This window comes from Xenopus laevis, chromosome 1L (assembly GCF_017654675.1).
Source record: "Xenopus laevis strain J_2021 chromosome 1L, Xenopus_laevis_v10.1, whole genome shotgun sequence".
Lineage (NCBI taxonomy): Eukaryota > Metazoa > Chordata > Amphibia > Anura > Pipidae > Xenopus > Xenopus laevis.
The window spans coordinates 178,099,200-178,387,557 of record NC_054371.1 but is presented as its reverse complement, the minus strand read 5'-3'; the positions used below and the strand labels follow the sequence as shown (position 1 = coordinate 178,387,557).

Below are 288,358 nucleotides of genomic sequence, written 5' to 3'. Positions count from 1 at the left end.
AGTTCCTTAAGCAGCTGACCTTCATCCTGACCTGCTAATGTACCATATAAGCATGTGATATTTTTTCCTTAATTATTAAGTGAATGTGACCGATGCCAAATGAAGCAGAGCTGTAGACACATTTACTTATACCTCTTCTTTATTCGAAACACCACTGATATGACTGGAACTCAATGAAGGGACATCATTTCCTGCTCTTTATTTCTTACTTTCAATAAAGTTATCTTACTGAGAGTGAGAACTTTTTTGTTGTATGCATATTGCTATTAGTTGTATCAGTTGTGTATATTTAGGGACTCATTTATCAAAATTCGAGTTTGTGTTTTTTTCACAATTCAAGAAAAAATTGGTGAACCTCAAATAGTCATTATCTATTTAAAAGAAGAAGAAAAACAAAAATTCACCAAGATAGAAAACTCGGAAGGTAAAAGGTGGCAAGGTTCAATAGAAGTCAATTGGAATTGTCTCACACAACTTTGTGGGGCCAGTTTATTAAACCTCGAATTGTTCTGGTTGAGTTTATAAAGGGGAAAACTAAAAATTTTGGAGAAATTTTTTTTGAATTTTCAGATTTATTACACCCCAAAGCAGCTAAAGCAGCTGAATCTGAAAATACTCAATCTCAAACCTGTCGAGGTCATGTAGAAGTCAATGACCGATGCCGCTGAAGTTGTTTCTAGACATCATGATCTGCTCTGGTTTTTGTCTGATAATGTGATAAAGTTGAGTTTTTGAGGAGACAATTCGGTAAAGTTGAGTTTTTGAAGCGTCAATTCAAAAAAGTGGTATGAATTGAAAAGTTGCTTAGAATTAGTCATTCTCTAACATACCAAAATTAAATTAAAGGTGAACCAGGCCAGCCCTTTCAGATCAGCTGTAAATCCTGAATAACTTTAAACTTCTAACCACAATTTCTCAAGACCTAGAAAGGTGGATTTCTACTTTTACACTGTGAAATCTCTTAGGGGTATAAAAACAACAACATAGAATGTGGAAACTATACCCTTTGTTTTCTCCCTTGTCTACCCCTAATCCTGCTACTAGTCATCTCAGCCTTATAAATCGCAGAAATTTGTTAGTGTAACAAGATCAAGTAGGCTCCATCTGTATCATGTCTTTTGAGTGAATGGATTCTCATTGTCTTATACACATGCATCTTCTTCATGTATAAGACATGAAGATCTTCTACATAAAGACCTGTGAGAAGTGTAGTGTGAAAAAAACTCCCATTGATGTCAATGTATTTGTAGAATTATTTACGGTTTCTAAAATTTGCGTTGAAGCAAAATGGGTCAGAATCTCCCATCACTACTGAAGCACAACAATCAATAACATAATAGCTGAGAATAACCTTCCCTGATTGTTTTGTACTGACACACAAATGGAGTATATGTAGTGATGGGCGAATTTGCTGAAAAATTTGCGAATTTACAGAGAGATTCTGGAAACGGCAGAGAAATTTGCGAAACACATTGAAGTCAATTGGCGTCAAAAAATTTTTGATGCACGTCAATTTTGATGCCCGCTACAATTTTTATACGCATGCCTATTTTGTACAAATGCCTTAAAGTCAATGGACGTCCGAATAATTTTGACGCACAAATTTTTTATGCGCACAACTATTCTGATGCGCTCCCAATTTTTTGCGTCTGTATAGCCTTGAAAACATAAAACACCAACTAAAAGATATTACAGGTTCCCCATGATGTTTTACTATTAATATTTCAGACCTGCACCCTGTGTGTCTTCTTCCTGCTGTGACCTCCCTTCTTCAGGATGCGCGAGGTGCAGTGGAGGGGGCAAAGGGGGGCCCTGAGACAGCAGCCCTGGTGTTTCTCAGCCCCCCGTCCAACCCTGTCTAGAATCCAGGTACTTGTTTGACCTTATACCTTAGGCACACCCAATCTCAAATGTGTTCCCTCTTTACTCACCATACCGCTCCATGGGGGATAGCTATTGAATTATTGGCAGGTAAACTCAAACACACAAAATATAATCTTTTTAATATGTGACCTACAATCTCCCATTCTTCCTCCTCATCAATCATTTGTCCTGTGACTTGTGATCGCCTTTCTGATGTACACTTGGTGATGCTTTGTTTCTTTTGTAAAATATGTATAAAACAGTTTATTAAGAAACAATATGTATTTTAAGAAATCTGCAGGTTTTTGAAGATATGCTTAACTTTCCTCCTTCTAAACATTCTCCGTGGGTCTAACGATTGTCAGGTAACACTTATTGATCCCCTCCTATTAAATCAACACACTCAGATTTGTGATTTCTGCTGTCAGTACATCGATTTCAACCAGTCTTGAATTAACATGGTGATCAGCAACCTAAATCACAGCCACAGTTTCTGCATCTGTTTTACTGACTGCTACACCATTATCCTTCTAACACATGAACCATTCACTCTCCCTGTGCTTATACATGTCTCAGTATGTACAGAATTTACCTGTGCCACTTTGAACACTAAAATTATAAAGCATTCTTTTTACAGAAACCAACATCTAAGAACTAGAGTCTTTGCTTTTATGTTACATAATACATAATTCAAGTCTGACTCTCTATGATCTGCCTTTAATACACATGGGTAAAGAAAAAAATGTTGTTAGAAGATGTTTTGCTGGATTTCCTGAAGCACTTACTAATCAGCCTCTTCCGAGACTGTCAAAAAATATTAACAAGGTAAAAAAATTAGAACATTGTATGTGCATATTCAGGTTCCTCTCTCATAAAGAACTGTTTAGGTATAACAGCCTTTTTATATAAAATTAGAAATGTTATCTTTAAAATGCCCACAGCACCAGTGAATAATTTGGTGCAAGGTTCCATCTCTCTTAGAATAACAGACTTTAAATACATATTGTATGCATGTTGCAGCTAACTGGGTCAAATAGGTGGTTTGTGGAAGATAAACCCTCAACCTTACAATTTATTTCCTTGGAGGGACCCATTCTGGACTTAAATCACATGACTTTTCATATAGTTTCAAATAGTATGGCCTGCATAGACTTTCTCTTCAGTAGTGAGAAATGATCAAGGGGTAGAACAAGGAGCTGAGAGAATCTACCCATTTTGCCTTGCCTAAAAATTCACAAAGCTGCTGAAAAATATGCAAAACACATTGCTATGGGTGACTTTTTTGTTGTGGTGACTTTTTTTGTAGCTAATTATAGTATAGTCTATGGGCAACTTTTTTCTTACTTTAAGTGCATTAAAGTCAATGGGTGTTTTTTTCTCACTCCAAATGCATTGTGAGTACAATTTTTTTTCACAGCAAATTTTTGTTAAAGCTTCGAGAAAAAATCTGCCACTAATCCAAGTATGGGGGAAAATTCACTTATCACTAATACACACTAAGTCGCTTAAAAGCTCCAAAAAAATTTCAAATGGTTCATCTGACCTCTGCCATTGACTCCTATATGAACTTGACAGGTTTTAGATGTTGTACTAGCTATTCAAGCTATTTCCAGGGTCGGGGTATAATAAATCTACAAAAAAAAATTTTCTTCATCCGAAAATGTGAATTTTGACCAAAAAAAAAATCAACTTGAAAACTTGAATTTTCATGGAAAACACAACTTGATCCTTAATAAACTTAATAAACCTTACATATTTCGGCCAAAGTGTGGTACTAACACTGAATTTATTAATAATTTTTAAAGCCACTGGTAATCTTTCTCATTCTTTTTGTGTACAAATAATTTTATTTTTTCTAGCAGTTGGTCAATGCCACAGTGTGGGTTAGTCCGACCACTTGTCAGACCTTTAATACACAGTATTATTGGGAGACATTAACAGGTTCTATAATACTTCTATAATACCATATTTCTAAATAGCATTTTTAGCATAAATAATGAAATGTGTTCTTATTTAGACCATACGATTTAAATCTTTTTTGCTTTTAATGTATGTAAAATCATACAAATATCATTCAGATAGACATATGCTGCAATTCTATTGGGTTTATTTAATGTTTACATTTTTTTAAAGGTATGGAGATCCAAAATATTGATCCGTTATCTGGAAAACCTCAGGTCCCAATTATTTGGGTAACATATTCTATACCTGTGTCATAGCACCTTGCAAATGCCTCTAGAGAAAACAATCCTGCACCATTGCTTGTTCTTGATATCCTTTCTTCCTTCTGTTCCTTTTCCTGTTGACCTATATTTTTTTTATGATGCTTCACCCATAATTATAAAGCAGAAAAATATTATACATTAGAGTACTAAATATTACAGATATCTGCACATACTGAGTTCTGTTACAGTGCCACCACTGTAAAGCATACAAAGTAGGTGTTTGATTCTTATGGACAGTTTGGTGCTCTGCTAAAAATTGTACCAGATTGCTCGATTATTAAATTCATACCAATCCATGGCTTATGTACTGTGTAGAAGATATCGGCACACAAGGCATTACCGTTGCAGGAAGCGCCCTGCTTGTTTATTGTGCGGAAATGCAATGTTTCGGGGACACACCCCTTTGTCAAGCATGTGGAAACCGTAGTGCAGGGCATCCAGCATACTGATATCACACTGCTCTTCATATATAAAGTTTGGAGGGGACTGCTCTTTAAATGGCATGATATGTAACTGCCTTACTAAAAAAGCATGCTGTGCAATATATAGTAAGTTCTAGCTCCTACAGTCTTCAAAATAATCACTCTCTAGCTGAATACAGAATGGTATAGAAGCAATCGAATTTATGCATTGCTACCCCTTTATAGCTATTACATTCCCAAATGAAAAATATTGAAAAATATATTGGGGAAAAAGCAGAGTATTTCTAAATGAGATGCACTGCTCACCTAACGCATAAAATCAGTGTTACAGGCCACTTATTTTATATGGCTGTGCATAAATGCCCTATAACCCAAAGGGGTTAATGCTGTTTCATCAAAGCGCTAACTACGTTACATTAGGATGTCATAAATAAATGAGAAACTGCCATTTTTTCTGTCTCATTTATGTTCACTGCTTGCACCTCTTTTGCAAGATGTACAAGATCTAACCTTCCGTGACACTTAAGTTAGCATATAAAAATATATTCCTCTTTGAAAAATACAGAGTCAGCATGAGAGAGAGTGCAGAATCAGCACAATCCCTTCCAGTCCAGCACCATCAAATAAAGTTGTCAGTCCAACTTGGCATGAATAGTTTTTAATGAAACCACTCAACAACATTGCCTTTTATTCTGTTACAAACTTTTAGATTTAGAATCAAATAGTCCATTGGGAGAGACAGAGTGGTCTACCTAGTAAAAAAAATTTGCTTTTTTGGTCGATTTGAAATGAACCAGAGTTTAGTTCGAAACCGAAAACTAAAACTTTCCAGTATCTGTGATATTTGGCATTTTCATAATAATATTTCATTATCATCTGTAAATGGAAATGCCTCTTGGATATAATTATCTTTTCAAATGACACAAACTTTTCTTCACTGTTAACTTTCAGAAGCATGAGCATAGGGGTCCATTTATTTAGTTCGAGTGAAGGAATAGAGTAAAAAAAGTTTGAATTTCAATGGTCGAATATGGCTACTTCTACCATCGAATGGGCTACTTCGACCTTCGACTACGACCTTCGAATCGAACGATTCAAACTAAAAATCGTTTGACTACTCGACCATTCGATAGTCGAAGTACTGTCTCTTTAAAAAATTCTTCGACCCCCTAGTTCGCCACCTAAAACCTACCGAGGCCAATGTTAGCCTATGGGGAAGGTCCCCATAGGCTTCCTAACAATCTTCTGATTGAAGGAATATCCTTCGATCAATGGATTAAAATCCTTCGAATCGTTCGATTCCAAGGATTTAATCGTTCGATCGAACGATTATTCCTTCAATCGTTCGATCGTAGGAATAGCGGTAAATCCTTCGACTTCAATATCCGAAGTCGAAGGGTTTTACTTCGACCCTAGGTAAATGTGCCCCTTAGTGTAGCATCTCCCCGATTGGAAATAGTACAAATGTTGATCTAACAATATTTTTGCACTTAGCTGAAATTAAAACAAATTTTGAGTTACAGTTGCACAACACCCTGCCTTCACATAGTTGCAGGGCTCAACTAGGCCAGGGATATCCAACTATTTGGTCCAGAAGTTCATTATGCCCCCTGGCATGCTTAAGATCTCCATACACCTCTTTGTATGACATCCTATAATATTCTGACTTCCAATCAGCAAATTCCTGTCTGACCACATAGAAAATCTCGGACAGCACAACAGACCTTAAAAGCATTCATGCATCTCTTGTAATGTCTGATAGGGCTGCAGATGTTTTTATCTTGGCCTCGCTACAGCATTTATTTGCACACAAATTCACATCTGACAGTTATAGTCAGGTATTAAAAGAAGCAGCATTTAATTTGCAATTTTCCTTCATGAATCATAAGTATGAATAACAGATGAGTTGTTTCGCACTGTATTTTATACATTTCAATGTCACACAACCTGAAAAGCCCACGGCACTGCCAGCTCCATCTGCTAACTCCGCTAGAGGAAGGGAAGACTGAGTGCAGAAGTCTTGACATAACACCTGCGTTTAATATGAAATGAATGTATTAGTCTCATCATCATCGTTGACACCATGTAAATGAATAATGAAAGGACATTTAAAATGGAAATAGCTGCAGCTTGCTTTTTGCATTCAGTACACTGGAGCTGCTGTACAAATTATTTCTTGACATTTTTTGAAACTATTATAGTTATGATAACTGTTAGAAATTATAATATAGCCAAGAAAGTGCAGACTGGGTCTAATGAGAATATCGCGTTTGACGGTAGAAATTCCTTGCAAGTCTTGTAAAATACTACGGCTCATTTATGTCCGCAAGTGCTGTGAGCAAAGTTCTATTTCGAGAGCTTGCCAGTGTTTTTTTCCCAAAACATTGACGTCATAATAGTTACAAGTGGGACACAATTGCGCTGCACCTTGAGGAATTGCCTTCAATTAGCCAACATTTTTTCATAAATGGCCAGAAGCCAACTTTGCATAATTTCTTATGTTCAGTGTGCAAGTGACATCTGCCCTGGATTCTTTAGGTGCAAGTGTGCAGCATTTATTAGTGCTCCTTGCAAAGAGAAATTTGATGCTATTGGGTGGTCAGGAGCTGACAGGAGCTCTAGGGTTCCATTGCATCCATATGTGCAGCAGAATGAAGACCAGGAAGGATTAAAGGGGAACTAAAGTCTAAAATAGAATAATGCTAGAAATGCTGTATTTTGCATACTATACATAAACATGAACTTACTGCACCAGAAGCCTAATAAAACAAATGATTTATGCTTTCAAAGTTGGACACAGGGGGTCATCATCTTGTAACTATGTTAAACCTCTCTTTGCAAGACCAAGACCATGCACATGCTCAGTGTGGTCTGGGCTTCTGTTGGAAGGCTAAGCTTAGGGATCGTCGTAAATTAATAAAACAGCACAAGTCAAATAATATCTGCCATAGAAGCCGAAACATAAAGACTGATTAATAAACAGAATATGCAGACTGCACTGGGTCTGCGCATATAAATCTCTACATAGTCGCCGGCTGTTCTACAGGTAAACAAACAGAGCTGCAGGAGTTATGGGAAGCAAGGTTGGGGGGAATTTCACTGCCTACAGTCAGGTTTCTTATAAAAATGGTAGACATTTTTTAATTAAAGTATATTGGAGATTTATTTTTCATTAAAGAAAGTAAAAATGTAATTTTTGCATTTACATTCCCTTTAATTGGTTCTGGGCACAACAATACAAGGACTGCGTTTGTACCTTAAATGAAAGTGGTTTTACATTCAACTGAAATAGTATATTTTAGGGGGCTGATTCACTAACTTCGAGTGAAGGATTCAAAGTATTTCTTGGGCTACTTCGACCATCGAATGGGCTACTACGACCTTCGACTACGACTACGACTTAGAATCGAAGGATTTGAACTAAAAATCGTTCGACCATTCAATAGTCGAAGTACTGTCTCTTTAAGAAAAAACTTCGACCCCCTAGTTCGCCATCTAAAAGCTACCGAACTCAATGTTAGCCTATGGGGAAGGTCCCCATAGGCTTTCCTAAGTTTTTTTGATCGAAGGATATTCCTTCGATCGTTGGATTAAAATCCTTCGAATCGTTTGATTCGAAGGATTTTATCGTTCGATCGAAGGAATAATCCTTCGATCGCACTATTTGCGCTAAAATCCTTCGACTTCGATATTCGAAGTCGAAGGATTTTAATTCCCAGTCGAATATCGAGGGTTAATTAACCCTCGATATTGACCCATTGTGAATCGGCCCCTAGGTGTTAGATACTAGAAAAGATATGATTCCAGTACTGAACATGGATGTGAACAAAGAGGTGCTAAACATACAAGGAGCAGGGAGAATTCCACAATATTTTAAGCTGTACACTGACATTATTTCCAGGCCCTAGTCACTAGACATATTTAAAGTCTGTTCAATGTGAGACAACACCAGCCTGACCTCCTAAGCCTCTGAATCAGCAAGGAAGTTTTGGTTTGAACTGAAAATCATTTGTTATAAGCAAAAAAGGGAGTCAACCCTCTGGAAATTGGATCCTGTAAGATTGTATAAGAGTTAATATCCCTTTAATTGGGCTAGTGATCCTGGATGGTTATTCAAGATATTTCAAAAGAAACTATAAAGCTGCAAAACAAGTTGCTGCCAAATTCTATTCTATTCTATTCTAGACACCTTTGCAATACACAGTAATTTCTTTTTTTTCTAGTTTCAAGATATTGTTATTTGATCAACTTGGCCAGAGAGAAAAGACATCTTGTGATGTTGCTTTATTTAGGAAATGAAGTTAGGGAGCAGAGAAGAGCCATCTGATGTTTTATGGTCAGTTTAAACAGAACAACAACACAAGAAGTTCCTTTCCCAGTGAAATTCATTTACTGCTAACTGAAGGCAGTCAGCAGCGGCACTGTTCCTTACAAATCATTATAATAAGAGTTTTAAAAGCTAGAAACAAAATGTAAATTGCAGAAATGCTTAGACATATGGTTCTGAAACACAAATATTTGGATGACCTGTGCCAAATTAAATCCTGCATTTTATATCTGATTTTAACTGTCAGCTATGAATTTGTGAGCAAATAAAGCTCTGCTATAGCTGAGAAAATCTGTGTCCAATCAATTATTATGAGAGAAACAGCAGCACTTGTACTGTTCATTGCATTAAATACAGTGAAACCTCAATTTTACATACCCTGATTTTAAAGGGATTCTGTCATGGGAAAAAATTTTTTTTTTCAAAATGCATTTACCGTATATACTCGAGTATAAGCCGAGTTTTTCAGCCCTCAAAATATGCTGAAAAACTCTACCTCGGCTTATACTAGGGTCAAGCGCCGGCGTCTAAGAATAGTCGCCTGCGCCTAAGAATAGTCGCCGGCGTCCAAGAATATTCGCCGGCGTCCAAGAAAAGTCTCCAAGAATATTCGCCGGCATCCAAGAATAGTCGCCGGCATCCAAAAATGAGACGCCGGCACCTCCAATGGGAGCAGAAACCCTCAATTTTTTGATTGAAACTTACCAGAAGCTGCTGCATTTCTCACCCTAGGCTTATACTCGAGTCAATAAGCTTTCCCAGTTTTTGGAGGTAAAATTAGATACCTTCGGCTTATACTTGGGACGGCTTATACTTGAGTATATACGGTAACAGTGTTGCTCTAGCAGACTTCTGCACTGAAAAAGAGCAAACAGATTTTTTTTATATTTAATTTTGAAATCTGACATGGGGAAAGACATCTCAGTTTCCCAGGTGCCCTCAGTCATATGATGTCCTCTGATAAACTTCAGTCACTCTTTACTGTAGCACTGCACGTTGAAGTGTTATTACCCCCCCTTCCCCACCAGCAGTCAATCTACAGAACAAGGGGAATATAACAAGATAACAGCTCCCTGACACAAGATAACATCTCCCTGGTAGATATAAGAACAACACTCAATAGTAAAAATTCAAGTCCCACTGTGACTCATTGAGGTGGAGAAACAATAGCCTGTCTGAAAGCAGTTCCATCATAAAGAGATGGCTGACTACACCCCAATATTACAACTAAAAACAAATACACTTGTTGGTTTAGGAATAAAGTTGTATAGGGTAGAGTGAATTACTTGCAGTGTAAACAATGTAATTTAGAAATAAAAACAACACCATAAAAAATAATACATTTCCCTGATTTTACATTTTCCCACATGTTACATCATTTATTTCTGGTTCCCTGAAAAATATACATTTTTCAGATCAGACCCATCTTGTGCTTACCTTCTTGTGCTGATTTTCTCCAAATAATATAATACTTTTGAACCATTGTCTACCCCCACTCACAGTTGTTGATGTGCCTTGTAGCTTTCATGGAACTGCTACAATCTCTACCATTGTGCAGTTCTACTTGTAGTTACAGTGCCTCCAGTGTAATTGCCCCTACAACTGAAAGGGGGTTTATCTATCTAAAGTAATGTTTTATTTTTGATGTCTTGCATGCAACCTGTTGCAAGTTTACCAAACACTCCTGAATATTGGTCACAGGCACATTGTTGTGATAGGCAGCAGACCTTTGTTTTGCCTTTTTTAACTCAAGAAGTATGATGAGCATGAATGATTCAAGAAATGTGCTTTGCTTTCTTAAAGATTGCTCTGTGCAGAACAATCATTATTTCTTTCAATGCCCTGGCTGACAAATATGAAACAGTGTTAGATGGACCTTCTTGCAAAAGAAGGCTCAAGCTTCACAGGTTGACAGGGGTCATTTTGTTTACTGCTGTTTTCTACTGGGGACTAAATGCCCTGTGTGCAAATAGACTTGAAGTTATAGCATGCCTATCTACACCATACCTACTCATTAGCAGAGATAAAAACCTTCTCTGACTGCCTTGAAAATCCCAATTGGTGCACAAAAACAAAGTTCCACAATTAAGACACCCTGTGTACCGAGTGAGTTTATGGTTGATTTTGTGTAAAGAATATCACACAATTTATTTCTCACTCCAGTTTATAATAACAATCCTTGATAGCTGTAACTACTTCTAGAGAAATATTGGCCTTTAAATCAAATCCCAGTTTCATATAAACTAAAATATTAGGTCCAATATGATAAATGATTTTGTTTCTGAAACACTTGCTGTGTTTTTTTTCCTAGATAAATGAAAGGTCAGAGAAGGGACTCATCAGAGGCAAAATTTGTCACAATTACACCAGTCTAATTTAGATGTGACAAACTACAATTATGTGTGGTGTTATAAAGCGGAGATATCACAAGTAACCAATTGATTTTCTGCTTCAAAATGTCTTTCCTTTGAAGAGGATCTATGCAGCCCCTAATCCATCACAAGTGGTTTGGTCATGTTTGTTGCCCTGGTGATTCATTGTGTCAACAAGGTAGTGTGCTAATTCAATGTGCTATTCAGCACTTGATTCATGATGGTCAAGTCAAAGGCAGTGGAATGAAGATATATTAGGCATTTTGTATTAGCACTGTTCCACGATGAAACCTATTAAATACAATGTAATCTAATGCTGTTGTCTTGATGTATTTGCAAAGATATTTTTATATGTTTAAAGCTTTCATACCATTATCAATTCCTTTAAAAAACAGATATGGAGGTGCATATAAAACTCTTATTAAAGCACAAAAAAATCCCCGGCATAGCATGAGCAACAGTTAAAAATACATCTCCTGGTACATGAGTCCTGTGTAGGCTAACTGTGTATGTCAAGTCTAATATCCACCAGCATCCTTTCAGAATGTTGGATTATTGACCCTCTTAAATCATGTGACATCACGGGCCCAAATTGGCACATGTAAAAAGGATGCCAGAAGCCAGGGCATTACAATGCTTAGGTGCTTCAGCTTGAATAGTGAGGAGGGTTCATATAGGTGAATATTTACATGAGACTCCAGTGCATCATCAGCCATGCACATTAATCCTGCCAATATCAAATGATGTTAAAGAAGGACATTATGTAGGAAAATAAAGAATGTTATATAATTCTTTGCCAACCAATTTATAGGAGGAGTTATTGTACCAGCTTCATGTAGTTATACCCTTAGGCAACTCACCAGGCTGACTTTCCAATTTAGTAATTTCCCTTGAGTTTGACACCAGTGGCACATTGTACCTTATTATCAAGAAGATGGTGACTTATAAAGAAGAGAAAGCTGTTAGAATTTGTTTTGAAAATACAGATATTGAAAATGACCATTTTATGTGCAGTCTAGGATTTTATATGACATATTATAGTGTGAAGAAAATAGAACTTTACTTGAGAGGAATCAACGCCACTGATATCTAGTTAAATCTGGAACCATGATACCAGACACGCAGATTTAAAGTAAAAAAAAAAAACAGAACAGTTCCCTGTTTTCATGTACAGCAGGGCCGGAACTAGGGGTAGGCAGAGTAGGTACGTGCCTAGGGCGCAAAGCAGGGGGGTGCCAGGCACGTACTTGCTGTCTGTCGCCTACCCCATGTCCGTCTATTAGCGTCATTTCACGCATGTGCACGGGATCGTCATCTTGTGCATGCGCGTGCCCAGGACCGGCAAGGTTGCCTGGGGCACAGCACCTGATTTTTCAGCACCTGTTTTTTCAACACCTAGGGGGTTATTTATCAAAGGTCGAGTTTTTTTTACCTTGAATGAACTTGACTTAATGCAAAAATAGAATTCTATCTTATTTAAGAAAAGCATTGAATGGCAAAAACCTGATTATGCAAGTTCGAGTCCAGAAAACCCGTGTTTTCTGCAAAAAAAAACTTGAACCGCTCGAAACATTTGAGTTTTTTGGCAAAACCCTCAGGTTTTAAAAGCAGGCTGTTAACATCTTCAAATGGTTCAAGGGACCTCTGCCACTGATTCCTACATGACCTTTTTTTTTAAACTTAACCCAAAAAACCCAATGGAAAAACATTCATTTTAATAAATTTGCCCCCTGATGTGTTTTTAAACTTGCTTGAAGCATATTAATTTTCAAGGAGTTTTTATCTGGATTTCCTAATTTGGAAATCTGGACCAGCAGTTTTCACCCAGACAGCCCTTCCAAAATTCAGGCTGTCCGGGTGAAAACCAGACAGATGGCAATCCTAAACTTTAGATCAAATATTGTAGAAGCTCTTAAGAAATAGTTGATCGATTTACAGATGTTTTGTTTTTAAACCTAAACCTCTTTGCAATTTCTTCCTGTTGCAGGTGATGAAACGTTTTCAACAATACTCAGAAAGTCTAATTACATTAGACTTATCTCCACTAGATAATGGTTTGGATTTTTTTTACTTACATGGACAATCTTGCATTTGTAAAGGTTTGGTTTGGATTTTTTTTTTTTACTTATATGGACAATCTTGCACATATCATCAGACATAATTTTTGACATTGACACATCCTACATGTTTGTTTACATAATGCATATTGGTCTTATATATACACATTCTCCTGCACCCCTTCACTATAGAGCATTCTTTTCACAAAAATCTTTACTGTTGGAAATGTATTGTCACTGCTTATGGGGTAATCCATGCCCGAGTAATTATTTGCATTTCCTGTTTGGTAAACAGCAGAAGCCCTATCTAGCTTTACAGCAGGGAGTTCTAGATATACACTCAAATCAGACCCAATGTCCCACTAGAAAGAAGGATCAATAACCCTTTTTGTATCTGAAGGTTCATTAACATGTACGACAACACTCCTTAGAATGATTTAGGATTACCTTTGGCAGTTGTGTATAACAATGAGTGAAATAAAGGAGCTACACTAAGGCAAAGTATTGGTCAGGTATATGACACAAAATAACAGCACACTTTGCTTTTTTCACATTCCAGTATACAGGGTGCATTCTTGCTGGAGATCATCCAAACCTGAAAACCTTTCACTGACTTAATGATAGAGTCTAAGAAATGTAGGACTTTTAAGCACATTGACGCCACCTAGTGGGCACTAAGGAATGCACCTTAGGGGATCCCACAAGGAAATAAAATACAAAAATAAAGAAAAATGCAATAAAGAAAAATCCTCTGGGTGTCTACTACCGTAGGAAAAACCTGTGGGTAGGTGGGGATCTGCCTGACTATTGAAAAACAGGCTGACAGACTAACTAACACAGTCTTTATAAGTCAGCACACTGAAGTTCACAGACAGATCTGCAGCATTTACACTGTCTACAGAGGCATTTGTCATTTAGACATACTGCAGCTTGGCAGGTAAGAGGATAGGGTATTTCTTTTTAACAGCAACCTCCTTGCATTCCTGGACAGCCTCTCACACTGGGATGGGGGTAAGGGGTCTTTTATAGCCTCTGGTGCCCTTGTTTCTGGTTTAGGTCCAAAGCAAGGCATCCTCTTCTCCTAGGCATCCCCTGGGGCTCCCAGTATCACTCAGGTAGTTGTCCCACTTCCCAGCAAATCACATTGCTCTACCATCAATCACCAAGCTCAGTGATGTGGGCAGAAGTAAGGCACAGAAGTCAGGTTGCCTGAAAGAGATACAAGAAGACAGAGGGAAATGGGGCTAAGGATTCACTGGCCTTTTGGGTGAATATGTACAATTGCACAAAATTAAGAATATTGACTTGTGTTTTAGTATCCATTGGAAAGATCAAAAGACTTAGATGAAATATAGTATCCCTGAACAGTCCACCCTTCCCCCTCCTGGAAAGTAAACACTTTACAGCTGAGGTCCCTGCCCTAGAAGAGCCAAAATTTTGATTTAAAAAATTAAATTTTTGCTCATAAAGTTACCAGGAGTGTTTTTTTTGTCATCCTTGGTAACCTATGGGATGCTGCTGCCATTCTCACCTTGCCTCATGGTAGCACCTCCCCTGGCTGTCCATTGTTATACATTTCATCTAAATGTATCTCTTTTAAAATATGGATGTGAAAATCAGAACTCTCTAGCTGTTAGTAACTTCATCTCCCAGCTTCTCCAACAGTACTCTGTTAGCTTTCATACATATTAGCAGGAGGCTGTGAGACTGGTAGGGAATATTTCCGACTTGGGCAACTGGTAATCTTGGGCAAGTGGTATAATTTCTATATATATATATATATATATATATATATATATATATATATATTATATATATATATATATATATATATATATATATTGGAAATGAGTTATGATTGCATCACCCGGGATTACACACAATTAGAGAGAACTATGCAAGCATTGTGGTAGTAAATGCATCATTTGTTTATTGGAGACATTCTCTCGTTTAGTAATTTAAATGTAATGCTTTTGGTGCAGAGAGGAAGAGATAGGGAAGATGGTGCATGAAAGAATACTGTACCACTTTCCTTGATCATACAAATTACATCTCTATGCTTCTGCCAGATGTACATCCTGCTGCTGACAGTAATGTGAGTTCCGTAATGTTGTAGTCTACAGATATCTTAAACCATTATATGATTACACAAAACATTGTTTGGACTAAATAAAATGTCTAAAAACAGCAAAGGAGGCGGCCACATTATAATACAATCTGTGCTAATGTGGAGTTGTAAAATGGCAGATACTCTTCATTACATTATGGTCAGTATTTGTACAACAGTTTATTTACAGCATATTCTACGGCAGTGCTGTCTAAATTCTGTGGTACCGAGAGACGGAATTTTTTTCTGACCTACGGGGTGCAGGGCTGATAATGGAAACCAGTGTTGACCACTCCTCATTTTTAAACCACACCCATGTTACCACAAGAACTTTTAAGACCATGCCCACATTAATGGTGGTAGCACACCAAAAAGCAAAAAGATTGGTGCTCAATGCAGGGATATCACTCATCACTCATACAGTACAGGTATAGGATCTGGTATGCAAAACGCTGCCGCATTATGAAAAGGCCATCTCTCATAGAGTCCATTATAATGAAATAATTCAGATTTTTAAAAATGATTCCTTTTTTCTCTGTAATAATAAAATGGTACCTTGTACTAGATAATAAGCAAGATATAATTAATACTTATTTGAGTCAAAACAATCCTACTGGGTTTATATAATGTTTAAGTGATTTTTAAGCAGACTCATAGTAAGGAGATTATTGAAAGACCCCTTATCCGGAAAATCCCAGGTCCTGAGCATACCTGTACGTGAAACAAGTTTATTATGCCATATTAAGACATGCCCTTAAATCCATATGCCTCATCCTCCCCTGTGGACAACATAGCAACTTCCAGCTCATGATTAAACACCCCTCACAAGTATTTCCAAATGCTAACAAACTCACACCAGGTTCACCTCCCACAGAGTATAACACAGGGAGCATAGGGCAGACAGAGTATAATACACAGGGTAGAGTCCTGCACGGGTCCATTTTTTGAAACCCGTACCCGACCCATACCCGCAACCTGCAGTCCACAACCCGGACCGGCAACCTGCATTCTTACCCGCTTGGACCCGCTACCCAACCCGCTAGTACCTTATCCGCAAACCCGACCCGCGACCCGCTGACCATCAAGAATCAGGAAGTGCTGTCATTGTAAACCGGAAATGACATCATCGGAAGTAGGCTTTATTAGAAAAAAGGAGTAAAAATCGCTATTGAGAAGACCCGTGGCCGACCCGCAAACCCGCAGACCTACCAACCCACATCTATACCCGCAGCCCGAACTTCTACCCGCAACCCGCAGGCTACCGCGGGTTTTTGCGGGTAACCCACAGGTACCCACGGGTACTCAACCCGCTGCAGGACTCTAACACAGGGAGTACTAGGCAGGCAGAATATAGCAGAAGACAGGGAAATCTATCAGGACCACTCTAAGATGAACAGTCTAGGCCAGTTTATGTCAGTTCTGATGCCTTTTAAAGCTTACACAAAGGTAAGCAATCACAGCAGGCAGACTTTCACGTGGAGGGCCACACAAGGGGTGGATGCATTCAGCCTACGGGCAGCCAGTTGGACATCACTGTTAGACAGCCTATCATTCTGACCCACGTAGCTCTGTTTTATTACCGCTTCCCCCCCTCCGCTTCCCAATTACAGCTAGCTCAGTTGTCCTGGTAAATGTGCAATAAACTACACTGTTCCCCCAGTAGACTGGCAGCTTTAAAACACAGGCCTAAGTTGGCTTTATAAAAAATGTATATAAAATGTTATAACTGAATTGATATTGTTTACTGCACATTTGTCAGGAAAAATCACCTGAAATTAAGCCAGGATGGTGTGATACACGGCTATATGACAACACTTTATATCAATTCAGTTAATTGTATACCTCGCTTTACCCAATCATGTTGCCTAAATACTGTGCTATTGGATTTATTGTTTGTTGCTTCTATAAAGCAGAGTCTTGCAGTAACATTCAGCTACATAGACCCATTTGCTCCTGGTTCAGTAATACACTGCTAGACAAAATAAGTTCTTTAGGAATTCTGGGCAGTTTAGTCTAGGAGCAACCACTGATGAAATGAATATTTTCTGAGTTCTGCTAGCATTTTATTGATATGAATTTCCCTTTCTAGAGCTTTAACTTCTCCCCCATAGACTCCAACCTGTGGGATAGCCCAAAAGAACTGTATTAGAAAGTAAACAGCTTACAGATGAAGCCACTTGGATTTGTGAGATAAATGCGTCATGACTCATGGTTAATTGAAGAAACTGCGTTATCTAAAGTCATCTTAACTCATTTAATGCATTTAACCTTTCCATTAGCATACCAAAGCACCATTGTGAACAATGGTGAATGCCTTAATTAGATGGGATGTTGTGACGCAGTTTTCTGTGTTAAATGAGATAAATGGGATATCTGTGTTTAGTTATTCTGTGTCAAACAGACAAACCAAAGTGGCTGCATCTGTATATCCAATAGCACTATAGTGTGATTCTGGCTGCTACAGTTATTGAGTGGTATTTAGGCCTTTCTGTAATGAAAGACAAAAAACACGCTTCCACTTGGTCCTCCCCTTGCCTCAGATTGGTATCCCATTACTGGTTGAAATGTTGATCAATCAAGAGTCCAAAAACAATGCTTTAGGAGTCAATGAACCACTCATTCTAGAACTACACAAATGCTGAAAGTATTTAATATATAGTAAACAGAAATGCAAATGTTATTCTAACCCCTACTTAAATATAGGAATTTAATTTTGGGTATATTTTGTATTTATATATTTAAGTTGGTTGTTCACCTTAAAATTAACTTTTAGTATGATGTAGAACAGTGCTGTCCAACTTCTGTGGTACAGAGGGCCAGAGTTTTTCGGGCCTTCATGGTGGAGGGCCGATAATAGAAGCCAGTGTTGACCACTCCCTGTTTTTAAACCACACCCACTTTAAACCACATCCAAGTTACCATAAGGCCATATCCACATTAATGGTGGTAGCACACCAAAATACCAAATGATTGGAGCTGACTGCAGGGATATCACTCATATGTGAAAAAAGTTGTCATATTAAAGGAACAGTTCAGTACAAAAATAAAAACTGGGTAAATGAGTTTGTTTCAACTCAGAGATCTGAAAAGCAGAAAGTAGTGTATTAGTGTAACTGTATTATAATTTTTTTTATTTTGCACAACCTATCCATTTACCCAGTTTTTATTTTTACACTGAACTGTTCCTTTAATATGACTTAACTTTTTTCACATATGAGTGATAAATGAAATGCCTGCAGTGAGCACCAATCATTTGGTCTTTTGGTTCTTATTTTTACATTGAACTGTTCCTTTAAGACCTAGCCATAAATCATTATGCCTCCTCCCCTGTGGATAACACAGTAACCCCCAGCACATGATTAACACCTTAGGGACGCCTAACAATAATTTTCAAATGCCAACAAACGCCCAGAACAAATACCAGGCTTATGTTCCACAGACAGAGCAGGGCACACACACAGGGAGCATAGGGCAGGCATAGTATGGCACACACAGGCAGAGTAGGACAGGCAAAGATTATGGCACACACAGGGAGCATAGGGAAGCCAGAACAGAGCAGGAGACAGTTTCCACTGATTAGGACCAGTCTAATATGTACTACATACAGTGACAAAGGGCTGGTGCCCCATTAGCATTTTGAATAAAGTTTGAACAGGTGAACAATGTGGGCAGTTTCCAGGGGCGCGCCGCCAATGAGGCGAGCTGAGACGCTCGCCTCAGGCGGCAACGCCGGAGCGGTTTCCAGGGGCGGCAAAAAGCCGCTCCTGCACCTTTAAGAGCCGAATTTCCGGTTTTTAAACCGGAAATTCGGCTTTACGAATGCGAGAGAGCGCAATTGCGCTCTCCGCATTAGTGTTCCTGCCTCCCCTCCCGACAGGTAAGTCGGCGAGGGGGGGCGGCATTGCAGGAGCCGCCTCAGGCGGCACTAAGGTACGAATCGGCGCTGGCAGTTTCAGTCTGGGTCTCAGGTGTGAACAATAGAGGTGTCACAAGTGTAAGCAATGCAAGGGAGATTACATGTGTGAACAATACAGGGGATTACAGTGTGAATTTGATTAAACAATGCAGGGGCCAGTTAATCTCTGTAGTGATACCTTTTAAAGATTTCACATGGTAAATAGTCACAGCAGGCAGACTTTCATGTGGGGGCCACACAAGGGGGCCCGAGGGCCACCAGTTGGACAGCCCTGATGTAGAGCTTGATATTCTGAGACAATTTGCAATTGGTCTTGAGTTTTTATTTTCTGGGTTATTTAGCTTTTTGCTCAGCAGTCCTCCAGTATCTGGTTGCTATGGTCCAAATTACAGTAGCAACCAGGCAGTGGTTTGAAAGAGAGCCTGAATATTAAAAAGGTCAGGGGCAGAATAGAAACCTAAATAATATAAAGTAACAATAAAACTGTAGCCTCATGGAGCGATAGCTTCTGGCAGCTGGTGTCATTGACCCCCATTTGACAGTTCACATATAATAATAGAACATATTAATAAAAACTATAAGACATAAAAAAAATGAAGACCAACTGAAAAAGTCAGTCATTCTATTACATACTAAAAGTTAACTTAAAGGTGAACCACCCCTATAGGGTTGGGGGTACTATCAAATTCATTATTAACATTGCTTAACACTTACAGAATCCACATGCTTCATTAATTATTATTTCATAGCATCCATTTTTATAACATCTTTTTAATTACCAACACTTAAAAAATCAAAAAAGTTTGCTGTGTTATGTATAAACTAATACAGCCATGCATTATATACATTTCCTAAACATATGTAAAAAAAGGTTGACGTTGTTTTAAATTGCAGGTAAAGTTGCTGTACCGTGTTAGCCAGTAAAAATGTTACAGGGCAACCCTTTTGAAATAAAAACAATAACAAAAGTTGTATAATGTTGATACCTTTATTGGCTAGCTACTGTAATATAATCATAGCAAGATTTCAGAACATTTTAGTTCCTTTTTCAAGCTGATTACAATAAAACTGTGGTGTTCTCTGGTATATATACAACATTCAGCTCATAGGTCAAATGACCAACAAAAAGGAATATCAATCTACGTGTAAGGTGTCAAAGTCATTTACGAGGGGATCTGCAAGAGACACGTAGATAAGGTACAAGATAATGTTGGTCAAAGAGGCTGAGTATAAATTAGGGCTGAATTATTGGAGTGTAGAATTAAATGAATTCCATATGATCTCTTAGTCCATATCCAGACATGTTGGTATTTCTGACCTGGTGCAGTCAGTCCTTTCATAGTTCACATAATTAGCCGTAAATCCAAGGCCCAGGTTTAGTCCAATCTTTAGTGATGGGCGAATTTGCGCCGTTTCGCTTCGCCGAAAAATTTGCGAATTTTGCGAAACGGCGTCTCGTTTTTGACGCCGGCACCCGTTTTCGACGCTGGCGCCCGTTTTTTCGGCGCCGGCGCCCGTTTTTGACGCCGGCGCCCATTTTTGACGCAGGCGTCCGTTTTTTCGGAAAAAAACATTTTGACGCCGGCAAATTTTTGCCGCGAATTTTCGCGGGCGTTTCGCGAATTTATTCGCTGGCGGCGAATCGCACAAATTCGCCCATCACTACCAATCTTCAGAGAATTGAAAGTTTCCATTCATTTGTATTCCCACACTTTTCTTTCAATATCTGTTTTAAAATTGCCCTTAAGAACCAAAATTCTTAAATCCTTTATAGAGTGATAAGGGCCATTGCAATGATTTCCTATTGGTGTGTCCAGTTCTATTTATTGGTTATAGTGAATCGGTGGTGTGTATTTCTCTTTCTCAGACTTTGCCCAGTCTCTCCTATATACAGTCCCCTGTTATGCATTTAGTGCATTGTATTAAGTACACCACATCACCTTTAAACCACTTTTGTTATATTTTTTTATTTCAAAAGGGTTGCCCTGTAACATTGTTTTAAATAAATACATACTGATAACTACAGGGAAAGTGATTGCAGCCCAAATGTAAATTAATTGCTGACTAACCATTCAGTACATCTATTTTATATGAATCTGTTAATCCAGTACACACATGTTAACATTCCCCTCTTTAATTGGTTAGGTAAAACCTTACTGGTATACAAGTATACAACAGTACTCTTTTGTAATTTCGCTGATTTTACTGACCTCTAACCTCTATTGCCAGACTTGCCTTCGCCACCTCAGACCAGGCATATGCAATGGAGTAGATAGGACTTACTTGAAAATTTTGTTGAAAATTCCCAAAAAACGCTAGCGTCTTTTCCTTTTTACAGAGTGATAGGCTAAAAAAATATCATATGCAAATTAGCCAACGCTAGCGTAACTTTGAACTGCTGCTCGTGTTTTTGATAGCGCAACTTTGTAAGTGTTCGGTACCCTGTGCGCAACTTTGGATCTTCGTGAATTAGCCTGGCCTAGGAAATTTACATCTGGCGAAATGTTGCAATGTGCGCAAAGCCATCGCTGGTGAATTTTCGCAGGTAAGTAAATTTGCCCCTTAGAGTTGTCAACTTCATAAAGTTTTCCATGTTTGTGATGTCACTGGAAATTATGTCATGTGCACGCATGAAGCTGCCAAAATGGTACTGCGCATGTGCACTTCGCTCCACTGTCATCACTGAAATATTGTGCACATGTGTACACCAGATTTTTGGCTGCAAATCGTAATTGTTAGAGATCGTCAGAAATCGAGGAAATGCACCAGAGTGATGGGAGGGGAGTTGACTGCTCTGCAAATTACATCTCTGCAGATTTCAGGATATTAGGACGCCAGAGATTCTTAACCATGAGCACAGGCTAATTTAACACATAGAGATGTCACATAGAACAATGTGGTAAGAAAAGTAGATTGGATGCAGTAATAGTCATTAACAGAGCAGAGTACCCTGGGACCACTATGGAGATGGATTTGTTTTGGTTTAAAGTTCTAGTTAGTGGTCCCAGGTCCCTCCAGTGGAAACCTCAGGGAGGAGTGCCATTCCAAACTGTGATCCCTTGGTCCCTTCACTTTCACACAGAGCATCAGCTGGGAGAGATCCAGGCCATGGTAGACATAACATTCAAACTGTGTTCCTTACGGTAAGATAAGCTGTCAGAATCGGATTAAAGCTGTAGCAGCATCTAAAGGTGGTGGCAGACAAGGCTACTGGGAGAGACTCATTTCCCCTAAATGCCTTCCTGTTGACTAGAATGTAAATCGCTTCAGCTTTCCGAAGTCGCCCAAAGTTTTCTCGTGAGGCAACTTCGGGCGATGTAGAAAAACTAAGCGTTCCGAGTGCCATCATGTCATCTGCCAATATCCTAACAGCACTGGTACCAGTGACCTTTAGTAGGTGGAGTAAGGGAGGGTGTCGTTCAGCAGAACAGGGAGGCAGGAACATCAACATTTGTTATTTGTTTGAAGATGTCCAGTATGGTTTCAAAGCAGGACAACTCCAGAAAATATGCATCAGGGTGCCTGCACTTGTTTTGCACCTCCAGCACAAAGGCGAGACAGAGCTATGCATTTTGGCTATTTTGTTAGGGTATCTGTACCATTATGTGTATAGTTTGTATTTGAATTTTTTCATTTTCGCTCATGGGGATGAAGTGTAAACTTATTGGATGATTTTGTTCCATTGGTCAGGGTTTATGGTGGTATTGAGATCAGTCTCCCATTTTGGGAGGGGTATGGTATTAGTTGTAGGGATGTAGCGAACTGCCGTTTATGTGTTCGCGAACGCCGTTCGCGAACACCGGCAAAAAATGCGAACAGTTCGCGAACTGTTCGCGAACTTCGAACATCCGAAAATCGTTCGATTCGAACGATCGAAGGATTTTAATCGTTCGATCGAAGGATTTTCGTTCGAATCGAACGATCGAAGCCATTCGATCGAATGATTTCATTCAATCCAATGGCTTCGATCGTTCGATTCGAACGAAAATCCTTCGATTTTAGCGATCGAAGGAATCGAATGGTCGAATGGTCGAACGATTTTTGACGCGAACGCCTATTGGCGAACATCGCGCGACGTTCGCGAACATTCGGCGGACGCGAACAGTCGAAGTTCGCACGAACTAGTTCGCCGGCGAACAGTTCACTACATCCCTAATTAGTTGTGAAATACATTTATAAAAAAGAAAGATTGCTTTAGAAAGGGCTTTATCTTAGGACTATATCTGTGTTTGTGGGGGAAATAGTGAAAAAAGGAAATGTTTAATTTGCCTGTAAGTCTGAAATAGCGCAGTCAGTGATTATTTCCTCTGTTCATTTTAGTTGGTTAGTGGTCGTAGAAAAAAATAGCTCCTGAATGTAGCTGCCTGCCTTTATAGCAGGGGTCCCCAACCTCTTAAACCACTGAGCCACATTCAAATGTAAGTAAAATGTATGAGTTGGTTTAGCAACACTAGCATGAATGCCAAATGAGGACTGGGATTGGCTATTTGGTAGCCCATATGTGGCTGGCAGCTTACTGGAGGCTCTATTTGGCAGTACATCTAGTTTTTATGCAATTTAAACTTGCCCCCAAACCTGGAATTCAAAAATAAGCATTTGATTTAAAGCCACGGGGAGCAACATCCAAGGGGTTGGGGAGCAACATGTTCCTTGTGAACCACAGGTTGAGGATCACTGCTTTATGGTTATCTAAGTCCAGCCCGGGAGTAAATGCAGGGTTGCCAAAAACGAGAGTGTGGAGGGCATTAGGGATGTTGCGGACTGTTCGCCTGCGAACTAATTCGCGCGAACATCGACTGTTCGCGTCCGCCGAATGTTCGCGAACGTCGCGCGACGTTCGCCAATTTGGGTTCGCCTTAGCTGGCGCTTATTTTTGACCTCTCACCCCAGACCAGCAGATACATGGCAGCCAATCAGGAAGCTCTCCCTCCTGGACCACCCTACACCCCTGGACCACTCTCCTTCCATATATAAACTGAAGCCCTGCAGCGTTTTTTCATTCTGCCTGTGTGTGCTTGGAAGAGCTAGTGTAGGGAGAGAGCTGGTTAGTGATTTGAGGAACAGTTGATAGTAACTTTGCTGGCTAGTAATCTACTTGATACTGCTCTGTATTGTAGGGACAGAACTCTGCAGGGATTTGAGGGACATTTTAGGTTAGGTAGCTTTGCTGGCTAGTAATCTACCTTCTACTGCAGTGCTCTGTATGTAGCTGTCCTGCTGCTGATCTCTCATCTGCTGACTGCTGCCTGTAACCCAATAGTCCTTGTAAGGACTGCTTTTATTTTCTTTTTTGTTTTTTTACTTTGCTACTATAAGAGCCCAGTGCTATTAGTCTAGCTGTGTTGGAGAGTGGGACTGGTGTGCTGCTCCTCCTAGTAGTTCACCACTACCAGCACCAACCAGAGTCAAAATTGTTACAAAGTATCTTATTTGCACCTGTTAGCTGTTCTGAGCTCTTTGCCAAAAGCTAATTAAGTTAGCTGTTCAGTTCAGAGAAAAGAGGGACTTTCCAGTACAAAAGAGGGACAGGGGGTTGAGTGGTCAAAAGAGGGGGACAGTTGGGAGGTATGCAAGTGCCACCTAGCTGTGTGAGCTTTTTCACATTCTGTCTAAATAACAATAATAATTCTGTGTCCGTAAACATCACCTGAGTGATACAGCAGCAATAATATATTCCGTATCCACTACTGTATACGTTGCCCTTGCAGGCATTGTTTGCCCAGTCTTTAACCAAGTGCCACCTCGCTGTGTGAGCTTTTTCACATTCCGTGTCCAGAAACATCACCTGAGTGACGTAGTGTGATGTCTGCCCTTTACAGCACAAAACGCAGCGCTGTGTCAACAATGTATTTTTCAGATACATTTTTGCCCTTGATCCCCCTCTGGCATGCCACTGTCCAGGTCGTTGCACCCTTTAAACAACTTTAAAATCATTTTTCTGGCCAGAAATGTCTTTTCTAGCTTTTAAAATTCGCCTTCCAATTGAAGTCTATGGGGTTCGCGACGTTCGCGAACCGTTCGCATTTTTGACGCAAGTTCGCGAATATGTTCGCGAACATTTTTTCCGCCGTTCGCTACATCCCTAGAGGGCATGAGCATTTATCCATTTGCTAGTTTTAACAAGTGAGTCCCAAATGTTTAGCGTGAATTTCAGTTTACTATTAGTGATGGGCGAATTTATTCGGCAGGTGCAAATTCGCGGCGAATTTGCGCGATTCGCCGCCAGCGAATAAATTCACAGAATGGCCAAGAAAGTTCGCGGCAAAAATTCGCCGTCGTCAAATTTTATTTTTTTTTTTCAAAAAACGGATGCCGGCGTCAAAAACGGGCGCCGGCGTCAAAAAAACGGGCGCCGGTGTCAAAAACGGGCACCGGCGCCATTTCGCGAATTTTCTGCTGTTTCACGATTTTCGCATGAAATTCGCAAATTTTTCGGCGAAGCGAAACGACGCAAATTCGCCCATCACTATTTACTATCAATATATCTCTAAATATCCTATTTGTGGCTGGTAGTCAGAGGCTAGCCCAGATGGAGTCACTAATGATACTTAGTTCAATCGTAATCCATAATTTTGACTGCCTATGGAAAGAACAATTAAGCCATCTGGTCAATATGGCATCTTTATGATAGTTCTCCCAGTTTGGGAGACTAAGGCCTCCATTAATAAGATGAAAGTATTTTACAGGCTATTCTAGTTTTTTCATGTGCCCATTTATATTTACATGTACTAGCTAAAGCATTTAGTGACCTGAATATTGTTTTGGGGGGTGGATACGGAATGGTTTGGGACAGATATAGGAAACATGGCAGGATATTCATTTTGAGCACATATACCATTTACCTATCCATGATAGGTTTGACTTTGTCGAATCCTGAAGGAGTGATAGCCTTTAATAGAGCTTTATCGTTATACTCTATTGTTCACTTAAAATCAGAGAAAATCTTAATCCCTAAATAGGTAAAATATGATTGTGAGGGTTTAATAGGAAATTTTTGTAGGATGTCTGTGTAGGGGACTGGTAAATTAGTTCCCCAGTATTATATACTAGGCAGTCCTCTAGTGTTCCATACACCTAACTGGGTCCTAAAATACAGTTAGGAGGGGGAACTGTTTCCTATTCCTGCTTTAAGCTATGCCCCTTTTTGTTTCTTGGAGTGACCAGTAGATGGCAATGTGGCAAAGTATAAAAACCCTTTGAAGCCATGCTTTCAGTGTCCATCTTGTGCTAGCTCTAGCCTGAACAGGCAGGCAGAGTTCAAGTGGAACCTAGACAGGTCAAGTCTAGCTAGGATAGGCTACTCACCTTCATAGATCACTCTAGGAGTGACAGATAGACAGGATATTTAGCTCAGCAGCTTGAGGCTCCTCAAAGGATTGTAAGAGGGATTAAGATCCCGGGTACTAATTGCCCAGAAGTAGCGACTAAGTTTACAGACCTAGGAAGGTTTCTCCTTCAGGGAAAAGGCTAAAAGCTGTGTGTACCTCCTCAAGGCTGCATAAATTGTTCTCGTTCATGAGAGAATTTATATTGACCAAAGGTGCTGTGAGTATTGCCTATCCAATGTTGATGTATGATCCTGCATGCTATTCTTTTATGTACACTCCGCTGAGGATTGTATGTGCTCAATAAATCTGTTCAATGGTTAAGTTATAAGAACCACTGGTGCCCAATTATTTGCACCCTGAATACAGTTACAGTTGTACTGCACTCTGCCTCCACACCACTGCGAGGGCTTATTCCCTAGGATTTTAAGGTCTCACCCAGAGCACAATATTAGGAGTAAAGCTTATAGTCAGAGAAAGGAGCACTCAATTTACTATAGCGCTACTACAGCGCTAAATCTGTAAATTTTGTGGTTAACTTTAGAATTACGTTGTTTATTGGAAATCTGCTGACCCAACAATTCGTTTGGAAGAGAAGTTCTAGGGTTTTTCAGAAAAAATAATAATAAGTCATCCGCATATGCACTGTTTTTTGGAGTGTTGGATTATGCTAAACAGTCTGGTAAAGTTGTCTAGCAACAGTTTTGGGAGAAAGAAAAGCACTTTGCTTTTTAATAATGTGTCATATTGTGAACTTTGCAAAGATAAGATGATCAAACAAATCTGTTTCTTGGACTTTACTGTTCCTTCTTTGTTTGCTTTACATACAAATAACAGCTGGCACTGTTGATGGCTTTGGAAGAAAGCAATAGACTTGCAGCTTTATTTTCTCAACAGAAGAATTTTATGGTTCGGAAAAGTGACAACAAGCAGTTACTTGGCTTGGTGGTATGTCATTGCAGACAGATGAAAGTACACTTATATCACAGTAGGTGTATTTAGTATAGTCTCGAACTGTATATTCCTCAATAGCCCTATACATTTTTAAATAACAGAACTACAAAATGTAACTGACTGTAAGAACATAACTGATCTACAATAACAACAGTTGCTATAACTGCATTCTGTAACATTTCTATTGTGGAATAGCACTTTTTAGGGGGAAAACTATATTGTCCCCTGGTAGTGTGAGTCCTTGAAGAACTGTAAAGGCATGTTTCTTAGGTGGCTTTAGTAGCTTTCTAAGTTCTCTATACTATACTGCATCCATATATCCATTTGCACTGCTGAGAAATTACATTAGAGAAACTAAATTATATTTACAGAAAGACCTTTACTGAAAGACTGGAACTGTGTGATATTATTATTCCTTATAAAAATTGTCCCACATAACTGCACCAGCAATTACCCAACATTGCATGTGCTCATTTGTTGATAATCCTGGTTTACTTTTTTCCAATATCTTTTTTCTATGCTTCAGTTTCAAACTACCTCAATGTACATAACAGGTATGAGATCTGTTATCTGGAAACCCATTATCCAGAAAGATCCGAATTACAGGAAGGCCATCTTCCCTAGACACCATTTTATCCAAATAAACCAAATGCTTAAAAAGTATTTCCTTTTTCCCTGTGATAATAAAACAGTAGCTTGTACTTGATGCTTATAATTATTTAATGAATGAATGAATTAATTAATCCTTATTAGATATATATATATATATATATATAAAACCAGCCTATTGGGTTTATTTTAATGCTTGTACTGTGACAATGACCCACATGTACCTTTGCAACTCCCTGCAACTTCAATTTGTTGTTTAAGGGGAGGGGTTACAACTTGGTTCCCACCTCCCAATTTGGGACTCAATTCCCAGTAATCCCGAAGAGATACATTGTGGTGAAAAACACTGTAGTAAAACCTTATAGTAAAAAACATTATAGTAGCAAAACATTATAATAATCATTCAGCAATGAAAGCAACAGAGACAGGCTAAGGAAATTAATAATAACTACTGTTCTGTTTTGTAAGGTTCTATTACCATAATAAAGCCATTAAGCAAACTTTTTCGGGGGATGAATCGAAAAAATTGAGTGATTTGGGTTTTTTGCTCAAAGTTTTTCCGAGATCCGATTCATTCGAGTAATTTAAAATAAATTTTTTTTAATAAATTCAAATTGAGCATGGGAGTTTGGTCGTGTTTTTTTTTAACTAAATCAGATAAATTCAGATTTTTTTGGAAATAACCCCCAAATTCTGTTGAACAGATTTAGATTTGCCTGGTTAAAAAAGAATTTGCCATTTACAGCATGAGGCAGATTTTATGGATTATTTGCTTGGACGTCAGTGCAGTTTGGTCACACACATGATGATAGAACCACGTGGATTTAATAGATTATAACCCCTGGCCTAATTATGGGCCTTTACAGTTCTTGGGGGGGGGGCTACTGATAAGGAGTGGTAAGGTTGTTAGGATGGCTTGGTTTTCATTTTCATCAGTCACACCAGAGTTCAGGCAAAATCAAGAATATTCAAGGGTTGTTGATTTTCAAAACAACGTTACTGCATAATTATGCTTGTGTATGGATAATATGCAAGGGTTTTATACTATATTTATGTAAACCCTGTGAGAATTTCGGGAGTTGTCCTTGATAATGACATAACTAGAGTGTTCCATTCACCCCTTTCAATGTCATTGGAGCGACACCACTGCTAGTTCTTTATTACGGAACTCTAACACAATAAGAGGGTATGGGGGGCTGTAAACTTTATAATTAATAGAGCCAAATAATCTAGAGAAAACAGAGAAAAAGGAAAATGCATTCATTACAATATTTTCATTAGAAAAACTACAAAACAATTTAAAAAGTGAAAATATAGCAAGCCTCTAATGTCAAAATCTGCTTAGCAAAAACAGGTGACCATTCCCCTAAGGCAAGCAATGCATATGCACACTATCATGCAGAAGTGGAATACTTTTGTTTCTCTAAATTCCATCCAGGGAGTCCACCATATGTTTTAATGCAAGTTCCATCTGTCACATTAGCAGCACAGAAGAAACCGTTCTGATTATGTGTTCTCAGACTGGTAAATTCCTCTACCCGCTGCAATTTCCATGCAGGCAAAGTCTATAACAGTGAATTTTCTGTGTGCATGTTTAATTGCTAGTGCTCTGCTGAAGCACACCATTAAATTAAGGGCAATTACATTTCCCACTTCAGTGGTTAATGCTGGTGCTGACTTTGTGTGTTATCATTCGTACATACGAGAAACATGAACAACAGCACATTAATGATGGCTATGCCTTGTGTTCAGCTCATTCCAATGACAGTGTTTATCAGTCAGTATAATGGCAAAATATTCAATGAGTGGCCATAATGCAAAATCTGCTAATGCTGCGGAAGTATAACAGACATCCCAGGACGAGCTGATGGTGAGCTTTTGGGCCAAAAATACTCCATTATGTTTAAGGTTTCGTCTACCCAATGATCGATATATTGACAAACTTCATCTTTCTCTCAGCTGTAGTAGATATAAAGGTTTCTGGTTAATAAAGTATTAAAATCTAGGAAGTGAAAATAAAATAACTTATGCAATGACAATTCAATGTTTTAATACTATCTGTTTCTACAGGAATTATTAATGATGTAACTGCAACTGAATATTAGAAATGAAGCACTGACAAGTCACAATAAAATACAGTATATATTCTTAAAAAGTAGAATATAAATTAACAGGGCCAGTAAATATTGCTGTTTTGAGTACTCTGCTTTACACGTTAAAGAAATTATTGAGGAGTTTGAATGGTTTATGTATTTTAGCAAACACCTTCTGTAAAATAAGAGCAGGAAAAGTATATTTAATAGCAGTTATGCAGCTGCACATTTATTGCATTTTTAAACAGCCAAAGCCATAGTATAGAAAGTGTTGGAAGCTAAAGTGAGACATTTTTCTGATTAATTATTAATCTCCAACAAAAGCGTTAACAATTGCAAAAATTACTAGAACCTGAAATCTCAATATATTTGCATGCATTGAAGTAAACTGCAACTGACCTCCGTCATCCCTAAACTAATTGTGCAAATATTAGATATATCACACTTGTCAGCCTTTGTTTAGCAAGGAAAAAACTATGGGTTCCCTATCAAACTTTTGTAAATCCACAATTTACTTTCCTTTTCAACTACTTGTCTAATACTGTATGTACAGAAGAAGCTACATAGTTAGTTAAATCTGGTTGAAAAAAGACAAAGTCCATCAAGTTCAACCCCTCCAAATGAAAACCCAGCATCCATACATACACCCCTCCCTACTTTTAATTAAATTCTATATACCCATATCTATACTAACTATAGAGCTTAGTATCGCAATAGCCTTTGATATTATGTCTGTCCACAAATCATCCAAGCCATTCTTAAAGGTATTAACTGAATCAGCCATCACAACATCACCCGGCAGTGCATTCCACAACCTCACTGTCCTCACTGTGAAGAACCACCTACATTGCTTCAAATTCAATTTCTTTTCTTCTAGTGTAAAGGGGTGGCCTCTGGTACGGTGATCCACTTTATGGGTAAAAAGGTCCCCTGCTATATGTCTATAATGTCCTCTAATGTACTTGTAAAGTGTAATTATGTCCCCTCGCAAGCGCCTTTTTCCAGAGAAAACAACCCCAACCTTGACAGTCTACCCTCACCTCATAATTGAAGTCTTCCATCCCTCTAACCAATTTAGTTGCACTTAGTCTCTGCACTCTCTCCAGCTCATTTATATCCCTCTTAAGGACTGGAGTTCAAAACTGCACTGTATACTCCAGATGAGGCCTTACCATTATGTTTTCATCCCTTGTTAATGCCCATTTTTATGCAAGACTTTATTTGCTTTACCTTCCAACCTGGAACCTAAGAAACTGGAAGTGACATCATCGTAAACCAGAAGTGCTGCCACTCCGTTGCCGAATCATCAGTCCTGCACTGGGTACCCAGGTAGGTTACCCGTATGGTCAGGGAATCAGGGATTTTCTACCTAGAACCCTACTGCTTTGTGGGTATTCTGCGGGTACCTGCGGGTACCAGACCCATTCCAGGACTCTACATCATGGCTGGAGCCATCTTTTCTTTATCAGGTCCTGTTATCTTATACTGTTGCTGACTACTATATCATTAGTAATCCTGTATGCCAAGTAATGTGAAACCATTGTTTGACAATAAAGAGCAAATATGACTCTTCAAGGCCATAGGAGGCAGAGAATATACCACCCGGTTAGAAATTGACCTGATGAGCTTGAACAAGCCTCTAAATCGAAAACAACACAGAAGGAAATTAAACCGAGTTAGATACTGTAAATCACTGTGATCACTGTAAAAAGCAGCCTCATAGTTGGCTAGCTGAAGCCACCCAACTTGTTTTCAAGTCAGCCCTTAACAGATTTCCCAAAGAGAAATTTTAAACTAACTAACAGCATGTACAATAAAGGAGTATAGGGCTGATTTGTCAACATTCAAATTAAATTTTTTACAGCAATTCAAGTTTTTTCAAGCTAAAACTCACAAGTTCATATTGTAGTTTCAAAAACTTGAATTCAAGCGCAAAAAAAACCTGTAAAAACCCAAATTTAAAAACTTGGCATCTAAGAGCTGCCAAGTTCATGTAGATAAAATCCCAAAAGTCAAAACAATAGTATAGCTGTCAGGGCCAGGCTGCACATATAGCTGTAGGCTTTGCCCTATTAATTAACTACAACTGAATGTTTATGGTATTCCCTTTAAAGGGCCAATTTACCATCCATCTTTTTTTCCATTTGTATCTGTCTGTATCTGTATCTCTTCTATTTAGCTTAGTTTTATAGTTTTGTTAGTCCTTTTACCAACAATTTATAAAAGTGATACTGACAACTTTCAGGCTCAGACATTTTTCTATACTGAGTCCCATAATATATTTAGGTGTTTCATTCCCTAAGGTGGAGGTGTGATTTCAGCAGACTAAGTACAATGTAGTAGAGGTACTACAATAGTGTCATATAACTATAAAGCTAATAATGTATTCTTGAATGATTATGTAGCGCTATTTTGGGCTCTAGTAGACCAGAATCCAGTTATACAGTAGAACAAGGGTTTCACTTGACTCTAACACTTAAGGCACAGCCTTTGCTAGGTGGAAGTTATAAATGAAAGGTACAGTAGCACTACAACTCACATGGGCTACTGTGCTTTACAATAAAGGACACCAGGAGGTTCTTGCAGCAACAAAACAGCACAAAATCTGTTTGTCCAATGCAAATGATCTACAGGGTTATACTCACAGATAGAAGATGCAAAGTATTGCAGATGTTAAATATACCAGGACAGTTCAGCAAAGGCAGTACACAGTGACGCCATGTGGATGCAATTAGGGAAGTTTAAGGTACACCTGTAGGTTGGAATTCCCTGCCATAGTCGGGATCCCATACAGAGGAATGATCAGGGAGAAATATTCTAAGCCTGATTCCTTATCCAGCTACGATCACTTCACTTTAGGCAGACTCAGTCTAGGGGAGAGCTACTTCCTACTACAAAATCTGGTTGGAGCACAGGCTCTCTATCTCACTCTCCTAGAGAGTACTATTGAAGAGCTGTCATTGGCTGGCTTCATTCACGGGGGTCCCTCCCCCCCGACTTATCACTAAAGGTACAGGTCCCCCTAGGTCAGAACAGCTTTACTGGCCCTTGTTGATCTAAGGCTCCCTAAAGCACATGCAGCTGATCAGCAACTGAGGGCCAACGAAAAAGGACCAACCCTAACCAGACACTATGAAAGTGTGGCAGGAAGAGATCATAGGCCTGTAGGCCAATAGCACAAACATGTAAATTTAGATACACGGGCATCCACCCAACAACTAGGAAACTAGGAAGTGTAGGAATTTAAAGTCATAGGGGCAGATTTACTACAGGGGGAAGTGGCTGTCGCTAGCGGACAATTTACTAACAGGCGTAGAGCACTAGAGTACATCTCTGTCTAATTTTCGCTCAGGCGAACAATCGTTACTCTGCAAATTCACTAAAGTGCGAATTTTAAAGATTGTCGCCAGAGTTTCCTTCTCCACCTTAGACCTGGTGAACTAATAAGATGAAGCTACATCCTCCTCAATCTTATGTCACTGACATCTTATCCTGTATGCCGAAGTGTCATAAAAATGATAAATTTGGGAGACTCCTGAAATTTTCAGGACTCTGGACAGCTCTGGGGAGGGGTAAACCAAACAAATTGTATATACTGAGCCGGTTAAACAAACAGAGCAAGATTCTATTTAGCCATGCTTTTTTGGTTCCTAGTAAGTAATGAAAAATGGCATTTTTCCAGCACAAATTTTACATAAACTGTTTTTCTGAAAATTCAATGCTGTAAATAACTGTAAGTGAAAGGCTTTGAAATGAACTTTAAAATAAGAATCTTGCTCACTCTCCAAGCTCCTCCAATAATTTATTTCCCTTACACGTAAGCATATCATTTGACAGGCAGCAGCACTGTCCTCATTTTGCTGGAAGATTTTTTTTCCCTCTGCGGCGCAGTAGGTATAATGTTGAAAGGCTCTGCTGTGGTTTATTTATAGGATTTTTTCCCCCGCCTTATGTAACCTGCAGTCTTACTGAAGGTTAAAACTTTTCAACAAAGGAATAATAAAAATCGCTGTGTTTGATGTACTTTAAAGTCTGTGGTATGTCTAATAACAAAGCCAGTTTTTCTAGAGCAGAGGAACCTGCAGCATGTCGCTCTGTTCTGTTCTGCAGAATCTTAATGGCAAATGGTTTTCATACAAAATACTTGGGATTGTCTCATCTTGAAAATGGCACAGCAAGAGGGAAAACTGTTAAAGGGGAAACTCGCCTTTAATTTAACATATCATATTTTATAGATGTGTCTATTTATAATAGGGTCATCTATAAACTACTAAACTTTAATTAAAGGTAAACTTCCCCTTAACCGGGTTTTACTCTTACTGTTCCATATTTGCAACTTTCATTAATTGTTTTGTATTACGGATATGGGATCTCTTATCTGGAATGCTTGGGACTTAGGATTTTCCAGATAAGGGATCTTTCTGTTATTTGGTTCACCAAATGCATTGAAGTCAATGGGCATCAAAATTATTTTGATGCAAGCGACAATTTTTATATGGGCGACTATTTTGTCCAAATGCATCAAAGCCAATGGGCGTCCAAATAATTTTGACGTGCGCCAATTTTATGTGCGCAACAATTCTGACAGACGCACTACATTTTTTTTTTGTTGTGGCGGATTTTTCGCTGGCAATTTTTTTCCCCGCAGTTTCGCAAATTTAGTCAAAGGCGGCGAAACGAATCCATGCCTGTCGAATTTATTTGCTCATTACTAATCATCCTACCTTAAGTCTGCTAACCTTTATTAAAACATGAAATAAACCCAATAGAATTGTTTTACCACCAATATGGATTCATGCAGCTTAGTTACCATCAAGTACAGGGTACTGTTTTATTACAGAGAAAAGGGATTCTAAAAAATTCTATAGAATTTCTATTGTGAAATAATGTCCTAGCAACTAAACAGCTTTGATAACTAATTGCAAATTGTTTTACAGCATTGCTCTCCATGTAGTACAGGTATGGGACTTGTTATCCAGAACCCGGGTTTTTCAGGTAAGGGATCTTTCCGAAATTTGGATCTCCATACCTAAAAAATAAGTTAAACATTAATTAAAAAACCCAATAGGATTGTTTTACCTTTAATAAGGATTAATTATATCTTAGTTTAGATCAAGTACACGGTACTGTTTTATTATTGCATGGAAAAAATTATTTAAAAAAAATGTAAACATTTCATATTAAAATGGAGTCTATGGGAGATGGCATTCCCGTAATTTGGAGCTTTCTGGATAACGGGCTTCCAGATAATGGATCCCATACCCGTACTAAGAGTTAATTTTAAGATAACTAACTAACCCTTTCAAACATAAGAAAATTCCATCATAAACTTTATGCATCTAGTTACTCTTACTTATTATCATAGAGCACAAAGACCAATCTTATTCATCTTTTTGGAAACCAGTGACAAACAACCCAGCAACATTCCATGAATGTGTATTAGAAGCACATAACCTGTACAATATCACAGAGGAATATCACATGAGAAAGAGGTTGATTGTCTGGTGGGCAGAAAACTATTCTTTCTAATGGCAAATTGCTGCCAGTTTCCCGATGCATTTTGATGGCTGAAATTTAGCTTGAGAGGAGATCAGGTGTATGTACCCAGGGCTCACTGGCTACTCAACTCAAGGATAAGCACAAAGATAGGTATAGAAAATGTATCGGAGCTCACCCTTCTTGATAGCGCAGCGTCTCTCCCCTCGGTAGCAGCTCTCGCGGGATCCTCCTCACCTCGTTCAGGAGGTAACTATAGTGCACAGATTTACCCCGCTATACGGCGCTGATCGAAGGAATCACAAGAGATGTTTGAGCTCAATTTTCTTGCTGCTTTATTTGGCACATCTAGTGAACTTGTGGCAGTGGGTTGGTGAGGAAACCTACGCGTTTCGTGCCTTCTCTCCTGGCACTTCGTCAGGGTCTTTAATTAAAGGAGTTTCTCCCAAAATGCGTCAGGTCTTGTTGGTCCTCGACCTGTTGCAATAAAGACTCTCTTATTTTATCTGGAGTGCCTCTTGATCCATGCTTTATCTATGCCATGAGTGGGGAGATTTCAGAGTTGGGACGCTGGTGGCTTAGCACTCGGGATTTTTGTGGAGCTGCATGGAGTAATACACCGCGAGGGGGGAGTTTAGAGCGGTTGTATTCATTGACTGAATCTTCCCGAAGTTGTGTGCTGGTGGCTGGCTTGCAGGCACGTAGCAGGGTTGGCCCCCGCGGGAGTGAATAAGAAGGCAGGTGTCTTTTCAACTTTAATGTTAGCACTCTTCGACTTTAAGGACTGTCTGGTAGCTCAGCATTTAAGAAGGCTATGAAGCAGATATAGATACATATTGTTTCAGTTAGTCTAGGAGTGATATAACGGGCACTGCCTTGATCAACTGCATGTCAACTTATGCATGTTTGTACAAAGGATTTAACCAAATATGTCCTTTTTTAAAATGTAGCTGTATCCCTGCCTGTACCGATTGCAGCATCTGGTATGTATTTATTGTTGTTATGTATTTATTAAAGATCAATATGTTAAATAAAGAAGGCTTAACACAACAGTTGTGCCTGATATCAAAACTGCATCTTCTATTCAGTATTTGAAATTAGAGGCAGACTTGAGGGGATTCTAGGTGGGGAGGAATGGCAACTGGTAGGGTGTATTTTATGTAGATTGAATTATGGAAAATAAAATGAGAATATAACATTTAGAAATACATATAATAATGGTGGTTACAGGGCCGGATTTGGCTCACGGCCGTGCGGTCCTAGCACCCGTTCGCATCGCAACCGCACGGTCCTAGCGCATGCCTGCCGTCCCTAATAATTTGCTACACTAGGCCCAGGCCTTTGTGGCCTCGGTGGTTATGTGTGCTGAACCCACAAACAGGCACTTGTTTTATAGCTGCTATTCTATTAGCCTTGGGGCTACTCCATGCACTTTATTTGCAAAATTGGTGCTACTGTTATTCTTATTTGCCCTGTGTGATTACTTTAACTCTTCTGTTGTGCTAATCAAAACTACAAAGTAGAGAAGAGGAAATAATAACAAAGCCAGGGTATGTATATTTTTGGCTACACTTTAGACATTGTGTGTATCTAAATCTGCAGCCAGAGAATGATTGCAGCCGCTCTGTTTCTCTCCATTCTGTAACTGTCTGTGTTAAGTAGAAAACACAAATGGATGAAACAGAAACCATTTAATTTTGAAAACCAACAAATTTCAACCGTTAAGTGTGAAAACAAACTGAATCTTTTGTTTGCTAATTAGAATCAGGTGCTTAAATAATTAGGTAACAAGTAAGCCACATTACAGAGTTAATATGCACAATCAAGGTTGGGAATCTTGGCAGATTATTATCCTTTATTTATACAGCACCAACATATTCTTCAGTGATTGAAATAGATTGTCACATCTGTCCCTGCCCAGTGGAGGTTGCAATCTAAGGTCTGTAACATATACACACATTAGTCCATTTAGTCAATGTTAATGTCATATCTCAAGGAACCAAATATTCCTAATTTATCTGAACTGTAAGGCTACTGTTAGGGTTAATTTGGTCAAATTAACACCTGGACAGTGACCCATAGCAACCAATCATTGATTAGCTTGAAAAATGTGTGGGCGAGGGTTACTGATGACTATGGAATATTTATTATTTATGTGGTGTGCAAGTTACAGCTATGTTTGAGGGAATCCAGAATTGAAGCAGGTATTTATGGTACTTGCCATGGTCTGGATCTGGGTTGGACTGGGGAGTGTGAGCAAATTCGATGAAAAGGCGATTGTGAGCCTGAAACATTGCTGCTGTTTGTCTGTCCTGAAATAAGCCCTTTTGGAATAAAGGCCTTTTAAGAATATATCTCCCGTGTGGTGCTGTCTGTTCATCGAATTTGTTTACAGAACGGGTGGAAGACTTGCACCTGCATCCAATATACCCTAAGGGTGAGTGCTGACTTCTAATCTACATTTCTGGGGAGTGTGAGGCCCACCAGGCTGCTACACCAGGGGGCCCCTGCAGCATTGGACTGAGTTTCCGAGGCCGATTGGGGCTGCTGCCCCCAGGGGCTCCCACACCCCTTAGGGGCCCTGCTGCCCGCTCACTCCCCATGCCAGCTTCTTACCTCTCGCCCCCCCACCAGCCTCTTACCCTCACTTAGACTTCAACGATCAGGGGAGGGAAGGCAGCGAGTTTAAGAGGCAGTACCTACAGGTAGGGATCGAGTGTGAGCCAGCCCATGAAGGTTTTGCCCTGGTGCCCCGCCAGCTCAGTCTGATCCTGTCCCTCACACCCCCTCTGTGGCTGCTAGGGTTGCCACCTGGCCGGTATTATCCCCGACCTGACCGGTAAAAATGATGGCTGATCCCAATGTTATTAATAGGGAAGAAAGATAAATATAATGGAAGGCCGGTATTTTTTTCCAGAAAAGGTGGCAACCCTAGTGGCTGCCCACTCATTCACCCACTACCAGCCCCTCCCCCTATACACCTAATACTTACTTTTGGCGCGATTGGTTGAGGGCAGCCGGGAGCGACGGTAGAGGGCAGTGGGAAGAGACTGCGGAGGACAGGCGGGAATCAGGTCTGGGTCGGCAGGGTGCATGAGGACCAGGGTTCACCGAGTTTTTTCCCGGTGTCTGGATTCCAGAATATGTTCTGACTTCAGAGCATAAAGATGGATATTGTTTCTTTTATAATATTTATATATGTTTTTTAATTTTGGATGTATGATACATTTTATTTGGTTTCTTGTCAAACCTCTAGACCTCAAATGTAGAGAAAAGTAGACAGTATGGAAGGAACAATTATATATCTTACTGTGCCTGTCTGCAGGTGACTCACTTGAGGATTTAACCCTAATTAACTTTCCCAACCTGTGGCTATTAGGTATATCAGCAGTGAAGAGTCTGCCAACCGAGATATTTTAATACATCATTATTTGTGCACTATGAAGGCAACTGGAGATGTGTGTATTCTGTAATTGTTAGATTAGGGCATCCAGCAGTTTTTAACAATAAAGCTCCTTTTAGCACTAGTGAAGGCATTGGCGCTGCAGTCTATTAAACTGAGCAAGAAAAAGAAAAAGATAACTTGACATTTCAGAATGGATTTCTAGTAGCAGGTACTGTCACTGTTGACACAAACAGGTTTTAGTTATGTAGCTTCAAGGTGTTTACAAAAGCTTTATTATAAAAAAAAAGCTTTATTATAGATATATATATTTAACTGTGATTCGGTGGAAGATCAAAGAGAGCACTGCAGTATACGTAAGGCAAAATGAAAAGAGAAAAATAAAAAGATTATTGGCAATTAAATGAAAAGGCCTAATGTGTGCCTTGATCTTAAATTACAAATGCAGGAACAGTCACAGCTAAACGCATGGTCTTTAACACAGAAACAGAATATAGTGGGGGGAAAATAATGGACTGTCTTATTAAATCTAATTAGATTGTGACCCATATTTAATTTTGTTTGTTGTATTTTAATGCCCACAGGCCAGTGTTGTACCTTGAACTGTAAAAACTAGGCCAGACTTTTGGTGCTAATTTTTAACTTTTTTTATATTTTGTTTATATATATATATCTATTCCTGGTTGGGTGCACTCAAAACTAGCCAACAAACGCCTGGGTGCAGGTTTAAAAGAAAATGACATCAAATTAATAACAAAACCCTCTCACGCTTCCTGTGAGAGGGTTTTGCCTAACTCATTGCTGATTGCGGTGAGCATGTGAGAGGGTTTGAGTGGAGTGGTACACGCTCCCCGAGTTAGGCAAAACCCTCTCACAGGAAGCGTCTGGCTCACCATGGCAACAGGGGGCGGAGACAATGCTAGGCACTACCGGTAACCGGCGAGCTTGGTATCTTGGGGATCTGTAAGACCTTCAGGTGGCAAGGGAAAACCAGCACTCTACACCGTGATGCGCTGCTTATTCAATAACACATGATGGAAAATGAAGGATAATGATCATTATTTTGTGAAGGATGTTGACACCCACTAATGATGTCACACTTACCTGTTTGGAGCCACTTTTCACCTTTAAAAACACACCACTGTTATGGAGTTTGCACTTTCTGAAGACGGCCCGAGTAGAAGAGCCGAAACGTTGAACTAAATATTTAGTTTTTTCACGTATAAAGTCCTTCGAATGCGGTTTGTTATTAATTTGCAAAATTTGCAAAGTGGTCAAGTTGCAGGCAAAAAATCCTAGATTCAGCTGGTACTCTGCATGGATACCTGGCTAAACTGCAGGTGTGTTCTCTCCCTCCCACTCCTGATGGTAGTACTATTTTCCTCTTACCTGGCTGATCCACCTCCGATGTGATGTCACGGCCAGTCCATGGTGATGGCACTTCCGGTTTCAGAGGACTGGAAGGTAAGTTACCCCATTATGAGTGTGCGTAGCAGGTCAGAGTTAGGGAATGATCTGCCTGGCCGGACCTGTGCAGGACTTTACTTGCTGCCTCCCATTAAGCACTACCTGAGTGAAAAAAACATATTTTTGCAAAACATGGATCCTTTTCGCCTTCTCTTTGGACTTCAAGAAGTCATCCAAGACCATCACCATTAGGAACAATCTACACAGCCTCATGTGATACTTCTGTTTCTCAAGTTTAAATTTGTTCTTTTCTATGTGAAAAAATACCTGTTTTCTAACCATTTCGTAAAGCGTAATTACAAGGTATGTCCCCTTACAAGTGCCTTTTCTTCATACAGTTTTATTAAGAAATTCTCAATTATGCCAGTGGCAAATATTTTCATGAATTCACTCAAGACTTTCACCATGCGTTTTGTTTCACCAGGGAAAAAACTGGATCACTAGGTTTGATGATATATTTCTGATTATATATTTCATACTATTTACACGCTAAGATATATCTGTACAAAAACGTAAAAACAGTCATGCTTGGAACTATATTTTATTTTTATTTCCGGACATTTCAATTAGAAAGAAAGGTTAGAAAAACATAAACATCTGACAAACAATTTTTGTGTCCCTTAAAAAATAAATAAATCACAAAATATCTGCACAGCTAGAAATGTCTGTTTTAGCGTTAAATTGTACAGAACAAAATGAAAGATACAACTTAATAACAACAATAATTAAACTGCTTCCAGTCCAGTGCTATGATTTTTCTCTTTCATATTTTATTAAATATTTTGTCACATTTTAGAAAAATATACAATTTTCTCCTTTTCTCGTTTAAAACTTCTTTGCCTTTGTTAATAAAATGTTTGGGGTGCGTGTACTTATTTGATCGAGAAAAGCCAACATGAAATCACTATATAAAATAGGCTGTTTACAATTTATGGCTTTAGCTTGTGTGTGTAGCAAATCTGCAGCTTTCTGTTGATTGCTCTGGCTATAGCCAACGACTGATCAAGTGGAAATGAATCAATATCATAATTCAAAGGTTGGAAACTGCTTTGAAGATTCTTCTTGCCCCCAGAAATTTATGCTGAAAAAAAAAGCGTAAAAATCCATTGCACACTTCTCAAAACATTTTAATAAAGCTTTGGTTTTTCATGATACACCTAAGCTTTCAAAGCCTAGGGCTACTAATACATTGTTCTGTACTCTGTGTAGTTTGTCCAGGTATGTAGATATTGGAATCATCTTTGTGTGAATGACTGTGCCACTGAAATCGTACCGTATATGCCTCTATCCCACAAAGAATTTAGGTTTAAATGAATGTATTATTAGAGATAAAACAGGGCCTAACAGACAATCTCCCTGCACAATGAAAAATTGCATGCGACAAGATTTATGAAACAATGTACGTTCAACTATGCAAGGGGTCGTTGCCAAATCACAAGATATTAGTCAATATTGTGTCCTCATACAATTATAAATGATTTTCTGGAGACAATTGCACAATCACTTTTTGGTCATATTAAACTAGAAGTGAGACATTCTGGCAGCATGCTAATATTTCCAGATTTAAGATTGGGGGTTGAAAATGCCGGAGCACTAAGGGATACTTAATTGCACACCTTTAGGTTTTCTTCATAGGCTTTTTGGAGCACTGCTAAAACCAAGCAACACTGCATATAATTGTGAAGTGAAGAGCTCTTACTCAAAGGGCCTTATTTATCAAAATCAAATCAATCAATCCACGATTGAAGCTTATTTACTATTTAAAAAGCTTGATGTAATCAGACTGGGACACACTCTCTAAAATCAAGGGAAAACTCGAATCGTAGGAGTTTTTCCTGAAATGCTCGATTTTTTCTGGCTTTTTCCCAAAAAGCTCGCTTTTTTCAGAATTTTGCAGAAAAGTCCGAAATAGTCGGATTTTCGGGCTAATTTCAGCACAAACCACAGAAACTTTCAAATAGGATGGGGACCTCTCCCGTTGAATTATATACAACCTTGGTAGGTCTGAGATGCTGGATTTTCATATATGGACTTTTTCCATCCTGGGGGTATAATAGATCTCGAAAAAACTTGAGTTTTTTTTTCCACTAAAAATTCAAATTTTATAGAAAAAAACTCAAATATTTTGAGGTTTTGGCATTCGGACTTTAATAAATAACCCCCAAAGTGTTGCATCATATGGTTCAAGAAGCAAGGGAATTTACACTTGCACTCTACTATTCATGTTCTATTATAATTTCCAAACCGATTTTCTGATTATAAACTCCTTTGTGACCAGATAATTGTTTCAATACCAAGTCTGACAGCTGCAAAATCAAAATGAATTGCCATTGGCCTTACAATTATCCTGTCTAAGGAAACCAATCATATTAAAGAATAAAGAATTCCAAAATAAGGGTTAATTGATATCATTTTGCCACTGCAATCTCTGGAGTTTTACATTAGATAATATCCATATCATTTTAGATCAAAGGGTCAGCTAGATATGTTATAGACAGATTTTGTGATTTCCAATATGTTGTTGAGTTAAACACAATAAAAACTGTTTTAAGTGAAAAAGGTGTAGTCATTGATAATAAAGGGTATTATTTTTATATCAAAATTGTTTCCATCAGAAAGCTGTAAATGTTAATTACTAGGATTTTGTTTATCAAACTTGTATAAATATTTTATGTCAAAGGGATAATTTCCTCCTGCATTACAGTATATTCTCAAAGCTTAGAATATTTTTTAATGTTATATTCCATTGGTACATCTGCTAATAAATATGAATCCCCTGCTCTTTAAACTATTTCTGTATGTTTCTATTGTAGCTTAGTAGCCATGCAATAGAACTGTAATTGAAAACCAAGCAAATTCTATTCTTTCTGCAATCCTATTATGTCCTTGAGGCTTAGTAGCAAAGGCATTACACATTACCTGACTCAATGGCTTTGCTATACATGAGAAATATCCCATTTTGTACATGAGAAATATCCCATTTAGTAAATGTGAATTGCATTTGTGTCTTTATCTACCATGAAAAAATGGAAAACCCACCCAGCAGATTACCATTACCACTATTATTAAAATGACTATACCATGACTTTTGTGCTTTGTTCTCGTAATAGTGAGGTGCAGGTATTAATATTTCTATGTAGCTTTTCCTGATCTCTGTTATTGCTTTTATATCAGTATCTGTGCCAGAGTGAACACGGCAGCTTTCCATTTCAGAATTGGCATATGAACAAAGATCAGTGTTCATATGGGAATCATGGGAATATATTGCACAGTATATTGCACAGCCATCTCAGGTGATTTTGTCTGGTTGTGTGCTTTCAGAAAGAGTCAGTGCTTCACAATAGAACTACTTTCAGATAAGCAATTGTTTCTTCTACTCAATGTAACTGGAGGAGTCGCAATGGGACTTGGACTTTTACTATTGAGTGTTATTCTCATATCTACCACTAGGTGGGGAATTGGAGCATTTTTAGCAATGCAGGTGTCAGGTTGCTGTTACCTGGTTACCTTCCAATTGTTTTGCTGAAGGAAAACTGGGAAACTGACAATATCTTGAGCCCCATGTCAGATTTCAAAATTATATATATATATGAGGTCAAGGACTGCCCACACACACTTAGGGGGTTATTTACTAAAATCCGAATTTATCTAATATTCCTAATAAAAAACTCGACCAAGCTCGCATGCCCAATTTTGCCTTATTTATTAATAAATGAACTTGATTTAATCAGATCGTTTAAATCGAGTGAAAACTCAAATTGTACAATTTTTTCGGTCTTTTCTTCCAAAATCCCTGTTTTTCCAAGTTTTATCCTAAAAACCCTGAAAAAGTCGCATTTTTGTACTAAACCCACCGAAGACCGTGATAACTTCAATTTGGGATGGGTGCTTCTCCCATTGACTTATCGAGGACCTCAACAAGGATCTTCGAATTCAGGCTTTTTGCAATATCAGGGTTTTTTTCCTGAGCTTTGCCCCAAAAAGCCAGACAAGAAAAATTCAAGGTTTAAAAATAACCTCCATTATGTATATATAAAATACTCTTAGTAAGTTTATTTTTGTATGTAAATCAGTGGGAGTCATTGATGTAAATCAGTGGGTGACATTGGGGTTTGGTTGTGCTGTGGTATGTCTGAAAAATTATTCTGTGTACAGCAGATACAAAGCTCATCTTTTACATTAAAGTAGCAAGTAACTGTTCTATCATCACTGATGTTGTACCTTGCAAACAAAAATGGAACTGTGTACCAATTCTTGCCTGAAGAAGATATACACCCAGTTTCTGTTCTGGGTAAAGAATCTTATTTAAAAGGTACTGCGTCATGTATGGACCCCTCTAATCGTCAACTTCATATGTTCCCCCAAATACTGTACACGAACTTGACTATTTGAGTGTATGCTTTTGTCTTAGATACATGGTACATTCACTAGTCTAGACCATGTCTAAAAGCAATGCTTGTTGGCAATGTTAAATTGTCTTTAGATATTATCTGCAATATATGCCAAGCTCTTTCATTTATACAAAAGGTTCTATCCTATGCAGTGCTGCCCTTGTATAGTTCTAACATTCCAAACATTTTACTTGTGTCTACATTCCATACATGTTACCCAGTGGATTTTGAAACTATAATAGTTGAAATGTCCCTACCTCAGACAGACATTATCCCAAATTAAGCACAGAGAATGACTTAGTTAAAGTGACAAAGCTATGTTGCTCTTTTGTATAACATTTCCCCTTGAGTCCTTTCACAGATTTTAGCAGCTGTTTGCTTTCTATGCGCTTGATTATAATGAGTCCCTTCTTGTCTGTGATTACTATGAAACCACAAGCGAGAAACTCACCTAGAGTTAGTAAAGCCCTCTCAGGGAGAAGCTTGGCAGAGCCGGCATTAATTGTCTGTAGAGAATTTGGCTTTAAGTTATTTACATCTTTACTATAGAAGGTTATGAGATTCTGGGGATTTTGATAATGACGTTTGTGGTTACTTTGGGATATGATTTATCCCAGTGCAAAGGACTTTTTATATATAGTAATTTGTGAAAGAATAATGTTCAGACAAAGCATTGTAAGTGTGGGGGGGTAACAAAGAGTAATTTTCTTATAATACAATTATGGGAGCTGTTATTCAGAATGCTTGGGATCTGGGGGTTTCCGGATAAGGGATCTTTCCATAATTTGGATCTCCATACCATGAGTCTACTAATACTGCACATTTAAACATCAACTAACCCCAATAGGACTGTTTTGCCTCTAATAAGGATTAATTATATCTTAGCTGGGATTTTAACAGAGATAAAGGAATTATCTGAAATATTTGATTAAAACTGAGTCTGTGGAAGATGGCCTTCCGTAATTTGGATCTTTCTGGATAACAGGTTTCCATTGTCGGAACCCTTACCTACAATTTTTTGCGCTCATACTGTGTTAATGGCTAAGCAGTGCGTCGCATGTTTCAGCTTGTATGGGGCAAACTATTTTGCAGTGCCTGCCGTTTTTCTCCTTTAGTTGGATACCTCCACCACAAGCTGTAGGTCTGGCGCATAAGCACCCAGACCCCAAATATTACTGGTGAGATAATAATAAAAAAGTCTTTGGTTTTTACATCGGGATTTTTTTTTTAAGTTTGCAAACTATTTTATAGTTTATAGTTATTGCTGAGTGCTGATGTACAGTGATGCTGCATAGGTGCATTCAGCACCACTATAAGGAAGTACTTTCTGCCTCTAGTTCTGAAACTTTTAGTGCATTTCAGTCTGATATATGGTAATGTGTTAGATGTGTTAGATGTTGTGACAACACTGGAATTCTGAGAAAAACACTGGCGATAGCACTCAAAATTGCAATTTATCAACCTCACTTGTAGACATAAATGAGGAATATTATGTTCATCATAGTTGAAGAGATTGTCCACAATGTAGTCAACCCTACTCTAGGTTACAAAAAGATAAGCTCATGAAACTTTCTCAGTATTAAGTGTAGCTTTACAGCACATTTAGTAAATCTGCCCTTACCAGTAATAGGGAAATGGTGACATTATGGTGGTTATTTACTAAGCTCCGAATACCTGAAATTCCCCTAAATCCGAAATATTAGTGATTTTTTGTGTTATAATAGGCTTTTAAAAAAATCAACACGGCATCTCAAACCTGTTCAGGTTGCATAAAAGTCAATGGGAACAGTCCCATTGATTTCTGGTTGTGTCAGGGGTTTCGGGCAATTTCACAATGTTTTCGTAGCTTTCGGGTGAAAACCCTGAAAAATTCTGCGTTTTTGGGAAAAATTCACAAAAAAGATTGTGAAAATCTGAGCTTTTCCCGCAAAGGTGATTTTCGAGAAAATGTTATAATAAATAAGCGTTAAAAACCCGTGCGGCCTATGTGTGCATACTCCTTATAGTTTCTTTAAAGCCAGAAATGTAGAAGCATACATGCAAAAAAAGAATTAACTCATAGGAAAAAGGAAGGCAAATATCATTAAAAAATAAAGTTCCTAGACATACACTAGGCATCAATATTGTACAGTACTGGCCCAGGCATACGTTTCCTATATTGGGCTAGGGAGTGCTGCAGACATTAGTCATTAGAGGAAGACTATCATAAATACCTTGCAGAAAGCTCCATGTAAGCAATGATCAATTTCCTGAACTGTAGCACAGTTTTATGCATAAAGTTGTTTTTGGAGAACACTATACCTTGGAGGGAGGCACAGCTAGATTAATGGTTATATTGGTAGGCTTTTAATGGGTATGATTTTAACAGAACATGTTTGCAGAGAATTGTCTATTTTTCTTTTCATCTAAAATATCAAAAGTAGCTGAAAATCAAATTGCTCTATCCCTAATAGATTTATAGATTTAAGGATATTCTCTCCGTCGATAAGAAACATAGAGCCATCATTTATGCACTTGACTACATTGTGCAAAAAATGTGAACAATCCATCACATTTTTTCCAGCTTGCACCCTGGCTTTCAGCCTAAAGGAGTTGCGCCCACCATACTGCCGGCATCCTGTCTTCTTGAGAACTTTGGGGCACACTGTTTAGGGGCAGATTTATCAAAATATGAGACACTTAGAATGCCATGCTACAAAGTACAGCCAAGCCCCCGGAAGGCATCATCAAATCATAGCAACTTCCATTGCACGCAACACCAGTGGGGCCAATTTCATTAAAAACAATCTTTTATTGGTAACGTTTAAAACATGGAAATCTTATGAACATATCCCAGTAGCACACGCTTGGCATGTTTCCTGACTACCAATCACTTTTTCAAAAGCTATCATACAGAAGAGCTTTAACTGTTTTTGCCTGCCTATTTAGTTGAACATGTTTTAGCCTTTTGTGTTTTGCTTTGTAACATGTTTTGTCCAAGCCACTGAAACACAAAATACTCACTCACGTTCTATTAATTTCTATGGGATTTTTTTAATAGAAACATGGGTAAATTAATTTTTAAAAATTAAGCTCTAAACTCACATTTGGATAAATCTGCCCCTTACTGTTCTTGCACTTCTTCTTTGGGGTCTTTGTAAATGATTGCTTTTGACTCAACATGTTCATGAGAAAAACTCATTCCATGACTCATATCATGAAAACTTAATAAAAGTATAAGGGAAAAATATGAAAATCAAATATGGGATTGAATCTGGCCCAATATTTTTACTTACACCCCTTCTCAATTAATAACTTGTCTTAGTATTCAGGCTGACTAACAGAACTGCCAAAATGTCTGGATGTGATATTGCATTTTGTGTTTTAGTGCTTTGGACAAAACATAGTAAAAAACAAAAAAAAAAAAGGTTAATTGATCATTTATTTGCCATTTTTATCTAAGGTTAATAGCACACTTTTTCTTTTTAATCTCCGCCAACAATGTCCGATATTGTACACAGTTCCTGGAAATGACTTTAGTGGCATCTACCTGTCACTATGCACATGGGGTAAATTTTGGACCAAAAACAAGCATCTTAGGATCATAATATACCCCATGTGCACACTGCAACCAAGTTCACAGATGCCATTGAAGTTACTGCCAAGAGCTATGGGCAGTATTGGCGTTTTCTCCACACATATGCCCAATTGGATTAGCTTGCAAGGAGTTTTGATCAATTATTTCTAAATGCAAATATTAAATTTGGATTTTCCCCAGGATCAGTACACAGAGCATTTAAGTATTTAATACTATAAACAAGCTGCCAGTGGTCTCACAAGTAAATGCTGTTTAGGATGTTTGACATGACAATGTCAGATGTATGATATTATGTACACAAATGACTTGTTCTCAAGCATTTCAATTTCTTAAGTAAAGATTGTGATGGTTTTATAGATATTCTGGCAAATACATGACATCTCCGACACAATTTTGTTGGAAACATCACAAGCTAAAGGTATACAAGATGTATAAAATGCAGGGTGAATTTTTTAGAAATCAAAATACTGTAATGCAATTATGAGAACAAAACTATATTTTTATTTTTCTCCCACCCATCTGCTTGCCATTTCAGACATTGCTTCCAAGTGTTGTGTCTCTTTAAGGCAAATATTCCCTTAATGTTAGACTCTAAGGGGCCCATTTATTAAACCTCATTTTGTTCTGGACAAGGTTTTTAGGGGGAAAATTTGAATTTTTCGTGAAAAAATAAAAACTCGAATTTTTAGAGCTTTATCATACCCCAAAGCTGCTAATAATCCAAATTTGAAAAACTGTCGTGGTCAAGTAGAAGTCAATGGCAGATGTCCCCGAAGTTGTTTCTTGACATCGTGATCTGCGCTGGATAATCCGAAAAAATTTTCGGGCAATAATCCGAAAAATCCAGTCGCTCTGATTTTTTTTGTTGCTCTGGTGTTTTCAAGAAAAATGATTGATAAATGAGTTAAAATCATAAAAGGGAGTTAGGTCAACTTTGTTTTAAGAAAAACATTAGATGAATTCAAGTTTTAGTAAATCAGACCCTAATTTCATGAGTTAAGGGGTTGTTATTCAGAGTGTTAGATTGAAAGGGAAGGTTGAATCCCTAAGGGGTTTATTTATCAAAGGTCGAGTTTATGAAGTTTTTTTCTACCTCATTTAATCTCACAACTCGAATGTTTGCTTATTTATGGAAAAACTTAATTGTAAAAAACGTGAATGAATGCAAATATTCGAATATTCAAATTGATTATCTGTGGAAAAAAACCTCAAATAGCTCTAATTGATCGAGTTTTCGAGAGCAAACCACCGAAAAAAACCTGAAAATCATGAACATAAAGCACAATGAAATAAAACATAGCAACTAACAATACTCTATACAAAGCAGCTTTGAATACAATTTACACAAATCAAAAGTGATAGGCCACATGATTACATACATAACAATTCATGCCTTAGAGCTACAATAGGAAACCTTGACTATTGAAACTTTTGCATAATGATAATGCCCTCAATCTACATGTATGCTTAGATCCTACAGGATCCAACTGGCAGCATCATAGCCAGCTGACAGATGCCCAATGATGCTACAAGTTTAATATCCCCACAACATTCACATCGCTGTCCTAGGCTTAAACTCAAAAACATGAAGCTCCAATAGTCACATTTGGTATACTTGGAGCACATTATCATCTCAATATATGATAAATAAAAAATAAATTAATGTCAAATTAAAATAATACACAAACTCGTATAGAATAACAATGATCTGTTAATGCCACAATTGCCAGGCCAAATAATGAATGTTGCTAACTGAAATCATAGCTAAATAATGTAAGTAGAATGCCATACAGAACAACAAATGATACTGCACAAAGTCGGTAAATCATGAAATAACAGAAATGTTACACTGAGCTGTTACTCTCTATATGTTGAGCTATTATGTTCTATATACAAACACATCCTTCCCTGTTTCCTGCTGATGCCCTGAATGCAAGCCATCTTCCTTCCCACTCAATTTCTATAAGATTCAGGACAGATTCAACTATAAATAATGAAATCCAATGTATCAATGAGATGTTTAACCTGTGCTATTAAACTGTAGCCTTATAATGAACAGTAACATTTTCACTTTGGTTTTATTTTTTAGTTCAATGGTTTGGCGTTCAATAGGTTTTTGTGATTGGATGTGCTTTTCTTCTGCAGGCATTGTTGGAAAAATTAAGGAATTTGGTGCATGATGACTTTAGACCTCTGGCTGAGATGATGGAAAACACAGATGTATGTGTAATGGTACACAGGACCAAGTGCAGCCTCACCATTAACCTACATTGAAATTGCAATTGTGCCAATATAGTCAGTGGTTTGAATAATATGGGGGCCAGGGGTGTGACTGCACCCAGGCCAACCCCCCATAGACCCCATCCCTGCATCATGTAACAAACACTGGAACAAAGAATTTTCAGGATGATTTTCCTGTCCATCTGGGGTGATTTTAGGGGCACTGGAGCCAAGTTTTGAACTACTTAAAAATAAATTATTCAAATTACCCCATGAGCCATAACACTAAAGACTAAACATATCCCAAATTTCTATGTAAATAAAAAAGAAGAATAATGTTCCCAAACAGAATGACCTTGATTGGGAGATTGAGGAGAGTACCTTGCTCTGCTATGGCGCATCAGGATATAAGGTATTGCTCACACTCCTTCTTTCAATAATAAAATGCACACTAATTTTATTTCAAATTGCCACTCACAGTATGTGTTTTCCCTTTAAACCCATTCAAAGATCTTCATAGCCGTATTTTTTACATTTTCATTCTGCCTCTGAAGTGTCTTCCTAGGCTCACACATGCTCATTCAGCTCAGTGTGGTTTAATCATTTTTAGTGGAAATTTCAGGATTAAATAACATTTGGTATGGCAGCTGGTTTCCAAAGTGACATAAAGATGATAGGCGGCAAATGTTAGCCCCAAAATCCATTCCCCCAACCACTATCCGTTTCTGAATAATATTCTATTCAGCAATATTGCTCACATTCATTTGTTGGATTGTCTGTTGCTCGGTTGCAGAACATTTTCTTTTTTTAGTCTGTGGTGCAGGATCTAATATAGTGTGGCCATTGGGCTCTTACAGTTCTTACACTCTAGTACTTACAGTTCTGACTCCCATTATTTTCATAACAAAGCTGGCAGGAAGGTGCCGGAATTTGTTGTTCTACAAAGCTTGGTTTGGCCCTCTTTGCCTTTTCCTCCTGTAATGCACCCTACAGTATATACAGTTCCATTTGTATAGGTATGGGATCTGTTATCCAGAATGCTTGGGACCTGGGGTTTTCCAGATAAGGGATCTTTCCATAATTTGGATCTCCATACCAAATATCTCTCCTAAAAAATCATTTTAACATGAATTAAACCCAAAAGGATTGCTTTGCCTCTAATAAGGATTAATGATACATTTGTTTGATCAAGTACAAGGTACTGTTTTATTATTACAGAGAATTTTTTTTAAAAAAATTGGAATTTTTTTATTAAAATGGATTCAGTGGAAGATGGCCTTCCCATAATTCAGAGCTTTCTGGATAACGGGGTTCTGGAAAATGGATCCTATATCTGTAATTTCCAAAAAAAAATTGCCTAATTGCAGTTAAGTGCACGTTTTCTTCTTATATACGCTCTAGGAAAAAATGAAAATAAAAAAACAGAAATTAGACCTTTAAAACAAGTTTTAACATGTTTTAACATATTCCTAACAGAATATTAAACACAAAAACTAGGGGCAGCACATACTGTATTGCTGGTTACAGCATTGTTTTACAATATCAGACATGAAAAATATCATCCCAGGACCGTGAAACAATGGATTTTCCACGGAGAAACACACAGGCCTAGAAGTTGCATTGCTGGACAACCCCCCTGTAGAAATGAGCAGCATCATTATTTCTTAAGCCCAGTAAGTTTGGGGGACTGTACCACCAAAAACAAATGAAATTCAGAATCTGGGATGATGTGGGCATTGCTCCACTTCCACCCAGTCACCACAACCCTTCATTATAAATATCAGGTCACACGTTAACTGTCGGTTAGGGGAATTTAAATGAGACTTACACTATTTATCTTTGAAAAATCAAAGCCATACATATATAGGGAACACATGTGAACAGAATGTATAGATTGCATTTACAGAAATTTAGAAATTTGATTTTTTTTCTAATGTGGCAACAATTTCCAGCATTGATGCTAGCATTGTAATTGTGGAAATATTTATTCACTCCATGAATATAAATGAAAGTGACGTGACCCAGGGTTTTCACATGATGGTGCCCTGAGTCAGGCAGAAAGGTAGCAGAAAGTATAATATCGCTAGAAACCATAGAACTCATATCTAGCATCTTGCACAGTCAGAATAATCCCAGCAAATGTCCCAATCTGCTCACATTTTTCCCCAAATAATGTACAAAAAGCCAACCACAGCTGTTCAAAACTGTATTGTAAGGTATTAGCAGCCGCTACAATTTATGTGATAGTTCTGTCCAAAAAACTTCTCTTCACTTCACTTCTCCTAAGTAAATGAGCCTCAATTTCTAGGTATGTTAGAAGATATTACATTGTTTGGATAAGTGTGGCCCTCCAGGTGTTGTTGCATTGCACTTTCCAACATTTATCCATAGCCAAAGTTTACTGGTACTGTAGTTCAACCCCGGCTTCCTACATTATTTTTTTTTTTTTAAAGTTTATTGTTTCTTTGCATACCAAAATGAATGTAACTAAGAGAAACAAAGCTGTTTTTAATTTGAACTTTTTATGCATTAAGTAAAAAATATTTTTTGGGAAATTATACCTCAAATATATTTTTCCTAACAGCCATGTTTTAATGGCAAACTGCTTTTTTAAATATCATGCAGGTTCCCTGCACCGAGAGAAATATTGTAGAACTTCTAACACCACCCTGTATCTGGTGGTGTAAACTGCTGTAACCATTAACTGGTGATCAATGTTTCATGCACATAACCCATTAGCCGTTAATAGCAGCAGAAAAACCACCCACTGGGTGGAAGTAGCGGTCAACTGAGACATCAGATCCCAGGATAAATATGCAAACTGACCAGTAACATCATCTTGGATAATAGTCTTCTGGAACACCAGTAATGTTTTTGAGTTTCAAAGCTGCATGTACTGTCCTAATGTAATTGCTGATCATCTTCCTCATGTCCTCTGTGTAGGGATCATACTCCAATTTCCTCAGACCAGAGCGCTTGAAGTTCCCATCTTTTTGGCCTTCAACACACAGTAGTCGATCTGCTAGGATGGGTAAACCCAGAACGTTAATCATTCTCTTCAGCTGAATAAATAAGTCTTTTTTGAGGTCTTCAAAATGTACAACTAACACATTCTTTCCATATTTCAGCCAGTCCAGTGTGTGGGTCGCCCACCATGGTGCATAGTTATTTACAAATTCAGGCCATTCTGAAAGCAACAAAAAAACAATGATGTTGTAGGCATACACTGAAAACATAACATGTCCATAAAAATTGGCTAAGCATTCTCAACACGGGCTAAGTGCCTTTTAAACGTCCCACAACGGAGACAGTTTTTCAGTTTCTCCTTGCTTAAATGGTCAGTATAAAGTAGTTTACCTTGGCAGGCTCTCTCTGCACCCAAAACAAAGGGGGGGGGGGTAGCCCTTTCTCTTTCTTTTTGGCTAGTCAAATTTATTATTTTCAAAGCTACACTCACATACTGTAGATGAAACTGACCCCAGACCTCTTTTGCTAGCTCACTACCTTGGCTCACTGGAGGCAGTTAAAACATTCCTAACAGGAAACTATCTGACTACGCTAGAAGCCCCTCCACTGTCACTATTCACTATAGAGCATGGAAATTAACCTATAAAATGCTGGGGTAAGCCACACCAATCCCATCCCCTTTTCTCCCATTATGGAGAGACTCTACTCTTCTGCACTTTTACGTGCTCCAAGATTTTAACTACTGGTTTAGTAAAGGTTTGAAATATTTGGGTATTGTGTAAAGACTAAGCTTGGTAGACAACTGCAGTTTTTTTGTTACCTCCAACTACATTGCACATTTCAAGCTCAATTCTCATCTTTGGCATTTCCATAAGTGACATTCTCAGTGGAGATAGAGACCCGCAGAGTACAAAATTGGTTCCAAGATTATGCCAGGCCTTCTCACTACCATCTTGTCGCCCTTTGCAAAGGCCTTGCATAAGTGGCAACAATTATGACTGTGGGAGGCAGTCGCTTGTGAGCTAACATTTAAATAAACTACAAGACTCCGTTTTCCCTTTTCGTGGGTGGAGGTCGGCCACAGCTTTTATGAAAACCATCTGCAGTTCTGGGGCCTTAGGGTGTGCGCGCCGTACGTCTCCTCTTTTTATAGGCGCATGCACGCTGGTGTGTTGACGCCAGCTCGCAATGGCATGAAATTCAAATGGATTTAACTGGACATTTTGTATTTTTTAGTTGCCCGATATAGGTTCATTCCTAGTGAGTTCCTGGTGCCTATCTGAGTTTATACCTGTCTGACTGATACCTGTTGTGACCCCTGCCTGTTTTGTGACGATTCTGACTTCCAAAATCCTGACCCTGCCTGGTAACCGACTCTTCTATCCGTAACCCTCCTGATTGATCTCTTGGTTTGACCCTTGCCTATTTTACTCCGCTTGTACGCTGCCTGCCCTGACCCAGCCTGATTTGACTCCGCTTTCTGCCTACGCCTTGTACTGCAACCTTCTGCCCAAAAGACTTTGTTTTTCCGTAGTGCCCCTTTGCCTGTCCAGAACCCTTCGCTTGGCACTTCTCTTATTAAGACCTGGAGGCATCCGATTAGCTGAGGGCTCCTCCCGAGGTGAAAGGTGGCTGTTAAAGGCAGAAGCAAGAGCCGAGAACAGGGTGCTTAGCATTGGTTCTGGATTTAGGGTGCAGACCATGACAACCATATTTGCCAAAAACCGATAACCCTGTCCTTGCCATTTTATACCAAGCCCAGGTTACCAGAGATGCCAACCACCGCAGCCACGGTGGGCATGTAAAAAACCTTCTGGTCATACCCAAATGGCAAAGACCAAAAACAATTACCTGCCAACAGCAGACAATAATAATATTAGTTATATAACACATTCTTAACAATATGGAAACCAATCCATTGCAACTTTATTTACAAATAAATGCAAAGATTTAAGTGTAACAGTGCAACGGGTGGGGGGTGGGTGGGATAATCCTCCTCCATTAGGGGAGACCAGACACACTGCCAGCCTGCACAGTGCTCCAGGTGCCCATGACATCACAAGAGGAGGAGGGTAAGCAGATTCCCCTTTTTATAACGGCCCTCCCTTAGTGCCATCAACCAATCCTTCCACAAAATATAGCAAGTCCCAGGGTTCCCTCTTCTCCTAATACCTCCCCAGAGTCCCAGGCACCCTTTGTTACCCACTTTGGTGCCTTGCATACCTACCGACACTGACCTACCGACACTGAAACAATGGCTAATATTAGTCAATACAGCTCTTCCTTTTATCCGATTGACATATAAAGCATAGGGCTGCTCTGTGAAAAAATTTAGACTCCCTGGCTTCACGTCAGCTTGGATGACATGGGCGTTGATTTGTAATACAAATCTGGGCTTTTATCCTAAATCAAACTTACGGGATCTTATGGCTAGCCACATGATTTTAAAGTAGTATTTTTAAAAAATACAAGATTTTTCACAGTGCGATAAAAAAAGATTAGGGGGTGTAAAGAAGACTAAGGGCATATTTATGAAAGAGTGAAGTTAGAGATCGCCACAGTCCACTAGGGTGAAATCCCGCCACTCTCTATTCATTTCTATGGGATTTTTAAGAGAGTATTTATCAATGGGAGAAAGGGAAAGATCATCCTTTGATAAATATACCTTTCAAAATCTCATAGAAAAAAAAATCTCATAGAAATGAATGCAGAGAGGCGGAATTTCACCCTAGTGGACTGTGGCAATCTGTAACTTCACTCTTTGATAAATTTTGTATAAAACTTACAATGTAAAGCACAGGTTTCAGTTCCCAATTTGGGAAAGGGAAAGACTGAAGGGCATACACAGTTGAATGAGATTTAAGGATGGCTTATTGGGTGAGCTGGATACGCATAAAACTATGGCAAGATTGTTTTCATAACAATGCTTTCACATATCTGTACCTGGTTTGAGACTGAAATGAAATAAATGGATATATTTTCTGCAGAGACAGAATACCAATAAGTCCAGCTGCCAAAAACCAACAATCAGAGCAAAAGTCATTTATATTTGTAAACCAGTTATTGCTGTAGTAACTAAAAGTGGGAGTAACATGGGATGATGTAAACGTGTAAATGTTGCTCACTACATACTTTCTTAATACCCCACACAAGCCAATCTTTTTTAGCACACTGCTCAATCTATCACAAAGCAACCAATTGTTTTTATTAAGGACATATATGTTCTAGATTAGAAGGTAAGCTAACATCTTTGTAGAAAAAGAAGAATTATCATATTATTAGGGCCAATCTCTGTGGTTTACACAAATTGGAGAGCAGCAAATACATATTAAATGCAACACAAAAAATTTTTTTTTAATGATGGTGCCCTTTTAGAGTCTTAAATATTAGGCTTTTCTTAGGGTTGAGTTGCAAAACACTGGCATAGAGCAACTGTACTTGAAATTTAGAGGTCTATTCCTTATAAGAAAATAGCAATTCTATTTTTTATTGTCAGTTACAAAACAGCCTGAAATTATAAACATCTTAGTACACTTGGAATGAATATATTTCAGTGTTCAGACACTCATAAATAGGATACATTCTAAGACAACAGTGATTAAATGAATTTCAGCAGTGCAGTAAATTCTATTTAATTAAAAAAATAGAGATTTTTTTGTGTTGGTGTTTGAAAAGCCTTAGAGGACACCGGGAGCAGACAGTGTGAGTCAGCGTCTGTAATTTTTGAAATGCCTGATTAATGTTTCTGTTCTGTGCACTGAATAAGTCAATTGAGAGATGTAGCCATTTGGGAATCTGGTGCATGTTCATTCAAAAAGGGTGAAAACAACAAGTGGCAATGTTTCCATAGGGCCCGTAGCCAAGATGGAATGGATTTGTTCTATGAGCTGCAATAGTTTTTTTCAGCATTCATTTAAATAGAGAATTTATCTTCTGTGTCAAAGAAAAAAAAGAATTTCTATACAGAGTGGAATTGTTTCTATCCCTTAAGCTATATTATACTCCCTTTTCTGCATAAGGCATGTCTTTATCCTTCCTCCAGCTAAAAAAAAAGGAAAGTACTTATGACAATAGGTTCTATTGTGGGTCTCCACATACATGTTGTGATACACTGATTGGTTAGCAGTGGGTTAAATGATTCTGCTGTGTTAGTTCAAGTGAAGCAGTTAGACAACCACATAAACTTCTGGCACATTTATTATAACATGACAGGTAAGACTGGCCTGTTCCATACTTGCTCTCAGCTTACAGGAACAAGAATATGAATCATAAGGCAATGGCAAATTAGCAGGAATGCCCTTAACCAAAATGTCCACATTAGCAGGTTACTCAGGCCCGGATTTGTGGCAAGGCCACATAGGACCGGGCCTAGGGCGGCAAAAAATAGGGGCGGCATGCCGCCCAGCCGCATTGTGGGGACTTGTGCGTCCCCATTCAATGACACCAGCTGCGCCGGCACTTTTTCGCCGGCGCGCTGGGAAGTGCAGGCGGGCGCTAGGACCGCGCGGCTGCCTGGTCGGACCGGAAACAAATCCGGTGCTGAGGTTACTACACAAGTGATCACGGAGTTTCATATTTGCAAAGTAAAAATTACTTCTTGCTCATTCCCAACACAGAAACTCACATGTTGCTGCTCCAGGTACATTATAGTCAACTCTGCAGCCTTTGACTCAAGAACTAAAGGGGTAGGAAGTTGTTGGTGGTGCATAGACATTGATTAAATAAGTATATTCATACAAATAGAGAGTGAATGACGTAAGTAAGGTAGGACTATGTCCCATGTTTTTGGTGGTGTGGCACAGTGTTTTGGAAAACACTAGAGGTAAGATACAGTAAATATCTCCCAAAATGCTCTATGAGTGAATTCCCACAGTGGCCAAATTGTATATCTTCTCCATGAATATTTTAAATTCATATTAACATTCCATTAATTTTCATTGCTACTGTATTTGCTGTCTTTCCCCTCACTCATCTATCCTTAATTATTGCAACGCTGTCCTGTTTACAATCAATTGTGCAATTTTATGCATTATGGATATATATATATATATATATATATATATATATATATATATATACTCAGCATTGTGAACAAAACAGGAAGTTGAGGTGTTTCAGCCTAGAAACATACACTTGCAGTTCCAAATCACTGTGTAACAATCCATTCATTAGTTAGAAAATATTATTGTGAGTATACCTAGTGGTCTAGTGGTGCGTCAGGTATGCCGGTGATGGCCAACGCCTACTCTTCTTTCGCGTGCAAATGTGCAATAGACGCGCACTTGCACCACTGCCAGGTTTTGATGCGAGCGCTGCATCAGATGTCATTATGCTCGGCATGAAATTCAAATATTTAAAGGGCCAAATTGTTCTTAGCCCAGTGTGGGTCTATTTCCATAGTTCCTGGGTGTGCTTATGTTGTCTGATCTTGTCCTTGACCCATGCCTGTCCCTGAATTTGCTGTTCTGCTGCCTGCACTGACCCTTGCCTGTTACTTAACATTTCTCAGCTCCTGATTTTGTACCACACTACTGTTTGGTGTTGACTATGGCCTGTGACCTCAACTACGCTTTTGCTTCATGATTTGGTATTTGATTCAGGTATTGACCCAGCTTGTTCCACGACTACGCTACCTGCTCCACGTACATGTTTGGTTTCCTTGCCTGTTCAGAACTCTCTCCTTGGTCCTCTCATGTTAAGACCTGGCAACATCCGAATAGTGGAGGGCTCCAGCCTCCACCCGAAGCAAAAGGCGGCTGTTATAGGCAGAAGAGTGAGCCATGACCAGGACCTTGGTGTTAGTTCTGGGTTAGGGATACCATACGTTACAATTATGTTTGCAGATGGAAACTGTAATCTATCTCCTTAAGCCTGGTTTGTTTATAATTCTAAAAATGATGATCAACATGAGGTTAAACTGAATAGACTTGTGTCATCTACAATGCAAGTTATTTATATACATATGTAATTACTAAAAAAAGCATGCATATTCAAATTGATGATATCTTAGTAGAGTGCCCCACACACATAACTACGGGTAGGGGCCCTGTTACCCAGAATCCTGTGGACCTGAGGGTTTCTGGATAATGGATATGTCCTTAATTTGGGTCTTCATACCTTAAGTCTACTATAAAATCATGTAAACATTAAATAACCCCAATAGGCTGATTTTGCTTCCAATAAGGATTAATTATATATTAGTTTGAATCAAGTACAAGGTATTGTTTTACTATTACAGAGAAAAAAATATGAGAGATGAGATAGCCTTTCCATAAATCGGAGGTTTCTGGATAACATGTTTCTGGATAAGGCATCCCATACCTGTACATGATGACCCTCTCGGCTCGGGCCTATGGAGCAGTTTTAGAGCACAAAGCTATTTAAAAGGTAAGAAGAAAATGGGTATACCTATCTATTTTAAAAGTGCAATAATGCAGTCTTCTACCTGATCCATTCAGCTGAGGTATTCATCAGCCTGAATATTGGGTGTTCTCTCCTTTCTAGCACTCATGTACATAATAGCTTTTCTTTCTTTGGTATCTTGTTAAAAGAATCCATTTTCCTCAAGGACACATATTGCAGGTGTTTCAGCATCATCAACCAGTAAACCATTTTCACTGGCAAAACAGCAAATTGCTGCCATATTTCTTTAAAATGTGGCCTTGAATTGCAAATATAATTACTCCATAAATATTCCTTACATTTTATGTAAATTGAATTCAAACATAACACATTTCTGTGCCTGTATTTATACATCAGCAGTTGGATTCTGGCCAGGAAGCAAGCTTTAAAATACACACACACACTCTCTATAATATTCTCATCGCTTAAGGTCATTTAAAGTAACAAAAGTCTGTTTTCATTTGGTTCTTAAATACAGGCATTGCTGGGGTTGTGTATGGCTACTAGCATATGTATTACACTGTATTAATTAAGTGTATTACGTATATACATATATATATATATATATATATATATATATATATATATATATATATATATATATATATAGACAAACCCATTATCAATATATTTAAGAGAGAGACATTTTGTGCATACTGCTACTAAAAAATGCCTTACCCTTTAAACAACACAGGGATTGTTTGTCCATATATTGCAATATATTTAAACAATCCCTGTTTTGTTTAAAGGGTAAGGCATTTTTTAGTAGCAGTATGCACAAAATGTCTCTCTCTTAAATATATTGATAATGGGTAAAATGAGTGGTGAGCACAACTTTCCCTTATTTGTATATCTATATATATATCTATATATCTATATATATATATATATCTATATATATCTATATATATATATATATATATATATATATATCTATATATATCTATATATATATATATCTATATATATATATATCTATATATCAATGAGAGGTGTATTTTCAAGATTCAAGCTATTTTGTTTTTGTTTTTGGAATAATTAAAAAAAAATATGTTAGAAGCCGGGCACTGCCTTAGTACCTGTTCTCCCCTATATAATGAGACATGCTTCTGTTTCCCGATATGAATACTACACATTTATAAAAGAAAGAATAAAGAATTTACCAGGCCACTGCTTCACATTCAAAAAGCATCACTTGTATTAGGTGGCAAAACACTTGGGGCAGATTTATCAAGGGTCGAATTGAAAATTCTAATTTTTCAATTCTAATTTTGAGTTTATTTAAGTGTAATTCGACTAGGGAATAGTCCACATTTGATTCAAGTTTAAAAAAAAATCGAAATTTGAGTTTGAAATTTATCATGTACTGTCCCTTTAAGAATTCAAATTTGACTATTTACCATCTAAAACCTGTCTAATTGGTGTTTTAGCCTATAGGGGACCTCCTACAATCAATTTGGAGTTGTTTTTTTTTTTGGTGAAAAAACATGAATCGAATTTGATTCAAATTTGATTTGAGTTTGCAGGTCGATCCTATTCACCCGAATTTAAAAAATTAAAAACATTTTAATACATGTCGATTGGTTGGTTTTGGTTTTTTTTTTTAGAATTTCAAGTTTATAGCAGTTTTTATAAACTCCCATAAACTCTAAATTCAACCCTTGATAAATATGCCCCTTAATATTAATTACTGCGGTTTTTGGGCCCACGCCATGTTCCTCATACACATACACCAAGTTAGCCTTTATTAATACCTTCTCATATTAAAATATGCCAAAATGCAATTTTGCTCTTGTTTTTAAAACCATAGAATGCCATATCATACCATATCATATTATGTAAGCCCCTTGTGGACTCAAGAGTGCCAGTGTCTCCTAAAGTTTAAATAAAGTTATATACCAGATATTGACTCTATCTTGAATCTCCAATTTCACAGTCCATAAAAATTTGCAGTTCAGTTTGAGGGGCTCCAGGCCTCTGTGCTGCTCAGTATATATTTCTTTCTTTCTCATGATGTCCAGTGTGCAGGGCTGCCAGTAAGTTGGACATGAAAGAAATGGAACACAAAGTGAGCAGAGGAGCCACAGATGTGGTGGAGGTATTGTGCCATGATGACTTGCATATAGGGATGTAGCGAACGTCGGAAAAAAAGTTCGCGAACATATTCGCGAACTTGCGCAAAAATGCGAGCGGTTCGCGAACGGTTCGCGAACCCCATAGACTTCAATGGGAAGGCGAACTTTAACATCTAGAAAAGACATTTCTGGCCAGAAAAATGATTTTAAAGTTGTTTAAAGGGTGCAACGACCTGGACAGTGGCATGCCAGAGGGGGATCAAGGGCAAAAATGTATCTGAAAAATCTGCCTGTGTGTGCTTGGAAGAGATAGTGTAGGGGGAGAGCTGTTAGTGATTTCAGGGACAGATGATAGTAAGTTTGCTGGCTAGTAATCTGCTTGATACTGCTCTGTATTGGAGGGACAGAAGTCTGCAGGGATTTGAGGGACATTTTAGCTTAGGTAGCTTTGCTGGCTAGTAATCTACTGTTCTCTTTAAACAACTGCCATACGTTGACCTTGTAGGCATTGTTTGCCCAGTTTTTTTGGACGCAGCCACTGAAGCACAGTTGCCAGAAAAAATATGCCATATAAATGCTGAAAATAGTCATTTTCGCCATACGTTGACCTTGTAGACATTGTTTGCCCAGTTTTTTTGGACGCAGCCACTGAAGCACAGTTGCCAGAAAAAATATGCCATATAAATGCTGAAAATAGTAATTTTTCGCCATACGTTGACCTTGTAGACATTGTTTGCCCAGTTTTTTTGGTTGCAGCCACTGAAGCACAGTTGCCAGAAAAAATATGTCACGTAAATGCTGAAAATAGTCATTTTTTTGCCATATACGTTGAGTCAACGTATGGCAAAAAATGACTATTTTCAGCATTTATATGGCATATTTTTTCTGGCCTCTGTGCTTCAGTGGCTGTGGCCAAAAAAACTGGGCAAACAATGCCTACAAGGTCAACGTCGTTGACCTTGTAGGCATTGTTTGCCCAGTTTTTTTGGCCACAGCCACTGAAGCACAGAGGCCAGAAAAAATATGCCATATAAATGCTGAAAATAGTCATTTTTTTGGTCGCAGCCACTGAAGCACAGTTGCCAGAAAATTATGCCATATAAATGCTGAAAATATAAATTTTTTTTGGTTGCAGCCACTGAAGCACAGAGGCCAGAAAAATTATGCCATATAAATGCAGAAAATATGCATTTTTTTGGTCGCAGCCACTGAAGCACAGTTGACAGAAAAATTATGCCATATAAATGCTGAAAATATAAATTTTTTTGGTTGCAGCCACTGAAGCACAGAGGCCAGAAAAATTATGCCATATAAATGCAGAAAATATGCATTTTTTTGGTTGCAGCCACTGAAGCACAGAGGCCAGAAAAAATTAAACCAGTAGGGTTTGCACCCTAGTTTGTAACGGTGGCGGAGGGAGGAGGAGGACGCTAAAGGACAGCTGTGTGTGGAGTCATGAGGCTTGAAGAGAAGGACAGCTGCATAGAAGTCAGAACAAGTCTTCCGGCGTGCAGTAACCCTCCGAGATCCACCCCTCATTCATTTTAATAAAGGTCAGGTAATCGACACTTTTGTGACCTAGGCGAGTTCTCTTCTCAGTTACAATCCCTCCTGCTGCACTGAAGGTCCTTTCTGAGAGCACACTTGAGGCTGGGCAAGACAAGAGGTTCATGGCAAATTGTGACAGCTCTGGCCACAGATCAAGCCTGCGCACCCAGTAGTCCAGGGGTTCATCGCTCCTCAGAGTGTCGATATCTGCAGTTAATGCCAGGTAGTCCGCTACCTGCCGGTCGAGGCGTTCTTTGAGGGTGGATCCAGAAGGGTTGTGGCGCTGCCTTGGACAGAAAAACATTTGCATGTCTGACGTTACAGACTGGCCAAAGGGCTTTGTCCTTGCAGGTGTGCTCGTGGCAGGATTACTGGCACCTCTGCCCCTGGAATGTTGATGAGTTCCTGAAGTGACATCACCCTTAAAAGCATTGTACAACATGTTTTGCAGGCTGGTTTGTAAATGCCGCATCTTTTCGGACTTGTGGTATGTTGGTAACATTTCTGACACTTTATGCTTGTACCGAGGGTCTAGTAGCGTTGCGACCCAGTACAGGTCCTTCTCCTTAAGCCTCTTGATACGGGGGTCCTTCAACAGGCATGACAGCATGAAAGACCCCATTCTCACAAGGTTGGATGCAGAGCTATCCATCTCCGCTTCCTCATTATCAAGGACTGCATCATCCACGGTCTCCTCCCCCCAGCCACGTACAAGACCAGGGGTCCCCAAAAGGTCACCACTAGCCCCCTGGGAAGCCTGCTCCTGTTGGTCCTCCTCCTCCTCCTCCACAAAGCCACCTTCCTCCTCTGACTCCACTTCTGGCACCTCTCCCTGCGTTGCAGCAGGTGCCTGGGTTCGTTCTGGTGATTCCGACCAGAAATCGTGCGCTTCCAGCTCCTCGTCACGCTGGTCTACAGCCTCATCTGTCACTCGTCGCACGGCACGCTCCAGGAAGAAAGCGAAGGGTATTAGGTCGCTGATGGTGCCTTCGGTGCGACTGACCATATTTGTCACCTCTTCAAAAGGTCGCATGAGCCTGCAGGCATCGCGCATAAGCACCCAGTAACGGGGGAAAAAAATCCCCAGCTGTGCAGATCCAGTCCTACCACCCAGTTCAAAAAGGTACTCGTTGACGGCCCTTTGTTGTTGCAGCAGACGTTCCAACATAAGGAGCGTTGAATTCCAGCGAGTCTGGCTGTCAGAAATCAAACGCCTGACTGGCATGTTGTAGCGCTGCTGAATGTCAGCAAGGCGTGCCATGGCTGTGTAGGAACGTCTGAAATGGGCCGACACCTTTCTGGACTGGGTGAGAACGTCCTGGAATCCTGGGTACTTGGAGACAAAACGTTGGACTATTAAATTTAACACATGTGCCATGCAGGGCACATGTGTTAAATTGCCTAGTCTCAACGCTGCCAACAGATTGCTTCCATTGTCACACACCACTTTTCCGATCTGCAGTTGGTGTGGGGTCAGCCACCGATCGGCCTGTGACTGCAGAGATGACAGGAGTACAGATCCGGTATGGTTTTTGCTTTCCAGGCACGTCATCCCCAAGACAGCGTGACAACGGCGTACCTGGCACGTCGAATAGCCTAGGGGGAGCTGGGGGTGCACAGGTGTGGAGGAGGAGAAGGAGGACCCAGCAGCAGAGTAAGAAGAAGAAGAAGACGAGGTAGAGAGCGATGGAGGAGTAGAGGTGGTGGCAGAACCGCGTGCAATCCGTGGCGGTGACACCAACTCCACTGTTGTTGTTGAGCTACCCATTCCCTGCTTCCCAGCCATTACCAAGTTCACCCAGTGGGCAGTGTAGGTGACATACCTGCCCTGACCATGCTTGGAGGACCATGCGTCAGTAGTCATATGGACCTTTGGCCCAACACTAAGTGACAGAGATGCGGTAACTTGGCTCTGCACATGTTGGTACAGGTGTGGTATTCCCTTTTTAGAAAAAAAATTGCGGCTGGGTACCTTCCACTGCGGTGTCCCAATTGCTACAAATTTGCGGAAGGCCTCAGAGTCCACCAGCTGGTATGGTAAAAGCTGGCGGGCTAAGAGTGCAGACAAGCCAGCTGTCAGACGCCGGGCAAGGGGGTGACAGTCAGACATTGGCTTCTTACGCTCAAACATGGCCTTCACAGAAACTTGGCTGGTGGCAGATGACTGGGAATGGGAACAGGTGGTCAAGGTGGAAGGCGGAGTGGAGGGTGGTTCAGACGGGTCAAGGAGAGCAGAGGTAGAGCAGTAAGATGCTGGACCAGAAGGAGTGTGGCTTTTAGTTTGCCTGTTGCCTTTGAGGTGTTGCTCCCAAAGTGCTTTGTGCTTGCCGCTCATGTGCCTTCGCATAGAAGTTGTACCTATGTGGCTGTTGGGCTTACCAAGGCTCAGTTTCTGACTGCACTCATTGCAAATTACAATGCTTTTGTCAGAGGCACACACATTAAAAAATCCCACACTGCTGACTTTTTGGAAGTGTGCGATCTGGCGGTAACAGTAGAAGTTGGCGGAGTTGGCGGTATTGGCGGCAATGGCGGGTGCGTTGGCCGGCTGAACACAGGTGCCGATACATGTTGTTGCCCTACTGATCCCTGCGGGCTGTCCTCCCTGCTTCTTCTAAGTCTTATTCTCCTACTGCCTCTCTGACTCTCCGTCTCTCCATCTGAACTACCCTCCTCTTGCTCTCTTCTACTAGGCACCCACAAAACATCAATCTCCTCATCATCATTCTCCTCAGATGCATCAATTTCTTCTGACACATCACAGAAGGAAGCAGCAGCGGGGACCTCCTCCTCATCACTCATTATGTCCATCTCTATCGTGTTCTCTGCCAGAATTAAATCTGGTGTAAGGTCCTCATCTCCTTCATCTTCTTCTGGCAATAATGGTTGCGCATTACTCAGTTCAAGAAACTCATTGGAAAATAACTCCTCTGACCCCAGTGAAGAAGGGGCACCGGTGGTGGAGGAAGTGTTACGTGGGGTGGCCATAGCAGTGGAGGATGAGGAGGATGTTGTGGTAAAGTTAGAAACGGTAGAGGATGGGGTGTGCTGTGTAAGCCAGTCAACTACCTCTTCAGCATTTTGGGAGTTCAGGGTCATTGGCTTTTTAAAACTGGGCAATTTGCTAGGGCCACAGGATTGCATAGCAGCACGGCCCCTAGCACGGCCTCTGCGTGGCGGCCTGCCTTTGCCTGGCATTATTTTTAAAAAAACAACAACAACAACAAAACTCAGTTGGTTTTTCTGGAAACGATAATACACACAGCTAGATGGCGGGTTGAAGAAAACACTGTGCAAATAATGCCTACAAAGTCAACGTATACACTACTACAGCGGTGGATACGGATTACGTAAAATATATGAATGCTGCTTGAAAAAAAGTAACTCAAGTGGTTTTTCTAGAGACGATAATATTATCAATATTTAGACAAAATGTGAACAAGGTCACACAGCTCGATGGCGGGTTGAAGAAAACAGTGTGCAAATAATGCCTACAAGGTCAACGTATACACTACTACAGCGGTGGATACGGATTACGTAAAATATATGAATGCTGCTTGAAAAAAAGTAACTCAAGTGGTTTTTCTAGAGACGATAATATTATCAATATTTAGACAAAATGTGAACAAGGTCACACAGCTCGATGGCGGGTTGAAGAAAACAGTGTGCAAATAATGCCTACAAGGTCAACGTATACACTACTACAGCGGTGGATACGGATTACGTAAAATATATGAATGCTGCTTGAAAAAAAGTAACTCAAGTGGTTTTTCTAGAGACGATAATATTATCAATATTTAGACAAAATGTGAACAAGCTCACACAGCTCGATGGCGGGTTGAAGAAAACAGTGTGCAAATAATGCCTACAAGGCCAACGTATACACTACTACAGCGGTGGATACGGATTACGTAAAATATATGAATGCTGCTTGAAAAAAGTGACTCCGGTGTTTTTTCTGGAGACGGTAATATTATGGATATTTAGACAGAATGGGAACAAGGTCACACAGCTCGATGGCGGGTTGAAGAAAACAGTGTGCAAATAATGCCTACAAGGCCAACGTATACACTACTACAGCGGTGGATACGGATTACGTAAAATATATGAATGCTGCTTGAAAAAAGTGACTCCGGTGTTTTTTCTGGAGACGGTAATATTATGGATATTTAGACAGAATGGGAACAAGGTCACACAGCTCGATGGCGGGTTGAAGAAAACAGTGTGCAAATAATGCCTACAAGGCCAACGTATACACTACTACAGCGGTGGATACGGATTACGTAAAATATATTATGGCTGCTTGAAAAAAGTGACTCCGGTGTTTTTTCTGGAGACGGTAATATTATGGATATTTAGACAGAATGGGAACAAGGTCACACAGCTCGATGGCGGGTTGAAGAAAACAGTGTGCAAATAATGCCTACAAGGCCAACGTATACACTACTACAGCGGTGGATACGGATTACGTAAAATATATTATGGCTGCTTGAAAAAAGTGACTCCGGTGTTTTTTTCTGGAGACGGTAATATTATGGATATTTAGACAGAATGGGAACAAGGTCACACAGCTCGATGGCGGGTTGAAGAAAACAGTGTGCAAATAATGCCTACAAGGCCAACGTATACACTACTACAGCGGTGGATACGGATTACGTAAAATATGTGAATGCTGCTTGAAAAAAGTGACTCCGGTGTTTTTTCTGGAGACGGTAATATTATGGATATTTAGACAGAATGGGAACAAGGTCACACAGCTCGATGGCGGGTTGAAGAAAACAGTGTGCAAATAATGCCTACAGGGCAAATAATGCCTAAAAGGTCAACTTATACACTACTACAGCGGTAGTAAAATAAAAAAAAGTAAAATAAAAAAAAATGAATATTAAAAAAAAAAATTTTTACTAGCCAGCAAAGCTACCTAAGCTAAAATGTCCCTCAAACCCCTGCAGACTTCTGTCCCTCCAATAACAGAGCAGTATCAAAACGATTACTAGCCAGCAAACTTTCAACTGTCCCTGAAATCACTAACAGGCAGCAGCTCTCTCCCTACACTATCTCTTCAGCACACACAGGCAGAGTGAAAAAACGCTGCAGGGCTTCGGTTTTTATAGGGAAGGGGAGTGGTCCAGGGGAGAGCTTCCTGATTGGCTGCCATGTACCTGCTGGTCTGGGGTGAGAGGGCAAAAAAAAGCGCCAACAATGGCGAACCCAAAATGGCGAACGTCGCGCGACGTTCGCGAACTTCCGGCGAGCGCGAACACCCGATGTTCGCGCGAACAAGTTCGCCGGCGAACAGTTCGCGACATCTCTACTTGCATATACAGTGGTGGTGTCTCTGGTAAAACACAGCTTAGAAACGGTATTCCCTGACGAAGGCTCCTGTGTGGAGCCGAAACGTTGGACCACAAATAAACTCTCCACTTTATTTGCCATATTGACATGCTGTGAATTATTGCCTAGGAGTGCTGTCAATCCTTGCAGCTTTTCTATATATATATATATATATATATATATATATATAAATATATATTATTTTTCAAAAAAAGAAAATTGCCGCACAACCCTTGAATATGGTGCAAAAATTGTCAGAAAAAGGGTTTTGCCAGATTAGCCAATATTATAGACCAAAAATATATGAACTGACACAGCACTCCAATTTATAAATGCATAAATAGTGTATTTTAGAAAATCATACCACAGCCCCAAGGGCGACGTTTCGGGGAACACAGACCCCTTTCTCAAGCCAGGGGCACAAGTGAAATAGCAAACATTAATCCACATGAGTTTATATAGGGTAATACAGAAATTGCATCTGAGTAAGTGACATCACAATTGGTTATTCTCTCCCATTAACCCTTTAGTTTAGTCCAAGGCTGTCCATAGAAATAAATCTCTACTCCCCATTCAATGGTAATCCACTGCACTCCCAATTCAGCTAAAAGAGACAAAACAAAATGGATAACAGTGAAACGTATTAATATTTCATTACAGAAACACATAAAAATCATAGTCTTTGTTTAGACCATTAGGGGCTAGTGTTTTTAGTTGGTGTATCCACCAAACCTCCTGCTTTCTAAGTGTCAAATCTACTTCACGTCTGGGGGTGGGGACACATTCCAAGACCATAAATCTTAGATCTGTGTCCAGGTGACCCTTCTCTACAAAATGTCTCGAAACTGGTAGCTTCACATTGCCCTTCCTAATCGTAGATCTATGTTGAGATATATACGTGTTTTGATCTGTAATGTGGTCTCCCCAACATAAAGTAGCCCACAGGGGCAAATCAACACATAGACAACAAATTTAGATAAACAAGTATAATACCCTCTTAATAGGTACATCCCCTGTGTTCTTGCACCAATTTATGACTGCGTTAATGTGGAAGTCTCTTTTGTATCAGAATGGACCAATTGACTACCCAGTGTTCTCCCTTTTCTATATGATATTGGGGTGGTTGACCAAATTCCCCAATATCAGGATAGGATTATTTGAGTATCCCCCAATGTTTGCGAAGAATAGTGGCTATTAAGCCACTTTTATCACTATACTGGGTAACAAAGGGTATACACTGTTCTCTCTTCCTACATTTAGCTCTGGTTTTTCTTGCCCTGGATTTAAAACCCATCTCGGATATCCAGGTACTAAAAATTTATTATACATATCATTCATTTGTTGCTCATGTCTCTCAGATTGGCTCACTAACGTCTCTACTCTAGGGAATTGGCTAATGGGAATGGAATCCCTAGTATGTGCAGGATGATAACTGGTATAATGTAATAGTTAATTCCTATCCGTAGGTTTCGAAAAAAGCTCAGTATCAAATCCTTCTCTTTTTCTGATTATCATAACATCTAGAAACTGGATAGAAGTGCTATCCATAAGTACAGTATATGAAATATTTGGATGTCCCTCATTAATCTCACTGTGGAGCCGCAAAAGGGAATCCATGTCACCCCTCCAAATCACAAACAAATCATCGATGTAGCACCACCAAACAACACAGTGTTTGGTGATCGATACTCGACGATAGATGTATTGTTCCTCTTGTATCCGCATGAAGGCGTTTGCGTATAAAGGGGCGACATTCAAACCCATTGCAGTTCCCCTCAGCTGTTGGTAGTTCTTGTCCTTGAATCTGAAATAGTTTTCGCATAAAATGATCCCTAATAACTTCAAGAAAAAATGAATCTCATTCTCACCATATGTTTTACTTTCCCTTAAAAGTGTAGCGCAGGCCTCAATGCCATCCAATGCTGTGTGGTATAGACGTATAAAGTGAGGACACATCAAAGGTAGCTAACATCAATTCCTCAGAGCTACCTACCTGTACTGAATGCAGTTTTTCAAGGAAATGATTGCTATCTTTTATATAAGATTTTCCTTGCTGCACCAATGGTGCAAGGATCCTGTCCAACATGGAGGCCATAGGGCAGAACAATGAATCAATGCCTGCCACAATTGGCCGTCCAGGTGGTTGGACAGGATCCTTGTGTATCTTGGGCAGCGTATACAGTACAGGGGTTACTGGTATTTACATTATAGCAGTTATCATCCATCACATACTAGGGATTCCATTCCCATTAGCCAATTCTCTAGGGTAGAGAGGTTAGTGAGCCAACCTGAGAGACGTGAGCAACAAATGAATGATATGTATAATACATTTTTAGTATGTGGATATCCTAAACGTAAGGAGAGAGCCTTTGTTACCCAGCATAGTGATAAAAGTGGCTTAATAGCCACTATTCTTAGCAAACATTGGGGATACTCAAACCGTCCTATCCTGATATTGGGGAATTTGGTCGACAACCCCTAATATCATATAGGAAAGGGAGAACACTGGGTAGTCAATTGGTCCATTCTGATACAAAAGAGACTTCCCCATTAACGCAGTCGTACATTGGTGCAAGAACACAGGGGATGTTCCCTTGTTTGTCTTGTACTCAATGTTGCTGTGTACAGAAGGGTACGTCGTTTGAACATCCTACTACTGGGCGCAAGTACCTATTAAGAGGGTATTATACTTGTTTATCTAAATTTGCTGTCTATGTGTTGAATTGCCCCTGTGGGCTACTTTATGTCGGGGAGACCACATTACAGATCAAAACACGTATATATCTCAACATAGATCTACGATTAGGAAGGGCAATGTGAAGCTACCAGTTTTGAGACATTTTGTAGAGAAGGGTCATCTGGACACAGATCTAAGATTTATGGTCTTGGAATGTGTCCCCACCCCATGACGAGGAGGAGATAGAGAATTGACACTTAGAAAGCGGGAGGTTTGGTGGATACACCAACTAAAAACACTAGCCCCTAATGGTCTAAACAAAGACTATGATTTGTATGTATGTGTATCTGTAATGAAATATTAATAAGTTTCACTGTTATCCATTTTGTTTTGTCTCTTTTAGCTGAATTGGGAGTGCAGTGGATTACCATTGAATGGGGAGTAGAGATTTATTTCTATGGACAGCCTTGGATAACTAAAGGGTTAATGAGAGAGAATTACCAATTGCGATGACACTTACTCAGATGCAATTTCCTGTATTACCCTATATAAACTCATGTGGATTAATGTTTGCTACTTCACTTCTGCCCCTGCCTTGAGAAAGGGGTCTGTGTACCCCGAAACGTCACCCTTGGGGCTGTGGTATGATTTTCTATAATACACTATTTATGCATTTATAAATTGGAGTGCTGTTTCAGTTCATATATTTTTGGTCTATATATATATATATATATATATATATATATATATATATATATATATATATATATATATATATATATATATATATATATATATATATATATATATAAACCAAAATGCTGTACAAAAAACGCACAACCAGGTCTTTGCAAAGGTGTCCAAAAAACCAAAAATTTATTTCGACGTTTCGGCTTCTCCACTGAAGCCTTTCTCAAGAGGTGTCTTGAGAAAGGCTTCAGTGGAGAAGCCGAAACGTCGAAATAAATTTTTGGTTTTTTGGACACCTTTGCAAAGACCTGGTTGTGCGTTTTTTGTACAGCATTTTGGTTTACATAATTTTTTGAATTCTGCACCCAGGCAGTTGTTGTTATATAACGAGTGCTCCAGTTTTGTGTATATATATATATATATATATATATATATATATATATATATATATATATATATATATATATATATATATATTAAAATATAGTGGTGGATACTACACTAGCTTTTATACAGTACTTTGTCTCATGTATTTTATTGCCCTTTATATAATTGCTGCAATACACAGTTTCCATCTGTGCCACTTCAACAACTATACATCATATTAAATCATAGGCAAATTGAGACAGAGAATTCGATTTCTGTCATTTCACTGTCGCTATTTGTGCCAGCAAAAAATCTTTAAAGATTAATTTCTCAACCCCTATATTTAATTGAAGTCCATTGCATGAACCTACAGTGCTTATAAGTAGAGAACCTGTATGGTATTTGTGCAAGTGACGCTCTGTAAAAATGAAATATAATTCCCTTTGCTAGGAGGCAGTAGCATAATGAGGTTGGAATTTCAAAATGCTTTTGATGAGGGTTTTAGACAAATTATATATTTCAGATCAGACAAGTTCATAACTCAACAGCTTCTCATACCAGTCCCTGATGTTTCTCCAAATTAGCAAATGTAATAGAACCATACATTTTGATGGATTCATTTTCTCAAATGACTGTGTCCGGGTCATGCTCTTGTATATTGTAATACTGACTCTTCACCAAAATGTTCAGGAGTTAATTTGAGCAACTTTTTGTAGCTAATTGTTCTTGACAATAAAATCAAGCAATAAGAATGATGATTTGTTTTAGATAATTAACAATGTGCTGGGGAAGCATGTGCCCTAATTACAAGATAAAAAAAAAAGCCTTTGGAATTTTGTGCTTAGGCTTCTTAAAGGACCAGTGCCTGATTAATAGTCTAAATCCATTTAATTCCCCAAAGAATCATTAAACACTGTATCTGTTTCATTTAACAGATACAGGACAATTCACCTTGTGTAATCATACCACATAAAACTTTGCTTTGGAACCACTCCAGGCAAATCATAAAGTTAATGCCATGGAACAAAACAGTGATTTTAAATAGCCTTCAGGAGCGATTAGTGAGGATCGCAAACGCAGTTTAGAAGGATTACTATTCAGCAATGCAAGGATGAACAGCCTGTATTCACACATGCAACACATGCTTCTACTCAATACAAATACATGCCTAGTAAATGTGGAAGAATAGCAATAGAGTAGGCTTAAGGGCTCTTACTGACGAGCGTTTTAACCTGCGCTCCCCTGCGTTCCGTTTTTCTGTGTTCAGCCGCAGGGGAGCGCAGGAATAGACGCATTACATTTTTTCCAATGGGGCTGTACTCACACAGACGCGTGTAGGCGATGAACGCAGGTTGAGACGCAACATGCTGCATTTTTCCTGCGTTCAGTGCCTACACGGACCTGTGTGAGTACAACCCCATTGGAAAAAATGTAATGCGTCTATTCCTGCGCTCCCCTGCGGCTGAACGCAAAAAAACGGAACGCAGGGGAGCGCAGGTAAAAACGCTCGTCAGTAAGAGCCCTTACACATGGCGTATTATTTCATTTGAAATGTTTATTTTATATTTATCTAAGTTGAAGAAGTAATGTATAATACATTTATTATTAACTCAATCAAGGCACTTCTAAATAAATAAATGCATAGGCTGCACTAAATGCAATTGGATTCATTTTATATGAAATACAATCAATTCAGCCATTCTAACTGTATTTTGGAAGAGTGTACCCAAATGGTCACATAATCTGGTGTGGGTATCTCCAGTGATGCACCTCTAGGTATACCTAAAGTAAACCTAGGCAGGCATGAGAGATACTAATCACTAAAGGAATACTGAAAAACACTTTAGAAAAAAAAGTCTATTAGAAATAAGTCTGGACTTTTTGAGTTTTCTTGAAAACGTTTTACCACTCATCCAAGTGACTTCTTCAGTTCAACGGAGTGGTATTTTCAAGAAAACGCAGACAGTTCAGTTGCTTTATGTATGTATGTATGTATGTATGTATGTATGTATGTATGTATATTTTTATTTGTAAAGCGCTACTTGAGGGCAAAGCACTGTACAACAAAACAATAAATTAGTAGTAACAAACAAGGGGTCATTGGAATAAAAAGTAACAATAAGTGCATTATTAGAAATACAATTCACATAAATATAAAAAATATAATTACAATACAGATTAAGTGCTCAGTGTCAATGAAACAAAAGGCTAGAGGATCCTACCCTGTAGGGCTTACAGTCTAAATTTAGACTTATATCTACTAGGTACTGTATATCATGAACTGGACGAATGAAAATCTCTATAGACATAAAACACAAACTTTTGAAAAATCAAAGCATGGAAAAAAATAGTGAATAAACATGTGGGCCTAAATAACGATTTTCATACATGGGGAAAAACAGACAATTTTTCTTCAGATTCCCTTTGTGGTAGTTTAATTGAAATCAGTCCCTTAGTAACTGTAGTTTTTAAAAACAATTTTTTCAGATCTAAAATCCTCTGCTTTATTTTCCCTCCCTTCTGTTTTCTTTTTTTTATTTTCTTCCCTAGTGCAGTAATCATGAAAAAAGATTAATAGACCACACCTGAATGCCAATCGCAATGAAAGCAGTCTTTCTTCACAGCAGTTTCATAGCTATTGACAGAGCTATAACTCTACAATAGTAGGTCCTATATATCTCAACCTTCTGGGGCCATAAAGTACATTTTCCAATTTTGCTGCAGTCACTTGTGTGCTCATGGTATGCTATATACTCTGTTTATTTAGTATTGCCAGGAACATTCGAATCATCACACACAACTGTCCTGGATTTTCAAGGCTAGTCTCTGGTTTTCACTTTTCTGATAATGTAAGTGAAATTAATGTATAGTGTTTATGTAAGGCAGGTCTTATCTAGTACTCTAATTTTAATATGGTCTGTCCCACTCTGCACGCACATTTCTAAATATTCACACCCAGATTTGTGGGAAGGCCACACAAGCCCGGCATAGGGTGGTAAAGATTTGGGGGTGGCATGCTGCTCGCTGGCTGCATGTGAACTGGTTTGAATCTCCCGCCCACCAAATTCCCAGTGGAGGCAGCAGCAGGGAAAAGGTGAGCAGTAGGGGTGCAAGTTAGGGGGCGGGGGCAGTGTGAATAAGTGGTAATTTGCAAATGGTGGGGGTAAGAGTGACCTAGGGGCACTTTAGGTTGAAATCCATCCCTGTAACTGAGTGCTCAGTGTTGATGATAATGCAGCCATTGATGCACATGGAGAAGAGAGTTCAGGTCCAGCCAACATTAGAGACAGCTATTAGGAATTTAAAGTATTGATGAGGATCAATGTTTGGCGAGCATTGCTCTGTTCTATTTTTTGCGTCTGAGACTAGGTAAATTGCATTCTCGGGCACAAAAACTATGCAAACTATGTGGGAACATTTTAAATTCTGATGGGGCACTAGGTGTTTTGCCCAAAATGTTAAGAAGGAGGTAACCGGTAACTGAAGAGATGTCATCAGTTTTTAATAGTTGCAGAACTGGACCAGAACATTAACAACTCATAACAAGCAATCCTTAAGTGGGTTACTGACTATCTCAGCTTACTCTTCCCAGGTGGAACGCTGAAAACCCCTTACTGGGACATCTATATCTATGCCCTTGGGTTCACTGTGATCCCAATGTGGCCATCAAGACATTCAGAAATCAAGAATAGCTGGTTGGTGAACAAAGCCATTTAAATAGATTACCATTAATGCCATGAAGTAAGAATGGTCTTTGGTACAAGTTTGGACACCAAAGGATGAGCCCAAACTGAGTGGAGAATGATAGGTTGTCGTGTCCTCAGCACATAAACTAAATTAATAGAATATCTTGTGGGTGATAAACTGTCTGTGTACGTCCAGTAAGCAGTTTAATTGGGGTGTGCTAGAAGTAGCAATATAATATGCATCAGATAGCAATTGTTAATATTTTTTGGTCAAATATTTAAAGTAACAGATTAGTCCATCCTATAGTTACTATAACTAGACAACACAAAAGTTGTAAAATAAAGGTTAATAGCAGCATATACTCTTTGTACAGACAATACATAGATAATGTATTAATAATAATGTATGATGTATAGATTGTTTTCTTAATTTATACATAGATAATGCCATGAAAATCACCTAAGTGGGAATTAATATTTTAAGTACATATGATCTGTATAATGCAATATAGAATGGCTTTTTATAATCATACACAGACAGCTAATTGTTACTGTATTTCTGGAGTTCAGTCACCCATTGTGCCTTCTGAATAGAAGGTCTGATGTCAGTGGGAAAAATGTTCAGATTTTGCTTCATTGAGCTAAATGGAAATTAGGTTTGGATCACTGCCAAAGCTTAACCGAAACATACGTATGCATCCCCAGTGGGTGACATGTGCATGTGCGTTTCAGTATCTACTTAGGAAGTTTGTGTCTAGGATATGATTATGACAATCAGGTTGCTTCAAATAACTTGGTATACACACATCGCATTTAAATTTTGCATGAACTAGGAAACAAAATGAATTAGTTATGTACACAAGCATGTCATTTCTTTATTAACCTTGTCTGTTCAGACAGCTGTGGCTCGGTTGCTACTGCCACTTGCAACTGTTTAATGCAAACGAGGAGAGAGTCTCTTCAACCTGAGATATGATATCATACTATCTCTTGTAGTCTATCTTGAAGGCGTACCATTTATTACCAGTAAATTGCCTGTTGTCCACTCAAAACTTTGAATAAGAAGGTATAAGAGTGTAAAGAGTACATGGCATAATCCCTGATCTTGTTAAAATTACAGAAGAAATGTCGGCAACTATAGATATAAAGAAAGGGGTTGAGAGAAATTGTTTCGCATATGCCCTTAATACATAGCAGGATACAATTCTGCAACAGGGATCTAACAACAAATGAATGTGAACCTAAATAAATTACATTGATGTCATTCCCAGGCCCCTAAGTCATAGGGAGGATTACCTGATCAGATGGATGCACCGCATGGCTGCTTTGAACCAAGTACACTTAATTGTGCAGTATTTGGCAGCCCCAAGCCCGGTTAATCTGCTATCTGTACTGTCATGCTGTTTTATTACAAAACAATAGGATAACACTGGATAATTTTGACTAGTCACACTTTTCTTGGCTTGCAGCCAGTAAGGTTTTTTTTCCATTCGGAAAGCAAGCAAGTTTCTTGTTTTAAATTCCACCTCTCAGAAATAAACTATTTCAATACATGTTTAAGAATAATATGCAGTATATTTATTGGTAGGCATTAACATTTAATTTATCTCATGACTTTGTGCCTCATGGGAAAGTCAAAATTACCTTTTCCTTTCCAGTGAGCCTGTGACGCAAACCCAATATGTCCCCCGTATTTCCGGTTAAACTCAGCCATCAAAGCTTTGTATGGATTTCTGATTAACAAAACTGCAGAGTCAAAGGCTTCGATCTCCTTCCTCCCACTTTCATGGGTCTTAATGCAAACTGTGCGTCCATTCCGCCAGTGGTCTCTTTCTCCTTTAAATCCTAGAAATTCAGTGGAAAAGTCAACTTTTATTTAGAAAAAAATATTCATCTGACACACCAATGAAGAACTTGAAGGAAACAGTTTTTGTTCATATAAAAAGGAAAGACAATGGACATGGACATCATGAAGAATGTAGGACTGTTGTGTATTCTTTCCTATTTCACCTGACTTAATGTACATCGGTCATGTACAGTATATAGAACTTTTCTTCCATAGGACACAAAGCATTTTTTAGCAAGCAAGACAGCCATTATAGGTGCAGTAAGTATTTGGGGACACAAGGAGATTATGTACCTTGTCCAGGGTTACAATGAATTGAACAAGGTTCTCTAGCATGATATGCTGCTCACTTAACATCTTGGCCAATGCATGTCCATCAAGTTCCATCTTTTTGTCTAAATGAAGCCTGTCTAGCCCTTTCTTGGAGGTATATAATATTTCTGCCAGTACAACCACTTCCGGGAATGAATTCCACAATCTTCACTGCCCTCACTGTAAAGGATGTTTTTCACATCTTAAGATGGAACCTTCTTTCTAATAATCACAATGGATGTCCTTGTATCTGCTGGAATGATCTACTTGTGAATAAAGCATTGAGAGTTAATTGTAAAGTTCCCCTTATATATTTTATAAAATACACAAGAGCAATGAATATCCTGTAAATTATATCCTTATAAATGATGTTTAGTGATGTCATCAGTCATTAACGGAGCTTAGTGATGTCAGCTCTGTCACATGACCTACTGAAACTTGTGTATTATAATAAATAAAGTACCCCCTGTTGCAAAATATGAGGATATTAGGAGTCTTCTTGGAGTTCCATGACCTGTATAAAAACACTCAGTCTTTGGCATCGTGCTTTTATATGGTCATAGAACTCCTAGGTAACTTATAATATCCTTATATTTTACAAAAGGGGGTTCTTTATTCACTATACATATAGTGCTATCATATTCCCCCTTAAGTTCCTCTTCTCCAGTGTAAACAACACTGGCTTAATACACTGGTCTGTAGCATATCCCTATAATTGACTGTCCCTTTACAATCTGTAAAAGGTCAACCCATAAAGCTTCAGGCCTCTTATATTCCACCATAACGTATTCCTTTATGCTGGGGGGGGGGGAGTTTAATCTTTCTTAACATGCAGACACATTCCTCTTCTTTTTCTTATTTTTTTTTATAATTTTTTTATTTATTGCCCAGTCATGTGACTCATTCAGCCACGTTTCAGCAATGTCAATATAATTTCTCACCCCATGCCATTAACTCCATCGCTCCCATTATACTAGCCAAACTTTTTAAATGAATAAACATACATTTAGTACTGGTACTAGCTTGTACATTGTGTTTATACAGTATGATCCCTGCTCCTCCCTGTCATTATTGATACCCTCATTTAAATCTCCACTCCCAGTTTCACCTATTATGCTTGAGATCTTCATCTAACCTACCTGATACAGAATTTCTCACTGCTCCCTCTAGATAATGCATATTTTAAAAGTATCTTCCAACCTTCTAGCTATCCTCTCTCTTAAGACACTGCACTATCGTCATTGAGGTGTAGTCCATCCTTGCCTGTAGCAGATGGAAAACGTAAGTTCTCTAAAAGACTGAAAGCACTCCTTTCTACACCAATCTCTTAGATATGAATTAACCTCCCTAAATTCACACTTTCAAGTGTAACATGGGGTACAGGCAGGGCTGCCATGAGAAATCATGCGGCCCCGCACAGCAAAATTTTCTGGGCCCTCCCCGCCACCCTTCTCTTACCCATCAGTATGAATGCCACACAAGACACAAGCATTAAAACATTATGTGCCCCCCTACAAGTTAAAAAAGAGAACTTTGGTGCCCAGGGCCCCCTACAAGTTTTGATGGTCAGGGCCTCCTACAAATTAAATACAAAAATTGATGGCCAAGGACAAGTCGCAGTTTTGACTATTTTTCCCTGTAACCCAAATACACATCAGAGGCTAGGATGATGCGGCACTTATACACATTATCAATCTCCCTATAAAATATATTTTGCTCAAATCAAGCTTTTTTTCATCTAAATTGAAATCATTGATCTCTAAACAAAATATATATGGCTAAGCCAAGCAGAATAATGCCTCCTCACTTCTTTCATATTTTACACTTTATGCTTGGGTGGCTAAAGATTCTGTTACAACCCTGTCACTTGTATTTTGCATTTGATTGCAGCTTAGCAAGGGCAGACAGTTTAAAAGCAGACATAACGAAAATAATTGCAAAATACTGTACTGAAGGAATCTTAATATGCAATAGCTTTCCCTCCTTAAATTAAACAATCCACAACACTTTGCCTTGAGAATGGCTAGAACTTCCCCAACCTATTCTACCAAAGACCTAGAAGTCTTAGCAGCACCTCTGGCATTACACTAAACTATTTGAAAGCAGAGATATTTATTTTCTGCTCATTTGTAGAATGAAGAATATTTTTTTGTTTTTTTTCTGTGACTTGCATAATATATTGTGATTCATATCCATTTAAGTCTTAAATAAAATCATCTGCGTTGAAAGATTAACGTTCTTTATAAATTATCCTCTGTTCTTAAATTGAGATGGAAAGAGACGCAGAATGTCCAAATAAACAATCTTTAAGTAAATTATGCTAGCTAGGCAGAGCATAAAATGAAAGTGGTTGTATTACATCAATTATGAATGTGTAATTTCTTTCTGTGAATTATGCCAAGCAATAAAGGAGCATGGTGGCTCATCTAATAGTTGCCTGGATACATTGCTGCCCAGTGAAAATGAACAAAATTCCCAGAATAAACATGAAATACCGGTTGACATTTGTAAACTATACAAAACTCTCAAATCATAAGCTTATTGTGCAGCATGAAGATTGCTAACGTGTATGAATAGATGTAATCAGGACTGAAGATTCACAGGACAATTGTGCAGGTATATATTCTTCAATGTGAAGAGCCTTTGGGCGTTTGAAATGATTGATTTCTAAAACTATGAAATGTTCATGTGCCAGAGTAAAAAAATGAAAATGTTGTATAGAGTAAAACGTAGAATGGAATACAATAGACTGATAATTTAATGCAGCCAAGAATTCTCTCCAAAGTTCAAAGCAGCTACATATATGATATGCACAGATTCCTCCATCAATCCCTGTCTTTTTCAGTTATCCTTCATTGTGCATTAAAACAAAATCTGGACAACCCTTCAGAGGCACACAGAACCATAAGCAATAACCTGGCATACATTAAATAATGCAATATAATCAGAAACCATTAACACGGAAAATAATGACTTTATCTCTAGAAAGCTGAATATTCTATGTCAATGCTAGAATTCTATGTTATCAAGAAAAATAAATAGAAGTGGTTATATTTTTCTGCCGCAGCCCACCTTTGTTATATAGTGATCCGTCGAAGTAATAGCTGCCAGTGTAGAAACCAGTAGCAAGTTCAATTAAATGTCTCGCCCACGTGTTTCCTGCTCCGGGAAAGCTTGCCAAGGCTATAAGCTGTTTAGAGCGTGCTGGGAGAAATCTTCTGTCCATGCATCTGTTATCTGAATTACACAATAAAACGATAGAAACAAGTTATTTGATCATTAAAATGCATTATTATTGGAATAAACCATCAGAGGTGAGAAATAACCGGATACCTTGGTATTTAATTCCGCTAGAAAAATACAGACTCACTAACACAGAGAGAAAATGTATCACCCCATTTTTGTGTTTGCCTATGAGGCCAGTCAAACACAACAGAACACCTGGCTGGGCGGTTTTGCTCAACAGAAAAGTAATCAGGGAAGAGAAACTCATCTAGCGTATAGGCTCATGTGTGCATGCATAATAGAGTCTCTCGTTTGCTCTGGTGTTTCGCTAAATGCAAAATACAAATTTATTTACATAATTCAATTCAAACTGTTTGTAGATTTTAGAGTGAGGATCATTTATCAAGGGTAAGGATTCACAAGACATTACTTATTGTGTTTTGTTGCAAACAGTATAGTAACTTGCCTGCAGTCTTCAGCGTCATAAGATGGACAACGTTATATTGTTTTCTTTGCATGTGGCAGTGCCTTGTTTTTTATTTTAAAAATTTTATTTTATAAATTAAATAATATTAATAATAAAACTTATTTTATTTATAAAATAAATTTGGGCCCATATTGGGTGCATATACACATGGAAAACACAACTGGAAAATGCCATGCAACAATGCATTCTATGTTGTGCTGGACACAGGAAAGACCTCCGGAATACTTCCTGAATACCTCCAAAAATACCAACTATAACTCTGCAGGCACTGGGTAGATGACCCCAGAATAAAATGTGAATGATATCACCAATTAAATTTATTTTAAAAAAAAACAGACACAGATAATATTTAGAAGAATGTCCAGATTCAAAAGAATTCAAAGTACCAGTGTACAAACTGATTTATATCAAAGCCAAAAGAAGCAAATTCATTTATACATATAGTTTTCAGGAGCTTCTATGAACCATATACAAATATAGTACAAGTACAAGATTTGTGCTACCTGCTGCATGGGACCTGTTATCCAGAATGCTTGGGACCTAGGGTTTTTCAGATCTTACTGTAATTTGGACCTCCATATTTATCAAAATTTATATTTATATTTAAATTAAAAAAGTCCAACCCAACTATTAAAAAAAAACCTCACTAATTAATCAGTTCATGGAAAAACCAAAAAAAATTTGTATCAAGTTTTTTCCCCAATTGTATGATTTTTTTGTGGTTTTTCGCCACAAAGGCTTTTTGCCTGAAAAGTACAAAATAGTCAGCTTTTTGGGCTAATTTCAGAGCAGACCACAGAACTTCCAAATAGGATAGGAACCTCTCCCATTGACTTACAGTATATACAACCTTGGCAGATCTGAGATGCCGGATTTTTGGATTTGGACATTTTGCTGCCTCTGGGTTTAATAAATCCTGAAAAGTTCTCGTTTTTTTTTTTTGGCATTCAGACTTTGATAAATAACTCCCTAAGTCAGCTAAAAAGTTATTCAAACATTTAAATAATCAGGATTGTTTTGCCACCAATATGGATTGGTACTGTTTTATTATTGCATAGAAAAAGGAAAACATTTTTACAAATTTGAATTATTTGATTAAAATGTAGTCTATGGGAGGTGGCCTTCCATTAATTTGGAGCCTTCTGGATAACAGGTTTCCGGATAACAGATCCCATACCTGTACAAGGAATCCTACCCATGGTTCACTGTTATGTAGGGATGCACTGAATCCACTATTTTAGGATTCCCCCAAAATCAGAACCAAATTGGAACCCTAATTTGCATATGTAAAGTAGGGAATCAATGGGGAAAAAGAACTGCATGCTTAAAAAATTTTGGGCTTCCTTGTATGTGTGACGAAAGGTCATGTGATTTTTTTTTTTTAATTTGGATTCAGGTTTGGCCAGGCACTTGGATTTGGTCAAATCCTGATAAAAAAGGCAGAATCTTGGAAGAATTCCCTAGTGTTTAGTAAACCTGTGCAGTCTTAGTAACTTGGGAACAGGGAGCAGATAGAACAGCCTAGGGTACCATCTCTGTACCCTAATGAGAAGTTTGTTTTGCATATTTTTAAAAAAAAATACATGGCTTTGCTTGCTCCCAATATATCTTAACTCCATGGGGTATATTTATCAAAGAGTGAAGTTAGAAATCACTGCAGTTCACTAGAGTGAAATTCCACCATTCTACATTCATTTCTATGGGATTTTTAAAAGAGTATTTATCAATGGTTGAAAATGAAACTTCACCCTTTGATAAATACGCCTTTCAAAATCCCATAGAAATGAGAGTGGCGGAATTTCACTCTAGCAGATAGTGGCGATCTCTAACTTCACTCTTTGATAAATATACCCCAATTATGGATCTGCATATAAGTGTTATATGCCCCCACCAGTTTAGAGTGATGGCACATAGTGATGGGCGAATTTGTGCCGTTTCACTTCGCCAAAAAATGTGCGAATTTCGCACTAATTTTGCGAAACAGCCCGTTTTTTACGCCGGCGCCCTTTTTTTTTTACGCCGGCGGGCGTTTTTGACGCCGGCGCCTGTTTTTTCTGACGCCGGCGAATTTTTGCGGGCGTTTTGCAAATTTATTCGCTGGCGGCGAATCGCGCAAATTAGCTGAGAATTCGCGCCTGGCAAATAAATTCGCCCATCACTAATGGCACACCATAATATTCCTCCTCCAAGTAACAATCATAGTAATTGCACAGATTGACACTGTCCAGCCACCAAACACAACTAAATCTGAAGAGGGCAATTCATGAGAATTGTCACTTCTGATATGTATGTCACATTTTGTGTCTCATTATTACAATATCAGAAGGTCAGCAAATTCCCTCCACATTTAGTCATAACATTAATTATTTCCAAATGTAAGGAAATTATTAATCAGGTTTAATAATTAGTACATAACATGCTGTGCTAATGCTACACACATTACAAAGGGCAGATACAGAGTAGTAAATAACACCACACTATTATTAACACATATTCTGATTCATATATTTATGTATATAACCTTGCTGATTTGTTGATTTGCTTGGACCCTACAGATGGATTATGTTTGTTATGCAATTACAGCGCTACATCCCTGCATGTTGTGTGCTGAAGATATTACAGTACAGCATCCATAGGATTTATGCATTATCGGTTTACTCATTTTTTTCGTTAAAAAAAAATACTGTCCTTTTTAAGTCAGGGGCCTTTGTTGTGAATGGCTTTACTGCTGCTTACAGAGCTACTCAGTCTAATTGTCCAAACAAACAATAAAATAGAGAATCAGTTGCCTAAAGTACAACAATGTCTCAATGGGAATCTTTGGTTTGATGGGAACCTGTATATCCTGAGTTTAGCTAAGAACCTCTTCCAATGTGATAAAATAATATTTTACATTACAACTACTGTATGTACGGGTATGGGTTCCCTTTTCCAGAAACCCATTATCCAGAATGTTACAAATTACAGGGGGGTAATCTCTCAAAAAGTAAATTTTAAGCAAAAAATTCCAATTTTAAAAAGTACTTCCTTTTTCTCAGTAATAATTAAACAGTACCTTGCACTTGGTGGTAACTAAGCTGCTTGAATCCATATTGGTGGCAAAATTACGTTGTGAAAATACACCTGGCGAACTGTGGTTAGGTGAAGAGAAATTTCACACTTTAGTAAATGTGCCCCAGTGTATTGTAGCAAGCCACTCTTGGTCAAATTTCCCTGGGCTTGGATCACATGAAATCTGCTAGCAGCAGCCTCCTCTCTTTTCCGCATTCAGAAGCTTTGCCGCTGAAAGACTTTGGATTCCGGCTCAAAATGCAGAGACTTGCAGTTCTTGCAGGTCAAATTCCACCAATTCTGTTCCAAAGCCGATTCAACACTTCTGAATGCGGGAAAGAAAGGAGGCTACTACCCGTGGTAGGGCTGAAATCAGCCACTGTATTTCAGCTAGCGGATTTTGGGCCCCCTTGTGGCCCAAGCCTTAGATAGACACAACAGTGAGTAGAGAATGGATGCAACTCTATACAAACCCATAGCAACTTTATAGATTAGAAAAGGCAAGAGTCATGGTTTTTTTTTTTTTTTTTGGCTCAGTCATGTTATTCAATAACATATATAGCACAATATCGTAATTATAAATATAGTTAAGGGACCTGTTATTCAGAATGCTTTGGATCTGGATGTTCCCATAATTTGAATCTCCATACCTTTAAGTTTTCCATGAGCTTCTGGTACTGGTCTGCAGAACATTTTCCATATTAACCTATGCCTTTAAAGTGTAAGCAATCAACATTAGCCAGTAATAAACCTGCAATTTTCTCTTAAAATATCTGTTTATTTAAAGAAACTACATTTCCTCAAATTATGCTTCGTAACAAACCATTCCCATATCGCTACATCACTAAGCGTTTCTTGAATTTATAATATGTCTGATTAAGTACCTTACAGGGGAACTACCACAAAAATCTAAATTTAATATGCACTTCATCTTAGGAAAATGAGAAATGTTCTATATTAGATCAATTCAAATTCTGTCCCGTTTCTGAAATAATCACGGTCATCTTCACTTATCCTCCTCTCAGCAAGCTGTCCTCATGCAAGAGTCACATTTTCACAGACAGTTAGGTCAAACACATTGGTGCCTGCTCCCTTTGTCCAGACAATGTTGCTTCAAAATAACCGACTCCAACACTAAGCTGCATGTAGAAAGATTCCTGAAAGGGTGGAGAGTAACTACCGTATATACTCGAGTATAAGCCGTCCCGAGTATAAGCCGAGGTACCTAATTTTACCTCCAAAAACTGGGAAAGCTTATTGACTCGAGTATAAGCCTAGGGTGAGAAATGCAGCAGCTTCTGGTAAGTTTCAATCAAAAAATTGAGTGTTTCTGCTCCCATTAGAGGTGCCGGCATCTCGATTTTGGATGCCGGCGACCATTCTTGGACGCTGGCGAATATTCTTGGAGACTATTCTTGGCAAAAACGGTTGCCGGCATCTAAGAATAGTCGCCGGCGTCCAAGAATAGTCACCGGCGACTATTCTTAGACGCCGGCGACTATTCTTAGATGCCAGCGACCGTTTTTGCGATTGACCCGAGTATAAGCCGAGGTAGAGTTTTTCAGCATATTTTGGGGGCTGAAAAACTCGGCTTATACTCGAGTATATACGGTAACTTATTTCAGAAATGGTACATCATTGTTATGGGTCATTTTTAGAAATAATCTTAGTTCCATGTGATGAAGCTGATATTAAAATTTCATTTACTTTATAGTTTCCCTTTAAATAAAAAAAATAATAAGTCTTATAACCTTACCTTGGACTTGTGTCTGATAAACTATAAAGTAATCCGATGTGCCACAGCTTTCGAATTCTTCTCCAATACATTTCTGAGAGCACAGCTGCTCGTCCTCCCGCTCATGAAGTGTGAAATAAGTGGTGGGAAAGGCACAGTGACAGACTGTTCCTCCAAGAACTGCCAATGGATATTCCTGTGGGAAGTTAGTTAGAACACTGATTTAGTGAACTGCACTGTTATATGAGACAAAAGCTGTCAGAGCTGATAATCCCCTACCAAATAGAGCTTTCACCTGTTACCTGGAATGTATCTGTACAAAGGTGCTATCCAGCAACAAGAGAACAACTGTAGTCACTGTGATTTTTTAATCAAATGGAGCAAAGACACTCAGAATTTATATTTTTTATTTCAAATAAAAACAATAAATCAGAAAAATTATCTCTCGTCCATTGTACCCTAACATGCTACATTTGACAGTTACTTTTAATTTGTACAATGCTGCAGCATATTCGTTATGGATCTATGTAAAGTTATTGACAAACAACTGACATCCAGATGAATTAATGCAACAGGTGTATGTGTGTACATTGATGTATACATATATAGAATGCGAATAACAGAAGTTTGTGCAAGGCTTGGAAGGAGATCCTATTTCTGTTATTTGTAGCCACAAAAGTAGCGAAAGTAAAGAAGCCCAAAAGAGCAGGCAGTACAATTGTGCAGCAGAGAATGGGGACATTGTTGTAAGATGGTAGGCTATTGGTCAAAGGAAGGAGCTGAAAAAAAATTGGGACTATTAAGGGAACATTGGCAAAAATGGTTTTGCAGCCTACCCTACATGTTGGTGAATGAGGGTTTGTGTTTGTTAGTTTGTTTTTGTAGTTTTAGCTGGCAGAGGATGGGGCTTTTCTTGGGGGGGTTAGCCGGTAGCAGTAGGCAATGAGTACTGGGGATTCGTGGAAGGCATGGTAAGCCAACAAAGAGGTGCCCAGGGAAAGTTGGGGAGAAAACCATTTCCAAATGATTCTCAGACTGTACCCATATTGGTACCAATCACTGCATTCCAAACAGTTTTGGTTGTTTTAACATTATAAAAATACAGTACAAATACAGGTATAGGATTCCTTATCTGGAAACCCGATATCCAGAAAGCTCCTAATTATGGAATGGCTGTCTCCCATAGACTCCATGTTATCCAAATAATCCAAATTTTTAAAAATGATTTCCTTTTTCTCTGTAATAATAAAACAGTAGCTTGTACTTGATCCCAACTAAGATATAACTAATCCTTATTGAAAGCAAAACCAGCCTATTGAGTTTATTTCATGTTTAAATGCATTTCTAGTAGACTTAAGGCATGAAGATCCAAATTACGGAAAGATCCATTATCCGGAAAACCCCAGGTCCCGAGCATTCTGAATAACAGGTACCATGCCTGTACTGATATGTGTTGCCTATATTTATTTGGGCAATTTATGGTAAACTGGTTTTAAGTTAATAAATTATGCTGCAGCCTTTTCTTCTCAAAAGAAAGAACCTGTGTCCAGTTATTGCCAGGGTGAGCAGGTGAGGGTTATTTTGTTTATTGCTAAAGTGGTGGAAGAGATTGAGAGGTGGTCAATTTATGGGATGGTGGCCAATCCTGCAGAAAACAGGATAGTTGGGAGGTATGAGATACTACAGTACTTTCAAAAGCTATTAAGTCTACAGGTAATGTGCCACCTGTGTGTATGATGATGGCATAATGGGACAGTCTAATGGTAATAAAAGGGTGAATCATGGAGTCTGATCAGGGCTGGAACAAAAGAGTATTACAGATTAACCAGCAAGTACATTATCAGAAAATCTAAAATACCAGCCCTAGCTGGTAAAATACAGCCAAGTGGTAACCCTACTTGGAACTTTTTAAAGGCATAGCTATAAAACCCCAGAAGGCCATGAGTCATAATAATAATACAAGGCGCAGTGTGGAGTCTACATTTCGAATTCATTTGAGAAGAGTGGGTTGTCAGTTCGACGGATGGATGTTTCTATTCCAGCAGCAAAGACACCAAACAAAACTCTAGGAGTAATAGAAACAGTATCCTTTAACTCATGCAAATGAGGATGTAACTGGCTGCTCTTTACCAATCAAGCGATCCATTTTAGAAAGGTACCAGGCCTCTTAACATTAATTGCCAGCAGGGCACTGATAAAAGAAATATGGTAAGTAACCCTGCATGACCTTGCTGATAACCACCCCTGCCTGGAATATGTTCAGACTCTGGAATCTTTCACTTAATTCTGCTGCAGTGCACACAGATTGCTCTTACAGTAATTATACTTTGAGGTAAGTATGCACACCATACAATATTGCTGTTCTGTAATTCTCAGCTAGAAAAAATAATATACTATATATATATATATATATATATATATATATATATATATATATATATATATATATATATATATATATATATATATGTGTGTATATATATATATATAATATATTTATGAATAATTATGCATTCGAATGCAACGATAATGGCAAAAAAAAGGATTAAACAAAGAACATGATTTATCTCAATGACACCCGAATTTGAATGAGAATGAGGAATCCTGAGCAAACAAATCATGCCGTTTATGAAGTTTACAATAAAAGACTACAGCAAAACAAACATTTACTCGATACTGGGAATAGAAAATACATTTTGGGGTGATTTATTTGCACATAATAAAAAAAACTTATAAATAATAACAGCAGTCAAATAAAATGCACAATAGTAATAAAATCCGGAATGTTTATATTAAAATCATAAACGTTTACTTTAATGGAAAAAAAACACGGAGAGATCTCTGAATCAAAAAAAAAATGCCATAGGATTGTGAGAAAACACTGAACTGCTGACTTAGAACGAAACAAAATCCCATTGCACAGATCTGCTACCCACTTTATGATCCAGAATCCTAAATAGTGCCCCTTTTCCAATCTAACTGTGTGTAACATAAAGTTGTTTGGTTAGGTTGGTGGCCACTATGTAGTAGGGTGACATGTTAAATATATAATCCAAATGTATGTTTAATGGTTAATATAGATATTTTAGTTGAACCACTAGAGGGTAGCTGTTGTTAGGGAAAGTCCCCAGTGGGTGGAGAGTAGAAGATAATAAAACAGATGATAAAAGGGTAAAACATTTGCAGGTAGAAATATTGATATAATAATATATGCATCATGGGAAGAAGTGAGGGCAGCCACCTCAATCCCACATAGAAGATCTTGTATTTAGACAGTTAGAAGTCAAGTAGTAATAGTTCACTCTAGTGGGTGTAAGTTAGTCAGGTGATTAGCATGGGCAGCTGTGGCCCCTACAAGGATGTAGTGGGCACAGTGTGTCCAGCCGGAACCCTGCCAGTCAGGGTGTGAGAGGCGAGGCTCAGCCAGACGGATCCGGCCAGGACCCAGGAGGGGTGTCTGAGTAAAGGAGTGGGTGCCCCCCTGACCAGGGCCGCCATCAGGGGGGGACAGGGGGGACAAGCGTACCGGGCCCGGGCATGAAGGGGGGCCCGGCAGCGCTGCATTTTTTGAAGAACCGGGCCCCCCTTACGAGCGCCCGAGCCGTACGTCCTCCCTCTAAGTTGCCGAATGCGGAAGTGCCGAAAAAAACATTTTTTTTAATTTTTTGGGGCCCCAATTTTTTTCAACTTGTAAGGGGGCCCCTGCCACTTTTTTTTTTCAAAAAAAATTTTTTAAAAAATTTTTTTTTGGGGCCCCAATTTGTTTTTAACTTATAAGGGGGCCCCTGCCACCAATGTTTTTTTTAAAAAAACATTTTTTTTTACATTTTTTTTTTGGGGCCCCAATCTTTTATAAGGGGGCCCTGACCATCAATAGCTTTTTATAACTTGTGTGGGGGGGTTACTTTTTTAGCGATGATGTCTGTGTGGTCTTTTAACTGCGATGTGGAGTGGGCGGCATATGGGGTGGAGCTTGGTCGTTAGTGTGGGCGGGGCCCAGGGGGCCCCAAAAATTTTGTTGTACGGGGCCCCGTGATTTCTAATGGCGGCCCTGCCCCTGACAGTGTGTTAATCAAACAGAGCGAGAGCAACAGAAGTCTTGGGGGATTGAATGAGTGCCTGTCAATAACGAGAACATAGTTACTGCAGCCTTCCTCCTACTGTGTCTCACTAAAGGTCTCTCCACAAGCTGGTCACTGGTTACTTGCCAGGTAACAGAAAGGGGTTGAAAGTCGTGACCCTTGGGAGCCCCTGTTACAACTATGTATGAAAAAAAGTTGTATGCAGACTGCTCTTCAGTGTAAGGATACTAATGTTATGGTCCTATACCAGCAGTATACTTCAAAAATAATAGTATCCAGCAAAAACACATGACAACTGGCTAAAACATTTGTACAAACTGAAAAACTAGGACACGTGTGCATTTTATATTTAGATACTACAGTGATTAGAGAAGTATTAGCTACATAAAACACCAAATATAGGAATCTCACACCCTCAAATGCTTAGGTTGCGATGCTCAAGAACAGTTCAATCTCATTCTTTGTAATTCAAATGTAACACTGGAAAAAGACAACGCTTGGGCCCCTAGTCAAAAATGGAGAAAGTTCATCAAAACTCAGTTTATTTTAAAAGGGTTGCACACCTTTGAGTTAACTTTAAGTATGATGTAGAGAGTGATATTTTGAGTCAATGGGCAACTGGTTTTTATTTTTTATTATATGTGATTTCTGAGTTTTTTAGCTTTTCATTCTGCAGCTCTCCATATTGATATTTAAGCAATCTGGTTGCTAGGGTCCAAATAATCTTAGCAACCATTCACTGGTTTGAATAAAAGACTGGAATATGAACAGGAGAGGCCTGAATAAAAGACGAGTAATAAAAAGTGCTTTTTGATTTGAAAATACATTTGTAACTTTACAGAGAATTTGTTTTTAGATGGAGTCAGCGACCCTCATTTCAAAGCTGGAACGAATCAGAAGAAAAAAGCAAATCATTAAAAAATACTATAACAAATAAATAATGAAGACCAACTGAAAAGTGTCTTAGTATCTTGTATAAGATATTAAAAGTTAACTGAAAGGTGAACCACCCTTTTAAGTCTCACATGTGGGTCAAAATCCCCCCTGTCTTTTAACCTCAGCCTAGAATGTGATGCAGAGAAGAAAACAAAGTGCAGCAGCAGTGGCCAAGGTTGCAGGAATAGAGATCTAGGAGCCCAGATCTGCAAGCACAAAGTACATCTGTGTAGTTCATGTAGGCTGTGTGTGATAATTGACGTAAGTATTGCGTGGGCCCGACAGGCACAACTGCTTAGACACGCTCATTAGCTCAGTCCTTGATAAACGAGTCCCACTTTGGCCTTGCTCATTTACTTTATCATATTAAGCAAATATTTCAAATCCAATTGCTTTTTAATAGGGATATTTTCTGCGATAAACAAAAATATATGCTAGAAAATGAGCCAATTGGACGTTGAATCATTTGCATTAGTAATGTATAGAAATTGCTGCATTACCAGACATTTCTGCTGTATTTCACATTCATCCAGCGTCTATATGAAAATCAAATAAGGCTACCAAGCAATCAAGCCAAAACATGACAGTTTTACAATGCCATACAAAAATACAAAACGAGTTACAGTGTCTATGGCGCATCAGCACCGACTGCAACACCAGTAGAGGGAACTCAGTACCATGTCAGTAAATCGAAAGCAGTTTACATGATGGGGTTATTAATCAAAATCAGAATTTTTCTGATATTTTATTTTAAAAAAAGTCCTACCAAACTAAAATCCATGATTTGAGTTTTTCCGTACATTTTTTTCAGGCTTCTTCCCGAAAAGTCCAATTTTTTGCCCGATAAGCCCTAGTCAGATTTTTGGACTTATCCCAGCACAGGCCACAGAAACTTCCAAATAGTACAGGGACCTATCCCATTGACTTATATACAACCTCGGCAGGTCTGAGATGGATTTTCAGATTCATCCTTGGAGTATAAGAAATCTTGAAAAATTCAAAGGTTTTTTTTCCCCACTAAAAATTCAGATTTTATAGTAAAAAAAAAGTGAATTTTCAGTGTTTTTAGCATTCAGACTTTAATATATAACCTCTAAGTCATGCGGTGGCTCAAGTGCAGCAGCAGCACTAGGCCGTAGAATCGAATCCAAAAACCCAGAAGCGTACTACAGACTGCTGCCGTTGACAAAGAAGGCTTAAAGATTTACAGAACAACAAAGAGCCCAGGGTTGGGAATCATAATAATCATTCCATGTTATCGGAGCTTGATGAATAGGCGACTCAAAAACCTTCTTTATTTTTTCTTTAAGCTAAAAAAAAGAACGAGTTTCTGAAAGCCCGGCGAATGCTTTCTCAGCAATCGGATTTGGTTCCAAGATTACAGAGTTATGAGAGGGGATTTTGAAATCTGACAGACAATTTAACACCCTGCGCCGAGGCTGTGCGAGGTTAACCAAGAGGTTTAATGTTCAGATTTTTATTTACACCTCATCTAACCATGATGTCAAGGAAAAGAACACCGGTGTGACCGCTGCCTCTGCGCAACTATAAACTGAAGGCTTGTTACGGTCGGCTACAAAATGTATTAAGCCCTTTTTATTTATTTGGGTTATCCTTCAAGTCTCCATTCAATATGGCTAAAGTAAATTGGCCCTTTATAGTTTGCTAAGCTTATTTTAAATCTCATGCTCTGACACCAAGGTTGAAAGCACTGCTTTCTAGCACATCAGCTGCGAGAATCTAGTTTTAATCAATGCCCTATCTTTAGGTACTCACAAAATATTTTTTTATGACTGAATGGCATTTTGTGTGTCTATCTAAGATTATGAGGGAAATGATACTCGATGCATATAATAAGTCATACAGGAGATGTATAATTAACATGCCACAATTATTCCATTTTCAATTCAAATCTAGTACAGTCTTTCTCCAAAAGCTTTTAAAACCACTTTGAATCATGTATGCAAAAATGTGGATTGATTGACAAAGACCCCTGAATATGCAGATGAATTATAATTAATTCTAATGCGGGAAAAAAAGGTTTCTACATCCTTCCTATCTGGTGGTTATGCCAATACTGTTTTTTGAGATTATTCACATATTTGCAAACTATAGGGGTAATTTACAGACACAAGCCCAGTGGGCAAAGTATAATTGTAAAAGTAAATCAAAATGTTTCCCCCCAATAATATTAGTATAATTGCAGCTGCGTCCACCACAATTACACCAGGCACTTTTACAATATCATTTACATCTAATTCACTCTGCACAAGTCTGCTGTGTGCTTATTGGTGTGACCTACTGTGGGAACCCTGAAGCTACTGCCAGGTCCTGGGTGGTGGTTCTCTAGCATCAGGAGATGCAATTGTGCACCTGAAGAGGCAGGATGGAAGCAATGGCAACTATGTGGAAGTGTTCGGATGCAAGTACTTTAATGAAGTGCGTCAAGATGAGCCCAATTTAGAGCACCTGCTCTTGCAGACATGATTGTAAATGAGCCCTGATATACTGTGTATATATATATATATATATATATAAGTTTGGGAGTTTTACTTTGAAAGCAGCTAGTAAGTTGCAGGTAAAACTTTGTAAAATGTATAATTAAGCAATTGAATTCTTAATGAATCAGATGAAAATTAAGCGTAGGACTGGCCAGATATGGGATGACTTTGACGTAGTTGGCCAGCTTAAATATATTGCAATATATGGACAAACAATCCCTGTGTTGTTTAAAGGGTAAGGCATTTTTTAGTAGCAGTATGCACAAAATGTCACTGTCTTAAATATATTGATAATGGGTTGAGTGCAGAGGACCTCTTGTAGTTGACTATATATATATATATATATATATATATATATATATATATATATATATATATATATATATATATATATATATATATTTATTGAGAGTCAACACCATTTCTAATATACATACCATAAAAACACTGTTAATTGTTTTGCACTGGAAAAGGACATCCTTTCTAAATGGTGGTTGTGCAAACTGCAGTGATAGACCAGGGCCCACCAGTTTTGTCACCTTTGGTGCACTCACAACCCCCTGGCCCCCAGATCCAGATGCAACCCCCTCCCCACCTGAGACGCAACCCCCGCTCCTCCAACCCCCACCCCAAGTGTACCTTGATTTTTTCTTTTTGCCGACTTGATCAGGGCCAGTGGGGGCGTGGGGCCCACTCAAACCCTGCCATCTGCAATACTGTGTATTGGGGTTATTCACATAATTGCTAAAACTATGATCTAACAATGTATATATTCAAAGAAATGTATATATTTTTTTTGTTTTAAATCCCCCTATAATAAAATCTGTCTCTGGGTGGCTGTCAATTCTTACTGTAGCCTTCAGGCTCATGCAAAGCTTGACCTGTTTGTTTAGCACTACAAGGCCTAAAATATAGTTGTGCCATCAACTATAAATTCCTATCAGTCTTTAAGTGGTATATCCATCTATATCAGCAACTGAGTCCTGGCTCTCAAGGTTTTTTCCACAAGGTTACACTTTTCAGGTTTCACTTGCAACACCACGCATCATTAGATGATTTGATCTGAGGCTATACATCTTGGCCTGTCTTGAACACGCTAGGGCTGGATATCAAGTCTATGTAGAATGACCATTTTCTTTTGGGAGGCTAATGATGCACTACTTTCCCAGAGGATGAAATATTATATGGCCCCCAGTGCATTTTTCAAGCATTAAGCCCACAAGTCTTCAAGTTGAATGATGCTGTTATAACTGGCAGGGATTAGATGTGATCTCAATGGTAGTATGACATTTTTTTTAGTGTAAGGTTTAGTTGGTGTTTATCTGATAGCGGCCCTGATCCCAGGTTATATTGTGATTTTCTATGTTTACCTCAGATAGGGATGTTAGAGTATATCTTGTATATATTCTAGTCTATAATAAAACAGACAATGTTAGCTGCTAATCCTTTGTGGACTAGGAACCACCAGGCTGCTGCTAACATTTGTGAAAGGTTTCTATTCTTACATGGAAGTTCTTTTACTGGGAGAAATAATAAAACTAGTTGAATATTTTAATTAAAAATGAGTGAAGCAACACTTAACATTTCCTCAGGGCAGGAGCATGCAGTCGAACACAGAACAACTTTATTCACAGTGACCAGTATAGCTTCTCCAATTATAATTGTTATATAAATCCAGGTCGCTGGACCATCGTGTTGCCTACCTTCCTGCTTCTTCTCTTATGGGGCTCTGTACTTCACAAACTGCAGGATCAGGGGGAAGCATATAATAGAGTGCCTAGGGCCTATCTATCCCTGATTTCCCTCATCACTATGTCTCGATCTGACAAGGTGCTGGCCCCTTCCTTATACCGCTTTGGAACCTCAGCTGCTCAGTTATCTGGCCTACCACTATATTTCACTACCCACAATGAGCTCCATGGGTCTGACCTAGCTAACCTAATTCTTGACTATTTTGGTATCTCACTGAAGAAGTACATCTCTAGATCCTTGGTGTCATTCATATAGGACCATAGGAGGGTGTTTCATACAAAATAAATGTGTTTAAATTGCAAATGCATTATATACAGTATATTGGAAACATTTTCATTTCATAAGTCTTTCAATTGTCGGATTCAAATTGTTTAGCAACAGTCTGGCTCATTTACTGAATTCTGAAAGAAACCTGCCATATTCTAGACTTCAGAAGGAAACATGAATTATTTCTGCTGAAATTTAATCTGCTGTTAAAAAATCGGAAATTGTTTTCTTTTACTGTTTTGTAACAGTCTATCAGCAAATTATAAATGTGCATGTTTTTCAGACATTTCGAGAAACCACAAACGAGTGGAAATAGCAAGGAATTTTACGTTACAGTTCATTTGAATAAAGACTCCAACTTCATCTTGTTTTCTTATATTTCTGGAAACCATATTTCCTTTTTGTAAAAGATTATATATCAAGTGATGCAATGCTTCATTTATAGACAGGCAAATAAATGTGATGTGCCAAATCACATCAATGCAGTATAACCAAGTGTGCTTCCCAAGACAGTCAAAGAATGAGCTATGCTGCTTTGAGAGTAGGTGGCCAGATGTCCACACCTTTGTCCAGAATGTAAATATGCTTAATATAGCAAAGCTAAAATCTGTCACTGAGAATTGCTATGTACTGTATAAATTCAACTGCTGGTTCTGTGCTACTGCTACTCTGAAAAATAGTATTTTATGTTCGTTGTATGTTTTTCATAGGTGCATTAGGCCATATTGCAAACAAGAAATGCTTTGATTCTCGTCACAAAATATAGCATCCCATTAAATACATTAGTAAGGGCTGTTTGTGTTCATTGATAGGGCCAGAATATGGGAAAAACATTTATTGTACTAATAGTGGAAATTGTAACATAGTTTCTTTAAATGAGCAAAAATGACCAAAACTTCCATATAATTCATAGAATCCAAAACAATATTTAGAAAACAATATAATTTATGCTTATTTATCATATTTTATTTTCGAGAAATCACTGCTTTCTCTATTATTGAGAATAACAGCATGGTGGCTCAGTAGGTAGCATTGTAGCACTGATGTCCTGGATTCCATTAAGGCCAGGGCACAACCTATAAGGAGCTTATATGTTCACCCCATATATTCATATTCATATTTCCTCTGGGAACTCCTGTTTTCTCCAATACTCCCAAGAACATACAGGAATTAGTTCCTATATGTGCACTGAAGCAACCTCTAGTAGGAACCTCAAATTACCTGCTTATTGGCAAAACTGGCAATTGTATTAATGCATTAGATGTGTCTACTCATACAACCTCGTTTGGCAGAGGTTTGTTAATTTAATTATTTCAGTAACCATTTCTATTTTAGAGAAACTTGCTGTAAAAGTGCCCACTTACTCTCTGTGTTGGCATTATATAACCCACCAAGCCTCAATGCCATCCCTAAAGATCAATATTTTTGCTATTGCATCGTCAGATGTCTCACATAACGCAGAAGCCAGGGATTTACCTAGACGTTAAAGGGTACCGTAAATGGAAGCTAGTTGCAGTGTAGACGTCAAAATAAAACAATTTTAAGTAAATACTTTAAGAGAAAAAATGGTGAGGAAATATTGCCTTATAATATACTATGTGACATGCTTTGTCTTGTGTCCACATACAGCAGCAACAACTTTAAAAACTGAACTTAAAAGTTATAAACAAACAGAACTATCCTGGATAGCCAGAATAAATACTGGACTTCTAAAATGCTACATTTTAAAATTCTTATTTTAAAAGATTTAGAACTGCAATCTTCTCAAAATCTCAACAAAAGCTCAAATTAAATTTTAACAAGTTTGCATCTTTATTTTTTTTATTGTTTCTCAATAAATGCATCATTTGGAATTATACATTTTAAACACCATAGTTCAAAACAGTCCTCAATTCTGACAATCCCTACGGAATAGAAACATCCTGCAGGGAGCCTATTACCTTGCATAATTGTGTATTGTCAGCAAAGACTGAGTTGCTGCTTTCAATGGCAACTTCAAGATAATTAATGAATACATTAAAAAGATGTGGCCCAAGGACAGAATCCTGATGTACTTCACTTACAACACTAGTACAACTATAAAATGAACCATTAATCAAAACTTGGCATTTTTTCCAGGCTCATTATCTTTAATCCACACTGTAACCCAATGAAATTGTTTCAAAAGTATTAACTTTCTATGTAACGGGTTTAAGATTCGATGCACCCCTTCTAGAAAGCTATTACCTCAGTTTGGCATTTTTGCATACTGGATTAAGCGTGGATTTAATTTTTTCAAATTCAATATCTATCTGTAAATAGTTTTTTTTCCATTTTTGTCTAAAAACTTCTAATAACAGATGTCATGCCTAAAGTTTGCAGAAAATGTTTCCTTTTTGAATAATAACAGAATATCTGCAATGTTCTAATTCCACTGAATGGAATGCATCAGAGAGCAAATCAAGCTACGAATTACTACACAGTATCTCTAGGTGGACCACTGTTAATTTTCCCTCTTTCAACAAACCTCTAGGTAAATCCCTGGCTTCTTCATTATATGAGACATGTTACAATGCAATAGTAAAAAAGGCACATGCTTAATATGTATTATTAGGGCTCCATAATACTTTTTCATCCTAGGATATCAAATATTTGATCTGTCATGTGCTTCAGGAGACCTGCATACTTTCATACCTGTGCTCTGATCTTTGGACACCTCTGCATTTGTGCACATCTCACCCATACCTTTCCTCTTTTCTGTGAGGTTATTTTCCTGGTGTCAACTTTGGGTTTTACTGCCCTTGGTGGGTATCATCAGCAATAATGACGAGTCACCATACAGAGAGGAGGTGCAGCGGTTAACAGACTGATGCAGAGCCAACAACCTGTCTCTCAATGTAGACAAAACAAAGGAGATAGTTGTTGACTTTAGGAAGACTAGGAGTGACCACCTACCACTGTACATTGACGGCTCTATTGTGGAGATTGTCAAAAGCACCAAATTCCTTGGTGTCCACCTGGCGGAGAACCTGGTCCCACAACACCAGCAACTTAACCAAGAAAGCCCAACAGCGCCTCTACTTCCTGCGCAAGCTGAGGAAATTCCATCTCCCACCATCCATACTCAAAACCTTCTACAGAAGGACTATGGAGAGCATCCTGAGCAAATGTATTACTGTCTGGGCTGGGAACTGCACTGTCATGGAGCGCAAGACCCTACAGAGGATAGTGAAGACAGCAGAGAAGATCATAGGTGTCTCTCTTCCTTCCATTACGGACATTTACACCACTCACTGCATCCGTAAAGCCACCAGCATTGTGGCTAATCCAACACACCCCTCACACTCACTGTTCACACTCCTGCCATCTGGAAAAAGGTACCGAAGCATTAAGGCCTTCACTACCAGACTGTGTAACAGTTTCCTCCCCCAAGCCATAAGGCTCCTGAATACTCAGGGACAGGACAGATCACACACACACACACACACTCCATCTGACCTTACTATATACCACAACATTGCACAGCCACTGTACGCCATTGTATAAATAAATAGCCATTGGATACAATTTTTCTCTATGAGAACATTTGCATTTTATCATGTTCTTTATCATGTTCTTACTACTATCATATCACAATGATACACCGATCATGTCTGACGTTTAGCATTATTTACTTAACATATTACATTTGCAGAGTGTGCACTGTCTTGTCCTGTCCCTGCACTATGTTGTCCTGTCTTGCAGGAGTTGCATATTTTTGCACTTGCACTTTTTCTCTGTTGTCAAGTACATCTATGTTGTGTGCATCACCATGGTCCTAGAGGAACGTTGTTTTGTTTCACTGTGTACTCTACAAACATATATGGAAGAAATGTCAATAAACTCACTCTTAACTCCTGACATTTGTATTTAAAAAAGCCAGTTTGCCAAAAGTTTTCTTCCCAAGCTGATTAATATTTTCAGATCCTGCTCAAGCCTTTGTGTGCCTTCTTGGTTTTTTACTCCTGCCTGTTAGACTGTTTTTTGTTGCCTGCCCTGACCTCTAGTCTGACCCTGACTACAACTGTGCCTCATCATTGTTGTATATCATTACCTCTGATCTTATTGTATCTCTGGACAGTTCAAGTTCCCTGTTCGCCCTGCCACAGAAAGTTTTAGGACTCCAAAAGGGTGTGAGTGAAGATCAATTCCAAGAGGGTTCTTCTATTCATGAAAGAAGTATACTGAAATGAAAATTCTGACCATTGTGCTTTGGGATTCTATTCCAGCCCAAAACAATCACAGTCCAGTGATATCTCTAAATTCAAAGATGCTCCCAGTAGCTCCTCATCTTTTTTTCTGCTGATTCTGCTCAGAATCAGTGCAATTTGCATCAGCATTTTATCATCAGCCCTGTAGCATCAGTGTCTCGTATATGTGAACCTCCTTTTCTGTTGATATTGATGATTTGTGATGAATCCTACACTTAGCGGCAGATTTATCAAAATGTGAAATTAAATATCGGTATTTGTGCATGGGAAAAAGTCTGCCCCTATATGAGTAAAGTGTGGGCCCTCCTGCTGTAAATCTTCCCTACTTCCCCTACACCACCCTTTATAATTATAGAAAAAATATAGTGACAAGAATTTCCGGGCAATAATAATAATTTTGTCTAATTTAACTTTCAAAGATTGACTTTTCATATAGTTATTGTTAAATTAACAACTATTTCATATCTTTCAGTTTTGCAGCCGTTTTTTTAAACAAATGCAAAATGCTGTAAATCATATCAAAAATGAACTAAATATCTTTTTAAATTCAGCTGTAATGGAAGGTATAATCAGTGATGATATCAATCAATTATTGATTACTGCACATCCTAAAATCCCCAAAATATATTTTCTTCCCAAGATTCACAAACACCCTACCAATCCACCTGGACGGCCGATTGTGTCCAATGTTGGGTCAATGTGGCAACCTTTAGCCATATATATTGATAAATTCTTACAGGAGGTGTTATCCACCCTGAAACCCTGTTTAGTGGACACCACTGATTTTCTTAATAGACTCAATGACATTGATATGCCAGCAGGTGAATTTCTATTGTGTTCACTAGATGTTAAAGATCTATATACGTCAATACTGCACCAGGAACGGATTGAGAGTATTCGTACATATCTGACTAAGGGATCTATAGCTAATCACATGATTAATTTTATTTGTGAGCTATTGGAATTTGTTTTACTAAAGAATTATTTGAAAGAGATTTTTATTTACAGATGTAAGGCTGTGCCATGGGTGCCAACATGGCACCAGCCTATGCAAATTATGCATATTCACGCTTATATGCGATATGTTGACGATACGTTTTTTTTGTGGTTTGGGTCCAGGGATGAGTTGGATGAGTTCCTCACATATCTTAATAATATACATCCAACTATAAAATTTACAATGGAAGTCAATTCTATGGAAATTCATTTTTTGGATGTCAATGTTATATATTCTGAGGTAAAGTTCGTTACTACCGTATACACTAAGCCCACTGATCGTAACAATCTGTTGAGACCCACGTCCTACCACCCACCAGGGCTTATTAAAGGTTTGCCAAAAAGCCAATTTTTACGTGTAAAACGCATCACATCTAACGACGAGTTGTATGAAACAGAGTCCAATAAAATGTTATTTAAATTTTTAGAGATAGGCTATGATAAAAACAATTTGGAATCTCTTAGAGAGGAGGTAAAATGTATGCCCAGACAACAACTACTGTCCAAAAAAACTGTAATTCCCAATAAGATACAGAGAATACCATATATATCCGCTTATGATAGTAATTCTAAGTTATATCGTAAGATAATTTTAAAATACTGGAGTATACTAAGCAATGATCTTAAGTATGGTCACTTATTTCAACAACCTCCCCTTTTCTCCTACAAACGTGGGAAAAGTATAGGTGATCTTATCAAATCTAAGAAACATGGCCAACCGAGGGTTAAAACACTTGTTAAAACAACATCGAATGGTACCTTCCCATGTAGGAATTGCGGGCATTGCAACAGCATTATACAGGGGAACTAGGTAACACACCCACAACAGGGTTCAAAGCACACCATTAGGGGGTGCTTTACATGTGAGAGCAGTGATGTAATATACTGTATTAAATGCCCGTGTGGGCTTGCATATATTTGTCAAACCTCTAGACCAATAAAAATTAGGCTTAATGAGCATAAATGTACTATACGTAATTACAAACCACAGGTCCCACAATTACCTGAGAAATAAATCAGAAAATAAGGACACAATAAAATCTAAAAAGGAAACATTGTTGGCTAAACATTTTTTCACACAGGGCCATCGTGTGGCACAATTAAGATGGTAGATCTTAGAAAAGGTAATAGTTCAACAAGGTCAGGATAAAAAACGCCTGTTACTCCAGAGAGAATGCTTCTGGATCTGGTTACTCCAGTCCAGAAGTCCGAAAGGTTTAAATGAGGAGTACAACCTATATTGTTATATATGAGTACTCTCTATTTTTAAATTTTAAGAAGCTGATTAGCACTAAATTGTTTCTTTCCTGTTTCTTCACAGATAAGAAAATCACATGTATACTCCAGGAACAGGTAAATCACCTTATCTGTAATAGGGTCAGTTTGTTACTATATTAAAAGATTGTTTGGTTTTAATTTTAACTATTAGGCTGTAACTATGTATCTGTTTTATCTTTTTTATCTTGTCTTTTAGATAAACATTGTATTTAATTTAATACACAGAAGTGAATAATCACATTGGGATAACCTTTTTTCACCTACAATTGCTAGCCCTGTTGATCTTTTTTGGACTGCACCTTGGATTGGATTTTAATTTTTTTACCTTTTTCTGATTGGACTACACACAGGGCAAGCAAAGGGAAGGAGGTGGTGGTCAATTATGTATGCTAATTATTACAATTGGATACCTGTTATAATGTCTGCACTTCTATTTTGTGGTATACTTGATAAAGGGGCTTGCCCCGAAACGTTGCACGTTCGCACGAAATAAATAGCAAGGGGTAACCCTGCACTTCAATTGCCTTGAGTGCCAGTGTATTTCTGTACAATTGTAAATCATATCACCCATATATACCTTAGACAGTTTTGTAAAAAAAATAATTTTTAATTTGAAAGACTATGTGGAGGTAAGAGCCTGAGTAGAATGTGACCCAAGGTCCTTACTTCCTGCTCTGGTTATGTCATGTAAAACAAATCCTACCACTTAGACAGAGAATCTGTAGACTTAAACACATATTTTAATTCTGTATAAATAAAAATGTTTTTGTAATATGTGTTTCTTTATTTAATAATTCAGCTTTTACTTGCACCATTTCTCCTCCTCCTACTTCTTTTCTCCGTATCTACACTAATTAAATAGTATCAGGTGATCAGAGTCAAATAACTTACAGAGCAAACCTCATACCAGCACATAAAGAATCTTGTAGCCTTCCTTTTTCTGGGTTACTTCCTCCTTGGCTTATGTATGTATACTTTTGCAACATTTTTTACTACATTTCATCCTGTTGTGTACCCATTTCTTTCTGGTTCATCTTTTCTCCTAAGAACACATGGCAGGAAAAGATCTACATTTTTCCATGTTGTTTGCAAACTCCTTAACCAGGATCGTGTGTATTTTGGCAAAACTTATGTTAAAGTGCACGCAATTCTGGGTAAAAGGTAATCAAGGAAGGTTTTAAGCAAAATGGAAAAATTTAGATTATTTCCTGTTACTAAAGGCCAGCATTATTAGTAAAGCAAAGGCTAATGTCACACAAGCTGTTTCTGCCAGAAAAAAAAAAGCTGGTGAAGTAAGTGTCAATATGCTCAGATGGTCCCTTATTTAATTAGCACTGACAGGTAATGCATTAACCTCATGTGTGTACTGACACATGGTTGTCTTGCCTGCTGAGTAAACACTACATGTGACATTAGCAAAACCGAGCACTGTAAACAAAGACACAATGAGTTGGAATGTTACAGTAAACTGTTGCAAATACTATAAGCTGTAGATCTAGCAAAGGGCTGCAATCAACACAGCAAACTCAGTAGTAATAATTATATGCTCCTTGCCACTAAGCTCTATGGTCAGAGATTTTTGTAACCCTTTCCTGGAAACTTCAATATATACCTGGTACTCACCTTTTGGCAGTCAGGCAAACCTGGGAAAATGCCACATTATTGGTAGGAGAGACTGGGAACCTGGTACCTCCAAGTTCCAGGGAAAACACTAGGGATCATCTACATCTTATTTAAATTAACATTTATACACAAATGTAACGAAAACTCTTAGGGGCAGATTTATCAAGGGTTGAATTTCGAAGTTAAAAATACTTCGAAATATCGAATTCAAACTTTTTTTGTGGTCGAAGTAAAATCGAACGATCGAACGATTAAATCCTTAGAATCAAACGATTAGAACGATTTTATCATATGATCGAACGATTTTTACTTCGACTTAAAAAACTTAGAAAAATGCTGTAGAAGGTCCCCATAGGCTAACATAACACTTCGGCAGGTATTTGAAGTCGAAGTTTTTTTAAAAGAGACAGTACTTCAATTATTGAATGGTCGAATATTTGAACTATTTTTCCTTCAAATCAAATTCGAAGTAAATTCGAAGTCGTAGTATCCTATTCGATGGTCGAAGTATCCAAAAAATGACTTCAAATTTCGAATTTTTTTACTTCGAAAATTCCCTCGAATTCACTTCGACCCTTGATAAATCTGCCCCTATAGTGATAAATATTGCATAAGGAAGAGGCTTCAAAATTCCCATGCCCACTGCCAGTGCAAGTACTTTACTTTACCAAACATTTTTAAAAACTTATAGTGGAACCTCCAGGGACAATAATTAGAATCTGCAAATATAATGACACTGGTGAAAAAAGAATGCTGGTTGATTATATTTCTTCTTAATGTGGTTAATCAACATTGTTTGCACAAAACAGACTCTTAAGTGCTTCCTATAACCTTACATTAACTGATTGCTTCTGTCTCTCTTGTACTGTATATTAATTATTATTCTTAGATGAAAAGTCTCTACTGGCACCAGTGCAGTGAGACTTGGGGACTCCATCTTTATGCATTTGTTGTTTTTTCTGTACCGTGAAGCATGTGCTTAAAAATGGACAAATTACATATTCCCCATCTATGTAAGCTTTCATTTATAGTAGTTCTGCATCAGGTTCCTTGTCTGCCCTATTTTTATTACCCCATATTATGGCATAATTGCCTTTTTTTGGGATTACATTTCTTCATCTGTGACTGGACTTTTTTCTAAGGGGTAAGATTTGATTCTATATATTCATTTATATATTTGTTCTTTTTGTCGTCTGTCTTACCCTCCCATCGCCATTTCAGTGTTTTTTTTCAGAGAAAAGCAATTTGCAAATTTCAAGAAATACCTTGCCTCTATACAATTTGAAATTATAGGGTTCTACGTAACAAGGGGTCTACAGGTTAGGGTGAAGCACTGAGGTATAAAAGTAGAAGGACATGGATAGTCTGCTTGAACTTAATCTACTGATGGGTAGTACATGATGTAGCACTAATAAATTACTAAATATATCACTGTTTATTGTGCTGCCTTGCAAAATTGTGTTTGTACAATAAAGAAGGAGCTTAATTTTATTGTTACGTTTGTGATGCTAGTTTCTATCACATCTGAGGCTCATTTGTTCAACAATTTTGTAATCAATTTTCGCAAATCACAAACTTTTACAATTTCCAAACCCAATTACGTGAGCAAATGGATTGACAGTGGTTCACCCATCCCTGTAAATAATTTTTTTTCTATTTTCACGATAGCATTCGTTTATATTAATTAGGATATAATGAGTATTTAGGCTAGTGTTACTCATAATGGATTTGAATTAGTGTTTATTAATTATTTAATTAGTGTCTTTGTTCAAGGTCCATCTGAGAGAGGCCTGGTTAATGTAATTGAATTAATGAAAGATTCTGTTACAGTACTGTTGAATCAGCTGTGCCTTTAGTTTGGCTCTTGTAAGATGCAATACATCCAAGTACAATTTTAAATGAATAAAACATTGCTGGCAACTTTACTGGATAAATGAAGACGGCTGCTGTGCTTTCTATGAGTACCATGTTCCATCACGTTCCACTGATGAAAAATCCATAAAGTTGTCTCTCCATTATCATCTATTTTCTGTTTATCAACCACAGATAACCTGTAACTACAAAATCATCTCCTTCAAATGAAAAGGCTGAAGTCATATCTCTGCCTATGAAGCTGCCTTTATGCAGAGGCTGAAGATGTTTTAGATGAAAATGAGTAAGTGCTGAAATCATTATTACGTTGGGATATGAAGAAACAGTAGATGGTACACTTTCTATAGCACTCATCAGCCATACATTAGCTAATCCTCAATGGTATCCAACGGCCCACAGGACAAATGGATGCATACAAGTGGTCATAAAAGTGGTCATCTTTCTATTGTTCTGCTCCTTTAAACTGACAACCAGAAAGATTTGAAATAACCGAAGTAAAGAGGTGCTGCAACACTTTTTTTACAGCCTCAATTGGTTATGCACCATATATAATACTTGCAGACATGGACATGGTGCACCAGCAGATTTCATTTTTAAACATGCACAGAAATGAATAACATTTTTAAACATCTTTGTTTAAAAAGGTTTGCAGGATATTATATATATGTCCAGATGGTTGGGTGTTCTGGTTGAAATCTTGACCAAATCTGGTCACATATGTTCAGCTTTATTCACACATGGAATTTCATAGTGTTTGCTAATCTATAACATTCTGTCGGATTTGCTTTCTGCTAGGTCAAAATTACAAATACATTTAGCTTGCATAGGTAATGAGTTGTGTATATTATGTTTGAACAGAATTAACTATAATTGAAACTATATTTTTCACTTTTGTTTTTAGCCATTTAATATTATGTATGGATGCAACTGTATGTTTCTTCCTGGAATTTGACACATCACACACCCTTGTCCATGCTAGTGGTAATAGCCCGGGTAAAGAGGGGTTAATTTGAAAGGTGCCGTGTCAAATTGTAGTGTCCATGATCAGCTCTAAACCTCTACCAATTATATACAGTTCTGCCAGTTCTTAAATGACAACCCAGATTACCAAATCAATATTTTTTTCCCATTTCTGAAAATGTTTACAACTACAGTGTGAGATGGGACAGAACAAAAGGGTGACTAGACAAATATACAATGGAAAGAAATACATATAACAACAGATGTAAACAGCCACACATCTAGTTTTTAGAAACTTAACTGCATAATTGAATTTCAAATAATCATAATAAACTTGTCTTAGCATAAATTGTTTTGAAAAAAGGATTTGAAGGAGGATTTGTTACCTTTAGATCTGGAAAAGTATACAATTTCTAAAAACAATATAACAGTACACGTCTGGGGAAAGTCCTGGTGAGTGTATTCTTACCTTCTCTGTGCAAAGATCAACACACTTGTCCACAGACATGTTCTTCATGACATTGCTCACAGGGAGGGCCAAGGATATATTATCTGGTCTCCGGAAACATCCACGAAAAATGGCACTGCCATCTGCAAAGCAACCAAGCAACTGATTAGCATCTCAATCCACCATCTGGGGCAACAGCCCAATTAAGAGGTTAGACGGAGGTTCAGTTTCTTGTTAATATATAAATCAAAATCGCCGCGTGTCAACACTATTCGGACGCCCATTGACTTTAAGCCTGCATCAAAATTGACGTGATCGAGTTTTCAGATGTGCGTCCAAAATCGATGCGGGCGTCAGTTTTTGAGTATCATAAATTGTTTGGGAATTTTTTGGCGTTTCACGAATTTCACTGGAAATTCACGAACTTTTCAGTGAAACGGGAGAAATTTGCCCATCACTATCACCGTTGTTATAAGGAAATCTATTTGAAAGAAGTAAAATTACACTGTTAAGGAGTTATAAGTTTCACTTGCGAAATCTATAATAAGCAGTTTAATAAATATATATATATAAATGTAAATAGTTATATGCAAACTAGTGATGTGCAAGTTGAGAAAAACTTGACCCGCACTTGACTCAACCAAAACTCGCCCATACCCGATTTGCCTGCTCGCATATCTAGCCAGCAACAGAAGGATCCAGTAGTCAATGGCAGCACAGTACCTTTCTAAATATATAAGGGTACTGATTTCACTAGAAGTGTATGGAGAAGTTGCAGGATGCACCTCCAACAGTTACTTTTGCTGGTAGATACAGTTTGTGGTTTCAAGAAAAGTCAAATGACTTTTCAAGAAAATGAGTAAATAAGAAACTAAATAGAAATATATAAATACATTATTACATATAGTACAGTACTGATCCAGGGGTAGTCTGAATGCCTGCCATTTAAGAAACAGAATATTGTTCCTTTTGTCATTGGAGACAGCTTTAGATGAGGTTTTTTTGCTGCCAAATGATAAAGTAAACACCAACTGATTTTTAGTAAGTGGTTAAAATTGAATAAATGTGTTTCCCATCTTTAAAATTGTTATTCCTTCAGTTCCAAACAATACATTTGTAATATATTCAAAATTACAGAATTTCTACATAATGTATCCCTAGACTTCAATACAGTACATTATGTTACAGAATACAAAACAGGTTTTAAAAACATTTATATGTTGATTATTGTTTAATTCATGACTGCTCATATAACTATTGAAGCACAATGAAAGGAGACGTATTTCTATAAAATTACATGTGCTCATGAGCTGTTGAAAAAATAGAACCTGTCCTATATACTCTATGCCAAGGAAGTGTTTAGCAGTCTCATCATGGATTCACCACTGCAGTTATCACTGTTTCATCCACTTTAATAATCTAGATATGTTAATTTACCTAAAATCCTTTGATAAAACTGTTACCATGTGCTAATAAGCTTTGTATATCTAGAGGCTTAATGCTAAGTATTGCTGCATATCCTGAATGTATAATGACATGCTGAAGTTATAAAAAGTCAAGTAAGATACAATAAATCGTTATTTTTATCCATCAATGACAAATAAAATACTTTTAATGTTCTCAATGTTGTCTATATTATTATAAAACTGAATTTCAAAGACCAGACATATAATGAGGTGATATCTCTTCCATTTTTAATGTGGAATGAATACATTAGATTTAGTCCAAAATGAGAGTTTAGCCAATATGAAAGTACCTAATAGTTACTTTGTTTTGCAGTATGATTTTAACAGTCTAATGAACCATTCTTTGCAAAAATCACTTTCATGATTCTATAACTATCCATGCATGTATTTCTTTTTGCAACAGGCCCCACTATACTCTTACATACACTGTTAGGAGAAAGTGACCTTTTGCTCTTCCAACTTGTCTCCATGAGACCAGTCATTATAATGCTGGCAGCAAAGACATACATAGTCATGCTGTAAGTAGAATACAATGACAATGAATAAGCAGCATGAAAAAATGTTTTGTATAAAGAAAAAAGAAACTTCTATTTTATATATATAAGATTTTCACTAGCACAAATTTGATATTTACAATCTAGTAGTTATTGGGCTGTTAAACTAGCCATAAGTATCTGTGATGTGTGCTGTTGTCAGGAACTCAATGGTACAGCCCAATTAAGGGTCTATTTGAGCCTGCCTCCCCCCCATACCCTGTTGCTAGATCATTGACCCATTTGCCTTTCCAAGCCTTTTGATTTTCCTGTCCTGTGATCAGGTAACTGTACAGAGTTTGAGTTTCTTCCTGTTTAAGTTCCTGTCCTGATTCTGAGTTTATGTAAGTCCGGTTCCAGCCCTGTCCTCGTTCCTACTGATATGACTTTCCAGTTTTGACCTTGTTCCCTGACACTGCTCGGTTTCTGACTGTTCTGCCTTTGGCTGTTTTTCTGGATTCTTGTTGTCTGCCGTCTGTCCTTGACATTTGGCCCATCTTAAGAACTTTGCGTGATTGGTGCTAGCTTTGACCCTTGGCCTGCCTCAAGGACTTTGTTGACATTTTGCCCATCTTAAGAACTTTGCACGATTAGTGCCAGCCCTGACCCTTGGCCTGCATCAAGGGCTTTGTTTTTCAGCCTGTCCCTAAATGTTTAGTTTTTTCTATTAAATCTGACTTAATTGCCAGTTTTGTTTTGTACTCGGCTATTGGTTCCATGCAAACCAGCACTTTTTCTAACAACTGTACTTATATTTGCCCAAGAGAAGCAACCCATAAATACGTATACATGTAGAGCAACAATCTTCATAAAAGCTGAATGGATCAACATTTAAAATGGCCATATATGTAAGGATCCACAAGTGAATCTTTGCAATTGGCCAAACAGATATCTGGCCAATCCCTGGCCAAATATTAGTAGGAAAGTCTGCTGGTGTGCCCCTCTCCAGGCTAAGAAACTGCAGACTCGACAGCTAGGGGCAAATGTATCAAGGGTCGAATATCGAGGGTTAATTAACCCTCGATATTCGACTGGGGAATTAAAATCCTTCGACTTCGAATATCGAAGTCGAGGGATTTTGCGCAATTCGTTCAATCGAAGGATTAAATCCTTAGAATCGAACGATTATCCTTCGACCAAAAAAAGATAGCCAAGCCTATGGGGACCTTCCTCATAGGCTAACATTGACTTTGGTAGTTTTTTCTTAAAGAGACAGTACTTCGACTATCGAATGGTCGAATAGTCGAACGATTTTTAGTTCGAATTGTTCGATTCGAAGTCGAAGTCGTAGTCGATGGTCGAAGTAGCCCATTCGATGGTCGAAGTAGCCAAAAAACACTTCGAAATTCGAAGTATTTTTTCTTTTCTTCCTTCACTCGAATTTAATGAATGGGCCCCCACAAGTCAGTTCTTTGTATGGCTACCTTTACATACCTTGACACACTTTCAATGCACAGAGATGTGAAAATAAAATTGTTATTTCCTGTTTTAGTCTTATTGAAATCATCCTGAAGCCCTCTGTACATAAATCCACTGTAAATCATTAATATCTTGATCACTACTAGAACATTTCCATGTCTGATTTAGCTGGATTATGACTGGAGTTTTTAAATTTTACATTTATTCCACACATCAGAGACCCTGATATAAAGACTGTGAGATGTGTAAAATGTGATTACTAAATGAAAAACTTAAAAAAAGGGGGGCTCCTCCTGTTAAATGTTATGCAACTTTGCTTTTATGTAAATGTTCTTGAAGCTGTATACTGTATTTGTATTCTGTTACCAATATCTTTCTGGATCCATTTATTGTGTTCTCTTTTGACATCATTAGTGTATATGTCCCCAGGAGAAGCTGGAACAGTGGAGCTATTTCAATACTCTGAGCGATAAGAGTCACTGGAAAAAAAAATAACTGGAGACTGGGTGTCTGAAAGAATCAGCTTTAAATGTCTTGAATTAATTTTGCCAGATACTTTAGCTAACAAGTAGTTACGGTTTCAAAAGAAGTCAGATCTAACAAATTTGTTAGTAGGGTAATGCCAACAATACTTTTGAACAATACTTTTAAATAAACCACCATTGTGGAAAAAAATGTATAGGTCTTTTTTTATGCATTTTCAGCCACTGATAAAGCCAAATCAAACAGAAATTTTATGCGAAAAAGAAATTTCCGCTGTTAGAATCTATTTGAGTTAAAGCAACTGGAAACAATTGCTTTTTTTATGTATCCATAAGGGTACAGTACATCCCATATTCCCATGTAACTGAACATAGCAACCCATTACAATTTGCAGAAACCACCTCAAATACTGAATAATGATGATGTATTTTCTGATTCAAGCTATTTCCAGAGTCGGGGTATATTAAATCTCAAAAAATTAAAAAAAATGTTTTAACCTGAAAAATAGATTTTTGACCAAAGAAATGAATTCGAAAACATGAATTTTGGTGGAAAACACAACAGGATCCTTAATAAATCTGCCCCTGTCTGTTGGAAGTGCATCCCTTATGATACTGCTAACTACATTCACAAAAAAAAAACAACAGACAAAAAGTCTATGAAGCACAAACACGAGGATATTGCTGTTCATTAATTAGAATGAACAAATGACACTCACTCCTTCTGCAAACCTCTTGGGATTAACTGGATTTTATTCCATGAAGCTAAAAACAACCGTGTCCTGACTCGTTTGGTGTCCAAAGACACGTAGGCACAGGTTCAATCAATATTAACAAGCCATGGAATAAAATTGAGTTTTATTCCCAGGAGTTTGGCAAAGTATGCAATATTTTATTTTGGGTGCCCAAGAGAAATCCGTGAGTGTGGAATGTTCCCTATGGCACAGGACCTTAGGAATTTACATCCGAGTCAGCTTCATGATTGGGTGAGACAGTTTTGGGTTTTGATTACCAGCTTTCCAGGGTGTGAGTCTGGGGTTTTAAACATCCGTACTAAAGATTAGTCCCAGTTAGCATTTTTACATGGATTTGAATTGAGACATTTTTTCATTTGTATTTATTATGCATTAATTAGCTATTCATTAAAAATGACATTTTGCATGTCAGTATAATTACAGCTGTATTATTGTATTGTGACGAATGTTTCTTGGTCCTTTTTTTTCAACCTTAACTAAGCGTTCAATCTTTCCCACTTTTCCCCTTAAATCTGTTAAGGTTTATCTAGGATTCAGTGCTGTAAATGAAATAAATGAAATCCTTAAGCCATTCAAAGGATCCGTGACATTCCCATGAGTTTTGTGACATTTCAGCTCACTGGCCTTGACTGATGGATAGGTGATGCAAGCACAGATATCTGTCAGAGTGATCATACACTGTAGTTGGATATGTATTGCAGGAATTGATAACGGGGGAAGAGTGGTCAGAGACTCTAGCTGGATATGTAATGCAGGTGATCATACGCTATAGTTGTATATGTGATACAGGCAGTAACAGTTGAAGCAGTACTGATATACTATGGTTGTTTATGTGAAGCTGTCAGTTATAGATGGCTGAGCAATCAAACACTCTGTCCAAGCTTATCAGTAATTAATAAGTAAATCTTAGAAGGCTGCCTTTTAAAGGAGAAGGAAAGGTATCCTGCACTTGGGGGTGCCAAATGTTAGGCACCCCAAGTGATTGTATTGACTCACCTGAAACCCCAGGCCGGTTCTCCTATCAGCAGAAAACTGCACTGGCCCGGGGTTATACCAGTGAGCACCGCGGAGCAATTCTCTTCCGTCTCCAGCTTTCTTGTTGTAGCAGCGCATGTGCAGTAAAGCGAAAAGCCAAACTTTAACTAAAAAGTCGGCTATTTCATTCAACTGCGCATGCGTTTGCTCCAAGATATTTGAAGCAACAAGCTGTGGGCTCACTGGTATAACCCCGGGCCGGTGCAGTTTTCTGCCAATAGGAGCACTGGCCCGGGGTTTCAGGTAAGTCAATACAATCACTTGGGGGTGCCTAACACCCCCAAGTGTAGGATGACTTTCCTTCTCCTTTAAAGTAGATACCGCATACATACCTGCCTTCTGCAGGGGCAAAAAAAAAAAACAAAGTTGTGATTTTCATAAGTAACCAATATTGTAAAGCTATTGAAATACCAAAATAACTTTCCAGATCCCTAAGGTATCTCAAGTGAGGGTCTGGTTACGAAATGCTCTGCTGACTGTTCCAATCAATAATTCTGCTGTCCTGATGGTTCCCTAATAACCACAGTTTTCTCCTTACTTTATTGTTCTGTTTATAGAGTGAAAAACAATGTATAAATAACAGAAACATTAGAGAGCTAATGCAGTTTCATTACACATAAAAGGATGCTTTTTTAAGACAAATATGAGGGGGAGGTTTAGCTGCATGTCAAATTGCACACTGCCTCAGGGTAATACGTAGTGAGGACAGAACAACTGTATACCTTTTTAACTGAGCATTGGATACAGAACTGTTTTACTTTTGGAGCATATTATAATTATCAAATGGACCAAAATGTGTCCAGTAATTCCCCATATAGTTATATTAAAATGCTCTGGATCTTTAATTCATGTATTTGTTACATACTTTCTTTATTGATTGTAAATTTAACATAATAAGAAAAGTTATAGGGATATATGCAATGCATCTTTAGCCACTTGCAATGCATCTTTAGCCACTTCATTCACTTCATTGTAAACCACTGAATGAGACCTTGCACACGAATTGTCAAACATAACTTGTATATTATGTTAATGCCTTAAAAGAACAATTAAATGCAATCTACTATAAATCATTTACTGGCTGCCCGGTGGGCCTTTGTGGGGGATTTATTGGGTTATCATGTTAAACAGACCAGTCTATTATGAACTGTATAATTATGTTAATGCGTTAAAGGGGTGGTTCACCTTCAAGTTACTTTTAGTATATTATTGAATTAAACTTTTCAATTGGTATTCATAGTTTCTTCTTTTTTTTTTTATAGTTTTTTAATTATTTGCCTTCTTCTTTTACTGACTCTTTTCAGCTTTCAAATGGGGGTCACTGACACCTAGTAAGGCTACAAAAGTATTGTTATTGCTACATTTATTACTCCTCTTTTTACACAGGTCCTGTCCTATTTGTATTCCAGTGTCTCATTCAAATCAGTGCATGGTTGCTAAGGTAATTTGGACCAGATTCCTGAAAATTGCAAACTGGAGAGCTGCTGCATAAAAAGCTAAAAACCACAAATAGTAAAAAAGTAGAATATCACTCTCTACATCATACTAAAAGGTGAACAACCATTAAAAGAACAATTAAAAAACATTTACTATAATTAGCCAGTTAAGTACTAAACAACAGATTATTATTAGAGATGGGCGAATAAATTCGCCTGGCACGAATTTGCGGCGAATTTCCTAATTTCTCAGCCGGCGAATAAATCCGTCAATCTGCCAAAAAGATTCGCCAGTGTCAATTTCCGATGTTCATGATTTTTTTGTGAAATCCTTCAAATTTCATGATTTTTTTATGAAAACCTTCAAATTTCACTATTTTTTGTGAAAACGTCAGAATTTCACGATTTTTTCATGAAAACATTCGAATTTCATGGTTTTTTCGCGCACTTTCCGATTTCACGATTTTTCGGGAGAAATTCGCCCATCACTAATTATCATCAGGGCTAGGGGTACCTCCCCCAGGACACAACCATTTTAGGCAAGGCAAGTAAACAAATTATTATAAAATTAAAAAGTATGACTATTTGACGTTGTCTCTTTTCACCCTACCCATGTTAGCTGGCATGTGTCTGCCACTAATTCTGACAAACAGGGTTAGCAGTTGTTGGAATTGTGAGGGGTGCATGGCATCGATTGTCATCCTTTCCTTGGAAGCCAATGTTCCTTGACTCAGCTTTGGCAGCTATTAAATAAAATATGCAAAGTTTGCCCAGGTGCAGTAACCTATAGCAAACAATGAGCAGCAAGCTTTTGCTGGTTGTCTGTTTTAGGGCTCTTACACACAGCCGTTTTCTCCTGCGCTCCCCTGTGTCGTGCTTTATTCTTTTCAGCTGCAGGGGAGCGCAGGAGTAGACGCACTCAATTATTGTGAAGGGGGCTGTACTCACAAAGACGCATGCGGCAAACGCAGGTGAAATGCTGCGTCCCATGTGCGTTTGCCACTCACATGCATCTGTGTGAGTACAGCCCCCTTCACAGGAGAAAACGGCCGTGTGTAAGAGCCCTAAAAGCAACTCGTTGCAATTTGTTACTGCACCTGAGCACACTTAGTGCCTTTTATTACATATTGAGGATTTTATTTGTAAATATATTTACCATAAAGTTCAGCCAGGTTTACCCTATTGTAAAAAAATGTGATCCAAATAGATTTAGTTGACATTTTGTGTCATATTTTTGCATACCTGAACCAAATATTCTGGGAATTCACATTACACGTTATTAGCACATCTGTGTCGGCTAATGGATAAGATATCCGTGAACAAGACTTTTGAAAACTTTTGTTGCTTACAGATCTATGCTCGTATTTCCCCTCCATTAGTTCAATACTCACACCTCCTTGCAGACTCCTGGGTTAGCTCTAGTCGGTATATAGAAAGACGATTCACTCCACCACAGAAGTTGCCTTTCTCCCCCTTACATTCCATGTTACACTCTGACTCACTGACGTTTAGTGCTTTGATTCGGTGTCCACAGTAACATTCTGCTCCAAATTCAAGTCCAGCAAACATGTATCCACTGCGTATAAACAAAATAAAGATATTAAATTCAGCACTGTATTGCTCCCCTACAAATACAGTTATGAGTTAAAAATATATATACTGGTATGGGGTCCTTTTTCCAGAAATCTGTTATCCAGAAAGCTCCAAATTATGGGAAGGACATCTTCCATAGACTCCAATATAAGCAAATAATTTTTATTTTTGAAAAATAATTACCTTGTTCTCTTATATTTAATAATAACAGTCCCTTGCACGTGATGCTAACCAAGCTTCATGAATCCATATTTGTGGCAAAAGAATCCTAGTGGGTTTATAATATAGTTATATAATGTTTAAAGGATTTTAAGCAGACTTAAGGAAGGTATGGTGATCCGAATTACAGAAAAATCCAGGTCCCAAGCATCATAAATAACAGGTCCCATACCTTTTTAAGTGTAGGTAAATATGTTGGCCATTCTGTGGAGTTCCCCCCACTGTCACTCCATAGGGAACCACAAAATATTTGAAAGGAGATTATAGGACTCCCTTTAAATGCACCACACAGTATGCAAAGTGCAAAGAAAAAACCCCAAGCTGCCATTTTTTGCATTTTACCCACTGTAGGTGCATTATGTGAATAGCCGTAGGCCTCTGCCCTATGTTTTGGACATGCATTTCATTTTAATAATACAGTTATGGGGCCTGTTATCCAGAATGCGCAGGTCCTGGGGTTTACTGGATAAGAAGTCTTTCCATAATTTGGAACTTTATACTTAATGTCTGCTAAAAATAATTTAGGCTTTAAATAAACCCAGTAGGATTGTTTTACCCCCAATAAGGATTAATTTTATCTCAGTTGGGATCAAGTACAAGGAACTGTTTTTTTATTAGAGCGAAAAGGAAATATGTTTTAACATTATGAATTATTTAATTAAAGTAAAGTGTATGGGATATGATCTTACTACAATTCAGAGCTTGTGGATCATGGACCCTATACCTGTACTGGCAGGAGACGCAGCCCACATCGTTGCCCTGTCCTTATCATCTGCCATGAGGCAAACAGTAAGAGCTGGGCAGTACCTCCTGACACTGCTTTCTGTTCTGAGCACCTGATTTTTGATCCAGTGCTCAGAGCACTAAGGGGCGCCCTCTTGTGCCCTTTATAGCTCTTGCACAAGTACCCCCAGGGTTCATAAATTACCACTTTTGACATTACAAGAGGGTCATGGAAGGTAAAAAAGGAAGTTTGCTGCCAGTCAGACAATATACTATTTAATAAAAACATAACTTGCCTGAACAGGACAGTGAAGCTATAAGCTTTTTCATAAAAGCTGTTGTTGGGCAGAGCTGTGGATTGGCAGTTGGAATCAATTTTGGGTACCTGGAGTCTGAGTCACCAAAAAATGTTCCAACTCCGGCTCCTAATAACTTGTTTTTGGTTTATGTAGTTTAACTTTGATTATGATTCAGAATTACAAAATTATCTGGTTTATATTTTTAAATTTTGGCAGTTATAAAATGCCTTGAATGCTGTGTACTTAAAGGGATCCTGTCATCAGAAAACATGTTTTTTTACAAAACGCATCAGTTAATAGTGCTACTCCAGCAGAATTCTGCACTAAAATCCATTTCTCAAAAGAGCAAACAGATTTTTTTATATTCAATTTTGAAATCTGACATGGGGCTATACATTTTGTCAATTTCCCAGCTGCCCCTGGTCATGTGACTTGTGCGTGCACTTTAGGAGAGAAATGCTTTCTGGCAGGCTGCTCTTTTTCCTTCTCAATGTAACTGAATGTGTCTCAGTGGGACATGGGTTTTTACTATTGAGCATGTTCTTAGATCTACCAGGCAGTTGTTATCTTGTGTTAGGGAGCTGTTATCTGGTTACCTTCCCATTGTTCTTTAGTTTGGCTGCTGGGGGGAGGGGGTGATATCACTCCAACTTGCAGTACAGCAGTAAAGAGTGATTGAAGTTTATCAGAGCACAAGTCACATGACTTGAGGCAGCTGGGAAATTGACAATATGTCTAGCCACATGTCAGATTTCAAAATTGAATATAAAAAAATATGTTTGCTCTTTTGAAAAATGGATTTCAGTGCAGAATTCTGCTGGAGCAGCACTATTAACTGATTCATTTTGAAAAAGATTTTTTTCCATGACAGTATCCCTTTAACGTCTTTCAATCAACATGGAAAATACATAAGTATATTAAAGTATATTAAAGGAACATTAACACCAAAAAACGAAAGCAGTTAAAGTAATAAGCATATAATATACTGTTAGCAGTACTGTTGCTCAGCACTGGTAAAAACTTTGTGTTTGCTTCAGAAGACCACTATAATTTATGTAAATAAGCTGCTGTGTAGCAATGGGGCAGCCATTCAAGCTGCTAGAAAAAAGTGGAAAAGGCACGGGTTATATAGCACATAACAGATAAGGCCTGTCCAATACAAAGGTATTTGATCTGTTATGTACAATGTAACCTGTGCCTTTTCTCATTTTTTCCAGCAGCTTGAATGGCTGCCCCATTGCTACACAGCAGCTTATTTACATAAATTATAGTGGTCTTCTGAAGCAAACACAGTTTTTACCAGTGCAGAGCAACAGTACATTTTATTTTAAATACTTTGATACACTTTTGGTTTTTGGTGTTGTTCCTTTAAAAACAGAGGAGTTGGAGTTGAAGAATTTATGTAATGACTCCACAGCCCTGATGTTGGGTTTTGGGATGGGTGTGATCAAGCAAAATCAGCTAAACAAACACAAAGGGAAAACTCAATGGTATAGTTGTCTTTTAATGTTTTAATCTTTAATCTATATATTTAGTTTAATGTATCAAAAGTGGAATTTGCTCCTATAGACAGACAGATAGAACCATTTTCTCATTAGGCACTGCACCTAGGAGCCTCCTGCAGTGAAACCACTAAAACCAATGCCGTATATAGATTTCCCGCACAGTAACATCCAGCAGAACTGAAGCTGACAGTGCAATGTCAAACATGACTTGAGATGTAATATTAAAGTGCTGAAAAAAATCAATGCAGATTTACGAGGTAAGTAAAGCTGATGAGTGAGAAAATACCATTGAGCCTTGCTTTAATCAGATGTTGCTAAATGGTTTAATCAACGGCTTTATGTTCCAAGCAGATAAAGGGCAGAAGAGACTGATTGCTAGAATGAAGGCACCAGTGAAGGCTTTCTGAATACGACATAAATACAATGTGCAGTAAATGGTGTTAATCTTCAGAGGGGATGAGTATGAGTAAAATACCAGTTCTTTCATGTGCAGTTTATGTTCCCCTAAGTTCAGCCATTTGCTAACTACAAGAGCAATCCAGCTGCAGAAACCTCTAATGTATTAAATACGGTACACACCCCTTTTGATTGCCCCCCTAATTTAAGCTTTAATACGTGTGTTCCAGTTTAAAATGCCAACGATATCGGTTCAATAACAGAATTGAAACCACTGTTGTCACCAAAATACATACTTCAGCTGTGCTTCATGAGACATCTATTGGACAGAACTGCCCTTTCTGTGCGGGGTACTACTAATAAACTATAATTCAGATCTCAAGATTTGAAATTAAAAAAACATTGAACAATTTTCATTTTGTGGTCCCTACAGGCCAAATACTAAATCTATGCATTCCGGGCATCAAACTGTGCATTAGAAAGAAAAAACCCAAAATGAAAATCACAAAATGGCTTTGCTTTAAATTGTCTGAAACCAGAAAGTTTTGCTGGGTGAGCCTTATTATAACAGTGGGCGTGACTTATAATTGTGGGAGTGGCTTATTTTTAGTATGAACAGTGCACATAACACCCCAATTCACGCACTGTGTGTTCCGCTACATGTGTGAGCAAATCAGAACATACCCTCTTGCTTACCTGTCTTGCCATATCAGCTGATCTTCGGGTGCATACTGTAGCTATCCTTATACTCTAATATCCTTATACACTAATATCCTTATACACTAATATCCTTATACACTAAGCACTAACCATAGCTGAGCTCTACCATTTTATCATTGGTGTGTGTACTCAAATCAACATCATCTTCCTTGCATAGAAGCAAGTTATCTATGATGGAACTATCCCAAAGAGATACCCTAGCCGGTTGGAGCACAGTTTATTTTTTCATCTGTCTGTGTTAGTGTGTGCCAGCAGTTGAAACGAACTACACTCCATTGGTAGTAAAATGTTGTCATGCTACAAAAAAATATCCATTCATTTGCAATGAGATTCTCATTTGTGCAACTTTATGTACATCATATGCTGAAATCTGAGCTCAACAGCCTGCAGTTTAAATAGAGTCAAACCAACTAAAACAGATGGCTGTCTGTGGGTGATCTCTATCCTGGTAGGTCATTTGTCAGTTAAGCCGGCAGTCGCTGTAGATTCTCTTGGGAAGAAGATTGGTCAATTAGCTTTATGCTTCATGCAGTTTTATCTGAGGATTTCATGATGCATTATAATGGGTGACAACTTCTAAAGAGGCTCCTTAAGCTAGCAATTATTTTCAGTTAAACGGGCCAACAGAGGGACTACCGGTGGCACGATATCAAAGTCATAAATTCATTTATTAAAACCAGGCAGACAGTTTTTGCTATAATGTACCCTAAAATTAGATCCGCTGTCTTCCCAATTCTGGATTGAAATGAAATCATGTAATGAAGCTTGGGATTTGGCAGGAGGAAAGAATTTGTTGATGTGCACAAACTAATAAAGCTCCTTTTCATTCACCAATCACCACCCTACCGTTCAGCACAGTTGTCTTGGCAACGGAACACTGTCATCTTCTTGTAGTCGAAAAAGGACACTCCACGGAGTGCTCGCTGCCTCGTGTCATCCGTGTAACAGCCAATATACTTTGCTGCAAAACAACAATAAATGCAACAGGTTAGGCAAAGGTCAGTAAAGCAAGTCAGATGTAAGTGTTCTGAGAGACATGTTCTTAACATTCATTCCAGGTATAATTCCAAACAGCCTTTCCCTAGTGCTGCAGCTTTCACGTTATTTGTGCAGCTGCCAGACAGCCACAATACATCCTGATATATCCACATTTTGTTGAGATGAAGGGATTTTGTACGTGGATAAATATTTGTATTCCACAAAATAACTTTGGGTTATGGAAGGATTTGGCTAGTAAAAGTAAAATGCCTTTAGCAATCTCACCTGATTCTGCCCTTTTCTAGCTAAGGTATCTGGTATCAATTAAGGGCAAACAATTGCACTTTTTTTTAGCCATTTCATCTCGTTTGTACAAGTTATATGGTATGGGATCTATTATCTAGAAACCTTATCTAGAAACCTGTTATCCAGAAAGCTCCAAATTACGGCAAGGCCATAGAGTCTCCCATAGACTCCATTTTATCCAAATAATCCACGTTTTTAAAAACCTTTTTCATAGTAATAATAAAACATTAGCTTATACTTGATCCAAACTACGATATAATCCGTATGGAAGCAAAACCAGCCTATTGCGGTTATTTAATATTTACATGATTTCTTAGTATTAGTAGACTTACGGTAGGGATGCACTGAATCCAGGCTTCGGTTCGGGATTCGGCCAGAATTCGGCCTTTTTCAGCAGGATTCGGCCGAATTTTTCTGCCCAGCCGAGCCCGAATCCTAATTTGCATATGCAAATTAGGGGCGGGGAGGGAAATTGCGTGACTTTTTGTCAGAAAACAAGGAAGTAAAAAATGTTTCCCTTCCCACCCCTTATTTGCATATGCAAATTAGGGTTTGGATTCGGTTCGGTATTCGTGAAGGATTCGGGGGTTCGGCCGAATCCAAAAAAGTGAATTCGGTGCATCCCTAACTTAGGGTATGGAGATCCAAAATACAGTAAGATCCATTTAACAGAATGGATACTACTACTACGTATTTAGGGCCAATCCTGCCATGGAGGTGAGAACCTTGACTTGGTTGGGCTCCCTAGTTAGCAATGCCCAAAGCTTCTGGCTTTCTTGTTGTAAATGTACTGAAGACAAGGGCAGGGGCAAGGGACCACCATGTGCTACCCACCTCTTGCCCCTTTTGTATGCAATTGTATGCAGGGAGCACTTCATATACAACCCTTTGAGCTCCAATCCAAAGCTTTGTGTCTATACCTTTGCATGCTGCATCTTGCATTATACAGTATGGGGCAGATTTATCAAGGGTCGAAATTTCGAAGTGTAAAATACTTCGAAATTCGACCATCGAATGAAATTACTTCGAAAGTCGAAGTATTTTTCACTGAATTTGGCCATCGAAGATCAAAGTAAATTTGTTGATAAGTTTGTTGATAATAAGAAGAGTACAACATAGGATGTGGGAATTCTTTCTTTATATCATGGAAATCTCTGTTAAAAAAACAAAGTGCATATTGGTATGATGGCAGCACAGAGCAGTATTTTGTGGGGGATCTGCACATCTTCACATTGAGAAAATGGATGATAGTGTAGCCTTGTGGGAAGCCCCCTTAATGTTATTACTTTTCTTTTAAAATGTAGAGGTTAATTATCTTGTGTCAAGTATAATTTATGTTTACTGTTATTCATTATCCAGAATGCTTGGGACCTGATATTTTCCGGATGAGGGATCTTTCCTAATTTGAATCTCCTAGTCTACTAAAAAATCTTTTAAAAATGGATTCACCCAGTATATTGCTTTGCATCCAGTAAAGATTAATTACTGTATATCTTAGTTGGGATCAAGTATACGGTACTGTTTTAGTATTATTATTTTTTAAATTATTAATTTGAATTATTTGTTTAAAACGGAGTCTATGGGAGATGGTCTATCCATATAACATCCTATACTTGTACATGTATAAATATGGTAGGAAAGAAATTAACTGTTTGAAAAAATATATCTTAACAACTTTGGCTTTGAATTTCCACTAGGAACAAGTCTTGTTGACGTTAACCTTTCTGGTTATATGATGTGTTATATGTGATGGGCACTAGTTTCCATGCAAGATTTAAATATTTTGAATATTTTTTAGGTTTATATACAAAATCTTTTGCACATCTCACAAACAATGGTGATTGGAGTGAAATTTGAATATACAGATATGGGATCTGTTATGCAGAATGCTCGGGACTTGGGTTTCTGGATAAGGGGTCTTTCCATAATTCAGATCTTCATGTCTTAAGTCTACGAAAGAAACATGTAAACATTGAATAAACCCAATATGCTGGTTTTGCTTCCAACAAGGATTAATTATGCCCATTGTACTTGGGATCAAGTACAAGGTACTGTTTTATTATTATAGAGAAAAACCAAATCATTTTAAAAAAAGTTTGATTTTATGACATAATGGAGTCTATGGGAGGCAGCCTTTCCGTAATTCGGAGCTTTCTGGATAACGGGTTTCCAGGTTTGTAGAAGTAAAATTTTTAAAATAAGTGTTTAAAACAAATGAAGCTTTAAAGCCTGAAGTGTTTTAGAGATATACAGTACAGTCCTTCAAATTACTTTTCTCATGTCTCTTGGTTCATGTGTCAGTGGTGTGATTTCCCACTGTGAAAAAGATCATCAAAAAGATGTCAAGGTCTTGCAAAGAAAATATCTTTCTGGCTCAATATGTTATATACTTTATCATGATGTTTTGAGAAACATGAAAAACAGAAAATGATTCTCTACTGGTTTGATTTTGGTCACAAGTGGTTAAATCATTTACTCTAACACTTGGAAAATGGTGGAAACGTGGCAAGTAAATGACCTTTTCTTGGTATGGATGAATAAAGGAAGCACCAAGAAAGCATCTAACGGTTTTCTGAAATTCTGCTTTATCCAGTTGAGCTATTATCGCAGAGGATTTCTCTCATCTCAGCAAACACTGATACTGACCTATCAGCTTGCTTTCTTTGTAAACAAATACAATTGATGATTCCCCAAGCCTACTGGCTTGATTACACAGCCGGTATCAGTCTCAAAGGCATAATTTACTAAAATATACATTTTTATTGAAACAATTGTTATTTACACCCGTTTTAAGAATGATTAAGAAATGTGTTGGTGTGTAGGTGAGCTCATAAAAAGTCCATGCACACACAGTCACACACACCTACACCTACCTGGTAGGGTATAACCAACTGTAAAGACAGAAGCATTTGCCACCAAGGGGCAGCACCCCCTATCCTAACGTTCCCAAAAAAGCGGCTAGGGTTCTGAAGGGAAACTGAGTAACCTTCAAAGAAATCTGTCACGGGAAAAAACGTTTTTTTTTAAATGCATCAATTAATAGTGCTGCTCCACCAGAATTCTGAACAGATTTGTTATATTTCATTTTGAAATCTGACATGGGGCTAGACATGTTTCCGAGGTGCCCTCAGTCATGTGACTTGTGCTCTGATAAACTTCAATTACTCTACCGCTGCACTGCAAGTCCGGGCCGGACTGGGGGGACCGGGGCCCACCGGGACTGTTGTCGATGGCCCCCCTCCGGCCCCCGCCCCCCTACTGTGACGCGCCGGCTCAGCGAGGGAGCCGATCTTGTGTGCATGCGCAACGTCGCTCGCCAATCGGAATATTTGGAGAGGGGTTCCGGCCCGGCGGGGGCCCATGAGGGTCAGGGCCCACCGAGTATTTTCCCGGTGTCCCTCCGAGCCAGTCCGACACTGCTGTAAATTGAAGTGATATTCCCCCTCCCTTTCATCCCCAGCAGCCTATCAACCGAACAATGGGAATTTAACAAAATAACAGCTCCCAGGTAAATATGAGAATAGCACTTAATAGTAAAAATCCAAGTCCCGTTGTGACTCCTTCAGTTACATTGAGTTGGAGAAACAATAACCCGTCTGAAAGCAGTTCCATCATGAAGGGTTGGTTCTTTCTGAAAGCTCAAAACTACCAGGCAAAATTACCTGAGATGGCTGCCTACACACCAATATATATTTGCAGCTTAATTTAGAAATAAAAACTACACCATAAAAATCATGACAGAATTCCTTTAAGGTAAGGTATTTTACATCTTTCTTTTAAACTCTAGCCAGTGGCTAAAACAATGATCTTTATTTTTCAATCAGGTTGTCCCATCAAAAAACAACTTTAAAATGTTAAATTGCCATGGTTTGTCATTGAATAGGTAAATCACTCCTAGAGTTCATGAGTACCTCAAAATATAACATACTGTTAAAATATTTTTAAAGCATTGTGGAGAAGTGTCGGTAAATCAGGTTTCTTTCATGTTATCTTTATCTCAACAGCTGAGGGTATTAGCTTCATTAATTCTTCTACTAATGACGGCCCCACTTATAAGTAAGAGGTTCTTAAACCTGTAAATTTTATTAAAACTATACTAAGAGATGAGTTTTTTAAAACTGCCACCTTTTATATTCTCTACTCTTGGTGGAGAAACTTTTTTTTAATTAAGCCACTTTTGTACAAAATGATACTGGGAATCTATGCTCTGAGCACAGCTGCTGCACAGAATCTGATCTGGAAGCATCATTTTGGGTTTCTTTGGGTATTATTCTAGTCTCTTGTGGCTGTGTAATTGATAAAATATGTAGACACCTGCATAATAGGAGAGGTGGAATCCAACTGTTTACAAAATAAAGAGACTACACAAGTTACAGGAAGGAATATTTGATAGATAACCCCATGGACAAGTCAGTAGCATATCTAAACACAAGTTGCCACAGATGTGAATGCCCCATTGTTATTATGCTATGATGATATTATTCACTCAGTAAAAGTAGAGTATGTATCTTGTTGTTGATTCATTTCCTCAACCTATCAGCATTAGCCTATTAGTTAACCCTTTTTTTCTGCTGGCTAATCAACTTTGATACAATTACACCAAAGGTCCACAGGCAATAGTACTTTTGGAAATAAAACCCCTTTTAAATCTGTGCATATGTGCTTTGTGATTATTTAATTACAACTCTTGTGCATCCCAGTCACAGACAGTTTTGCAGAGTAAGTTTGGTTTAGCCTGTGAACTCCTGCTGCTGAAAATAATTGTATGTGGTTATTAAAAACATAATATTTCCTTTTTAACCCTACCTGAAACAAACATACAGATAAAACAGGCTTTAACTGTACAACATATCGGCTGTTGCTAAAATATAAATGTATGCTACATATCTAAGGGGAAAGGGTATGCCATGTTGCACCATGCTAAGTGGAATGCCCCATTGCGGCCTACCATGTTTTTACTTTTACAGTAAGGTGATTTTTTTATTTCGCACTCTACTTTCAAAAGTAAAGCCATATTGATGGGATAAGAGCATTGGTGTTCCATTGCAGATTCAAGTCACAATGTCAGAATGTGAAAGATAAGATGGCTAAAATCTAAAAAAGGCAAATGACATCCTAGACAGGAATAAAGTGTGCTATTATAAGGATTACTTTCCTGCTCAGTCATAAACGAAAATATACAGAATTTGACATTTTAGTAGCATTTTCAGTCCTGCTATATCTCCAAAGGTCACAGTTTTAGTGTATGAAAGCCACAGTTATATTGACACATGGGTAACAGAGATCTCAGCAAAGAAGACCTCGTGAGTTGCAGTTTAGAGCCCGTGTATCCCCCAAAGAACTGATATGAATATAAGAATAAAATTAGATGCATAACTATATTTCCTTGGTTCAGGTGAACTTCTTATGTGCTGGAATGCTATTCTAAATATAGTATCTGACAATTCTGTAAAGGCATACTGTTTCTCTAAGGATAGTGAATCCAGGAGATTTTCTAGAATGATCAAAACAGGGGGCAGAGTAAATGACATCTCCTGCTTGCTTGGTCATTGGATAAACAAAGATGCCAACTGCTGCCTCATTGGAGAGCAGAGAACAGTTTGAAAGTGCAAAGTCCATATACTAAAACAGGTGTAGGAGCCAAGCAAACATGTAAGTTTGGAAATTCTGTACATTTCAATGATTTGTCTCACAAATGCATCAAAAATACTTTCCTGGACAGACTACAGCAGGCACTTCTCAAGTTCATGGACTAGGAAAAAGACACAACTTACGCCTAATTATTATTTATTAATTAAACAGAAATGTCAACCAACATATTTTTTGGCAGTGTTTTTGGCCTTACATCATTACACCCTTAGCTTGCCCTATTAAGCCCTTGACCACTCACCCCAAGTTCTGCCCAATAATGCCTATAACTCAGGTAATTTTAGGAGGATTTATAGGACTGGGAGTAGAGGGAGACTGGGCTGATACTGTGGGAAACTATAACAGGGGAGCCAAAAACACACGACCCCTGAAAAGAGTTAACACATCAGATATAAAAAACACTAAACTCCTGTTTAGGGTGGCCATTTTTTGTGCTGATTAAATTGATCATTTTGTAATCACAACATTATCTTTGTGTTCTCAGAATTCAATGTATGCTAACAAAATCATTTTGTTTGGACAAACATAATTTTGTGACTATAGAATTTATTCAGTGAGGTGACTACAAAAAGTTTTGGGTTCATGGAATGTATTTTGTGGGACAAAACACAAATATGCATGTGTTTTCAGTTTAAAAATGTATTTTGGTTTTCAAAAACCATTGGGTTCTAATAGCATCCTATATATAAACAGATTTTTTCTGCTTTATATCCTATCCAATAATTAGTATTATTTGGATGTAGTGGCATAGAAATTAACCCATCCTAATAAAGTTTTGATGGGCAATGACCAAACACACAATTCATGAATTAGTGTCCCTCAAATAAAATGTTCATCAAGAACTTTTGCAGACTGGTTTTTCCTCTGCCTATATTTTTTGTTCAGATCTTTTAAAACTGGACAGTGTGTCCAGAACCTGAGAGTATTTGCCAAAACTGCACAACTAACAGCCTTCTTTTTTAGCTATTGAAATCTACATGGAAAGTGAGGGTGACTGACTGACTGCAATGATTTGACGGATGCATTTCTAGAGTAAAGAAGTGAATTTGAATTAGTCATTCAAATAGTACTTGCACCCAGTCCCTGTGAGTAAGAGATGCTACGTTTACTATAGCACATCCAGTGCAAGGCATAAAGATAATAGCTCTCCTGCACAATGGATCTTAGTACCTAACCAGCCACTACTTAAGCTCCCATTGCACCATGTATCCACAGGATCTACTTTTAGAACCTAATTAATGGTATGCTAATAATGGAGCACCCATGTCCTTCACTCTTTTATCAAGGGTCCAGAGGCACTAAGATTGCTTTTTGGCAGTGTAAGGTAGAAATATAGGGGAGCAAGAATTATTGTGGGCAAAAAAACATGGGGCAATATTTTGCATGTTTACCTTGCCCTACATTAGCAAATAAATGCTTCAATAACAAAAAATAGACAATGGATTAAAAAGTAATAAGACATATACTAAACTGTGTTTCTGACAAGATGATTAAAAATCTAGCATAGTGCACTTTCAGTTAAATAAGTATAGAAATAATCATCATTCCTGTTTTCTATCAATTGCTTACTAATTGGGCTAGGATTACAGTCTACCAAGGTCACTATGGTGCAAGATAATTACTGTATCTAGCAGATCTCCTAATCCTGCTTAGAAATTAGTTTTATAACGAAAGGATTTCATCATATTCTCAAGTATACTGAAAATTCAGAAATACCTTAATTCACCCATTAGCCACTATAATGTCCCTTGTGAACGAGAAAATCTATTTACAGCATAGAGGTTCTGTTTTTATCTCTTAATATAGGGCAGTTACAGGTAAAAAAAATATTATCATAATATGGGACAATGTTAATATTATTGGTGTTTAAAGGGCCAGTAACACCAGGAAATGAAAATGTCCTAAATCTATCACTTACAGACTGATACAGCATTTTCACTTTCGTGTATTGTGACCACAATATGCTTTTTTCAGATAAAAGTGGATGACTACAGCAGAGTTTAAATTAGAGGCACTGGATAACCCCCACGGGTTCTACTTCAGCTACAGTGTGGAAAAGAAATAAATCATAACTACATTGTACATAGAGTGTAGATAACATATAGATTGTAATTAAAGTTCTAATAATATACATCCTAATTAGAAAGAGGGGTGCATTAAAACTTTGTCAACTGTCAGAAGAGAATTCTACCCTTAGGCTAGGGCACTCGTAGTGCATAGTGACAAAGTACCTTATATTTTGCGCTGTAGATGACTGATACTGGTCCATCTCACTTAGGTGCCCCTTTACTACAGTTCATAAAACTTAGCATGGATGCAACCTTTCTCTCTCTCTCTCTCACTATATATTTACTGTATACATATAAATAACTTCACTCCCACACGAGTGCTCCAATATATATATGTGTGTGTGTGTGTCTGTGATAGCCGTGTATGTGTTTATGTATTTTAGTGGCTACAGCTCTCTAGTTTTAGATTTCAATTCTGTGATTGTGACTGTTTATACATTTTATATTGAGTTTTTAGTTTTTTTTAATAGTGGATACTTTTTATTATTACTATTCTTTATTTATACATACATTAGTCCCTGCCACTTTGGAGCTTACAATCTATGCCCCTATCACATTTATGAACAGTATGGTTTCTTTATCAGGGGTCAATTAATCTGCTGATATGATTTTTTGAAGCCCACACAAACATGTTAGAACATTGAATCACACCTGGGACCCCAGTACAGGTATGGGAATTAAGGAAAGGCTATCTCCCATAATCTCCTTTTTATCCAAATAAAAGACACAAGTCACTTTTGCACTAAACACCAGAAATGATGGCAACTGGACTTTCAACACAATGGACACAACTGCATCAGGTGCAACTGCCCCTTACAACGGTAACAATGCTCACTCAGGTTTATTGTTTTTCAAAAGTCAACAATTCCATTGTTAGCATCAGATTTTAAAATGTTATCTAAAGAACTAGACTGTACAAAAATGTTGTAGAGGGGTACGTCTCAAATGACACCAGATACCTTTTCATTTTGAATAATAAAATGCAGTGCACACTAGGGGTGGAAAGTGCCATTTATTTATCTAGAGTGCAGCTACACATAAAGAGAAACTATTTTCAAACAAGATAAATGAATAAATATTCCTGTTGCCATAGAAACCATCGTCTAATACAATACTTAAGCATTATTAGAATCTGCAAAATTGTGTCTGAATTGTTTTTTTTTTTTTTCATTTACAGTACAAGAGAAATACATCCATTTATAGCTTATCAGAATAATGAGCATCTGCTTTATGGGTAAAATCACAGAATATACAATTTCAAAGCCGGAGTCTTGCATGATTATCAACAGTTATAGATACCATGAATGTGTTTATACTGTGTGTACAAGAGCTTATTGAGATCACCTGCAAAGGTATTCGAGTAGAGCTTGCAAACTAAATTGACTACAAAAGCACTGTATCTGTTGTACAATTTGTAAAGGATTGCTCATTTTGTAAGTTGCCAGGGATAGCGGAATGCTTGCAAGTTTATTCACCCATCAATTCTATGAATCCCACAGGTCATCATCTCAGTTCTTCAGGCTCTGTCATTTGTATTTCAAGCCCACTTGTAAAAAAAAATGATTTATCCTCATAATTTATGTATACAATGACAATGGTGCAATGTGAAATTACCCTGAATCCTCAGGGCCCAAAAATTCTGTAATTATAAAACTGAAACATACTGTAAGTCAGCTTTTAATAGGTCTCCTAGGTTTGTTTACAACCCCTGGGTCTGTTTTCTTTATTATTGTATTGTATTAGTTTCTACTGTATATTGGACTCTCTAAAATAGAAATAATCCCATAGCCTTTTACCACAATTATGATTTCATGGTCACAACAAGTGGGTAATCTTTAGCATCAAAGAAACATATTCCGTTCAACTCAGTGACAAAAACATTATTTCTTGGTTTATCTCATGAAAACTAGGAGCCAAACTGAATATTGCCCAAACGTATGGCCAAATAGCACAGAATTCACTCACGCAACAAACATAACAGGTTTTTTTTGTTTTTTTTTAGAAAACTATAATTTTAACTATGAATTTTTCATTTTTTTAAATCTCGGTTTTGCAAGAGCAAAAAAATGATATGAGAAACCTTGTATGACATAATGCATTTCTTAAACCAACGGCTACTTGTTTTCTTAGTGGGTGTATTTGAAAAAAACATGTAAATTTGATAAGTTTTTGGGGTTATTTAGCATAGTGGGAAATAATGGCAAACAACGATTCAATGGTATGAATGATCTCCACCATCCTGCCACTTCGAATCAGCCTTTATAACAAGAAGGATATGAAATCAACTGAATATAAACAACTGACTATAAGTAGAATACATGTATCTCCTAGTTGCCATGATTAAGGAGTCGTTAGTTAACAAAAACAAGAGACATAAATAATGTTTTAAGGAAGGTTCTACATTGATTTGCAGAGTTGAGGTGTTTACATATTTGAGTTGCTTAAATATCCCCTTTCAAGCTATAGAACTGCTAAAGCCCAGCCAATAATGACGTCCATTTGTTCATACCATAATACAAAGTAATTAGAACACAAACTTCCTTTCCTTAGTAGCTATAACACAACTCCCTATTTCCTAAAACAAATTTAATTGCTTTAAAAACATTAAGTTAGGTTGATCTACAAGGACAAATACCAGACCTTATTTTCAAGTCCAGACATGCATTTGGAAGATTTTCCAAAGATCATTGTTTTTTTAATAACTAATTAAGCCAGCATGAGCTTCTGAAATAGGTCTCTGGTGTACGTCATAGTAAATATACTTGATGTTTCTCAGAGACAAATATGTATATATAAACCAGTTCAGTTGGACATACAGTATATGCAAGGGTGTTCTTGGAAACCTAAGTTAACCAGGGGTGGAACTACAGATCAAGCAGACTCTTCGGTTGCAGAGGGGACAGGAGTAGAGAGGGCCCATTAAGGCTCTAATTTACTATCAATTTTACAATTATCCTGGTAGAATAGATTTGTTAAGATATGTATTAATGTGTGTGCTCTCATACAGATCCCATACTGATCTGATACTGATACACTGTCATGTGACATGATCTTTGTCTGCTAATTCAGAAGTGTTAATAAAGTTATGTCTTCTTGAAGCAAGAGAAGCATGATGTCTGTGTGCAGTGTCTCCTTTGTCTAAAAGAAAGCCGCAAGCTCACGTGAGACTGAGCTACAGGTTATCCCATCTCTTAAAGGAGAAGGAAACCTAGTCGGCGCAAAAACCCTCAACCCCTCCCGTGTGTTGCCCACCCTCCCTCCTCCCCCCTGGCCTACCCGTCCCGCTGGGCAAATGCCCCTAACTTGTTACTTACCCTTCTGCGCAGGTCCAGTCTACGGAGTTCGCCGACGCCATCTTCTTCCAAGCGATCTTCTTCCTGCTTTGACCGGCGCATGCGCAGTAGGAGCATTTCGCCGGTGCGATCTACTGCGCATGCGCCAAAAGTCACGAAGACTTCGTGACTTTTGGCACATGCGCAGTACCGGTGAAATGCTCCTACTGCGCATGCGCCAAAACGCTGTTCAAAGCAGGAAGAAGATCGCGTGGAAGAAGATGTCGTCTGTGAACTCCCTGGACTGGACCTGCGCAGAAGGGTAAGTAACAAGTTAGGGTAATTTGCCCAGCGGGACGGGTAGGCCAGACGGGAGGAGGGAGGGTGGGCAACACACGGGAGGGGGGGGAGGATTTTTGCGCCGACTAGGTTTCCTTCACCTTTAAGCAGAATGGCAGAATGGGGCTCTATACTGAAAGTGTTGTGGGGCCTCTAACATCTATTTGCTAACATCTATTTTGCTGTGCAGTTTGGGTAATGGGTGGAAATTGGTGTCCTGAGGGAAAATGCATTTACCGAGTAGACCTGGAGCTACTTTAACAAGCCAAACATGTTCATAACCACTGCTCCTGGCATTTTTCATTTTCAGCCTTCGTTTAAACAATAGGTCTTGTGTCTTTTTTAGGTTTTTTTTTTTTGTTTGTGTTATGTAAATCTTCCATTTCTACAAAGTATGTCTGTCACAAGATTTTATCATAATGTCACTGCTTTTGCACTGCACAAGGTCAAAAGATCGGATTTGTGATTTGTGAGGCACAATTTCAGCATTGTAGCAGGTGTTTTCTTTTTAGCACAAAATATGTGAAGAGCTTTTACCATTCAAACATTCCTCAATGTTGTCTGTATTTATATGTCTGGAGTAAGCCAGCAGCAAAGACTTACTTGACAATAACTATGACACAATCTGGTAAAAAAAATCTATTTAACATTTAATTTAATTTTAATTTTTTTATTTGTGATTTTGAGTTATGTAGCTTTTTATTCAGCAGATCTCCAGTTTGCAATTTCAGCATTGGGGTTGCTAGGGTCCAATTACCCTAGCAACCATGCATTGATTTGAATACGAGACTTGAATATAAACAGGAGATGACCTGAATAGAAAGACAAGTAATACAGGTAGCAATAAAAATATATTTGTAGCTTTATAGAGCATTTGTTTTAAACTGGGGTCATTTGAAAGCTGGAAAGAGTCAGAAGAAAAAGGCAATTAATTAAAAAAAAGCTATTAAAAAATGAATAATGAAGACCAAAGTTGTTTAGAATTGGCCATTCTATAACCTACTAAGAGTTAACTAAAAGGTGAACCATCCCTTTAATTCTGATTGGATTTGTATACTCCTTAAGCTGTAACCTCAGGACAGTGCGCCTGGGCCCCCACAAATACTGGTGCATAACTCAGAACATTTTGGAAATAGAAAGAGAGACAACAAAATTTGCTGTTTTCCAAAAGGCAAAACCTTTTGACCATGCCCATTTAGTGGCCACACCCCCTAATTATCATGTGCATTTTATAAAATTTGGCAGGTTATGGAAGTTTGAACACATTTCTGTGGTTTTTATGTGTTATTACAGTTTTGCTAATTAAGGCGAATTGCCCTTTAAGCTGCAAGTCACAGTTTCCCCAAGAGACCTGCTTATATTAAATTGTTACAAAAGTTTTTTTTTTGCTTATCTTAAATTGTTACAAATGTATTGAAGTGCACCTGCCACGTAATCTGGGCTCTCTGCCAAAAGCCAGTAAAGTTTTAGAGACATTGTATCTTTTTCTGGCTGTTCAGTGCAGGAGATCAAATAGAAAGTCGGGACATTTCAGTAACAATCTGGTAATGCAGGTTGAGCTGTCGAAATTGGGACTGTCCCGCAAAAAATAGTACAGTTGGCAGGCATGCTGGTGGGCTTACTATGCTTTGGCAATATTTAATTAAATTTCTTGGCGTTCAATAAATAAGGTGTAGCGAGATACAAGGAGCCTGATCACAAAGGGCAGAGCATGTGATGGTTACAGCATATTAGTTAGTATGGATTTGGGTGCTGGGTCCTGTTCTGGGGAAAAAAGGGAAATTATAGATTTACATTCTTTGTAACTGAGTAACATTTGGTGGATTTTTTTAAGGTTTTGTTTCTTTTTTTTGTTTTTTTTGAATTTTTATTTTTATATGAGTTTAACAATAGTTTCAATTCTGGAACAGATATAGGATATACATATTGATGTACCGGTTGCATATTTATAGTACATATTAAATAAAAGAAGAAAATATAGAAAAAAAGGGGACAAATATCCCAAACGTTAATTTCAACATTTATTTCCTAAATTTGGCCGCTGTCAGTGGTATATTATCTGAAAGATTCTCGCCCTAGAAAGGTTATGTTTCTTTCATAAATGGAATCACGCATTGCAGCCATTTAGGATGGATAGGTTTTATTGTGCAATCCAGAAAGCATACTGTATTACCATATTGTCCTTATTTTAAAACCATTAATTTTCCAACACTTCTTCCTCCCTTAATTATTAAAAACGGAACAATTTTCCAAGCTTACTGCAAGCATTCACCTGGCTTCCTTTGTGCTGTCGCTTTCATTTCTTAAGTTGTAGCTTTCTCCTTGTCTAACCTCATTATCAGTCTTAAAAAAGGTCTTCCCTGCCTGCTATTTCTTAAATAATAGTTTTGTGTGGCACGTCGTTTCAGAACAGAGACATGCCACCGGAACAAAAAACAACATCTTTCTTTCCACTGAATGCAATACCTCCTGCCTCTCCTAATTTGTGTTTGCAACATGCAGAAAGAAGAGGTCTAAGAGGCAAGTTTTGACCTTGGAACAAAATTGCCTGAAAGGCAGCTTGCACCATAGGCAGTAGATTGAAACAGAAAAGAGGGAGGTGAATTTACAGACGAATAAAAACACCAGGGCAAGTGCTCTGTACGGCTGTAGTGACTAAGGCATATGTCTATTTAATTAACTTTCAGCAATGATCAGAAACATAACTAGCTCCCAGCAAAATAGCAAATAAGTCATAACAGGGCATTTTTCACAGTTTCCCAGTCACAAAAAACACCTGCACTGTTGAGAGAGCCCTGGCCTCACAATGACCTAGAATAAAAGAAATTCACTTTTGTATCCAGTGGTGCTGTTAGGATCCCTGACCATATTTACTGCACTCTGTAACAAAATCTGTAATTAAAAGTATTAAGGGAGTGTTGCAAATGTCTCCCATTCTGATCTGAGCATGTCACCTTTTGTATTCAGTGTATCAGTAGTGCAGTCCCAATCTAAACTAAAGCAATACACTTTTGAAGATCTAAGGGAGGATCTTGAGCTAAAGGATGCATCTGCTGCAGCTGCCTCCTCCATTCATGTCCCAACTTTTTAATAGATTGGATGCTTGTTTTGAGATCTAGAGGTAGAAAACAGAGGTACTATAACCGCCAGTGTCCAGTGGAGGAACTCTGCTGATCTCACTTAGCTAAAACTCAAGTTATTTTAGGCTATCTGTAACCCTGTTTAGAAGGAGTTAAAGAAGCTTCCAGTTTGCAGATTGCACTGGATCCCCCTGTTGCTAGACATTTTTACTCCCTATGTTGTGCATGGGATTTAATATGCAAACATGAGAGTCCATTTTAGCATGTTGTTAAGAAAACATGACAGTTAGGGGGTTATTTACTAAAACTCATATTTTCTCATATCTTACAAGAAACAACTCAACCTAATTTCCATCCACGAATTTGGCTAATTTACTAATAATTAAACTAAAAAAAAATCAAATCGAAAAAAAACTTGATAAAAGTAAGTATTTATAAATACCTTTTTTTGGAGTTTATAAGCGTAAAAATGCTAATTTATAGAGTTTTCGAGTGAAGAACAGCGTCAATCACCTCAAAACACCCAGAGATTGTGGCAAAGGCAAAAAGCATCTTCAAGTGGTTAAGGAGACCTCTGCCACTGACTTTTACATGAATTCGATAGGTTTTAGCTGGAGTATTCTGAGATTTAGATTTTTTGCTTATTTTGGGCATAATAAAACTAGATTTTTTTTTTTTTTAGTGAAAATAATAAAACAATGCTCAACTATTAATAGATAGACCCCTTAAACTTTTTGGGGTAGATTTATAATATTCTGTATAAAGAGAACCCAAGGTGAAAACTGTTGCAGTTGAACACTTCTGTGAAGGACTACCAGCATCAGTGCTTCGGGACCTCTAAACTTTCTGTAGCAGGACTGACAGGAACCCTTGTTACTTCAGAAGTCAGAACTTTAAGTGAACTACAGACAAGGAGAGATGTGAGTGTAGTAGTAGTACAGACCACAGGTCAGGGTGTTGGCAATAAACATAGTCAGTATAACAGACAAGGGTCAAAAGCAGAACATCTCACTTTGGCAGGGACTGCAGAAGCAGCAGCCAGCTTGGGCAAGAACTCAACGCTTTAAAAGCCAAAAAGGGCACTAAAACGTAATTGGGTATTCAGAATAGACTCCTAGGTGCCAGGATGCTGAAACAGGAATTGAACTTGCGTCCCCTTACATCAATTAGCTCACTGCCAAGTAAGGATGTACAGGAAGTGAGGACACAAACAGGAAGGAATGCAGAGGAATGCATTAAAGCTATTTTGCAATACGACCTTTCCAGAATAATGCGAAATTTGCCCGACTCTCTGAAAATGAAAGGTAGAATGTGATTTCACATTGTTCAATTGTTTGTTTTTTTATGTTGTTACACAATCGAGTTTTCCAGTTTTATCTGAATAAGAAACACCATTAGAATTCAAACATCTGAATTTTGATAAATCTGCCTCCCCATGTTGGGTACATATTTCCAGTACTGGTGCAAGCAGTATATTTTTCCATATTTTCTATATAGAATTCCTCAAGTCTATAGAAAGAGCACCTATATATTTTGTTGAGCATGTCAAAACTTTATACCTGAACTATGTCTAATTTAAGTGCTTCTTACGTTGAAAAAATGTAAAAACAAAATTGTCTGCAGGTTTGCCCTGAGTTACATATACTAACCCTAAAATAAGTTTTAATTCTCATGGGATTACTGAAAGTTAATTGCGGTGGACAGTTGACATATGCCGGGAACAGACATGCTGCATGTTTTTACAGTGATTGCCAGTTTATTCTCATTAACCATCTGGTAACAAATCTTAAAATGCCAATTCAAATCAATCTGATGAATGTTACCAGTACAGCTTAAGGTTCAATCATCATATGTTAATAAAATAAGTATATCAGCTTCAGGACAAATCTGAAGTCAGGAATTATTTTTATTTGTGCGGCAGAAAATCAGCTAATTAATGGTGTGCTCTTTACTTTCTTCCATATTATGGTATGATGCAGTTCATTGTCCTTCAGTAGTGTTTCTGAGTTCTTGTGTCATCAATACATTTTAAATGTGATGTGGCCCCTTAACAATTCAAATTTAATTTATTCCTTTTTTTTATTTACCCTGGTGACCAATGAATAACTCCCTGTGGGTTAGGTTTTATGGATGCCAAGTGGTGGATTGGACCAAAATAATCATTCATGTCCCGGATGGCAATCCATATCTCTGTTTCTCCCTTTTACAGCAACCAGAAAATTTAGCTAAGCGGCACAACATAATATGAAATGTGACAAATCATATTGCACTAATTCATTGCACATCACAGATGCTTTAACAGAGAGAGGAAGAAGCTGAGATTCAGAGCACCATCTGTAGTATATAAATGGCAAGCCAGAACTTATTTAAATAGAGGGGGCTCCCCACTAGCCACCAGTAATTTGTTAGGCCATTCCACCACTCCTCCATCACTTTGTATATACATGTTGAGCCTGGGTTTAATGAAATATAGGGGACTCCCCACTGGCCACCAATCACTTTTTAGGCCATTAAAGCACTCCTCATCAGTTTGGTTATACAGGTATGGTTATCCGGAAACCTGTTATCGAGAAAGCTCTGAATTACAGAAAGGCTGCCCCACAGACTCCATATTATCCAAATAATCCAATTTTTAAATGATTTTTTCTCTGTAATAATAAAACAGTACCTTGTACTTGATCCAAACTAAGATATAAGCTAATCCTTATTGGAAGCAAAACCAACCTATTTAGTTGATTTAAAGTATGAAAGTCCAAATTACGGAAAGATACATTATCCAGAAAACCCTAGGTCCCGAGCATTCTGGCTAACAGGTCCCATACCTGTAAATGTTGAGCCATGATTGAGTTATACATAGGGAACATCCCGCTGGCCATAAATTCATTTTGTGGGTAATTCATCATTAACCATCAGTTGATCCACTGGGTAAGAACATTCTCCCTTGCGAACCAATGAAAAATAACATATGTTGAGCTGCAGGAAAAGGGAGCTATAAAATTATATTTTTCAACCCATTACTTTAATTGATGGCCATAAAGCTCCCATTCCTTGAGGCACAACATATACAGATAGTAAGCACTGTATTAGCATAAAAAGTCATGGGTGTTCAGCATATATATATATATCAATCTCAAACTGCATAAATGTTAAACCACAGGGAGTTGGAAAGGAAGATTTCTGCTGGTTACCAATAAAAAAAGGTTGGAAAATAAAAAATTTTAACATTAATTTGATTCTACCAACCAATTCATTTTTAAAATGTACCTGAATCCAGCAAATTAATTGTAGGAGTATGCTATAGACCCCCTAATGTAAGTGAGGAGGAAGAGACAAAGCTCCTAATGCAAATAGAAAAGGCTGCTAGTTTAGGTAAAGTAATGATAATGGGGGATTTTAATTGCCCAGATATTGACTGGAGCAACGGTACTGCTAGATCAGTTAATGGGAACAAGTTTATAAACTTATTGCACGACAATTTTTTAGCACAGGTTGTTGAGGAGCCTACCAGAAAAAATGCTATTCTTGATTTAGTGATCTCAAATGACCCAGAACTTATAGCAAATGTGCAAGTCATTGAACCCCTGGGTAATAGTGACCATAATGTTATATCCTTTAATGTCTGGTGCAAAAAACAAAAATATACTGGGGCAACAAAAACCATGAATTTTGCCAAAGCTAATTTTAGTGCCTTGAGGGCTGCCCTACAGAGCATTGATTGGGGCATTAGGTTTTCAGCTAAAAACACAGAACAGAAATGGTTGTCCTTTAAAATGATATTAAATCATTACTGTTCTCAATTTATTCCCTTAAGGACTAAACGTAGAAGCTCTAAGAATCATCCTGTGTGGCTTAAAGGAAAACTATACCCCCAAAATGAACACTTAAAGGAAAACTATACCCCCAAAATGAACACTTAAGCAACAGATAGTTTATATCAAATTGAATGACATATTAAAGAAACTTACCAAACTGGAATATATATTTACATAAATATTGCCCTTTTACATCTCTTGCCTTGAACCACCATTTCGTGACTCTATCTGTGCTGCCTCAGAGATCACCTGACCAGAAATACTACAACACTAACTGTAACAGGAAGAAGTGAGGAAGCAAAAGGCAGAACTCTGTCTGTTAATTGGCTCATGTGACCTTACATGTGGTTTGTATGTGTACACAGTGAATCTTACGATCTCAGGGGGCGGCCCTTATTTTTTAAAATGGCAATTTTCTATTTATGATTACCCAATGGCACATACTACTAAAAAAGTATATTATTATGATAATGGTTCATTTACATGAAGCTGGGTTTTACACATGAGCTGTTTTACTCAGTATCTTTTAATAAAGACCTACATTGTTTGGGGGATATAGTTTTCCTTTAAGCAACAGATAGTTCATATCATATTAAGTGGCATATTAAAGAATCTTACCAAACTGGAATATATATTTAAGTAAATATTTCCCTTTTACATCTCTTGCCTTGAGCCACCATTTCGTGATGGTGTCTGTGCTGTCTCAGAGATCACCTGACCAGAAATACTTCAACTCTAACTGTAACAGGAAGAAGTGTGGAAGCAAAAGACACAACCCTGTCTGTTAATTGGCTCATGTGACCTAAATGTATGGTTTGTTTGGTATGTTTGTGAGTACAGTGAATCCTACGATCCCAGGGGGCGGCCCTTATTTTTTAAAATGGCAATTTTCTATTTATGATTACCCAATGGCACATGCTACTAGAAAAGTATATTATTATGAAAATGGTTTATTTACATGAAGCAGGGTTTTACATATGAGCTGTTTTATGCAATATCTTTTTATAGAGAGCTACATTGTTTGGGGGGTATAGTTTTCCTTTAATACAGAGGTAAAGATGTTAATGGGAAAGAAGAGAAAGGCATTTAAAAACTACAAATCTGTAGGGACAGAAGATGCATTTAATGAATATAAACACTGTAATAAATGTTGTAAATCAGCAATCCGGAAGGCTAAGAAAAGAAATGAAGAGTTAATTGCGGTGGAGGTGAAAACTAACCCTAAAAAGTTTTTTAAATATATTAATAGTAAAAAGATGCAGGTTGAGAGTGTTGCTCCATTAAATAATGGTACCAGTATGGTTGTAGCAGATACAGATAAGGCAAATGTGTTAAATCAGTTCTTTTCTTCAGTGTATACAATAGAGGAGTCTGGGTTCACAGGCTCACTTAATAACTGCACGAATGGTTCAGCTCAATCTAGTCAGTGGCTGACTCAGGATATGATTCAAAAAGCTTTAATACAAATTAATGTAAACAAGGCTCCAGGGCCTGATGGCATACACCCCCGGGTTCTAAGAGAGCTTAGTTCAGTTTTAGACCAGCCCTTATTTCTGATTTTCTCAGATTCACCGTCATCTGGTATGGTGCCTGTGGATTGGAGAAAAGCTGATGTTATTCCAATATTTAAAAAGGGATTACGATCTCAGCCTGGCAATTATAGGCCAGTAAGCTTGACATCTGTGGTGGGCAAATTATTTGAAGGCTTGTTAAGGGATCACATTCAAAATTTTGTCCTAATGAATGGCATTATGAGCAACAATCAGCATGGCTTTATGAAGGATAGGTCATGTCAGACGAATTTGATTGCATTTTATGATGTGGTAAGTAAGATTCTGGATAGTGGGGGGGCAGTAGATGTGATCTATTTGGATTTTGCCAAAGCGTTTGATACTGTGCCCCACAAACGACTGCTTTCTAAACTAAGGTCTGTTGGGCTTAATGAAGTCGTTTGCACATGGATAGGAAACTGGCTACAGGATCGGGTACAGAGGGTGGTTGTTAATGGGACATTCTCTACTTGGAGTAAGGTTCTTAGTGGGGTCCCCCAGGGCTCAGTATTGGGTCCACTTTTATTTAACTTGTTCATTAATGACTTAGGGGAGGGTGTTGTAAGTAATGTATCAGTGTTTGCAGATGACACAAAATTATCCAGCCCAATTCATTCCATCCAGGATGTGGCATCCTTGCAACAGGATCTTGACAAACTGGCAATCTGGGCAGCTAAGTGGCAAATGAGATTCAATGTTGATAAATGTAAAGTCATGCACCTGGGATGTAAAAATATCCAAGCCACTTATACCCTTAATGGGACTGCACTAGGCAAATCCATTATGGAAAAGGACCTTGGAGTCCTTGTAGATGATAAACTTGGCTGTAGCAAGCAATGCCAGTCAGCAGCATCAAGGGCAAATAAGGTCTTGAGCTGTATTAAAAGGGGCATAGAGTCACGGGAGGAGGGGGTCATTCTTCCACTGTATAGAGCACTTGTAAGGCCCCATCTAGAATATGCCGTACAGTTTTGGTCTCCATCACTCAAACAGGACATTATTGTATTAGAGAGGGTACAGAGAAGGGCAACTAAGCTGGTAAAAGGTATTGAAAATCTTAGCTATGAGGAAAGACTGGCCAAATTGGGGATGTTCACGCTGGAGAAGAGGCGCTTAAGGGGTGATATGATGACTATGTATAAATATATAAGGGGATCATATAACAATCTCTCTAATGATTTATTTACCAGTAGGTCTTTCCAGCTGACACGAGGTCACCCATTCCGATTAGAAGAAAAGAGGTTCCGCCTAAATATTCGGAAGGGGTTTTTTACAGTGAGAGCTGTGAAGATGTGGAATTCTCTCCCTGAATCAGTTGTACTGGCTGATACATTAGATAGCTTTAAGAAGGGGTTGGATGGCTTTTTAGCAAGTAAGGGAATACAGGGTTATGGGAAATAGCTCATAGTCCAAGTTGATCCAGGGACTAGTCCGATTGCCATTTTGGAGTCAGGAAGGAATTTTTCCCCCTCTAAGGCAAATTGGAGAGGCTTCAGATGGGTTTTTTTGCCTTCCTCTGGATCAACTGGCAGATAGGTAGTTAATAAAAAAAAAAAAAAAAAAAAGGTTGAACTCGATGGACATGTGTCTTTTTTCAACCTTACTTACTATGTTACTATGTTACTATGTAGGATGGAGCTGTCTTGGCTATCTAGAGTTTTGCTACATCACCAGATGAAACCCTTTCGCTGGAAATTTTCGATTGGACGCTGTTAAACAACGGCCACTGTTATTGCTGAATCAAGCTTGAAACATTCTGCTCACTCTTAATTTCTCTCAACTGCCTTGTCCCTTTCATTCTCCTGCAAAACCCATCCTCCCATTTCATTATATTAGAATATATTTCATTACTTTGCAAACCACCCCCTACATTGGGTTGAAATTATGTGCTAAATTCCCATTAATTGTTTAACATTCATTAACCTTAATAATATAACTGCTCCCTGTAATTCTAACCTATTTCCAAATACCTCTGTAGCCTACTCCTGACATTTTCCCTTATTTATCAAAAATCTAATGTATGAAGTTTTCTGATTCGAAAAAAACTTACAATTAAATAAACGTATTTATTTTATTACTTATTTTAGCTTATTTATTGAAAATCCGAATATAAAAAGTTTGATTGAATACAATTGTGGAAAACAACCCCACTACCTTGAATTTGTGAGTTGACAAGCTCAAAACAACTTGAATTTGTTGAGTCTACCACCTCAAAAAAATCTTGAATTAAAAAATTAACTTTTTGTTGCCTAGAACAACACCATACATCTCAACTGTCCCATTTTTCACAGGACAGTCCCGATTTTGACAGTTTATCATGCAGTCCCAGTTTCTTACTGAAATGTACGAAGTTTCTTTTTGATCACGTGCACTGATGCCAAAAAAAGATACAAAGTTTCTGAAATGTCATTTAATAAGAGGCTTTTTGGCAGAGAGCCCAGAATACTCCACCTCCACATTTGTAACTAAGATAAGCAAAAATAAAATTGTAACTTTTTAAGATAAGCAGGGAGAAATGAGACTAGCAGTTTAAAGGGCAATTCATCTTCATTAGCAAAACTGTAATAACACATAAAACAGTGGCCTAAAACCCCCAGACATGTGTTCAGACTTTCCATAACCTGGCAAATTTTGGAAAATGGATGTTGTAATTAGCAGGTGTGGTCAGCACTTCTTGTCCCTCAATTTTTCAGTTGTAAGGAGGTACAGTATGCAACTCCAATTGATTTTTACATGAACTTGCAAGCTTTTAGATGCCTATGTTTTACATTCAAATTTTTCAAGTTGTTTGTACCAAACATTCGTGTTTTAAAAAATATAATTCGAATTTGTGTGCAAAACAATTCGATTTGTGTCAAAAATTCAAACTCTGATAAATCACCCCCTAAGCCTTCACTTATGCTGCTGCCTAAAGTGCTCAAACATGTGACGTATCAGGGTTCCCAAAAAACATTTAAACAAACCATGAAGACCCATTTACCCTGATGATGCCTGTCTGATATTATCTGCCTTCTTTGAAACCAAGATAAATATTTACAATTCATTTCTAGAAACTATTGTCATAATTGTTCCCTGACACTGTAGATTTGCTTTGTATAACATCAATCATCAAGGCCTTTCCCATTTGAAGTTTGTCCAGTAAACCTACAGGGAAAAAGCTTTTAGAAAACAGCAACCAAATCTGCTGCAAGTTATGTGCTCACCTCTAGCAGATATGGGGTTTATCAAATTAGGTTGCAACTCCACCCATGTCACCCATTCAGGCCAAAGAAAAAGTATATTTTGTTGTTTGTACATTTTACAAATGCTTAAATAAGTAAAAAGTAGCAACAACCCAATGAAGATTTTATCATTGAAACAGTGACATATTTTCCACCGAAGAAAGAGTGAAAGGTGCTGAAGTAATTAGGTCTCTTGGGAGACTGAAATGTAATGTAATAACTCAATATATGACACCATCGCTTCTGCAGAATCTTTATAAAATGAATCAAATTGTTGCCATACAAACTGAGGGGGATGTCAAGCCTGGAGCTCTGTAGCTGTCACTGTTTTTCTAAACATGCTGCAAGTGAAGACAGCTAGAAGTCTGTTTGCACAAAAACAACCTACGCCAATGGTCACTACAGCTGCCCAAGCTTTTAACTATGCTTGAAATGTGCCAAAAAGTTAATTACGGTATGGGTGTGCCCTTTAAATATGTGGAGCCGTCTTTGGTATTGTTTTGCGAAAAGAAGAGACTTTCACTGGCACACAAGATTTTTAGCTGCAGGGCAAGCCCTTGCAATTTTTTAATGCAGTGCAGCAAAAAAATTGCAAGGGCTTGCCCTGCAGCTAAAAATCCTGTGTGCCAGTGAAAGTCTCTTCTATGGAATTTTGAGGTGGCCGAAGCCTCTATCGTTGTGCACCAGGGGATTAATACTTGAAGGGTGGTGTTGGTGTGTGGTTAACCCAAATTCCTTGATTGTTTTGGGAAAACCACGCATATAGAATTAACTTTAAATATACTTACATATAATTTCTAAATCCCTTAAATAAAAAAGTTAAGGTTCTTTCAAATGTCAGCAGAACATTGCCAACCAAGTTAATTATTTCAAAAACAACCCATGAGAACATTAATGTACAGTTAAGGCATGCAGGTATGGTACCTGTTATCTAGAATGTAGTAGTTCCACTTGCAGTATGCATGCATACGAATATGTAAGTTGGGCAGATTTTATGAATATACACTATTTTGAAACAGAAATAAGGGCCTCACACATTTAACTGAACACAGTTTTGATTATGATAAGACCCTACTTTATATAATACAGATATAAGAATGTTTGGGAACAGGGATTTTCTGGATAAAGGATCTTTCTCTAATATGTATCTCCATACCTTAAAGGGATCCTGTCATGGGAAAACATGTTTTTTTCAAAACGCATCAGTTAATAGTGCTACTCCAGCAGAATTATGCACTGAAATCCATTTCTCAAAAGAGCAAACAGATTTTTTTATATTCAATTTTGAAATCTGACATGGGGCTAGACATTTTGTCAATTTCCCAGCTGCCCCTGGTCCTGTGACTTGTGCCTGCACTTTAGGAGAGAAATGCTTTCTGGCAGGCTGCTGTTTTTCCTTCTCAATGTAACTGAATGTGTCTCAGTGGGACATGGGTTTTTACTATTGAGTGTTGTTCTTAGATCTACCAGGCAGCTGTTATCTTGTGTTAGGGAGCTGTTATCTGGTTACCTTCCCATTGTTCTTTTGTTTGGCTGCTGGGGGGAGAAAGGAGGGGATGATATCACTCCAACTTGCAGTACAGCAGTAAAGAGTGATTGAAGTTTATCAGAGCACAAGTCACATGACTTGGGGCAGCTGGGAAATTGACAACATGTCTAGCCCCATGTCAGATTTTGAAATTGAATATAAAAAAATCTGTTTGCTCTTTTGAGAAATGGATTTCAGGTCAAAATTCTGCTGGAATAGCACTATTAACTGATTCATTTTGAAAAAAATGTTTGTTCCCCATGACAGTATCCCTTTAAGTCTACTTAAAAATGATTTAAACATTAAATTAACCCAATAGGATTAATTATCTTAGCTGGGGTCAAGTACAAGGTACTATTATATTATTACAGAGAAAAGGAAAAATCATTTTTAAACATTAGAATGATTTGATCAAAATGGAATCTATTAGGAGATGGCTTTCCCGTAATTGGGAACTTTCTGGATAACAAGTTTCCGGATAATGGATCCCATACCTCCATAACATACATTGTATCTACATTTAAATATCATGCGTTGCTTTAAAAAGAAGAGAGAAGCCATAACTAAAAGGCAGCATAATTAAAAAAAACAATTCTAAGTAACTTTCCAAAATGCGTAAACTGAAATGTTATTTGGGTTTATGTCTCCTCTTTTCCTGTCTGATTTATTTGCAGTGCAGTACAACTTACTGTAGATCTTTAGTTGTTTTGTATTTCATTGGGTGGCTTTGTTTGCTTTTTATTCACACTATAGAGGTACGCTTACATGATTAGCAGGAAATACACATTTGCAAGCAGAAACCCAAACCTTTTTCATTATTATTATTATACAGGATTTTCAGCCACGTACAGAAACAAGTGATGGTGGTAGCAGCTACTGGAAGCTGTAGTATCTTATCTTGTCTGCCAGCCAGTAGCATACTAAAAGGGCCATGGGGTGAATTCAGATAAATTATACATAGGATATATTTTAAAAAGAAGATTAAACTGTGGCTTTTATATTATGTAATAAAATAGACAAGGCTGAAGAAAAAAATGCATTAGTGAAACTTTACATTTTCCCTTGAGATGAAGCAGTTCACTGCTGTTTAACAGATCTCTGGGGATGAAGCCCAATTAGCCAGTTAAATGAGTGAATTTTACACACAGTCTTGAAAATCAGATGAAAAGCAGAGCTACGTATGTAGAAATATTCTGCCACACAGGCTAGCATATAACAAACCAACATTAGATGCCACCACTCAATTTATAAGCCATCAAACCTTCTTTTCTCACACTTATTCCAGTCTTAAAACCATCTCCCATAGACTGCATTTATCCAAATAATTAAAATATATATATTATTTAAATGATTTCATTTTTTCTCTGTAATAATAAAACAGTACCTTGCACTTGATCCAAACTAAGACGTAATCAATCCGTATTGAAGGTAAAACACATCTACTGGGTTTATTCAATGTTTAAATTATTTTTTTAATAGACTGAATGAAGATCCAAATTACAGGAAGACCTATCATCCGGAAAACCCCAGGTTACAAGCATTTTGGATAACAGGTCCCATACCTGTATTCTGTTTTTAGAGCCCTGACCTATATTGCAGCTTTTGGACTGCCATATATATAAATAAATATATATATTTATTGTGCAGCGGTATTGTACAACATAAAACACTGACACTGCTCAGTGAATTCTAGATGAAACACTTTACGCTTGTATCATTTTGTGTGCAGTATAAGCTCCAGATGAGTGGACACAAGTGTCTGCTGAGTTATTACTTAAGTGACTTAGCTCTAGGTCTTTTGATCACTGATGCCTATCCAGTGGTGTGACACAGAAAGAAATCAGTACAAAAAAATTCAGCCACATCAATCACAGATCTGACTGAGGTGAATGTTCACTGTGTTTATATAACATTCGCCAGATAAAAGGAATTTGTGTCAGATAAGTGAAAAGCAAAAGAGAAAGTGTGGTGACAAGACACAGTTTTAATGCAGACACACTGGATACAGTAAATGACCTACATATATAGACATCCTATTAAAGGCATCTGGCCCTTAAAGGAACAGTTCAGTGTGAAAATAAAAACTGTGTAAATAGACAGGGTGTGCAAAATAAAAAATGTTTCTAATAAAGTTAGAAATGTAATGAAATGGATGTGTAACATCATAGCCAGAACACTACTACTAGCTTCTCAGCTCTTTAACTCTGAAGTCGAAGTTGAAGGATTTTCCGCAAATAGTTCAATCGAACGATTAAATCCTTCGAATCGTTCAATTCGAAGGATTTTAATCCATCGATCGAACGATTTTTCTTCGACCAAAAAAACTTTAGAAAGCCTATGGGGATCTTCCCCATAGGCTAACATTGCACCTCGGTAGGTTTTAGGTGTCGAAGTAGGTGTCGAAGTAGTAGACATGAGAAAACTAAGAATTGCTCTTAGAGCTAAAAAGGTGGTTCTGTCCCAAGGCCAGGGTGCTAGTTACCAAGGCTAGCTCGAGAACAGAATCCATCTAAGAAAGGGGGGGGCTCCCGAGGGAATCAGCATACACAGAATGTTATTCTCTCTCAATGCCTTCAATGCCTTATTCTCTCTCTTGTGCCTCTATAAAACAAAATGCAAGCTATCGCAGCTATAGCACTTTTTGCATGACTCAATAATACCTTCAGGGTTGTGAGAAATATAAAATCACAGCCTTCCCCAGCTGTTGAGGGTCAGCAATGCTAAAGGCTTTAAAGGATTTAACTCTCAAGAAATTCAGGGTTAAATGCATTCTTAACGTGTGCTTACATTTTAAAAGGAATAAAATCGGCTATAGGATCTGCAGCATCTACCAGATCAGGAGGAGATGATATAAACTCTAGTTATAATGGCTCCTCCATGTTCTGATATATTTTGTCTGAAAGGAGATTTACATTTTAAATCCATATGGCACTCTTTCAGAGCTGTTGCTGAGGGAATGTCAACTTAGTCTGTGTCCCATCTTTCCTTCTATCTTCTATATATATTTATAATGTGCTCTGCGATGTTCTTTTATGCTATGTACATCTTGCAGTGAGATTCTCTCAGCACATTGAAGGTTTGCTTTTTAATTACAGACTAATTGCCGCCATTATGGTAATTGTACTAGTGATGATATTAGACATGTCAGTGCCTTTTAGAGAAACAATAGTCTCCCAGCTCTTTCCTTTCAGACTATTACATATTATGCATGTACTGGGCACAAGTCTCTGTTGCTGTTGCCGAGTGTGGATGACTTCAAGGAAGAGATTTCTACTAGTTATTTGTACATTTCAATACATTGAATTCATTTACTTCTCTGAGGCTATTTAAAAAAAAAAAGTAAATTCTAAAACATAACTGCAGAGCACAGGGAGAAAGGGCGACTTTGAGTGTTCTGAGTATTTTTTAGCTCCATGTGAAATCAACAAAATGCTTAAAGGGATTTTACTTTTAGTGTGTTCTAGAATGGTTAATTCTAAGCAACTTTTCAATTGGCCTTTACGTTTTCTTCTTTATAGTTTTTGAATTTTTTGCCTTCTTCTTCTGACTCTTCCCAGCTTTCAAATTGGGGTCACTGACCCCATCTAAAAACAAATACTCTGTAAGGCTACAACTGTATATTATTGCTATTTTTTTATTACATATCTTCCAAATCAGATTCTCTCTATTCATCAATGCATGGTTGTGAGGATGATTTGAACCCTAACAACCAGATTGCTGATATTGCAAATTGGAGAGTAGGGATGTAGCGAACGTCGGAAAAAAAGTTCGCGAACATATTCGCGAACTTGCGCAAAAATGCGAGCGGTTCGCGAACGGTTCGCGAACCCCATAGACTTCAATGGGAAGGCGAACTTTAACATCTAGAAAAGACATTTCTGGCCAGAAAAATGATTTTAAAGTTGTTTAAAGGGTGCAACGACCTGGACAGTGGCATGCCAGAGGGGGATCAAGGGCAAAAATGTATCTGAAAAATCTGCCTGTGTGTGCTTGGAAGAGATAGTGTAGGGGGAGAGCTGTTAGTGATTTCAGGGACAGATGATAGTAAGTTTGCTGGCTAGTAATCTGCTTGATACTGCTCTGTATTGGAGGGACAGAAGTCTGCAGGGATTTGAGGGACATTTTAGCTTAGGTAGCTTTGCTGGCTAGTAATCTACTGTTCTCTTTAAACAACTGCCATACGTTGACCTTGTAGGCATTGTTTGCCCAGTTTTTTTGGACGCAGCCACTGAAGCACAGTTGCCAGAAAAAATATGCCATATAAATGCTGAAAATAGTCATTTTTCGCCATACGTTGACCTTGTAGACATTGTTTGCCCAGTTTTTTTGGACGCAGCCACTGAAGCACAGTTGCCAGAAACAATATGCCATATAAATGCTGAAAATAGTAATTTTTCGCCATACGTTGACCTTGTAGACATTGTTTGCCCAGTTTTTTGGTTGCAGCCACTGAAGCACAGTTGCCAGAAAAAATATGCCACATAAATGCTGAAAATAGTCATTTTTTGCCATATACGTTGAGTCAACGTATGGCAAAAAATGACTATTTTCAGCATTTATATGGCATATTTTTTCTGGCCTCTGTGCTTCAGTGGCTGTGGCCAAAAAAACTGGGCAAACAATGCCTACAAGGCCAACGTATACACTACTACAGCGGTGGATACGGATTACGTAAAATATATGAATGCTGCTTGAAAAAAGTGACTCCGGTGTTTTTTCTGGAGACGGTAATATTATGGATATTTAGACAGAATGGGAACAAGGTCACACAGCTCGATGGCGGGTTGAAGAAAACAGTGTGCAAATAATGCCTACAAGGCCAACGTATACACTACTACAGCGGTGGATACGGATTACGTAAAATATATTATGGCTGCTTGAAAAAAGTGACTCCGGTGTTTTTTCTGGAGACGGTAATATTATGGATATTTAGACAGAATGTGAACAAGGTCACACAGCTCGATGGCGGGTTGAAGAAAACAGTGTGCAAATAATGCCTACAAGGCCAACGTATACACTACTACAGCGGTGGATACGGATTACGTAAAATATATTATGGCTGCTTGAAAAAAGTGACTCCGGTGTTTTTTCTGGAGACGGTAATATTATGGATATTTAGACAGAATGTGAACAAGGTCACACAGCTCGATGGCGGGTTGAAGAAAACAGTGTGCAAATAATGCCTACAGGGCAAATAATGCCTAAAAGGTCAACTTATACACTACTACAGCGGTAGTAAAATAAAAAAAGTAAAATAAAAAAAAATGAATATTAAAAAAAAAAAATTAAAGTTGGTGCTGCTGAACTACTAGGAGCAGCAGATTAGCACACCAGTCCCACTCCCCAACACTGCTAGACTAATAGCACTGGGCTCTTATAGTAGTAGTAGTAGTAGTAGTAGTAAAACAACAAAAAAATAAATAAAAGCAGTCCTTACAAGGACTACTGTTATTGCAGCAGTCAGCAGATGAGATCAGAAGCAGGACAGCTGCCCACTGCAGCTACATACAGAGCACTGCAGTAGAAGGTAGATTACTAGCCAGCAAAGCTACCTAAGCTTAAATGTCCCTCAAACCCCTGCAGACTTCTGTCCCTCCAATAACAGAGCAGTATCAAAACGATTACTAGCCAGCAAACTTTCAACTGTCCCTGAAATCACTAACAGGCAGCAGCTCTCTCCCTACACTATCTCTTCAGCACACACAGGCAGAGTGAAAAAACGCTGCAGGGCTTCGGTTTTTATAGGGAAGGGGAGTGGTCCAGGGGAGAGCTTCCTGATTGGCTGCCATGTACCTGCTGGTCTGGGGTGAGAGGGCAAAAAAAAGCGCCAACAATGGCGAACCCAAAATGGCGAACGTCGCGCGACGTTCGCGAACTTCCGGCGAGCGCGAACACCCGATGTTCGCGCGAACAAGTTCGCCGGCGAACAGTTCGCGACATCTCTATTGGAGAGCTGCTGAATAAATAGCTAAATAACTCTAAAACCACAAATTATAAAAAATAAATTAAAGAAAAGTTTTTTCTCCTCAAACTGAATGTTGTCCGAGTTTTCACGTGATAAACCATGAGATAACTTTTTCTCACTGAATTGAATCTGCCCCTTTATGCGTGTTTATATGGAAGCCCATTAAAGTTTCTAAAAGGAAACTAGCAGTATGACAGACAAGGAGCAGGATCTCTTATTTGAACATATTCAGCAATATTGTTAAACCTACCTTTATAAATTATTACTTTCATGGCAGTCGGTATTTGCACATGAAAAATTATACTGAATAATTTATAGCCATGAATCTCAGCTTACAGTTGCGACTGTATGCTGTTTCCGAACAAAATGAAACAGCTATTTTTGATCATGTATATTGTTTTCAAGAGGCAAACAGTTGGTCTTACATTATCTAACAAAGCTGACATCTCACCAACTGCACAGAATGATGCCCCTGTGGCTATTCTACATATTTTACATATAACCCACTGGACTTTAGCCGATGATTAGCAATTCTTTTCACCAATCAGGTTTTATTATTTTTCATTTCATTTTCGAAAATACATACAGTAGTTTCAATCGTTTATCAACGTACCCTTACAGGGTTTGTTCACCTTTGAGTTAACTTTTAGTATGCTGTAGAGAGTGATATTCTGAGACAATTTGCAATTGGTTTTAATTTTTTATTGTTTGTGGTTTATGAATTATTTCGTTTTTTATTCAGCAGCTCTCCAGTTTGCAATGTCAGCAATCTGGTTGCTGGGGACCAAATTACCCTAGCATCCATGCATTGACTTGAATAAGAGACTGGAATAGGAGAGGCCTGAATGCAAAGATGAGTAATAAAAAGTAGCAATAATAACACATGTGTAACCTTACAGAGCATTTGTTTTTTATATGGGGTCACTGACCCCCATTTGAAAGCTAAAGAGGCAAATAATTAAAAAACTATAAAAAAATAATGAAGGCCAATTGAAAAGCTGCTTAGAATTGTCCATTCTATAACATGCTAAAAGTTAACTTGAAGCAGAACCGCCACTTTAACTTGAATCTTCCAATTAGAGCGAGTTAAATCTCTCAGTGTGAGTTGAGCTACTAACAAATAAATTGTCTAATATCTTAATTACTGTAATAGAAAATACCAACTATTTGTGAAACAGATTTAGTTAACATTCACTACAATTTAGAGGATTATTTTATAGTGACCACTACAATTTAGAGGATTATTTTATAGTGACAGTTCTCCTTTTCAGAAGCTAAAAGTAACCCCATAAATGTAGAAAGTCTGTAGACTCACCATTGAAACGTTGGGTCTAGGTTTCAAGCTCCAAACTTACAGCCAGAGTGAGTGGATTGCACCATATACACAGAAGAGAGCAGGCACTCAATGATGCCAACATTGACAGTTAGAATAATACATTTATGTTTATTGAAGTTTACATGTCCATAAAACGCCTTGCGTGTTTCGTGCTACATGGTACTTAATCATAGTTCCCCTGACATATGGCACTTAATCATAGTTGCTAGAATTACACTGCACTCACACCCTGGCGTTCCAATAATGATTACCTCTTGGAGGTATCTACACCCTCCCAACCAAACTGGAAATGAAGAGAAGTTACCAGCACACAAGACTAGTGCTAGCAAGGCAAGCCCTTGCAAGTTTATTGCGGAAAGTGCATTATACTTGCAAGGGATTGCCCTGCTAGTACTACCTTGTGTTCCAGTGACTTCTCCTTAACTTCACTTGAACGTAGTTCCCCTTCAACCAAATCCCCTTTTATCCTCCAGCAGCAATAGATTTAGGGTGAATCCCACATTAGATCCATTCATATTTGTGCATTATACCACTATCCCTGTTTTGGATACTTTGAGCACATGGATTTTAAAAAGCCCAAAAATGGCACCAAAGCATCCAAAACCAACACCAGTAGTCAAGCATTAGCACAAGCTCTTGCCATGTAATAGTGGACATGAAAAGCATGCAGACACACAACTACAGCCTGACATGCACTAGGATTATTCAGGTGATTTTAGCATGTCTATGGAAGGGTATCTTTGGGGTGATTTCACAACCACAATAGTTCTATGTACTATTACCCTTATTATTATCTGGCCAAACTTTTTTCAGAGTTGAGTGACCTGTCCAGCAGACCTTCATATTTATTGCCAGTTTTGCAGCCCAGCAGGAAAGCAAATAATGGTATGGGATTTAAATACAGATATTTCCATTGTGGCTGGTAGTGAGCTGGAGTGTTAAAAAAATGCCCAAGGCATCCTTGTATTGCAATTTTAAAATTGTCCACATTTTTTAGGTGAAGCGAAACAGGACAGATTTGCTCATCACTAGTAACTGCCTATTTCTATAGTAAATCCATGTCCAAAAAGCTCCCCTTTGCAGGAAAAACTAACGTCCTGATAATTCTAGATACGGGTATGGTATCCATTATCCGGAAACCCATTATCCAAAAAGCTTCAAATTACAAGAAGGCCATCTCCCATAGACTACATTTTAATCAAACATTTGTTAAAAATGATTCCCTTTTTCTCTGTGATAATGAAACAATACCTTGTACTTGATTTCAGCAAAATATATTATGGACCCTTGGAGGTAAAACAATCCCATTGAGTTCAATACCAGTTGAATAAAGTATTTCACAGCCCACTACCAAAGCAGTCCTGAGTGCATCAATCTTTTTGAAGACGTACCGACCACCTTAAATATATTGCTAATGGAAGTGGAAAGGAGAGCGCTCCAACAAGCAGGGTTTACTAAGGGGCCCATTTACTTAGCTCGAGTGAAGGAATAGAAGAAAAAATAATTCGAATTTCGAATGGTCGAATATGGCTACTACGACCATCGAATAGACTACTTCGACCTTCGATTACGACTTCGACTTCGATTCGAACGATTTGAACTAAAAATCGTTCGACTTTTCGACTATTCGATAGTCGAAGTACTGTCTCTTTAAAAAATACTTCGACCCCCTAGTTCGCCACCTAAAACCTACCGAGGCCAATGTTAGCCAATGGGGAAGGTCCCCATAGGCTTCCTAACAATTTTCTGATCGAAGGAATATCCTTCGAATTGTTAGATTAGAAGGATTTAATCATTCGATCGAATGATTATTCCTTCGATCGTAGGAATAGCACTAAATCCTCAACATCGATATACGAAGTCGAAGGTTTTACATTCGGCAGTCGAATATCGAGGGTTAATTAACTCTCAATATTCGACCCTATCTAAATCTGCCCCTTAATGTTTAAATTACTGTACATTTTTTAGGAGACTTAAGGTATGGAAATCCAAATTACAGAAAGATCGCTTTTCTGAAAAACTCCAGGACCTAAGCATGATAATAGTTCCCATACCTGTTATTCTATATGATTCCTATAAATTTATATATTATATTCCTATAAATTAAGAGAAAATTTGTAGGACAACAACCCTAGGCCCCAAGCACATTGCTAATCAATACAGTAGAAACAAAGCTATTTATTCTATTAAATAGCATTTGCCATCTGGAGCGCTTCATATCTCTGATCCTTTCTAAACCTTTATTCTTTGTACTGAAGTCATCATATTGTGACTTGGATTCTTTGATACACAAAATGAAACTCAGCTCTAAATCAAGAGCCCTCTGTAACAGTTGACAGCACCGTGATAAAGAGCACTGAGTGACAATATAACCCTAACAAAGTGATGATCAGCAGCACTGTCTCAGAGCTGCAATGGACATGCATGGCTGAAGTTCCTCCTTGCAGGCAGTGTAAGAAGAAAGTCATTATAAACATAAAATGCTGGTTTAATCAAAATTCTGGCACAGTATATCTTCAGTAGTCTGTGTTGTTTCTTATATCTTCTTTCTGCTTGTATTATGGGTAATTCTTCTATTTCCCTAAATACCACAGTAATCCATTATATGGCTGTCAGTCGGGCAGCGTTGTGTAGCAATATGCTATATAGCATCTTCCCACAAGTCTACTTCATCACTGACAACATCTAGCTGTGTAAGATTTTGTTTTCTATTTCATAGAAAAGCCAATTCCCACTGTTATTTTTCTTAATATTTATCACTAGCTGAAATATTCATGGGACAACAATTTTATTTATTATTATTTTTTTTAAAAGATGTTTTACAGTGTAAGAATTAATATCTGTTTCAATACAGATACAAACAAAGGAACATATATCCCCTATATTAGGTATTGTTTTCTTCCATTTAATTTCCACAGATAGTAAAAATACGAGGGGATAGCCTATTTAAACACTATGAATGGGTAGTTTAATTTGAGGGAATATAACCTTTTTAATTTTCCACTTATACGTAGTAGGGACTGCCCTATTTTTGCCTTATATCAGGCCTTACCCTTATTAATTTGCTTGCTCCTACCTAGAGCTCCACCTTTCTAGGTCATGGATCTCTGTAAATGCACAAAAGACCTACAGAGCATTTTAGTTGTTCAGCAGATCCTTACATATAACATGTATTTGGTGCACTCAAATGACCAATAAATCATTATATCATATCAAAAACAATGTGTCTCAGTGCTCCATAGCCCCTTACCTCCACTGTGTGGTTTCCCCTGTTAGCGTATCTAATATTCTGCATTCTATAGGCGTTCCATGTATCTGTCCATGGTTTCAGATTTCTGTTTACTGAATATAGTTTTTATCTATGGATGTATTTATACTGACTTAAGGATGACTATTGACTAAGTTCCACTCATTCTGAGTAGGGATGCACCCAATCCACTATTTTGGATTTGGCCGAACCCCCGAATCCTTGATGTAAGATTCGGCAGAACACCAAACCAATGGGGAAAACATTTTTTACTTCCTTGGTTTGTGACAAAAAGTCACAAATTTTCCCTCCCCGCCCCTACTTTGCATATAGAAATTAGGATTCGGTTCAGCTTGGCAGAAGGATTCGGCCAAATTCAAATCCAGCTGAAAAAGGCAGAATCCTGGCCGAATCCCAAACCGAATACTGGATTCGGTGCATCCCTAATTTTGAGGGCCTGTAATTAAAAGGCTTATTAAAAAGAAATACCTAGAAACCATAAACAACATTGCAGTATCCTTTTATTTCAGTTTGTCTCACACTATCCATCACTTTGTGCCTAATGGCAGCTATATCACATACATGAGTAAGCTCATTTCTACTCCATTTGCGAATAAAAATGGTCTTAATATACAAGCAGTATTCAAGATCATCCAGTATTCTACTTTGTGCTAATGGACAAAGATTAAAGGGACAAATATTGTAGAGATGGATTTTTCTACCAAAATACTCAATAACATATCATATTTCTGCTTCTATGGCGAAGTGTATTCAAACGGTGAAACCTTCCTTCTCTCTCAAAGGCAACATCACTTTCATATTTATGGCTGAAGTTTTAACTATATTTATAATAAAATTCAGATGACTGCGGTCACAGATCCTACTAAATAGCTACGATTTATCCCTCTGCAAAAGTTGCTTCCTAGGTATAGGAAACAACTTCACGGCACTTTAAAAACTTTAGACTGGATATATTTAGTGACAAAATAAACACACAGCACTAGTTTAATATAATTTATAAAGGTCAGGCATTCATTCCTTTAATGTTCTTACTACTGCCAATGTTCAAACATTAGCCAAGATGTTTTAATTATGAAGAAATAAAACATGGAAGCTTTTGCTTTTTGAGCTGAATATTGCTATTTTTGACATAGTAAAACACACAGTGATAGTTATTCTTAAATATTATACAACTGTTAGTTGGTCGCTTACCTCTACATTCCTCTTGCTCTCTCATGCTTCTGCCTTTTAAAGCCCTGTTCCATATACCTCCAAATTCTCCTTGTTTGATTCTTTCTGGTTCTTTTCCAGGGGTTTTGAGCCATGGTCCATATCTCCTATGTGTACTTGGAGACTCTGGAGCTTCTTTAAATACTCTGCTTAATGGTGCAATTCCAAGTTCTTGGACATTTGGCCCATTGCTGGTGCCTTCTACTGAGGTCCTGTCATTGTCTGATACAACTTGTTCTCCTTCAAAACTAGCATGGAGAAAAACCACGCTGCCAGCAGTTAAATAAAGGATTATAAAAGTAAAAAATCGTACAGGCTTCCGTCGAAAGTATCGTTGGAATTTCACAATTATTTTGGCCATATCTTGTACATATCATTTATTTATTTTGCTGATCTTTGCTTGAATTTCAGGCAATTTAAGGTATTACAACTATATGCAAAGCAATGCAGTATATTTTTAATTATCCGCATAAACATATTACAAACAACTCCAAGTCAAATATGAAAATAATTTGCTATATGAATATTTTCTTGGATGATAAGACTGGATTTCTGCTAAAAATGCCTGTGCTGCATAAATAAATTCAGGTTCTTTTCATGTTGCTGCAGTTTCCATCTCATTTTGTTTTACTTCTCGCCAATGACAGTTCCAAAGGGGAGCCCTAGAGACGCCACTGATGGACAGATCATTTTGAGAAAATTGAAAGTCTGAAGGTGGTTTGAAAGCTGATCAGCTGACCCAGCTCTCTTTCATTTCCGTTGCTTTCAGCTCTTGAACAGAAATTGTGGGAAGCATCGCTTTAATGGAAATGACACTGCTCGGTTTTCACCAAGGAAAGGCCCCTGGGTATAAAAACACTCATAGGAGCCCCTTGTTAAATAAACCGTCATTCACTTTCATCCAGGATGAAGACACTGCAACTGCAAGTCAAACAGAAAAAAACTCATTAGCTTTTATCGTCTTTGGCTTTTTCGGATAAGATTACAAATGTTTACTAACTAGCAGCATCATACAACATGAGCCCAAGAAATGAATATTAATTACCAAATTAAAGCTTAACTTTTCAGTGAGTCTTCATATACACCCAAAAGTTTTATGCTTTACATGTACAACTTTAGCATTCCAGAGACACTGTTTTCATTAAGGGCATATGTAATAGAGGTATCCATTATCCGGAAACCCATTATCCAGAAATCTCTGAATTACGGGAGGTTATCTACCTTAGACATGAAAACATATTTCCCACTTTCAAAACAGTATCTCGTACTCGTAAGTAAGATATTATTACTCCTTATTGGCGGAAAAACTTCTTATTTATGGTTTAAATGATTTTTAGCAGACTTAAAGAATGGAGATTGAAATTATAGAAGGATAAAACTCCAGGTCCCAAGCATTCTGGATAACAGATCCCATATCACTATTGCGTCCAGTGGCACATATTAATTAGACCATTCCTATCTCAATCACATGAAGGGTTTGTTGAGTTTTTTTTACACTATCCTCTTTTTGAAGATAAATCTGGCACTTTGCAAATAAGAATATTGGAATTACAGGTGTTGGATCTGTTATCTGGAAACCCATTATCCAGAAAGCTCCAAATATGCTCTATTTTAATCAAGTAATTCCCCTTTTTTTAAAAATGATTTCCTTTTTCTCTGTAGTAAAAAACATTACCTTTCGTGGATATAATTAATCTTTATTGAAGGTAAAACAGGTCTACTCAGTTAAGTTAATGTTTAAATGACTTTATAGTAGACTTAAGGTATGAATATCCAAATTACGTAAAGATTACCGTACCGGAAAAACAGCAGGCCCCGAGCATTCTGGATCTCAGGTCCTATACCTGTATTATATAAAGTAGGGTCTTATCATAGTTTCTTTAAAAATGTAGTTCAGTTAAATATATTAGTCACTTATTTCCCAGTTTCAAAATATTTGTATTTATATTCATAAAATCTGTCCAATTTACATATTAGTGCACATGCATACTGTAAGAGAAACTATTCCGAAAAATGTCATATTTTAAAGGCATAAAGAATCAGCCAGTTTTCTTTACTGCAGCTGCTAGAGCTCCATGGGAGCTATTAAAAAGATTTTATAAGTGAGAAAAACATTGAACTTCTTCAGGATGCCCATTTTGATACTTATTAAATCAACACCTACAGCTTTATACTTTATTTCTCATCTTCATATCTCCTTGTTTTATTTCCTCATCTACAGTACCTACTGAATGAATGGAGCCTACTACTTAGACTAAAATTCATGTAAACTCCTATGGCCATAATTCTACTTAGCAAGGTGATATAGGAAATTATCTTTACTCAGCAATCTGTAGTTAAAAATCATGCAAAGTATATAACCAGTTAAATATATAATCAGCCTACAGTAGGTACTATGTATTAGTGAAAGCACAATATGTATACTGACTACAAGTGTATACATTTAAATTGTGTGTAATAGAAGGAGCCAGTGAGAAAAAAGCCTCTGTGTTGCAGAAAATACTGAATAAGGGGCCTTTGTGGGCTGCAATGCACCCATTATCAATAAAAAACAACATACATTAAAGGAGTTCACCCTCATTTAACCAGGTGTGGACAGCAAACCAGATGAGCATACAGGCCAATGGCTGACTACCTTTATTCAGGCCTATCAGTTCCCTATACCTGTACTAGGACTACAGTATATACCAAGCCATTCTGCAATCCTATCTGATCGTAGTTGATCTGTCCAATATGAAGATTTAATCTGCTGTTCCATAGTGTTAATAAGCAGATGCATGAACCGATAAATGAGAAAATGAAATACTAAATCATCATTGCTTCCTTTCAGATCAGTATGTGGTCATATTTATGCATGGCCACATCATACAGTAGAAGCCCATTCAGTGGCGTAACTAGATGTTGCTGGGCCCCACAGCAAATTAATTTTAGGGCCCCCAACATATCCAGTGTTTGTCCTGTTTTACCAATATATGTTCAAATTGCTCATCAATGAGAGCCTCATGGGGCCCCCTGTACCTCCTGGGCCCCCCTGCAGCCGCAGGGTCTGCTTCCTCTGTAGTTACGCCCCTGAGCCCATTTAGCCAAATGACAGATCTATGATACCTTTAAGGTTGCCCAGTGTATGGTCAACTAAACCGTCTTAAACCTCTCTTCTATCTAGCTATACACAACCGGACTTAAACCAACCCAAAACAGGCTCTTCATCATTACATCTATCTTCTCTGCAAACTGCAGTCTGAAACTAAAGCTTTCTATGTTGCACAGCAATAAAAAAAGAAACAGTGTTTAATGATTGAACTTGAACAATAAGTGAAGTATGACTTTTCTAGAAAGACTGAAACAACACAAATATAAACTCTCCATTAGCAAAATGTGCCGCCAAGTAATAAGGTGATATAAAAAGGAATTTAAAGCATACATAAATTAGTAATATGAAAAAGCCAGTGAGTATTAAGCAAAACATTTTTATTAATGTACATTGTATTTATCTTTAATTGATTTGCACTGAGCCATTAACATTGATAATTGCACGCTCAGCAGTTATTCTGCAGATTCTCTTTGATTTTCAATTACATCTTATAGAAAAGTCACACATCTTGGCTTGCCTTTAATTAGTTTCTTTGCTCTCTGTGGACTGGAAAGCATGACACGAAGAATTTCCTTTTCAGCATCTGAGAACAGTAGGCCATGGCAGAGACCTGTATATCTAAAGGGCAACTGTCAGCATGTACTTTAATAAAGGATAATACGTCCGTTTACTAATGCTATATGTATATCTCTGTTTTGCTGTGTTAAAGTGGACCTGTCACCTACACATAAAAACTGCATAATGAAAGTCCTTTCCAAATTAAATATGGAACCCCCAAAAAAAATTTCATTAAAACATCCATACCGGTTATAAAGGTGTTTAAATATCTAAACTGTCAATCAAATATTACCTGCCCCGCCTCTATGCCCGTGGCATAGAGGAGGGGCAGTCAATTACTTTCACTTTCCATTCAGCACTTCGTAGATGTCACTGCTCTCCTCACATTCCCCCTTCCCTCCTCAGGCTCTATATTTGTGTAAGGCACTGCACATGGACATTAGGTCCCTCATTCTTGTTCATACACAAGATTTTGGGGTGATACAAAATTTCCCTTAATAACTGTGTCCACAAAATGGCAGCTGCCTGCTTGCTGTGATTGTATAATTCCAAAACAGAAGGAAACAAAATTTAAATGATAAATACAGTGTAAGTAAAGTTTATTTTGCTCAACTAACATGATAGAAAAGAATTTTAAATTATTTCTTAGGGTGACAGGTCCCCTTTAAGAAAGAGTATACAGAGATCACAGATCTTATTATTAAACTGTAGCACTAAGCTTTGTGACTCACCATATTTGGGGTAATTCAAATTGTCCATTTCTACAATATTGAAAATTGTTCCGTCATTACCAAAGGAAAGTGGAATACTCTAGACAGAGGCATAATTAGATGTTACTGGGTCCCAAAGCAAATTCAATTAAGGGCTCCAAAGCATTGGTAAATTGACCTATTCTACCAAGATATTTTGAAATTTCTCATTAATTACGGCTTTACTGGGCCAACTAAACTGCTGCCCCCCCTGCAACTACAGGTTCTACTTCCTCTGTAGTTATGCCCCTGACTCTAGGTGGCAGATTTATTAAGGTTCGAATGGTAAGTTTGAATTTATAAATTTTATTTATTTTTTTATCTTAAACCACCAACTCGAATTTTAATTAGAATGTGAGATTTATCACAACTCAACCCTGGAAACAGTTCTAATTTGAATATTTGCCACCTAAAACCTGCCAAGTTAATTTCAATGGCAGAGTTTGTTGAACCAATTAAATATGTTAATTGCCTTCCTGACATTCGATTAGAACTTTTGTGTTGTTCGTATTCGATTGAATATTAGGAGACAGATTCGACCATCGAATAGGCTACTACGACTTTGACTTCAAAATCCAATTAGAAGTAAAATCGTTCTAATATTTGATCATTCGATAATCGAAGTACTGTCTCTTTAAAAAAACTTCGACTTCAAATACTTCGCCAAATTAAACCTGCCGAAGAGCTATGTTAGCCTATGGGGACCTTCTAGACCATTTTTCTAAATCTTTACACATTGAAGTAAAATTGTTCGATCGTATGCTAAAATCGCTCGATCGAACGATTTTACTTCAATCGTACCATGGCCAAATTCGGTGAAAAATACTTCAACTTCGATATTCGATGTCGAAGTATTTCAATTCGATGTATTTATCACTTCGAAATTCAACCCTTGATAAATCTGCCCCTACATGCTAGAGTTTTTTTTAAAAAAATAACCTCCCATTCAAGTTGTGAGTACATTCAAATTTATTAGAGTTAAAAAAAATTCACATAACTTCGAAATTCGACCTTTGATAAAATTATAAAATTATAAAATGTTAAATCATGTTTGATGACTAACATATTGTTCAATGAGTTAATATTTCCATAAATTTTTCATTATTTTGGCACATCTGTCAAATATTTGAAAATAGAAAAATGCAACAAAAGTAGGCAATTTTCCAATTTTGACACTTTATTAATGGAGCCATATGTTTAGGTTGCCTGCCATTGACCCTAATGTGCATATTGTTATTTTGGATAACTTGTGTTACTTCTTTAGAGAGAAGAAATGATAGGATTGATATGTTTCTCTCCTGCAATTCAGTAAATTTACAATCTTAACCGGGAGGGCTGATTATAGCGGCAATGTCTGATACAGCAATTCAGTATGTCCAATTACTTCACCCCATCTCCCTCTGTTGAGTACACCCCTTAGCAAGACATCGTTCTCTGGAATCACTGAAACAAACCTTTTTTTCTGTCCGGGTGATGTTTAATCTTCATTCTGCATGTGGAAATGTAGTTCTCCCCAACAGAATTCCTTTGTGTTAAAATATTGCTTTGTTGGTGAGATCGCATTATAAAGACTTTTTGAAGCACACAGGACAAGATTCTAGTACCAAACTTGTACTTTGATGAACAAAGACCCGCTAGATATTAAGTTTCTTTTACCATCTAGCGGGTTTAATAGAACGTTTTAAAAGAACTGCCCATGGGGGCTTGACTGTGAAATGCATTAAGCCAGATTTCATGTACTCTTAGTTATTAGGTTTCACAGTTTAGGCAGGTTTCTGCTTCCATGCAAGATATATTAATGCATTGCATGGACAATTTTCTTCTCAGCAAAATGGTGCTGTCAGACATCTTAAGCACATCCTTAATCACTGAGCTGCATCAAATAGACTTCCTCTCCTCAATATTAATTAACAGCATTTTTAGCTATTATTCTCTTATATTTAGATATAGTGGTGAATGTTCTCATTGCCTCTGAGTAACTGCCTTGTACAGGAACAATCCAAACGCATTCTAAATGTTATAGAATGAGCCACTTACTGTTCTGATGGATTACAGCCAGTTAGCTTCCAAAATTAAAGGAATAAATAAATATCTGAAAACTGAGGGTGCTGGAATTTTCAAGTATTATTCTGTATCCCTTGTTAGATAAGTCCCCTCTTTGTTATAAATTATTGTAAATTGTTGCATAACTTGCTTGAGGTATGGGATCCCTTATCTGCAAACCTGTTATACTAGAAAATGTATCTCCTATAGACTCCATTTTATTCAAATGATTAAAATTTTTATAAATTATTTCCTTTTCCTCCCTAATCATAAAACAATAACGTGTGCTTGATCCAAACTAAGCTGCATGAATCCATATTGGAGGCAAAACAATCCTATTGGGTTTATTTAATGTTTAAATGATTTTTGTTAGTAGACTTATGGGCATATTTATCAAGGGACGAATTTTATAAAAACTCCCATAAACTCGAAATTCGAAAAAAATTACCCATCGAAATTTATTAAAAAAAACCAAATTTTTTAAATTCGGGTGAAAAAGATGGACCCGCAAACTCAAATCGAATTCGAATCAAATTCAAATCAAATTTGATTCGAGTTTTTTTTTAAAGAAAATTTTAATTTTCAAAATTCCACCAAATGACTCCAAATTGATTGTACGAAGTCCCCCATAGGCTAAAACACCAATTTGGCAGGTTTTATATGGCGATTAGTCAAATTCTAATTTGACAGTACATCATAAATTCATAAATTTGAATTCTAATTGAACTCTAATTGAATTAGGACTATTCCCTAGTTGAAGTACACTAAAATAAACTTTAAATTCGAATTTTAAAATTCGAAGTTTCAATTCGACACTTGATAAATTTGCCCCTTAAAGTATGGTTCTCCAAATTACAGAAAGATCCCTTATGCAGAAATCCCTAGGTCCCGAGCATTCTGGATAGCAGGTCTTACACCTGTGATGCTACCTACATAAATGATGAGAACAATGAAGGAATAAAAACATGAAGCAGAAATTAATTACACAACAATAATTATATGTCATGTTTTAAGAATAAATATACTGAAATGACCAAATTAAACAGGCAACCTCCACCGAAAGTAACATTTCAGGTTTGTTTATAAATAACTCTGCCCAGGCTCAGTTTCACATAGATAAAAATAGGTCTCACGGTAGTGATGTGCGGGCTGACCCGATACCCGCGGGACCCGCGGGTCAGGCAGGTTCGGGTCGACCTTGCAGTGCTCCTCGCGGGTGGCGGGCGGGCCACCTTCAAATGCCGGCATCCGGCTTCCGGGTTCCGGTTTTAAAGTGTTGCGTCTGCTCACCCCGTCCCTTTTGTGATGTCATTGTGACGTCATCGGCAGGGCGGCGCGGGTCTATAAAAGGACCCCCGAAAGCGGGCGCAGGCGGGCGCGGGTATTAGCAGGGCGGGTAAGGGTCGGGTGCGGGTCAGGGAAACCCTGACCCGCACATCACTATCTCACGGACTCTAGGAAACTGCATGGGGAAATACTTGCTGATATTTAATGAAAAAATAATATATAAAAATAAATCATTTTGAGTGCTAAGTATTTTAAGTAGATTTATAATTTCCACTACAACAAAAGCACCATTAAAAAGCAAGAAATAGTTAGTAGCTGAGTTGCCAAGCAGAACTAATGATGTTATTTTCAAGGGAGCCACACCCTCCCTGAGGAAGCGGACCAGAGAGTCTGTGAAACGCGTAGGAAAGGACAGTGTGGCACCAATTGCTACTCCCTGAACACCACCGTATCTCCAAACAGCAGATCCTTCTGAGGAGTCCGGACTTTTACCTTGGAATGTGATGTGCTTTTGATGCTGAACTGTTTGTGAGTAGGCAATTGGCGCTCTGTAATTGCTTTTAAAATATTTATTAAACGGAATTATACTATTATTGTTTTCTCTTTTATCTCCACTTCATGTATGGAGTAATGAATCAACTGCAGAACACAAAAGAAATATGACATGCAAGCTGAACATTGACTGTTTGTAAATACATGCCCAAAAGTGAATTCTGATTCGTGTGTGCACCTTGGGTGGATCCAATTAACCTTTTTTTTCTGAACACCTTTTAACCCTATTGTGGCTGGATTGCCCTTATCAGACAACATAAAACAGTATTGCCCTATGTGCGCTTCTCTTTATTGATTGGCGAATTTGCGAAATTCGTGAAACGGCGAAAAATTCGCGAAACGGCGTCTCGTTTTTGACACCGGCGCCCGTTTTTGACGTCGGCGCCCGTTTTTTCGACGCCGGCGCCCGTTTTTTACGCCGTTTTTCTAAATAATATAATTTTTTTTGACGCCGGCGAATTTTTGCCGTGAATTTTCGCGGGCGTTTCGCGAATTTATTCTCTGGTGGTGAATCGCGCGAATTCACACCTGGCGAATAAATTCGCCCATCACTACTTCTCTTTTCTCTTTTACATATTTTGCTAAGACACTACTGGGTGTATGTAATAAAAAGCACTGTTTGCCCAGAGGTAATAACCTATAGCAACCAATCAACAGGTAGAATTTACTGGTCCATTGTGAAAATGCTAACACCATTTTGGTTGCTATGGTTTACTGCCCCTGGGCAGACTTAGTGCCTTATTTTACATATGGGGCTAAGTGTTCTAGCAGAGGCAATTCTCAGTATTGTCAATGGCCGGGTATTTTTTTTGGAATTTTGTAGCCACAAAAGTAGCTGCTACTAGTAGTATCTACTTTTTGTGGCTAAAAAAATACCCTGCCATAGACAAAACTGAGAATTGCCTCTGCTAAAACACACATGTGGGGGAATGTAATAAAAATCAGTAACAGGAAAAATATTCGCTATATGAAAAGTTATGCCTTTGTGCAAACAAATTTGCCTTTGTGCGAAATTAATATAGATTTTGCAAACCCGGAAACTGTTTAGTGACCACTTCTGACAGTGGAAGAAGGTTTGCGAATGTTATATTTTATATAATGTGATAAAAAGTTGTTATGTTTGATCCAAAATATTACAACACCTTCAAGTACTTCTTAAAAGTGGGCAATGTGCAATTAAGGGCTGAAACACACGCTGCTATTTCAGGAGATTAGTTTCCCAGCGACAAATCGCTTCTTCTTCGGGCGACTAATCTCCCCAAACTGCCTTCCCGCCGGCTAGAATAAATCGCCGGCGGGTGGCACTTGGATCACTTCAGCACAAGTTTCCTTGTGAGGCAAAAACGAAGCATGTTTTACTGCCGACTATTTACATTCTAGCCAGCGGGAAGGCAGTTTGGGGAGATTAGTCGCCCAAAGAAGAAGCGATTTGTCGCTGGGTGACTAATCTCCCAAAATAGCAGCGTGTGTCTCAGCCCTAAAATCCGCAATGCACAATTAAAATTTGCTAATTGTTTTGCTCTTTGCGACTTTTATTACATTCCCCCAATAGTGTCTTAGCAAAGCCAATTACCACTATTGTCTATTTTGTAGCCATGCCAAGTAGCTGTTACTAGTAGCTCTGTGTATCTTCACCCTTACTTCTCTTGAACTTGTGTACACAGACCCTCACTGTATCTGCCATGGGTATTACAGACTCCCTAAGGGACAAATGTACATAGTACCTACATGCTGCAGACTATAGTTGCCCTATAAGGTAAGATACAGATACAAAGCAGATGTACGAGGGAAAGGAGATAAAGCAATGAGACAATAAATTACAGAAAGGAGAAGAAAAACAGATAGATGGCCTTTGTTTTGCTGTCAGGATCTCATTAACAATGTTTTTGTTCAGCTGACAAAAGATAGATTGGTGTAGGTCAAGAAGACTATTTTGACTCTGGAAACTTTAGTAGCAAATGACGTGCTTTTCCATTCTAACGTAAAGGACTAGTAATGTAAAAAAAATATATATATATATATATATATATATATATATATACTTTTATTAAACCTAAATTTTACTAGTCGAGGAATTTAGGGGGAAACTCCAAGTTTTTTTGGAAAAAAACCCCTGAATTTTTAGAGATTTATCATACCGCAAAGCTCCTAAAAATCCAAATCCAAAAATACTCCTTCTCAAACCTGTCGAGGTCATGTCGTAGTCAAGGACAAATGTTTCTTGACATCTGCACTGGAAAATCCGAAATATTCAGGGTTTTCGTCTGATAATCAGAAAAAGTCGATTTTTTGCAGCGAAAGGTATTGTTGCTCTGAAAAATTATTGATAAATGAGTTAAATTAGTAGAAGGGAGTTTGGTCGGATTTTTTTCATAAAAAAAATAGGTTAATTCAAGTTTTAGTAAATCGGCCCCTTAAAGGAGAAACAAACCTTTAATTATAAAAACCCGTACCCTACATAGACCCCCTCCCTGCTCCCCCCAGCCTAGCTGTTCCCTTCAGTAAATGCTCCTAACTGTTTACTTACCTCTCTTTGCAGATTCCTGTGTAAGAACTGAAAACCCATTGTATTCTGCACAGCTTATCTGTTATACATTTATGAAACATGTGCCGTAGCCCATTTTCAACTTGAAAGGCTACCCTTTGACTACATAGCAGCTGTAGCAGTGCTTCTATAAGAAAACTCATTTGTCTAATTTGTCTAACTAGTGCAAGGTGACTGCATATTATATTTAAATGCATACAAAACCCTTTCATTTTAAGGGGTCACTAGTAGTTTATTATAATTATTATTATAGCTAATAAAATGTTATTGGCTTGGTGTATGTGCTTTGTTGTCTCCAAGGATTATTCAGTAAGGATATCCATACTTATATCTGTATGGGTTTGTGGATATAATTCATTGCTGAATCTTATTTTAGCTGAACTTATTTTTGAACCCCTGCTTATGATAATGGATAATGGACGCTGTGGATTGGATTGTAAAATATATCAGCTTAAAAAATCAGTTCCCCATAAACTGATCAAATTGTGGCAGAAACTATATGAGAATGTAATTCAACTGTTGAAAGAATATCACTGAATACACACGGCATGTCTCATATACTGAGAACGGTGACCTCTGCTTCTGGTTATCAAAATGTGTGTTTTTTTCAATGCCAGGAGAGTAATTTCCAGGAATTCTGTGACATCACAAATCCTACTGGTTGTATAAATGTTAAAGAAATCAACTGACTTGCTTTTGTGTGGCATTCGGTGATGCTGATGCCTCCATTCAGTACAGTGACTCCTGCCCAATGCCACAATTTGTACATGCAATGTCTGCATCACAGATCAATGGTTTCCATATTTTTTTCAACCTTTTAAATGAACGCATATACTGTATACAAACATTCTGCCCCCAACATAAAAATCAACATCTTTGTAAAACTATAGTATTATATTTATACATATATAACAATACAATGCTGGGATATTACATTTCTAGGGAATGAAATGGTTTGTCTGTTTCCACCTCTGCTGTGTAATTTCAAATGAAAAATCTCTACCTGGCTTAAAAAAGATATTTATAACGGGAGATGTTAAATGATTTAGTACAAAACCCCATAACGAGTATCAGCCTTACACGTGGAGGCTGAATTTTAGTACTGTACTGAATGACTGAATTACTATAGTCTCTCTATACAAGGTAAAATGAGAAAATATAATATATCTTTATGGCACCTATTGACCGGCACCAAGCTCTACTCCTGTAGGTAAAACTAAGTATGGTACTGTTAACCAATGTCTATTCTTTGTTCCTTGCATAATTTAGAGGCTGATATATGAAATAACTGTATAAGGGAATCCAGATGGATTTAACAAAGCTTTTTCTAACTGTCACGTACATTTTCCTGACAGTAAAGAAAGTTTTTAATGATTTGACCTTTGAATCAAAGGAGGAACTTGTGCCAATTCATCTGTCTTTGACTGCTCTGAGCATACGACATTCTATGTTCTATGGAGAGATAAGTAGCACAGGAGTGGGGAACCAGGGAGATGAGTATCATTCAAATGGACTCTGTAATGTTTTTGGTATCATTATTTCTCAAAAAAAATTATCAAGGGTTGATAAATGAACCCCTGGGTCCACAAGTGACACCTTCTATTGTTATCCTACCTCCCTACAATTGGAAGGAAGTGGTTTTAACTAGATTATATAGAAATCTAAAAATCATTTTATTACATGTGTACTATAGATGCTAGACAAATGTGTGCAGGTATGGGACCAATTATCCAGAATGCACCTGGTGTTTTCCAGATAAGGGATCTTTCTGTAATTTGGATCTTCATACAATGTTTTATCAACCATTTTAGTGGTTTGTAGAGGTTTTTGGACTAAACTCACTTTCTCTAAAACTATGAATGTCATGAAATGTATTTAAAGAGCCAAATAATAAACGTCGGAACGGAAAATAACACTGAAGGATCCGAAAAAAATACGAATACCTCTAAAAAAATTAAGTTTTTCAGACAATTCCTAGCAAAAAAAATCTCAAAGCCTTTTTAATCAGAATTGATTAAAAACAGTCCAATAGGATCAGCACAGCTCCCATTGACTTCTATGTGGCCTCTGCAACTTTTTCCTGGCAAAGTATTGTATTAGAGTTCTTGTGGCTTTTATCAAAGGTCCAGTTGTTTTTCCCTGAAATATTCACGTTTTTGAGGGTATTTTCAGTAAAAAACTCACATTTTTCAGCATAAAAAGAAACACACTTTTCAGATTTATTAAAAATTATTATTTAAAAGCTCAAACCAGAAAATACCCCAGCTAAAACCTGTCGTGGTCATGTAGAAGTCAATGGCAGAGGTCCCTTGAACCATTTGAAGATATTTTTAGCCTTCATGAATCATGATTTTAGGGGTTTTTTTCCGAGCTAATTCCCCCTAACTGATTCATTCAAGTTTTATACATTTGAGTTTTTCATATATAAGCAAATATTCGAGCTGTGAGTTTATTCGAGGTAGAAAACCTCACAAACTCGACCTTTGATAAATAACCCCCCTTTTTTTGGAAAAACTTAGAATCGAATTCGATCGATTGAGCTGTTATTTTTATTTGTATTATTCAAATTCGAACGAAAACGGCCTATTCACCCGGAAAAAAATGTAATCTTTTGGTCTTTTAATCGGTTGGTCTTTTATATTCAAATTTCAAGTTTTTTTAATTCGAAATTCGACCCTTGATAAATCTGCCCCGAAGTATATTAGAAAATCATGTAAACATTAACTAAACCCAATAGGCTGGGTGTGCTTCCAATAAGGATTAATTATACAGTATTATAGTTAGGATCAAGTACAAGGTACTGTTTTATTATTACAGAGAAAAAGGAAATCATTTTAAAAAATTTGGATAATTTGGATAAAATGGAGTCTATGGAAGACGGCCTTTCCGTAATTCTGAGTTTTCTGCATAATGGGTTTCCGGATAACGGATCCCATACCTTCTTCTTAAGAAGGTGTATCATTTAAACGATTGGGTATATAAGGGGTTGCAGTGAATCCCAAAATAGCAAAGCTTATGTCAGCATTTCAATATTAATCTACTATTATTGCCGTTGGGGAGAGAGTGCCCTGAATATTCCATACTGCTTTACAGATATTCTCCTGCACAGATAGGCAGTATATGAACACATATGAATGCAAAGTGGTTTAGAGTCAAGGGTGCTATTATACTCACACTCATTAAATTGATATTCTGCTTAGAAATAAATAACCATGCAGAAAATCTATTATAGGGTTCATTTTAAAATGCAGGAATGTACATTTTGTTTTTTTATGTGGTAAACTGTTCAGTGATAAAAAGGTTATTTGAAGAGTTATTGTGGTTGTACTCCTAAATCAAAGCATAGAGTTGGCATATGAAATAAACAATTGTGGCCACCTGCCACAGACCACAAATGAAAGTGGTTTTAATGAGTACATATCTGTAACAAGCTGACTGTGCCAGCAAGCTCAGGTTCATCAGGGTGATAATGATTCAGGTCTAGCTTTTGTTTCCTCTTCACTGTTTTAGGAAAGCTGCTATAATAGAGCACTGTGTGGAGAAACCTGCATGATTATGAGGCTGACCTGTGGATAGTTGGCATGAATACAATGTGACAAGCTCCTTTTCCCCTGCTTTTTGCTTTTAGGAAGGCAACTCTTGCACACTGAAATCTTCAAAGTCTCAGAGAACTTCATGATTTTGTGGCAACCTCATTTCCTTGGTGTCCTTTGTGACCTTATGATGCTAATCTATAAACTCTTTCCTTGTTTTATTATTAGGTTTCAGCTATTGGACTGGCTGAAATAAAAGGTGAGAATATTGTTTTTCGCAAGGGATCAGAGTAAGCTTGTCTCAACTATAGTTTATATAAATTAGTTGCCGTGTAGCAGCTTCATTTCGCTTTTTGCGAAATTGCTGAAAAATTTGCGAAATGGAGAAAAATTCACTAAACACATTTATTTGTAGCAACATATATCAACGTGTATGGACGACTGTTTTGTTGCGGCAACTTTTTTTGTAGCACAATATATTAGAGCAGTGATCCCCAACCAGTAGCTTGTGAGTAACATGTTGCTCATCAACCCCTTAGATATTGCTCCCAGTGACCTCAAAGCAGGAGCTTATTTTTGAATTACTGGCTAGAAGGCAATTTTGGTTGCATAAGAACCAGATCTATTGCCTGTAGGCTACCAGTCCATGTAGAGGCTACCAAACAGCCAAGCACAGCCCTTTTTTGGTATCCCCATAGACTTTTTCATGCTTGTGTTGCTCTTCAAGTCTTTTTACATTTAAATGTGGCTCACGAGTAAAAAAAAAGGTTGGGGACCCCTGTATGTGTAGGGCGACTTTTTTTTCTCATGCCAATTGCATTAAAGTCAATGGGCATTTTTTGTCAAGTTTTTACTTGCTCCAAATGCATTGAAGTGAATGGGCTGTTTTTCTTGGCAAATAGTTTTCTCTGCGAATTTTGTCACAGTTTGGTGAAAAAAATCCACCGATGGTAAAATTCTGAATTTCACCATGAATGTAAAAAACATTTTGCTTATCACTATTGCTGTATAACAATGGGGCAGGAGATATGGACAATGCAGGCTGTATCTACAGGCAGGAGGTGTGTGATATCTACGTGCCTCCATCTTGAATGGAGCATTCCATTGAAGTTGCATTATGTAGGTCTCTGAAATGGAGCACAGAGGTCTGTGGATATTTACAGTATATGCACCTGGATTTGTCGCCGGGCGACTAATCCCCCCCAATCTGACCGTTTGTCTCTGCCCTAAAGGTCATTACTTTTTTTTACATATTTATGTGTTTTGAATAAAACCGTAGGATTTTATAAAGATGCACCACTGCAAGTTTTTGTATTTCACAAGGTTATTAACTCCCTCTTTGCTTAAGATTAAGACCTTATTTATAGAGAGAAGAGAGAATATTTAACAATAAATATAAAGCTAATTTTAATAATTAAGTTGACTTTCTTGCTACAAGAAAGAGATGTAGATATTACCTTGTCGTTATTTGACTGCTGTTATTAAAAGGAGGGATTTTTTTAAAAAGTTCATAGCGCTAACAAAAAGCCTTCAAAATCTCCATGTTATGAAATCGCCGCAAACAAAGACCTCCTGTTTCACTAACACTCGTTTGCATGAAGTATGAAAAGGACTGTTAATATCAGCTACCGCAGCACTTACAGCGGTCTGAGATCCAGAAAATCACAGTACTTTGCTTGTTCTCTTGGGCAAATGTGCAACACTTCAGAAATGCTATCCGCAACATTATGAATTCAGAATTAAATCTCTTCTTCCCCCTCCAATAAAAGCTGAAGAAACATGGAAAAATGGAAAGCATAACCGCTATTAATTTAATGGCCTTTAATGTTAAGCCATCTGTCTCTGATTAACCAGAAAATATTGCGTGAGCATATGGTGCAAATTATAGATAAATATTTAAATTGAAATACATTTTTAAATTCAGCAATGCGAACCGTAGCAACGGCTTTCCAACCTCTACAACATTGGATTATTAAAGCAGGTCATTTGGTCTCCGTGAGAAATAAAAGCCTGAAGGGTGACTGTATGGAAGCAACGGAAGACTATGTTTTAAAATGACGGTATAAATATTTTAGGTTTATGAATAAATTATTTTAATAAAGTGGCACAGAATTAAAATTTGATAAGAATAAAATGAAAGCTGATCAGATCAACGAATATTAAAGAATTGCCTGGGTGTTTACGCTATCAGTCTGAACATTTCACACTCCATAGAGGGGGTTCACTTATTTAAAAAGGTTCCTCTGCATATGTCCAATCGCAATATTAAGAGGTGAATGTAGATTTTTTTTTTCTATTGCTCTTTCTTAGTCAATATATTGGGGCATATCTTTTATGTAGCATAAAATCAAATACTTCACTGTTCACGATTCCTTTGGATACAGTGAATAGACAGTACTTATGCTGCCATGCCCCACTTCCATTCCAGATATCTACTATTCACCCCCACTTCTACCAATACTCAATACAGGTATGAGACCTTTTATCCAGAATGCTCGGTACCTGGGGTTTTTCCAGATAATGGATCTATCCATAATTTGGAAAGATCTTACTTCATACCTTAATTCTACTATAAAATAATTTAAACATAAAATAAACCCAATAGGCTGGGGTTGCCTCCCATGATTGTTAATTATATCTCAGTTTGGATCAAGTACAAGGTACTGTTTTATTATCACAGAGAAAAAGGGAATTGTTTTTCAAAATTTGGATTATTTGATTAAAATGGAGTATATGGGAGACAGCCTTTCTGTTTTTCCGAACTTCATGTATAATGGATAACGGATCCCATACCTGTACATGAAATTTAAAGGGATTCTGTCATGATTTTTGTGGTGTTGTTTTTATTTCTAAATTACACTGTTTACACTGCAAATAATTCACTCTAACATATACAATTATATTCCTAAACCAACAGGTATATATTTTAGTTGTAATATTGATGTATAGGCGGCTATCTCAGGTCATTGTGCCTGAGCCTGTGCTTTCAGAAAGAGCCAGTGCTTTATGATGGAACTGCTTTCATATAAGCTATTGTCTCTCCTACTTAATGTTACTGAATGAGTCGCAGTGGGACTTGGATTTTTACTATTGATTGCTATTCTCATATATACCAGGGAGCTGTTATCTTGTTACATTCCCATTGTTCTGCTGATGGGCTGCTGGGAAGTAAGGGAGGGGGTGATATTAATCCAACTTGCAGTGCAGCAGTAAAGAGTGACTGAAGTTTATCACAGCACAAGTCACATGATTGGGGACACCTGGGAAAAAGACAGCTTCATGTCAGATTTCAAAATGAAATATAAAAACTCAGCTTGTTCTTGAACAGCAGATTTCAGTGCAGAATTTTGCTGGAGCAGCACTATTAACTAATGCATTTTGAAAAAAATCATGTTTCCCTGTGACGAAATCCCTTTAAACAGCTGCTTAAAGCACACCCCATGACTCTTTACATATTTTGAGAACACTATGTGCCGTTTACATGCTCAACACTAGTGTAGCTGACTCTTGCAATTACTGATTTAACTTGCATAGCTGAAACTGGCTAAAGACTACAAGTTTCCTTATCCACCTCCTTAGCTATACTATTGTGATATAACCCTGAACAATACGTTACTAAGGCATGAGTAAGCAGTTAGTGGGACAAGGGAAGCCTGGGACGTCATATGGTGGCTGAGGGTGCATGACAGGGGTGGGACAAAGCTGCCAGGCAGGGGGTTATTAGTTTGGGCTTAGTTAAGTAGTGGGGGTGAAGTTTAGCTAATTTGTTAGGGAGGGCATCCATTTTGGGAAGAGAAAAGGCGTATCACCCTCCCCCTCTTGGTTTACCCTTTGTGCTAGTTGTCACAATTGTGGCCTGGGTTAGTGGGATACAGGTTAAGTCGACGTGGAATGGTGAGTATTTGGGGTTGAAGCTGAGCTTTGAGGGGATAGCCTGTTGTCATAGCTGGGCGGGGGGTCCCTCACAATGGGGAGAGTTGGTTGATAAGGTGGATTTTACCAAGTCCCAAGTTGGATAATGGGACTTGGTTGGTGGTGTTCCTCTCTAAGAGTGTTGGTCTCTGGGAGGGTATGTTACATTCATCCAAGCATACTATCCAACTGGAAGGCACAAGCAGCTGGTGGCTGGTACGATTGCATGCACCTAATTGGTTCCATTGCCAGGGATCTTGCAGAGGATAAGTGAATTATGTTATAGCACTGTTGATGTTTTTATGGTTATAATGTTGTTAATATGGAAATGTTATTTATAGATTTATGTTACGTATTGTTAACGCTTATGCATTTGTGCAATAAAGCTGTGGCCTAAAAGATTCCAACATAAAAGTGAATGGTAAGAGTGGGTTATTTCTAGGCCAGTTTGGGGAAAAAAGAAGGCAGGTATTTGCCTCTGCCCATCTCATGCAGTATTTATAAATATTATAATTATATTTATAGTTATTCAAAACTTGGTATAAAATTAAGCCTACATTAATAAAGGTGCAGAGGTTAAAAGACAGCCATATTTACATTTGGCCATACACCCACCATATGTATGCCATTGTTTTCTACTACAGTGGAACTTGCAGTCAATTAAAATCCACTGAAATCAATGGGAACAAAAAGGCGCATGTGCTGGTTTATAGTTGGTTTATTATAGTTTATTATTGTAACTTTTATGATAGTTATTTACTATAGTTTTACATTTTTTAACATATTTTTAAACACTTTAGTGCTATTTATTGAATACATTAATTTCCTCTCACAAGACCCCTGCAGGGATAATATAATAATTAGTGCCAAATATGCTCCTGGACTAGTAACTCAAAGCAAACAACTAGCAGTTAGTATTCTCTGGTCAGCTGCTTCAAAACAAACATTTGGTTGGTTGCTATAAGTAACTAGACCTAAGCAAACCTTTGGAAATACTCTGCCTTCCAGAGAAAGTAGAATTTGTTGGCGATATGATATAATATCTTTAACCTCTGTTCTGTTTGTGTTTTTAGGATACAAAATGTTTTTTTTTCTCTCCAAATGGATATTTTGATTAATTAAATTACAGATAATAATTTTTGAAAAATTAGGTTATGTGATAGAATTGGGGTAAAAAAAATGGACGGATGCTATGTGATTCACCTTAATTTTCTCTTTTTGCTTCCCCTATTTTCTTATTCTCTCATGCTATCTATAAATCTCTAATGCCTCCACCTTCTCCAGCTGTACAACACTTCTTTATCTTTTTTCTACTCATCTTTTCTCATCTTTAATCTTCTATATTTTTGTATATGCTCTTTTTATTTGCATGTAGACGTGGGGAGTAGTAAAGAAATCTCCAGTATTACAATAAAAAAAGTTCCAGGAATCAAAACTCTTGTATTCCTCTTGAGGGGATATTGTTTCACAGACACAAAGATGTGGGGGATGGCATTCCTGTGTACAGACACAGAGCTGACCCGGGGGATCCCTCCCGAAAATTTTCTGGAGACCCGGAAGTGACCTCACAATGCCAATCTGCCCCCAGAAGTGACATCACATGCCATATATCTTGCCTGAAGCCACAGATCTCTACCTGAACTTGCATTTTTTGCAACCTGAAAAAAAAATTCACTGAATGCAAAGCAACCACCAAAGCCAGGTATTGCTTAGTAGTGCACTTGATCGAGTTTGCTCTAATCCAACTCAAATTATTCTACACACTTGAAATCAATGATACTCTTATTTTCAGTGAGTGCTATTTTACACTTTATTACTGGCAAATACACCCCTGATATATGTCACACATTTATGTAAAGATTCAAAAAAAAAATTCTCTAGGAAAATTGTTGCTCTTAAACCTTCTGTAGACAGTTGATACAGAGCCGTACTAGATATCTAACATATATATATATATATATATACACACACACACACAAAAGGTCCTCTCAACCCATTATTGATTACATTGAGATGTTGTGTGCCTTAAGATACTAATAAATGCCCTCCCCTTTAAACAAAACAGGGATTGTTTGTCCATATATTGCAAAATATATAAGTTGGCCAACTACGTCAAAATCATCCCTGGTCATGGCCAGTCCTCTCAAGGGTGGGAGCTGCAACATGTGAAAATTCTCATTCATCGAGATCATGGTATATCTATAGAAATAAGCCATATTAACTGGACTTGTTTTGTTTTTTTTCCTTGAAGACGTTTCACCAGTCATCCAACTGGCTTTCTCAATTCAGAATAACGTAAATCTTCCTTCGAGAATATATATCCTCTAGAATGTTTCTCCAACTAGGTTTCCTAACACATCAAAGCTCCAATCATGCTTATACAATCAACAATTAACTTAATGACATCATTGTGGATTATGATAAACAGATTATGCTGATAGGAGCAACATTCCAGAGGATATATAATCTTGAAGGAAGATTTACAAGTTATTCTGAATTGAGAAAGCCAGTTGGATGACCGGTGAAATGTCTTCAAGGAAAAAAACACAGCAAGTCCAGTTGATTTCACTTATTTCTATAGATACACTGCTCCAGGATAAACTATAACAAACAAGGGAAAGTTGTGCTCACCACTAATTTTATTTATACAGTACTGTATATATTATGGCAGAGTGAAGGATTTTGTAGGCAAAAGAAGCAATATTTCTGCCAGCAGCTCTAGGGTTACTCCTGTCAGGCAAGCATGTGCATGGGTTTCCAATTAACCTAACTGCTGGGTTTTAAAAAGTTTTTTTTCCTGCTCACTGTGTTGCCTGTGAGAGGCGATGGGAGGCAATGGGAGCTCCTCAGAGAGACTGCTCTGCTAGAAGCCACAGTGTACTGAACAGGTGAACACCTTTGGTGCATTTGTACGTCAGGGTTAGAAAGGAAAACTGTGTGTTAGCCTCCGGACAGGAGTAGGATTTTATTTTGTGTCTTCTTTTGTTTTGTGTAAGCCATAAAAAGAGCATCCTGTTGTTTGATATACAAACTGCAATTAAAGGCAAAGATGCACCTGCTGTTGCAAGTCCTTCACTGCCAATCGGTCATATACCTGTATAATATACAACAGCATGCTTGCTGTTATTTAGAAATAGCTTATTCACAACCTGATAATGATCCAAAGAGAGAGAAAATTTGATTAATTTACCAATGACTACATGGTGACATTTATCTTCAATAAATGTCACCATACTACAACATAGTTCAATTTCAATCATATATGTTACTGGTTTTGAGCAATACAAACACTGCCAAGGACAAAACAAGTCATAGTAAGGGGGAACATTCTAGTAATCTGGTAAACAAACTGTGCAAAGTGAAGATAAATGAAAAATGGAAATGGACATGAAAAGTAGAGGCTTAATGGGTAAAACCTTTGTTTACTTACTTATAATTACTTATAACAACCTGTTTACAAAAGGAACTTTCCTCAACCTAAACTACTGCCATTTTGCTTAGTGTTTACAAGTTATTTTACATCACCTGAACCCATAATCCGTGTAGCTCAGCCCCCCATCCCAATGCCCCTCTGTACTCACAAATTGTTCTATCCTATTGAGAACCCCACTGTGCCCATGGGAGACCCATGTATTTAGAGGCTGGTTTGTTCTGCTTACCACTGTTAAGTTGTAACACTGTGCAAAACCATGAAAAAAATGAGGCATGGCAGGAAAATTCTTGGAACAGGCAGAAAACTTGGGGAAGCTCAAAAGGGATAATAATGTATTTATAGTGGCATTTAGGAAATGAACCCAATGAAATACACAAAACAGTTGATTTATGAGGTTTCTTACAAATATGGAAGAAAACTGGAGTTTTGCAAATCAACTGCAATCCCTGTGACTTTACAGGACATTTAATAGCAAGGAGATATTGATCCCCACAAGCCCAAGAGTAGATTTAATATGCAATTAATGAGTCAGTTTGATATTTAGATGATTTGGCAAAATCTCATATATCCAGCAGTGGGATTAAACTTTAACGTTGCTGGATCAAGGGCAAAATGAAGGAAGAAATTAGATTTGGCATATTCTCAGTGTTTTTAAGCGTGCCATACCATGTAAAGAATTGACTTGAATTACTATCATCCTGCCATCTGGAGATCATCCTTCTTTACTATGAACCTAATGCATGTTGGGTCCATTACAGCACATTTGCATACATCCTTCATTAATATGCTTCCTCGTCGTCTTAAATAGATCATTTGTTTCCCTTATTGCTCCCAGCTAGCAAATGTTTGCAAAGAAAATCTCTGTGCAGCTTAGTTCAACAGCACTTTTTTTTTAGCTCCTAATGAAACATTACAGCAAAATGTCCAGACTCCTTGATGAATTAAATTATATATTTGTGCTTCTTGGGATGTGCTATTTGCAGATGTAAAAATATCAATGGGACCTTTCAACTTTGTCTCCTGCTGCTACACATTCTCCAGTGTACCGCAAAGTATAACAATAAGAAACTGTGATGAATCAGACTTAAGCATTAGCTCTTAAAGCAATTAACTGCCTTTCCCAGCTGGAGTGTATTATGCAAGTTCTTGATTTGCAAATCCATTCTGGCAGCAGTCAAGAGGAAACTCATATTGTAGGTACATCATGAGGTGAACTGAATTATGGTGTCTAATAGGTGAAAAGGGCTGCCATTAAAACTGCACATATACGTTACACAAAGCAAAGGAGAGTGCAGCCATGTGCACAGTAACACCCAACATAAAGCCATAACCCAAATACACTGTATGCTTTAGGATAAAAGAGCATGCCGCTCAAGGTGGGGCAGAAGTCCAATAGCTTTATTTGCTCTTATTTAATTATGCTTTCGATAATACATATTAATGACAGCTCAGAAAACCCTACAAAGTTCACTTTTTGCAAGAATGATTGTTTCCATGTCTAGACTAAGGATTTATTTAGAGATGCTGCTTTCACAATTGGGGGCAGATTTACTAAGCTCGAGTGAAGGATTCGAATTAAAAAAACTTCGAATTTCGAAGTGTTTTTTGGGCTACTTCGACCATCGAATGGGCTACTTCGACCTTCGACTACTACTTCGACTTCGAATCGAACGATTCGAACTAAAAATCATTCGACTATTCGACCATTCGATAGTCGAAGTACTGTCTCTTTAAGAAAAACTTCGACCCCCTACTTCGGCAGCTAAAAGCTACCGAAGTCAATGTTAGCCTATGGGGAAGGTCCCCATAGGCTTGCCTGTGATTTTTTGATCGAAGGATATTCCTTCGATCGTTGTATTAAAATCCTTCGAATCGTTAGATCGATCGATCGCAGGATTTGCTCGAAATCGTTCGACTTCGATATTCGAAGTCGAACGATTTTAGTTCCTAGTCGAATATCGAGGGTTAATTAACCCTCGATATTCGACCCATAGTAAATCTGCCCCTTGGACTATCAGGGAGACTCTATCATAGAGATGATCTCCATCCACAATAACCGGCCCCTAAACTCAGTAATTTGTGTAAGGGCTGTTAGTCATTTGTTGTGACTATATTGGAAAAAAGGCATAAATAATGTTATATAGTACTGCTCATTGTATTGGTACAGTGAACCCCAGAATATGATACAGTAATCCACAAAATAAATTCATACAGTGACTCACATTGCACAATGATAAATGATACAGCAACCAAGCAAGGGTACAATAACTCCAGCCACCAACAGTGACACCTAGAATAAAATTGATTGCCTTCAGCACTAAATCGCATAGTGAGCCAAAGAATTCACTTACCTTCCCATTTGAACAGGTACAGAAAAGGCAGGTTCTTCCCTTCAAGCAGTGGTCCTCAACCTGTGGTTTGTAACATGTTGCTCACCAACCCCTTGGATGTTGTTCCCAGTGGCCTCAACGCAGGTTTATATTTCAATTCCTGGCTTGGAGGAATGTTTTGGTACCAAACATATGCTTTATTTGGCACCCCCAGGGACTTTATTCATGCTTCTGTTGCTCCTCAACTCTTTTTACGTTTGAATTTGGCTCACAGGTAAAAAGGATTGGGGACCCCTGCTTTTAAGCCACGCTCTACAGGCTACTAAGTTATAGTTCTTTTCCACTGGGGTGAGTTGTACCTTAATTGGAAAAAAATGACAGTAGGACTCAGATGTGGGCATCTAGCACCTAGTAGCGAGCAGAGTAGCCTCTGAGGCATAAGGTTAATGCAGAGTTACCCCTTAAGACTCCCCTGGGTTTTTATATAATTAAATAATGTTCTCAGTTGATATTAGTTCATAAAACTGATAGTATGCAAAAATGTGCTTCAGTGCTACTAACCTAATTATTTTTATCAGCCATAGAAGAAACAGTTTTCTCAGTCACTCCGTCTACTGAGCGCTTATGTCATTTAACATGTTGTTAAATATTCTTACAGGCACCAGACAATTAAATTATGGCTGATTTACAGTCAATCTTTTTCATGTCCTTTAAAGTTCTGGTCCATGGTTTTTCTTTTACCTGAACACAATATATAAAGAGATATAATCTATATCTGCACACACTATGTAAGAGTGGGTGAATGAAGATAGCATAAAATCTATTTCATTTACCTTACATGTATTCTGCACAGCAAACCCAACGACTTACCCTCCGAGCTTGTAACCATGACAATTCAGCTAGGTGACTACTTCAGGAAGATTCTTTTTTTAGGCTCTTGTAAGTAAGAAACACTTGCTATAAACTGCAAAGCAATAGCACATTTCATTGCTCCGGTGGTTTTAAAATCAAATTGTAAACCCAGACACAGCCACATTCTTTCAATGCCATATATCATTTCTACAAGATTTCCAAGCTATCCAGGCCCTCTAGCTATTGTTGGACTACAACCCCACCCCCATCCCCGTCAGTCCAGAACCCAAAGGAAAAAATTCTCGTAGATGGACATCCATGATTACATTAACTGAATGTCTAGAAATCAAACTAGTGCTGCAGTAAACATCCAGTTAACTATACAACTGTTCGGGTATAAATAAGCAAAATTTCCTCTCTGTGTAATCTCTATAAATAACAGAGTATATAGAGTATTAGATATTGTTAAGAACTAATATATCAAATAACAAAAACAAGACTGTTTAAAACAAATTTTATGTATAAGTTGTCAGAGGATAAAAGTTGGAACAGCACCAAACTTTGTTCTGAATAAAAAAGCCTTTATTGGTGCGTGGGCATTACAGCAACGTTTCAGGCCATTGCTCCTTTTATCAAGCTGATAAGATGTCAGAGCATTGCATATACTCTTTCATAACGACCCCAAAATGCAGAGGATATAATGCATAAATGTACAATAGTGTTAGAATCGTTTGGGAGCATACATTCCTTCCTTAATTATCCTCCCATTTTTAGTCACCCCTAATCCGGGTAAAGGAATTAATAGGAGCTTCCACAAACCCCAGGGTTAAGTTCACCCCATGAATAGATCAGCGGTAACAAGTCTGCAGCGTGCAAGTCACGTGCTAGTCAAGATGAAAATAAACTGCCGGTTCCATAGCCCGTGCCACCCTTGTCCTCCCTTCCATTCGTTCATCCATCAATTGTACCTGTCTACATAGGGAGCGAGTGGGAGCAGATCCCCCACCGTCCACCTATGCCACCCAACGCTTTTCGCCGGACAAGCGGCTTCTTCATTATTGTCTTTCATCTGAACTGGCTAACTTGAGAGTTACAGAGTGGATACAGAAACTAAGGGGCAGATTTTACTTTAAATGATTCGAAGTAAAAATCGCTCGACTATTCGACAATTCAATAGTCTCTTTAAAAAATACTTTGACTACATACTTCGCCACTTTAAACCTACCGAGGTTCAATGTTAACCGATGGGGACCTTCCCCAGCACTTTTCTAAGTTTTTTGTGGTCAAATAAAAATCCTTCTATCGATTGCTTAAAATTGTTCAAATCGTTTGATTCAAAGGATTTTATTTCAATCGTTCGATCAAAGTATTTGCGGTAAATCCTTCGAAGTCGAAAGGATTTTACTTCAAGGGTCGAATTCGAGGGTTTTTTAACCCTCGAAATTCGACCCTTAGTAAATCTGCCCCCAGGTGTCCCATTTTGTAAGACTTCAATTGTTATTATTTTTTGTTGTTACATTTGTATTTAACCTGCAGATGCTTTGAGACATTTAAGATCTCAGATACTCTGTAATTGGTGACTTATTTAATGTTTACATGATTTTCTAGTACAGGTATGGGATCCGTTATCCAGAAACCTGTTTTCCAGAAAACTCAGAATTACAGAAAGGCTGTCTCCCATAGACTCCATTATAATTAAATAATTCAAATTTTAAAAAATGATTTCCTTTTTCTCTGTAATAATAAAGCAGTACATTGTACTTGATCCAAACTAAGATATACTTAATCCTTATTGGAAGCAAAATCAGCCTATTGGGTTTATTTAACATTTACATGATTTTCTAGTAGACTTAAGGTAAGAAAATCCAAATTATGGATAGATCCCTTATCCAGAAAACCCCAGGTACCAAGCATTCTGGATAACAGGTCCCATACCTGTAGATGAAGATCCAAATTACAGAAATATCCATTTTATGGAAAACCTTAGGTCCCACTCCTAAGCATTCTGGATAACAGATCCCATACCTGTATCAGTTTTTACCAATAATGCTTTCCTCCACCTGTCAAGATCCTACTATACAACACAACCTACCAACCAACATCTTGTTTTCTTTTCCCCAAATTGGTGACGTTTCTGGCAGCCAGACTTATCAGACTGTGAGAATCCCCTAAATCTGCCCTTTTAGTGAACAAAGAAATGTAATTTTCTGCTTTTGTCTCTCCAAGAGAAACCTTATCACATTTTAGCTCTAATTACTGTCTTATCGCTATTTAGTGACTTGTATACAGCCTAATTCTCAATTTATTAATTCCTAGCTTGATTTCTTGCAATCAGACTTTTGCCCTCTATACCTTGCTGTCATTGAAATTGTAAAATTACCAACCTGCTTTCATTCAGAAAAGATGGGCTTTCAGATTCAAATCCAAGATAACTGCCACTACATTTCACTGATCAATTTTATTTGTTCTCCGTTCATAGAAATATCCAAAGGAACAAGATACATTGGCTTGAGAACCAACCACACTTGCTTGAAAGCGAAAACTTCCCACAATGTCCAAAATAGTCTTAAATATACTTTGCACCCTGATCTATAAGTTGTAGCAATGCAGACATTTAGGCTGTATGGTCACAGGAATAGGGATGTAGCGAACCGCCGAGTATGTGTTCGCGAACGCCGTTCGCGAACACCGGCAAAAAATGCGAACAGTTCGCGAACTTCGAACATCCGAAAATCGTTCGATTCGAACGATCGAAGGATTTTAATCGTTCAATCGAACGATTTTCGTTCGAATCGAACGAAAATCGTTCGATTTTAGCGACCGAATGGTCGAATGGTCGAACGATTTTGACGCGAACGCCTATTGGCGAACGTCGCGCGACGTTCGCGAACTTGCGGCAGACGCGAACAGTCGAAGTTCGCGCGAACTAGTTCGCCGGCGAACAGTTCTCTACATCCCTACACAGGAAACCAATTCTGAGAAAAGACTGGATGGCCGCAATTTACAGAATTCTAATCTCTATAAACAGTTGTAATCGTTTATAATGAAACTGGCATAGGAATGTTTTAGGGTCCTTACACTGTGAGCTTTATTGGGTCAGGGTTTGGGTCAATAGTAAACACTGTACTTTTTGTGATGTTGTCTCATTATGATCTACCTCCATAAAAGCATTGTTAGCATTCTGTTCCATGGAAAATATTACTTAAATATTGATTTATTGGAAAACGAGTATTATTATATTTAACAAGCAACTATCTCTTATTTTACCTTAACATAATAATCTGATTGAAAAAAATGAAATAGGAGGGTGATTTAGACAAGCTGTTTGTTGACAGTGTCTTGAGATCTACTGATCACCAGCTAAAGGTCTACTGGTAGATCCTGATCCACCTTTTGGGCACCCCTGATCTACATTCATAAAAACATTGTTAGCGTTCTGTTCTATTGAAAATATTGCTTAAATATATTGATTAATGAGCAAAAGCACATTGCTATATTCAACGAACAACAATTTTTTTATGTAATCTTCATAAATAAACTGTAATAAATATCTTAAAGGAGAAGGAAAGCTCCAAGATAGTTTATTGCCAATAGAATAGCCACAATAGTGCAAGCTAGAATGCTATATTTTTTCTGCAGAATGCTTTACCATACCTGACTAAACAGCTCTAGACACTGTCTCTGTTTATTTAGGATAGAAGCTGCCTTATAAGCTTGGTGTGACATCACTTCCTGCCTGAGTCTCTCCCTGCTCACTAACAGCTCTGAGCTCAGATTACAGCAGGGATGGGAGGAGAGAGGGGGAGAGGAGCAAACTGAGCATGCTCAAGCCCTGCCCTGGAGGTTTACGATGAAAACAGGAAGTCTGATACAGAAGCCCATGTGTACACAATAAAAGCAAAGAAATGTGGTGTTTCTTTTGACAGAGGACTCAGAGCAGCATTACTTTGAGGGTTTACTGGTGTATTTATATAGACCTTTCTGATAAAGCTTACTTAATTTTAGCCTTTCCTTCTCCTTTAATGAAAAGAATTAAACAGGAGGGTAATTTAGTCGAGCTGTTTGTTGACAGTGTCTTGAGATCTACTGATTACCAGCTAATAGTCTACTCCCGATCTACCTTTTGGGCACCCTGCTGTAAATTAATGTATAATATAAATATAGTATTATTACATCCGCAAAGAATATATACAAGGCCTGCACATGGCTTGTACAAATGCAAAATAAATGGAGATTTTGCTCCACAAAAGAAATTTAGCACGTGGCTTCCATTAGTAGAAACATTTAAAAATATATATTAAAAAGAAAAAGCCATTCTATTGTACTTTCAGATTATTCAGGAGGTCACTGGCATTTAAATCAGTTGCATATGGCCTTCACATTAGGTTGTCATTATAAATTGTAAAACATAAATACTGCATTTTTCTACAAGCCTGATATTTTATTTTTTTGTAGAACACCATCCTGTAAGTTCCGTGACTGCAGTACACATACATTAAATACATGGGCCCTATCTTCATATAGCTTGGCCATTAGTAAGCACCACCTTTCAGCAGACCTTAGCTTCTCTGGAGGTTATTACTTATTATGGCCATTTATCAAGGACTATACAGTTGGTTTTTCCACTCTCTAATAACTAAGAAACAAGTTGCAAATCAGATAAATATGGCAGTAAATGCTTTCCCACTGCTGAAGATAGTATTTTTCAGTAACCTGCCACAAGGGTTGCGCTGACTGCAAAGTGTGCCTCTGCACTTCATAAATGTATAAATGTATCCCTAGCGCAAGAAAAGATCAATAAATGTCCTCCCGTTGTGTCATGCGGCCTATGCAAATTAAAATAAAAAGAAAGTCATTTATATTAGCCTGCAGGCAATTACTAAACATAAGCAATTATTTGTGGGGTTCTTTCGAAGAATTTTACTTATGGTTTCAGAGAGAAGTTTGGAATATATAAAGCTAAGTCTAATTAAGAAGCATATTTAAAAAAGCAACTGAGAATTCTATTGTTACATTAAATTAAGTTATAGCTGGTAGTACATTTTATTTATTCATTTGGTGGGGAGGCAATATTCAGGTCTTGAAGATTGTGAGGCTTGTAACGTGCACAATGGCACTATATATACAGCAAGTTGGAGAGGAAATATGTTTACATTCCATTACATATAGGCTGACTAACAATAATACAGCCACAGAGGAAAATATATACTGTATATCTACAATGTGATCCAAGTGGACATTATTCAGAGGCACTTGATAAAATACTTTGGCTAATCAAAACCCTTCCAGATTTTCAAAGTGAGCTAAAGTCCCCGGTCTAAAATGGAATACAATTAGTCATCTTAGTGTAACACAGAAAAAAAAGTTAAACCATTTTCTGGGATATCCAGTGGGACAATATTTTTTATGAAGAATTGTTGTTAGTGATGGGAGCGAATTTGTCCTGTTTTGCATCACCGGAAAAAGCGCAAATTTCCAGTGAAATTTGGAAAACGGCGAAAAATTAGCAAAATGCAAATTTTGATGCCTGCGTCAATTATGACACTCACGTCAATCATGATGCTGGCGTTAAAGTCAATGGGTGTCCAAAAAATGTTGATGTGTGATGGTTTGAACACGAGCGACTTTTCCGACGCACATCCAAAAATTTTTTGATGCCTGCACATTTTCGTTGCAGTTTTGTATATTTATTCGACGGCGGCGAAACACGGATATTTGCCGAAAATTCACGCCTGCCGAATTTATTCGCCCAACCACTAGTTGCTATTTCTTTTTACTTGTCTTTCTGTGTACTATTCCTGAACATATACCCCTGTACAAAGTTAACTGGGTAATTGACATTGACAAAGCATTTTATAAATGACCCTCACCAATATGTTAGGCATGGAATGAAAATTATTGGGGGAAATGATAAAAGACTACAAATAAAATTTCAGCATTAAACTTTCCCTCAAAACTGTAAAGAAATGAGATGAATGTTCGAATTAACCGGATATCGCCCTGCCGTTGGTGGGCATATCAGTGAAAGATCTTTCGCAAAACAAGCAGATCTTATTGTGTATGGCCTCCTTTAGGCTACATATTTATTGCTATTTTTACTTTTAATTACATATCTTCCTATTCACATCCTCCCCTATTCATATTTCAGTCTCTTATTTAAATCAGGGCATGGTTGCTAGAGTAATTTGGACTCTAGCAACCAGACTATCGAAATTGCAAACTGGAGAACTAATGAATAAAAAGCTAAATAGCTCAAAAATCAGATTATCACTCTCTACATCACACTAAGGGGCAGATTCATTAAGGGTCGAATTTCGAAGTTAAAAATACTTCGAAATTCGACCCTCGAATTGAAATCCTTCGACTTCGAATATCGAAGTCGAAGGATTTAGCGCTAATCCTGCGATCGATCGATCGAAGGATTTTAATCCAACGATCGAAGGATTTAAATCCTTCGAATCGAACGATTCGAACGATTTTAATCCAACGATCGAAGGAAAATCCTTCGAACAAAAAAAGGTTAGCAAACCTATGGGGACCTTCCCCATAGGCTAACATTGACTTCGGTAGGTTTTATCTGCCGAAGTAGGGGGTTTTTTTTAAAGGGAAAGTACTTAGACTATCGAATGGTCGAATAGTCGAACGATTTTTACTTCGATTCGTTCGATTTCGTTCGAATTCGAACGAATTTAACCAATTCGATGGTCGAAGTACACAAAAAATACTTCGAAATTCGAATTTTTTTCATTCGAATCCTTCACTCAAAGTTAGTGAATCTGCCCCTAAAAGTTAATTCAAATATTAACAACCCCTTTAAGGTCAGTTTGCAAATCCCCCTAAAATCACAGATATTGTCCTGCTATTTGATTACAGAACTGTATGGCACCTCTTACCCAGAATGTTTTGGACCTGGGGTTTACCAGAAAATGTATCTTTCTGTAATTTGAATCTTCATACAATAAGGGAGTTATTTACTAAGCTCCGAATACCCGAAATTCTCCGAAATCTGAAAAATTTCTTGATTTTTTTTTGGAAAATCTGACTTTTAAAAAAATCACAAATTTTGTCGGGATTTATTAAACCCCGAGGGCTAAAAAGCCCGAAAATAAAAACACAGCATCTCAAACCTGTCGAGGTTGCATAAAAGTCAATGGGAACAGTCCCATTGATTTTTGGTTGTGTCGGGGGTTTTGGGCAATTTCACAATGTTTTCGGAGCTTTCGGGGGAAAACTACGAAAAATTCAGAGATTTCGAGGAAAATTCACGAAAAAATCCTGAAAATCAGAGCTTTTCCCGCAAAGCGAATTTCCGGAAAATGTAATAATAAATAAGCGTTAAAAACCCGAGCGGATTAGATCGGAGTTTGTAGCAGCCGATATTGAGATAAATTCAGACCATGATAAATAACCCCCTAAGTCTACTATCAAATCTTAGAAACAGTAAATAAACCCAATAGGCTGGTTTTGCTTCTAATAAAGATAAATTATATCTTAGTTTGGATCAAGTACAAGCTACTGTTTTATTATTACAGAGAAAAATGAAATCATTTTTCAAAATGTGGATTATTTTGATAAAATATAGTCATAATTTTAACAATTTGGAGCTTTCTGGATAATGGGTTTCCGCATAACATATCTCATACCTGTATTGCTTTTAACACTCTCTATTACATAATGTATTTATAACACATTGGTCCATTGAAGGGTATTACTAGGCAGGGGTGCTTCGCCAATGAGGCAAGTTGAGGCTGTCGCCTCAGGCGGCAGCACCCCACTAGGTACCAGGGGCAGCAAAAATGCTGCTCCTGGTACTTTAAGAGCAAATTTCCGGGGGAGGGGGGGCAGCAGCAACTGCTTCTACCTCAGGCGGCGGAGGGGCCAGGATCGCCCCTGTTACTAGGTACAGCATTTATTTCTTAAAAATACAGATTAATTTATAAACAGTCCACAAAAAACAGGTGGCAGTTCATTGGACACGCACCAGAAGGTTCTTATTTTTGCCGGATTCCCATGCATAGTCTTTATACAAGCTTAGCTTTTTTATTTATCTTAATTAACCACCACAATCATCAGAACTTGGTTTTTTCCCCAAAATCGTGTTTAACAATGAACACTGAAAATGAAACCAAACTGAGCGTACAGAATTTCTGAACGCAAATGCAATGGCATGATAATTCTTTGATGTTGCATTTTGATAAGCATGGCAATTATAACGTTTGCTTTCACTGTCCTTGCACTGCACTGAAACAGAGGATTTTGTGTGAATCCCTATTGTTCTAGTCTAGCAACAATATGTGATCATATAACAAAAGCTGCTTTTTAGATGTTCTTTTTGAGGTTGAGAGCAAGGTCAAAGAAAGCATCAGAAAAACGGTAACAGGAGAGAGCCCTTATTATGTAGGAGGCAGAGGCTTTCTAAAACACAAACTATATGAGTGCCAAAAACAGTATTCATCTGTAAAGTCATCATGTATATAAAGTGGTTACTGACTACAATAGTGGTTATTTAAGCTTCCATTAAAAAGTGCCAATGGTCATCTAGAGTAGCTACTTTTCCCTTGCAGAAATGCTAAAAGCATCCAACATGTTTTACATGCCTGAGTAACATGAAATGAGCAATACTGTTCTAAGGTCACTCTGATCTCTCTCAATGTTCTCCGCTAATTCACGAGGTTGATCATGTGGATAAATTGTTCATAGCTGGGAGGTGAATATTTTCTTGAAATTCCTTATACCACAACATATAATTGTATTTAATATAGATGCCTGCTAAGCTTCTCTTCTGCAACCTCGTTACAACCTTAAAAAGTTGGATGACGTAGGGTACTGTACTACTACTATACTATACTGTATAGATATACAAACACCCATTATGTCTCTGAAGTGCAAGAAAGTTTAGTATCCTTGGCTTAATATGCCACTAGACATCTTCCTAGAAAGTTTTTTTTTAAAATATACTTGCCTCGTCCTATAAGTAGAAAACATATTGTAGTGCCAGGACTATGTTCTATTGCAGTGGTATTTGGACATATTTGGTATTCCCTGTTCCTGCATGGTCCAGCATTTAACCTAAGAGGCCTATTTATCAACATTCTTATTTTAGTGGTTTTAGAGATCGTTCAAACCACAAATAAACTCGATTGCCATGTAATTTAAAATTTTAATAAAAAAAACTCTAAAACCTCTAAAAATTTAAGTTTTTGGGCAATTACTGGTGAAAAAAAATCAGAAAACTTCAGAAAAGTCTGAATGGCTAAGAAAACAGATCCGAGAGGATCAGCACAGCTCCCATTGACATCTATGGGACCTTAACTACGTTTACTTGGCAAAGTTTTGTATTAGAGTTTTTCATGGATTTATAGAGAAAATATACGATTTTTGAAACAATAAAAATAAAATAAGCCCCTTAAATACCCAAATCTAACATAGCAATCTTTAACAAGGACAACAATCAAAGCTTGTTAACGGTGACATGAATTATACATACTTCTCTACTTTTCATTAGACAAATATCATATGAAATCTGAAATGAACTAATCCTTCAGATTTGGTTTACCATATTATGCATTGTAAAAAGCAGAGGACTATGCTCAAACCATATGTTTCATGGGTGTAATCAGTGTGTTTTAGTTTCTATAATTTTGACTTAGGGAGCATCCTTGACTATCACTCACTAGTATATTATGGAAATCAGTCATATTGTACAGGTATGGGATCCTGTTATCCAGAAAGCTCTGAATTACAGAAAGGCCTTCTCCCATAGACTCCATTCTATCCAAATAATCCGCATTTTTAAAAATGATTTCCTTTTTCTCTGTAATAATAAAACAGTACCCTGTACTTGATCCCAACTAAGATATAATTATTGGAAGCAAAAGCCCAGGTCCAAAGAATTTATCTCTAGTATTTGTGACCTTTTTAAACATTTACAGGAATTTTTATAAAACAGATACAAATCATTTTTACCAATAAAAAACAACTGACAATGAGAACTTTTAGTATAAGCTAACAACTATTGTCAGCAGGGTAAGATTTCTGTCCATTGTAAATCTTTAACCCTAGCTAATACTTGCCTGAAATGACATCCGTGCTATGCTCTCTTATGAATAGTGATTAACATTTCAGTCAATCATGACGGCATATTTTTACATTTATTTTACTATTACAGTTACATAAAAAGAATTTCAGATTAACAGTTTATCTGATCTGAGATGATTGACTGATATCTGCATCTTACTTGTCAAGGATATTCCCAGAATGTTGGATTATTTGCCAAACATTTTCTCCTTTGCCCTTGTTTTATCAAATTATGCATGGGTACAAAGAATTCTGTAAATCACACGAGCCTCACGGACGTTGTTCTTGACATTGTGAATGAAATTTCCCAGAATGTACTAAATGTACATGAAACTCCAATATACTTATCTTCAATATCCTTCTGCTGAAAATCTCATAAAACAGTGCCACAAAAGTAGATAGATTTAAGTCTAGTTATAAACATGGACTTCCCATAAATAGGGATGGGCGAGATCTGTCCTGTTTTGCTTCGCTGAATAATTTGTGAAACAGTGAAAAAACCGCGAAACGGCGATCTACATCATCTTGTCTTGTAGGCATTCAAATACAAGGGAATTTATTACAAATTTTTCTTAGATTATCTTTATTGATATAAATATTATACAGGTATAGGAACTGTTATCCGGATAGCTCACAACCTGAGGTTTTCCAGATATCGGATTTTTTCTGTAATTTGGATCGCCATAACTTAAGTCTATTACAAAATTACTTTACTCGTTAATTAAACCCAATAGAATGGTTTTGCCTTCGATAAGGATTACTTATATCTTAATTTTTATTAAATACAAGGTACTGATTTATTATTACAGCTATGGGACCTATTATCCAGAAAGCTCTGGACCCAGGGTTTTCCGGAGAATGGATCTTTCCATAATTTGGATCTTCATACCTAAAATCTACTTGAAAATCATGTAAACATTAATTAAACCCAATAGGCTGGTTTTGCTTCCAATAAGGATTAATTATCTTAGTTTGGATCAAGTACAAGGTACTGTTTTATTATTACAGAGAAAAAGGAAATCATTTTTTGAAAGGGGAATAGTTGGATAGAATGGAGTCTATGGAAGATGGCCTTTCCATAATTTGGAGCATTCTGGATAATGGGTTTCCAGATAACGGATCCCATACCTGTACAGAGAAAAAGGTATTCATTTTTAAAAATGTGAATTATATGATTAAAGTTGAGTCTGTGGGAGGTGGATTTTCTATAATGCAGAGCTTCCTATATAATGGGTTTCTGGATAACGGATCCCATACTTGTACAACTATAACTTTAAATCAAGAGAATCTTGGTTAAAAACCATTTCAGTTTTTTAGGTGTCCAAGTTTAAATACCTAGGGGTCGTCATATCTAACAAGCTTGATGAATATGTGGCGGATAATATTGATCCAGTGACACAATCATTTAAAACCAAAGTACGTCAATGGGAACGTCTCCCACTCACGGTATGGGGCAGAGTGAATTTATTTAAAATGATTGTTTTGCCTAAATATCTGTATGTGATGCAGCATGCCCCAGTGTGGATTGCCCCTCAAGTCCACAAACACATAGATACTATTTTACTTCCCTTTATATGGGCTTACAAATCCCCTAGGATCAGCAAGCTCTCACTCATGGCCCCTCAGGAAAAGGGAGGCCTTGCCCTTCCGCACCTTCGCTACTATTACTATGCCTCACAACTGATGTTTATACATAATTGGTTTTGCCCAGACCCTGAGAATACGTTGACTGCACTTCATGCCTCTGTTGCTGGCTCCCTGGAGGCTATTAGGAATGCCCCGTACCGGAGGCACAAGGACACCCCCGAACTGCGACCAGTGCTGTCCATCCCACAAAGGGTGTGGGCTACAGTTCAAAAATTGTTGACCCACAGTAGTCCTCTACCCTCGCCTTATGCTCCACTATGGAGGAACTCAAACCTCCCCCACTTCTCTTATTTACCAGACTTCCACTACTGGCCCAGATTGGGGATTCGGCACTTAAATGATTTGCTGATTACTGATTCCTTCCCTACTCTGGCCCAACTCAAAGAGAAGCTACACCACCCCACGATCCAACTGTATTGGTATCTCCAATTGCGACATGCATTTATGTCCCAGTTTGGCTCACAGTCGATCTCTACTGTGGTTCCGCAGTATGAACGCAGACTATGGGACCCTAGCCCCAAAAATTAGTATCGGACCTCTACAAGTCTCTGATCTGTGCTCTAGGCAGCCCATTTGAGAAGGTAATGAGTAAGTGGGTTGTGGATTTACCTCATTTAGATGATGCAATGTGGGAGGATGCGGTTGAGGGAGTCTATGATTTTCTGATCTCTACTAGGGATAAAATGGTCCAGTACCGAATAATGCACAGGACCTACATCACCCCGCTGAGGCTCAAAAAGATGGGCAGAAACCCTAATGCCGACTGCCCCAAATGTCAGGCCCCAGATACTGGGTTCTTCCACCTGCTGTGGGCTTGCCCTCTAGTTCATGAATACTGGACCAAAGTGGTAAAATATCTTTCTGAGCAACTCCTCCTGCCGGGAGTGGTAACTCCAGAGATGTGCCTCCTAGGGCTTGTTGATGAGGTGGTTCCCTTGAATAAAACCAGGATATTGTTAAAGTCAGTGTATTTCTATGCAAAGAAGCTTGTAGCAATGAAGTGGATGAGTCCCCAAACACCTACAGTCAAACAATGGGTGCAAATGAAACTCACATATATGGCCAGAAAATGTCCCCAAAAGTTTGAAAAAGTTTGGGATCCTTGGCTAGATGCCAACCCAGCCTCAGCCCCCTAGGTTTGAATGCTCTTACTATTCTTCTGTCTGGAGTCTCTCCCCTCTCCCGTCCCGCGACCCCCGCGATTTGCCTCTGCTAATTGTCGAGATGTTTTGATGTATATCAGCTCTTGAATTGCTGTCGCCAGGCTGTACGTGTTTTGTTGTGTACTGTCTTGTTGTGTTATAAAAGCAAAAATAAAAACCTTTAAAAAAAAAAAAACATTTCAGTTTTTATTTAGTGGCTATTTTGAGAAAATAAAAACAAACTTGGAAATGTCCTGATTGAACTTTGCCTTTCCCTCCTGCTTAGCTTATTAGTTTCTAGGGTAAAAAGGCTTGGATTCTTCTGAACATGCGTTCCAACATGTTAGAATGAAGAAATCGTTCAGCTAATCCCATAATGTATGTCTGCCAGCTAGAATGAAATAATTGTGACATATTGTTCCTCTCAGTGTATGCAAATGCCTTTGTGATGTATGTATACATACTAAAGTAGTTGCAAAAAAACCCTATGCGTATAAATTATTTAATTAGAGCTGCAGAGTTTAATTTCCACAATAGATACAAAGATGGATGTGAGAAATAGGGAACAGCTGTCTGTAGAAGGAAACCACTGTGACAGAAATGTATGGAGATACTAATTTAAAAAGAGTGGTTGTCATTAAGAAACACTGGTGTGCTGAGAAGACGGGTATTCCAGCTCTTTCTGTTACAAACCCACTACTAACATTCATCATTCTCCGCCAGTATTCGGAATAAAACAAAGTTTATCACTGTTTTAAGCTTAATCACAGTAGTGCTTGAGCAAGGCACCCCAAGCACCACCCATAACTGTTCCTAACTGTGCAGCAACCCAAAATAAGGCATGGGGAAATCTTAATTGATTGATGGTATTTGGGATGAAGAACTAATTGTCCAGGATACTCAACAAAGTTTATTGTAGCCTTATGCGTTGAAGGGGCAGTACAAGTATAGGATCCCTTATCCGGAAACCCGATATCCAGAAAGCTCTGAATTACAGAATGTCTCCCATAGACCCCATTTTATCCAAATAATCCAAATTTTTAAAATGATTTCCTTTTTCTCTGTAATAATAAAACAGTAGCTTGTACTTGATCCCAACTAAGATATAATTAATCCTTATTGGAAGCAAAACCAGCCTATTGGGCTTATTTAATGTTTAAATGAATTTCTAGTAGACTTAAGGCATGAAGACCCAAATTACAGAAAGATCTGTTATCCGGAAAATCAGCTTTGTGAATTTAGGCGCCTCTCCTGCCTTTGGTGCACATTCCCCATTGAAGGTGACCTCACAGCTGGTTTTACACTTCAAGGATCTCTCTATCCCTGACCTTAACCACTTGAGTCCCTAACCTGGCATTAATGTCACCGCAGGGTGCTAACCCTTCACTAAACTCCTCAATGGAGCCTAGGCTGCTCATTACCTTTCCTGAACTTATCTGTCACTCCTATGTTGACCTATTACAGTTGCTGTCCTGATTCTGGTTTGCTTCTATACTGAGGCCTACCTCCACCTCAGAACCTCCCAGCCACACACCACCTCCTCCAGTGAGTTGAGAGGGAACACATGGCAACATCCCTTTTCATAAGCTTTGGGGAACTACTCCCTCTCCCCTATGGGAAAAAGGACCCAGCCTAGCTGGCTAATACATTTCCTGGGGTATAGGAAAACCTTACAATCCTACATTAATATGAAGCACTGAAACCAAAGATAAATATGGTCTGCATACATGCACCAGGGTGGTCCTTGGCAGTCAGGATTTTCCCCTGGTCCAATGAATATCTGAACAAATTCTAAAGAGATACTGATACTGGGCTGCAAGAATGACTAGTATTCTAATCTCTAAGTGAAAAGAAACCTTCCTTTGGGATGGCACTTCTGTTTGCCCTTAACACATGTATTTTGAATATGCTAATTTATTGAACATTTCAGTAGAGAAGAAAATATTCCATTGATGACATATTTGTTTACTGTATTATTTACTGGCTGGATTTCTAAAGCTTTGATTGTACTCCATTACAACTACACCAATACATAAAAGGAAAAAGAAAACATATTGTTCATGTAAGAAGCAATGTTTACTATGACTTTAAGGACAGACTTAATTCATATTTATACTATATTGATTTGTACACCTCAAATCAGCTATATTTTGCCATGGGTCACATGTGAAATACTGCAGAGAATATTATTTTCTCCCACAGCAGTATATTAATTTATTTCTAATCCTCTTTTAAACTCCTCCTTTCAATATCTCTAAGAACATATGGATTTTTCTGCTGCAATAGATATTCTTTCTGCAATGATCATTTTTCCTCTTCCCTTTGTGTTCGACATTTTGTCATTTTCAGCGAAGTAATGCCGGAATGATACATCATCTTTCATGCATTCTCCTCTATCGAAGTACATCTTTTTCTGCCACTCTCATCTGCAGTGCATATATGGGAAAAAAATCTGTATTTTTACTGCAGAGAATTCCATTAATCGTTCCAGAAATCTACAGCTCAGCGTGCTGGACTCTCAATGATTTTTCATTAAATACTTACATCAATCACAGGAATAGGCTAATGAGTATTAATTGCAATGCAGAGATAACCCTTACTCATGTCTCCAGATTACTGAAAGCAAAAATATGTCATACCATTTAGGACTTTTTAGCAAATTGCAGGATTTTTGGATTTTTTTTCTGCATAATACATATTTTAGAGGTTAAAAGGACTGCAGGATGACTAATAAATTCTCCACCCAACAGATGGTGATGCCTTACAAAAGAAAATTCTAAACAACTTTTCATTTAATTAAAATGCTTCAATGTTTTGTAACCCTATCTTGTTTCAAAATGTACTTTACCATGGAGTAATGGTAGAACATGGGTCACACTGGACTTATTTTCCCAGGTGGGCCCTCACTAAATGGAGGAGGAAGGGAAAGGGTTTTGTGCAACTACCCAAAAAAAACTCATAGGGTACCAGAGACACACAAACAAAATGGTGCACTGACAAACATAGCAGAGTTGTACCCACAGATCCTTTGAGGTAGAATTGTTGTCAGATTCAGTCAAGACAAAGCTTAGGTATGTGACACTACTGTGGAGTCGCTTGGTAGATTCAAAGGAGAATTCAACCCTAAAGTAAAAAACCCCTACCCCCTACCCTACACAGACCCCCTCCCACCTCCCCCCCAGCCAACTGCTACCCTGAGCAAATGCTCCTAAGTCTTTACTTACCCTTCAGTGCAGATTCTGTCCAGTGGAGTTCACGGCAGCCATCTTCTTAGAGCCACAGGTAGTCCATTCCAAGCTATACTTGCTTTGTATTGTTACATGACACTGATCTTGCGGTCACCACAGCAGAGCGACAACAGCAAATCCAAGGAAATTATATTCCTCAGTAAGTAACCCCTTCAACATGCCCAGACCGCTTGGCTTTTCAAACTGTAACTATATCTTCCAGCTAAGGTGCTCTGGCTTAGCAGACATCTTCTTTGGAATCAAACACCACCAAAGTTCTAGTTGTTGCAATAGTTAGACCATACCGGAAACATATCCAGTATTTTGCTTATCACATTTTTAAAGTTTCAACTTTCCTCTCCCTCTGGCTTTATTCTAGTTCTGGAGTCAAACTGCTAGACTGCCATGTTAATCTGTCAGGTGACATTTCTTTCTAGTGTCACATGACATTCAAACCATGAGCACAGCTATCTCTCCGCACACCAACCCAGTGTTCTATTTCCTTACTGGTCTTAACTTGCTACCATCAATGATCCTACAGCATGAAATGGTGCCAACACTATACAGTGTTATATTGCCTGGAACATGGGTTATTTTGAGCTCTGCCATTATCTTTTATTGTTTGAAATCAAAACAACTCTTTTCATCACTGTTAGTGCTGTGACTGGAGGATTAAATCTCAAACCATCAGTGTAAAAGGTTTGTGTATTTTTAGTATTTAAAACAATGAAATAGGACAAAAGGAATAATTCTATGGCAGATACATTTTCCAAAAAGGGTTTAATGCTCCCCACACAAAAAGCCTTCTGTCCCCAATAATTCATTCAATCAGAGATATTTGAAGCTGAATCTCTCTCAGATTGTGTCTACTAAAAGTGAAGTAGGAAATTGTGAAGCTGCATTCAGTGCACTTACTTATCCTTTTAGTGACTTCAACAGCCAGCTCCTTTGAATTGTTGATAATCAAATAAAAGCCTTTACCCCATGAAAATGAGTGCAGTCTTTCAGCAGTCTATTAATTATTAGAAAGGACAGTTATTTTCAAACATAATGACATTATGGCAGATAAAGAACGACAAAAGCTTTTAATTGTACTGCAAATAGCAAAGCTAAATGACACTCAGGCTTTTATGTTCAAGTCTCTATTTCTTGCAAAGCCAACCTGTGACTTCCAGCATTCTCAGTCAGCCCATTCTATCCCAGGAGAAGTTCAGCAACACATGAAGACCAACATGTATAGATTAGTTAATGCTTCAGTTCGACCTAAGAAAAGCGTAACCTATCAGCGTATAACATATAGCAGGAACTGAACAGTCCTTCTGCATATGCTTCAAAACTGTCATGTCCTACATTCCCTTGGTAAAAAAAATAATATTAACAAGCAGCTATTTTTCACATTATGCATTGGGACAATGAACTACAATTCAATGTTTTAGAATAGTAGCCTGTACAGCATGAAATCATTGTAGATGTCATCTCTAAAACATTTACATGGTACTGTAATAAAAGTCACAAGTTTTGCCCAGGTCTGGCAACTCATAGCAACGAATCAGATGTTGGCTTTCAACTGGCTGACCAGGAATTATACCATTTATTAATTTGCTGTTGATTAGTAGTTTCTAGAGCTAGACAACTCTGCTTCTTTTCTTACATAAGGCCCTCAAATGTAACCTCTTGGCTCCCTCCCTTCAGTTAAAACATTAGGAGTCCAAATCACATGAAATGCTTTTGGTTTTTGTTAGGATTGTGTTTTTTCTGACCCACTCCTCACTAAAGCTTATAATAACAGCTTGCACCAAACCTTCGTTTTGCTGCTTCTAATGGATCAATATGAGTCAACGTGCAACCAACCATTTGTTTTGTTTTAATTTCCCTTCTGTACTAAGGAGGCCCTTTCTCAACCACTACATCATTATATTTCATGAAAGAAAGATCTATTTAAACAACTGATGCCACTTGTGATTGTTTAATAATAGTAATGGGCAAATTTGCCACTAAATTTGCAAAACGAAAATTCACAAAGTCAATTGGCATCAAGATAATTTTGATGTGTGCCGATTTCAGCGCCCGCAAAAAATGTTATACGCCTGCCTATTTTGGCCAAATGCATAAAATTCAAAGGGTGTCTGAATAATTTTGACGCACTGCCAAATTTTTTTGATGCGGCGGATTTGAATGTATTCACCCGCGCGAAACACGGAAATTCGCCGTGAATTTGCGCATGGCTAATTTATTTGCCCATCAGTATTTAATAAAACAGTCAAGCAAGTACTAGTAAGACGAGTGGCTTGTTGGCGGTTCTCAATCCCACCACTTGCATTCCCGGCCTTGTGATCAGCCCAATATCATCCACTCAAGGTGGGCATATCATTGCAACTTCTCCAAACAAGTGGATCTGCCCATGCATGCTGAAATCTTTACAGAGAATCTTTTATCCCAATGCAGCCTGCACCTCCATCTGCTCCCTAACTTTTGGTGCCAATAAAACACAAGTTAAGGATGATGCCAACATTCCTCCCCCTGCCAACCCATTTTAAATCTAGAGCCACTTAATGCAGCCCACACTAGATTCAGCCGCAGATCCCTGAACTTCGAAATGAAGCCCAGCGGTCTGCAGCTATTCGCACAATGCTTGACTTTTTTTTTACTTTTTACACTGTGTGGGCCATTGCGAATGACCTCTAAAGTATGTATAAAAGGAATAATATACACTCTATAATCAATACAGTAGAAGACTATTAGAAGTCCCTAAGAAGTTTCATGAAAATAAGGAATGCAAGCTGAGTGCATTTATAAAGGTCATGGAACTCTGAGCTGATTGTTACACATCCTTATATTTCACTGCAGGGAGTTCATTTTGTCTTATAATATTCAAAAGTTTATATAAGTCATGTGACACAAGTTAATAAAACAAAGGACTGACAGTAAATCTACATCACTCAGCAATAAGCACCAGGCTGATATGGCTGATATTTATGTACACACCCCATTGTAAAATATGAGGATATTAAATATCAGATCAGAATTCTATGACCTGTATGAAAGTACTCGGGCTGCAGCCTCATGGCTTGTATGTTCATAGAACTTCCCAGTGATTTCTAACATCCTTCTATTTTAGAATGAAGGGTATATTATTCCATATTGAAATCAGTGACATCAATAGGTTATATTCCCAGGTTAATACATTGCAAATATTTACTATATAAGTCAATGCACACTGTGAAAGGGGCATCTGACATGTTCTGAATCAATGGCATCCTTCCATCTGGAGAGGGGCTCTGATATTCATGCTGAGCACATAGTTCCATTTAAATCTTAAAGTAATGTAAAGAGGGATTATATTATTTTTTTCAAGTAAAATATATCATTAAACTTTAATCTCTGCCTCTTTCGCTCTCTGCAAACCTGCTTTACTTTAAGCTGTATGCTGCTACTTTATATTTATGAGTTGACTGTGTGCTTTGTTTGCACAACTTAAATTAAGGGGCAGATTTATTAAGGTTCGAATGGTAAATTCAGATTCGAATTTTCAAATTTTTATTTTTTTTGGTCAAAACTCACAAATTCTAATTTTTATTCACCAACTGCCAAGTTCATATACAAGTCAATGGCAGAGGTCCGTTGTACCATTTGAATATGTTAATTGCCTTCTTGACATTCGAGGTTTTTTTCGGGGGAAAAATCAATTCGAATTTGATTCGAATTTTCAGGTCGTTCGTATTGGATTGAGTATTAGACGTTCACATTTTTTTATTAATAACCTCCCATTCGAGTTTTGAGTACATTTAGTAGTAGAGTTAAAAAAAAATTCACATAACTTCGAAATTCGACCTTTAATAAATCTGACCCTAAAAACGTGCCATTTTTGTATGTGCAATGACCAAATTACAATGCATTGGCCTCACTGACTTTGCCTCATGTGATGTATGATAAAACCCACACTAAGCTACTCATTTATGCTGACATGTAGTTAAAGGAGAACTAAATCGCCAAACTAATGAAAATCCCTACCCCTTACGCTCAATAGTCCCCCCTCCCTGTCCCTCTCCCCCCCCCGCACAGGTGTTAATACCTGTTAATGCCCCATATTCTTTAATTACCCTTCGATGTAAAGTCAGCGCAGCGGAGCTCACGGACGCCATCTTCACCACTTCGGGAGTCTTCAGTAAGTAAGAGGCGTATTGCCGCATGTTCAGTTGTAGCAATTTTCCGGTCCCGAACAACTGCTGAAAGCCACGGAAATTGCCAAATCGACCCAAAGATTCCAGAAGCGGTGAAGATGCTGTTTGTGAGCTCTGATGCACTGACTCTGCATCGAGGGGTAATTAAAAACTTTTAAAAAGACGTTTACAGTTATTGAAACCTGTTCGGGGGGGGCAGGGAGGGGGATAATGGACTATCGTAGGGGGTTTCATTAGTTTGGGGGTTTAGTTCTCCTTTAAACTATTACCCACTGAATACTATATATTCTTTCAACACTGAAATAACAATACAGGATATTATTTGTAACAAATACAATACCAAAAACAGATTTATCTCCAATGGACCCCTCTGATGTTGAGGGCCCTGTATTTTATGTTATAGCTGGCCTTGTCAGCGTGCCACTTTCCTCCAGAATTTGCTGACCTAGAACTTATTTGTAATAGCAAATAGAGCTGTGAGCTGTTACAAATACAAGTCTCTGAACTTTGATTTGAGAACAGGCTTTTGTCCACATCAACAGAATTAGATATCTCATCCAATGTGTGTAGCATCTTCAACCAAAGGGAATTTTGGAGGTTTGTTTTGGTCTACACAAATGCATGACAAACTGTAAAAATGGAAAAATCAGACTAATAATTGGAAACACGCTTGAATGCATAGTATGATCCTAAAGAGATAAATAAAAGAAGCTTAAAATGTAACAGAAGGGGAAATGAGTCAATAAATCGTTGTCAGTTTCCTTATGTTCTTTCAAGAGGATTTTAAAGTGCTATGGCTACTCTCGTACAAATGTACTGATTTCCAGGAGACGACTTAGAAGATAAAGCGATTGCTCATTTAATACCAAGCAGATCATCGTAGTGCACCTGTAGTTCAGTCTCTGCTGGAATCCCACCAGGATTTGATGATCGTGATAATTAGAAGGATTACGGATGGTGAGAACTTTTCAGCTGGATGAATCCTAAGAAGGATTCAAAAGGTGGAACATGTTACAGGATGGATTCAGTTGCTTACACATTTGTAAATCTGACATCACCACTCTCTTTTTGTCATGTCAACTACTTGTGTATTAAAACGACAGCCATATAAAATGTTGCAGCCATATAAAATGATATACAAAACAAAATATGTAATATAAAACAGGCTATGTAGCTGAAATGTATATTTCTAAGTAATTTTCTTTTATATACATTTTTATAGGAAACTAGAATGCAAACATATAAAAGGGGTGTTATGGGGTATGCCAAGGCAAAGCACAGAACAATGTTCATTGCCTGCTTAGAAAAATAGAATGAATTAATCATAAAACACAGGGGCAGGGAAAGTGCATTGATCAAACCTTTGAAGCAATATTGGGCAGATCTGTAGCATTTCTATTATACTTTACTTATGCTTTAATTGGCCTTTCAGTGTTCCTACAACCTCCCATTCTTGTGCTTGAACAAAACATGAAGGCCTGTGAAGCTTAATAATGGTCTTATGCCTTTGGAAATAGATGTTGGCCTTTGATATCGCAATTTGAAAAGCAATGTCTGGGGGATCAGACTATAAGACCAACTCCTGTGTCATTAGCCACTTTTGTCAAGTTAATTCAGCCAGGCACGAAGGTACAACCCAATAAAAAAATATGACCAGAGATAATAAGATGGAATCACCACATTGGATTTACCTTGATGATCATAAACACCTGACTATAAACTCCTGATCTGAAAAACATAAGCACTGACAAAGAATGAATTTAGTAAAACATGGTTCCATACAATGTGCTTTAATGCAATTTTCTGATACTAACATTTAGGGGACATTGGGAAAATGAGTTGCTCAATGTGCCCCTATCATGCATTGCTTTCCACATTCAGAAACAAACCATAAACACAAGCTATCAAAGAATCCTACAGTGAATAAGTGCTGACATTTATAAAAAGGTCAGTATACAGCAGAAGGCTGGTTGAAGTGTTACTTGCATGCCGTCTGTTGTTGGAATGGTCAAGCTGCGGCACATTCCCATAGTAATGAAACAACATCAATATAGTGACACTGAGAATATACTTACATCTGCAAGAAATAAGAAACCCTACATCAAAAACTTACATAAAGGGCGGCTGTTAAAGGAGATTCAAGCCATGCCACCATCAACTGCTAACCTTTGTGCCCTCAGTGCTATAGCACTTGTGTCTGCTGCATTACTAATTTAGTCCTTTTAGTATGATCCTTCAGGAAAAGCATAAAATATATGAATTATCTGAATGTGTCTGTAAAACAGGGTCAGATGGTGCTTCTTACATTCACAGTTAGTGATCCCGCGAGAATTTGCCGGCAAAAATTCACCGGCGTCAAAAACAGCCGCCGGCGTCAAAAAACGAGCACCGGTGTGAAAAATGAATTTTTCAGCGAAGCGAAACGGCGCAAATTCGCCCATCACTATTCACAGTCCAGCACAGTTAGAAATTATATTTTTATGCAGAGAAGCCCATATGAAAGGTTTCCCTAGAACACGAGTGCAGCATTATTGAGCTTCTGTGTGTGAGAAACCTGTAAAACAGCCAACTAAACAAATTACAATTATTCAGCTTTCCTTGTGAGGTGACTTTGTGCGACTTCGGAAAACGAAGCGCCACAAGTGCCATCCCGCTGGCAATTTTTCATTATAGCCTGCGGAAAGGCAGGGGAAAGCAGTTCAGGGAGCTTGTCACCCAGAAGAAGAGGCGATTAGTCGCCAGGCGACTAAATCTCCCGAATCTCCCTGTGCGACTTTACCCTTATACAGCAGTGTATGTGTATATATATATATATATAAACATAAAGCAATGAGTTTTAATTAGTCGTCTGTAATAACTGCCAACACGTTACAAGTGTTCTGATTCAATAACAGAATTACACAGTCAGTATGTAAATATGTTGCAGATCAGCCCAGGAGCCACTTACTTTAATCAATAGTCTTTCTTTTTAATTGTATGCCTTTCACCAAAGGGAACAGACAGACAGGCAGACCAACAGAAGAAGGAGAGGGATACTGAGAAACAGATAGATCCAAATATGATAAATAGGCTTCTGTACTATCCCAAGGAGAAGAAGAAGATCTGTACCTTCAAAAATGCTTTTCATCTACATTGAGAAGATTCACAGCACATAATCCACACTGTTGTCAGTTGCCTGAGCTCAGAAACTCGCAATATACACTATATACAATATGAAAGCCACAATACAAGACTTATCATGCATCAGTATTTAAAAGTCAACCCTTTCACATCAACATCTTTGACTGATTTTAATATTTTATACTTGATTTCCAACGACCCCTAAGCTTACTTCTCAACAGCTACCCAGAGCAGACTGTCATCAACTCAAAACAAGATGCAAGATGGCAAACTGCTATGAAGAAGAACTTAGAAAGCCTCAATTATTACTTTTATAAGGCTACTGAACCTCTGTGCTGGTGTAGCAAGTTCAGCATAGAAAAAGGAGCTTTCAAGACATTTTGATTTTTTGGCTTAAGTTCTCCTTCAAGGTCATTTATCTACATAGTTCCAAAATGTAAAAGATCTTAACACATAAAGAATGCTTCAAGTTTTCTTACTAGGTCAACCAGAACAGTAAACTGCTTTGTACAATCTCCCAATTCTCTCCCAAATTATTGCAGAATCATTTGAAAGCCCAATGATAATCCAAAAAAAAAAAAAAAAAAGAAATGCAGCCCTGAAACCCTAGAAAAACTTGACACTTGATTTATATGTGCAGTTAATATTTACAGATGTTTGCACAAGATGTGGCAAACTTAATTATATGTAAATATGCACACATTATAGGCGTCAGTCATTCATTTTAAAAGGGAAAATACTTTTTCATTATTAGATTTTTCACTGCAAATGTTCCCTATACCATATGTCCAATGTTTATTCTTTACAGAGGAATTAATTACATAAGGAATTAATCTTTACTTAAAATAATAGCGGCTTCCTCTGTTGCAGTAAAAGGAATGTCTTCTACTATTGACTAGCGATTTACTATTGTCACAAAGAGTAGAGAGTGTTTTAGGATATACTGAGCAATATCTGAAATAAGCATCTTCCAGAGACTGGTACACCATGTATTATAAAGAAGGAAGGAAAATACAAATCTGCTTTCAAACTCACACCTGATCAGTGCTTTTCCTTAACTGACATAAAACATAAATGTAGAAGATAATTGGCTCACATAAAGACGAAACCATTTAAAAGATCAAGAGAATAAATATTTAATGTACGTCAGGCTTAACTAGCATTATGCATGACATTGTCTCGCTCACTACAGCTCTGTGTAAGCAAAATGCTGGAGAGGTACAAGTTTTGTGAGATTTAAAACACATTTTATTGAACTCATATGGCACTAGTGATGACATCAAATTCAGCACTTAGGTGGAGTTCCCGCACCTTCATCATGTGTTTTAAGAGTGGTGTGCAGGGATATTTGTGCCCTACCTCAGTGGTATTCCCCCCACTGTTCCTTAAAGAAAATGTTTAGAATTATGAAACAAGTCCAATTAATGTTTTCTGCATGTGCAAATGTTGACCTATCCATATTTCAAAAATATATTTCATAGGCATAATGATTGAGACAGTAGCAGTAGAATTGGGGTCCTGGAGGGGTTCTGCTTTGTGCACAATGGCACAATTATCATTTATTAAATTCGCCAGCGACGGCTTCGCTTACATCGCCACACTTCGCCAGGTGAAAATTTGCCAGGACAACGCTAATTCACTAAAATGCAAAGTTGCGTTCAGGTACAATGGCAAAGTTTCGCTAGCGTTAATTTGGCAAGCAAAGCGAAGTTGCACTAGCGTTGGCTAATTTGCATACGGTTAAATTTCAATGGAGGTATATGTTGCAGCAAATACATTACACTACACAAGCCCAGGGAACCTTAATAAAATAAAATAAAGTTGTTATAATGCCCTACACATGTGCCCAGTGTATAGTTTATGTGCCATATGTAAGGAAATGCAGGGGGAAGCCCAGTAACCTGAAAACAATTTATGATCTTTTGCAGCCGAAAAGTCGCCAGCGTTTTTTGAGACTTTTAAAAAGTTTTTTACAATTTTTATTTTTATCTACTCTATTGCACTCCGCCTGGTCTGAGGTGGCGAAGGCAAGTCTGGCACAAGAGGTAACGTTCATTAAAATCCGCATCATAGTGAATATGCGTAGTTACGTCCATTTACCAAAGAGAAAATTTGCCTGGCGTTAGAGTGCGAAGTAGCGCTACAGTCTATCTCCTTCTCTAGCGAATTTATGTCACCGCCTGTTAGTTAATCGGCAAAGTCCCGAAATGCCGAATTTTCGCCAGTGTTAATCACTTTGCCCCATAGACTCCATTGTATCCAAATAATTATAATTTTTAAAAAAGATTCCCTTTTTTTCTGTAATAATGACACAGTACCTCATAAATCCCAGCTAAGCTATAATTAATCCTTACTGGAGGCAAAACAATTTTATTGCATTTATTTAGAGTTTAAATGATTTTTTAGCAGACTTAAGGTATGGCGATAAGGGGTATACCCTTTATCTGGAAAACCCCAGGTCCTGGGCATTCTGTATAACAGGACCCATACCTGTACCACCCAATTGGAGCAAAAAGGAAATTTTTATAACACAAACAAAAATATAGAAAAGAAATAGCAAACAAGAATATGAGCCTTTACCCTGTATGATCTATACTACATGCTATTTGTCACAATGTGACTGCAGTCAATCTGGCCTTATGATTGTTTCAAAGGCTTCTGCTTTTTAAATATGCAACATAGGCCTGGGAACATCAGTGTCTGCCCACCTACTACATCAGTATCAGATGTGATTTTGAAAAAAACTATAGAGTATAATAAAAAAAACTGGATCCAGCAGGTTATTTGGAAATCAATTTCCCTATATGAGTCAGTGACTGGATGCGATTGAACGTGGATCCACGTGGGCAGCATTAAAGTTATGGCATCCAGCATCTCCCCTGACACTTTATTGCACAGTGATGTTTTGACTAGTCAGATAAATAGAACCAAGTCTAACTAGATATGTCAGAATCACCGTCAACTCACATGTGCATGAGGTTTTGACAATGCTTTGTCATTCTATGAGATACATTGATACATTGTACATATAAGGAAAACCGTGTTCTGTCAGGGATAAAGCAAAAGGTTCTATGGAAATGCAGCTCCAACCTTAGATACAGCTACTGTAGCTTTTGAGGTCTGGCCTACAGTGCTTCAGCAATAGCTGCGGGGGATGCAGGTTAGAAATCCCTTATGTAGATACGAATAATAAGTTGAATTCACCCTTCCAAAATAATACTTCTACTTCTGGACAAGAGCCCCCTGTGGGTCTGGACAGTCAAGGGAGATAGTCTAGACATGGTTCTGAAGCTGTACATTTCATAGGAATGCCACAGGCAGTCAGAAACACCCGGAGCCTCTTCTGACCTTCTCTCTACTGATCTGAACTGTTTAAGAGGACTGGGTGTTAGGTAGGCTATCTTCAAAACTGTAATCAAGGTAAATCACATTTAAGCTCAAACATGGAGCCTGAACAGCAAAAATGATATAAAAGTAAGAGTATTTTTCCCCCGGGTGGTATATGATGCTCTACATCAGAACCTCATTTGCTAGGAAACTACTACTGTAATTTGATGCAATTTAACTCATCAATAGAAATATGAGTTGTTTGGGCCTGTAGGAAGCCTGAGCTTGATTGTCTGTGACCTTCAAGAAGCCCCTTCATTTCCCTCGGATTTAAAGAGGTTATAAGAGTTATGCCTGGAAAACCATCTATGCAACTTCACATAAATGTAACACATATAAAAAGCAGATACAATCACAAAATTACTATTATAATAACTACAGTATCATTGATCTGTATCAAGTCCAACCTCTCCCCCTCTGCCCGTCCCATCCTTTGCTTTAGTTGCTGTAAATGCTGGGGCAACAGTCGGATAACCCCGGAATACCCAAACCCCTAATGTATAAAGAACAAAAAAAAAACTCTTGGCAATCTTCTGAATCACAATTTTTACCCTGATGAAACATGGCACTGATGAATGGAAGCAAAGGGAAGGAAAGGATAAATCACTGTGACATTCTGACAACTGTCAGTTAATAAAATATTTTAATGATCGGGGTTTGAGCTGTGAAGAGATATTCTTGCACAAAGCAGCCCTGAGCCTGCCAGAGTGGGCTGAAAATTGAATTAACTGTCTCGGTGCCAGAGAGTTTTGTACAGCTTTCCAGAATCTCGGCCAGCAACTGTCGTTTTGACAGAGGAATGCCCATGTGTCATTTTTAACCTCATTACTGCCAGATCTAGATTTTAACCGAGGTCCCTCAGTGATAATCCTAATAATAAGCTCACATTGTAGAATACAGGCAATTCTCTTCTAGTTTAGATTTCTACAGGATGACAAAGCAGATAACCTGCACAATATTTATTTTGAAGCATAATAAGAATTCATTACAAATATATAGATCATATTTGATAACCACATTAAACTGACACACACACACACACATGAGGGACAGATCTGTGGAAATGACTTGTTAACATATTCGGAACAACACAACTGCAGCCTGTCATATTATGGCAAATCATCTATAATTCATGTCATATCATCTCCATAATCTACTTATATTCCCACCAGGACAGCTACTTACACTTGATTTAGGTGAGTTGGATACTAAAACCAATCCAGCGCCCATAGCCTGCCAACTATACAGTGGCACACAGTATTAACCACTTCAACAAACCAGGGATATCTCTTGTGGGCTGAGGTCCAACATGCAGCCAAGTACAATCCCCATCTTGAACTTTTCATCAGGACTCTCATTCTAAATGGAGGGGTTCTTTTAGCATAATTCTGTTATATATATATATTTACAGCAGGTGAGCACAGAGATAAACACATATAGGGGAGTAACAATTTGGACAGCAGACTCTGCAGCTACTGGGTGTTGCAGGTTTAACATAGTCCCAGTTAGGGTTCTGACAGTATTTTTAGGTTTGCAACATAAAAATCTGCCCCAGCATTTGCAGGAAAGGGCTAGGGTGGAGGGGGAGGGGGTTATACTTATTCCTGGTGGAACTTTCAGTTATATCACTACTGTATTCTACCTTGTAAATGACACTGCAAGCTCCACGGCTACTGAGCTAAAGCCTATAAGTAGTTCCTATGGGTTTATCCAGAAACCTCCAGTTCTTTCACTGCATTTCTTCTGAACTATAAAAATGTACAGGGTTAACTAGCAATGCACTCACTAGTCACTAATAAATGTACATACTATGAGGCGGCCACAAATGGCAGTCATTCCCAGGTCAATAAAATGTTCTATTAAGCGTTTTCCTCATGGATCTGGTATTCTGAACATGACTTACAAGGAGTTAATACACAGAGATCCTCAATCACACATGTACAGGCCGTAGATTAAAATTCATTTTGACCTGATGACAAATTGCTGCCAAAAATTAAAGCAGCCAGAATCAGGGATGGCGGATTTATGGGAAACAGTAGTGAATTAAAGAGGAGTCTGTGCATTGGTGTGAGCTGGGGGTGCAAGGCAAACTCTTGGCTCAAAGTGTTTCCTCCATCCATCCACCTGTTTTCTTCTCTGTGCCTTTGTCCCCATTGTCATTTAAAGGAGCTGCCCTGTAAAGTACCAGCCAAATATACTCACCCACCTCCTGACTTTCAGGCACATCACTAATCTGACAAGATTATACTCTGCACCCACCATTGATAATAATGAATGACCCATGGATTTTAACCCATTTCAGTTGTCTGATTCCATAAATAGGCATTATATATATATATATATATATATATATATATATATATATATATATATATATATATATATATATATATATATATATATATATTTATATGCTTTTTTGTATTGAACTCAGGGACACTGTTGTTCAAATCATTTAGGGAATACATATGCTATGGGAGTTTCCTGGTTAATAAAGTGGCAAATATCTATACACACACTGCTGTGTTACCTTCTGCTTCTCTATAATGCCTAAGCTAACACTATACCCATCAATAATTAGGGGAAGGTATGAGACCAGCAAACTGGAATGAGCATTTGAGTCCCACTGTACTAAAGGCTGAAAAGTTCAACAGCCACTGATAAAGATGAACAAGAAGGGGGCGAGGGAAAGAGGGAATATTCCAGCAGGCAGAATTGTTCTCTTGCTTATGATTAGGAAGTGGCAGGAATTATTGTATAGTGTGTATGTGGAAAACTAAGGAGCTCTGTTATTTTCACCCAAAAAAAATGCTAAGGTCTGTAACACAGTGAATGAGGTTTTGGGGGCTGAAACATTCAAGAGGTTCTCCAACTTTCCCATTGAGCAGAACTACCCAACTTGACTTGTTTCCATTCATTTGGGGATGTTGGACCTTAAACTGCCAGGGAGCATTCTAGGGCTTTCTCTAGTTTAAATAACTGAATGAGTGGCCCAGTAGATTGTAGAGAAAGGTTAATTAGCTTTCCCTTACCTGTCATGTGTCACTAGTGGCCACCTAGCAGTTTGCCATGAGCTGCAATGTACAGTAGTCGCTGCAATTCCTTTCCATTGCTTTGCCTGCTGAGCACATGCCGTGCTTGATCCAAGAGGGCTGAAGAGTGAAGAAGAAAACGCAGCTGCTGGAGAGTGGAAGGCAAAGCGAGCAGCAAGTCTGCCCGGAGCTGTCGTTGGAAATCGCAAGGCTTGGGCTGCCACAGAATCTGTTGTATCCCTTGTATCACTGGTGCTGCGAGGGAAGCATAGGCATCTCAGTCGCAGGCAGTGGCATCTCAGTCGCAGGCAGCGGCATCCCTGGAGCTGCAGAGAGTGTAGGTGAAAGAGCTGCTGTCGGGGAGAGGAACTGTAGCAGCCAGTGGTGCGCTTTAGCAGTGCTTCTTCTTCTCATCGCTCTCAGTTACATCTCTATCCGGATCTCCTCGCTGCGGCTCCACTCAGCTGCACTATATTGTGAGGCCCACAGCACTGCCTACTGCTTAACCCATTCACTGCCAACTGCTCCACTGCTGCCTGTGCGACAAACATCCCAAGAGCCGATTACTGATTGTGCGATCTGTCTGCTCCCCCGTTAATATCCCTGATAAATGTGTAAAACAGACTAAATGCTCCCAGCAGCACCAACTGTCATTTCTAGTGTTGTATGTGGAGCTGTGTGGCTGGCAGCAGCTGTGGCTCTCTGTTTCTGCAGCATACACTTCAGACGCAACTGAAGAAACTGATTTTAACATGAATATGTTCAGGCTGTTGCCAAAAAGCTCCCCATCTGCTGTGCCTGTGGGTCCATACATACTGTACAACTGCCTAATAAAATGTGCAGATTTTCCATGCCTTCCCATTTTGTCACTATTGATTTTTCAATAAAATCCCCCTTTTTCTGTCTGAAATGCAGCAATAACAGATGCATCAAATTGTTAGCAGTTTTTATTGGTTTTCTAACGGCTTCCCCTGAGATATGTGGCTAGCGAAATCATTGCCTTGCTTTGCACTAAACCATAAGGAATGGGATATAATGCTGCTGCCCTAAGCGCTACTGGAGTGTCAGCTCTGCAGATCATGCCTAGCAAATCTGAATAGCTAAGAAGCAGGCATCTTACATGATGTCCTAAACAGAGCTGGAGTAGGCAAGGTTTCACTTATCCAGAATCCCTGGTCCAACTCTCTGTTTTCAGGTATTACACATAATTCACTTGCAGATTAATAAATGCAATGTTAGTTGGATTCCCAGTTACTACATTTCAATCCAAGAACATGGTACAGGTTTTCATAATTTAAGCATGTTATAGAATGGCCAATTCTTAGCAACCTTACCAGTGGTCTGTATTTTTTATAGTTTTTTGAATTATTTGCTTTCCTCTCCTGACTCTTTTCAAGTTTCCAATGGGGGTCACTGACCCCAGCAGCCAGTGGTGTAACTATAAAGGAAGCAGACACTCTGGGGGGGGGTCTGCTTCCTCTATAGCAGGTAAGTTAGGCTGCGGGTAGGTTGCTGCACACACAGTGCCCCTGTTGCTCTTTGAGGCTACAATTATATTGTTATTGTAACTCTTAATTACACATCTTTGTATTCAGGCCCTCTTCTATTCATGTTTCAGTCTCTCGTGCAAACCGCTGCTGGGTTGCTAGGGTAATTGTGACCCTAGCAACCAGGTAGCTGCTAAAATTTTAAACTAGAGGGAGCTGCTGAACATAAAGCAAAATAATAAAAAAAAACTATGGCAAATTGTCTCAAAGTAGCACTCGCTACAGCATACTAAAAGTTCATTAAAAAGTTACTATCCCCTTTCAAAGAACAACAAGACAATGTTCTTGAATTGTTACGGCTCTTGATTACTCAAGTCCCACAAGATTTCTGTGAACACAAAAAAGTAGTTCTAAGAGGGGTGGGTTGGGTATAATATAAAAATTGTAGGGTAATAAGTGCAGCCATGCACAATGGTCTGGGCATTAGTTTTAAGTGGCAAGGCTGAATCAGATACCTTGCCAAGAGGTAGGATATGTGTTTAGCTTTTAGGAGGTAGAGGCACGGGAAACTTTAAAACTATAAGAGTATAATCATGTCAATTGAATCCCAAAGCAACAAATAATGTTGGTTCCTGACTTGGTGTGTAGAAGATACCTCCTCATTAATGGTGTGGATGCAAATACCTGCCCCATAAATAGGACTTTCAGTGTGATGTAGAATAAAGAGCTCAAAATTGCATTCAACTCAGATGCTACATCCTTTATGTAATTCACACACTGACATTTTCACTGATGTATTCATCTTTCTGCTGGCAGTGCAGAATCAGATACACATTGGGGAAGAGTACAGGGATGCAGTCCCTGCATAGTTGCAGAAATATGGAAGAGTATATTGGATTGTTTTATTTAACCAGAATGACTCTGCTCTGTGGCTATGTAACTGTGCCCTTGTGCCTGATCCACCAGCTTTAAAACCTCACAATTCTTTGCAATATTACCTCTAAAAGTTACTTGTAGTTTGCGATATATGTCCCTCTTGAGTACACTTATCTGAAAAACCCGACATGAAACCAGTTTGTGTTCATTGTAAAGCCTGGAATGGGAATTTAACGTTACAATTTTATTTTATTTTTTTTCCTTGGAAAAAGAACAGATTGTTTTCAACAGGTAGTGATGAGAAAAAGTAATCCAAAAAATACAGGGAAAAATTACTCGAATATGTATGGGTAACATAAATCAGCTTTGGAACAACAGTTCAAGGTTTTTAAAGGACAAGGAAAGTAAAAAAAAAAAAAAAATGCTTGCCATGTGTATCCTGCTATGAGGCACAACACTGTGGCAACATTCTTTTCTGAGCTCCCTGGACTTGGCTGAGCACATAGCAGATCATGGAAGCCATACTGTTCCCACCTCAAGCTGCCATATGGGACCTCTGAGAGTACAGATAATACAGGGAGTCCCTGGGTTACCAACATCTGACTTACATATAACTCAAACATACAAATTGAGGCTATTACAGTAATGTACTGTGGTTTGCTTGACTTATGTTAGCATTTAGCTTTAAAGGAGAATGCAACCATTTTCAAAAAAAACCCCCACCCCACGTAGACCCCCCCTCCATCTATAGCTGCCCCCCAGGGAAATGCCCCTAACTTTATACTTACCCCTCGGCACAGATTCAGGCATCGAAGTTCCACATAGCTATCTTCTGGGTCTTCGTGTCTTCATCCGGCTCTTCAGCAATTTCCGTCCATTTCAGTGCATGCTCAGTTGTCACAAACCTGCAAATTGCTACAACTTCACATGCGCCACCTTCTGGTATGTGTTGTCTACTGTGGAGCACAGAAATGTAAAAATTAGGGATGCACCGAATTCGGCCGAATCCTTCTACCCGGCCGGGTGGGAAGGGAAATCACATGACTTTTTGTCACAAAACAAGGACGTAAAAAAAATTCCCCTTCCCACCCCTAATTTGCATATCCATATGCAAATTAGGACTCCGAATTCGAATACCGAACCGTATCCGAACCATAATTTGCATATTCGGTATTTCACAAAGGATTCGGGGGTTCGCCGAATCCAAAATAGTGGATTCAGTGCATCCCTAGTAAAAATAAATATGCACAGAAAGGTAAAAATAAATACTATGTTAAAGGGGTAGATCACCTTCAGGTTAACTTTTAGTATGTTATAGAATGTCCAATTCTAAGCAACTTTTCAGTTGGTCTTCATTATTTATTTTTTATAGTTTATGAATTATTGGCCTTCTTCTCCTGACTTTTTCTAGCTTTCAAAAGAGGGTCACTGACCCCCTCTAAAAACAAATTCTCTCTAAAGCTATACCTTTATTGTTATTGATACTTTTTATTACTCGTCTTTCTGTTCCGAACCCTCCCCTATTAATATTTCATGTTCTCATTCAAATCAGTGCATGGTTGCTAATTTGGATACTGACAAAATGGAGAGCTAAATAACTCAAAAACCACAAATAATAAAACCGATTGCAAATTGTCTCAGAATATCACTCCCTACATCATACTAACAGTTAACTCAAAGGTGAACAACCCATTAAGACAGACATCTGTCTAAGTTGCATTTAATAGGTAAATGGACCTGTTCTAACTTACGTATAAATTCAACTTAAGAACAAACCTACAGACTCCTATCTCATAAATATCTGCCAGACCTAAAATAATCTCAATTATTTTTGAACTTGTATATATATTTTCTTATAATTCATCACATCCTGATTAAAACTCTGTGTAAAAAGTTCGACAAGCCTGGCTGACAGACTTGATTTAGGCAAAATAAATACATCCGTGTACTAATAAGCACTACCGCTTATGAAGTCACGGTGTCCAAATGAAAAGGCAGAAGAATAGTGATAGGCCATTATGAATTCAGAAAAGAGATCCATGCAGTGATGCAAGCGGCAAGCGGAGTAAAGCTGGGAGACTTCAAAGGTCACACAGTGGTTGGCAAAAAGGTAAACAAGTGGAAATTGTAGTTCATTAACATTGAGAATTGCAGACCATCAATCACACCTACTATCTCAGTGAGTTCATCTCATGCATTTGTCACCACGATTTTTCCAGAAAAAAATGACTGTCGTTGCATTGTAGCCAACAGAAATGTCTGTGGGTGGGAACAAAATGTTCAAGTGCTAATTGATTTCATACCCTCTATGGTTTATAATAGTAAGTAGAACATTCAGGAGACATTTTTCCTAAGGGAAAAGTGTTAAAAATCTTAGGAGACAACATATTTATTTGAAACATGAATTCTGTAAATGAAGCAGCTTCTAATGGCCTAAAGTCAGTGTTCACAGATAACAAATGAGAGCACTATACCCTGGAATTCGTGGTCACGTGCAGTTGCATTGATCTATAAAACAGTTCTGTTCATTCCATTGATCAGCCTTTGCATTGTGATTCATGTTCTGTTGAATGTTTTGCTCTGCACTAGGCAGCTCTGTTATGCCTGAGTTATCATCATCATCACTCTTACATCAGATATGTAGATACCATCATTAACTGGCAACAAAGGCCCTTTAAACATTGCCATTTTGTTTATAGCCAGCCTGAATGAGTGTAATGGATTGTTAGCCTTAAACAGACACACTTCATTCAATACATGTTTTCATATAATTATTGGACCTTGTATGTCCAAGGAATAGCTATTATCGTACAGCGGTCATGCGCCGTTTGGTCGATCTGTCATGAAAATGGAGGAAATATTGTTTTCTATGGGCAGGCCATGGAAAGGCCATGTGGGGACTAATAGTTTTTAGGGATGGCAAATTTCTTCGCCTTGTTTCGCCACTGAAATGACACCCATAGACTTCTATTGCTTTGTGCTTCAAAAAAAAAGACACGCGTCAAAAAGGGGGTATGCCATCTGAATTAAATCTAACTGCAAAAATATATTTGGTTGCTACATATAGAATACTGTACATAAGTTACAGACCTTTCAAATTGGCTCCTCTGCATGAATGCCTCAGTCAGAGATTCATTATATTTAATTTTTGAGAGATGTGCTTATATGTTTTCATATTTTGACATAGCATGCCTCTGTCTCCAATTTTATCTTCTCACTTTTCACCTTCTAGGGCTTCCATCATTAATTCAACAGCCACAACCAATCTTTACTGTTCCATTCCACCCTTTGTCAGTTACCCCGTGTGCTTTTTCCATGCTGAACACTCACAGTAAAGAACTTTTTAACAATAACTCTAATTGCCCTCAGCCAAATCAGCTCCCTTAAATCACCTTGGTGCTATCTTTGATTGTCATCTTAACATGCTGTTGCTTTCTTGTGAAAGGCTGCTTTATAATCAGGGCACATTGACCAGTGCTTTGTGCTTTTTGTATTGTCAGCCAAGCCGTGTAAAGGCAAGATTTGCTTACAGCAAGTTGTACTCTGAACATAACAGTAATCGTGTCTCAGTTCTGCCAATACATTTTAAGGTAATTATCCTCTCTTCATCTTGGGAGAAATAAAAACCCATAATGCATCTTACCTTTGTGTACTACTGCTGTAGTACTGTATATCTGGACACTATAGTAACAAACACTGACGTGCACATAGATTTACTTACGTATCAAGGTTGAATAAAAAATAAAAAATCTGCTCTTATGTTAAATCAAGGGCAGGCTCCAAAATAAGAGATATCTTATCACATTATGAATTATGGAACAGAAAAATAAATAAATGATAAATATATCTTTGTAGGGTTCATGTATCATGTAGGGTTTATTTTCTTCATTTATTGTCTTACGTTTTAGATTTTACAATTTATGAATGCATCACAATAAAATTTAGGAAGAGAAGAGTCTAAAACATAAATACTGGGGGAATGGTAAGATTGGTGGTCATGTTTATATGAAGACACATGCAGTTTGGCAATATGAGTCTTGAAAAGAAACATAAATATGTGATATGAAATATAACGCATTATAATAATATATAACATAAATTTGTCAGTGCTAGTTGTATAAAAGTATTTTTTTGAAATAGAGGGAATGCTGACCATTTACCGGAGCTTGGAAAGGAGGAACTGTCCCTTCCCGATGAGCCATAGATAATCAAGTAAATGTGGCCATGCATAGGCAAATAAAAGTTGCTGAATTGGTCCCTCCAGATCAAGTAGGCATTTTATTGGCTCATGTATGAGGCCAAAAGGCATGAGTGCCCAAAAAATCACCCAGATATCTATCGGGCAGGTTTGATTTTACGATCTGACGAGGAACTAATCAACACCTTGATGTGTTCCTCATTCCACTGATTTGTAGGCCCCTCCATATAATCCATTCTTTGGCCCCTATGCCAAGTGGATCATCCCAATTTGGCCTGTTGTGTTGGTGGCCAAATCGGATCCAGATCTGCCAGCTAGTTTTGTTATATCTCACTTGCAAAGAGACAATGTGTCTTAAGAATGAGATACTGTACCTTCGACCTAATAAATAGCCTCAAGAGGTATAACTTTATACCTATACCCGCATTAAATAACCCACTCGCATGTAAGTAGACACCTTATGCTGAATGTTTCTATTGCATGTAAACAGTTATATTGATAACATATTGAATGGGGAGAGACTTAACTCTCCCAGACATGGGAGTGTGACAGCTCTTTTTTGATAAAGTTTTTACTTCACATGTTTTTCCCCATAAAAGCTTACCTGTTTTCCGATTGGTCAGTATTTCAATCCCTGTATCTGATTGATTGATTAAAAAAGGGGCGTGGCTTCGCCAAACGGCATGAAAGCCAGCTATAAAAAAGGCAAAAATGCCGATCGGTCTTCATTCTTCACTGGCCGTCGAGAGGATCGCTCTGGAAATCCAACCCACCCGCCCTGTTATTGAATAAAGATATGTTTAAAAAATTAACAAAATATATATAAATTTAACTTGAAAGTGTCATGTGGAGGTATGCCCCTGGGCAATTGATCTTTATTTAGGGGTTCCTTTGCAACCATAAAACTAACTACCTAACTTATGTTCTGAAAGGATTATCTATGTCTCTTCCAAATGGAACATCTCCTCCACCCAAAAGGCAACTGAAGCCGTGCCTGCTCTCTTTAAAGCCTCCTTCCCTATTCCCTTTCTGAAGCCTTAATCTTTTATCCTACTTGTATATATTCATGTTTTTTCCTTGAGTCCCGTTTATAAAATGTAAAATTAAAGTGGTATTAGAGTTTTGTGAAATTACAATTAAACTCATCGCTAGAACCACGAATGTTATGAAATTTAGTAATAGATCTGAATATAAAAGTACAAACGGAAAAAAATACTTCTAAAACCGTAACATTTTCAGACAGTTACAGTGGAACAAAAATTTGAAAACCTCTAAAAGTCTGAATGGCGAAAAAAAGGTCCAGAAAAATAAGATAAATAAGATCAACACAGCTCCCATTGATTTTTATGGGACCTTGACTGCTTTTACTTGCCAGAATTTTGTATTAGAGGTTTTCGTTGCTTTTAGACTCCATAGCTCTTGAATTTTTTGAGTTTTAGAGACATTTTTTTTAAATAAATAATCTGCAAGTTTCCACACTCAAAACCAAAACAGAAACAGTTTAACGAAAGGGTGGTTTGAAAAAATAATTTTTACTTTTGTTCAAAGAAAAACATTTTACATGGACAACGCCATACAACACATGGCATAATTTATAAAATGTTAAAAAAGTAGCATAGAATATCAACCACCCATTAGTTATATGTAGCAAGCAAGAAATCAGCAAGGGAGCGGATACACCTACTAGAAAAATGAGAATGGCCCCAACGTTTCGGCACCAAGGCCTTTGTCAAGGGGATTCTGATGCTTACCGAGTTTAGTAGAGGTATAAATACCCTATTCAATCACTAACTGGACGCTTCCTATACTTCCGGGTATGTATAGGAAGCGCACGAACGAAGCGTCCAGTTAGTGATTGAATAGGGTATTTATACCTCTACTAAACTCGGTAAGCATCAGAATCCCCTTGACAAAGGCCTTGGTGCCGAAACGTTGGGGCCATTCTCATTTTTCTGGTAGGTGTATCCGCTCCCTTGCTGATTTCTTGCTTGCTACATATAACTAATGAGTGGTTGATATTCTATGCTACTTTTTTAACATTGTATAAATTATGCCATGTGTTGTATGGCGTTGTCCATGTAAAATGTTTTTCTTTGAACAAAAGTAAAAATTATTTTTTCAAACCACCCTTTCGTTAAACTGTTTCTGTTTTGGTTTTGAGTGTGCAAACATGCAGATTAATTATTGATATTGGTTACCTTTAGTAGGGGTAACATTTGTTTCTGCACCTCTCGCTAACCTTTGAAAGTTTTGGTGTGCCCTCCATTCATTATTAATTATATACTTTTTTAAAATAAAGGTTTCTTGAGAAAAAATAGAGCAAACTTTCAAGTGTTAGTAAATGAGCCCCTTATATTGCCATACTGTGCGTATCTTTTAAGATGACCACCAATCTTTACCATTCTGCCAGTGTTCAAGTTGTACATTGTTCTGAATTTTATTCTGATGCATTTGTAAGTTGTCAGCGAGTTGCTGTGTTCATAACATATTCGATGGTAAAAACAAGCAAGACACCTGCTACATTCCATGATACTTTGGTCACCGTTAAATCAATTATATAAGGTTTCTGCATCAGGGGGTTGCTCCAGATCATGAGATTAAACACAACTGAGTAAGGCTCCCCGTGCAGACAAAATAAATTTACAGCTGTAAATAGTACTGGCTATATGTTTTCTAGAGCAAGGACAAATGCCGTGAGATTCCTAATGTGGAAGGGGTAATTATGGATGTGTAAATCCTTGTTAAACCTGAGGTCTTTCAGAACTGGCTGCACTTTAAAGCAACAAGAATGGTTTGGCATGGATAGTGTTAGTAATGAGATGTTAGAATAAAGCATGTGCATCCTCACCATTATTTATTTATACATAGGCCCATCTTTTTCCTCAAGGGAAGACCAATTATAAGTAGCAAGGAACATTGCAGGTTAGCTATATGAATTCATTATACAAATTAACCCTTACTGGATTTCAAGCCTGGGTGCCCAACATTTATTAGGTATCTTTATTGGAAAAATTAGGAATGCATATTGCAGGAAGAAATTGGTCTTTGTATTTGAGTAGCATGTCTATTATTATATAACATATTGTGCAATCAGTTAAATGAATCTACAAAGAGACCTTATGATATACCAAAGGTCTAGTTCTCACTCCAGAAATGTTAAGTTGGTCTGACTGGTGGATAAAAGTTCCTACAATTACATCAATGTAGGTCTGACCACATTATACCGATTGAAGTCCAATCTTAATTCAGATATGCTGCAACATTGGTCCAATTAGAACACTCGGGGAATCATTTCCTCATTAATCTATGAATACATCAGTTTATGTATTGTGCAGTCATTAATAGGTAAGAATTTGTTAGAAGAGCTAACTAGCGATGAGCGCATTTGTCCCGTCGCTCTTCACTGAAAAATTTGTGAAACTGCCAAAATATTTACATTATTAGAGGAACCTCCTATCCACTATACTAAAACTGCTTTTTTATTAGAAGAAAAAGACTCCCATGTTGGCAATTTCATAAAAACTTGTCTGTAGTTTTTGACATCTGGCAATGGTATCTACTACTACATTATGTTGCTGTTTAAGCAAAAAGTACCATCTATAGTTTATATGTTATGCGTTTATTGCGCAAATGTTTTTGAGAACATTTATTGCCACCAGTGAAACGTGGATGTTTGCGGCGAATCCAGAGCCATTCCTGCCATGAGGCAAGGTTAGCACCTTGCCTCAGGCGGCAGTGAACGGCCAGTTACAAGGGTCGGCAAAAAGCCGCCTCCTGTAACTTTAAGAGCCGGATTTCTGTTTTTTAAACCAGAAATTCGGCTCTGCTAGTGCAGAAAGCGCAGTACGTGCTCGTTGCACTAGTGATGCCGCCCCTTTTGACTCGCTCCGGCGCTAAACTTTTCAGCACGGAGCGGGAGAGGGGGGCGGCGGGGTTGCTGCCTCAGGTGGCAGCAGCCCAGGGATTGCCCCTGGGTGAATCTGTACATGCCGAAATGTTTCCCTTATTACTAGATCTAACATTTAAATAGAGGGAACCCATTTTCTCTCTATGCATTATATATATTCCTACAAAGTCCCCCAACTCTAGACTCAGTGATGAGTAGCCATGGAGAGGGAGCCCAGATACAACATAACCATTTTAAGACATTAAGTACATCTACAAGGAACTGTGCACTGTACTAGCTCAATCTGACCAGCCCAAACTTGCCCAAGCCACAAGTCCATAAATCATTATATCCAATTCCGTGGACAATGAAGGAAAACAAATTTCATGGTTCATACAAACATTTATGCATCTGCACCGAAAGGTTTGTAATAAAAATATAGAATTAAAAAAACTAGAAAGATGAATGTTTGACAGTGTGGATGTTTCTGCTTTTGAAAAAAAAGTTTAATCCAGATCTTTGTGTTGTCAGGCTTTTATTATACTGGTTGCTATTATTATGCAGCGAGAACAATTTAAAATCAAACAAGAGGCAAGTGAATACAAACTGATTGTTTATTGACAAAAGAGAGATATGAATCATCGAATGTATGCACCTATGAAATGAAATATGAAATATATATATCTATATATATGAAAATGGAGCAACCTGTGATGATCATGGAAAAATAATTTCTTTTCTCTGATGGTATAAGCAACTATGTTGTACATTTCTGAAAGTAATTGACCTTTACATGACTGGGGACTGAAATTGACAAAAACGAAAAACCTTCTAATATTCATAAATGGGAGAAGGAGCTGGCTTCAGTCTTCAGGAGAGAGAGAATTGGTCTTTTATGCTGATGGTCTCAAAAGGATTCAGTAGATGCATAAATCATAAAGGAACAAATAAAAAAAAATCTAGCGGTGAAAAATCAATCCAATGTGGTCACTAGAGGTGATTGGCCAATTTTCATTTCATTCATTCTGCAAATCTCTGCAATTTGTCCAGCAGAAAAAACAAGTGTGTCTGATAAAATAACACTGGCATAAAATATTTTCATAGATTTTAATAAATACTCTCTTCTTCCCCTTCCTTCCTCTTTTGTCATTCTCTGCTAGGGAATAGAAGAACAAGGCGCTGCCTGCGTCTATAATTGTATCTATATAAATAAATTGCACTTACTTTATTCAAATGTATATCGCCTCGACTGTAGTTTCCTATGGATGTAGGCATTTTATTTTAATAATTATAAAGAAAGATGACATGGTTAGCCTACTTTCTTAGGGGAACTGCCACTGAAAAAGGCATGCCATTATTTTGGTATGAAGCCAGCCCCATTCCACAACTTCTTTTCCCATTGACTTTAAAGGTCACATTTTTTGAAGTAGAGAGATCCAATTTTGTGTGCATTCCCTTCGGTGTGTACCAGTCATTCAGGTGTATCCAATTACCCAATTCAATTACTGTCACCTGAGAGATATATCACAATTTCCAATTCAAAATGGATTATAATGGCACTAAGGAACTGACTGTGCTTCCCTTCTGTTTTATAGAAAAATGTACATAGAAATGGCCATTTACAACAAGGAAGGCAGTAAAATTCAGTCATAATCTTGCAACTTTCAAAAGAAAGTTAAATTAAAATGACAAGTTAAAACCACCTTTCCTGTGTTTCATAACATTAATGATGTCCAGTAGCATAAAGAGTAACAGCAAAGTAACATTTTAACGTGTCCTAAAGTTATTTGCAAAAGTGGAAAATTGTAGTTATAGTGGAGTAAAATATTGGTTTACAACAGAAAAATCATCTAAAATTTGCATCATTTGTCTTAACTCCAGATTCTTTAATACCACCTTACACCAAACTGTTTTTTTTTAATATCAAACATTTCGAATATCTGCTGTGTTTCCAACACAATCAAAATTGAGTGAATAACACCTACAATCATACACAGCCATCACATTGTAATAAATCAGTGACAGATTTGAAAGAAATAACTCCTGAAACAACAATATTATTGCAAACTGTACCAAAATGTTTGTTGCCTGTAAATGTAATGTCCTTTTTATGTCAGATTTATTCCAGCAAGCTTTTTACTTAAATTTTTCTTGATTCCAACTTTATGAATAACTCCCTTTTTATTGATCCCTCTGGGGTGTAACACTTAGGGGCAGATTTATCAAAGGTCAAGGTGAATTTTCGAATGAAAAAAATTCGAATTATGAGCTATTTTTTGTGTATTTCGACTAGGGAATAGTCCAAATTCGAATCAAATTTGAAAAAAATTCGAATATCAAAATTTATCATGTACTGTTTCTTTAAAAATTCAACTTCAACAATTCGCCATCCAAAACCTGCCGAATTGCTGTTTTAGGCCTCCTATGACCTATTTGGAGTCAATTGGTGGACACTTGGGGAAAAACTTAGAATCCAATTTGATCGAAAGCGCTTATTCCTTCGATTCGTACAATTCAAATTCGGCTGAATACAGACCTATTCGATCAAAAACGGACCTATTCAACCAAAAAAAAACCTTCAACTTGATTTTGTTTGGTCTTTTTGAATTCGAATTTCTAATTTTTTCAATTCAAAATTCAACCCTTGATAAATCTGCCCCTAAGTGATTTTTATGTGCACAATTACTTTTATGCTCACAAAATGGATTTTCCTTACAGAAAATTATTCCAAATCCCCCTCCACAGCATACATGATCATAAATTATATTTGTGCGCACAAAATGATTTAGTAGTCCTAAAATATAGTTTGTCAGCACACAGTTAATTCTGCGAGCACACAAATAACCTAATAGTTGTTATCACAAAATTAATTTTGTAGTCACAGAATTATTTTTACCAGTTCAAAATAAATCCTTCAAATACGAGGATCATTTTGTAATCACATAAATAATCCTGTGAACACAAATATATTTTTGTATTTACAAAATGTATCTTAAATCACAAACTATGCCCCTGAGTGATCTTGCACTTCTGTTTGGGGTCTTCATAAATGACCCCTTGTATCTCAAATCAGTTCCATCCTACTTACTAGGATTACTATATATAGTTGATATATCCAAGATTTTACAGCCCTGAGACATGTTTAATATATTATGTAATTTGATTATTCTTTATATATAAAAACATAGTATATATGATATATCTCCTAGGCTATGGAGGGATGTGTTGTTTCCACACACACTAGCATTTTGTCTTTATGTAAGGCATTTCAGTATGATTTATCTGTGACACTCAGTGGAGAAGTGCTGTACTGAAGCCAATTGGAAATTGACATTCTAAACAATATTTCACAGCACAGACACTAGTTTAAATGTGTAAAATCTTTTGTCAATCCTTTTAACCCTTGCAGTTATGTTGCAAGAGACAAACACAGACACATTCAATTAAATGAATAGTTTGGTACTTGTTTAGTTTGCCTGACATACTCCATTAAAAACTGCTACTCACAGGATGGTAACTTACCTAAACAGGTATCTTCAGGGTTCTATTGTTATGAGTGGAAGGTTTAGGCAGCCCTTGTACCTAACACTTCAGGAGTCATATCAAGGGAAATTCAGAGCCCTTTAGATTGTCAAACATCCCATCTATACACAAACAGGTCCATAGGCCACAAATTCCCAGGCACACCAAGTAAATTGCACAATGCACTGAGAAAATGTAGATCCTTGCAGGCTAAATAATGAATAGAGTTCTTTGTGCTGTGTTCCTAAATAAGATCTATATAGTGCTAACCTAAATTATTTGTGTGAGCAGTAAGCACAACTTTTTTCCCAACACAGTTTACCTACAATTTACCATCACTTCAACTTTTAGCAGTTGTGCCATTCATATGCAGTATGGGGCAGATTTTTCAAGGGTCGAATTTCGAGGTGATGGGAGTTTTTTAAACTCCCATCAACTCGAAATTCGAATAAAAAAAGACCAACCTAGTTTTTTTTTTATAAAATGAATTTTTTAACTTTGAGTGAATAGGCTGAATTCAATCGTTGGAATTGAATTTGGATCGTATTCGATCGAATTCGATTCGAAGTATTTAAAAAATATATTGTTTTTTCAAAGTCCACCAATTGACTCAAAATAGGTTCTAGGAGGTCCCCCCATTGTCTAAAACAGCAATGTGTCAGTTCTTAGATGGCGAATAGTCGAAGTTGAATTTTTAAAGAGACAGTACATGATGAATTCCGATATTCTGATTTTTGAATTTTTTTAAAATTCAAATCGAATTTGGACTATTCCCTAGTCGAATTACACTAAAATTAGCTCGAAATTCAAATTTAAAAAAATGATATTTCAATTCAAACCTTGGTAAATCTGCCCCTATGGGGTAAATTTACTAACCTCCGAAAATTTACCAGCGACTGCTTCGTTCACAGCGCAACACTTCGCCAGAACAACGCTAATTCACTAAAGTCCGAAGTTGTGTCCAGGGCGCCAAACACTGGTGAAGTTGCGCTAGCGTTACTGCGCCAAGCGAGGTTGCGCTAGCGTTGGCTAATTTGCATACGGCGGGAAGTTAAAGTTGAATGGACGTATATGTTGCAGCAAATACATGACACTACACAAGCCCGGGAAACCTTAATTAAAGAAAATAAAGTTGTTATAATGCCCTACACATGAGCCCAGTGTATAGTTTATGTGCCATATGTTAGGAAATGTAGGGGGGAAGCCGGTTACCCCCAAAAAAATTACGCTATTTTTCAGCCTTTCACCCTGAAAAAGGAAAAGACGCCAGCGTTTTTTGGGACTTAGAAAAATTTTCAACTATTTTTTGAGGAACTCCTATCACTCTATTGCACTTCGCCTGGTCTGAGGTGGCGAAGGCAAGTCTGGCACAAGAGGTTACGTTCAGTAAAATGCGTATCTTAATGAATTTGCGTAATTATTTCCATTCGCCAGAGCGCAAATTCACCAGGCGTTAGGGAGTGAAGTATTGGTAGAGTCTATCACTTTCCCTAGCGAAGTTACACCAGAGACCATTAGTAAATCGGCGAAGTACCGAAATGACGTCACACTGGAGTATTTTCACACTCGTTAGTCACTTTGCCCTTTAGTTAATTTACCCCTATGTGTCTGTGACAGTATCCACTAAATGATATATTCCTTAGCATTTGAAAAAGCCCTGAATTAAACCAAGGAACTCCTAGCTATTTATCAGACTCTTTTTTTGCTTTGGCACAATATCTCCAGATAATTGGGCGAAAGAAACGTTTCCTCGACAGTCATGCAGATTTGTTAAAAGTTAGTGCACAAATTAATATGCATGCATATATGTATTCTGCACTAAATATTTTAATGCAAACTTATACACTATCTAAAGGTCAACTATATTAAGATGTTGTTACAATGTTGGTGGACTTGTTACTTATGGTCTGCCACCATATGCTTGGATAGTGCCTGTACTCATAAAACAAAGCAACCTTACCATATTAAACTTACCCTTATTGACTCATCAGTGAAACAAAGAATGGCTATATTTTGGACCTTTGTCCTCGTGTCAAACCATAGGTTAATGCTGCTATAGTCAAATTTCTATCAAATTAAAAGGTGAATGTAAAATAAAAGTTCCCTTCTTCTTCAAGGTCCATGAAGCCACCTGACAATGTCTGCAATATCCACTCAATAGAGATGTCAAACTTAATTGAGTGGGTCTGTTCTGACCTTGTAAAGAAAAATTGTTGCAAAACAAAGAATAGGGTTTGTGAGCATGAAAATTAAAAAAAAAACTGAGACTGAATCTAGATCCCTGGAATCGAATCCTTTATTATATAACGATAGTGTAACAATTTCTCTGCTGCTGATCTAATCATTAAGGACATGACTTTTACAGGCATATTGTCCCGACCTTGTCTTTTAACCTTTATTGATCATCATTGGCATGTGAGTCACTCTTTTTATATACTAAGCTGGCAAAGATGATCCTGCCCTCATATGAGATTTTAATGGTTTAATAACAATCTGACTTTATTATTGAATTACAACTGCTGTAAATTATTCAAGCACATCAGGGAATCAACCAGCCCCTTTTGTGGGGCTTCTCAAATGTCAACCTAGTCATATCAATTAGTTAATTACTGGTCTGGGCTTTGAATGCACAGAAGGATAAGAAAGTGTTAAACTTTTCTAATTAACTTTAAGGCAGAGGCTTTGTTTGCATGTGTTTAATTTCCTACATACAGCATATGTATTTTCCCTCGGAAGGTATCAGGGAGTTAAATGCGTGTGTATTTAAAGCAGTTTCCTTTGTAAACACATAGATTCTCTGGACGATAATATTTCATTCTTGCCATCATCCCTAAGGTCTGCTTAACTAGCCATGCATATTACTTTAGCATACTCAATAAATTGTTCATGTACGTGTCATGTTGCTTTAGCTCATTTGAGCATCCAGTTGGATTGCACTTTGCCTACTAGAAGGAGAAAGAACCAAATGTTGTGCTTGACTGGCTTGATTCATAATTTTTTAATACAGCAGACTTTTGCAACATTCCCTATGTCTGCAACACAACTACTGTTGCATTTCTAATTAGAACTCTGTACTTTTGTCTGAGGTTGACACCTCACATTTACTGTATCTGCAAATAGAAGTTTCTAATAAACATGCAGGAACCGCATTTGTTGCAATATTCTGAACACTCATCAGAATTTTTTCCTTATGCTTGGTAAACAAATAAGGCATTATTGTATTTGTGCTACAAAAGTGTTTATCTGCTTTTTATTTCTTTGTAGTACAGGTATGGGACCTGTTATCCAGAATGCTCGGGACCTGGGGTTTTCCGTATAACTAGTGATGGGCAAATTTATTCACCAGGCGCAAATTCACGGCGAATTCCCGCCTTTTCGTCCAAAAAACGGACACTGGCGTCCAAAAAACGGATGCCGGTTTCAAAAACGCAAATTTTTTTGGCCGTATAGCGAATTTCCCGTGATTCCCCGCCGGAGAACAAATTCGCGAAACATTCGTCAGAGAAAATTCACCCGTGTCAAAAAAATGGACGGCAGCGTCCATTTTTTTTGGACGCCAGTGCATTTTCGCCAGTAAAATTCAGCAGCTTTGTAGTTTGCAATTTCAACAATCTGGTAGCTAGGGTATAAATACGCTAGCAACCATGCATAAGAGACTGGAATATATGAATAGGAGAGGACCTGAAAGATGAGTAATAAAAAGTAGCAATAACTAGAAATTAGTAGCTTTCAGAGCATTTGTTTTTTAGATGGAAAGAAGTCAGAAGAACTATAGTATAAAAAATAAATAATGAAGACCAATTGGACAGATTGGCCATTTTATAACATACTAAAAGTTAACTTAAAGGAGAACTAAACCCCCTCCTAAAGTCCCCATTTACTAGCCCCCATTGCCCCCTTCGCACTTTCTCCCCACATAGCCCAGCTGCAGAAAGTCACACAGACCTCTCCATGCAGAGTAGCCCAGCAGAGCTCACAGGCTCCATCTTCATTATCCTCAGATGCGTTCGCCAAAGGACTGCCGACACTAGGCTTTTTCACGCATTCGCAGTTGGAGCCAGTTTGCTGTTCGCATCTACTTCACATGTGTGAGAAAGCTCCGAAGATAGCCATAGGGAAGAAGAGGACCCCAAGATACTGAATATGGCGCCCATGAGCTCCGCTGCGATACTCTTCATAGAGAGGTCCGTGTGACTTTCTGCAACACTTTTTTAAGTAGTGGGTTATGAGGGGAGGAAGGGCCAATGAGGGCTATTAGATGAGGACTCTCATTTAAAGATGGACCACCCTTTAAGTGTTAACACATTAATACATTTATTATTTCTTCTTTCAAGTTCCTCAAGCACAAAAATGCTCAAGAGAAGTTTCGTGACTTGCTCCATATTTCCATAGGCTGCAGTGGATTTACTAACCAAGCTGAAGAATTCTTGAGTAAGTCCAGTGATAGAATTCTTCATATTCCCAACGCCTCTGAGCTCCCATGTCCAATTGCGTTAGGTTCTAAAAAATTTAAGAATATTTATAAATATTGGAAAACATTTGATCTGCAAGAAAAATGTTTTTCAGTGTGAGGTTCCTCATTCTCGTTATATCAACCTTTACTAACGCTGCCCCAAAGATGCCATACAGTTAAATGTGTACCCACCCCTTCCTATGTAACCTGATTATCTGTCAAAAAACTTTGCACCTGATTGCAGCAGGCCAATTTACACTGGAATTCTGGCACATAACATTGCATTAAAGGGATCCTGTCATCGGAAAAGATGTTTTTTTCAAAACGCATCAGTTAATAGTGCTATTCCAGCAGAATTCTGCACTGAAATCCATTTCTTAAAAGAGCAAACAAATTTTTTTATATTCAATTTTGAATTCTGACATGGGGCTAAACATTTTGTCAATTTCCCAGCTGCCCCTGGTTATATGACTTGTGCCTGCACTTTAGGATAGAAATGCTTTCTGGCAGGCTGCTGTTTTTCCTTCTCAATGTAACTGAATGTGTCTCAGTGAGACATGGGTTTTTACTTTTGAGTGTTGTTTTTAGATCTACCAGGCAGCTGTTATTTTGTGTTAGGGAGCTGTTATCTGGTTACCTTCCCATTGTTCTTTTGTTTGGGGGGGAGAGGGTGATATCACTCCAACTTGCAGTACAGCATTAAAGAGTGATTGAAGTTTATCAGAGCACAAGTCACATGACTGGAGGCAGCTGGGAAATTGACAATATGTCTAGCCCCATGTCAGATTTCAAAATTAAATATTAAAAAATCTGTTTGCTCTTTTGAGAAATGGATTTCAGTGCAGAATTCTGCTGGAGCAGCACTATTAACTGATTAATTTTGAAAAAATTTTTTTTCCCATGACAGTATCCCTTTAAGGATAAAATCATGGTGAATTGTGCTAAATGTTTCCTGGTTTGCAATCTTTTAGTGAACGAACTCTCCTTCGATTTTATATTAAGTTCTCCATTTTCTTCCATTCCTCCAACCTTTCTCTCTCTTCGGTTCTGCCTGCATAAAGCTCAGGAGCAGATTCCCCTTAATTGTGTCCTCTAGCTGACTGAGCACAGCACCAGACTCAAAAGTAATAAAGGTAACATTTCTCAGCAAAAAAAAAGGAAATGTTCACAACCTTAAATGTTAAAGATTATTACAGTGAAACCACATTAACATTTTTTCTTAAATGTTTAATATTTTTTCCAGCCTTCATAAGTGACATTCTGAATGGCGAATGTTTGGAAAATGTCTAGTGCAGGTATTGGATTACAGACGAAGGGCTCAGACTTACAGCGCTAATTATTGCGTTCTGATGTGGATGGCAAATTGTTAAGCAGATCTTCCTCTATTGAAGCTGAATCTAGTGTATGACAGCACTGCGTCCTGCAAGGAATTTAAATGTTGGCTCAGTAGCCAGTGCAACAACATTTCAGACACAAAGTCAGCAGTTTGTTTTAATTAGAAATAAAGCCTAACAAGCTTTTAATTAGTCAGTATAGTGACTTTCTTTGGGGCTGAGAACAATCCAGCATTTAAATGACTAACCAATCGACTCGTCCATGCCTCAATTAAATGATGGCACTTTCTGAGCAAAACTTATACTGCCTTAAATGTAAATGCCATCTTTTGTTATATTCCCACTTATCAAATGGGAATCTTTTTCAATGTCCTTAATGTTCTCTTGAAAAATGTGTGCTGCCGTTTGCTTTTTTAACTATTGCATAAATGACCTTCCTGCTTCGTCGGCCCCAGTAGCCGGCACTGCTGTGGAAATTGATCAAGCATATTCCCTCGTGGTTATCAGTATGATTTTTCCCTTGTTCTGCTTCATAGACCTGCTCCTAAGCTCTTAAGTCTTACATTTTGCTGTTGCCTAGCACAGCAGGAGTGTGTGAGTTACTTGCAAAAAGATAAGTAACCCCTTACCTTATGTACCGGCAGGACGCATTAGCAACTGAACACTTGAGCAAGTATCTAATAATAACCAGTAAGGTCATTCTGTCACATATTACTCACAATATGGAGGAAAGCCTGCAAGGATAATAATCTACATTCTTTTAAAATTATATATATTTAAGGAAAGGCAGTAAAATGGATGTATGTTTATTATAATTGTCTTGGCGATGTTAGGGCTCACTTACTAACATAAGGCAAGTGCAGATAGTGGGGCCATTTTTCATATGTTTTACTATAAACTTTTTCCAACAAATTAATGACAGTGTCCTATTCCTCCCACTCGGTCAATGGCAGTTGTCAGTACAGAACGCCCTTGTGCATAAGAATATATGCTGCACCCTATGCTCTAGCACCTAGGGCTTAGGTAAACAAAATTCCCATACTGTATATATTATATGCACTTCAATATCCTATTGCTCCATGGACCGGGTAGATTAGATTCTCCAATCACATAGTTGAGTAATCTGGCATACAAGCACCTGTTTGATGTATGGCATTTGAAGCCGTATAGTGTTAGTTATAAAGAGGATTATTTATATAGCATTTTTCTCATGTGCTGTTGGTCTTAAAGTGCTTTACGAGTCTGACACCAATCAAGAAATTCATTATACAGCAGGAGGACTAAGAATGCCAAAGAACTGGGAAAACCGAGGAGAGATATTATGATGTTAGGAATAGCTGGTGATTTGACTGTCAGCAACCTATGTGCTGAGTAACATACTGCATACCAGAAATAGTGATGGGCGAATTTATTAGTCAGGCGTGAATTCACAGCAAATTCCCGCGATTCAGCGTAAAAAAAATGGACGCCGGTGTCCAAAAAACTTCAGTTTCACAAATTTTTCACCATTTTGCGATTTTCTCTGGAAATTCGCAAATTTTTCAGCTAAGCGAAATGCCTCAAATTCGCCCATCACTAACCAGAACGTTTTCAGCAATATTTATTAAAGAAGAATGAAAATGTAGGGCAGACACAAAAAACAAAATCTTTGAGGCAGGGCTGGTAGCAAAGGATCAAATCCATATAAACTGGCTGAAGGTCAAGGGCGAGCGGCTAACAACACAAATCCAGAAAACAGGCCAAAGGTCAAACCAGGAAGTCAGAACCAGATAATAGGGCAATAGAACAGAATTTACAGGAACACGGGATTAAAAACAGAACAGGATCTCAGGAACAGGAACACGATCACAAGAAATGGAGTCTTGAGAAGCAACAAATCCAGGATTCCGTTCAGGAGTCAGCCAAGATTTGGCCTTTTTCAGAAGTATTGGGATACAGCCGAATCCAAGTGCCTGGCCAAACTGAATCTGAATACAAAAAATCATATGACCCTTCATTACACAAATAATGAAGTCAAACTTTTTTTACCTGTATTTGCAGCTTGTGGTTCCTCTTCCCCCTCGTTACATATGCAAGTTAGGGTTTGGATTCAGTTCGATATTCAGCCTAATCTTTCACAAAGGATTTGGGATTCAGCTGAATCTTAAAATAGTGGATTCCGTGCATCCATACTTGGACAAATTGGATTGACCAATGATCCAGCAACAGGGAGACGGGGAAGAGGATTTAAATAACCCTTTAATGAGCTTTTGACCACAGCTGGACAGTGGCCCTTAATCAGGGAATATTGATGGGAAGGAGAGACACAGATGATAATCTATCAGGTAGAAGCCTCTTGCCTCCTGTGGCTCAAGCAAGAGGAGCTCTAGCCAGTATACAACAGATTCCTGGTTCAAAACCATTCTGACCAAGGTCTTTAGCATGTAACATAGTAACATAGTAAGTAAGGTTGAAAAAAGACACATGTCCATCGAGTTCAACCTTTTTTTTTTTTTTTATTAACTACCTATCTGCCAGTTGATCCAGAGAAAGGCAAAAAACCCATCTGAAGCCTCTCCAATTTGCCTTAGAGGGGGAAAAATTCCTTCCTGACTCCAAAATGGCAATCGGACTAGTCCCTGGATCAACTTGGACTATGAGCTATTTCCTATAACCCTGTATTCCTTTACTTGCTAAAAAGCTATCCAACCCCTTCTTAAAGCTATCTAATGTATCAGCCTGTACAACTGATTCAGGGAGAGAATTCCACATCTTCACAGCTCTCACTGTAAAAAACCCCTTCCGAATATTTAGGCGGAACCTCTTTTCTTCTAATCGGAATGGGTGACCTCGTGTCAGCTGGAAGGACCTACTGGTAAATAGAGCATTAGAGAGATTATTATATGATCCCCTTATATATTTATACAAAGTCATCATATCACCCCTTAAGCGCCTCTTCTCCAGCGTGAACATCTCCAATTTGGCCAGTCTTTCTGATATAGCATCAGATGTAGAATGCATAATTGCCAGTAAATATAAGCAAACAGATGCTGTGGAAATGCAACTTTCAGCCACAAGAATAATAGCTACAGGCGGTGCAGTGGTTGTGGGCACAAATTAAATATTTTGCAACAGAATTAAAACACGTGATGAGATGACAAATTTAGGTTGGTTTAGGGTGTGGGATTAAGAAATTTAGACCTCTCAATACAATACTCTGTTCATAAGAATTTTTTGTATGTAAAAAAACATTATTATTTTACTCAGTAGCACACAGATACAGATGGAACATCATTTTTCTTGGTACAACCCCTTTAAAAGTAAATAAAGTACCTGTTTCACATGACAGCTAGACACGACTGAATGACAATCTTATGCTGGAAGCTGCATTAAAGAGACTCTAAAAGCCATTCTACTTTTTTTTTCCACTATGGAACCACTTTATTAAATTGCAAAACTTGGTAGTTAAAGAGGCCCCAGAGATTTCAAGCTCTGTAGCTGCCTCACAATAAAAATCATATATTATTGACTAATAAATGAAGATGCTCTGAGTTTTTGGACTAGCTGGGTGCCTGAATATTACATTTGGCTTTGAAGCGCTATAAAAAATAAAACAGCTGTGCATTAAAATCACCTTAAATATGTTCCTCTATGTGCATTAGATAGGCCAGTGTGCTTGCATTTGCTTTCTCCTGTTAGTGAGGAAGGGCAGTGGACATCATGGTTTTTTTTTCTTTACTGTTTTACTCTGATTCATGGCATTAGTGGAGAGGCAGAGCATTCGAAAGAGGCAAACAGCTGTTAAACAGAGGAGCAGATGGGACTATACTTTACTGAATGGTAATTAATAATAATATTGGTCAACAGTATTATGACAAAGTGGAACACATTTTTAACCATTTTTCTTCTCTTAATTACATATTTTCTTTCCTTGGATATCCATTTTGACTATGTGAATTAAATTTTATTTTATGAAATGTCAAAACAATGTGACAATGTAACAAAGAAACAGACAAATTTACATTATATAAACATTGAGGGGGTTATTTGTCATAGGTTGAGTGTTAGAGTTTTTTTCACCTCGAATGAACTAGAATGAACTTGAAACTTGAATGGTATCTTACTTGAGAAAAACCTTGAATGTAAAAAAACAGATTCTATGTGTTTGAGTCCCGCAACCGGAAAACTCTAATTGAGTTTTTGGCAAAAAAAACCTTGATTCATTCTTGTTTTCGGGCAAAACCCTCCGAAAAAAACATAAACATCAAGCAGACTGTTATCCTCTTCAAATGGTTCAAAGGGACCTCTGCCGGTGATTCTACATGACCTCGACAGGTTTTAGGTGGTGTATTTTCAGATTTCAGCTATTTACAGGTTTGGGGTATAAAAAAATAATAAATCTTGAATATTCAAGTTTTTTTTTTTTAGAAACTCAATCAATTCAAGATTTTTTTTGTAACCCAACCAAAAAATACAACTTGAAAACTTTAATTTTTGCGAGAAAAAACAACTCGAGCCTTAATAAATCTGTCCTTTAAAGTAGGAAAAAGCCAACTGGAACAATGATGTTAATATCTGAGCTATTAGATGGAGCAATTGCAGCTTTGTTACTCTAATGCAGGTATCCCCAACCTTTTAAACCTGTGAGCAACATTCAGAAGTAAAAGGAGTTGGGGAGCAACACTAGCATGAAAAAAGTTCTTGGGGTGCCAAATAAGGGCTGTGATTGGCTATTTGGTAGCCCCTATATGGATTGTCAACCTACATTGAGGCTCTGTTTGGCAGTATGCCTGGTTTTTATAAAACCAAAACTTTCCTCCAAGCCTGGAATTCAAAAATAAGCACCTGCTTTGAGGCCACTGGGAGCAACATCCCAGGGGTTGGAGAGCAACATGTTGCTTATGAGCTACTGGTTGAGGATCACTGCTCTAAGGTAACTAGCAGAGAGAGCATTGAACAATGCTGTACTTTTTCCAGTGTTGCATACAACAAAATCAGCCTGAAATATGAGGCATTGCATAAAGAGGTCATACAGAATTAAAGAATATGGTTTTGCTGCCCATATTAAAGAAACTAGTCTAAGGCAGCCTCTATCTCTCTATTTATATATTCTGGAATGCTTGAATTTGTAATTTAACAGACAGGTGGGCCACAACATTTCCTAGGTCTTGCCACATAGTTAAACCACTATTTTTATCCTCAGTGTACTTTTATCTCTCTTGTTATAGAAAGGAAGTTCAGATTCTTCCTGTTCCTTTACATCCCTTCTTGCTGTGCATAATGTCTAATTATATGTTGTCTTCCCAAAATGCAAGATTTAGTCACCTCTTTAATCAGTGACATCTATGTAGCTATGAAAGCACTTTTATATAAAGGACGGAAAGCCAAGTCGATTTTATACTTTCGTAATTCTCTGAATCATTGCAAACAAGTTTTTGCATTGTCCTATTGGAAATATTTTTATGTTTGATAGATATGCATTCATTAAAAAATGTATTGTCTAATATAAAGATTATCAATTTCTTCCACTTTTTTTTAATTTAAAATTGCATTGTCTAACAAAATGTCCAGAGTAAGTATGTGACTAGTATCATGTTGTTAAAATTCTGTCATGTTGTTAAATAAGTTAAAGGGATACTGTCATGGGAAAACATATTTTTTTCAAAATGCATTAGTTAATAGTGCTACTCCAGCAGAATTCTGCACTGGAATCCATTTTTCAAAAGAGCAAACAGATTTTTTTATATTCAATTTTGAAATCTGACATGGGGCTAGACATATTGTCAGTTTCCCAGCTGCCTCCAGTCATGTGACCTGTGCTCTGATAAACTTCAGTCACTCTTTACTGCTGTACTGCAAGTTGAAGTGATATCAGCCCCTCCCTTCCTCCCCCAAGCGCGCCTAACAAAAGAACAATGGGAAGGTAACCAGATAGCAGCTCCCTAACACAAGATAACAGCTGCCTGGTAGATCTAAAAACAACACTCAATAGTAAACGCCAAGTCCCACTGAGACTGATTCAGTTACATTAAGTAGGAGAAATAACAGCCTGCCAGAAAGTAATTCCATCCTAAAGTGCAGGCACAAGTCACATGACTGGGACAGCTGCGAAACTGACAATATGTCTAGCACCATGTCAGATTTCAAAATTGAATATATAAAAATCTGTTTGCTCTTTTGAGAATTGGATTTCAGTGCAGAAGTCTGCTGGAGTTGCATTATTAACTGATGTGTTTTGAGAAAAACATGTTTTCCCATGACAGTATCCCTTTAAAGAGCCCCTTCTGAAGGGGAGCAGACTTTGAGGGGGCTTTTATAATCTCCCGAGAGTTGTGTTATTGATAATCACAGCATTAATTATATCTGGATTTCTTACCAATGCATGTCTGCTTGTTATTGTCTATTGTCTACTAGAATCATGTAAATCTAAGATGGATTTAGCATTAAAAACTTGTCATCACGTGTAATAAAAGGCAGTAAGTTTGTCCACATATAGTAATATACATAATAAGATGTTTTATTTTAGACAGGTGACCAGTAAATACATTTTGCTGATTGGTTGATATAGGTTGCTATAGACCTTAAGTCGACTAAAAATTATTTAAACATTAAATAAACCCAACAGGCTGATTTTGCTTCCAAGGATTAATAATATATTAGTTGGGATTAAGTACAAGTTACTGTTGTATTATTACACAAAAAAGGAAATCATTTTAAAAATTTGGATTATTTGGATAAAATGGAGTCTTTGTGAAATGGCCATTCCATAATTCTGAGCTTTCTGGATAACGAGTTTCCAGATAACAAATCCGATACCTGTAACAGCTATCATCCTCAGGGATAATAGCTGATCCATAATGCAAAACACAGATTGTACAATGTACTGGAGAGCCAGGATGGAAGGTAAAAGTGGAAAAAATTGGTCATGAGTCTTTCTAGAGGGAGCACACCAAACGGTAAAGCAGTTCTTGAAATTTACATTCTTCAAGCATGACTTTCTATGATCATTACTGTTTTACCACATTTATGTTAAAGAAAAAAATATATAATGTTTTAACTGCATGTACACACAGTAGCTTCTTATTAGTATTGGTTCTAATGTGTGTTATTACTAAAACATTTAAGTATTCACACTACACGTGGATCATATCTGAGCCTAATATTGTCCCCAATGTCTCAAGTGATCCATAAACCAGTTTTCTGGTTTGTCTCACAGTTGTACTATACATGAGACAGGGGTCATTTCAGCACTGTATGCTCTAAATAACTTGCAGTAGTAATTAATGAATTATAATGAGTAATGAATAAATGGAGAGAGTCCACTCTAGCTTTACCAGAACTGCAAGCATGTCTCATAGTATCAGAACTGTTGGTCAAAAGGAGGGGAGAATTCTTTAAGGGCATTCCAGTTTCTTGCCATTTAAGCCAAAAAATAGAAATCTCAATTTGGCAGAGAGGATGGGCTGCCTGTTCATCAGAAAACAATAGATACATTAGGAACAAACATATGGATACCCTAACTATGAAGATTTTCATTCATCCAGGTCATGGTATATCTAGTAAAATGAATTCTAAAACAACTGGACAGGACATCATTGAAGACATTTGACTGCTCATCCGAGGAGCTACCTCAGTTCAACTGACTGGTGTGGGAAGTCTCGGCAAATAAACTCTTCCACGAATCCAATCACAACGGCAATTGTAACTCTTCAGAGAGGGGGGACATATGAAATTCACCGAGCTGTGATTCTGTGGGGTTACTGTGATAGGATTCCCACACCAGTCAATAGAACTGAAGAAGCTGCTCAGACAAGTAGTGAAACGTCTTCAGTGAAAGTCCAGTTTTAGAATTTCTTTTACTAGATAAATTATCTGGTTACCCTGTTCTCTCAGTTGTTCATGAGAGTGATATCATGGACTGCTATGTTAATATTTTCTGGTAAAAGTTTTTAATTAAAAAAAAAAACATTACTTCATTAACCAGTCCTTATTATGTATTTCTTATTCTGTGCTTCTTATATCTATCTTAGAGAATGAAACCAGACTAGTTAAAAATTAGGAAAATACATTACAATAAATACGTTTTATTATTAGCATTAAAATAATAATAGGCAGGGGCCTTTTTTTCAGCATACTGGTGATGTTTAACTATGAAATGTTATGTATTTGTATTTGGTTCAGAAATATGTCATACACTGGGTAAAACTAATCTTTGTGTCATTGGTTTTTAGTGCTCTCCTGTATCATTTGCATATTTGGACTGGTTCTTCCTTATCCTGTCACACAGAAGGAAGGGAATAGGTTACCACATTCCCCAAGAGGCACATAAAGAACTGTATTTCACATTCGCAATGAAGGCTTCCCCTCTGAGTTGCACCTTGTGTGTCCTAATTTCCTTAATTAATTCAGTAGATAAACCTGAAATGGTGGCATGACGCCTCAGGGAAATGCTGTTTTATTGTGACATAGCTGACTAGGACCTCACACAAACAGAATCCTCTTTACCTGAAATTTTCCATCGCTTCTCACTGCTGCTGCTCCTTTTCGTCATTAATATTCAACATGGTATTTGTGCAGCATCTAAGATGATTATTATTGCTTTTATTGTTATTTTACTATATCATCATGGATACTTTTTGATTCTCTATTGAGGAATTTTAATGGCATTATTTGTCCTATTTTTCTTTTGCAGTGAACCCAGCCTCTCTGACTTTTTCTGTACATTATTGTAGCAAAACCTTCATTGTACACTTATAGCCTTTTTATTTCCCCCTTTTCTTCCTTGCAGCGGTTAGCTGTCAGATATCATTGTTGTTTTCTTAGATTCTGAAGATGTTCCAATTTGCAGCTATAATGCCTGTGCCAATGTGGCTGAAAAATAAGTTTAAAATTGATAATGTCGGGGAAGCAGCAAGCAGAATGCAAATGACTTTACAAACGGCAACCTTCAGCATGCAATGTGTGTCAATATTTCCCTAACAAAGGGTGTCAGGTTCAGTAACCAGATACAAATCTGACAAATTGGGGTTGTTATCCTTAGAAAAGAGATGACATAGAGGGATATGACTAACACGTACAATTTAAATACGAGGTTGTTTAATGAATGAATGAATTTTCCTATCAGACAGTACAGGTGAAGGAAGGAATCCACTGGAATTGCTACAAAGGAGATTTTCAGCTTCCACATAGGAAGTATTTCTTAAATGCGAGGTCAATCAGGTGAGAATTTCCTACTAAGAAAGGTGGCAATGTGTAATTTGTTAGTACAATAATTGTCTTTTTAGGATTAAGCACATTTTACAAGAACAGTAGTTGCTGTGATGGGTGTGATCCAGTTGGGTTTATTTAAACCTTCCTCCAAACCTAATGAATGTTAGACAGTGTGCCGTGTCATAAGGTGATGCAACAGGAAACATGTTATGTTTAGTATGTGTTCTATTTTCAAGACCTATAGAGGCCCAGTATAGTGATGGTGAGTAGAATGCAAGAAATACAGTATTGGAGCAGCTACTGGAGCACATGAACATCATGAACAATGACTAAGGGTGCAAGGAATACTACATGACAATGAAGGCCTGATCCTTCAGAAATAAGTTGTATGAAATTGTGATGTATAAGAAGTTAACAAACTGACAACCATAACACATTCCTGGCTCTCATTGCTCTCCCCTCTTACATCATTACATTTTCAAATTCAGTGCCTGAAGACTTTTCTTGTTTTGCACACTTCCTTTATCACTTCCATTACTATAATATAAGACATTCTCAGAGCCTAAAGGACTTTAAGTGCTGTTCACAAAAAAACTCACCTTTTTATTGACGCTTATAACCTTGCCTTACCCCATAACTCTTCTCCCACATGCACTGAAAACTGATTTTCTGGTTGACATGATGCAGCTAAAGAAAATATCAAGAACCCGGAACCTCTACCACTATAGAGGTCATCTACATCATATGTCTTATTCACTTCAAACATCTAAGCAGCCTCAATGTCTCCCCACCTAGTTCCATGCAGCTGACCAATTATTAATCATAGCACACAGTGGTGGCTGGAGAATATTAATATGAAGATGTAACACACAGAGTTTATGGAATGCATACCAGACCTAATTGTCAAGCATTTATTAGAGAAAACTATAATGCCCTGAACTGACTTGAAGCCTGAACTGCATCCTTTGTGCAATGTCATAAGGGCACATCCACAAACCAGCATATTTGCTAGCTTCTCAATTGCTAATTCTGGAAGAATGTTATATATATGTGCTGAACCACAATCCATTAATGGAAGGGGCATTCCCTGAGATGAGCACCGCCCTCTGTTTTGACTCCATTTGCCACAAACCCAACCCAGATCTATTCCTTAGACATTTTTCTATACGGCATAAGTGGAACACTTTGAATTATGTTATGTTTTTCTTTTACAGTGAAAATGGGGACATTGTGGAATTCTGAAACTGGTGCTTGTAATACAGTATATACATATATAACATATATAACAACAGTTTTGGACTTTGGTTGGTTGAGAAGCCCTTTTAATAAATGACAGAATTGAACAACTGCTAATATTAAAAGAGATTGAACCAGAAATGGATCCAATTGTTATTTTGAGATCAGGAGGCAATTTTTTTCCTGCCTTTTGCTTAGGGTTTCCACCTTTTCCGTTCCCTGAGAAGAGCATGCTTTGCTCTTAGGAGCCCCAACAATGGCCCCCTTTCCTTCCCCACCCTAAATGGAGAGCAATTTTCTTCCACTGGGGTTCCCTACTGGCTTATCACACACAGTAGTATCCATATTAGTAAATCCAGACAGGACATTGAAGTTAATGACATGGCAATCAACCACTCGCTGATCACCACGTCATCGGCCCTGTCCCTAAAGTTATCATCTGTCCCCCGAAGTTATCAGCCCCTCCTTTTCATCATCCCCCATGCCCCCCTGACTATTTTCCGTGAACGGAAAAGTTGGCAACCCTAGTCAGCTCCCAGGGTTGGGTGACCCCAGGGGTGGGTGACCCCTTCTTACACAGAACAACACAGAAGAGAGACAAGTATACATGCTGTAGCTCCCCTACATATGCATGGGTGGGTGTTCCCTGGCATGTACTATATCTGCCATGTCATTCAGAACCCACAAGGTAGGAGTTAGGGTTGCCAACTTTTGGCGGTGGCTAAACCCGAACAAAGGGGGCAGGGCAAATAGTATTGGTGGTGCAGCAGTGATGTGGGGTGGGCATGAAATCAGCGGCAGGCATAATGATGTCAGTAGAGTTATGACACAGGGGTGGGGTAATTGCACGACTTAGACTCAATTGCCTGGATTTCTATCCATTTCTCAATGTTTTAATCTGGACAGAAATTTTTGAACAGGCAAAACTTCAATGTCCAGTTCAAAACCACATGGGTGGCAACTCTATCCTGCCTGATGATTAAACCCAATCCTTTAATTGCAGGTATGAGATCTATTCTACAGAAATCAGTTATTCAGGAAGCTCTGAAGTACAGTAATGCTAATTTAGAAATACTATTTCTTATTTTTGATTGATTTGCTTTTTTTTTTTGGTTCTGTAACAATAAGAAATCAATTGCACTTTATAATAACTAAGCCACGTTGAGGTAAGTACCTTACTATTTAAATGTTTTTCATTTATTGGCCAGATTATTGTTCGGGTTTCACAAGGCTCAAAAACGAACAGAAAGTTGAGACCCGAACAGGCCTTAGAAAAACTGAACAGTTCAGGTCAAAAAACGAACAGGTGGCAACCTAATAGGAGTGCACAGTGCACATATTTTGCACGGTTTAGGGGTCTATCTGTGTCCATGTCAGATACAGATGCCTGTGCCCTTCTGAATATGCTCTTGTGTTTCTTGTCAGACCTGCCAAAGTATTTCCTCAAAGCTGAAATTGGGAGTGCATTAATAATATCCAAAATATCTTTGGGGTATGTAAATAAAGATATTCAAAATAAATAGAGTGTATAAGTGTAGAGCAATACTTTAGCACTGGATTGTCAATAGCTTTAGGATCATTTTTTTTCTTAAATAGTCAGTCAGTGCTTGAATTGTAATGAAATGTCTTTTGCATAATCATACATATTCTGTGTTATGACATTGTATTCATTATAACTTGGAGTGAGGGCATGAAAAAGCACATGGATTAAATCTGAAAAGCAAGAGGATTAAGAGATTAGAGAAGAAGTAGAGAAACAACAGATACTGTCTATGCATACACGGCATTGTTAGTGCATCTATTTATTTTTATTCTTGCAGATTTCTGCTGGATCTTTCAAAGATTCCTGAGATTTCAGTTCCTTGGTTTACCTGTTCAGGAGAATCACCTAATGGAATATTGCAGTTTATCGTTGATGGAAATCCTTAGAGATTTTATCTCATTCCGTTACATAAATTATAGAAATGTCAACACTTTGCACAATCTACATCCAAATTTGACAGTGCATCTTGGGATTGTTGTTTATAAAGTCTTGGTTGCACCTTTATCATAAATATTTTTAGATTGCAAACTGAATGGTAGTGAGTAAAGCCATGCAATTTCAATGTATGATTGCATTGCAGCAATAGGATCTCTTATTTGGAATGGAATGCTTGGTTTTTATTCTGTTTTTTATTTTTTTTATTTTGGTTTTTATTTTTGTAATTTGGATCACCATACCTTAACTCTACTAACAAACATTTAAACATTAAATAAAACCCAACAGAATTGTCTTGCAACTAATTAAATTAATGAAACTTAGTTTGGATCAAGTACAAGGTACTGCTTTATTATTACAGAGAAAAATCTTCATTATCATTATTATTACAGAGAAATCAATCATATTTAAAATGTTGAATTATTTGTCTAAGGACAACACAAGTTCACATGCAAAGTGTTGGGCTACAGAAAGGGACTGCTGGCTGTTGAAGCATATAGCGTGTAAAAATCACATATTCTGGTGATGACTACCTCAAGGAGCAACTATTTATTGGGAGTTCAACAGCATGGCTTCCAAAGGACAGACAACTGCACACGTACCTACAGTGAATTCACCATACGCTATGCTTATTTGAGAAAACTGTAATTAAAACCACAACCTTGATTTTTTTAAATTATAATAATTAATATTTTGAATGAAGTTAATATCAAGATCCATGCATACTTTGGGTGGCCCAATAGTTTTTCTTCCCTTATTCCAACTGTGGTTCATAAAAAGCAGGGGGTTACATATAGGGGGTTATCTGTCAATCTAAAAACAACTGGACTTGCTGAGTCTTCATTGATTACTCAGCAAGTCCAGTTGTTTTTAGATTGACCTATACTAGATATACTATGACCTGGATGAATGAAAATCTTCATAGTCATATATAGGGGGTTATTTATCAAAGGTCCAGTTGTTTTTCCCCCAAAGATTTTAGTTTTTCGAGGGTAGTTTTCAGTAAAAATATGAATTTTCGGGTTAAAACAAAAACTCTGATTTTTTTTGGGTTTAAAGCAAAAATCTAATCAAGATTTATAATGCCCCAAATCTGAAAATACCTAGAATCAGAAAATACTCCAGCTAAAACCTGTTAAGGTGATGAAGAAGGCAATGACAGAGGTCCCGTGAACCATTTGAAGAGGTTTGTAGCCTTCGTGGTGTTCATGTTTTTTTCAGTGGGTTTCACTCAAAAATGTATTTTTTTGAAAACTCAATAAATTCGAGTATTTGGGTTTTTCACCCAGATTACACTGATTTGAGTTTCTTACATTCGAATTTCTTTCTAAATAAGCAAACATTAGAGTTGTGAGTTTATTCGAGGTATAAAAAAACCTCACAAACCTCACAAACTTTTTTTTGTGTGTTTGTGTTGTGAATTTTGAGACTTTGCATATTGTTTGCCAACATTTTAAAATGTTTTATAGATGTTAAGAGTTATGAAAGCTTCTGCCTTGCTTGATTATTGTGATCATCGTGAGACTCAAAATGCAAATATATCTTGTGTCAACTACTTGTCAACTTCTTTTGAGGTGTTAAGCTCTACTTGACCTTTATTCCCAACTTGGCTGAATACATCATATACTATTTACATCTTTGTTATACCGGTGACTCAAACTTTACATGGAGACCAGAGAATAATATTCCACTATAGTCATTCGCTCAGCGAAAGAGGAATCACAAGAATACTGGTAAAGGTGCTTGCATCTCTAGCAGCCTCTTGTACAATGAAGGAAATTAAATAAACAAGTATGTGGTTGTTAAATGATAGAAATAAGAAACTCATATAAGTAATTCCTGATATCTATTCATCATGCTCCTTTTGAGTGATTATGAAATGATCTAATAGCATTAAGATTTTCCTTCAGTACACTAGACCATGACAATTCAAGAATAATGTAGTCATGTAAAATCGATTAATATTTCCCCTAAGTTCTTATCAGCTCAATACAAACAGTAGGTCATGTTTACATTGCATAACCTTCAACACTTGCTTATTGCTTTTCTCAGGCAGTACTCCAAAATATCTGACTCACAAGTAAAAGCATTATAAAAATCTATGCTCCTTCACTCTTGATATTTTAATGTGGAAAAGTGGTATAAGGAAACATATCCCACTTATAGAACAAAATCTTATTATTCTTCACCTGAGGCGTGTTTATGTATATGAATCAAATATGAGAAACTGTGAATATTGGAGACTTTCAATACATTTGAGTTTTCATGTCTTCTCCTGTGAGTGTGTTTAATCATTTTCAATAAATGTGTATGTAGGGGCCCATTGCTTTAGTATGTCCCTATGGCTTTAAATCCCTACACTGCCTTATCTCCCTAGTTGCTTGGCAGATGCCTGTGTATCTAGTTGTTTCATTTACATGTTTGTACTATTGGCCTATGACCACTTCCTGCCACACTTTCACATAGTGCCTGGCTAGGGTTGGGCCTTTCTCTTTTGCCTTCAGTTGCTGATCAGCTGCATGTGCTTTAGGTAGCCTTAGATCAACAAGGCCCAGTAAAGCTGTTCTGACCTAGAGGGACCTGTACCTTTAGTTAAAAGTTGGGGGGGGTTAGGGACCCCCGTGAATGAGGCCAACCAGTGACAGGTTACCTCTTTCATAGCACTCTCTAGGAGAGTGAGATAGAGAGGTTACTTAGAATGAGCAGTCTGTGCTCCAACCAGGATTTAAAGTAGGGAGTAGCTCTCCCCAAGGCTCTGAGTCTGCCTAAAGTGAAGGGACCGCAGCTGGATAAGGAATCAGGCTTAGATTATTCTCCCTGATCATTTCTCTGTATGGAATCTGGACTATGATGGGGCATTACAACCTAAAGGTGTAACTTAAACTTCCCTAACTGCATCCACATGGCGTCACTGTGTACTGCCTTTGCTGAACTGTCCTGGTATATTTAACATCTGCAATACCTTGTCTCTGTGGATGTGTGAGTATTAACCTATACGCCATGCCTTAAGTGATAGAGTGAAGTGTATCCTTTGATCTACATGCTCTAGATAGAGAGACCTGCCACATAGACATAGCCAGTCACTATAAGCAAGCATTAAAACATCATATACAAATCACTTCTAGTGCCATGTGACAACTTGCCTGTTCTGCCAACTTTGGTGTAGCAGATGTAAGGGGCAGATTAGAAGTTAATTTTAGTATAGTCTTTTAGTAGTGTTGCTCTGCATTTATATTTTAATATAAAGCAATTTATCATAGGTCTAATTCTGTTGTTTGTAGCCAGTTTACTGGTGATCTAATATCAAGAATGTAACTGTATGGAGTATTAAAAATAAAGGAAGCAGCACATCTTTTCCAAACTATCCATGACCCATAATAAATAGATAAAAGAGATATAGAAGATCAATTCATTCCTTATTGCATACACACACATTAAGGGGCAGATTTATCAAGGGTCGAATTTCGAAGTGGAAAATACTTCGAAATTCGACCATCGAATAGAATCCTCCGACATTCGAATTCGAAGTCGGAGGATTTTATTCATCGTACAATCGAATTCCGATCATAGTACGATCATATTCCGAACGTAGTACGATCGGAGTACGATTTTCCTTCGAATACAAAAAAACTTAGAAAATTGCTCTGGAAGGTCCCCATAGGCTAACATTGCACTTCGGCAGGTTTTAGTTGGCGAAGTATTGAAGTCGAAGTTTTTTTAAAGAGACAGTACTTCGATTATCGAATGGTCGAATAGTCGAACGATTTTTACTTCGAATCGAAGTCGAAGTAAATTCGAAGTCGTAGTATCCTATTCGATGGTCGAAGTATTAAAAAAATTACTTTGAATTTCGAATTTTTTTACTTTGAAAATTTCCTTGAATTCACTTCGACCCTTGATAAATCTGTCCCTAACAGTTCCAGCATTCTTCTTTATTTATTCCAAGATCTGCATTTAATACATTTCTGTCTGATATTTGAAACTGAAAGCTATGCATGTTCTCAAGTCCTGCTAATGCTCTAAATGGATTTATGTAGCAGTTAATAAACGCATATCATTTCCTCCACATTATATAATTCTTCTTTAATTTGAATGTTGTAATACAGTGTATTGGAAAAATGTCACAGCTAATTTTAATATAAGACATTGAAAGCATTGCTGGGTTGGCTGCTGTAAAACACTAAACTTAAAAAGAGTAGATCTGCTATTGACAAGAGTTACTAATGTAACTGTCTTGTGTAAAATTAACATATTTGCAAACCATTGTGACCAATAAGCAATACACTTAAATCAAGTTAGTTGATCCAGGCTCCAAGACTCCAATAACATAGGAGGATATTCACTTCCCCTTCCTATTTCCCATGGGACTCGATTGTTCTACCTACATCATGGCAAACTCGATGTGTTGGTCTTCCGCATATATGACCAAATCACTCATTAGCCTTGAGACTGAAGGTTTAGTATTGATGTTGAGTTTAAGGCAGGCTAGTTTTATGCTTGCTTGTCTTTTCAGATGCTCTAACCAGATTTCAGTAAGTCTTATTAAGAGGATACTTCGGCATGCATAGAAGTCATTGCTATTCCTTGTATCTTTATAAAGGTATAGTCATGAAATTACTTGAATATAAGAATTCATAACTACACAAATATTAAAGTAACAGCAATTACAGAAATTCTCCATTACAAATATATTTTTATTTGTATGTCTTTTCAAAGAAAATGCAGAGTTTACCATTTATTTTTTCTATCGAAATCAAAGTTTAATCAGGAGTCACTTATCAGAACAGAATGCTATGGACTGTAGGAGGAAAGTGACATAAGCACAGTGACAACATACGGTCTCATTTACTAAATGGTAAAAGTACAAAAAAGTCAGCACATAGAAAATCAGCACAATCTGCCATGTCTTTTTCCTACAATGTACTTTTTTTTCAGAATTACAGGATAATTATAATTACAAACTAAGCTGGAATATTGGTGTTTACTATTACCACATGTAAATTTCAATGACAAAAGCAAAGATTTCAACGACAGCCCTGAACTCAAGACCTACTCTATGGCAGGTAGAAAATACATGAGCTTCAATGCACATTGTAGCTTAGTCATAGTAACAGATGAAACAAATACAGGTATTGGACCTGTTATCCTGAATTCTCATGACCTGGTGTTTTCTGGATAAGGAGTCTATGCATCATTTGGATCTCCATACCTTAAGTATGCTTAAAATCATTTAAAGATTAGATTATTTAATAAATCATTTAAATATTAAGTAAACCCAAAAGGCAGCAGATCCAATACCTGTAGTTTGACCCTAGTTGCAAGTATTTTATGTATGTTTTTCACATGAATGCTGAAATCAATAATATTAAATGAGGCCAATCTCCATGCAGTGGGTAGTCTTGTCTTGTCGGCATTGAATACAAGACTCCATAACTGTGGCAATAATGAAATCCATAAGTCTCACAGTAAAAAAATCTGGAAGTTAATACAATTTTTAAGCTGCATACAGGATACGTTTCTTAATATCAGTTATCATCTACTATTCAATCTCCTTGTTTAACTTTAAACATTACAAGCAAATGGCCATTGTATAATTGTTTCCAGCTGATGTACCAGCTTAAAGCAGTAAACGAGACTCTAGAACTCCTCTTCTTATTTTAATGCTAACAATAGAGTAAAGAGCCATGCTGTGCTAAGTATCTGAAGGACAAAACAACTTTTCTGGCGTCATTATTATATAGGACTAAGCTTATTCTGCTCATTTCCCTCTTATTCAATGGATAGCTAATGTTTTTTGTAGACTATCTATTAGGAACATATGACAAAAAAATAAATGTCCCAAAAATTGGAAATGTAGACAGTTATAATTCTAGCTATAATTCTCTTTGCATAACATTTTTTAATATCCTCATTTGCTATATTATACAGGCTGATTAAATGTGTCAGCAGTTTTTTCCCTTATGATTATTTCTCATTAAAAGAAGAGAGTCAAAAACACACAAACTATCCAATGGTTTTGTTTTTTTTTTATAAGTGAATTATGTTTAAAAACAAGTACAGATGATCCTCATATTATTCTCATAATAGAATACTTACTAACTCCTTTTCAAATTAAAAAAAAATGGCTGTGGTTGAGTTATATAATAATTCAGATTGAAAAAACATACATGCCCATCAACCTTTTTGTCTCAATGAAAACTTTCCTAACTGCCAGGTGATTCTGAGGAAGACAGAAAACTTCAAACTGTAGCCTTTCCAATTAGCTTCAAAGGGTAAAAATATTTATTTTTTATTCCAAGATGACAATCAGTTGTACAGGCTGATACATTAGATAGCTTGAAGAAGAGGTTGGGTGGCTTTTTAGCAAGTGAGGGAATACAGGGTTATGGAAGATAGCTCATAGTCCAAGTTGATCCAGGGACTAGTTTGATTGCCATCTTGGAGTCAGGAAGGAATTCCCCCCCCCTCTGAGGCAAACTGGAGAGGCTTCAGAGAGGTGTTTTGCCTTCCTCTGAATCAACTAGCAGTTAGGCAAGTTACAGTATTTATAGACATAAAGGGCTGAACTTGATAGTGTATCTTTTTTCAATCTAATTTACTATGAAACCATGTAATCAGACCAGCCCATGTATCAGCTTTGTTCTAAGAGCTATTGTATATAACTATGTATTTTATCACTTCCATCCATTTTTCACAGCCATCCAACCCTTTCATGAAGCTATCTAATGTAGCTGCCAGCACAACTGATGTCTGCTGGAAAGGGTCTACTGGTGAATAAAGCAGAGAGTGTGTAGCACACTATTCAGGAATTCTAGATTTGCTTTAGTCTAATACTGCCCCTCATAGTAAAGGACCATCTTCTTGATTTATTTTATAAACTGCAACATTGAAAGCCAATGTGAATACAGTATTGTACATGTACCCACTAAATGGAATGATATGTTTAAGGAAGCAGATAGTTACATAGTTAGATATTTAAATAGATGACACATGAGGGAGGCTAAATGCCACATCATTACCTACCTACAATTTAAGAGTGACCACTGTGATACTGTTGTAGCTGATCCAATTAGGAGAAATGTCTAACACTGCTTACTCCTGTTGTGACATTCATTGTGTTTTTAGTAGGCCAAAAAGCATTCTTTTTTCAGTACCTGTTGGCGTGTGAGCAGCCATAAAAGTGCATGTATGATTCATCATAAAAGTGGTTCCTACATTAGTATAAAGTATGGCTTGATCACTAGGGTGGGCAATGTCATGGCTCAACCAAGGTGAGTCAGAACCAGTTGCTCTATAGTCAACACATACCCAGCTTTTTCTAAAGAAGCGACAGTGTTGAAAACTGAAACTTAGACATAGTTTTGGTTGCTCGTCTTTGATTTTGATTGCTATGGACAGCTCCAAACTGTTTCTGGAAATAACAACAGCTACACACAATCCCTGTATCACTATACACAATGACAAGTATTTGCTGGAGTGGGATAAAGGTCAGCACAATTGGAGTTTGGAGCACTGGGAATGTGTTCTCCAGAGTTATGAATTTGCACAGTTTTTTGAGAAAAGTGAACTATGCTGTTGCACCAAGCTGATAATGTTTACACCAGGTGACTATTGTTAATGACTTTGTTCATTCCTTGTTCCTTATCTGATGTTAAGGTATCCACCTACACTAATGTTAAGTAAATACACAAGAACAATAATGTTTTGATGTCTTTCTTTCTGCACTGTGCTCTTTCCATCCCCATGGATATAGATCTGCACCAATGAATAAAGGCAATGCTGGAATGCATAAGATTGTAAAATAGAACATGCTTTGGGAACATGTTAATAAATATTATAACCATAGCAATATCAGCAGTAAAGTAAAGGTATAATAAATATAGCAGGCAAGAGCATATGCAGCCAGTAGAAATTATTTCTGTTAGCGTAACCCTGTCTGACCTAGATAGCTAGCCCTTTAATGAAGTCTATGACTCCCCCGAACTAAAGATGCACTTCTCTTCAGAGACTCTCTTCTCTTTATAGCATAATTTATAGTCCAAGCTATAAGCAGTGGCAGAACTCTATTTATGCAGGTATAAGTTTATTTATAAAGTGTTGTAAGGAAACTCAGCACTGTACAATCTTAAGAACATAAAAGCACAGGGAGAACAAGTAGCATAATAAATACAATAAATATATACAAGTACCCAGACCTTAAAGTGGACCTGTCACCTACACATAAAAAGCTGCATAATGAAAGTCCTTTGCAAATTAAATATGAAACCCCAAAACATTTTTTCATTAAAACATCCATACCTGTTATAAAGGGGTTTAAATATCTAAACTGTCAATCAAATATTACCTGCCCCGCCTCTATGCACGTGGCATAGAGGAGGGGCAGTCAATTACTTTCACTTTCCATTCAGCACTTCTTACATGTCACTGATCTCCTCACATTCCCCTTTCCCTCCTCAGGCTCTATAATTGTGTAGGGCACTGCACATGGACATTAGGTCCCCCATTCTGGTGCATACACAAGATTTTGGGGTGATATACAATTTCCCTTAGCCGTGTCCACAAAATGGCTGCTGCGTGCTTGCTGTCATTGTATAATTCCAAGACAGAAGGAAACAACATTTAAATAATAAATACAGTGTAAGTAAAGTTTATTTTGCTCAACTAACATGATAGAAAAGAATTTGAAATTATTTCTTATTGTGACAGGTCCCCTTTAAGCGCTATACGGTAAAAGAGACAGTAGGAAGGAGTTCCTTACCCCATAAAGCTTACAGTCTAGGTGGCTGGCTAACATACAGGCAAATATGCACAAGGTTAAGGTATTGTCCCTTAAATGCCAGGACTAAGCTAATGTTCCAGTGCGCCAAAAGGTAGAATCTTAGCTCCTTTATGAGAGAACAGGATTACTTGCTTGATCAACATGATACCTTAACTAGTGATAGGCGCATCTCTGTGAAACGCATTGAAGTCAATGGGCGTCCGAATAATTTTGACGAGCGCCAATTTTTTTTGAAGCCGCAGATTTTTCACTAGCGAATTGTCGTCTCAGTTTCTCAAATGAATTTGGAGCTATAAACTACCCCTACACCGTGTCCTGGGTTCACTATGTAGAAACTGGATGTGTTTCTGGCCAAAGTGCTAGCCAATAGAATAACGTTGCACATGGAGTGACAGACATGTTTTGTCTCAATACCCACAGGATGTTACATATGCCATGCAATGTGTACAGAAAATGAATCAAAACTCAAAAATCAAACTTCCCAGCAAAATTACAGAAATTACTCTGCATTCTATTTATCAACAAGTCCTATAGACTTTTTGCGTTTCATACTTTTCCATTAATTGCTCTTAATGCTTAATTTGATAAAAAAAAAGCTCCTCTGCTCAGAGCATGCTACATACATACAGTGTTGCTGTCCTCTGTAATGGTTCATTGGTGGTGATGTTGAAATATACGTGAAGAGCAGCTCAGTACTCCTGTGAACGTCAAGCCTAATTTGTTAATTCATTCTAGATAATATTATGCCAGTTTTAATGAGCCTTTGTGTACACACTGTTCTAGGAAATGACCTCAATTGGAATGTGGGAGGTACTGTATCATATCTATATAGATATAGCAGTACCAGTTAAAGTGCATAAATCTTCATTTATAGTTTTTGGAATTCTATGTTTATGCTGCTTCAGGTAATGCAGAAAATACTGTATGTGTTTTATATGTATGTAGAAGAACCCAAAATGCCAGTAGCGTTCGTTGAGGGGGGCGGGCCCTGGTGCGTGACGCGCAGCCGGCCCCGCCCCCTCCATACCGCCACATTAGCCCGCATTTCTCAGTGGCACACGGACTGCCGGGGGGCCCTGAGGGGGTGCGGGCCCTGGCCCCGGAAGCCACTGCAAAATGCTATCTTACCAGTAATGGACTGGTGTACTTAGTAGCACTCATGTGAACTCATTATTAATCATCCTTTGAGTCTGCATCTATAGTGATGGGCGAATTCGCTCCGTTTCGCTTCGCCGAAAAATGTGCAAATTTCGAGTGAAATTTGCAAAACGGCACCTGTTTTTTTTGCGAAAATGAACCGGCATCCAAAAAACAGACGCCCGAGTCCATTTTTTTTTTGATGCTGGTGAATTTTCGCGCCCGTTTCACAAATTTATTTGCCGGCAGTGAATCGCGCAAATTAACATATAAGAAGCATAAATGTGCCATCTTTTGTTGAGTTTAGGGCAATTCATTATTTGTGCAAGATTTTTGTGTCACAGTATGCTATTAAAATATATCTTCTAATATACAAACAAAATAACTTTGGCTAGGACCTTGAAGAATTGCATAAAATTGTCATGGGTCCTAGTCCCTGAAGTATGATGGACTTGAATAAGTGAGGAACATTTCCTATGTTCTATTGGTACTGATTTATCAGTAATGTGTTTAAATAAAAAAGGTCCACTGTGTGACAGGCTTGAGAAAGGGTCCTGCGAGGCCCGAAACGTTGCCACATGTCTGCTCGTATTTGAGCCAATAAAGTACACCTTTTAACTTTTACACAAATTACAGTGTGCTGCAGTATATTGGATTTCTACACTGTGTGACAGAATACTGAAAGCTTTTGAAAGTGGTTGGACCTGAGCGCTGTTCATCCATGGACACTAGTAATGGATAGAGGGGCCTATTTGTCTGGGTACATAAGACACAACTGAAAACATGTGGAATTCTGGATAAAGGAAGGAAAAAAATATGAGTTTGGTGCTTATTATGGTAACATAAAACTGAAGGAAATGGTACATATTAGCAATCATAATTCTGAGTTGTAGAGACACTGTGGAAAGTGATCCTCTCTGATTCCTTGGGTTTTATCAACACATGCCACATGTGCATGTGGCATTTTGATCACTGTGGTGCTATCATAGAATATTACACCGATTAAAGTGCTCGTCTTCAACAGCAGAGCATAATGTGCCACCTATGACAGACATTGCTGCCAGACAGGTATCGCCCACGAAAAGCAAGGGATTTCTCATTGAATTAAACAGAGAAACTGCTGATGGAGACAGGCGTTTTGACCTTTGTGATTCTCCCTGAGACGACGGTGTTTACCAAAACAGCCTGTGTGCATTGAGCTTCAGTCTTAAGTATATACTGTATGCTTTCAATTCAACTGGAAGCCAAGCTCCTGAGTGGCGGCGTGCTTTCTAGTTTTAATGAACTGAGAAGCAAATAACTTTGTGCACTGTCAGTCACGTCTTAGTTTACTTCATTTTCTAGTGACTAGTGAGTGTAATTCTGTGTTTACTGTAATCCAAATTATAAAGAATATATAGAATAATTTTCTAAACCAATATGGTCCTTTGTGATCTCTGTGTGGCCTTTTTAAATTAAGTATATAATTAAATACACTCATTCTTGTTCACTAAAGCCTTCTATTCTGCAGTGCCACCCATTATATATTTTATCATATAGAGTCATTTAAACAGAGTGCATCTTCATATAGTCAGAAGGCAAAGTCAATACATTGATGGAGACTTTATTCATCTTGCTAATGCTGCAGAAGGACTAAAACTCAAAGCAATTACTCTATCAACCAGAAACCTTGTTTGTGGTCCACACACTCACATTTTTATATACTGGGTATAACAATGTATTTATATACTTGTGTACAATAAACCTGAAACTATTACTGGTGTAAAATGTATGCCTTCCCTACCCAAACAAGTCCTGGCTAGTTATGGGCGAATTTGGGGCGTTTCGCTTCGTCGAAAAATTCACGAATTTCCATTGAAATTCGTGAAACCGCGAAAAATTCGCCAGCGTCTGTTTTTTGGCGCAAATGGCGGTGTGCATTTTTTTTGACGCCTGCGAATTTTTGTGGCGGTTTCGGAAATTTTTTCGTCAGCAACGAATCACAGGAATTCGCCGCGAATTCGCTCCTGCTGAATAAATTCGCCCATCACTAGTCCTGGCTTTATACCCATCTAACTCAAAAGATAGCTGGAGGGGTTTATAGTCCCTCTTAAAGGGATCCTGTCATCGGAAAACATGTTTTTTTCAAAACGCATCAGTTAATAGTGCTACTCCAGCAGAATTCTGCACTGAAACCCATTTCTCAAAAGAGCAAACAGATTTTTTTATATTCAATTTTGAAATCTGACATGGGGCTAGACATTTTGTGAATTTCCCAGCTGCCCCTGGTCATGTGACTTGTGCCTTCACTTTAGGAGAGAAATGCTTTCTGGCAGGCTGCTGTTTTTCCTTCTCAATGTAACTGAATGTGTCTCAGTGAGACATGGGTTTTTACTATTGAGTGTTGTTCCTAGATATACCAGGCAGCTGTTATCTTGTGTTAGGGAGCTGTTATCTGGTTACCTTCCCATTGTTCTTTTGTTTGGCTGCTGGGGGGGAAAGGGAGGGGGTGATATCACTCCAACTTGCAGTACAGCAGTAAAGAGTGATTGAAGTTTATCAGAGCACAAGTCACATGACTTGGGGCAGCTGGGACATTGACAAAATGTCTAGCCCCATGTCAGATTTCAAAATTGAATATAAAAAAATCTGTTTGCTCTTTTGAGAAATGGATTTCAGTGCAGAATTCTGTTGGAGCAGCACTATTAACTGATTCATTTTGAAAAAAAAATGTTTTCCCATGACAGTATCCCTTTAAGTATTCGTCAGTGCCCCTGTAGTCCATTTCTCAGCCCTCAAGATTTGCAGCAGTAAAGATCTACGTCAGCTGCTTTCTGATCCAAACTGCAGTGATAGGTGTAGATATATCCAAGAATATATGAAGAATGACAAATGCTTCTGTGCAGCTAATATTAATCTTAAATTCTGAGACTGATGGGAATATACTGTTGTTCTCGTATTGATTATTTGATCGAGTTTTTATTCAGTCAGCTGTATCTAAGTGTTATGGATGATGCAGAATTTTAACTATATGTATGTACAGTTCATTAAAATGTTACTCTCACATCATATGTCATTGTCACAAAATCTGTTGAGAACTGTAGCTATATTACACTGCACATGTCACCTCTATAGCAATGCCTGGTCAGATGTTTTGATATAGGGTAAGATACATAAAAATAATAAAGTATTTACAAAATATTTGCCCATCCAGTTTATTTACCATAAATACTGCTAGTTCATATAAAAACAAGCTCTAGTATGTACCGTTTATAGATGTAGGAAAGACGGTTTCATTGTTTTAGTTCTCCAGGTATTAAGAAAAAATGGCTCTTTTTGCTCAAGAGATGCTCTTTCTAGGCCAGAGCTGAAGCTGGATATGAACCAGATACAACTAATTATAGATCAGTTACAGCTGCAGATCAAATATTTATGGTAATGCCCCTGAATTATAACTCTTATTAAATTATTCTCTGGAAGAACAGTGGAATTGTTTCTGTAAAACAAGAAGCAGTGGAATTTATCCTATGCTCAGGGAATCATGAGTTGGACACAATGCCAGAAAACCGTGTGCATCACTAACATACAGATAATCGATGCTTAATTTTAGTAAACAAAATGCTGTATATTGGTACAGGGGCCATGTTATAATTCTCTTATCAGAGATTCTCTTCCAGTCTTAGGTTAGTGTATAGATAATCAGTGAGAGTTGGGTTAACCCAGATATGGTGCAAGTTGACACCAGTAAAAGCTAGTATGATAGAAGCTGCAAACAAAGACAATTGAGTTGCATTCACAGGGGGTGTCCTCCAAAATCATGAAGGACTGGTTCATGATGATTGGCTTTGTTTTTAACAGGCTCTCTCTCATCCACCTTGTCCCTTTTAAGGATGGATTCTTAGACAAAATATAGTCAGGCCTGAACTGGTAATCTGTGGATTCTAGCAAACGCCAGAGGGGCTGCTTTAAGATGCCATAGACAGTCACTATTTATTGGGCCATTGGATGGCTATTTGGGCCTCTGTGAACTTGGAATGTCAGGGCCTATTTTAAATCCCAGTCCAGACCTGGTACATGCCTACCCTAGGCCCCTGTTATGGCATACAGAAATGGATAGGGACACTTACAGTAATATATATGCTTATGATTGGGTATATGTGCAAGCCTTAGGAGCTGTGGGTTGGAGATAATAATTTGAACACACGTGCAGCATTTAGCTGCTAATGTCCCAGTAGGCATACTACAATTCCAATTCTCTCTCTCTCTCTCTCTCTCTCTCTCTCTCTCTCTCTCTCTCTCTCTCTGTGCTGCAGAACATGTTGGTGCTTTATAAATACACAGTGTTATTAATAATAATAATAATAATAATAATGCAAATTACATAGCTGGGTATTTCTTCAAGACCTTGCAGACATTGGTATTTCATAGCATGCTTACAGAAGCAAGAAGCCTGACAGGAAGAATGGTGGAGATTACTTAGTGGCATTTGATCAGAGATATGATATCTCCAGAGTTGCTGAAATATGGATGGATGATTTGGGTGACTGAGCAGTTAATTTTCATGATTAGATCTTGTTAAGTAGGAACAGGGTCAAGAAAAAAGGTTGAACACTTTGTCTATATTTTAAACATGATTTGCAGCTTTGAAAAAATAAGTCCTTCAAGGGAACAGAGAAAGAGCGACTCAGAAAGGGATATTTGTGGTGTAAGTTAGTGCAGGTTATATGTTGTATTTTTTGAAAGTATCTAAAACACATTGATATTTGGTTTAAGTTAAAACCTAGAAAAACTTCCTTAGGACAGGGGGTGATCCCCTTATTAGAAAAAGGGAAATCATTTATAAAAGAAATTATAGTAGAGTCTATGGGAGATAACTTTCATGCAATTCAGAGCTTTCTAGATAACTGGTTTCCAGATAATGGATCCCCTACCTGTATGACAGAAGCAGCAACTAAAAGCTATTGAGCTCTATTAACAGGGGAATGTGCTCCAAAGCTGCATTTTCAGAAACACTTCTAGGTTGACATCAACATTCACAATGGGGGGAAGGGTCTCAATAAGATTAATGATGGTTCTAGATCTGGTACAGGAGAGAACACTTTGTTACAGGCAGAACAGACTTTGCATTGTATCCAAGTCAGGCTGGATTTTAAATGCCCACAAAATGATTGGTCTTATTGGATGAATGCTTTATTTGCATTAGGGATTCATTTTGTCCAGTGTTAATAAATGAGCCCCAATGTGTTAGCTTGAAGCACATGCACAGATTCAGACAAGTTTCTATTTTTTTTTTATAAATGATAAATCTGTCACTTTTCTCATGAAAAGTTACCTGAAAGCCAGGTAATTTTGTTGAATTGAAAAATAGCTTGAACTTCTGGATTTATTTTGATCTATAATAAATCTGTCTTTCAATAAATTAAAATAATCTCGGAGATATGTTTTTATACTAGGGATGCACCAAATCCACTATTTTGGATTCGGCCGAACCCACGAATCCTTCCCAAAAGATTCGGCCGAATACCGAACCGAATCCTAATTTGCATATGCAAATTAGCGGTGTGAAGGCAAAAAAATTACTTCCTTTTTTTTGTGACAAAAAGTCATACAATTTCCCTCCCGTCCCTAATTTGCATATGCAAATTAGGATTCAGAATCCTTCTGCCCGGCCGAATCCGAATCCTGCTCAAAAAGGCCGAATCCTGAACCGAATCCTGGATTCAGTGCATCCCTATTTTATACCATCATCTTCACGAGAAAGTAAGAGTAATTATTTGAAGTTGGGTTAGGAGACATGTAGTTGAAGAAGAAATAGCTTGGATGTGTTGGCCCTGTGGTGCAGTATAAATAATTACAGGTATAAGCTGAAATACTGAGAATAATAAATTGTGCAAATACAAATGAACAAAGTGCTTATTTTAGCCTTAAACCAAAGTCAATATATTGACAGTGGTGTTATTAATCTGTCTGTGTCTGCTGTGCAAGTAAAACTAATACAATAACTTGATCAGACAGAGATTATGTGACAGTTTCATATTTGCGCTAAAACGTTCTTCCCACACAGTAACCATTATTCAACCCTGTCTACTGTACTTCTTCATGTCAGTCTTTCATTTGCTAAATTATTTCTGAAAATTCTATGTAGTAGATTACAAGTCAATATTTGAGATATGTGTAATACCCACCCTGGAGTACTTTAAACCAGTTTGTCCAAAACATAACTCAATGTTGTGGTTGGATTAATTAGTTGCAAAGATTTGCTCAGGTTAGTATAGTGAGTATGGGGCTGAGACAAAGGAGGTGGAATTGAGGGGGGTAAATGGGTTTGCACTTACCTGCAATGGCATGTGATCCAAGTGGTGCATCATTGGGTACCTAAAGCATAACATGCAAAGAACTACTTTTCATTAATGATCTTTTATAATTTTTTTATTGGTGGTATGTTTTAGTATACACTCAGTTCACAAAAAGTCTATTACAAAAGCTGTACTTTTCTTTCTGGTAAGGAAATAAGCTTGTCTTACAGTGGGGTGTTTGCTATAAACACAGTCAGTTTCTGATCTAAGGGCTCATGGCAAATAGGAAGGGGGTCAATTATCAACTGTGGGCACATTTGCACATGGGCGGTAACTTGTGGCAACCATTAAGTCAAGTGCTTCAGTCTACCTTCAGTAGACTGAAAAAAGCTAATAAAGATAAGTTTGTATCAGCAAGTTTTTAACCACCATCGTGCTCTTTACATGACTGTAAGAAAGCTACAAGTCCAAGCAGAGATGGATTATTCGACCAGACTCGCCAAAATCTGCAGCTACTGCTATTATGGTATGTTATTATACAGACTCAAAACTTGTGTCAGTTTGTAAATGTTACACAGAGTGTGCCATTGGTGTTACACAATGACAAGCATGGACACATTGCCCAAAAGGAACCCTGGAAATGATGCCAATTAATGGTGAGTGTAAATTATAGGACATTTTTTGTGTTCTATAGTAATGCATATAACACAGTCCCACAGTAATGCATATAACACAGACTCTTGCACTTGGGTTCAGGGGCGATCCTGGCCCCTCCACTGCCTGAGGCAGCAGCAGTTCCTGCTGCCCACCCTCCCCCGGAAATTCGCTCTTAAAGTACCAGGAGCAGCATTTTTCCCGCCCCTGGTACCTAGTGGGGCGCTGCCGCCCGAGGCAACAGCCTCAACTTGCCTCATTGGTGAAGCACCCCTGCATGGGTCTCTTTCTTGGTGTTGGATAAGCTGGTTTTAGATCTGTTGATATGAAGGCCTATTTACTGATGTTTTAGAAAAAAGTGCCAACAAAATTCACATAACTTTTTTCTCAAATGCTAGCTTTTTTTGAAAAAAATTGTGACAAAATATACTCGCACTGGTATTTTCTCAGAAAAAATTCACACGCCTGTGAAAATCATATTGTTCCGTTCATTTTAATGAGGCTAAAAAACTTGGGTAGAGTTGTTAGAGACTATTCCCATTGGCTTCTTTTGAACCTTGCCAGCTTTTAATGATAAAGCTTTTTTGGCTACTTTTTAAAGTCTTCTTTGTTAATAAATCCAGACTATTTGCTGGTTTCAGAAAATACTTGCCCATATTTTTGCGTTGCCATTTTCTCAAATTGTGGAAAACACTAACTCGATTTTTGATGTAGGCCCTTATAGCCTTGGGATATAGTTTATGTTATTTTCATACTAAATAAATATTTTAGTGACCAACTGTGTGTTATATTGGGACATTTAGAACTCTCATGAGGACAGAATAGCTTTATCATACATGTTGATAAATCCAAATGGCATCGTCTTTCCTGTCAATTACCCTCTAAATCTTGGGGAAAAAACAGAAAAGAACCTGAGTTAAACAAGTATTTGAGTTTGAAGAATATGGGGTATATTTATCAAAGAGTGAAGTTAAAGATCCCCTGTCTGCTACAGTGAAATTCCACCACTCTCCATTCATTTCTATGGGATTTTAAAAAGGCGTATTTATTAAAGGATGAATTTTCACTTTCACCCATTGATAAATACTCTTTTAAAAATCCCATAGAAATGAATGGAGAGTGGTGGAATTTCACTCTAGAGGACTGTGGTGATCTCTAACTTCACTTTTTGATAAATATAACCCTATGACTCCACCTGTATAGATATTTTTATAAAAATGTATATAAAATGGGTGGGATTAAGTACGTTTTGGAAGTGGAGATCATGCCCTGACTGGCATTGTGGGTTATGGCAAATGCTAGATGGGCTGCTGTAAGATATCATCATCATCATCATCATCATTTATTTATATAGTGCCGACAAGAGTCACTATTTTATGGGACTGTGGGGGCTGTTTGAGCCTTTGTGTACTTGAAAAGCCTATTTTAAAACCCAGTCAAGACCTGTTGGGGGGGATTGGTGGTCAGAAGGGGAACAAAAGCATGTTTTGAGCATGTTTATTCCAAAACTGACAATAAACCCCCCCCCCAAAGGTCAATGAAACCTCCCATTCTTTTGTATTTTAGGGATAGTAAGTTGCATAGTTAAGTTGGGTTGAAATAAGGCCAATACAAATATCTATATTGATTGTAGATTTTAGTATCACTATGTCCATGGATATTGTGCTTGTCCAATAAATCATCCAAGCCGGCACTGCATTCCACAACCTCACTGTCCTCACTTTTGCAATGATCTACGTATTTATCAATGTATGTATCAACAGTCTTAGACATCAGGGCAGAAAATAGAAAGCGACAGACAAATACTGCTTTCAATAGCAATACATACACAAATAACTTAAAAACCATAGAAACCATAGACAATATGTAATGCATGTATATTGTAAAGTTGCTTAGAATAATGTTTTCTTTTATTAGGCAAATTTTTTATGGGGGGTTGACTTGCCCTTTAAGGACCGGAGCCCAAAACTGCACTGCATACTCCAGATGAGGCCTTACCAGGCAAAATTATGTTTTCATTCCTTGAGTTAATGCACAGAATGACAGTGCCTGGAATTGGACAACTTATCTACAACAACCTCTATATCCTCCAATTAAGGAAACCCCCAACACACTGCCATTTAGTGTATAACTTGCTTTTATATTGTTTCTGCCTTGCTATCCCGATGGCGATTTTCATTCTAGCCGATTAATCTCACCAAATCTAACAGTGTGTCTCTGCCCTTAAAAGCACATATTTTTAAAACACAAAGGTTTTGCTTTGTGATGACGTTCCTTGCTTACAAGGGGAATATACTGGCATGTATATTTATTAAGCAGCATTAAAAGACATTCCATTTTTCTTTGGTATTTAATCTTGTGAAAAGCATTTCCCAGTTAATATGTTGGAGAGATACCCTTATAGTGGCAAAGTTTGCATGTCTAAAGTTTAGTGTTTTAGTTACTCCCTTATAGAGTTGTTTCTACAACAGAATCTCAAAGGAGACCATGTTATGATCACTACTCCCATATGCTCACCCACGCAAATGCTAGAGATGAGTTCAGTATTATTAGTTATTACCAGGTCTAAAAGACAGCCATTCCTAGTAGGTTGAAATTCAAATTCAAAAAGACCAACCGAAATGAAGGTATAGTTTTTTTTGGGTCGAATTGGTCCATATTCGGGCAAATTCGAATCGTACGAATCGAAGGAATAGCGCATTTGATCTAATTTTTCCCAAAAAAACTTTGATTTTTCAAAGTCCACCAATTGACTCCAAATAGGTTCTAGGAGGTTCCCCATAGGCTAAAATGGCAATTTGGCAGGTTTTAGATGGCGAATGGTCTAATTTTTAAAGAGGAAGTACATGATAAATTTCTATATTCGAATTTTCAAATTTTTTGCAAATTCAAATCGAATTTGGGCTATTCCCTAGTCGAAGTACACAAAAAATAGCTCGAAATTCAAATTTTTTGCATTCGAAAATTCACCTCAACCTTTGATAAATCTGCCCCCAAGACTTAAGCCACAAATCTAACTACCTAAGCTCCCGCTGTCTTCCTAAGCTTGCATGTGGCACAGCCAAAACAAATCACATTGGAAGACCTTCCCTTAATCTTCGAGCCTAGATCCCTAAACTCATTCTTTAAGGTCCGCCTTTTACCATTTATTTTGTCAGTAGTACCAGTACATACTAAGACAGCTGGGTCATGCCCAGTCCCACCCAATAATTTGTCTACCACATGCCGAAACCCTGGCACCAGGAAGACAGCAAACTGTTGTATAGCATTGTTGTAGCATTCCGGACAACAAATACCCCTATCTGCTTTCCTTAATGAGTAAAATATTTTGCTGCGGTTCACAGCAAAAAAATGGCAAAAGACTTCTAATGAAAATTGAAAAGCGTCCATTGACTTCAATGTGTTTGGCGAATTGTTTGCCTTTTTTCGCAAATTTTCAGCATAGCGAAACGGTTCATGACTGTGTACAATAAGAAAACTCAACAAGGCAGAGGAAGCAAGGCCATAAAAGTTTTAAAATAAGTCATTTTATAAAAACTGAACATCTAGGGGCAGATTTATCAAAGGTTGAGGTGAATTTTCATTGTGTACTTCGACAGAAGGGAATAGTCCAAATTCTATTCGAATTTGAAAAAAATTTGAAAATTCGAATATTGAAATTTATCATGTACTGTCTCTTTAAAAATTTAACTTTGACCATTCGCCATCTAAAACCTGCAGAATTACTGTTTTAGCCTATGTGGGACCTCCTAGAACCTATTTGGAATTGATTGGTGGACTCCGGTGAAAAAATTCTAATCGAATTTGATTGAATGCGCTATTCCTTCGATTCATACGATTCGAATTCGGCCAATTACGGACCTATTTGACCGAAAAAAAACTTTGACTTAATTTGGGTTGGTCTTTTTGAATTAAAATTTCGAAGTTTTTTCAATTTGAAATTCGACCCTTGATAAATATGCCCCCTAGTGCTGTATGTATATAACAGAAAACTGTCCCAGCAGGAGCGTCTAGAAATTCTGGCATGCTAATATTGCTTTAAATTCCTGACCGCAGGCAGAGGAGCAAGAAAAATAGCTTGTGTGACTTGTATACAGACTGATGAGCACAGCGCTGAAGCAACTGGGATAAATCTTCTTGTACTATGGGTTTCAGTACATATGTCTCTCCTGTACATTAAAATGAAGGCTGCATTTCATCTGTCTTTCTCTGTGTCTTCAAACTGACAGCTTACAAGGCAAATGCAGGTGAGAAAAATGTTAATGTGGAAATGTGTATTTTCTCCAAATACTGAGAACGAGAATATTCTGCAGATAAAATTAATTTGGAACTAAACGAACATTAATTAAGGCGAAACAGTAATTCCAAAACAAGAATTACATTTCAAACAAATTATTTTGACTAGGAGTGATATTCTTATTTTATTGTTATGTTTTACTGAGGTTCTTTTAAGCATTTTGTGCATTTTATTCATGCATATCTGATTACGTTTGGATTTCTGGTGACTCTATTAAAAAAAATTGTACACGTATGGGATACTTTTACTCTCTTACAAACACAGACATCCATTTATGACGAGTTTTCTTCAGGTTATTATTAAAATATTTATTTTATATAAATATATAAAAGTTGTCAGCATTGGCTCAGTGAATTAAACAACTACTGACGCATTTTGTGCCGCATTTCTTGGCACTTCCTCAGAGGAAATCAAGATTTTAATAAGATCCTGAAGAAAACATGTCATTAATGGATGTTCGTGTTTGTAAGTATTTGTTGCCAGGAGGTGGGACTAATAGACACGTGAGTAGTTTGGTCAAATAGGGGAGCTCCACACTCGTAGCAAGAGAGATTGTACAGGTATAGAATCTGTTATCTGGAATGCCTGGGACCAGATAAAGGAGTATTGTTACAATGTGGAGCGCCATGCTTTAGTATAAACATTGATTAATATCAGCATTCATTAATATTAAACAAAGAAGATTTGTTTTTTTTGTGTTCATTAGGACTTTACTGTATAGCTTTGAGGAGAACTAAAGCTTAAAAAAGAAGTAGGGTAGAAATTTGCACATCATGTTTTGGGGTTCTGTATCAGGTCAGGACAATCAAACCCCGTCAGCAGGAAAGATAAGCTTCTAAAGATGCCCCAGTATCTGCCCATGTTCTTTTCTGCTGATTCACATCCTGCATCTACATCTGCTATCAGTATATACAGCCAAAATACAAGTATGGGACCCTCATTAGTTATGTTACTCTACTTGATCCAAACTAAGATATAATTAATTCTTACTGGAAGCGAAACCAATTTATATATATGTGTATACATAAATATATATATATATATATATATACTAATGCTACAGGCCTGAGCAAGGGTAAAACACATTTAATTCCTTATAATATTATTATCCCTAACTGTTATATTATCCCTAACTGTTAAATAACAACATATTCAGCCAGCGCCGATTCTGGGGCTGCTGCCGCCTGAGGCAGCAGCCCAGATGCCGCCCCCCTCCTCTCCCGCTCCGCGCATAAAAATTAGCGTCGGAGCGGGTTTCAGGGGGCAGTATCGCTAGTGCATTGAGCGCAATAGCGCTCTTTGCACTAGCGGAGCCGAATTTCCGGGTTAAAACCCGGAAGTTCGGCTCTTAAAGTTACAAGAGGCGGCTTTTTGCCGCCCCTTGTAACTGGCTGCTCGCTGCCGCCTGAGGCAAGGGTCTCACCTTGCCTCATGGCAGAAGCGGCCCTGTATTCAGCGGAGCCTTATAGAGACATATTGCATCTTAAAGGACAATGATAGCTAAAAAAATAAAGCTGTATGATAAGATAATTAGATTAAGCACTTACAGAGCAGAGTTCATCTGGTGTCTAGCAGTAGGAAACACGCTCTGAATGCGAGTGCAGCACTCCAGTGACATGACTGATTTTTCATCAAGCTTCCAACAGGCTGCACAAGGCAGCCTTGTGTCGCATTCAGTACAAATCACACAAATTTTTTGGATTTGATCCTCGAATCGCTCGATTTTTTTGGGGGTTATTGCCCAAAAATCCCAAATATTTAGTATTATCATAGCATACCTCCCAACTGTCCCAATTTTCGAGGGACTGTCCAGATTTTGACAGCTCAACTGACAGTCCTGGATTGTTACTAAAATGTCCCGACTTTCTCTTTGATCTCCTGCACTAAACAGCAAGAACAAGATACTGTTACAAACTTAATTGGCTTTTAGCAGAGAGCCCAGAACAGCCAACAGGTGCACAGATACTTTTGTAACAATTTAATATAAGCAGGATCGGACTGGGCTGGTGGGACACCCCTGGCTCTTGTGGGCCCCGCCGGGCCAGATCCGAAATTCAGAAGCTTCCTCCTGCCATGAAAAACATGCGTACACTCTCGTCACAGAGCGCATATGCACACACGCAGTGCGGAGCGCAGGCTCAGCAAGGGAGGTCAGTGGGGGGCCCTGGGACAGCAGCTCCGGTGGGCCCTGGGCCCCCCAGTCCAACCCTGAAGATAAGCAAAGAAGCAACTGTAACAATTTAAGAGAGAACTGAGACAAGCAGCATAAAGGGCAATTTATATTCATTAGCAAAACTGTAATAACATCAGGGTCAGACTGGGGGCCCTGGGCCCACCAGGACTACTGTCCAGGGCCCCCTCCGACCCCCCGACCCCCTACCGTGATGCGCACTGCGTGCCTGCGTGCCTGCGCGGCTCGATCCTCCTTCTTGAAAGGCGCCGCTCAGGGCTCTGTATGAAATTTGCCGCACAGCAAATCGTTTTGTTCCACTTTCTATTTCCAAAATACTGGAAGGTATGTCGTAGGAAATCGCATGCAGATCATGGTATCTTCAAATTCTAAAAGGGACATCTGCCTTTGACTTCTACATGACCTCGACAGGTTTGAGATGGAGTAGTATTTTTGGATTATGATTTTTAGCAGCTTAATATAATAATATAATACATTTCAAGAATTCAAGTTTTTTTTCCTCTAAAACTTCGAGCTTTCCCATTTAAAACCTTGACATGAAAAATGCAAGTTTTAGTAAATAACCCCCTAAGTCTACTTAAAATTAAATTAAAAATGACATAAACCCAAAAGGATTGTGTTGCCTCTAATATGGATTAATTATATCTTAGTTTTGATCAAGTACAAGGCACTGTTTTATAAATACAGATAAAGGAAAATCAATTTTACAAACCTGAATTACTTGATTAAAATGGAGTCTGTGGGAGTTAGCATTCCTGAGCTTTCTGAATCATCTCTAGATAAGTTGTGATTCACAATTAAACATGGTGGAGATTTTCCCAGGCAGATGCACAGGTAGCCTATCGATTCCCATCAGCTGATCAAAGCAGTCATACTTTACAAAAGTCATTCATGTATGTAGGTGTACTTCAAATACAGTCCATATATAATTTTATTATAATTCCTTGATAAGTATCACTCAGTACCAGTTTGTTTGACATTAAATGCATCACCTACAAACCAGCTTTGTTGCACTCTGAATACAAATGAGCTGTAAAATGTCTTTAATCCCAGCAAACCATATGTTTTGAATACTAAATAACATTGTTCAGGTTGAATGAAGAATTAATCTCTCTAAAACCCAGGTGGAACTGACACACGACATCAGCCTAAAACAATGATACCTGAAAGCTTGTGGTTTTCTTATATAGTCCAGTCCTGTATAATTTATCATGTACAGTATATTGGATCGCATACTAAACAGCATAAATAAATTGTTTTGGGTGTCCCTCAGGGGCGTAACTACAGAGGAAGCAGACCCTGCAGCTGCAGGGGGGCCCAGGAGGTATAGGGGGCCCCACGAGGCTCTAATTAATAAGGCATTTCAACATATATTGGTAAAACAGGACAAACTCTGGATATGTTGGGGGTCCTAAAATGTATTTGCTGTGGGGCCCAGTAACATCTAGTTACACCTCTGGTGTCCCTGTTTGATAAAAACAGCTCCAGCAAGGAGCTAGTCCCATTCTATAGACTATTAAAGTGCCACATTTTATAAAGTGCTAGATTATATTAAAATGATAGTGTCATATGTAGATGCCTAATCAGTTATGTATTCCTACATAGGGCTCGGTGTTGGACCCAGTGACAGCATCCTGCAGTGTTCAACTTAAGGGCTCTCTAGGCTCAGATGTTGGTTTCAAATACAGTCCATCTGAGCTAGAATACCAGGCAGGATATAAGAATAGATATACTTGGTTTTTTTTAAAGAAAGAACTGATCTTATGCCACATATGTAACAAGAAACTGACCCTATCAGGTAACAAAGTACATATTAAACTTTTTTCCCATTAACCAATGATAATGCAAAGATTTGTATTTCAGTAAAAGTACATCTTTAATTCTGTGCCAGCTTGACCTCTCCAGATGCCTTTTCAGGTCAGAGTTGTATGTGTAGGATATAACCCAGATAAAACTAATAATAGATCAGTTAGCAAAAAAAAACAAAAACTAATGCTAATGCCCCAGAGCCACATTACTAATTGAATCAGATTCTGACAAAAAAAGAAGAGCTATTAATGTACAACTGTACTGTGGGCTTGGAGATGAATAGTTAGGTAAGATTATGAAATTCTTACAACTTTGCAGGCAAAACAATTTACTAATGTGGAGTTAGTAAATCTCTCAGCACATATATGGAAAATGCCACCCATGTCAGAATGTGGGGAGACATAACTTTTGTTAGATGTTAGATTCTTCTTTTACAGCAATATCTATAATACTGTATACAGTAGAGTACTTATCCCCCACCACTGGGTGAGCAACATGTTGTTTACCAACCCCTTGGCTGTTGCTTACAGTGGCCTCAAAGCAGCTGCTTATTTCTGAATTCCTGGTTTGGAAGCAAGTTTTGCATAAAACCAGTTAACAGTTAACCTAACAGAGGCTGCTGTATGCGGCCAAATAGCCATTCACAGTGCTTATGTGATACCCCAGGAAGTTTTTTCATGCTTGTGTTGCTCCCCAACTTTTTTTAAATTTGAATGTGGCTTATGGGTAAAAAATATTGGGGACCCCTGCATTACAGCAATACGTAATAGTCTGTCTAATCCAAATACTCTCCATAGATAACAGTTTTAGTGGATGGATCTGGTAAAGTAAGAGAACCATAAGCACCTCAAAACAAAGTGCTTTTCTAAAGTTTTCACAGGGAACTATTAAAGTGAGGAGTATTTGTGTCACAATAACAAAGAAAGACGTATTCAAGGATGATACCTCACTTGGGAGACACTGAGGCCACCTAAGCCACCAAGACTTGAGCGACAGCAGGGCACATGAGAATCCTACAGGTAACTAGGAAAGCCAAACAAATTTCCATGCAGTTTTTTAGGTTTCCTTGTCCTTTAAGACAAATCAGGGACAATTTAAGGGTGGGAAAAGGGAACAGAGAAAGGGGAAGGGTTGGAAGAGTTCCTTTTTCTACTTCAACTGGTCATAACAATTAAATGGCTGACCAATATATATTCTGCAAATAAATATGATTTTCTCGTTTCCTCTTGTGCTGCTGGGCATAATTAACTTTATACAGTAAAATGAGGCCTAAGTCTGGATGTTAGAAATATAAAATGGTATTCCTATGTTCTTTTTAGTCTAGTAAGAATTATGAGCACAGAATTTTTCAGAAGGTTTCACTGGCAAATCAAATAGGTTTTAAAGCAGAACAGTGATAAAACAGTATGAAAGCAGTGTTTCAGATATTTTACAGTAGCAGGCTGAAGATACAGTATAACCTTAACCCTTAAACGTAACTCAGAAGCATCTGTCCCTGCAGCTATGCCTCACCTTCCTTATCCAGATAAGAGAGTTAGCTGATCTCTTTTTGGGATATGTAGGTCTATGTCCTAGGATCACTTGGGGCCTTAGAGTCTTTTCTGACAACTAAATATTAGAATGTTTGTTAAAAGTAGTCCCATTTTGGTGCACAACGAACATCCATCGAGCTAGATTCCTGAAGAAGCCCCGCAAATGGGTCAAATCGTTGAATAAACTTTTTTCTTTTTCACCATTATGAAAGACCTCTGAGTGCAGTTATTTTACTCAAAATATATTTATTTATTTATTTATGTATTTATTTATTTATAGTAAAAAATAGCTGCACTCACTTACAGATCACTGGCTCCCCCACCACCATGGGGGCCCGAAGGTTTTGACCCCTATACAAAACTATCATGGGTGGGACACAAGCTCCCCAGATGTTCATCCGCTTTTATAATTTTCCAATTAGCCTGAATGGCTTGGTTTATAGAGGATGATAAGTTATTAAAACAAGTAGAAAAAATCAAAGAGCATTTCTCCTGTGTTTTTCATCTGTTGTTTCCTCAACTTTTTGCCTAGCTGTATATGATCCAACTCTCTTTCCCTATAACCAAATAAAAAAAATCTTTTTCATTTACATTAAAGGACCAGTTACACTATTTTTAGAACCCAATAATAATCAATAAACTTACCTTAGTAACTTCCAATATGCTGCTGCATCCTGCTTTTCTATTAAAGGGATCCTGTCATCGGAAAACATGTTTTTTTCAAAACACATCATTTAATAGTGCTACTCCAGCAGAATTCTGCACTGAAATCCACTTCTCAAAAGAGCAAACAGATTTTTTTATATTCAATTTTGAATCTGACATGGGGCTAGACATTTTGTCAATTTCCCAGCTGCCCCTGGTCATGTGACTTGTGCCTGCACTTTAGGAGAGAAATGCTTTCTGGCAGGCTGCTGTTTTTCCTTCTCAATGTAACAATGTGTCTCAGTGAGACATGGGATTTTACTATTGAGTGTTGTTCTTAGATCTACCAGGCAACTGTTATCTTGTGTTAGGGAGCTGCTATCTGGTTACCTTCCCATTGTTCTTTTGTTTGGCTGCTGGGGGGAAAAAGGGAGGAGGGTGATATCACTCCAACAGTACAGCAGTAAAGAGTGTCTGAAGTTTATCAGAGCACAAGTCACTGTGACTTGGGACAGCTGGGAAATTGACAAAATGTCTAGCCCCATGTCAGATTTCAAAATTGAATATAAAAAAAATCTGTTTGCTCTTTTGAGAAACGGATTTCAGTGCAGAATCCTGCCGGAGCAGCACTATTAACTGATTGATTTTGAAAAAAAATTTTTTTTCCCATGACAGGATCCCTTTAAGCAATCCAACAAAAAATATAACCGCTGCTTTCCCATGGAGTCCAAGGGGTCCCCGACTCCCCGCCATCTTGCACCACCAGAAGAGCTTTTTCTCCCCTGAGTATGCCCTGCTGTGAGCCACTTCCTGGCCTTTGGGCTCCAACTTCTGGGTTTGCAACGTCACCTTTCGTGACCCTTTCCCACAGCCTTTCCCTCCCCTTGCCCTTCCACAAGCGTGCCTCTCCAACAGCCTTTTGGAAGGGAGAGAGAACTTGCGCACAGTACGAACCCTCGCTGGCTGCTCTAAAAAACGTTCTGAATTCATGGTTCCTGTGACAGCCAGAAGTCCTGTGAGGAGGAGAGACGCCTGGGGCGCACACGTACTGTAGTTCCATAAGTAAAGGGCTGGTCGCCCTATCGCCTTTTTTTCAAAATGCATTGCAGAGCATGGAGAGGAGTTTTACTGGGGACATTTTTAGCTAAGTGCAAGGAAAGATTTTTTTAATGAAAATGTTTAAAGTTACTGTTCCTTTTAAATTGTGACAAAGGAAGAGATAGTTTTAAAGCTGTTGCATGGCAACTAGTTGCATGTAGCAACGCATTGCGATCCATTTTTTTACAGTAAAGGGAATATTCCACCTGAATACCTTTCAAAAAATGCTAGAGGTCTAGAAATTCAACTTTCTTACCACAGTTAGCTATAATTTAATAGAGTCTAAGCATTGATTCAATTCATCAATCATACATTTAAAGCTAGACTCACGTCTCCATACCAAAACTACATCATCGATGAAGCACTTCTATATGATGATGATGTTTTGACCATATTTACAGTAGATAGAATATGCATCTTCTCAAATAGGTACATAAAGAGGTTGACACATGAGGGCGTCCTCATTTACGTTCCCACTATTTGCTGAAAAAAACTATCGTTGAAACAAAAATAATTAAAATGAAGACACATTTTCAATAATGAAGCTCATTGTTGGTCCCTCAAAGTTGATGCTTTCAGGTAAGGATCTGTCTACGGCTTGTACCCCTTCCTGATGCAGGATACTTTTATACAAACTGACCACATCAATAGTGACCAGTAACAGTGGCCAATATTTTATATATAAAGTACATCTATATATATTATTATAGGTTATTATTGTTACAGTCCATGAAAGCACTCACAGCAGACGCCATCCAGCGTGTATCAAAAGGTTATTTATTGGTGCATGGTGTATCAACGCGTTTCGGCTCACCTGCACCTGACGACGGCTCCAGGTGAGCCGAAACGCATTGATACACCATGCACCAATAAATAACCTTTTGATACACGCTGGATGGCGTCTGCTGTGTATATATATATATATATACACCTCTTGTATTTGTTTATATATATTTATATGTTTATTTATTTGAACAAACTGAACTTGTTTTTATGGAGATGGATTTATGAGTGATTATTGACAATACACCCAACAACAGTAAACCCTGCTGCAAAGGCCGGAGATATTAGCATGCATACAAAGAGCACATTATTATCTCATTCTATAAATCCTTGGGTAGAATTCAGCTACAATAAGCTGTGCCATTTCCAGCATGTATTCAGAAAAAGGAAATTGTAAAACTTTAATAAGTACAGAAATGTGCTACAGAATTAATGAGGGGATGCAAAGCCGGAGATACATGTGGATGGACTCTATGTTAGAGTAGACTGATTATAAAGGGTTGTTTTAAAGCATTTTCAACTATATAGTTCTTAGACCGGTGCAGTTTTCTCCTGATAAGAGCACCGGCTCGGGGTATGAAGTAAGTACAGTATATACAATCACTTTGGGGTGCCTAACTTTTGGCACCTCCAAGTGTACGATACCATGATACGTTATTACTCTCCCTCTTTTTAGAAGACTGCCCATGACCCCCATTACTAGTGTTACCCAGCATATGGGCTCCAGACCATCTAACAGACCCTTGACACCCATTTAGTCATTATTTCAATGCAAGTTTTTGTGCGGAAATGCAAATGACACTTCTCTGAGGGCTGAAAAGACGCAGATGGAGAATATGGCTTCTGTGCTGTGAGTCTCTGTTCTTTAACCATGGGCTGGTTAAATTTGGACCCTAGCAACCAGATTCCTGAACTTGCAAACAGGAAAGCTGCTGAATAAAAAGCTAAATGACTCAAAAACCACAAATAATAAAAAAAGAAAACAAATTGCAAATTGTCTCAGAATATCACTCTCTACATCATACTAAAAGTTTTTTGTTTTTTTTTAGATGTTTTTTTCTTTAAATAAATTACCTTTTAAACTGCATCAACTTTCATGTGAGTGTCTGGTTTCTGCCAGTCTGTGGTTAAAGAACAGAGTGTGTGGGTAACCTCCCCTAAGATGAAGGTCTGGAACATGAGCACCTTGGGCAGATTCACTGAAGGGCGAATTGTCGTCATTAGTGATGGGCGAATTCGCTGGCAAGTTCTGTGTAAATTCGTCTGCATCAAAGCATATTTGACGCTGGCGTCGCCGGCATCAATTTAGACATTTGGACATTTTCTGCCAGTTTCGCGAATTTCTCTGTAAACTTGCGAATTTCGTGGCAAATCAAAGCTGACAAATTTACCCATCACTAGTCGCCAGTGACCACTTCACACACATCGCACCACTTCACCAGGCGCAAATTCGCTACCACAATGCTAATTCACTAATATTCGAAATTGCGCCCTGGACATGAACCCTGACAACTTTTCGCTAGCGAAGATGCGCTACCATTCGTTTGTGCCTAGCAAGAATTCGCTAGTGATCTTGCGATTAGGTCAATTTGCATACGGCAGGTAATTTAAAGTTGTATGCAGGTCTTTATTATAAATATTGGTGCAAATGCTTGAAGTTACCACTTTTTCTTATACATGTCCAGGGAACCTTAATAAAGACAAGAGAGTTAATATAATGCCCTACACATGAGCCCACTGTAAAATTAATGTTCCATATGTTATAAAATGTGTGGAGAAAACCGGTTACCCAAAAAAGTAAGACTTTTGCAGCCAATCACGCTTAAAAAAAAGGAAAAGTCACCAGCATTTTGAACTTTATTGCATTTTCGTCACACAGGATATGATGTGACAGAAGATTGAGGAAGATCTAGCTTTTTTTTAGCACCTCATCTGGTCTGAGGTGGCAAAGTCAACTCTGGTGAAAGACATAACGTTCAGTAAAATCTGCAGTAGTGAATTTGTGGAGTAACAATCGTTTGCCAGAGTAAAAAGTCGCCTAGCGATAGAGTGCGAATGAACGCTAGCGACAGTCCCGTTCGCTAGCACATTGGCGCCTGTGCCTTTTAGTGAATTGGCGATGTCCCTACGGGTGGCAACGCTGGCAAAAAGTCGCTAGCATTAGCCTTTTCACCCTTTAGTGAATCTGCCCCCTGGACCCCTGTTAAATTTGATAGATTAACACCTGCCGTTGTCTCTGATAATAACTGTATGTTTCTTTGAATATTTTGTGTCATAAGCCTAATATTTTTTTTTCAGATATAAAGTATGTTTAGTAAATAACCTGCTCAAATTTCTGTAGTTTTTACATTTTCTATGTTCAAGCAAAGTCGTTTGCTGGTTGTGAATTTGTAAAACTGGCCACATTAATATCAATCAAGGCTGTCTGGAAGGATTAATATGCAGGGCAGAGATTGTGCTAGAAATATCTCCAGTTTTCTAGTTTTACTCCATGCAATGATAAATGATTAGACATATACAGTTAATTAATAGACTTTGATATTGCTCTCACCAAAAATGGGCTGGCTTGCTTGCAATCAGCTGCACGTGTGTCCTATGGGTTGCTGGGTAATCTATTTGCTTCGTCCCTTTTGACTTGAACCACAAGTTTGCACTCTTATGTGATGGTTATAAAGGGAATACAGTAAGAGCATGCATCCATGCAGATCAATAAATGCCGCTGTTTTATCACCATTCATTTTTCATCATTGTTGAAATCAGTCCCTTTCTTTTGTCCTGTTACATAAGCAACCTTGGCTTTAGCTGAAAATGTGACTTCTTTTTGTAGCTTTCACAAAAATCATGTTCACAAGATATGTTTTTGCTTCAGCAGTCCTCATACCACTTATTCGGCTAACTAATCCCCTCATGAGCTGGTTTATTCTCTTTTTTTATCCAGTCCCCTATTCCTGCCCCTATAGTTGAGCTTCTTCTATTGGCCCTCTCCCTTTGTGCTTATTTGACTAAAACAATCCCACAATTTATGGCTAAATCTGGTGACTGAGATGTGGGGTACCTTGCTTTTTTGTGATCTGCATATGTGGCAGTCACCAAGGGCAGGGAGTGGGCTTAGTTCCAGTGCCTACAGCAGGACCAGACCTAAATACAGCTCTAAATAACATCTTTTCAGTGCTTACACTACTTCTACATTATGAAAGCATCTCTTACAGTGAGTGCAGTTCTTACATGATGATGAGAATTACAGATATAAAGAGAGTATCTAAGATTCTCATTCATGCTAAAGAAATCTACAGTATATTAATATCTGCTTTAGATAAACACACTAATAATACATACAAGGAACAAGTACATCAATCATTTTTTCAAAGCATTTTGTTTAATTTGATTGCCTGTATATAAAATATCAACAGCCAGTGTATTAGCTCCTCGAGCATGTAAAATGTTTGGTATTCTAAACTATACACTGCTCCATGCAAAAAGGCTTTCAAACATTTTTCTTGAAATGGAGGTGAAATACTTACAGAAAATCATTGCTTTTAATTATGGTGATAAAAGCTGTGAACTTGGTGTACTTAGCAGTGCAAACATCAACAGAACTTGCTATGAGCAAACTCAATTGCTTCATCAGAGCTGATGCTTTAGTCGCTTGCTCCCTGTTCCATCAACAGATGTTTTAGAGTTATTGCACTTAGAATGAAAATGCAAATCCTTTTGAACGAGTCTTTGTTGCCTGGAATCATTCTGAATAGTTGGCACCTATTTGCCTGCAATGCAGTTCAGCACAATAAATGCACAATGCACAATAAATGCTTTTCTGGAGCTTGAAAAAGTAAAACCTTATATATATAGATATAGATATAGATATAGATATATGTATATATATATATAATCCCACTTAATTCAGCACACCATCAATTGCAAATGACCCAGGTGCTATCTACATTTGCCATAAATAGAAAAATCCAAAAGCTATAGATGCACACTGCGTACGTTTAAGGTTAAAATGTCCAAACTTTAATTCATTTACATATTAAAATTGTAGGTTGACGTTTTGGTCTATTCTCAAGACCATATACAGTATGTATATGAATGGCTGCACTCACAGGTTTTAAATGGTGAAAAAAGTATTTATTAAGGAGAGTGTAAAGAAAGAAACTCACTAATAATAATAATAATAATAATAATAATAATAATAATGTCGCCAGCAAAAAAAATCATTCTGTGATTTAATAAATAGTTATTTTAGGTCAATTTCCTTGTAATTTCAAGATATTAAATTGAAATTACATAAAAATTGTTTTAAACAGCACCGCTTTTGTGCTTTAATTAAAATTTAAATATTCCACTGCTGTGCATTAGACCCATGTTGTTCTCACCACCACCTTGATTATTTTAGAGAAATAGGCTTTTTAACTTTCCTTGAATGAATGAATTTTTAGGTGGGTACTCACAAACACAACTTTCAACTTGCATGTATAACTCTCATCGCTTATTGCGTGTATAACTGTTGAGTGATATGTAGCAACAATAGTATAAAACCTTTTATTATTATGAAAAAACAAGTATTAAACTGCACTCACATGGCATCGCATGTTAAAAAGCATATCTATGCTCTGTCCTGTTGGGACTGTCCCTTATGGAGTAATCGCAAAGTCTTTTTTTTTATCCGGAACATGCAGTAAGATGTAGAAAACAGCCTGCAGCGTTTCTTCCTCGTGCTCTCCGATTGGGGCACCCTCCAGTGACATCACTAACGTGTAAGGCTGGTGACGTCACTGGAGGGAGCCCAATCGGAGAGCACGAGGAAGAAACACTGCACACTGTTTTCTACATCTTACTGCATGTTCCGGATAAAAAAAGACTGTGCAATCCGGATAAGGAATGTGAACACAATTGGATCTCGGGACTCTATATATTTGGACAGTGCTCTTTTAAGCAATGCACTTTCCTCTGGCTAATATAAGGTACTGTGCTCACATACAAACCAAGGGCACATATACTTGGTTGCATCAGCCAATGAGTGGACAGAACTGTGCCATTTTCTCTCACACTTCTTCCTGTTACATTTCCTGTCAGGTGATCAGTGAGTGGCACACAGAACATCGCAAAATGGTGTCTTAAGATTAAAGAATAATATTTATCCATATGTACAGTATAAACCAAATTAAATGATTCTCTAATGGGTCATTTATTAGGATTGAAATGTTTTAGAAAAAGGGTTTGTTCACTTTATGTCATACACTAATGCCCTATTCATTAGAAGCATTTGAATCATTTCCTATATTTTCACAACATGGCTGCCTGCACATTCACGCCATTAATAACATTTACCATATAAGATACTTTTTTTTTAAATGTTTGTTTAACTTTAATTAAGAAGACATCCAAAATAGATAGAAATGATCATACTGCAAGATTTGTACATTTTAAGTTTTTTTCCAGGGATCAGTCACTCACGTTTTAAATGTGAGGTAAAAAAAAAGACAAAAGCAAATTTTCTATAAGACAAATCTGCCCTTTTCGTGTATTATTTTTTTCATCATATCTATTAAGCCAGAATTAGTCCTCAAAGGGCACAGCGTCATTAAAAGGCATTTGGCTGCTGCCTCTAAACCCATTTAGAAAATGTGTCACTCATATCTCTGCTGACATTTCCTCTTACTAAACACTGGAATTGCAGCACATTGCACAGAGGAAGGAACAAGCATTAATACTTGACTTTGTGTTATCATCATGAAATATTCTTAGCTTTATTCCAACAGGGCTTTTTCCCTTTGTCCTTTATGGAAGCTTTTCTAGAAGGGGGAAATGGCAGGGAATACAGTATGAAAAATGAAATCAATATGGTCATATTTGCTCCCATCAGCGAGTCTGTCCTTCTGAAGCAATGACAGCAGTGGCAGACTTTACCCAGAGGCAAGGTTAAAAAATGCCAAAGTCCGCCCTATTAATCTCCCAGGAAAAATAAAAATATTCTAATTAAAGTGTGCTGGAGTTGGTAATGATGTTGCTGAGGGCATTGCTTGTTCTAATTCAACTCCAACTGAGAAAATATCATTCAGTGGGCACAGTGGCGTAACTAGTTGTTACTGGGCCCCATAGCAAATTCAATTTAGGGCCCCAAAATATTTATAAGTTGGCCTATTTTACCAAGATATATTAAAATTGCTAATTAATTAGGGTCTCACTGGGCCCCCTACACTCCTGGGCCCCCCTGCAACCGCAGGGTCTGCTTCCTCTATAGTTACACCCCTGAGTGGGCACATCCTTTATTGTCATCAACTAACTTGTTATAGAAATCCAATATACTGCAGCACACTATAACTTGTTTAAAATTTGAAGGTGTACTTTATTTGGCTCAAATATGAGCAGACATGTGGCAACGTTTCGGGCCTCGCAGGACCCTTTCTCAAGCCTGTGAAATCACATACTGTTCTGTGTTAAATAGGGTAAAAATGGGTGGGGGAACCTTGAAAATAGTGGGCGGGAACATCCGTGTTCATTAGTGATCCCTAATTGTTTAACAATTATCACAATATAGTTATAGTATAATTATATCCACTTAAAATCACACATTTAATACATCAAAACTCCACAGTGTCCATATCTGTGATAATGTCCAAAAAAGAGTTACAAAGTTTCTTTCCCATCAGTGTCCCTGTAATTTTGTAACCATCTCCAGTGATAAAAAGCAATTGCTTAAAAAAAGAAATAAAGTATAAAAACAATATCATTACATTCAGAGGATCTGAGACGCTTTAACTTTACCTTGTATGCACATTGTATTCTGTGTTTCATTCTGTGACTGCTTACTTTGTGCAGAAGGTAGTTTCAGCACTCAGAATGTTCTGATATCTATTCATTATTCAGTAACCTTGAGAAAAAAGGCATACATATGTTTTACTTCAATTGACAGTTCTCAATACATTTGTACATTCCAAATCAATAACAGTAAGATCTATTTCACAATGTCTGTTCACCTACTGGTATATAAACATAGCTGGAGTATAATCTTTATTTAAACCCCTGGGTCAGACCGTATCTAATCTGTGGATCCATTGCATTTCAAGTTTATGCAATAACATTAGTCTATTCCCTCCTCTCCTAGGTGGCTCAGCCGAATCGATCACCTGAAACCTCAGTTGACTCACTGAGTGCCCTGCCTGTTTAAAATGCGCAGGAACAGGCAATGTGGTTAGTCCCTTTCGTATGGTTGACTTATGTTTGGATATTCTATCTTTGATCTTTTGTGTTGTTTCCCCCACGTAAAGCAAACCACACGGACACTTAAGTAAATAAATTACAAAGGTTGAATCACAGGTGTAATATTGTTTGATTGCATATTTCTTTCCAGAATGTGGGTGATAGAAATTTTCCCCTTTAATCACCGAATTGCATTGTATGCAGTGTAAACATGGGAAAGTCCAAAATTTGGGTTTATTAAGGAAACGTGTGCGTTCCTTCTTCAAGCCCCCTATGTCCGCCTTAATTAATCTGTCTTTTAAATTTTTGGCTCTTTTATAAGCCATCATTGGTCGTGTCTGGAACTCGGGTACATCCAGTAAACAGGACTGTAATAAGTGCCAATGATTCTGTATAAATTGTCCCACTTGTCTGCTGGCTGTACTGAAGTTACTTACAAACACCATTCTGTTATCCTCTTTCTTTTTATCGGGCACCTTAGACAAAAGATTATCTCTTGTTTTATTATGTACTTTTTGTATACTTTTCTCTAAGGTGTCCCTGCTATACCCCCTCTGATTGAAACGTACTAACATATTCTCCATTTGTTCATCACACTCTTTAGGATCACTTGTTATACGTTTAACTCTCGCCAGTTGAGATACTGGAAGAGAGTTTTTTAGGGGTTCTGGGTGAAAACTTTCAAAGTGTAGAAGATTGTTCTTATCCGTCTTTTTCCTAAAAAGACTGGTCTTAAGTATTTCACCCACTCTAGTGATACTCACATCAAGAAAATTTATTGTTGTATTATTCGAATCAACTGTGAATTTCACATTGTTGTCAATCTGATTTAGAAAGTTGTGAAAGAGGGACAAACTTTCTTGTGACCCATCCCAAATTAGCAGCAGGTCATCGATATATCGTAAATGTAATAGGCAATGTGATTTCCACAGATGATTTTCATAAATGATCATGTCCTCTATAAACGACAAAAAGAGGTTGGCATACGTGGGGGCCACATTACTTCCCATCGCCGTACCCCTCTGTTGTATGTAGAAAGTATACAGAGGGGTACGTTGTATGTATGTTAGTAGAAACTAACTTGTTAGACCAAAAGACAAAATAGAAAGAAAGGTACAATTTAATCAGCACACGGACAATTTCAGAGAGGAAAAGCTATAGTTTCATTAGATTCAATGACTAGCAGTGTGTGAAGTCTCCTGCTGTGTTCTTGTACAGTGCTACGAAGGACACTATATATATTGAACTTACAAACAATGGAATTCTACCTCTTAAATCACCCTACTGGGTCTGAGGAGTATACAGTATATGCTTGGGCAATCTGTTTATCATAGGCAAATACTATTGGTTTCATATAAGTTTAAAGGAGACTGTTGTAAAGAAGAGGATATTGATACTGCATTATGTTTAATTACAGTTAGGTCCATCAATTTTTGGACAGAGACAACTTTTTTTTTTCTAATTTTGGTTCTGTACATTACCACAATGAATTTTAAATGAAACAACTCAGATGCAGTTGAACTGCAGACTTTAAGCTTTAATTCAGTGGGTTGAACAAAAAGATTGCATAAAAATGTGAAGAACTAAAGCCTTTTTTTAACGCATTCACTTCATTTCAGGGGCTCAAAAGTAATTGACTCATAACTGACAACTGACTCAAAGGCTATTTCATGGGCAGGTGTGGGCAATTCCTTTGTTATGTCATTATCAATTAAGCAGATAAAAGCCCTGGAGTTGATTTGAGGGGGGTGCTTTTATGTGGAAGATTTTGCTGTGAACAGACAACATGCGGTTAAAGGAGCTCTGAAAAGAAGCCTGAGTTGGCATTTCCATTAGTTACATGGTTACATGGTTAAATTGGGTTGAAAAAAGACAACGTCCATCAAGTTTAACCCCTCCAAATGAAAACCCAGCATCCATACACACACCCCTCCCTACTTTCACATAAATTATATATATATAGATATATAGATATATATATATATATATATATATATATATATATATATATATATATATATATATATATATATATATATATATACACACACACATACATACACCCATACCTATACTAACTATAGAGTTTAGTATCACAATAGCCTTTGATATTATGTCTGTCTAAGAAATCATCCAAGCCATTCTTAAAGGCATTAACTGAATCAGCCATCACAACATCACCCGGCAGTGCATTCCACAACCTCACTGTCCTGACTGTGAAGAACCCCCTACGTTGCTTCAAATGAAAGTTCTTTTCTTCTAGTCTAAAGGGGTGGCCTCTGGTACAGTGATCCACTTTATGGGTAAAAAGGTCCCCTGCTATTTGTCTATAATGTCCTCTAATGTACTTGTAAAGTGTAATCATGTCCCCTCGCAAGCGCCTTTTTTCCAGAGAAAACAACCCAAACCTTGACAGTCTACCCTCATAATTGAAGTCTTCTTTTTCAATAATATAACTCGTTGGGTTGAGAAAAAACATGATAAAATCGAGTGAAAACATGAATCGTATGAATTTTTTGTGCTTTACTACCAAATCTGTCGTTTTTTGGGGGGGGGGGGTTATCTGAATTTTTCGGATTATCTGGCTAAACCCAGCGTAGACCACTATATCTTCAAACTGGGATAGGGACATCTGCCATTGACTTATAAATGACCTTAACAGGGCTTTAGGATTTGGGCTTTTTGCAGCATCGGGCTATAAGAAATCTCTAAAAATTCAAGTTTTTTTTCCCCATGAAAAATTGGTAATTTTGCCCCAAAAAAGACCGACCAGAAACAATTGAGGTTTAGTAAATAACCTAGATGTTTATTATATATCAGGCGACCCCTCTGTGATCCTCCACGTTAAGGTGGTTATTTATTAAAATCTGGATGTTAAATCTCAAAAATGTCAAATATTTTTTAATTTCTTTAGAGGAAAAAAAACTGAATTTTTTTTTGATATGTATTATACCCCGATGCTACAAAATGCCTGAATCCAAAAATCTGACATCTCACACCTGTCGAGGTCCTGTATAAGTCTATGGGAGAGTCAACTATCTCAATTTAAAGTTTTCATGGTCTGCACTGGATTTAGCATTAAAATTAGAGAAATTTGGGAAAGAGCCTGAAAAATTTGAGCGATTTGAGTTTTTGCTCGATTTTATCGAGTTTTTCCGCGATCCGATTAAATCAAGTTATTTTATGAATAAATAAGCTAAACCTGGACTTTTGTACTGGGTTTTTTTAAAATAAATATGAGATAAAGTGAGGTAAAGTGCTATTTATGTGCATAATATGTTTGATTATCACAGTGTCAAACAGACCACATAGCAAAGTTTTAGCTCAGATTTTCAAATAATTCACCACTTGCATAATCATAAATTTAGCCACAAATCTGTACCAGTGAGAAAAAGTTTTCTCTTCCCTATTCAATCATATTTAATGTTATTTACATGTAAAACAATAGCATTATAATTATATAATTACTGAAGGGAAACTGCCCCATTTCGCTCCACCAAAAAATATGCAACATTGGAGTCAATGGTTGTTTTTTCACTGCATTTTTTCTTGCACAAATGCATTGAGATTAATGGGCATTTTTTTCTCCAGATGTTTTCTGCTGAAACAAAAACATGGTGAGATTCTACACAGATTCATACTCACCACTACATTCATTTTCACCATTCTTGAGAATGTGAATTTGTCTGCAAATCTGTATCAGTTGAAAAAATTCCTTCATCCTTAGGTGTAAACCAATCGGAACCCTCTGAATTAAGTGGTACTTTCATTATGCAGGGAGTGTCAGGTAATTGTATTGCTAATTGGATTGCTTATGTCTGTTGGCAAAAAAACAGCAAATGCATGGAATCACACAAGAAAGAAAGTATGGCCCAGCTCTTTCTCTTTGGGCTTTAATGACAATCCTAAATCATTTTCTTTTAGTATACAATAGACAAATGGCTTGCTTGGCACAACTATTTTATCAAAGCTAACCATAAAACGTAAGATTTTCAATAATTCTAAATAACACTTCAAACTTCAGCCTCAACAATTGTATTTTTTTTTATATCACAAAAAAAATCAATGCAAAAGGTTCAGCCAAACAGTAGCAAGTATTTTACTTCAACGTTCTGATGACAAATTATAGCCAGTGGGTTTATAGCCGGTGTTCTCCACTACTGAAGATGCTTGTGGGTTATTCTCCTCTTACCTGTCCTCTAGGAAGGTTATACATCACACGTTATATAGAGCAGTCAGTACCCCCAATTTAACCATATACTTACAAGTACATTGGGTCTGGGAAGTAAAACCCTGTAAATATTAAAAATTTTAATATTTTTTAGCCCCATCATTTAACCCACAAAACCAGTAAACATAGAAAAAGCATAGTTTTTGACCTGGATGTTAAGTAGCTACTATGAACAGCATTCCAGGCTTCTAGTAGGTCTCTTTTCTAAGGCACAACAGTGTGTAATTGGGAAGTGGGTTCAGAGGTAGGATTGATTGCTATTTGAGGAGCAGGGATTTGGCATGATAATGAAGATGGATTCAAAATTTCTACTCATATATCTCCCTTTATAAAAATCATATATGTCTACAATTCCTTGCAATACTTTGGGAATTGTTTCAATTTATCATTTCTTACCTTACCATTTCTTACCTTACCCATACCTCAGACAAAATAAATATAAATTACAATCTTTGCCAAGCAAATATCCATTCTGTAGTCACTGCTGTATATGCAGTGATGTACATTTTCATTTCTTGTTTTTTTTAAGCATTTGCTTGAACTCATGGAAGCAGTCAATGGTGGTTTGATCAGAACTCACCAGCTGGATAGAAATCCAAATGGAAGCTACAGGACAGCTAGGGGGTCTGTGAACAGCAGGAAAGAAGGACTATGAAGTACCTGATAAGTTGGCCAGGAAGAAAGGCCTTATGCACCCATGCCCACAGTGGCAGCAGCCAGTCATCGGAAAAGGAAGCGTCAAGTGAAAGTGTTGATCTTGTGAGTGCACCGAAAATGATCCAGGTGAGTGACTGTGTATGCTGTCAATAACAAAGACCTTCACAGACATTTCTGTGAATATTCTACCCTGTGTATAGAGACCTCACACTGTATAAGGCAAGATATTGTGTAAGATTACCAGATGCTCATATAACCATACAGTATTTTGGTTACACTTTCTTAAATAGTGATTAACCCTTTGCAATCTAGAGCACTGAATTCTCTTTGCTTATGAAAGATAATGGAAGAACTGGGATTTACAGCACAGAGCCTCCACCTAGTGGGAACTGAGGAGCACACCTCAAGGGGAATTCCACTAGGAAAATACAGTAAATCACGCAGTAACAATAAAACTTTATATGAAAATGAATGTGGTAACTGTAAATACAAATAACACAATTAACTCTGCCCTGGGGATCCTGCTTGGGCTATCAAACCCCTGCCACAGTCTTTCAATGCCCCAGTCCCACGCTCCACTCTGGGTGGATAAATGCAGACTAATACAGTTCAGTTAAATTCCCCTTTCCCAAGAACTCTTATGTGTCCCCAGGTAGTGCCAACTACCCCAAAACACCTTTCACTTTTGGATTTGGTACCCACTCCTACGTGGCAGGTACAAAATCAAGACCTGTCCTCACACTGAGGACACACTAGGGTTTTTAACAGGCATCCAACAGCTGAACTGGATGCAAAGTAACTTCTCCCTCTAGACTGGAAACTCAAAGCTATCCCACTGAGTACCACAACCAGTATCTCTCTGTTACTGCAGCTCCTTTACTCACTAGCTGCACTATCACACTCCACAGATCTGGCTCTGACTGCCTGCTGCAGCAGGGGCTTCTTTATCAGCTCTGGCAGTAACCCTGTGCATTTGGCTCCGAAGTAAGGCACTCCCCTGGGTTTTCCTTCTTTCCCGTGGATGCATTGGGGCACCTAGCCAATCGGATGGCTCTCCAGCCTGTAACCGGGCTGAATGATTTCACAAACAGAAAAACAGGGGGATAACTTGTCTGATCCCCTACACTCACTCTGTACAGTACTAGAGAAAAAAATATTTGGTTTAAGAAGAAGGAAAGATTAAAACTAAGTAAGCCTTATCAGAAAGGTCCACCTAAATATACCAGTAAACCCTCAAAGTAACGCTGCTTTGAGTCCCCTGTCAAAAGTAACACTGCATTTCTTTCCTTCTATTTTGTACACATGGACTTCGCTGCCTTCAGCTTAAACCTCCTTGCCCGGGGCGTGAGCATGCTCAGTTTGCTCTTTTTCCCTTGGCCCTTCTCTGCTGTAATTTAAGCCCAGAGTTATAAGTGAGCAGGGAGAGACTTAGGCAGTAAGTGATTTCCCACCAAACAAACAGAGAGCTCCTAGAGTTTTTTACTCAGGTATGGTAAAACAGTCTACAGAATAAATATAGCATTCTAGCTTGCACTATTGTGGCTAATCTATTGGCAATAAAATGCATCTGTAGCTTTCATTCTCCTTTAAGACAGTGTTAATATTTTACCCATTTATTTAGATTCTAGAACCATTCACTATCAATATGTGTCAAAATGTCTTTATTCATGCCAGTGACCTTAAAAATAACAGGTGTCTGTAAGCATTATCTGTGTCCATGAATTGGATTATGTTAATTTTTATCTAATTAGAACGCAAGCTACTGTAGAAATGTATTGTGTTTAGTCACGGCCTACGGTGACCCTTGATCTTTTAATTAATATATTTTTAGAATGTAAAAGGAACAATTTTCATGCAACCCAAATACCAGTTGGCTAC

The 288,358-nt window shown here is 37.8% G+C and overlaps 1 protein-coding gene across 2 annotated transcripts; it reads right to left on the bottom strand.

Annotated features, from left to right (window-relative positions):
* Positions 1-52,113: 52,113 nt before the first annotated feature.
* Positions 52,114-213,878, bottom strand: wscd2.L (WSC domain containing 2 L homeolog). 2 transcript variants are annotated; one of them, XM_041567853.1, is made up of 10 exons: positions 213,031-213,878; positions 158,315-159,253; positions 121,597-121,711; positions 116,687-116,871; positions 108,191-108,312; positions 87,247-87,421; positions 81,800-81,964; positions 78,214-78,414; positions 53,651-54,011; positions 52,114-52,221 (listed from the first exon to the last, which is right to left on the bottom strand). In XM_041567853.1, the coding sequence occupies exons 2-9, from the start codon at positions 158,691-158,693 to the stop codon at positions 53,659-53,661; spliced, it is 1,695 nt and encodes a 564-aa protein (XP_041423787.1). In that variant the 5' UTR covers positions 158,694-159,253; positions 213,031-213,878; the 3' UTR covers positions 52,114-52,221; positions 53,651-53,658. The 2 variants fall into 2 exon arrangements, with proteins under 2 accessions (XP_041423787.1, XP_018119160.1); XM_018263671.2 differs by having other exon boundaries at positions 52,114-54,011.
* Positions 213,879-288,358: the final 74,480 nt, after the last annotated feature.

Bases quoted from the DNA above. Each gene is read 5' to 3' on its own strand.
- wscd2.L (XM_018263671.2), bottom strand. From the start codon at position 158,693: ATGGCCAAAATAATTGTGAAATTCCAACGATACTTTCGACGGAAGCCT. The intron at 116,872-121,596 runs GTAGGGTGGTGA...GTTTATACGCAG, and splicing joins CAAGACAACTGTGCTGAACG to TGGATACATGTTTGCTGGAC. The intron at 81,965-87,246 runs GTAAGGTTATAA...TGTGTAATTCAG, and splicing joins TTATCAGACACAAGTCCAAG to ATAACAGATGCATGGACAGA.